Below are 284,763 nucleotides of genomic sequence, written 5' to 3'. Positions count from 1 at the left end.
GTGCTGCACATCACTCGGCATCAGGGAAATACAAATCAAACGGCAGTGAGATCCCACCCCCCACCAGTCAGAATGGCTAAAATTAACCAGTCAGGAAATGACAGATGCTGGCGAGGATGTGGAGAAAGGGGAACCCTCCTGCACTGTTGGTGGGAATGCAAGCTGGTGCGGCCACTCTGGAAAACAGCATGGAGGTTCCTCAAAAAGTCAAAAACAGAGCTACCCTATGACCTAGTAATTGCACTCCTGGGTATTTGTCTCAGAGATACAGAGGTAGTGATCTGAAGGGGCCCTGGACCCCAATGCTCATAGCAGCAACGGCCACAGTAGCCAACGCGTGGAAGGAGCCGAGATGCCCTTCAACAGACGAATGGACAGAGAAGACGTGGTCCATATACACAACGGAATAGGACTCCGCCATCAGCAAGGGTGAACACCCGGCATTTGCATCGACGTGGAAGGAACTGGAGGGGATTTTGCTGAGGGAAATAAGTCAGTCAGAGAAGGACGATCATCCTACGATCTCCCTCGTGGGTGGACTACAAGAACGAGTGCAGAGACCACAGGGCCGGGGGAGGAGCGGGGATGAAATAAGATGAAACCAGAGAGGCAGGCAAACCATAAGAGGTTCTCAGCTCTAGGAAACAAACTGAGGGCGGCTGGAGGGGAGGTGGACAGGGGGATGGGGTGACCGGGCAATGGGAGTTGAGAGGCTCGTGCTATGATGGGCACTGGGTGTCACGCGCAGCAGATGAACTACTGAACGCTACATCGAAACTAATGATGTAATACATGTTGGCTAGTTGAATTTAAATTAAAACAATTAAATGATTTATACAAATTGAAAAACAAAGAAGCAGACAGGGAAGCCAGCAATGTCGGAGACACCGTATTCACAGGCCCATAGTTTCAGCCTTCCAGAACACGGGAATGTGGGGCTGTGGTTTCTGTCTGTGCCTGCCGGGCCCTGGGGGACTACTGGCTCCTTCTGGGGTGGGGATCAAGCCTGGAGGGCGCTGTCCATGAGGCGGTCAGTGTGCACACCGCCCCCTCCCCCGGAGTCCCGTAGGGCGCAGCCTGCGCAGCCAGACTCGGAGGCCTGCCCCGCCAGCCAGTGCACAGCCACGTCTCTCAGCCTGAGGCCGTCCACCTGGGAGCCCAGAGAGGACAGAGTGCGGAGCTCACCCTGCTACCGGGGGCCAAGGGGAGCCCCGTCCTCCACGCACCTGCAAACGCTAAACAGACGTCTCCTACCTTCGTGCTGATCTTGACCCCACCTGCTGGCTCCAGGCTCTCTCCTTGAAGGAGTGGCATCTGCTCTGGGCCTTGACGGACCAGCAGGCCTCAGACACGTCAGGGCCCAGAAGGGGCGCCTCGAGTGCAGGAGGCAGCAGAGGTCACAGGGTGAGGACCAGTGACGGTGGGAACTTAGGTTACAGAGGGGAGGTGGCCCAGCTAGGTGAGGCCTCGCGGGTCAGGTGAAGAACTCGGAACTTCATCCTTTTGGGAGGGGGTGGGGGGGTGCTCTGTGGCGTTCCGGAGGGAGGGGCCTGCCCTGGGAGGAGCCAGCTCAGGGCTCCATGCAGATACCGCTTGGGAACTGCAGACTGGGGAGCAGGAGCCGCAGGTCACCTGGAGTCGGCCCGGCCCGCAGGGCCTCTGGCTGTGATGGGGGAGCAACCTAACACAACCGTGGGCTGAGCACAGCATCCAGAACCATCCAGAGCCACCACACTGACTGTCAGTGTCACAGGGCTCTGAGCTCTGAAAGTGGGTGGCACGTCGGCCCAGCGCACCTAGAGAACGGCCCCGCCCAACACGGCCCCCAGAATGGCAAAGGAAGCTTGGACGGGGCCACAGGGGCAAAGCCCAGGGCTGGGGTGGGCAGAGCTGGACAGCAGGGGCTACAGGAGGGGCAGTGGTGTGGACACGGTGGTGCTCTGAACTGGAAATGCAGGAGAGGCTGGGGCCTGGGGAAGCGCAGAGAGTTAAGTGAGGCCACCGTGTCTGTGAGGACAGCCCCAGCCCAAGGGACACCAGAAATCCCTAACCTGTCTCTCCTGCCCTTGGCTCCGCTAGGGGTCTCTGCCAGGCAGCACAGCCGGCTCGTTCCACGCTCTGAACAGACAGACACACAAGGAGGGGGAGAAGGGCCTGCATGAAGGGGCAGAGGCGGGTCCAGGCGGACCTCCCGAGGGACACAGCTCTCCATTGTGCCCACAGGAGAGGTGCTGGGTCAGAGGCCACCTACACGGGGCAGGGGGAGCAGGTGTGCCCACAGCTCCAGCTTCGCCAGCTTGCAGCTAGGTCTCCGAAGGACGGACGGGGTCTTTGAGAGCAGCACTGTGTCGTGCTCACGAGCCGAAGCAAGAACTTGTGGGCCCCGACCTGAGCTAGCACCGCGCCCTGAGCCAGCGGAGGGACGGCTGGCGGGCGGCAGGAGCTCTTCCAGGCCAGGTGAACCTTGACCCTGAGGTGCCCCAGGGCAGCTTCTAGAGGAATGCAGATGCCTGAGCCCCAGAAAACTCCCCTCAGCTGCGAGGAAAGCCTGCAGAGAGCCCCAAGGGGGAGCGAAGGCCCATCACCTGCTCCTGGTCCAGGCGTCCAGAGTCACACAGCCCCTAGTGCAGCTGCTCTTCGAGGACACACGTGGGACAAGCCAGGTGATGCCGTGCCCGCCGCGGGGGCAGACACGCACCCCACACGGCTCTGAGCCGCTCACTTTAAGCCCTTGTCCTTGAGGCGACACGTGCCCTTGCTGGGAAGGAAGACGTTTCTGACACGCTGCCTGTGGCCCTTCACCCCCGACATGGAGGCTTATGCTGGGGCTGGAGGCTGGAGGCGGGAGGCTGCTGGGGCTGGAGGCTCTCTAGGGCAGGAGGCCCGCCGTGCCCCCGTGAGACGCTCTGGACGTCTGTGGCAGCTGCACACTGTCACCAGGTCAGCGCTTCTCTGCCCCTCAGAGAGGCCCCAGGCACTTCCGATTCTGCCCATTTTTCATACCATGTAAGGCCACCGGATTGACTCCTTTGGGGGCTGTGCTGTTGCTACTGTTAAGAAACCCACTCGGTACCTGCCCCCGAGGGGAGGTGCTGATCCGGGGCTCTTCCGAACGCGTCCACCTGTGTGAGCTGCTCCCCCACATTTAACTTCAAACTGACGCCCGCCCTTGGAGAAGGCGCAAGCCCTTGGCCTCCGCCTTCGGGGCCGTTCTGCTTTTTATGAAGAGTGATCGCCAGGACCTTGTCTGGTAGGGCCGTTTCCAGGCTACGGGCCAGGCCCTGAACCCTGTCGAGGATGCGGGCCTGTGTGGGGCCCGGGAAGCCGCAGAGCTGCCCCCACCGTGGGGCTGCTGAGGGCCCCGCGGCCGCTCCAGGACCGGCCTTAGCACGTTCTTCCTTCTCTCTGACGTCTGAGGCCACACCCACACCTGGGCCCCTGACGAGACGCCGGGAAGTCAGAGTGTCACCACCGCAGTCCCCTGCCTCCGGGGATTGCTGACAAGGGTGAGGTGGCGTGTGGACGGTGCCGAACCAGGGACGCAGCCGACTGCGGTGGCACCCCCAGCCCCACAGCGGATGTCTGCCGTCTCCCCAGGCCACTCTCCTGGCTCTGCAGCCGCCCCACGGAGGGCAGACCCCCCGCCGGCGCTGGCCCCCGCCTTCCCCAGCACCTTCCCACCTTTTCCCTGGGGGTGAGCCCGGGAACGACCGTCTTGCGATGGGTCTCTGGCGGATCCCTGAATGTTCAGGTAAGGCAGGAATCATACAAACGGACGAACCTTAAACCATCTCTTCTTTACTTCCTTCCCTTCGCTTAGCTCAGAAAGCCGATCTCATTTATTTTTATTTATTTTATTTACTAGGTTCCTTTCTTTTTACCTTTTGAGCCCTTCAGCCGCGTCTTACTTTCTCGCTGATTTATGTGCCTAAGCCTTTCCCGGCGGCTCCCCACGTGGCTCGCAGGCTCCAGGACCCAGGGGACTGAATCTCGCTGGCAGCTGTCGCCCCGGGACCGAGAGCACATGGCCTGCGACGGGCGCCCAGTGGAGACCGGCAGGGGGGCGGGTGAGCCAATGGTGGCTTCCAGAAGCATCTGCTCCTCAGAGCACTTCAGTCCCGTGGTGACCCGAACGCCCACCTTGCCTTCACAGAACCCCTGTTTGTCCCACACAGGGCTCATCCCCATCGGATCCGTCCACGGGCTCCACCTGCCCCTGGAGCACCTGTGCTGGAAAGCAGCTCCTGGACAGCTGAGACCACGGGCCATGGGGCCACAGGCTGGGTCCCCACTCCACCACCCCGAGGACCCCCAGTCATCCGTGGTTAGGAACTACTGACGGGGGACCCGGACCAGGCCTGCAGCAGCCAGCAGTGTGACGTGGGGCAAATCACACACCCCAATGTCATGATCCGTCCACCCTCCCCCTCCCCCCACCCCCATCCCCACCCCCAGGCAGCGGGGACAAGTCAGATCTGTGGCTGGTCTCGGGCTGTGAGGGAATGGGCGGCCAGGACGGGGGCTTGGGTGGGTCAGGAGCAGCCAGGCAGGCCCCCGCATCCCCCAGATAGATTTCCGTCTGTCACGCCGCTTCCTTGGGCAACGAGCAGCTGGCTCTCGCGTCGGCGGAAGGAAGGAGCACACAGCAAGGCTGAATCATGGCCCCGTGGGGCTTTCCACTGCGGGATCATTCGTGATCCTGTTCCTGAGCATAACCAGGACGCGTCCCTCGGTTTAGCACAGATTACCCCAAAGTCACGGATAATGAGCAAATTAAGTGCTAATCCCGAGCAAGTAAAATCTGAGTCACAGCTAAACCACAGTTAATTTGAAATTTTGCTTTTTATATAGTGCAAACTAGCAAGGGCCTTATGTCAAGGAGACACAAAGACTGAAGACTTTCTCCCTGTCATTCCAAACAGACAGAGTGCTAGGTGTGACCGTGCAGGCGTGTGGACGTGCCTGCCGTCCAGGAATCCGTCGCCTCAGCCCCGGGGCCTGCCTGAACTCAACCCCCACAGCAGCAAGACGGCCGTGGAGCTGGAGGGTGTGCGGGGAGGCCACGCAGCCAGCACTCCGGACGGAGACGCAAGACTTAGAGCATCGCGGATGGGGTCCTTACGGGCCAGCGGGACGCTCAATGGAGAGAGGGATGGCCTCAAACCCTGAACACCTGGGCACCCCACACGGCCAGGAAGGAGGCCCTCCCCCCACCGCGCCCTCAGGGGCCTTTCCTGCTCCTTTCGAAGCCTGCAGGGAGAGCCAGTGGGCTCTGGGAGCAGAGCAAAGAGGAGGCCAGCCTCTCACGTCCCCGTTTCGACGGCCTGCAGGTGCGACTCCCGCGGACCCCTGTGACCCGGCTGTGCCATTGGCCAGAGGTCCTGCAAGGAGAGACGCGGGGAACCTGCGAGCCCTTGCTGGCCGAGCTGTTTCCTTCTGTCCAGGCGACCTTTTTAAAGTGTCAGTGCTTTTTACGGTTCCTCTTAGAGCAGGTGGAAAGGAAGCACGGAGCTCAGTGTCGCGCACACACAAGCTTCAGAGGACAGTGGGACTCCAACGTCATTCTCGGCGCGGGAACGGAAAGACAGATGGCCCTTCCAGGACAGGCTGCGGGTAATTTGAGCCCAAGATTCAGGCCGTGAGGAGAGGCTATCGCCAAAGAATAAATCTGAGTCAGCGGCAAAGTAATCACTTTGGATTAAGGGCACTTTTCCGGGGCCAGAAGGAACAAAGGCTATTCCCCAAAGCCCACAGAATAAATACCAGTTGTTTTTCACAATGAACGAGGCTTGCGGAGGGACTATGTGCACGCGGACCGGGGGCGGGCCAGGCTGTGTGACCTGCCGCCCCCTGTAACCTCCCTCCGTGCACACGCCCCCACCCCCCCCTTCCGTGCTCTGGCCCCTGCATGCAGCCGGCCTGTTGGGGGAGGGGGCACTTTCCCAGGCTGGGGCCTCAGGGGAGACCCACCTTACCCAGGGCTGTCAGACCAGCGGTGGAGGAGGAAAAGCAGTAATTCCCCACCCCTACCCTACGGCGTCCTGGGACCGACGCCACCCATCCCCACGCTCAGCATCTTTCGGTTTTCCTTGAAGTACCATATGCATTTACTGCCAAGTAAGAACCAATTCAGCTCTGCACACAGGCTGCCGCTCCACTCCGCTCCCTGGAGGGCAGGACCCTCTGAGCCCACCTGTCCTGGGTCCCCGTCCAGGGACAGGACATCCTGCTGCAACTTGTCCACCCCAAACCTCCCTCTGAGCACCCCCGAACTGGAAGAAGCCTCTTCACACAGTAGCAGGGTTTGCCCCACCCCCCATGTGGGCAGCCCTGGCACTCAGCACTGGGGAAGCAGCACCCCTCCCCCCTGGCAGTCTGGGCTACCGCAGTGGTCCCCGCGGACCAGAACCTTTGCGTGGAGCCATTTCCCCGGAGACCTTTGTGCACAGGGAGCACGTCCCCTGCCTTCTGACACAGCGTCCAGAAAACGGCTTCGTCCTGTCTGGCTGCCTCCGAGGCCCCGGCCGAGCTGGCTCTGACCGTGATCCTCCCACGAGGCCCTGCTGCTCTCCCTGTAACCCGCCCTGAGAGAGGCGCTCGCCGTGAAAGCCACATGCGGTGCAGGTACCACACAAACCCAGGGCTTCCAGCCCCTCTCCGCACGCCTCCTCCCCGCGCCCCAGCAGCTCCCGCGCCCAGGGATGCGGCAGCTATGAAGGCGGCGAGCCTTCCCTCCTAAAAGCTAAACGATTTCAAGTCAATACGCTTTTGACGGCCCTCCCGGCCTCCGCCTCTCCGCCAGGCTGTCAGAAACCCTCTCTTGCCGCAGTGAACACCGCCCACACTGGGCCTGGACCTCACGTCTTCGCGCCTCCTCCGGCTCCTTCAGCAGCTGCGAGACGGCCGGGGAGAGGGTCGGGAACCGAGCCGCGACCCTGTCACGGCCTCCAGCACTCTGCTCTGTGAGCGGAGAGGAAGGGCTCGGTCTACACGGCATCCGGGCTGCAGGTGTCCGAGGGCCCCTGGGACAGGGGCAACAAGCAAGCCTGATGCCTTCCCATGGCCTCCTGGGAAGCCCCTGGCATTTCGGCCCGGTCCAGACCCGGACGGACGCTCTGCTCGCGGCGCCCTTCTGCTAACTCCCTGCACCTTCACGACATCTTCGTGCCTGACGACTGCGGACTGTGTGTCAAGCACGGGGTACTGAGCACATGACCACATTTTAAGTAAATTATAGGTAAAAAAAAAAAAAAGGACAGGGTTAGCACAGAAAGAGAAATAAAAACACCTCTTGCTTTTTGAATATCAGATCGACTCTTTTTAAATTTTGCCATGACTTATTTTTTTATTTAAAAAATGTGCACGCTCTCCGACCCAGCTGTGCTCTGCTGGCCTCCCGTCTGCCCTGCCCAACGCTGGCACAGGGCTCCGCAGGCCCGGCTCGGCCGCTGGGGCAACGTGCGTGGGAGAGCTCCCAGACCAGCCTGGCTGTGTCCCTGCAGCGTGGGGACACGTGCACACCAAGACCAGCGTCCGCCCCCTCCCCTGCAGACCCCAGTTGGAGACCCCGACACCCTGCCCGACCCCCACAGCTATCGGAGCTCCGGGCCGCAGGAGAACCATGTCTCGCTGCCTGCTCTCTGCTCCCCGCACCGGAATAGCAGGCGGACAGGACCCCGGCCGCAGCGCGGCCTCGGGGAGGAGAGCTAGGATGGAATGTGGGGCTGAGGCCTTGCCCCAGAAGAGCCCAGACGGCTGCAGACCTGAGCGGGTGACGTTTACCAGGACGGGATTGTTTGTGGCACCGTGACGACCCAGAGCTCTGAGCCCAGCCTGCAAGCTGGGTTAGAAGGAAGAGAACCTTCCGACCAGAGAACGACTTAGAGAATCAGTAGATGCCGCCCGGATGTTCACGGACGGACGAGTAGATGAGGAAGACGCCGTCCACGGGCCACAGAACCCCACCCCGCCTTCAAAGGAATGAAATCCTGCCGTCGGCAAGGACTGTGCTGTGAGACAAGAAACACAAGCACCCTGTGACCGCACTCCTGTGTGGAACGTAAGAAGCAAAACAGACGAACATAGAGGAAGGGAAGGAAAAATGTAATCAGATGTAATCAGAGAGGGGGACAAACCGTTAGAGACTCTGAATTCTAGGGAACAAACTGAGGGTTGGGGGAGGGGGGAGGGGGTCACCGGGGGATGGGCACGTGACGGAATGACCGCTGGCTGTTACACGGGACGGACGAATCACCGAATTCCACCCCGAACTCAAAAAAAAAAGAGAGAGAGAGAGTGAGAATCTGTAGAGAAATTAATACTGTTTCCTCCTTGCCACTTATTCAGCCCATTAAAAAATCAGTCACGTGCTCACGAAAACGACACACGTGCATTAAAATACAGAGAAGGAGACACACGTCCCTCCACGCAGCTGTCACGTGGTGCCCTGTGGGCTTCGTATTTAAATTTTAAACGTTTATTTAAATGATAAAAGCAAACGTTTACCACCTTAGTCCCCTCTGTGGGTCCCTAACCCGCCCTTCCTCGGAAGCGAACACCACCCAGAGTCCCGCGTGTCCCATTCCCGGCCCGGCTCTGTGCTGTCACCGCACGCACATGAGCTCCCGCCACAGGGACTCCACGTGGCCCAGGGTCCGTGGCTCCTCACTGGATGACTGAGACTTACAAATGCCCACAGAGAGAGAGACCTCAGGTTCGTTTGTTTTTGCTTATTAATCTCTCAATACATTGCAGCGCATTCATTCACAGGGATGGTCGTTTAGGTTATTTTGGTCTTTGTGGTTAGAAGCAATTTCGCAGCACACCAGTTTATGCCCGTCACCTCATGCCTGCGGGTGAAGTGTTTCGCCACAGCTGTGACCCCGGGGAGGACATGCGGCTGCCTCTACTGGACACTGCCGAGCCCTTCTCCAACCACGGGTGGCCACGGACACCTGCCGACAGTGACTGGAGACTCCCAGCACGGATCCCCAGCCCGCTGGGAATAACACCCTCATTCTCGAAGCTCCAGGCCATGTCACATTGTGTGTTCTCTTGCTCACAGAATGGGCCTTCCAACCACCGTCCTCCAGGCCGCCTGTGCTGGAATTGCCTTAATATCTTATAACCAAGTGTCTGCTGCAGACCCCTCGTATCACAGCATTTTGACAATATTGGTTTTATGTTATCAAACTTTCTGGAGAAATTATGTTATTTTCTTTTCTTAAGTGTATTAATTAAAGGTGATTTATGTAAGTATCCCTTTCCCTGGTCCGTCTGCGGATGACTCGGGCGTTGATGTAACGAGTGCCCACTCAGCATTACTGTGTGTCAGGCGCTGTCCTAGCCACTAGGACCACGGATGAAAAAGACAAGGTTCCTGCCAACACAGGGCCTGCAGCGTAGTGGGGAACTAGGTACCAAAAAGTAAGCAAATAAATAAATACTGTGATTTCGAGTGTTGATCATATAAAACAACAGAGGGTAAACAGTTAAGAGAGTCACAGAGATTTTTCGATGGAACATTCAGAGGTTCAGAGGCTGTGCAGGGGTAAGGAAGAACTTTCCAGCACGGGTCATGGCAAGAGGGGAGAGCATAGAGCCCAACAGGCTCCACTACGTCTGGTGACACAGAAGAAGGGCCACGCGGCGGGCGCGAAGGGGGCGAGAGAGCGGGCAGGCTTGCCCGCCGAGGTGCGGCTTCTCGTTCCTTCTAAGTGTGACAGAAGCCATCGTACGGTCTGAATGATAGGGCAGCCTGATCAGAAATAGGATTTAAAGGTCATCCTGCGGGGCGCCTGGGTGGCTCAGTGGGTTAAAGCCTCTGCCTTCGGCTCAGGTCATGATCTCAGGGTCCTGGGATCGAGCCCCGCATCGGGCTCTCTGCTCAGCAGGGAGCCTGCTTCCCCCTTCTCTCTGCCTGCCTCTCTGCCTACTTGTGATCTCTGTCTGTCAAATAAATAAATAAAATCTTTAAAAAAATAAATAAATAAATAAATAAATAAATAAAGGTCATCCTGCTCTGCAGAGGGCAGGCTGGGAAAGGGGCACAGGCGGAGGCCATCTGAGCCCATCCGGGGCCATGGCCAAGTGCAGACATCGTGAAGGCTGGAGGGGAGGGGTGTGTGGGGCTGCGCAGGGTGGTGAGGTGTGGAGCACACCGTGAGGGTCTCTCTGGTGGGACCCGTCAGTGGAGTCACTGGATCTTTGCCTTCCGTCTGGAGTTCCCAATTTTCTACAACTGACTTCCAGAGAACAACAGATCCCGAGAAGCTTCTGGTCTAGGCACAAGCAACGCTTGCTGGCCCTCTCCAGCATCTGCAGTAGCGTCCTGTGGACGGAGTGCTCCGGCCTCACAGGCCCCTGGAGACCTTGCCACGCGGACCTCCGTGAGGCTCATGCTGGTTTCCCAGGGCTGCCAAAGCCGGGGACCAGCCTGAGCAGAGGCGCGCCTGGAGACTGCCCTCTGCTTTAACAGCCAAGGGCGGCCGGCCTCCTGCCTCCCAGGCCCACGCCGGCCCCACACCCCGCAAGGGATTTCGGTCCAACATGTAGAACCTTTCAGCTGACGATCGATATGGAACTCTCTGGTTTCAGCCAATGATCACTATGGCCTGGAAGGATAGCCTCATTCACATGAAAGAATGACGGCTAATAAGAGCTTCTATCTGACCCTCTTCTGGGGCATTTTACACGAGAATGACATGTGGCGGCTTGGGGGGTAGAGACGTATCTTTCCAGTGACCCCCAATTCACACCCCGTAAACCCGGAGCAGGAAATCACGTCCTCATGCAACCTGCACTGCTGCCTGGAGAGATGCTCTGAGGGTCCAGCAGCCGGAACCAGAGATGGTGTGGGTGACCCACATGGCCTGCCCACAGCTCCCAGCCAGACAGCAGGACCCGGGTAAGGTGTCCTTTGCTTATGTGTGATCTGATGCCGCCGGCCCGCTGGGTGCCAAGCCTGGGAGCGCACGGTTCACCCCTCCCGTTGCTCCAGGGAAGTCGTGGGTAACCACAGGACCTCGAGCAAAGACGGGATGGGAAGTCTGGGGTTCTGGGCTTCACACATGCCTCTCGACGGTGGCGTTAGTGACCCCATGACTCTCGTTGGGGGTAGGGGTCTGCACACAGGGCAATGTCCAGCAGCACCCTTGGCCTCTACTCCCGCGTGCCGGCAGCACCTCCTGCCCTGAGGCCATGACGGTCGGGGATGTCTGCAGACAAGGGGCTCAGCTGTCCAGTCAAGAACCACGGACCTGGTGAATCACGGCGGCCTTGGCTCTTCTTGTCCCCCTTGGGTCCAACAAGTCTAGAGAGGCCGCCCAGCTGGCCCGACTCCAACAGCCCAGGACCCCAACACCGCTTCACAGCTGCTCCCTCCTGTCAGCCACCAAAGCCCCCTCTCATGGCTTCAGACATCCGTTCCCCGAGCATGGCCAGGGGGCTGCCCGCACCCACCTGGGGGGCCCGGCAGCCACATGGGGCCCCGCCAGGGACGTGCTGTGTTCATGTGGGCCTGGGCACACGGACATTTGGGTCTTCATCCTCCCAAAGCCTCCTGGCCTACGGCTCAGCCCAGCAAGCTTGTTTTCCGCAGAAATTCGGCAATCTCCACACAAACTATTGGGCCGTCCTCGGAGACACGGCAGAGCTGCAAGTGTGGGATTATTTCCTTTTCTGCTTTTTCAAATGCTTTCTAATTAAAGGATTTCATTTTGCTCTGAAAAGTCCTCATTCCTTTTAGAAAAAATGTGCACACAAAATGCACAATTGTATAAACATAATCCTGTTCATTAAAAAAACTACAGTCGTCCAACAAAAGCTCATTCCCTTTCAAGGGCTGTTTTTCTTAACCTTCATGGTGAATAAACATCATTTTCACCATAAGGAAGCTAGTTCCTGTGGTAAATTCTGCAACAAATAGAGAAAGATATCAGCATCACCTGGGTGGTCAACTAGGAGTCACGCAGCCCTCGGGCGCCGGGAGGCGTCCGCCGCCCCTAGGTACAGTTTCTTAAACCCTGTTTGAGGGTTCTCCCTCCACCTCGCCCACCCCTCGCCGTGGGGAGCCCCCACCGCACACCCCTGCAGGCTGACCACCGGCCCCAGGGCTCGGCTCCACTCCACACAGGCCCACCGACCTCCGGATGAGGTGGGCAGATGCACCAAAGGAAACCACTCCCGGGAGCTCCCAGTGCGCAGGGAGTCATATGTGCTCGGTACGCGCACCCCAGACCCCCATAACCATCTTCCTCCACGCTGCGCGCGCCTGCCTGAAACCAGAGCCCGAGGACGGTGGACTGCGGCCCAGAGCCCGGGGTGCCCACACACGTGCCTTGCCTGTCTGAGGCAGGACCTCACGAGACCTCCGAGGAAAACGCAGAGCGGCACAGTGCAGCGCAATTTAAACATCAAGGCTTCCGTTCCCACACTGGACCCCACAAAATAAAGATGTAGAGGCCACAAGACTGTCCACAGCTTTTGTGAAGCTGGGAAGCAGGTTGAGGAGGGTACCAGCTTCTCAAAGCTGAGGCGGTGGCACCCCGCAGCCGCTCCTGCCTTGGCGACCCAGGAGAGGAGTCAGGGCCGAGAGACCCGGAGAGCCAGGAGCACGTGGTCGGGGGCACGAGGAGCGGGGTCAGAAATGGAGAGCCCGCGATCAGTGGGCGGAGTAGGTGGACGACCCAGAAGGCCCTCAGACTCACAGACGACCCCTTCCCTCCCCAACTGCACCGCAGGTCCAGACGGGGGAAGGCCAGCTCTCCAGGCCGCCTGCCCGCGCACATTCCCCCGGCCGCCTGCCCCGCCGGCTGTGAGCCCCGACGGCCGCTGGCGGACTGAGCTGCGGTCTGCGGAGCAGAGCAAAGCCGCTGCTGTGGGCAAGCGCCCGCTGTTCCCCACAACCACACGGAGGTCAGCCCGGGGCACCCCGTGCCACTCGCCACCTCCAGCCCCCCAGCCCTTCGCTGGGAACCCGGGCAGACAGCCAAGCACGAGGCTGCAAGAAACAAAGGTTGAGTAGGAACCTGAAGGAAAGAGATAGTGACACAGAGAAAAAGGAGGGAAAAATCATATAGAAGAAATGCTCTCAGGCCTGGGGACCGTTTGATTCATTTTAAAAAATCCTAGAATTATAGAAAACAAGGGAAAGAGCCGTCTCTTCAGTTAAGATAATGAAACTGAAGATCCAGAGGACGAACTAGGACAGGGAAGACAGGACATGTGGCGAGACGACAGGGGCCGGGAAGATGGTAAAGATTTAGAGTCTGGGGTGCCGGTCGCCCCGTGCGCAACTCCGGGAGCGTGAGAAGGAAGCCCTGGGAAGGCCGTGGGAAGAACTCGGGATGTGTCCCCTGCGCTCCAGAGGCCCACGGAGTGCCCGCGGCCTGATGAGGCTACCGAAAGCTTCCAGAAAGGAAACATGGGTCACATGCAGTGAACGAGCACGGGACTGTGTCAGGACGTCACCAGCACTGGGTCTGGAAGACGCTGGAGCTTCTTCAACCAGCAAACCCAGCATGGGGCAAGTAAGGCATTTCCAGGCGTGCAGGAACCCAGACGCCAGAGCTCCGCTGTGAAGAGGCGGGTAAGCAAAACCCAGTGAACCACGGGAGGGACAGTGCAGGTTTAGGGTTCAGGGGACCCCGCCGCTGTGCGGGGCAGGGGAGGAATCCCAGCACCACGGCGACAGCGTATCCAGAGTGGCAGGGGCCGAGGCTGGACACGGACTTGGGGGGGTGGTGGAGAGGCCGGGGGCAGCACAAACCGGTGAGTGAGTGCAGGCTGCGGATACGGCGAAGTGCCCGCAGAGCTCCCCAGCCCCTCCCCGAGACACCCCTGGGAAAGGCAGATAGGGCCGCTGGACGGCAGCACACAGACCAGAGCTCACCTTCAAAACTAACCCAGGCACTTTAGACGGAACACTGGGTCCCCACGAAAGCTCCAATTCAGGAATGACCCCCAGTGCACCACATTGGGAGGTGGGGCTGTGGGAGGGAAGAGCCCCTGTGACCCCAGGAGCTCCCACCCCCACCGCAGGGGAGGACATAGCAGAAAAGGGCCCTCAAGCCGGGACGCGCCCATCCCCCCAGACACCAGGCCTACAAGCCCCCAATCTCGGACTTCCAGCCTCCAGAGCCCAGGGAGATAGACACCTGCCTGTGGTCGGAGCCGCCCCAACCCGACGCCGCTGGTGACCCGTTGCCTCCTTTCCCAGAGCTGCCGTAAGGAGCACCGCCAACTCAGCAGCTAATGCCACAGAGACTCATGTCTTCACAGTCGCAGAGGCCAGAAACCCCCAGTCAAGGCGTGCACAGGGCTAAGTCTTTCTGGGGGCTTGGGGGAGACTCTGCCCATGCCTTTGCCAGCATCCTGGGTGCGGCCTGGCTGGCAGCCGATCACTCCACCCTCTGTCCTTCTCTGCGTACTTCTGTCCAGTCTCCCTCTCTGCTCCTGGAACCAGGGGACGATCTCATCTCCAAGTCTCCAGCTCAATGACATCTGCAAACACCCTGTTCCAAATTAAGTCATAGACATAGGGCTCTGGCACTGAAGACCTGGACATGTTTTCTGGAAAAAGACTTCAACCCACTATTTAAGGTTGCCCCACGAATCCCAAAATACAAGTAGAGGAGGACCAACCACTGCCACCGAGGCAATGTGTGTGGCGCCGGCATCCGCGAGGGGAAGCAGGGAGGCGACACAGCGGACCGGCCTCGGCACGGCAGCTGGAACTAGGCACACTTCTGGCCACGCTGTGCACGGGGCAGGGTCTGCATAGGACCACCGGGGCCAGACAGCTAACTCCAGTCAGCTAGGACTTTCTCAGGAAAGGCCACACAGAGAAAGAGCCTCTGGAAGGTGGATCAAACTAGAGCAGGACAGGGACACTAGAGAAAAAGGGAAAGAGGGCCCAGATCACAGGGGCCCTGGCTCGGCCGGCACAGCCAGGAGTGAGCAAATAAGGCGCGACTAAGCACAAGAATGAACCAGACCATCTGTGGGGGCTCCGGACCCACGAGGATGAGGGTAATCGCACAGAGAGACACGTGCCTCCTTTGTGGCCTCCAAGAGCAGCCCTAGGGCAGCCACTGGGAAGCTGCCATGCTCGGCTGGAACCCACCTCCAGCCCAGGTGCAGGGCAGGGCGGCTGTGGGGGCCACTCCCAGTAGAGGGCTTTTGGATGTGGTGATACAGGCGTGCTGAGGTCCCTGGGAATCCTACCTGTGGGCCCCCCACCCTCGGTAAAGACCACGTTCCAAGCTGTGACTCCCCTCCCAAGCCAGCCTTGTTTCTTCACTCTTCCCAGTACTTGTGGAGTTATTTCTTCTTCCAGAAATCTGAATTTCAGGAGACCTGGTTGGTTAGGCTCTTACTCATCACTGGGAACCTGGTGAGTTCTCATGGTGAACCCACACCTGCCTTCTAGAGATAGACCCCACTTGATAACAATGTAATATACTTTTTATGCAATACTAGATTTGATGTGAGAATACTTCTGATATGGACTTTTTGTTTCTTTTCATGGGGACATAGGTCTGTACTTTTCTTAGACGATCATTAACTGGTATCAACATCAGATGGAAGCTGGTCTCCCCAAACGTGTTGGGCAATTTCCAGTTGCCTTCTACGTCCTGAAAGAGCTTGCATAAGATTGCTACAGGTTTATTTGCCACAAGAATTTCACATGAATCCCTCTAGGCCCAGTGTTTTCTCCACAGAAAGGTGTCTGATTATTATTCCAACTTTTATTCCCTGTAGGACTATTCAGTCTTTTCCTTTCCTCCTGAGTAAGTTTTGTCACATTCCATTGTAAGTGTCCTACTCGATACAGCTATAGAACACACAGTGATATTCCCTTGTTCTTTTCTGCTATTGGCATTCTGTGTCTTATTTTCTTTATTTTCCTTTCTAGAGATGTACTGATTTTATTATTATTTTCAAGGAACCAGTTTTGGCTTTCTTTATTGTCTCTATTGTCTTTCTGAGTTCTATTGTACTGTTTTCTGCACAGATATTCATTATTTTTACATTCTAATTACTTGGACTTAACTTGCTCTTCTGTTTCTGTTTCATCTTGTCATAAAATATGCATTTAAAGCCTAAGTCCCCCCTCTGGCCTTCTCTAGCTATTTCACACAAATTTTGATACATTGTTGGTTGACTGTCATTTAGCTTGTATTTTTCCCAGCTTCCAAAAGCAGCTTCTTCTTGGACCCAGGTGCTCTTTAAAAGCACCCTGATGTATTTCCAACAGCTTAGAGATTTTCTGGATAGCCTACGATTATTTACTTCAAACTTACTCTGTTGTAGTCAGAAGACTTTCTCTGTTACATATTAATTTTTTAAGAAATTACTGACACTTTCTATGGCTCAGTGTATCTTAGTAGACATTCTGTGTTCACTTGGAAAAAACATGCATTGTGTTGAGTGTGGTGCTCTGTAAATGCCAAGCAGGTCAAGTTGGCAGGAAACGTCATTCAGATAAATAATGTCAGCAAAGCCAGCAGCCCTGGGTGATAACTAGGATGTGCCCATTTCTCCCTTAGAACTGTTGCTTCTTGCTTCCTGAATTTTGAACCCCGGTGGTCAGGCCCACGCACACCTTGGATTGTGAAGTGTCCCACGTGCTCTGCCCACTCACTGATACAAAGTGGCCCTCTCACCTTCTAGAATCCTCTATGCTAGGAAATCCATTTTGTCTGGTATTGATGGAGCCATCACAGCTTTTCTGTGCTTCCTGTTTGCAGTCTAACTTCTTTTTTATTCTTTTATGTCAAACTATTTGTGTCTTCAACTTTGAAGTGCATCTTTTGTAAACAGCATGTAATTGGAGATTGCTTTTTATCCAACCTGACAATCTCTGCCTTTTAATTAGAATATTTAGTCCAATTAAATTTAATGTAATTCCTTACATGGTTGGGTTTACTGCAGCCTCTTCTACATCTCTGCCCCTTGCATGCTGATTTTCTGCCTTCTTTTGTGTTAATCAAATGTTTCTCAGGATTTCATTTTACAGCCTCTATTAGCTTCTTTGCTTTTCCTTTCTTTTTAATTATTTCTCATTGTTGCTCTAGAACGATATACATCCTTAAATGACCAAAGTCCATTTAGAGTCAATGCCGTAACATCTTGCACCTTCTGCCTCCCGTCTGATGTTTTACATCCGCACGTCAGGCCTCCCGCACCGATGCACCCACTCAGCGCCCTGCTCTTGCTCGGCTGTCTTACGGCCGTTTCGGCCCATTCTTTGTAAACGTCCCCTCACATTGTCATTATTTTCTCCTAAGCAGTCAGTTGTCTTCCAAGGAAATTATGAGGAGAGACGCCAACTTACATTTCCCTAGTTCCAGTTCTGGTGCTCTTCTTTCTGTGAATTCCTGTAAATTTGTGTTTTGCATTATCTTCCATCTGAGTTGTTTCCTTTAACATTTTCGACAGTGCAGGTCTGCTGGTGACAAATTCTCTTGGTTTTCTGTTTTTCTGTAAATGTCTTTATTTTGCTTACATTTTTGAAAGATATTGCATTGAAATAGAAAATTCTGGACATATGCCATTGTTTTTTTAACACTTTAAAGATGTTCTAATGTTTTCAGGACTCCTTTATATCTTATAAGAAGGTGGGCATCATTTTTATAACTGCTCCTCTACACGTGTCTTTTTGCTTGTTTTCTGGGGTTTAGGCTGCTTTCAAGATATTATCTCTGGTTTTTGGCAGTTTGGCAACAATACGCATAGTTGTGGGGTTTTGTATTAAACCTGCTTGCGGTTGGCTGAGCTTTCTGAATCTCTAAGTTTTCCACCAAATTTGGAAATTTTCAGCTAAATTATTTCTTCAAATGTTGTTTTTGTCCTATTCTGATGCTCTTAAGTGACTCTCTATGTGAGACCATTATTTTCCTTCAACTTTTTTCTCTTTCACCTTCAAATTGGACAAATTCTATTGATTTGTCTTCAAGTTTAGACTTGAAGTGTAGACAGACTTTTTCTCCTGGCCTCTTCTATTTGATGTGGAGCCCATACACTTTTTATTTCAGCTGTTGTACTCTTCAGTTCTAGAGAATTTCCATCTGGTTTCTCTCTAGTTTTATTTCTCTGCTGGGATTCCCTGTCTGGGAACCTGTGAGGACCCTATGTTCCCTTAACTTGACACTTAATGTGTTTTACTTTGGAATATTAAACATATTTATAATAGCTGCTTTACAACCTTTTCAGACAAATCCCACATTTGGCAACCCCGAGTCGGCTTCCTTTAACTGCCCTCTTGACTCAGGTCACATTTCCTATTCTCCTATATATATTATTGGCCATTGCTGAAGAGACATTGTATAGACTCTGTGTTCTGTCATCTTCTTCAGAGGAAGGGCCCATTTCTAATCTATTAGTTAGTTCATTCACTGGCTACTCACCTTGAATGAATATACATTTCCATTGTTTTGTTTTCATTTTCCTTTTTTTTTTTAAAGATTGTATTTATTTATTCGACAGACAGCGATCACAAGCAGGCAGAGAGGCAGGTATGGGGGTGGGGATGAAGCAGGCCCCCTGCTGAGCAGAGAGCCCGATGCGGGGCTCGATCCCAGGACCCTGAGACCGTGACCTGAGCCAAAGGCAGAGACTTAACCCACTGAGTCACCCAGGCACCCCTTCATTTTCCTTTTTACTTGTGCCCAAACTCTGTAACTTGGTAGGACTCAACCTCCAAAGGCCGTGTCTACAGGTCCTAGCAGGGCTTGGTTTCACACCTAGGGAAGATCTCGAGTAGGCCTGACTCCAGGAAGCGTTTTTCTGATCCCTTCACTCCTGTGAGATGGTGCAGGGTGTTACAGAGGTGCTAACAGTGTCTGTCTACTCTGTTTGGGCTCAAATGTCATCAGCACTGTGTGGCCTCTAGTCTCTCTGTCCCCATCAGCCCCACAGTCACTACTCACCTGGGGGCCCCATACAGTGTAGCCTGGACACACGCAGCCCAGACCCCTACCGCGTGCTCACGGAGAGCCATGTGTGGACTCCCGGGCTCCCTTCTGCGCTGCTCCTCCTTCCTCGTGCCCACCCTGCCGACTCCGGGCGCATCCACTTCCACAAATACTGAGTGTCGTCTCCCTCACTTAGTGGGGTTGCTGTGCTCCTCTGGACTTCAGTTTTCTGTGCCATGACAGGAACTTTCAACCAGGCCAGGAGCGTGGGCAGCCATGGGGCACAGCTCGCCAGTGTCCCCTTTCCTGGGCTTATAGTCGCACAGTGAGTACGGTCGCCTCATAAATGCTTCCCATCTCTGTGGTTGTTGAACATAGGGTGGCAGTGGCTCAATAAGCCTTTCCTTTCCACCGAGCTCAGCCAGAACAGGCTGCGGTTGCTGGCAGCCAGGAAGCCCCGCCAAACCTCAGACTGCAGCACCTCCGTGACTGCCTCCTGGCAGGTAGATTCCCAAGTGCCGTCTCCTGCGCTGCCCTCCAGGCCAGTGACACAGGCACAGAGTCCAGCTCCGCAGAGGGAGCTCACTGTGGGGAAGGAGGAGGGAGAAAGGCCATCCACACGCAAGGCTCCCTGACGGTCCCACTGGGTTTAGGGGGAGCTCCCAAAGCACCGAGAGCCGCAGACCCCACCTGCAGGTTTCAGAGACAGCACGCCCTTGGAGACCCTGAGCTGCAGGGGCTGGGGTGGGGCGGGCTCTGCTCATCAGTGGGAGTCCAGGGTTGGCTGTAGGCCAAATAACAGGCTGTCTGCAGATGTGCCCAGATGCTGCTGTATTTTATAAAACATGAAACCATTTTAAACTATAAGTAAGTGCACAGTAGTTTTATTTATGCTTTTTTCTCAATCAACAAGTAGGACAAGGAAACCAGCAATGTTGGTGGGGAGCAAGGGGCTCTGACAGTTTTTAAGACAAAGGAGGCTTCATTTTGAAAGTGTCAGAAAGCATTGGTCTAGGTGAATGGGCAGTGAGCACTTCTGGAACCTTCCTCCCATGCCACATCTATGAGCCTTTGGTGCACACCGGTCAGGCTACATGGCGCCCGAGGCCACCCTCCTGGAAGAAGCCAGTGCAGACTGAGTGGCTCCCTGAAACACAGCCCTCTGCCTTTATTAGCACGCAGGCTGACGGTGAGGGCCAACATCCCTCATGGAAATTACAGAACTTATTCAGAGTGTCTGGCCACAAAGAAGCTATCCCACGTCTCCCGAGAGGTTACCCAAAAGAGTAATAAGCCAAGCCCCACACTGAAACACCCAGCTGTAAATTCCAGGCGATGCGCCACGCTCCATCAAAGTCAGCACATCCCACTAGCAGCGGAGGCTGGAAATTTATGCGATGCAATAAAAGGAGAGCGAGGGCCTTTCTTGCGGAATCGCTCGGTGAGTGCATTCTGCTCAGCCATATCCGTTCGCAGCTGCACCCCCAGGGCCAGGAGCAGGGAGCCCGCGGGGCTGCTCTGCAAAGGCAGCCAGAGAAGCTGGAGGGGAAGCTGGGGGGGTGGGCCCAGCCTGGGGCTTCAGAGGCTCTGGCTCCGCTTGCCCGAGTCAGTGTCTTACTCTAAGGGAAGAAAGAAGAGAGAAGGAAAAGAACAGACCAGAAATAGGGCAGGAAGGGGAGAAAGCAGGAGAGCAGGGCCAGAGGAAGGGGACGGGACAGGAGAGCCCGCCAGTCTTCCTGGCCCAGCGGGGTGATATTCGGGGCCGCCAAGTCTGGTCCCAGATCTGCCCTCGGCCTGTCCACCCAGGAGCTCGGGCCCTGCCCTGCGTCCCTGATGTCTGGAGAAAGCCCGTCCCGTGGGTGGGCCCTAGCCGGAAGGCAGAGGTGGCGGCGGGATGGACGCCACAGTGCTGGTGGCTCCTGGCTGCCATCACAGTGGCCCCACCAGTGTCGCCCGCCCCGCAGCAGCCCCAGGCCTCGGCAGGGCGAGGGGGGCCCCCGCCATCCCCGCCCCGGGGGGGACACCCTTCTCTTTACTGTTTACGTATGTTTTATTTACGCGTGTTTGTCCTCTCCAGGTAGCCTCACAGGATACATTTTATCCCCTTTCCTACTGCTGTAAAAACGGGTTTTCATGCATTATTCATGATTTATCGATTCCCGGAAACATCCGGTGCACTTGGCGGGGAGGGGAGAGCCGGCCTCACTCTGCTCAGTTTCCGTGTGACCTTCAGCAACTGGCTCCCCCGCCAGCTTCTTTAGGTAAAAACGTGGATTCTTCTCCAAATCTCTAAAATCCTTGCATATGAAACAGTAATTGCCAGCCCTACATGACATCACTCCCACTCGCCCGAGCCCCTCTCTGGCCCCGCACCGCCCGTGTGGTTTGGCTGCCCGGGTCACCCCGCCACATGCCTGGGGTCTGCCCACACGAGTCCTTCTGTGCCTTGTCCTGCGCCCGGGTCCATCCGCCTGCAGGGGCCCTCCTTAGTGCCGCTCACACGGCCGCACCACACCCGCGGCAGGCGGCAGAGCTCGGTCCTTTCCTGCTTGTCAGGCACACGCACGTGCACACGCACGCACACACACGTGCACACACCAGCGCAAACACTCCCTCCTCTCTGTCCAGCAAATCCTGCCTGTGCCGCAGGGACGCCGCTGCCCCATCCTGGCCTCTCGTGCCGTGCCTGGGCTCAGAGGGCACCGAAGAACACGCGGGTCCCACACGCTCTCGTGTTGCCCTAGAGCCCGGAGCACCACACCTGCCGCTCCCCTGCCCTGAGCATCTACCCCTGTATCCTCTCACACACGTTTCATCAAGACGGCCCAGCCGTCGCCCTGCGGACCCAAAGACGTCCTCAGCCTCGCTGCTCCAGCTCCAGACAGGCGCACCCTCCTCTGCAAGACCCCAGCCCACTCCGGGCTCGCTCACCTCCCCTCTCTGCCTGAGACGGCCTTGCTGTCCTGAGCCTGAAGCCTGCCCAGGGGACAGCACTGAACGGCCACTGCAGGAGGCGCCAAGAGCCAAGGCGGGATGCAGGGACCTCTGTCCACCGCAGGTGAGGCTCTTCAAGCAGGAACAGCCCCCCCCCGCCCCCATCCAGTGCAGGTGAGGCTCCCTGAGCAGGTACCCCCACCCCACCCCACCCCACCCACGGCAGGAGCAGCCCCTGCACAGCACAGCCCAGAGACATGAGGCCCGGAGTCCACACCCCGCCTCGGGGAGGATCTGGAACACAGGCGGATGTCAGCACGGAGTCCTACAGGCACCATGGGCAGCGTGTCTGGAGGGAAGTAGAGCCACCATGGCCGCACTGTGACACGCCAGCGAGAAAGAAGACGACCGTCATCACAGACGCGCCAACCGATTCAAAAGCTCCTACGAATTCGTGCTGAGTGCTCTCCTCTCCACATGCCTGAGGCCAAGGCCATGCTTAGGGTACGTGGACAAGATCGTGAGAGCCATGATCGTCTCCTCATCTGGGAGCCTTCCCCAACCCGTCTCCGTTCACTCCGACCGCATCACGCCCCGCACCGGGCTGGGTCCCGGAGACCCTTCCCAGCAGCAGCGTCACGATCCGGACACGTCTCCCGAGCAGCTAAGCCGCGTGGCCCAGATGGCTGCAGATTTCTAAGAATATTCAGAGTGCAAGCCCCTCCGTGCCAAGATCCTTGCTCACTCGCTTGGAGAGAGAGCCGAGGACGCACATTTGTATGGGGCACTCTGCCCGCAGGGTCCTGCCCGCCGCAGGGACACGGAGCCCCGCACGTTCAGGCACGCGAGGCTTTCCCAAACCTCGCCCTTCCCTCGGGGAGCCAGGCCTGCCGCGGAGCCAGGCCCGGACCTGAGAAGGTGCTCTGCCCACATGAGCTCCAGAGAGCCGGGCTCATCCACGGGGGAGGGGGACACACCAGGTGCCGAGGAGGACGCGCGGGAGAAGACTGAGGCCGGAGGTCAACGAACGTCCAGTTTACAGCGTGATGGGCGGAAGGGAAGGTGGGAACTGGTCGGTGGTTATCTGTGCGCTTGACTTTGCCCCCTGGTGGGGACGGGGTAAAGCATCACTCTTTAAAAAAAAAAAAAAAGTGGTTTGGACCCTGGGCTGCTTAGGTGTGTGCAGCACGGACACTGTGTGGCCGGCGACAGGAAGACAGGGCAGGGGGACGCACGCGCGCAAAAGCCCTCATACCACCCGGGGCCTCGGACCTGGCGAGGACACGCACACACTGCCTCGTGTTGCAGACGGGGGTGCTGACTGTCAGGAGGGAAGCTGGGCCTCCAGGGGCCTGCAGAGCCCACAGCCCGTCACCGGAGAGAACATCACCCACAGCCAGCAAATCGGGCTCCCTGCTCGGCGGGGGGCCTGTTCCTCCCTCTGTCTGCCCCTCCCTCTGCTTGTGTGCTCGCTCTCTCTCTCTCTCTCTCTCTGACAAATAAGTAAGTAAACTTTTTAAAAAAATAAAATAAAGTTAGACCAGTATGCTATGAAAGAAAATCAGTGAAAAGGAAAAAAAAAATCTTGGAAATTGAAAAGTAGAACATCAAGCACTGAAAATACTGTAAGTTTGGATTACAAAGTAGAACAGAACAGAAATGTAAGAAATAGGAATGAAAATACAGGAAAATTAGAGTATCGGCCCAGGAGATCTAACATCAAAAAAGTCATAGCACCGGAAAGAGAGAAAAGAGCAAAGAGAAGAAACTATCAAAGAAACAACACAAGAAAATTTCCAATAGCGGACAGGAATGTGTGTCCAGATGGACAGCACCAACCCGCCATCCCCCCAAAGAGAAAGGACGTTGCTGTGAGAGCTTCTGGAATCAGCTAATGAGAAGGTCCCCACGCGGCTGGAATCAGCTAATGAGAAGGTCCCCACGCGGCTGGAATCAGCTAATGAGGAGGTCCCCACGCGGCAGCGAAGGGATGGGCCCAGCGGTCACTCTGCCGGGGTGGCGATGCCGGCTCCACGACCCGCCTAATGTGCAGACTGGGACCAGGCACGCCCCTCCGTGTCCCAGAGCGCTTGTCCCATCCTGTCACGACGACTGCTTCAGCTCCCTGCTTCCACTCATTCACTGAGCTCCTCGGGGTGACGACTCTCTTACCTTGTGAGTCAACAGACCCTAACCCTCGGACAGTTCTCGGCACACAGCAGGTGCTCGGCAAGGTTTTACTGGAGGGAGGGGAGGAAGGAAGGAACAGCGGATGGGAGAGCACGGCCGCGCCGAGGTCAGCCGAAGACTGGTAGGCGGAGGACAAAGGCAGCCACCAAGAAGCAGCACCCTCTTCAGCTAACAGATGGCGAGGAGTCCTTTCATTACCCGTCCAGCAGTTATCAAGTCCCCACTGTGTGGCCCGCGGTAGGGACACAGTCCTGCACGTAGAGACGCTTACGGGACAGGACAGCTTAGCGGACAGGACCTGAAATCCGGCAGCATCTCGAACAGTACGGTCGTTCCTACGATGCGCAGGCCACCCACCGTGAGTTTCACAGGGTCGAGGACCTCCAGGCAGAGCCGCAGAGCAGCACGCCCGAGGCAGGTGCCACACGCACTTCCCAAGACCCTCCGTGGTCCTGGGATCACACGCCGGGTTTCACCGAGAGCAGTGCCGAGCGAGGGCCTGGCCGTGCCCGCGCCGGCCGTGCACCTGCGGTTTCTATCTTCGAAGCCTCTAATCCAGACACTCCCCACAGGCATCAACCCGCCCGGCTCCGGAGATGTGATGAGCTCGCAGAGCTCACAGCTGGAGGAGTTCGTCTTCATCAGCCTCGACGGATAAGCCTCGGAGAGCCGCTTCCTTCTCTCCCTCATTACTGTGCGGTCCTACCACTGCCGAGCTGTTGGCATAAAGATGAGCTGTTTCTCCTTCACTTAGAACAACCTCATCCTCGCTCCCTCTTCCTGAAGCAGTTACAGTGTAACGATGTCATGTATTTAAGCTTGATAAACATAATTACTATCAACATTTAATTGATTCTTGATTACAATCAATTATATTTCTGAAACAATCAAGCATCCTACAATTAAAAATAATTGATTCATTAGCACACCCCCTTACTTGACAATTACACAAATGCATTATTTATGTAATTAGACACATTTACAGTTCATTATTCCACATTTTATGCTATTGTTACAAAGCTACCAAACTCTCCAGCTCACTTTTTAATCTTCCTTTGGCTAATCTGAGAGAGAACGCTGAGTTATTCAAATGGACCAGTTAAAAATTGGAAGTTACCTAAAGCAGTACAATTAAGTTATAAATCAAACGCCTGAAGAGCGTGTCAATTCAAAAACAATAATTAGCTAATTTACTTCCCATATTTTCAGAGGAAGATGTCCGGGCCCATGTGAGTTGGCATCCAGGAATGTACTTCACCAGTTAAGCAGAATAATTGCTTTTTGAGGCAAAATCTTCCTGGCGCAGAGTGGGGTAAGACACAGTGAAGACGCGAGAAACGAGGCGAACCCTGAACGGCGAGTTTGGTTTCGGGGCGGAGGTGGGACGCGCTGGAGCCCTCCCCGCCCCTTCCCTGCAGGGCTTTCGGGTGTCCCTCCCCGCAGGCAGTGACCTGGCCCGCGGAGGGAGTGTCCTCACGGACATCGCCGTCGGAGCTGTCCCTTCTCTCCCGGCGTCTGTCCCCGGCCGGCTCGGCCCTGGACGGCAGCGCGGCAGGTGCGTTCTTGCTCCCCAGACGCAGCGCTGCGACCGAGTCCGTGCGTCTCCACTGCGGCTGAGAAAGGGTGACAGGGCCGCAGCGGACCGCTGAGTGGCCTCCTGGACGCCGAGGCCCTGGAACTGCGGCGGCCAACGAGCTGCAGCTGGTGGAGTGCAGCGCCCACCACCCCCGGGAGCACGGCACCCGGACGCAGGGCCCCTGTTCCTAGCCCCGGCTCCCACGGGGGCTGCAGGGGCCGCCGGGGCACCTCCAGAGTCGCGGGCAGCAGCGGCAGGCCCTGGGACAAAACCAGAGTGCTAACGGGAGCCAGCGAGCTCTCCGATGACGGGGGTGTCGCGCCCCAGACAGAGAAGCCGCGGGGCTTAGCGACCCTTGAGGGGCTGAGGTGGGAGGAAGGAGTCCTGTCCGGGATCCAGCAGGATAGGCTTGCCCTCCTAGAGCCCTCTTCATAGAGGCTGGGGCCACCCCCACCGAGGGGACACCTGTCCAGGACCCAGACATCGCAACGTGGGGGAGCAGCCGGGAGAGCCACCCACACCCATCAGCCGGTTTCCACTGAGGAGGAGAAAGACACCACTAAGGGTCACCGTATATTTGGAAGAAAAGCAACAGCAAGAAAGACAAAACCCAAGCGGCACTGATTTCCCCTAGAGGAAGAAAAGGATCGTCCAGAAAACAGAAGAGACTCAGCGGGGTTCCGCGTCCACTTAATGAAGGTCACTGCGGAGAAGAATTTGCGACTGAAGCACGCGAACATGTAGAGAACACCAGAAGAGAAGAGCTCAGCAGAAGATGTGAAAACAGAGCCAGAAACACTGCGCACCAGAAGGCTGCGTTCGCTTTCTAGAAGACAGAGACAGGAACAACTGAACGCAGAGAGAGACAGGAAAGGGGACGCGAAGACGCGGAGAATCAGTCCAGACTGGTCCGCAGGAGGATGACAAAAGGAAACAGGTGGGGTGGTGTTCTCTTGTAAACAGCAGGACAGATCTTTCCAGAGCTGAAGAAAAGCACGAAACTTTAGATCGGGAGCGTCTGCAAGTGTCTGGAAGTATGTAAAAGGGAAGGTCCATGTTCATGTCCACTCTATGCTGAAATTTCAGGATCTCAAAGATGGAATTTATATCAGTAAATTATGGAGCGGCCATAAATGGAAAATGAATGAAAAATTTTAATACGTAAGGATCTCCAAGATAGGGGCCCCTGGGTGGCTCAGTCAGATAAGCATCCTGGCTCTTGGTTTCCAGCTAAGGTCATGATCTCAGGGTCGTGAGATCAAGCCCTACATCGGGCTCTGAGCTGAAGGTGGAGCCTGCTGAAGATTCTCTCTCTCCCTCTGCCCTTCCTTAAAAACAGATCTCCAAGATATATTAAAGTTAATAAGCACCATGCAAACAGCAAGCATCAGGGCTGAGGGCTATACTTACATGAGACGAAACAGACCATAAGCGGTTGCTACCAGAGACAAATCAGGACATCTCATAACAGCAGGAAAACGGGTATATGGACCAACAGAAGAGAACTGAGCGTCCAGATAAAAAAGTGATTCTACAGGGAGAGAACAGCCTTTTTCAAAAAGGAACCCCAGGACAACTGGGCGTCCACATGCGAAAGAGTGAATGTGGATCCCTACCTCACGTCATGTCCAAAACCCAACTCAGAATGTGTCATTGACTGAAGTGTAAGGTTCCCATAAAAATCCCAGGAATATATATTTATGACCTGTTATTGGGTAACAGCTTCTTAAATATGACACCAAGAGAATAAATGGTTTTTAGAAATTGGTAATTGGGATTTGATTAAAAACTTTTGTACCTCAAAGGACAATGTCACTGTAAAAAATATTAAAAATTTAACCTGGAAAATTGGGGAAGCTATTTGAAAATCAAACATCTGATAGAGGTCTAGTACACAGAGCCAAGAAAGTATGCTTACAACTCAAAAATTAAAAATAATAATGATACAACCAAATTAAAAAAAAAGGAAGGGTACACATTTATCCCAGGAAGATACACAGACCCCCAATGAGCATATAAAAGAGATGCTCAACATCAATGGAAGGAAAGGAATGCAAAAGCACCAGGAGATAGCTCTTCACATCCACTAGGATGGCTACAGTTTACAAAGACAGACGGTAACAAGTGTTGGTGAAGACGTGGGGAAACTGACCGTCATACACGGCCCTGGCGGTGGAAATGTGCCGTGGTGCCTTCCTTTTGGAAAATATTTTACCAGTTCCTCAAAATGTTAAATAGCGTTACCATAAACCCTGCAATTCCACCCATAGACATGAACCCGAGATCACTGCAAAATTCATCCACACAGTGTACACAACGTACACAACACACCGTGTAGCAGTGGCCAGCAGAGCGTGAACTGCAGGCCGTCACTGCTGGGCGGGCAACCAAGGTGGGGCCCACCCGGGAATAGAACACCCGTGAGTGAGTTATGACAGGGAAGGACAGCCTGGGTGGGAAGGAGAAGACTGGCAAGGGAAAGACGTCTGTGGCAAAGGGCCGCCCGGTGATTCCATTCATAGCACATGCTCAGAATGGGTGAGTCCGTAGAAACCAAAAGTAGACCCGTGGGTGCCGGGGGGCCGGGACGACGGGGGGAGGGGTGACCGCCAACAGGCACAGTGTCGCTTGGGAGGTAACAAAATGTTCTGAAATCTGTCGTGGTGGTCATGCGAGTCCGTGAATATACAGAAACCCCCTGGCTTGTATGCATCAAAAGGGTGAATTTTAGGATAATGAATGTGATATGAATTTAATGTGAATTACATCCATCTCGATAAAGTTATTTAAAGAAAAGAAAACGTGGACTCTAGAAATAGGAACTGAGATAAGAATTGATAAGATGCCAAATTGATAGGGGCGCCTGGGCGACTCAGTCGATTTTGTCTGCCTTCAGGTCAGGTCACGGTCTCGGGGTCCTGGGTTCGAGCCTGGCACCGGGCTCCCTGCTTGGTGGAGAGCCAGCTTCTCCCTTTGCCCTTCTGCCCTGTTTGCGCTCACTCTCTCTCTTTATTTAAATAGATAAAGTCTTTTAAAAAGGTGCCAAATCGATAGAAACTAGGAATAGCCTTAGTCAAGGAAATAATTTCCAGCAACGACTAACGCTTCAAAAAAATAAAAAATAATAAAAATGCATCCAGAAGTCCAAAAATGCATAGCATTTTTTAATTTGTGTAGATGCTAATCATTATGCAGAAAAATCAAGTGAACACTGCTAAAGGAAGGCTTGGGGGCTGGCCCGTGATGCCGCAGGACGGAACAAGGCATCCAACGCGGTGAGGAAGGGCACACTAGACCTGTGGGCTACACACAAGAGAGATCGGAACACGGGGCCGACGCCAGGCGTCTGGGAGGAAGGGGTCCTGGAAACAGAGCAACCTGGATGCTTGCAGGACACCACATGTGGCCACTAGAACTGAGGGTAAGGTTCCAACACCTGAATCAAATTGTGGAAAAAGCTTCCTTTTAAAATCCAGTAGGAAAAACGGGTTTCCTGTTACAAACACGCATCCGTCTGGGCTTCACTCTCCTTTCACACCAGGAAATCCTACAAAGCAATGAAACAGATTCCAGAGGTGAAAGGCCATTGACCCCAAATTCTATATTCAGAACACACACCCACTCGCCTCCCCTTGGGAACGCGATGCAGGTCATCAACAAAGAAATAAAGGAAAAGTCGCTCAAAAATTACAAGTCATGGCGTAACAGACTGGCAGGCAGGATTAAAACCCCATCATCACACAAACCTGAATTAGTGTTCCTGCCGCGTGTAACTCTTGAAAACGAGAACACTGAGTATACTAGTGATGGTGTAAGGGGGGCAACCCACAGAACACCGAAGGAGAGGTCAAAGAAGATCAATGTGTCAGTTTCCTCAATTTATCTAGGGAAGATCAATAAATACATTTCATTCTTGATGTTGATATTTAAGCAATATATGCTTTTCTCCAGGAAAACGAGTCCCATAATTGAATCAATAAGCAATAGACAAAAAGCTGTGTATGAAATTGAAAATGTTATTCAAGAATTATCTCTCACAGGGTACCAGGCCAGATATTTCACAGGCTAGGCTTTGAGACCATCACAGCAGAGCAGATCATTTCCATGCCGGATAAGTGATTCCAGAGAACACAAGAAGATGTCACGCATCCCAGGAATTCATTTCACAGAGCTGGCGCAGGTTGAACAGGGCAGGTTGAACAGGAAATGAAAGGCAGGGATACAGATACAAAAATTAGACACGAACTACCATGGTGGGACATGAAAGCCACGGTGGGGGTTGGGGGCGGGTGCAGGCAGTGAGCCCAGGGCAGGAGCGGTAACACTGCAAACGTCGTATCTGCTCGCCGCAGGTGTAAGTCAGTGGAGACAAGCGCTCTGCACACATGAGGAAATGCCAGAGACAAGCACAAAAACTTTTTAATAAACTAAGAATGAGGACTACTTTCCTGAACGTGATTAAAAATATCTACTCCAGCCACAAAGCTGATAGCAGAAACCCAGCGCTACATGAGAGGTGGTGTTCCCTCTGAAACCGCGGAGAAGACAAGGCAGTCGGCCTTCCCAGCATTCCCCCAGCCCCCCAGCAAAATAAAAAAGGGGGGGGCAACCCATATCTCGCCCGCTAGCTAGCCATCATCCGTCAGGAAGGCAGGGGCAAAGTTGACATAATTCAAACACGCCTATGTGAAAAAAAAAGAATCTGAAAATATACACATTTATAAAATTCCATAACATGAATAGAAAAAGCAATAGTTTTCCTATACGGCAGCATTAACAGGGCAAACATGAAAAAAGAATCCTATTCCTGACAGTAAAATTGAGTATCTAGAAGTTAACCTTACAAAGACTACGTCAGGCTCCTGTGATGAAAGCCACAGGCCAACAAGGTGCCATAAGAATGGATTTGAACCAGTGAAGGAAGATAGCGTGTTCCATATCCAAAGACTGATGTGGGGAAGATGCGCGCTCCTGCCGACCTAACACGTGAATTTAATGCAACTCATGCAGAATTCCAGTAGGGTCATTGATGTAGAATTGGTCAGAAAGGCCACCTAGAGTAATGAAAAGCAAGAAAAGGCAAGGGAAGTTTTCAACCGCGAGTAACTTGGATGCCTGTAGGACCCTTCATGATGAAATAAAGCGCAAGATATAAATGGGCGAGCCTCGAGGGCCAAAACACACACATTGATGGCGCCAATGAACGGAGACCCAGAAATGTGCCTGGACAGGTCTGGGCAGGTCGTGCGTGATAGACTTTGGCACTCAGATTTGAGGGGTGGCCCGCAAGAGATCACGAGCCCAGATGTGGGCGCCTGGGGGGCTCAGTCGGTAGGAGTCTGCCTTCAGCTCAGGTCAGGATCTCAGGGTCTCCGGATCCAGCACTACGTCGGGCTCCCTGCCTCTCCCGCTCCCTCTGCGGCTCCCAACTGCTCACGCTCTCTCTCTCTCTCTCTCTCTCACAAATAAATAAGAATCTTAAAATTTTTTTAAAAAAGAGCTCAGATCTACCTGGCTGTCTGGTCCAAATCCTGCTTCCACTGCTGTAGCCATGTGACCCTGAGCTAGAATCTTACCTACTCTTTGTTTTAATTTTTTCATCAGTAAAATGAGGATATGAGTATCTATCTAACAGTTCTCTTGTGAGGGTTAGATAAGTTATTTTTTAAAGGTTTTTTATTAATTTATTTGACAGACAGAGATCACAAGTAGGCAGAGAGACAGGCAGAGAGAGGAGGAAGCAGGCTCCCTGCTGAGCAGAGAGCCCGATGCGGGGCTCGATCCCAGGACCCTGAGATCATGACCTGAGCCGAAGGCAGAGGCTTAACCCACTGAGCCACCCAGGCGCCCCAGATAAGTTATTTTTATTTAAAACCCTTCCTGGAGAACCAGGCACATAGTAGGCTCCGGATAAGAATGTATTAAACAGGGGTGCCTGGCGGGCTTAGCTGGTGAGGCATTTGAGTCCAATCGCCGGGTTGTGAGTTAGAGCCCTGCGTTGGATGCCGAGATGACTTAAAAATAAAATCTTCCAAAAAACTTAAATAAAAGAAAAATTATGTTGGGAAAGTTAGTTAATGGCGGGGGGAGACGATGAAGGAGACCCACACACGTTCACACCAGACACCCCCTCAGGGGCAGCAGATGGGACACAAAGTTAGTCGTGCTGTCCCTGGTGCAAATTGTAGACGGATCTATGGTCCTGGAGAAGTAAAGCGCTTCTAACCGAGAGAGCGGGGAGGGAGGGGAGAGGGGGGGAGGGGAGGGGGGCAGGAAGGGGGGAGCAGACGGGGAAGGAGGCAACGGACAGAGGGACGAGTAAACACAGACCCCGGACAGCTAGGAGAAGGGCGAGTCTAGCGACAAGCCCTCATCAGCCGCGAGAGCTTGGTGCATGTTTGAGTTAAATAGGAGAGGACAGAGCATTTATACATGCTTAAAAGTGAAAATAAGCAGGTCAGGGCAAAAATAATCTCTGGCATCAGATCAGGAATTCCTACATTCTCCATCTTTATAGGAACCTTCAGAAAACAAAAATAGGAAACTGAAATGTCTCCAATCAATCACTTTTTTACATTAAAAAAATATTTTCTGGGGGACCGAGTCTCCTTGTTACAGCTACAAAACCCACACGAACACCAAAGAGCACACATCTCGTCCGAAACGTGCATCTACCTGGACCCAAGATGCTGCACGTGCTGCGCCTCGGGGGTCGCCGCCTCGCTGTGTGCAAAGCCGCCGCTGCTTCCCGGGGAGCCGGGGGTCCGCACAGTCAGATCACACCGGGGACGCCCTGCGGCCGCCGAGCCCATAGCTCCCTGCAGTTGTGGGCAGGGGATCAGGGACACCGAGAAGCCGCCCCACAGTCCCCAGGGAGAAGGCAGCAGGAAGAAGGATCGGCTTGGCCGGAACCCAGGCCCTCCGAGGGGCTGGCGGAACCCTGAGCATCGATCGAGCACCACCGGGATCCATCTAGGAGAAGCTGAGCCCAGCGGCAAGGACATCCCAGACAGTAGGGACGGTGCCAGACCAGTGACTTGGGGGGAGCCGGGCCCTCAGGCGGGACTCGAAAGATTTGTAAAAATCACCAGACGGGAGCAACTGGCCACGGTCTCTCCATCGCAAAAGTGAGATGTGGGCATGGTTTGCTTCTAGTGCCTTCTCTCCACAGCTCCCTCCGTCTTCCCGCCACGGCCTGCGCGGGTATGACAGAGGGACACGGATGATCCCATGCCGGGTGCTCCATAGGCTGTTTCATCCCAAAGACCAATCGTGCCCATGGCCCCGGCATACAGGTGAGAAAACCGAAACCACACAGGCGGCCCAGCATCCAGCCCTGGGCTTGCTGTGCTCCAGAGCCCGGGCATCAGAGGCCGGGGAGGGGCCGAGCTCTCCTTCCCGGGGGAGGGGGGAAGAAGCCCCCAGGCCTCGTGGCCCGGGTCCTGCCCACGGACACACTGCCTTCTCCCTCGGCCTCCCCCAACACCCCTGCTCTGGACGCGCCCGACCCTCTCCCTCTCCCCACATGGAGGCGCCCTGTCTGTGGGATGACGGTGACCGCCGTGGAGGCGAAAACCCGGGGCCACTCGCTGCACCCCCGGGGACAGGCCGGCCAGCCCACAGTGTGGACCCCAGGCGGTAGCAGAGGGAGGGCAGAGGGAAGACAGGTGCGTGTCCTGGAGTCCACGCGTTTGGACAAGAAGACCTAGCTTCCCTTCCTTCTCTTCCCCGGCATCCAAACGTGCAGGCCCGGCCACGTGTGCACACGTGTGGGAACTCTCCGTCTGTGGAGTCTGCCGGTGCCCACGCGCACGGCCCCGCTGACTCTTCTCTGTAAGGAGAGCGTGAGGGTCAGGGAGGGCGGGCATGAGGGTCGCAGAGAGGCCATAGGTGTGAGGGAGGTGGTGCAGGTCAGACACAGGAGGGTGTGAGGTCGGAGACACGTTGTTCAGGTGAGGGAGGGAGGCTGTGTGGATCAGAGGGGAAGGGTGTGCGGGTCAAGAGAGGCCATGCGGGTCAGCGGGAGGCCGTGTGGGTCGGGGCTGGTTCGTGAGCTCTCGGCCTGCATCACGGAGCAAGGGCACGGAGACAGGCAGAGGGGAAAGCTAGGGCCCCTCTGGGTTTTGAGAGCATCAGAAGCATACAACGCTAGCTCGTGCTAGAGACTGAGGTTCGGGGAGATTACAATATTATTTGCCTCGAGACCTGACTCTTTTAATTTCGCTGGAGAACCCAGCTCTGGACAGGAAATCAATTGTCTGTTGTTATCGGCGGTGGAGAGGAAATCAGAGCCCACATCCCTGGGCTGCTGTCCGGGGTGTGATTTATTGGAAGCCAGGTGGACTCCCAGGTGGCGATGACAAGTGAGAACCGAGCTCCATGCAGCGGCCCGGCCAGCACCAGGCCTGGGCTTGAAAGCAAGCAGCACCCGGGCAGGGCATGTCCGGCTTCCTTGACTCTCCTCCCCAGTGCAGAGACTGCGGGCTGTAAGTGGTGGAGAGAGAGTCCCGGGGGAAGGTGCGGAGACATGTGGGGGACATGGGGGACATAGGGGGACATGGGAGGGCATGGGGGACACAGGCCTCGTGAGCACCCGGCAGAGGCCGCGGCAGACAGATGCTGTCTCCGAGCTTCGTGACAGCGGCTGACTGTGGGCAGCAGAGCCGGTGCTCTCAGGCCTGACATCAGCGGCTGCGCCCGCGATCCCCCTGCAGGGGCACATGCCGGGCACAGGACACGCGGAAAACACACGGGCTCTGCAGAACCGCCGTACCTGGGTTTCTCCACGGAACGCACGTTGTTTCTCAGCTTCAGTAATTTCATCCTTTGGAAGGCGAAATCGTCCCTCTGCAGAATTGGTTTTTGATTTGCTGGTGTTTACCTGACAGGAAGCATCTCCAGGAAGAAATAGCTCTGCTCGGTGCCGCAGCGCCGTCTCGTCTCTCCTAAATTCCAGGCCATCTGCTCGCCTCGGTGCCCTGGAGACCATCCAGATAGCAGACATCACTCCATCCCCGAAACGAGTCCCTGGGCAGCTCAGACAGCCCGGGAAGGACTCGGAGTGCAGCGGCTGCCGTGGGGGCGGCGGGAGAAAGGCCAGTGAGGAGCGGGCTGGCCGAGGGCTCCCCGGAGGCGGCAGCCCCAGCAGGCCTGCAGGTGGCGATCAGGACCCACATGTAACCTCGGTGGGAGCCGCCTGCAGGTCGTGACCCCCGGAGAGGACACGAAGTGCTCAGATGGCCCCAGCACAGGCGTCCCCATGAGCCACGCCAGATGAGCACAGGTGAGTGTCCCTGGCACCACGGTCAGGGGGCCACCTGCCATCAGAGGTCAAAGGCCTGGCCTATAGGCGTGTGGGACCGGGGCTGGGTCTGTAGAGTCCGGAACCTCTCGCCCGGCCCACTGGGCGGCTCCGAGACCAGTCCCTAGATGAGGGGCTGCCTCTCCAAACAGTCATATGCAAAACCGCGATTGTATTTGTTTCGGACGGCGTAAAGAGGTTTAACAAATCATACATATTTATTCGCTAACAAATCGGATTTATTACAAAACTAAAATACAGTGAAATCAGACAAAAGCCACTCAGCGTGTGCTCACCAGGCCCCATCCACGGTGCGCCTCCCCCACACCCACACGGCCCTGGGGTGAGCGGACACAGGCCTGTCCCGATCACATTCCAGCTGGGGACCCACGGGCAAACAGACAAGTGGACAGGATCCTGTTATCTCAGAGGAGCAGGACCAGGGAGGAAACAGCGAGGTGCTGCCATCAGAGACCAACAGGCCCCCACAGGCTCCCCAGCAGAACCCAGCATGGATGCACGGCTCCTCGGGGACCTTCCCTCCCTGCGGGCAGCTGTCTCCCAGCTTCCGGGCCATTCCCAGCTCCTGGGGGCTGCTGGCTCCTTCCCGGTCCCATCCTCAAAGCCAGCAACTCAGGGTGAGCCCCTCCCATGGCTTCTCTGACTCACCCTCCTGTCCCCTTCCCGCTTCCACGAGCACAGGATCACCGGGGGCCCAGCCGGGGCCCCTGGGATGACGTCCTGGCTGGCCCTCGGCAACCGTTGTTCCCTCTGCCAAGCCCCGGGGGCCACACGTCATGGCGTCTGGGGGCGTCTGCGTGCCCTCTGCAGCGGCTACCCCACCCGGGCCCCAGGAAGGGCTCCTCCAGGATCCACTTGGACGCCGACTCAGCCACAGACACAGAGCAGATGTGTGCGAGCTGGAAAGGCAGCCCCTGAAGGGGCAGCGGGTGTCCAGCCCCCAGGATGGGAGGAGCCAGACCTGGCCTCAGGGCCGGATGGGCCAGCCAATGGGCACCCAAGCAGGGGCTGTGGGCCCGGAGTGGGGAGCCCCCCGGCTGCGTGAAAAGGGCAGTCAGAACCATTAAAGATTTTAAGCACAAGAATGACATGATCTGATTTATATTTTTTAAAGATCACTCTGTTATTTGACATTTGAAATGATATTTGAGATGTGTCTTGAGAGTACGGGTAGGATTCAGACAGATGGGGGGTGAGACGTGTGCTTCAGGTACAGAGAGCTGGGATGCAGGCCCGCAGGTGGACACAGCGGAGACGAGACACAGCGTGTACGTGAGCGAGGGGGCCAGGGCCGGGAGGACCGGAGGACCCTGAGCAGGAGGGGTCAGAGCCAGGAGGACTGGAGGACCCCAGGCAGAGAGGGGCCAGAGGCGGGAGGTCTGGGGGACCCTCAGAAGGGGTGCTGGGGGCAGCACAGGAACCCATAGTGATTCTCAGGTCCGGGGTGCGTGGACGGGCCTGTCCTCCTGCTCTTTAACAAGTGATCGATAGCACTGAAACGCGCAGCCGGCAGAGCCTTACATCATCATTAGTTGCCGTTAAAGAATCAATAATCGGAATGAGAGGGTCTCGGTAGAAGGTCAGATGTCGGGCTGCTGGGCCCGGTCAGCCCTGGAGGTGTCCACTCGGGGCCTGACCGCGATCTGCACACGGAGTCTCCGCATAACCGAGTTCTGTGGGAATCTAGCAGAAAATCAACCCTTCTTGGCTCGCCCCTTCCAGTTTTTATTTTTCTTGTTTCCAACACATAATTCCACCTCAGAGAAGCGTTCGCTTGGGGGCCAGCAGGAGCACGCAGGGCAGAGCAGGGCCCCACAGGTACCTGGCGGGGGCCTTCACTGCACCCGGGGAACCCCGCAAGAGGGAGCCCTGAGGCTCTGTGTCCCCGCCTGGCGGTGCGAGACACGGGGACGCGCTCTTGTTCTGACCTTTGCAGGTGATGCGGAATGTGTGCCCCGGGGCCGGAACAGAGGATTGTGGGGACTCGTTAACCAGTAAGACGGAAAACAGACAGAAAAACAGTCAAATGACAGTGTGACCTCTGCCTCTTGGAGCCCCGCCCTCTAGGAGCGCGCTCGGTGTGGGCATCACGCGGCCCCGTCCGACCCCCCAGAATGACTCCGGCCGGCTCAGGGGCGTCAGCGGTCAGGCTCCACGACACCCACCTCATCTGGGGGAGAAGTGAAATGGGAACTCCTCTGCTGCGATCCACAGGCTTCTCTGCTTCTTGGAGCTGTTTAAGCCTCCACTTAAATGAGCAATGGTGGGCCGTGGGGCGGCGGGAAGCCTCGGCACCTGCCCGGCCCATTAAACAGAAGGAAGGAGACATGACTGACAACGGACGCAGTCCTCAGTAGACGAAGAGGTATTTTAACCCCCCTTTCCATCCAAAGACACAGACAGCCCCTCGCCCCACAGGCCATGTGGCTCAGGGCGTCACCCGGCTGGCCAGACCGGGCAGCTCCGAAGGGCCTGCTTCCTGGGAAGCGGGGACTCATCGCACTCCCCTGGGCTGCGGCTCCTTGTCCCAGGCTGTGAAAGAGTGTCCAGAGCAGACTCCGTGCTCGTGGTTTCAGCCCCGCCAATCTGTCTTCCACACGTGGCAGCCTTTTGTCTTCTCTCGCTCCCGCAGAAGGCGGGCTGGGGGTGGGGGCGCTGGGCCCTGCCGCGGGAGGAGCGGGGAGGGCCCAGGGCCAGTAAACACACATCTGGTGCTAAGTATGCACAAAAGCGCCGATCTCTAGGATGGAAAGGGGGAAGCCAGGTCTGGGCAGGCATCTACGGGACCAGCCACGTGTAAGGGACCAAATGGTTCATCGCACGGTGACAGGATCAGAGCCGGCGAGGCACGGGATGCCGCGGACACAGCCGTGCCCTCTCACCCCCGAAGCCACCTCAGGAACCGAGGGAGCAACCGGTGGCAGGAAGCAGTGCCCCTTGCCTCTGGGAGCGCACCAGTCCTCTGAGGAGCCCTCGAGCTGCCCTGGCTGATGCCCCACAGACCCTGGATGCCGTCCGTCCAGGCAGGGCGCCTGTCCCGACTGGGTGGTGGTGGTTTTCAGTAGCGTTGACACACAGGACGGGGGGCGACTCCCTGTCGTTGGACAACCTTTTTCCGGTGTAACTGCCTGTATCTGCCGTGCTGTACTTTTTACCCCTGTGACTTCTTGATCCTATACACGGAAACGTGAACCTCCTTCATTCCGTTCTTGAAAAGAATGCCGGGCCCGGCTCCCCTGTGCACGGCTCGTGAGCACAGAGGGACGCTGCCTCCGTGGGAAAGTACAGAAGCTCCTCGAGAAAGTAAGGGCACGACCGCCCTGTGCTCGGCAGCTCCCTTCGGGATAGGCACCCCAAGCACTGAAGCCAGGGCTGGAAGAGACATTTGTGCGGCGATGTTCGCGCGAGCATTTGTAACACAGCAACAGGTAGAAGCAGCCCAAGTGTCCATGATGGGAACGAAGGAGATGTGGAAATGGGTCCACCCTGCAGCGAGCGTGACTCTGCCCTGCAAAGGAGGGAGGGCCTGACACCTGCTACAACACGGATGAAGCTTCGAGACGGGCCCTGAGGTAAACCAGACGCCACAGGACAGCACAGTATAACAGGACTCACTCGCCGGACCCAGAGTGGTCACCCTCACAGAGACGCACAGGAGAGGGCGGCTCGAGGGGCCGGGGCAGGGGTGGGAAAGTAACATTTCACGAGGACAGAGCTTCACAGGGTGCAGGACGGAGCCCCTCACCGGTGGTGAGGCCGGTGACGGCTGCCCAGCAGTGGGCATGTGCTCAGGGCCACGAGACCCCCTCAAAAAAATGGCTCAAGCTTTGAGTTTCACTGTGTATATTTTATTGTGATGAAAATATTTTCAAAAAGGAAAAAGAAAAAAAGGCCAGGTCTCCCAAGCAGTAGCCAGAGGAACAAGTTCATGTTGTTTGAACTCTTGGTGTGACGAGGTCCCTAGACACCCCACAGCGAGAGAACGGAGGTGTGGGCTCGGGTCCTGAGACCACCCCTTGTGCGCTGGCAACTCTGGACAAGCTTCAGCTCCCTCCTGTACAAAATCGGGGAGAAGCCCGGCGACCGTGCAGGCCTACAGAAATCCAAAGGACGCCACACATGAGAAGCCACCACAGTGCGTCCAGGCGGGCAGGAGGCGCTCGGCAAGCCCACCGCTGCCCCCTCCAACAACATCGGACCATGAGGCCCTGGCAGAGGCACCACCAGCCCCAGCTCCAGAGGGAGCTCTAAGTGGGACGGCGGTGCCACGCACCAGGAAGGAGCCAGCGGGATCGCGGCGGCAGCCTTCCATCGACTCATGGTCAGGAAACGTCACCGAGGCAGGTGTGCAGGACCCTCTGCTCACAGCGCTTCTAAAACAGCAATGTGACCAAGGAAGAAGTACTGGTGGCCCATAAGCACCGTCCCCAGCTGACAGAGAACCGCGCAACCGAGCTATGCCCACGAGGACCGCTGGTACCAGAACAAGGGAAATGACCAGTGTCGTCAAGGGTGTGGAGCAACGGGACAGTCACACTGCCGGACGGAGCAGAGATGGTGTGGCCACAGGGACGCAGAGAGGCCCCGGTAGTTTCTGAACACAGGAAGCATGTTGGGCCTATATGACCCTGCAGTCGCGTCCCGAAGTACATTCCCAGGGGACATGCCTTCACATGTGCACGCAACAGCCTGTGTACAAATGTGGGTGGCGGCATTAGCCATAATGTCCCCGAGAAGGGTACAACCCAGGTATCCGTCAGGCGCTGAACTGGAAACCAGACACAGTAGATTCTGTATGGCAGCACGATTTGGTAACAAACCAGTGCCAGCTGCTGGGTCACAACACAGATGAACCTCGGAAACATTCTGCCGAGTCAAGGAAGCCAGTCACAAAAGAAGACCCACAGTGTGGTTCCACTTACCTTAAATGTCAAGAATAAATAAATAAATAGTGCGCAAATATACAGAGACAAAAAGTAGATTAATAATTGCCCAGAGCCGAGTCAGAATGGGGAGTGAGTATGGACAGTGAGAAGTTGCTTTTCAGGGGGGCGCCAGTGCCCTAAAACGAGGTTGTGGGGCCCCGAGGTTGTGCGGCTGGCCGTACAGCTCCGAGAATGCACCAGCACCCACGGCCTGGTGCGCGGAGCACGTGGGGCCCCGCGTCTGCTCTCTGTGCCTCAGTAACGCCGCTTCTGAAGGCGATCCGGTCCAGGCTTCCTTAAACGGGCTGGCCGGAGCAGCCCCTCCGGCACGTGCCCAGCCATCAGACGGTTGACAGGACGGTAGCAAAGAACAGAAGCACAAACATAAAGCGAGCGTCACGAAGACCGCTGAGCGTGGACAGAAATGCGGAGCCTGGCAGAGGCCCCGGGGCCGGGCTCGTTCTTCACCGAGCACCTGGTTTCCTCCTCGGCTGTCGCGTGGCAGGCACGTTTCAGGAGAGAAAAGAAAGAAGTCACAGCCGACACGCGCCGTTGGTCGACGTGAGGGAGATGCCGGGGGCCGCTCCCCAGCCCCGCAGCCGTGCCATGCGAACGCCGGGGACGGGCGTGGGCGGGGTCTTCGGGCCCCGGTCCCCGCTGTGCGGCAGGACCGCCTTCCCCACATGAGTGGCAACACTGCAGCGAACGCTGACACCCCCGTAGGTGTAATAAGAAAGGGCTTATTTCCTGAGCGCGTGTCAGCGTCAAGTGAAGCATGAAGCTTTACGTGAATCCGTTAATCTCTCGTAAGTCTGGAAACAGCGTATGTCGTTAACCGTTATCCCGCGTTACAGACGAGGAAACCGAGGGCTACTCGTGGGCTCCGGGAGACACAGCCGCGTTCAAGGTCCGAGCCTGACTCTGAACCCTCGCATGCCTCCCGCCAGGCGGCCGGCGCGCGGGGCCTGCTCAGGGACAGCCTGGGCCACGGAGGCCCCGGCTGCTGCGGGAGTCCGTGGCCACAGGGGTGCATCCTCTGTGTGCCCCGGAAAGCAGCGGGGACCAGCACTGAAGACACACCGAGCTCCGACACAGCGATGCCGAGAGCGCGAGGACATGATAATGAACCAGCTTCCCCAAACCGGCAGAAAGCCCTGGAACTCCAGGAGACCCTAACCTAGAGCGTCTTAACCAGTGTGAGTTCTTGGTTCAACCACTTCAAGCTTCCCCTTCAGGTCCACCTCCACCAACCACGGCCCCGGCGAGCAGCCCCAAGCCCCTCTCAGCGAGGCCCTGCCTGGGCTGGGACAAGCAGCTCAGATCCTCCCCTCAACATGGATCTTTCCTCTCCGCTAGCCCGCTGCTGGCCGAGCCCTGCCCGTTCCCAGATTCACCTCGCAGACAGAACCACGCACCCTGCACCCGACACAGCCGGCCTCAAGCACTCTCTGTCTCAGAGAACCCTCTCCTGCCGCCAAGCCCGAGGGCTTCTTCCGCGTGCCTCGTTCGCACACACACTTTCTTCCCACCCAGAGCATCACCATCGTTCGTGAACAACCAGAAAAAGTCAGTTTTCTCCCTTCCTCCGTTCCACAGTGCAACCTTCAGGCCAAGAGACGCCTCCCTCTGTGAGTTACGGGGGTGCACCCTACCCTCCTCGGCACGGACCCACAGCGGAGCCACCTTCTCCTTCCGGGCTGGGCGCGGAACCAGAAAGGACTCACATTCCAGCCATCCGGAGAGAAGGTCTGAGGACAGCCCAGGGGACGGGGAAGCCGGCCACCCTCTCTCTGTGCCACGCCTCTCAGACCTGTCCACAACCGCCCAGCATCCCTCTAGACACCATTTCTACATCGTGGAGCTGTGCCTGGGCTCGGCATCAGCCCCGCTGCTTCTCCTTCCGGCTTCCGACCAAAGTGGCCCTGTTGGACCTCCAGCCGGAAGCCAGGCAGTCAGCACTGCACTGTGCGTTCCCCACACCCGACACGAGGGACTCACGAGCTGCTCTTCTCACCCGGTCTCTCCTCTGCCCCTCATTGACCACCTCCACAGGGCCCCTGGCCCTGGGCGTCACAGACCCCTCTGCTCTCCCTCTCCCTTGGTCCCCGCAGTGGCCACCAGCACGCACACAGCACATGTGCTCTGGACACCACGCTCCCGGGCCAACACGACCCCGTGGTCACTGCCTTCCCCAGCACCTGGCACACAGCTAGGGCCCAGTCAGGGCTCGCTCCAGCCCCAGAGCCGTGCATCCCCACGGGACGTAGAAAGAAGACAGGTGGTGTGTGAGCACAGTGGGGCAGCGGACAGCAGCTGTCACAGCAAAGGACCTTCGGGGTTGGGGCAGGGCTGCCTGGACTAGGGACTCTGGACAGTCCCCTGGGAGCCACAGGCACCGTCTCTGGGGAGAGTGTGTTCTCACTCCCTCGAGCCATTGGTCAAAATCACCATGCGGATGAGGGGAAGGATGTGCTCAGCATAGCGGCTTCCACGAGCCACAGGACACATGGGCCCCAGCCAGTTCTGTGGCTGCCTCGGGATGGCCGGACCAGCAGAAGGGACATCCTACAAAATGCCCCTCCCATCTGAGACGGCCACACGTGACACTCCTCGCGCCCTGGGCCTTGCGGAGGATCCGCAGAGCTCTGGCTGGAGCCGTGTGGCTGGGGTGGTCTCCGCCCCGGCTCCAGGGCCATGTGGGCCACGGTGGTAAAGCAGAGCACAGACCCTCCTCCTCACGCACATGCACCGCATACCACACACGCCCCTCTCAAAAGGCCACGTCCCAGAATGGCCAAGAAGACAGTTTCCCCAGGAGTGGACAGGAGGCCGGAGGTGACAAAGGGTGGTGTGCAAGCCCACCTCTGCCTGGTCCGGGAACCTGCTAGGTCTCCGCCTCTGCTCCCTTCCCAGACAAGCAAGGACACCGACCCCACGGAGGGCCCCAAGGAAGAATTACAGTCAGAGCTCCCAGAACGCCCTCCGCCAGCTAAGAGCCCAGACTCATTTTCAGGGGCCTCGGCAAAGGGATGCATCAACGCGGCAAGGTCACCCTAGATCTCAGCACTGGGAGAAGGAGCGGCTTCTCCGCTGCTGTGTTAGCAGGTGGAGAGAGAGAAACACTCCCCTCCTCCCGAGTCAGGACCCGGCCCCCGCAGGCCATGTGTCTCTGCTTGTCTGGCCACCGCTGAGAGACAGAACAAAAGACAAAGTGTCTAGTTGGTCCCTTCTGAGGCAGGACACCCAGATCACAGACACAGGGCGACGTTCAGGCTGATTTCTTCACTGGGCGCTCGTCTTCTCCTGTAAGCCTGAGCGTGGCCTCTCCCCACATCCCCAGGACTCACGCGCTCACAGCAGCACACGCGTGTGTACCCGCCTGCGCACGTGCATGCCCATGTACACACACCAGCACACACTACCCTGGGCACGCTGAGATTTCCTGGCTGGTGGCTCATTGCTGTGGGTGGGACTTCGTCTGCAGCCGCCCGGGAACAGAAACATCGGATCAATTCCACACCACTTAGGCAGGGTCCGTGGGTCAGGCCTACACCCCTCTTCCTGGAGGACCCCACGAACCTCCTCCATCCACACATGGACTCGTGGCCCACGACAAAGCAGCGTCACTGGACCAAGGCCAAGGGAGGGGGTAGTCCTTTCTCTGGTCCCAGTCAGCACAGGGGCCACCAGAGCTCGTCAAAAACCAGTCTTCAGCTTCCAAAACAAACAGTCTGCCTTGAGTGGAAGCTCCCTGTGAAGCCACTGAATGAGAATGGAACCACGAACCACGAACCAAGTTCGTTAGTGGGCAGGTGACCTGGATTCAGAGCTTAACCCCATCCTTGCCGACCATGCAACCTCGGCTCTCCTCGGGCTTCTGCGTCCTCCAACATGAATGTGTCAGTGGAACACCTCCCTTGTGGACTTGCTGAGACAAGTGAACGCGGTGGGTGAAACATTTACGGTCCCCAGTACAATTCTCGTCCTACTGGAGGTGCTTAGGGTACACGTCCTTCCGTGCTGTCTGCAAAAACGTGAAGCTGGCTGGAGAAAACCTTTAAGAAAAAGTGCCCTGTTCTCCAGCTTTGAGAGCCTCACAGCCCCCAGTGCCAGTGTGGGGTCCCACCTGCTCCCACATCCCCCGGGGGCGCTCCATCCCTGCCCCCCGCTGCCACCAACTTGAACCACCATGGAGGGGAACACACGAGGGAGAGGAGGAGGCAGGAGGCCAGGCTGGGCGTCCACGAGCAGCGGGTCCAGCCCCGAAGGGAACAGGCTGTATTTGGAAGAAGGTGGCAGACACAGTAGTAGAAAACAAATTGTTTAAATTTTATTTATTTATTTTTTTTAGACTTTTAAGGAGTGGCAGAGAAAGGAAAGAAGAAAAAGATAAGAGAGGAAAGTTCACATTAAGAGATAATCAGAGATGGGGGCGCCTGGGTAGTGCAGTTGGTTGAGCATCTGACTCTTGATCTCAGCTCAGGCTGTGACCTGAGGGTCTTGGGTTCAAGCTCACATTGGGCCCTGCGCTGGGGGGTGGAACCTGCTTGAGAGTGTCTCTCCCTCTGTCCCTACTCCCCAGCCTCTTTAAAAAAAGAAAAAAGAAATAGAGAATTGGATAAAATACGATTTATGGCGTGGAGAAGGCTGAGATGTTCAGGGCACAACAGACAAGCCTTGGACGTCCGAGGCGCTCCTCTGGTGGCCGGCCGTGGAGCTGAGCTGCTGTGGGAGGAGGAGATGCAGAGCCAGCGCTGGGCGGGAAGGCCTGGGTGGGCAGAGACACAGGAGAACAGAGCCCAACCCGTGAGCTCGCCCTGCTCCCAGGAGCCTGGGGCCGCCAACAGCAGGTCACACGGTTCTAAAGTGGGGGAGCCGGGGCTGGACCTGACCTCTGTCCTCCCAGGGATGTGCAGCGAGGCGGACAGCGGGACGTCTTCTGTCCATCTGTCTTCCCCAGGCTGCATGATGCCATCCCAGTAACCCAGGGCCCAGACAGCAGTGGGCACGCAGACCCACGTCTCCCAGGCCACCTTGGTCTCTGGCCAGAGGTCACAGGGCAGGGGCGGTTGCCAGCATTCCTGTGCTAACACGAACTCTCCAGCCCGCTTCCCGTGAGAGCCAGTAACTCTTTTTTTTCCCCGTGGGGAGCCCACTCCTCTGGAGCATCCGTCCCTCTTCCCAGGGTCCTGGATCCCACACCGGTGTCCCACAGTTCTCCGCGCTCGTCTCTGCCTCGGCCCCAGACTCGCTCTGCCTCCGGCGCTCACAGACCCCATGCTGTGTGCCGCTCCGGTAGCCACTAGTGCTCATGGGCTGGGGGGCCGAGCCGTCCCGTACAAACCACCCCAGGACACCGCAGCCTAAGAGAAGCACAGTGCTCGCCACCCTGAGGGGCGGGAATTCTGGTGCGCTCGGGGCGCAGGGCTCGGCTTTGTCGCACGTGGAGCTCAAAGGGCGGCGTGCTTTCCTCCCCTCTGTGAGCACAGCCGTCCTCCTCCGGGGGCGTCTCCTCCTCTCCGTGTGCTGTCATTCCCGAGGGTCCACCTCCAGAAGGACACAACGGACGTGCTAGATGGCAGCCAGGATCCAAGAGCAAAGGCAAGGCTGCCAGGCCTCGATGACCGGACCCAGACCAGCACAGCATCCTGTCCGTCCCTTCCTGCGGATCTGAGCGTCCCACGGCCGGCCTCACGGCTCCACCCTGAGAAGGGGTGGCAGGGCCATGGGGAATGGTCCCATTCCCTGTGAGCATTCCCACGAGGATCAATTCTGCCAACGGCACGAGCTGCAAGCAAACTGTCCTTGGAGAGCCCGGAGCCCTGAGCCGCTGATGGTCGGCCCCCGACAGGGCAGCCGGGCAGCCAAGTCCATGGCAGGCCCTCAGGAAACAGAGGCTGGTGTTAGCAACGGGGTCCCGGGAATGCCCTGGGCTCATTCATTCATTCACCTGGACGCTCGGACGCTTCCCCGGGAGTCACTTAGCTGGACAGGGTAGCCTGGGGTGAGTGCGTCCTTCATGCCGTGGAGAGCTCACCGGGGGAAGGCAGAGCACAGACAGTGGAGTCGGGCTGCGTGGAGATGGAACACCACCACCACCCCAGCGCGAGGCCGTCGGCAGCTTCACAAACGCCTCGGAGCCTCCACCGCGGGAACAACAGGACCCGCTCGGGACAGTGCAAAGGATAAATGAGATCGAGATCAGGGCCGGGAGGGGCTCTCAGCACAGTGGGCCCGCCATCCTCATGGACGTGGGACAGTAGACACGGGCCCTTCCTCCAGGGTCACTCCCATGACCACAAACCTGACCTCTGTCCGCAGGCAGGGCAGACCCGTCAGCAGCTTCTGCGCCACTTACAACCTGCTGTGCGGGTGGCCCGTCCTCGTCCTGATGAGATCCGTGCTCGGTTTCCATCTGGAGAAATGTCATCCGTTCTGGTGATTTACCTCCCTCTGGTCTGTCAAGTTGGCCCATAACCTTGTTCTAGGGGACTTCAATCTCTCAGAGCCTGACTTGGATTTATTGAGAGAAATGTCCCTGGAATAGGAATTGCCTTATCGCCCTTTAGCAGGAAGGTCGGTGCCCTGGGAGCCCTCGGCCCGTTCAGGAGCACCACCAGCGCCTCTGTGGTGGGGGGTCCCGAGCTGGGGCGTCCTCTAAACCCCAGCACAGAGGGACTGCAGAGTCCGGGCGAGACCAGCCCCCCGCATTGCTGTGGAGACATCTCGGCTCCCTCTCTGGGCCCCAGCAGCAGCGGCAGCAGGTGGGGGGTGAGCAGCAGTGACTGCAGGTGAGCCCCGCGGAGCCCCACCGTCCCGTCTCACCCACCGTGCCATCCACGGGCAAACCCCACCTCTCAGGGCCCGGGCCCCCTGCCCCCGGGGTCCTCCTGCCTCCCCAAAACACAGAACTCCCCGGAGTCAAGGATCCTGCGGCCCTGGCACCACTCACCCAGACGGATGGCAGGTACGTGAAGGTGAACGGAAAAGGGTGCAGACGTCTCCTCCGCTCCCTTTAAGAAGGAATCGCACACGACGCGCTAATCCCCACAACAGACCCCACTCCTGCCTCCCGCCTCCCTCGGGGGAACGCGGCTGCCACGCTCCTTGGCCAAACCGGGAATCTGCGGCCTCGTCGCAGAGCAGGACTCGGACCCGCAGTGATTCTAATGCTGGGACACCCCGAACGTGCCCCTGGCGCCCCCCAGCACCAGACCCATCTGTCATGAAGCCGGCACCGGCTGTGTGGGAGGGAGGGTGACGTCCGACCCGCAAGACCAGTGTTGGTTTTGTGATACCAGCTTTGGGGCCACAGAGTGTGTCCTGAGAGAGGCCATGGAGGCCACAGGGCCCTAAAGATGATCACAAGGAAGGCCCCAGGGAGGCCAGCTGCTAGTCCCACTCTGGGCACCCCAATGTCAGCGCGGCACCCTGAAGACCTGCGCGCACGCACACGCACACACACACACACACACGCACGCACACATGCTGGCGCCCCATGCCGGCGCCGACATCCTGGTTCCTCGATCTGAGGGGACAGGCCTCTGCCAGGGTTGGTTTCTGCCTCCCCAGTTTTTACAGACTCCGTGCCTGGGCTCTTCTCCAGTAAAACGGTGGCCAGACCACCTCCCAGCAAGCCATCTGTGCACGGCCCGCGCCCCGGGGAGACCCGCAGAACACGAGGCAGGGCTTCACCCCACGCACCCTGTCCGCAGCGCCCACGGCTGCACCGGGCTCAGACGTGTCCTCTGCACGCAGCTGCACTCGCCCCACTAGGAACAGCTTCCTGACGACCCCTTCCTCTTCCTCATGCCTGGTTTGACCCCCGGCTGGAGGCTGCCCAGGGCGTCTGACGCAGGCCCCACCTCCCCGCCACCCCCTCTCTGCACGAACCCCCACTTGTTCCCCTGGTGACGACAACCTTTCCTTGGGTGACAAGCTCAGATGTCACCTCCTCTTGCAGACGTCTTAGCTCAGGCCGCAGAGCCCCAAGGCCTCTTCCTGGGCCAGCTGGCCCCAGGGGTGGGCGGCTGCCTCCCCCCGTGGCACCGCCCCCCCCCCCCGCCTCCTCCCGCCATGCCGCTCTGTCTAAGCGACCTGCAAACCTCGTTCTTCTGACTCGGCTCTCCTGTCAGCCCTGCTCGGCGCTTCCGGCCCCGCCACACACCCCACAGCAGCGGCCAGTGTATGTTCACGCAACAGAACTGGCCCGTGGGCTTCGCAGAATCTGTGATCGCTGGGGCACGGGGCGGGGGGTGGGGGGCACCGCCGTGAGAAGGTGAAAAGCCTGAACCGGGGCTCCTCTCCAAGACCGCAGCGGCGGCACGTCCAAGGGGGGGAAGGTGGCCCTTGATGACCCCATTTAAGAACGTCTGAAGGCCCCGCACGTGGTGGGGGGCTTGACAAGTCCCTGAGAACGGCGCGCAAGGCGCTATCGATTATTAATAACCGAAGGCCCCGCGAGTGCTCGAAACAAAACCTCTCGTTCTCTTGAGTCACCTAATTTCTAATGTTGACTTACTTAGTGAACCTCTACGTATTTTCCATCTCAGTAAGTCAGAAGCGCACGCGGGGAACATACAGGCGAGGACGGAAGGCGGATGAGGGAGGGGGGAGGGGTGGGGAGAGGGGAAATGAGGGGGCGGGGGAGGGGTTGGGCAGGGGGAGACAGAGGAAGGGAGAGGAAGAAAGGGAGAGGGCAGGGGTGCAGGGAGGGGGCAGCAAGAGCCCTGCCCACCCTCCCCACCCCTACACTGCTCCTCTGCTCTGATTCCAGCTCCTCCGTGGCCCCTCCCTGCCCCCGGGATGGGGGAAGGGCTACTTCCCCCACGTAGTGGAGGGGGTGTTGGCTCCCCTACGGCACACGCCCCCCGGGGCAGGAGCACCCGCACTCAGCCCCGAGCTCCGAGGCGTCTGACCGTGGCAGTAACCAAGGCCCTGCGGCATCCCCCTCCCCCGCGGGGCCCCCTGCTCCCGTAGGCTCAGGGAGGGGTGGGCGCCTCCGTGCCCGGTCTGCCCCCTCCCCCTGCCTCTGACGCTGACAGCGACACTGCACCTTGTTAAGGTTGATAACATGACGTTCTATTTTTACTCATAATTGAGTCTCCTGTGCTTTGTCTACAGACTCTGCAAAGTTGAAAACCAATTAACCTGAATGAGTTAGCATCGCTAATCACTGTAACCGATAAACCCCACGTACGGTGGGGAATCACCTTCTCTGTGTCCTGGGTCCATGCAGGGGGAGGTAGACACGGCCACGAACAGTCCCTGGGGACCGGGCTCAGGACACTGCCGTCCTCACCCTGTGACCAGCACAGCATTTCAGCCAGTGGGCGGGGCAGAGCCCAGAGGGGTCCCCACAGGTCCGTCTACACACTTGGCCCACCATCCCCGGTGCACAGAAGGTGGGCAGTCACCTGCCGCTAGACGGCCCTTACCCTGCTCCCGCGGACAGCACGAGCCAGCAATGGCCTTGGGATCGGACTTCCTTCACTCACAGGACAACGTTCCTAGGGGCCGTACTCAAGTGACTTTTCTTTCTTACACTTTACCAAACATTCAAAAGCAAGCCATTTTTGCTGACCTGTATTTGAGGGAGTGCGTTAGGTCATTCCTGCTCCCTGCCCCCCATCTCTTCCAGTCCTGCTTTGAGGGGGTCAGCTGGGGGTTTTCCTTCATTCTCTGCCCTTAGTGGCCTCATGTTTCTCCCCACCCCCCACTGAGGCTGACTGCTCCTGGGGAAGGTGCCCATTCCCCCCGCCAGGGGCATCTCTCCTAGACACCCCGAGTGGCAGGCTCCTGTGGGGGCTGGGGCCACCAGCAGCCGCCACTCGGACACCCCAGCTCTGCAGCACCAGCCCCCAGTACCTGAGACCCTGTCGCTTCCTCATTCTTTGTGTGCCCCCCATTTCACACCCCCTTAGTTAGCACCGTTCAGCAGTTGGCACAGTAAATGACAGTGGTGGCCGGTGGCATGGCCGTCACCGAGGGGCCCGCCAGGGAGGCTGGTGGGTCGGCGCTTCTGTCTCTCTGCAGACTTGCGTCCGTGCTTACCCAGTCCCTGCATTTCTCCGCACGACGGTTTACCCCAGTGGTAAAGCTCACTAAAGAAGGGGCTTTGGGACCCTGACAAGTCGCCGTGCATCTGAGCCGCACTAACCGACAAAGGCCGGGGCGTGGGGCTCCATGCTGGGTGGGCCCGTCCTTCCCAGAAGCACTCGTGCTGCCCTCCAGGACGTTGGTGCGCTCCGCTTTTTAAGACCGAATGCCAGCCTGATTTTAACGTCTTCCTAACTGAGTCGTCTCTTTTTGTTAAGTACTCCTTCAGTGTCTAAGCCTGGTGGTGTGACGTTCCCAGCAGCCCGTCCGGGTATGTTTCAAGGCTGTCGCTGTCGTGGAGTCCGCCTGCCCCGCCGGCCCCTCCCAACCCGCCGCCGTGCCCCTCTCGCTTCTTCAGACGTCCTCACTGCTCCATGGCCCTGGGGCCCCTTTCTGAGATTCCTGGTCACAGGGTATTGATTTTTTGTGTTGATCTGTAAGTCCCTTTCTCTTTTCTTTTAGAGTTTCTCTCTTTTGCTCTACTTCCTAGAAACTTTCTCCAACTTTATCCTTTTTTATTGACACAGTCCAGCCACCGCTTAAATGGGTCAGACCCAGGAAGAGCCGCACCAGTGGCACCCACAGGCCGTCCATGAGGAGCCGCACCAGTGCTGTCCGCGGGCCATCCAGGAGGAGCCGCACCAGTGCTGTCCGCAGGCCGTCCAGGAGGAGCCGCACCAGTGCTGTCCACGGGCCGTCCATGAGGAGCCACACAGTGGCGTCTACAGGCCATCCAGGCAGAGGGACTGGGAAAGTTCACGGTAGAGACTGCGGGGCAGGGAATTGGCGCACTGAGAGAGTTCGACACTGTGAGGCCACAGTCTGTGTCTATACAACTGCCCATCACAGCTCCTTCGCACACGGGTCTCCAAGGGCCGTGTTGCCACCACGACCCCGCCACATTGCTGCATGCAGCTCTGAGGCAAGAGCCATGTGAGGACTACACGCCGACCACACCACTACCACGCACCTACCACGTGACGACCGGCCACGTAATCCCCACGCTACCACCACACGACTACCACATGCCTATCGTATGGTGTCCACGTGCTACCACACAACCCCCACGCCACTTCCGTGCAATGACCACATGGCCACGTAACCGCCACGCAACCACCACACGGCAGCCACACGGCTCCTGCCGCCAGCCCCACAGCGGCAGTGAAGGGGGCCTGCGCAGAGGAGAGCAACACTGAGACCAGGAGGACGTCGAGGTCCTCGCACCACCTGCTGCTCCAGATCGCAGCCTCCCAGCCCAGCGGGAAGCTGGTCAGGCCACCTTCCCCCCATACACATCGCTGCGTCTCTATAACATCTCACTGGTGCCACGAGGCCACGGGTGCCAACGCCTCCAGCTTCTGTGTCACTAATAGCAGGCCGGTCCCAGCACGGGAGTGGACACCAGAAGATGCTTCGGGTCCTGGCAAGGGAACCCTGTGTCGGCAGCCCCACCCCGGTGTGCTCCCTGCAGACAGACACCCCCCCACAGGGAGACCCACTGCTGCACGGTCAGCACACTCCGCCTGGAGCCCATGGCCTGCCTGGGTCCCCAGCGCCTCACGCACCCGGACAACTGCTTCCTCATCACGTCTCTGATTCGGTCCTCTTCAGGGGGAGCCAAATAGTTCTCCGGCAAAGATTTATGGAGTCCTTGCCACGGCCTTGCCACACTCCGAGTGCCGGAGACGCAGGGCGGCCACCACTGCAGACCCAGACGGCAGGTGGGGCGCCTGTGGCCAGGCCGTGAGAGCCCCGCACACAGCCCCACACAGAAACCCGCGGACCCCCGGGCGAGGCCAGGGCTTGCATCGGGGTCAACAGCCTGGCTGCAAGGTCGGCCTCAGCCCTTGCTGAGGAGACTGATGACGGAGAGGGCACCATCCCGCCCCCACCGCCACCCCCCGCCGCGGGCCTTGTCACAGCTGCGGTCAGGCTACCATGACCCCCGCATAATACAGGGAAGGGGGTGCAGACGCCTCTGCTTCACCCCCTGAGCCTGGCTCTGTAGGCCTGGAGGGGCCAGACATGGGTGCAGGGGAGCCCCCACCCCTCTGGCACGGAAGGTCAGAAGCACCCGCGTCCCAGGGACGGCCTCCACAAGGCCTCATGCGTCTCAGCCGCTCCTGATTCAACCACTCAGGTAGACGACCCCCCTCATTCTTACCACCTGGTCTCTTAAAGGAGCTTCCAAACATTGTAACCACCTCGCAAATCAGATCGTGGGCAGAGCAGCCTTCCCCACGGTGACCCTCTTTGCTTAATTAAACCACATCTAACGAGTGACAGAGACAGGCCGAGCGGGCTGCTTCCCCGAACTCCGTGCCAGGAAGCCCTGCCGTCCCGTCCGCACGCTCCTCCCGAGCACAGGGGCTGCGGGGGCTGCTCGGGGGTCCTGGCGGCTGTGGCGGGCACCATGCCTAGTGAAGGACGCCGTGCTAATCAGGAGGGCAGCGGGAACCGGGAGGCTGAAGCACCGTTCTTTCTAATTATCTGCCACCCTCAACGGCAGAAATGACACTTGTGTCCCGTCAGAGTTAAGGGATGATGATAATCTCTCTGTGCACTCGGCAGAGCGGCGCTCCGGATTCTGATGACAACAGCGCCTCGTCTTCACCCACCTCTTCCCTGCAAAGGGCTCAAAATCTTCCCCAGGTCGCCTCACTCTCTCTTTCAACATTGCTGTGAGAAGAAACAAGCCACACCCACGGGTTCAATTAGCACACGAATGGGTAGGGTGCTAAGCCAGGATCAGAGACAGAAGATCATTCCTCAAAAGTCTAACATTCTTCTTGGTGGTCAAGCCAGGGAGAGACTAACTGCCCGCCTCAGACCGTACGTGGAAATCCTACTTGCTGCTCACGTCCCGGCCTGGAGTGCACAGGACAGCCACCGCGGGCACCTCCCCCACACGGTGACTCGGGGACCCAGGGCTTCTCCAACCTGTGGCTCAGCCAGAAAGCCATGGAGGCCTGGCCGACCCTGTGCGTCTAGCGGCAGTGAGCACCGACAGCCAGCCAGCCCGAGGACCACACAGGAGGGTGTCTGACAAGGTCTGGCCTTGACACAGCTCGCAGCTGCAAGCACTCCGGGCCAGACCTCCATGCCGTGGTCACAGCTAACTGGCAGAGGGGCTCACCACTGCAGACGACCGCAGACAACACGCCATCACCGCGAGGGCCGCACCTACAACAGGAGCCCCCCCTTCTCCCTGCCGCTGTGCTGCCGGCGTCTCCCACCCTCTTCAGAGGGACATCGGAGGTGAAGAAAATACGCCTCATGCCAACCAACAGCCCTTCAGAGGTTTAAGAACAATCACCCTGTGCGCTGATTTCGAAAGCAAACGCACTTTCCACCCAGACCCGCGGTTCCTTCCCCTCCTCCTTCTCGGAAGAGAAGCCTCCCCTGGTGCCGGGCAGCGTGGAGAGGGCGCCGCACGGGCCTCCCGCGGTGATCGCAGCCGGAGCTCTGGGCAGAATAGGGAAGGCCGGCATCCAAGGACGCGGACAAGGGTGCAGCCGTGGGGACCGCGAGGGGACCGCAAGCTGGACGGACGGCCAGTGCGGTGCTGGGCTGGCCGGCTTTCCTCTCAGGCTGGCTTCAGGCAGGCTGGGTCTCAGACCCACACAGTGAGCAGGCCAGAAAGAATGCCCAGAGAACCCTCCTTCTGGCCGGAGGACTTGAAAAGGGGCCTCTGAGAGGGACAGCGTGCTGCGGGGAGGTCTGAGGGACCCTCTTCCTTCATTTCTCCCCCTGGTTTGCTCCAAACCATCTCCCGGTCATGAAGCTGCAGCCATGGCCGGACTATCGGCTGCTCAACACCCAGAGCAACACCAGTTCTCCGGAGAACCAGGAAAAGCGGCCCCTGAGCTCCAAAACCTTAGGGGAATCCCGCTTATTTTTCTTTCTTTTTTTCTCTTGCCACCTTGCCCCCAAACCACCCCAGTTGTGCAAAAGCACAATACAGTGCACGGGGAGAGGACGAATCAGACTCAACGAAACCAGGACCATCCCGCCGGAGGCCTGGGAAAGGACCCCTGTGGTCCAGGGCGGGCGGGGCACATCCCGAGGGGAGAGAGCGCAGAAAGAAGGTCCAGCGAGGGTGCACGGGACGGGCTGAGCCCCAGGCTCCTTCCCAGCTGTGTGTGCAGGGAGCAGAGCCGAGGAAGCACCACAAAGCCTTTGCGGCCTGAGCGGACACCGAAATCCCTTCCCGCGGCTTGGGCGACAGGACTGGCGGTCCGAACCTAATGTTCTCCACAAGATTTAAACAAGGCCTTCTCCAAGATGGGGTCAGGAAGGAGAGAAACCACGAGAGACTCGGTCTCAGGAAACAAACTCAGGGTTGCTGGAGGGGTGGGGTTGGGCGGGATGGGGTGGCTGGGGGACAGGACCCTGGGGAGGGGGTGTGCGCGGTGAGCGCTGTGAACTGCGTAAGCCTGACGAGTCACAGACCTGTACCCCTGAAACAAATAACACGTTGTATGTTAATTGAAAAATTAAAAACCCAAGGGTTTCTTAACCTATGTGCTGTTGCTATCTTGGACTGAATAATTATTTAGGGTTGAGGGTGGCTCTGTCCTGTGCACTTGGGGGGTGGGCAGCGTCCCAGGGTCCTCTGTGGGGCAAAACCCCACCCAGCTCAGAACTACTAATTTAAGCAGAACTCGGGGCTCGTAGGCGGCTCAGCCGATTCTTCATCTCGGCTCGGGTGTCCATCTCAGCGTCCTGAGCTGAAGCCCTCTGCTGGGCTCCACGCTGCGTAGGGAACCCACATACAATACAACACAACACAACACAGAGAATTCAGCACCTCACAACACAATATTCAACACACCCAGATACAATTCAGAATTATTCAATGTACTAAAACCAGGAAAATACAACCAATTTTCAAGAGCAAAGACAACCAGCACACGCCAGCATTGAGAGGACCCTGCTCTCTGAATTACGAGACAGACCTGAGAGCAGCAGTTGCGACCATGCTTTTCTGAGAGTGAGGCAAACACTTTGGAGACAAAGGGAAAAACACATGTCTCCGCAGAGAAGGAGAAACTATACAAAAAAAGGGAAGTTTTAGAACTGAAAAATCAGATATCCAAAGTGAAATGACAGATCGCCAGGGAGATTCAGCAGAAGCACGCAGCAGCAAAGGGAGTCAGGGGTCTGCAGACCCGCGTGAACTCTGTCCCCTGCAGAGCGGAGGGCACGGCAGACACGGGAAGAACGGACGCGGCCCCCAAAACCTACGGGGCAGGAGCCCCTCCCAGCAAAGAAAACTCCAGAAGGCTCTACTGGCAAATGCAATGAAACGTTCTACTAAATTGGTTCCCCGCCACCGCTTCCCAGGAGAGAAGGAGCAGGAACCCCTGTCCACGCATTCCAAGAGGCCGGCCCTACTGTGCGCCAACCCCGGACTGTGACGTCACGGGAAAAGAACAGACCAGTAGCCCTCATGAGCACAGACGCCAGCATCCTCTGCAGCACCGTAGCAGATAAGGCCTAGTCCTATTTCTTACAGACAACAAGTCATGGCCACGCAGCGTATCCCAGAACGTAAGATCGGGCAGCAACTGAAAAGTCCACCAGCAGGACTCAGCACAGTGACAGACGCAGACACAGAGCCGCAGAATCATCTCTGTAGAAACGAAACTTTTAGAAAAAATGCTCGACAAAATTCAACGTCCTGTATGATAACGGCCCTCAGATAAACAGGGAGAGAGAGGGACTTCCTCGGCTTGACATACGGTATCTCCGCTTGGCGGCCAAAGACCAAAGGACTCAACCCCGGGCCGAGGCGCGAAGCCGGCGCAGCTCCTCCCAGCCCTTCTATTCAACGCTGAAGTGGGGTTTGTGGCCTCCGGTGCGATGGGGTAAGACAGAGAAGCAAAAGGCATACAGAATGGAAAAGAAGAAATAAAACTGTCTCCGTCTTGCATAGACTCTGACTTCCACCTGGAAAACCCCAAGAACACTGTAAAACAAAGAAAGCTCCGAGAACTAGTGAGTTAGGCACACGGGGTAAACACACAGATCAGCCCACCAGAATAGAGAACCCAGCCCCCCCCACACACAAATATGCTCAAATGGTTTTTCAAAATATTGCAAAGGCAATCCAAAGGCCCACCTTGCTTACTGAGATGCGTGTGTAACAAAAGAAACCTCCTACTTCCCACCGCGCACGAAAATTAACTCAAGGGAGCCACAGGCATGACCGCAAGAGGGAGACCGATGAAGGTGTTCGATGAAAAACAGGAGACAACCTCCTCAACTTTGGGTTAGGCTAGTAGGTTTTAGATATGACATCAAAAGTGTGAGCCATAAAAGAATTAATAAAGCCAACATTAGCAAAATTAAAACTTATTTGCTCTGCGGAAGACACCATGAAGAGAATTTTTTTCAAAAAAAGAGGACGAAGAAGCAGCACAGCCTGGAAAGAAATATTTGCAAATCAAACATCTGACTAAGGACTTATAGCCAGAATACATACAGAACTCTCACAACTCAAAAATAAGAAAACATACGACCTGGCTGTTTTAGTGGACAAAAACGGGAACAGATGCTTCAGCAAAGAAGATTTATGGATGGAAAATGCAGACATGAAAAGCCGGCCAACATCATTAGTCATCAGGGAAATGCAACGTAAAACCGCATTTGGACAGCCTGTCCACCGACCACAGCGGCTGCATTTCGATGACAGATCACACGCGCGCTGCCAAGGATGGAGGTCACCGGGGACTCGGGAACCCTGTTGCGGGACGCACCACGGGGGCCAGCTGGGGAGCTGTTCGGTGACTTCTTGTAAAGTTAAACATACGTTTACCACAAGGCCCAGGATCCTCCTTCAAGGCAAGTGAGTAACGCAGGCTGTGATCACACAGAACCCGTGTAAGACGCTCGTGGCGGGTTTATTCATACTGAAATAAGGAGGAGCCCAAAGGCCCGTCCGCGGCGCTGTCCACGCACACAGTGGACCCAGCTCAGCAGCTCCCATGTGCCACGCTCCGGGGAAGGCGCCGGACCGAGCGGCTACAGACCGATGCCAGTAACGGGACATTCCGAAGAGCACAGGGACGGAGACCAGATGTACGGCTGTCAGAACTGGGTGGGGGCGGGCTGACTCCAGGGGGACGCACAAGGCATCGGGGGGACGATGGCTTCTTTGAGGGGACTATGACGGCGGCCACACAGCTGTGCATCGGTCAGAAATAGGCGACTGAACGCTGATGAAGCACACGAATGTAAAAACTCGCTCTTCGGAAAGGAAACAGATCTTACAGATGTCTGCATGTGAGCAACAACAACCGGCTAACAAAACCCAAAGGGGAACCCTGTGCCCATGACCACAGAGGGGCTCGTGCCCGGGGTGGGGGCACTCTAGCAGCCAGATGAATGGGGTAAGTGGGGAGCAGAGACACGTGCAAGCAGGCGGGCCGGTAGCAGCGAGCCTAGGCTGTGGGCGGGCCGTGGGGAGCCACAGTGCTGGGCAGGAAGTGGCCCCGTGGACGCAGGGCGGGGATGGGGCTGGCTTTAGGCCAGGCCGAGGAGGGCCTTCAGTGGGGGCCTCTGGAGCCTGACATCTTTCCGCGTGACCTCTGAGTCTATCCAAATTCTCTTGCTCTTTCGCATCCAAACTTGGGCTGAAGCTGGCGATGTGCTCCCCTCCTAAACGGGGTCACGTGGTCTGTCTTCTCACGGCTGCCTGGCATTTCCAGACAGTTTCAGTGGTGGCTGCACCGTAACAACAGGAGAACGACCCTTTACGGATACGTCACCCACAACACACTGAACGGACGTGGCTTGCCTTCAGGGAAGCAGAACTTTGGGAACCCAAACAAGGCCTTGCTCCCGGGTCCCCAGGCCCCCTTCCATCAGGCTGCGCCAAGTCTCCACAAAGGACTAGTACGAGAACCACCTATCCTCACCGAATCGCTTTCTCAAGAATCGAGGCGGACTAGGTCGTCTGCCCTGCTATTCAAAGACCACTTCAGAGGAATTTAATTCCAAGAACTGGAATTTAGTTCCAAGAATAAGTTTATTTTTGTACATGGATCCGTTTGGTTCTGTGTTTCATTTTTTCCTCTATACTGTAGTCTACTGAAAGATGAAATTTCTCGTCTGAAGGTAAAAATAAGCATATGTCATCATCCCTCTGAACAAGAGGGCCCTTAAACAGGGAACATGCCGAGAAAGCTGAAAGCCAGGCCCGGCCAAGCTCAGACCCAGAAGGGAGGCCCCAGCCCTGGTTCCTGTAGCCGGCGGACCCCTGGGGGCAAGCAGTGAGCAAGCACAGGCTCTCGGCCCTCCAGGTGGCTGGCCAGGAGGGATGGGCACCCTAGCCAGCTCCAGGGAGTGGAAGGGCCGTAGCCTGGACCAAGCATCTGCCTGTGCCCTCAGAGAGCTTCTGAGCTGGCTGGTCGCCGTCAGGTCCCAGGCACTGGTCCAGGCACACCAGGTGGCCCCCCAGTCCTTTGGATCCAAAGGGCCACGTGCAGAGGGATGGCCCCTGTGACCAAAGCTAATCTCTGTGATGCAAGCACGTGGAGCCCCTGCTGCTGAGCCACTTAAACGTTCTCAAACATCCCGAGGCCTAAAGGGAGAGCCGGTTACCGCTGGCACCAGGCAGGGGCTGGGGAGTCATCCCAGCACCTCCACCCCCTCCCTTCGAGGAGACGCGGAGGACAGCCACACCCATCGCAGGGACTCTGGGACCTCCCGCTCCTCCTGGCTTCTCCTTTCCCCGCAGCCCCGTTCCCCCGCCATACGCCGTCACTCGCTTCACGAACCGCCACAAATGAAGGCAGACGGGGGCGGGGGGGGGGGGGGGAGTCGGGGGCTCCCGCCTCAGCCCAGGACGGATCCCGCGCTGGGGCAAAGACCGGCGTTCTCTGCCAGAGGCATCCGTCAAGGTGCGGCATGTCAGCGGCTTCGTGAGGCTTACTGACCCCGGGGTCGCCCCGCAGCCGGGTTTCAAGGCTACGCATCGTGTCGTGGGGCTGGAAAGCCCGCGCCTGGCCCGTGCACACAGGGGACCAGACGAGACGGCCTCCAGGTACAAAACGAATGCCACGGCCCTCACGAGCGCGTCCTGCGAGTCAGCCCAGCTCTTGCTACAGTGGGTCTCACTTGAGGAAACCTCATGTCATTTCTTCCAGGGCAATCCCTTTGTTGTCCTGCCCTCATCCCCCGTCACACGCCCAGAGGAAGAGGAACCAGGGGCACCTTGGGGCACCTTCCTGGTGACCAGCATCCCGCAGGGGAGGCTCAAATGTGACAGGGAAATGCAGACGGCACGTCCCCTCGCCGAGGACGGACAGCAGGAGTGACGGACTAAGTGCTTTTCGTGGAAGAGACCCCCGGCCCTGCCCAGTGCCGTTCCAAAATGCGCTTTAAGCACAACAGCTGGGTTTCCGGCTGCCGGCAGTGAAGGCGGATCGCCGCTTACTTCGGCCAAACCCGCTCTGCCATCTCCAGCCCCGTGCTTGGCTTCCGTTCTCTGGCTGGTTCCAGGGCAGCAGATCAGGATTCCCTTTCTTTCACAACAAGACAAAAATTAGTCTATACACAGCAGGAAAGGGAGACAAATGAGAACGTGCTGTCTTCTTCATCGAAGGAGAGAGGGAGCGAGTTCAGACGTGCCCCTGAGAAAACCGTGTGCACGGGGCAGGGCCGCGCGCGTCCTTCTGAGGCGGCTTTGCACACTGCTCGGTGGCCGGGGCAGGGGCTCCGCCGCCCGGACACTCGGAAGAGCTAATGCGGCTCCCTTGCCTGAGTTCCTGCTTTCAGGACATTCAAGAGCAGATGAACAGACAGAAAGCTGAGGTTTTATTGAACCTAACTTATTCACTTCTCCCGAATCTGGGCCACGATCACCAACATCAGTTATGACCGGAGTGATACGACAGGAGGGGAGATCGCACGAAACCCCTGGATGAAGACAGGATTCTGGTGCATTTTGTAACCTGAGAAAGCCGCTGGGGAGCGTGAGCCCAGAGACGGGAGGGCTGGCTAAACGGGTCTGTTCCGCTGCGCCTTCCTTCCCGAGGCTTCTTCTCCCCTTTACTTCCACAAGTCAGGCCGTGACTACACCAGTCATCTGTGACAATGGCAACAGCCCCCAGTGAGTCCTGTTTTTCCCAGGCAATCCTAAGCAGCTACAGAGCAGTGTGCCTCCCACTCCCTGGCCGCCAGCACCCCCGTGCTCTGGCTGCAGCTCCTGGGGCCCGCCGCACCCCCTGCCCACACCCCATGGCCTCCCCAGGCCTCTCCAAATATTGCCACCTGCCAGCCAATCAGCATCTTTCACCTTTTTTGATACCCTTGGGATTTTACCTCTCCTGTCATCCTACACAGGATTAAATACCTGTCCAGCGCTCTGAAGAAAAACCAGAGCTGGACTGTAAACCATCCAGAGAAAAGCAGATTTCATTCAGGAGTAAAAGAGAAGAAAACCGACATCAGTATAAACCCAGGCTCATCTCCAAACGCAGCAGGGTGAGCAGGGACTCACGGCCAAGGAGCACGGCAGGGTCGCTGGACTGGAGCCCACTCGGAGAAAGCACTGGGGCCGAAGGGGGCTTGGGGATGCGGCCTGGCCAGATTCCGCAGGTCAGATGCAGGGTTTGGGGAGATTCCAGCCAAAGCCGCCTCGCCAGATCCTTGCTAAAAGCGGACGATGCAGAGATGAACACAGAAGCCAGAAAGTCAAGGCCTAGGTGAGAAGTCCAGGGAATCGGGCCCAAAGTCTGGTCCAGAGAATCTCTGTCACCAGACTGAGTGCCCAGGGACAGGGACCACACCATGGTCCTTGTCCCCGTCCAGTGTCTGTGAAGGCCTGGAGTACCAGATACAGGACCCGTGAGCAGAACTGAGACCACACGGGGATGCGTTCTGAGCCTTGTCCCCGGCTTCTCACAGCCCTACTCCCAGGCACCCAGCAGCGTGAGGCCAAGGCACCTGCTCTCTGGGGCCCAAGGCCCAGCTCCCCCCGGAGCTGGGCGGCCATGCTGCTGGAGACCGGGCACCAGAGGACTGTCGTGGCCATGAGTGGACCCACACTAGTGTGCCACCACCTTGACTGGGGGCGGGGGACGCTGAGAGCAGGATCGGGTGGAGGTGGCAGAGGTCTTGCCAGCTGGCCGCCGGGGCCAGGAAGTTGGTCAGGACAAGCCTGCCTCCCAGCCAGCAGGTACGTGTACATCTGTCTGCTCGGCCCAGTGACTGCAGAACACAAGTCAAAGCCATGCTGGCAGGAGTAGGGGGAGAGCCTGGTCGTTGAGATCTGGGGGGAACTCGCCTTGCCAAGCGGGCCACGGTGCACACAATGTCATGGGAGCCCAGCCCAGCACAGAGAAGCTCCGGGTGGCGCTCTGTCGGGGGTCCAGAACTGCCACAGCCAGTGTCCCCCTTCATCTCCACCGTATGGCCTGGATGGACAGTGGGGCGGCGGTCATCGGGGTCCCCAGGGTCCGTCGTGGTAAGAGCTGGTTCAGCAGCTACCATTCCTTGGGGTCGACGTCGGGCCGGGCACCCCCTTCTCGGCTATATGACATAAGGCTGAGGACATACTGACAGACAGAGCTATCTTCATTTCACACAGGAAGACTGAGGCTCAGGACGTGAGTCATTTGCCACAGCGATGCCGGGGGTGAGAGCAGAGTGGACCCCAAGCTCCGCACAGCCCCCCTGAACACGTGGCCTGGGGGGGACCCCTGGAAACCCCATGGCAGGCAGAGTGGCCGTCCCACCGGTGCCATGAAGGGACACCTCCAGAATCCCGCAAGGAAGTGGAAAATCCAACTAAACAGAAGAACCCTAAAAAATAAGGGCCATCCCCAAGTCCAGTCCCCTTTCCCCTCCGCAACGGTCCTTGTGCTGGGACAGGTTCTGGATTCTTCTCGAGCCCAGTGCCCTCCTGTGCCACTGTGTGTCTGCTGTGCAATGGGGAACATGCTCCAGGCGAAGGGCCTCGCGAATTAGCCAACGAGGTCGAGCAGAACAGCTCCCCTGAAAGGCTGGTCTGCAGGGCACTTGGGCCACCGGCTGCAGACACAGCGCGAAGGGAGAGAGGTTTGGGAAGGTGCCCTGCGGCCTTCCCCCGCTCAGGAGCGCGCAGGGGGCGTCCCTGTCTTCGGGAGGTAATTTAATTGTCCAGGCTCCCGTCCAAGTCTCGACAGGATGACTGCTTTATGGTGCCCTATAATGGATTCCACCCCGCGCGGCAATACATCACTGCGTGAGCCACACGGGCCCTTCGCCCTCGCGGGTTTCTCGGCCCGTCCAGTGCCTTCACTTCCTGAGACGACCCCAGCAAGCCGGAGTTTAAGCAAGGCAGTAAGTCACGTTCATGTTTCTTCAGTTTCATCACACCCGCCATCGTGCTGTTTCAAAAGGAGTGCGCAGCACGGCTTGTCAACAAGGATGCCTGAAGGTCACGCAGACATAGCCCCACGGGACGCAGGAGGAAGGAAGCCTGACTCCCCGGAAGGCACCTGCCCCAGGAGCTCCAGCCCCTCCCCATCTCCTCCGCTCCTCTGAGGTGAGGTCCACACTGACTTCGAGGGCACACGTGTCTGTGGACCCTCCATTCCAGTCAGCACTTTGTAGAGCAGTGACTGTGACTCACCGGGCATGGGACCTCTGAGCCTCAGCTCTGGGACCTTCCTGATTCTGCAGGGACCTGCCTGGGCTGCAGGGAGGCCCGAGACCACTAAAGCAGCAGAGCCTCGGGTTCTGCTCCCAATTCCTGCTCCCCCCACCACCGCTGCAGGGATGCAGGACCCCAAACCCCAGATTCGGCCCCCTGGATGTGTACGTCCTTCACGGACATCCCTCCTCCGTAGTTCTGTACAAGCAGACAGCCCCGTGAGCCTTCCCAGGCAGGACGATGTTTTCTTAGTTTATACGCCCAGTACTTGGTATACCACAGCAATCAGGCAAGAAAAAGAAATAAAAGGCATCCAGACTGGAAAAGAAGAGGTTGAAATGGTCTCTGTTTGCAGATGATACAATATTATACGTAGAAAACCCTGAAGACTCGGGCAAACACCTGCTCGAACTGATCAATCTAGTGACGTCGTAAAATCAGATCAGCGGGCAAAAATCAGCTGCATTTCTCTCTCTACAATGAAAACAAACTCTCCGAAAAAGAAATTAGGAAAACAATCCCATTCACAACAGTATCAAAAAGAATAATAAACTTAGGAATACATTTAACCAAGGAGCTAAAAGCTCAAGACACAGGAAACTATGACACTGATGAAATCAAAGACGACGCCAACATGTGGAAAGACACGCGGTTTGTGAATTGGAAGCCTTCGCATTCTAGAAAGGTCTATGCTACCCAAACGACCTACAGAGTTGAGGGACTCCCTCTAGAAAGCAGTGCAGTGGCGCTTTTCTCGAAAATAAAAAAGACAATCCCAAGATTCAGTGGGGCTTGCAAGTCCGAGAATGGCCAAAGCCCTGCCGAGCCAGAGCAGAGCCGGAGACAGCACAGGTCCCAGCTCAGAACCACGCCACAAAGTCACAGTGACCAAAACGGTGTGACGCTGAGGCTCACAAAGAAAGTCACTCCTGCTCCTCAGGAAGCCTGCTTGAGATCCCCCCACCCCTGCCCCGCCCCTCACTCACGCTTTCCTGCTTGCGTGGACGCACATGCATGGGGTCACTTGCTCTCTCTCAAATAAATTAATAGATCTTTATTCTTTTTTTTTAAGATTCTATTTATTTATTTGACAGAGAGAGAGAGATGACAAGTAGGCAGAGAGGCAGGCAGAGAGAGAGGAAGGGAAGCAGGCTCCCCACTGAGCAGAGAGCTGATGTGGGGCTCGGTCCCAGGACCCTGAGATCATGACCTGAGCCAAAGGCAAGGGCTTAACCCACTGAGCCACCCAGGCCCCTAAATAAATAAATCTTAAAAAAAAAAAAGGACTCATAAAACACTGGGACAGAAATAAACCCAAATGCATATGGTCAACTAATCTTTGGCCGAGTCTCCAAAGACACACGATCAGTAAAGTTGTCTCTTCAATTGTCGGTGTTGGGAAAACTGGGTATTTACATGCAAAAATACGAAATTAGACTCTTACCTTGCACTGCTCACAGAAATTAATTTGAAGCACATTAAAGACCTGAAATTGTAAAAACCTACATGAAAACATAGGGAAGAAGTTCCTTGATGCTGATTTTGGCAATGATTTTTTTTTAAGATTTTTATTTATTTATTTGAGAAGCAAAGATCACAAGTACGCAGAGTGGCAGGCAGAGAGGAAGGGAAGCAGGCTCCCCGCCAAGCAGAGAGCCTGATGCGGGGCTCGATCCCAGGTCCCTGAGATCTTGACCTGAGTCAAAGGCAGAGGCTTCCACCCACTGAGCCAACCAGGTGCCCCGGCAATGATTTTTTAATATGACTCCAAATGCACAAGCAACAAAAGCAAAAATAAGCAAATGGCGCTACCTCACACTTTACATAAAGCTTCCACAGCACGAGGGGAAGCATCAGTAAAGCGAAAAGGCAGCCCAGAGTGGGACTGCATGTGGACAAACCGTGTCCCTGAGAAGGGACCGACATTAAGGATCTATAAGCAACTCACACAACTCAGCAGCAGACAGACAGACAAGCCGGACGAAACAAAGAACAGACGACCTGACGTAAAGATTAGTCAGATAACCTGATGTAAAAGTACCTGAGTACAGATTTCCCAAAGGAGGACACAGACAGGTCCAGCAGGCATGCGAGAAGGTCCTCCCCGTCGCTCATCATCAGGGAAATGCCTCTGAAAGCCACAGTGAGATGTCACTTCACAACTCAGGGTGGACATTATCAAAAAGACCGAAAAGACAACAGGTGTTGGCAAGAAGGTGCAGGAGGAAAATCCTCGTGGGAATGCAACTGCTGTGGGGAAGGATATGGTGGCGACTCACTCAGAAACAGCCTCTGATCCGCAATCACCCCTCTGGGAATCCATCCAAGGAAGGGAGCCTGGGGTCTTGAAGAGGTTTCTGCCCTCCCAGGTGCAGAGCAGCCATATTCACAACCGGATGGATGGATGGATGGATGGATGGATGGATGGATGGAGAAACTGTGCTACACACTTGTGGGGGGACATTATTCAGCCCTAAAAGAGAAGATAATCCCACCATTGTGACAGCACGGAGGGCCCTGGAGGACATGGCGCCCGCCGAAATACGCTAGACCCTGAAAGACAAGTACGTAAGCAGCTCACTCAGCGGCGGAATCTCGAACAGTCCAGCCGCGGTACGGAGAGAAGAGGATGCGGAGGACTCGGGGACAGGGACGAGGAAGCGCCGGTCCAGGGGGACAGACGGCAGGTCTGCAGGGGGAGAGCGTTCTAGAGACCCACTGTGCAGCTCCGAGCCCACTCAGACGGTGGGGGGGTGAGCAGCAGTGTGGGGGGGTGAGAAATGCGTTTATGGCCCTGATGGGAGGTGCCGGTCTCAGGGGCGTGCACTCATCCCCAACCGCACCCCGCTGCGTCCCTTACAAACACGCAGCTTTCCCCGGCCGCGCTTCAATCAAGAGCGTCAACAAAACAAGGGAACATAAGTCAGACGGCCGTCCTTCCTTCCATACTTTGGTCTCAACCCTCTGAATATCAGCCAAGAGACGAGATAACCATTCTCTATATTAAAATGGGGATGAAGTCCAAGTCCAGACTGAAGTCAGACACCTGCTTGGTCCTGAGCGATGTGGGCCACGTGGACACACACAGAGACATCCACAGCCCTTTCTCCCAACACAGGCCTGACCCTGCTGCTGGTCAGCTGTGTGCCCTGTGCCACGCTGTCACCTCCCGGTCCAGCCTGTGCATCCTGGTTCCCAGCGGTCCTTTCCAGGGGAGACGGGCTAGGGGTGGTGGGCAATGCTGAAGGCTCAGGGCGGCAAGACACGGAGAGGGCGCACCGGTAAAACCGGGGCGCCGGGCCACTTCTGTCCACCACGCTGGCTCGTGTATCCCTGCCAGCCAGCTCTGACCCGGGGCTGCTTCCCAGGGGAAGGGCGTGTGGCCAGGCTGCCACACTCGACTCCTGTCTTTGCCTTGACCTCACCAACTGGGGGCCCCTGGCAAACCCACCGGCCTCTCAAGGCCTGGACCCACCTGCTTAACTGTGAAGCCAGACACGTAGTCCGTGCCCCTGGGACGCCTGCAGCGTTACGTGGGATGGTGCGTGCCTTGACGCCTGGGGTCACATCCCCGTCCCCCCCTGGCTTCGATCTGCAGGTCTCCTGCTCGTTTGCAGTCACCGTGCCGTGTCTCAGCTCTTCCCAGAAAGCAAAAGGCCCCTTTCATGAGCCCTCACGGATGAAAACCATCAGGACAGACACATTCTGTCCTCCAGGATGTTGAACAAGACGCCCTTCCCGCGTGGAGCAAAGAGTCCCAGACTCAGCTTGGAGCTCCTCCGCGGGCATCGGGGGAGGCAGATGCTCCCCTGTCCCGCAGGCTCGCCGGCCCGGCGTGGGGAGGCGGGCCGCCTCTCCGCTGTGTCTGCAGACTGGAGCAGCCTGGCCTCCTGCCCCATGCTGCCCGGGCCCCCCAGGGCTGTGAGTCTTCCCCGCCGCGACCTGGGAGGCTCCCCTGCTCTGGAGAGAACGTGGAGACCGCGTGCTCACTGGGGCACGAGACCCACCCGGACCCTTTCCGGAAAAGGGGTTTCTGCGGGCAATGGCAGTGGCCCCTGGGTGCGGGCCGCTCCCCAGGGCAGGGGCCGAGCCCGCTTCCCCAGTTCACAACCTCGCCGGGGCTTCTCCTTGGCCAGCAGCTCCTTCAATATCCTGACCCCAAGTTCCGTGTATTCCATATCAGACCTTCCACATCGTCACCCCACCGCATCAGCCCCGTAGGAAACCGGGTACAGTGCGTCGAGGCAGCCTCCTCAGGAAACATGGAGGTGACGGACAGACCTCACAGGCCAGAGATCACCTGGAGCTTCCCCCGTGGGCCTCAGTCCACAGGGAAGTACACCTTCGGTTGCTGACTGGCCTCGGTGGCCAACAAGCTGCGTAAATTTATTTACACCCACTTCCCAGGAGACAAGGCTGAGGCAGACAAGCTTAGTGACTCTGTCTTGGTCCTGGGGCCTAGCAGGTGGCAGAACCAGGTCTAAGCCATGTCACAGAGCTCCATCCTTCTGCTCTGTGTCTCCCGCAAGCCGGCCAGGAGGGCTGGGTTGGGGGCTGGGGGTGACCAGGATGCCCCACCATCTCCCTAGCTTGAGCTTGTCCCTCCACAGCATCTGAGCCCCGTATGACCTAAGGCACCACATCGTCCACATGGGTTTCTCATATATCCACAGAGAGTGGACAGCTGAGCTCATAACGCCGCCCAGTACTGACCCTCACCCTGCCCCAGCCAGGGCCACTCCATCATCCCGCACCCTGGACAGGTCGGAGGGGCTAAAATCCTGGCTTCCCAGGGACAGCAGGGTGCGGCCAGAGAGATGCTGAGCCCGGCCCACCTCCACGGAGACCAGTGCCCAGGAGACTGAGGTATGCTCTGGAGGGCCCTCCATCTGCCTGGCCGGTGGGTCTGGTCCGCATTCTGTGTTCACAAGCGCCCGGAGCGGTCTGACACGGGTCGGCCTGGAGAGCGGCGACCACGCGAGTCCTTCAGAAACAGAGAGGGACCAAACAGCTTACGGAGTGCGGCCGCCGCTGAGCCTTCCGGGTGTCGGGCAGCATAGCCCGCACCTTCCGGAGGGACACATATGTGTCCCCAGGAAGCTACCACCTGGCATGGGGACATTGCCCGAACTCTCCACGTTCTAGTCGAGGGGCCCAACCGTGGCCCACCTCCAGCTGCAGAACCACACCGACTCCAGGCCCCAAATGATGCTAATCGGGGGAGGGATGACGGACAACGGTCACCACGACTGAGGCACTGGCCAGGCACGTGTGAGCTGCTCCCGGGCTGGGGAAGCAGGTGCATGCTGCACTGTAAGGTCATCCAAGGTCATTCTGGAGTCTGGGCCTACTTGGGTGAGCCAGGGGAGAGCAGGCCCCCGCCAGCCGGGGTTCTGTCGGGCAGCAAGCGAGGGACCCACGCAGGGGGCTGGCCTGAGCACTGGCGCGTGCCCGCTGCTGCTCTGTGGTTTTCTTCATCTCATTAAAAATTAAACAACATGGATCCTTCCCCATGGCCACCTGAAGTCTCTCCCGACACTCATGCACACACGCCGCCGGTTAAACACAAACAGACCCAATGGCTGTCCGCGGCGTCTCAGGGGGATGGGGAGGCCGCCAGGCTCTGGAACCGGCCTCCGGGATGCCTGTGCCTCAGTGTGGGAAATGCGTGGAGGCACCCAGACCCGGTCAGGGCCCCGGGGCGGGGGCGGAGGGGCTGCTGGCTCTGGGCTCTCTGGGGCAGGCCTCGGGGCACCTGGCCAAGAGCCCCCGGGACAGGCTCGGAAGCCTCAGTAGGAGTCAGTGGAGCTTCCCGAGGTGCACATGCAGGCCAAGGGGACAAGGGGCTTGATCTGTGCCGCCCAGCCAGGAAGCAGCGAAGAGACAGAGCGCCAGGAGGCAGGAGCCACCAGAGAGAGACCCTCGCCACCCTGGGTGACCACCCAAGGCACCGCTGCTCGGACTGCTTGTGAGCCCGTGTCCCCTGAGCCGCCTCTTCTCCTGGTACACGGAGAACTACTGAGCCCCCATGTCAGCCAGCTGGCAGGCTGCCCTGTCCACATATCTGCGAGCAGAGACCCGGCAGTACCGGCCCCATGCCATGCCTCACATGGCTCAGGAGCCGCCTCGTGTGTTACTGCCTTAGAACAGAGAGTCTGACAGTAACACAGCCCACGTGGCATTGTGACATGTCCCTCCTGCTTGCGACACACCCCTTCCCACGGTGACAGACGAGTCCCTGAGCCCAGGAGCGTGCTGGTCAGTGGCCTCTGTCCTTAAGGAGCTCACTTGGTGCTAGAGGACGGGACACATCCTAGTAAAAGACGGAAGGACTGCCAGGAATGAGGGCCACGGGGCCGCCGGGGAGAGGGACCACTTCCCGGGCAGGGCCAGCAGGAAGCGCTTGCTCAAGCTGTGATCTGATCTGAGCAGCCACACCTCGCAGGCCTGTCCCAAGACCCCTCTGCACACAGCCGGGACGCCAGGAGACACATTCTGGACACCGGGCAAATGGGACATCAATCAGGCCAATGCAAGGACCGCTGTCACTAGATATGTCAGCTTGGACTGTGTCTGACAAACGCTCATTGCAGGCTGAGATCTGGGGCAGACATGCCGGAGGCCACACTTGAACCCAGAACTCTGTCCTCTGGTGACCTCGGGAGCTGAGCACGTGTGGCCGACCCAGCCCACCCGCCCGAGACGGCGCCCCCACCCACGGCCGTGCTCTCCCAGCTCCTCCCGAGCCACGGCGAAGGCAGCGTGAGCCCCACCAGGTAACAGGAGAAAGGCAGTTCTGACACCACCGTCCCCCACACGCTCATTAGGCAGGAAGACACAACGGGGCGTGAATTATTAGGTAATAACTCATGCCGAGAAGCAATTTTAGACACAAAAGTGGAAGGATTCATCATTATCATATATTCACTTCTATTTTTCTTTTTCACGCTGTAAAAAAATCACGTCTAAATCTCCTAGAACCGTCACGGCCGCATCAAGGAGCGGAGCGGGCCGTCCACCTCGACAGCTCGAAGGAAACCAGCTGCAGAGCAGGGGCGGCTCCAAGAGCTCCTTACCCCGGGCTGCTTCTGCTGCTGGGGGGTGACGATAGACACCGGTTCCTTATTGCTACTGAACGACAAAACCGCCGTGGGAGAAAGCTACCCAGCCAACAGGCCCCTAAGGGCCAGGTGCGCCTGCAGCCAAGCCCCACCCCTAGGCCGGGATGCCCTGTGCTGGACGGCGGGCCCAGGGGCCCGGGGGTCACTGTGTTGGGACAACACTGGCTGGCGCTCAGGAAGCCTCCCCTCTGCCACAGACCGTGGCCCTGGGAAGCAGTTTGCGTGCCTGGTCCCCGAGAACCAGCCCTGAGGCCACAGCGGGGCTGGGGGGCCGCACCAGGCTCCCTCCGGCAGGGAGGATTTGCCCACGCTCCCACTGCATGCCACAGATGCCGCTAAGCCTGGGGATCCAGCCGTCTCCAGAGTGCCCTAATCTCCCACCGTGGCACTGACCTTCCCAAGGGGATGTTGGCCAGCACAGGTGTGTCAACGCCCTTGGAAGGCAGGTAAGCCCGGGCCGGCGTGCTGGGCTCCCACCCAGCCCTCCAGCTGCCCAGGAGGTGGGGCTGGAGGGCTTCCGTTGCAGAGTCCCCGAACCCGGGGTCCTCGGCTATGGGACCAGGACTCACCCCTGCATCTCGCCGGCTCCCTCTGCACCAGGCAGCTGTGAGGCAGGCACACGAACGTCACGGGCCGTGGCTCCTGCAGACGGAGCAGCTCACGGCGCTGCTCCCGTGACTCTGCGTGGGGCCCGCGCACTCCGTGCATCTGCCTCCACTCAGCCCTGACGTCGGCGTGCACTGCCGCTGAGAAGAAGGTGCCCGTATCATCTCACCAATCGTGGAGAACCTAACCTCGACAACAGGGACGCTACTGACGGGGAAACGCCGGACGGCCAGGGGCGCACGGAAACTGTACCTTCTGCTCCATTTGTCTATGAACCCAAAACGGTTTTAAAAGTTAAAAAATTTTAATTAAATATCTATTAATTTTTTAAAACCACACACACACAAACTTGCAAAAGAAAAAAAAAAGAAAGAAAGAAAATGGACTGGCCTTGGGTCCTGCCCCCAGGACGTCAGGCTCTTGAAGGCACTGCCCCAGCTCAGGGCTCACCAAGCCCCGCATGGCAGAGGGTCACAAGCCCACGGGCTCTGGGATCTGAAAGGCCCCCTCCCTGCTGAGGTGTGCGGGCCACAGGGAGGAGGGAAGGAGCCACTGCGGGCGGGTGGTCAGGCTCCCCCTCAAGCTCCCCCGTGTAGGTGCAGCCCACCGCACTGCCCCAGAACAGCAGGGGCACTTCTCCTGGTGCCACGTCTGCTTCCAAAGCAGGGTGCATAGAAGCCACGGCCCTGTTTTCAGGCCCCCACAATGAGGATGAGTCCAAGCTGCCCCCCCCCACCGGAGACTCGCCAGGAAGTTCCGTACAGCCCCTGCGGGAGCAAGGCTGCCCTGGGCTGGCCCGACACAAACCCTGTTCCAGGTTCCGGGTTCTGGGTTCCGAGTTCCAGGTTCCAGGTGGGTTTAGACACCAGTTCCCAAACGCCTGTTTGGCCCCGAACAGCGGGCCAGCCCCCGGAGTGGGAATGAGGCAGGATCTGGGTTTGTACAGGCCCATCCCCACACTGCGTTCTTTGTATGGAAAAACCCTGCCCACACGCGTGCTGCGGCTCAGGAGGACGACTCTAACAGAGACCGTGCGGCTGCGACGGAGCAGTTGGCGGCAGACGCCTGCACTGAGGCACCCCAAGCACGCAGGGAGACGCGGGGCTTGGGCTCCAGGGGCACCATCATAGCCCACGATGGGTGTCGGCACCGAGCCTGGTAGCCCCAAGCCCACAGCACACCTGACTCTGCGCGGGCCTGTTACGATCTCAGCCCACAGACTAGGGCCTCAGGGTCACCGCAGCTCAGGGGTGGGACTACGCCCCCCCCCCCCAGAGCCCCAACAGACCAGGAAAGAGGCCACCACGCCACGAGGCAGCCCAGCACCCAGGTGCGGCCTGTGGGTGCCCTGGAGCCCACTGCATCAAGCCCAGCCTTAGACGAGGCCACCCCCCCCCCACCAAAGCCCCATCCCAGAGCAGCCACGAGCGGACGCGGCTGGTGGGCATGTTGCCCCAGAAGGTGTGGGCATGGTTTGTCCCCAGCGCTCGGACAGCCATTGCCTTGGCACTATCACAACCCCCCGTGAAGGACCATAGCCGTGAGCGCCGGGGGGCAGCTGGAGCTCCACGGGCCCAGGGGACTTCTCCGAGACGCCACAGCTCACAGCAGTCCAGTCTCAATTCAAACCTGCGTTTTCCAGACAGCACGGGCCCATGTCCCTTCCCTGGGGGCCCGCCGAGGCTCCTCCACCCGCCTCTTCGGGACGCGCCTCCCTGGGGCAGAGCGGCCGTGACTCAGCGGCAAGCCTCCACCACCGCGGGCGCCCCACGCTCTTCTGCTGTCCGCGTGAACTGCCTTGAGTGCTTTTCACAACAGCCGATCGCTACAGGCCCCAAAAGTGTCCTGCTCTCTGAGCGAAGCATAAAGCCACCCCAGAGACTCCCCCATCCCTGTCCTCAGTGGACTCCACACCCACGGCTGATGCTTATGAAACGACGTGTGTGGTGTGGTGTCCGGGGGTCCGAACCCGGAGGGCCCAGAACACGCTGCTCTAACAGCCAGGGGAGTCGACGTCCACCCTGACCTTGAGGAACACCACCGACCAGGAGTTGGAAGTTTCGGATTCTCAACACGGGTATGTCCCTCATCAGTCTCTGCGAGGAGCTGCCAGGCCTGCACAGAAAGAACCAGGAATTATTGGCCCCACTTGGTCCTCAATCACTGCAGGGCTGGCAGCCCTGCCAGAACGCACCGGAGGGCCGGATGCGCGGTCCGGGGGTGGGGGCCGGGATGCGTGGTTCGGGGGGTGGGCGCCAGGATGTGCGGTCCAGGGGTGGGGGCCAGGATGCACAGCAGGGGCCAGGATGTGCGGGGCGGGGGTGCCAGGATGCACAGAAAGACTGGGATGCACGATGGGGGGCAGGATGCTCGGCGGGGGTGGAGGGAGTAATGCACAGTACCCCCGCCCCGGGATGCAGCGCACAGGGAGCCCCAGCATCAGCTCACAGACTGCTGACCCCACGCGAGCACAGGCGCTCACCTCACCCCACAGCCCTGCCTCTCCCTCCTGTCTCCAGGCCCCCGCGACCCCCGGGCTGCTGCTGGGGTCCTCAGGCACTGCCCCTCGGGAGGCCTGCAGACGCACGCCCGGCCCGCCCGCAGGTGGACGCGAGCCGCTCCCTCCCAGGAAGAAGGAGGGAACCAGGAGGGGCCCTTCGGTGCGGTCGCATGAGCCCCCAGCAGCCCTCCAGCCACCGCACCAGATCACCGGGGCCCCGCAGCTGTCAGGAAATCCTGCTGGGGGGCTGCTGATTCTCAGGCGTCCCTTCTCTGTCCTCTCCTGCTTCCAGGGCATTTGGGTGGAACTGTGTCCCCCACCTGAATTCCCGTGTTGAAGCCCTAGCCCTCCATGTGACGGCTTAGGAAGTGATGCAGTCGTGAGCGTGGACCCAGGTCAGGGGACAGGTGGCCTGTGACAGAGGCCCCACCCAGTGCTTCCCCCTCTGCCGTGAGGATGCAGCAAGCCAGGAACCTGGTCATCACCAGACCTCAGTCACGCTGGCACCAGATCTCAGACTCCAGGCCCCCAGAACCTTGTGAAATAGACACCTACTGTTTACGCTGCCCATGGTGAGCTGCTGTGCTCCGGCAGCCACAGGCAGAGACGCTGGGAAGGTGTCTGGCCTGCCCCGCACCCAGAGGACCCGTCACAGTTCAGGGCGCCCGCTGTCTACAGTCCCCCACCCCAGGCCCGGAGGCCATGCCAAGATGACTGCGCCTGACACTGGACCACGATCCCCACCACAGGCAACAGGCAGCCACAGATGAAAACCCGTCCTCTTCCTGGGGCGCCGGGGTGGCTCAGTGGGTTAAGCCTCTGCCTTCGGCTCAGGTTGTGATCCCAGGGTCCTGCCCCTCGCTGCTCGCACCCAATCTGGCTCCGGCATCATCCCTTCCAGGCGCCCTCACCCAGCCCTCGCCCGCCACCTCACTGCTCCTCAGGGAAGAGCTTGTGCACCACATGCAGCCACGCACGTCTGCAAGGCCCAAGGACAGCAGCCGGGGAGCCCGCGGGCCCCGCACACACCCACGCCTGCCCCCTCCCGCCGCACCCACCCGGCGCGCACCCTAGCCATTGGCTCAGCCCGGCTCCACCTTCTGCCTGGACGGTTCCCCATGGGCGGTGATGCTGGTGGGGGGAGGTCTTCAGGAGACGGGATCATCACCCCAACTCAGGGCCCATCTCTGTCACTGACAGCAGAGTGAAGAGGTCCGTGAACGCGTCTGCGACGCCCGATAAAGGGTCTACACGGAGCACAGAAGCCGACTTGCCGGGACTCTGTGGATTTTCTCCTGGAAGCGCAGGAGCCCGGAAAGTTCTAAGTGGCATCTGCAGCTTGTGTGCGCGCGGCCACGGCCCGGGCTCAGCTGTCCCTCTGTCCTCCCTCCTGCTGACCCAGGGGACACACCTTGCGACGTGCCCTTCTCGGGGCAGAGTGGCCTGGCCGGGCCTCCTGCGCCCTGCATCTGTGAGCCCCACCCCGTCCAGGTTAGCTCCTGAAAGCGCCCAGCGCCTCCCTCGGCAGCCGCTGGCTCAAAGGCACCCTGTGCTCTTCCTCGAGCGGTTCTCATCGCAGGACTCGGGACGTGGTGGGGGACCAGAGACTCTTCCCACTTCTCGCCCACCCGGCTGGGGATGCTCCTGCCCTGAGCCCCTGCCACACCCAGCCCGAGCTCCACGCAGCCCCGTCGTGTGCGCGGTCACACAGCTGTCGAGTGCGATTCTGTCTGTCCCGTCTGGGGAGCGAGCACCTGCGTGAGGACAGACACGTCCACGTCCGTGGCTGCAGCACACGTGTGACTGTGGTGTGCAGACCCCGCACGGCCGTGGAGGCCCCGCCTATGGCTGAGCCCAGGCCCGGCGGCCCGGAGGAAGGAGGACCAGGACCCCCATCCTGGGGGCTCACAGCCCCCAGGCAAACACACAGGCACCCCACACGCTGGGGCTAGAACTCAGACCTGTGCCGAGGGAGAACCCTAGGACTGAGCTCATCCTATCAGGGCCATGTGACAGGCGCCCCAAACAATTGTGGGGGCCAGTCTGGGTCACGATAGGGATGCAAGCTCGGCGGGGACAGTAACTGCCACAAGGCCTGGGAGGGGGACCCTCGCCCTCCCTTGTAGGATGTGCGTGCCTCTGCCTGCAGAGTGGACAGCAGGGGCCACGATGGGGACATGGATGAAAACAGCTTCTAATCCGCCAAGGGGACTGCTGCACCTCCTGCCGGGGAGCGTTCAAAAAGAAACGTGACCAGGGCAGCAAGCGTCAGGGTCCACGGGAGTCGCTACCCCACCGCCGGCCCACCTCCAGCCTGCCAGGAGGGGGGCCCTGCCCACTGCCCTCCCCACCCCCACCTCTGCTGCAGAGCGGCCCCCTCAGGACCACCAGCACCAGCTTCTTTGGCTACAACCGTTGTCCTTTCTTCGTTTGCTTGCTGACCTCCCCAGGGCCGAGGCCCCACGACCCTCTCCTGACAGGAGCGTCCGTGCTCCCCACGCCGGAGTCCCATACTATGTGGGAGCTGCGGCGGCCTGGCCCGGCCCTTGCGTGTGGTTGCTGCTGGAGGGAGGGGCCCCAGGCCCTGTCGGGTCCTTCATCTCCGCCTCCCGCACCGGGGCACACAGCAGCAACTCGGTGTGTGCTGGCTGGGTCGTCTCAACAAGGCCACACCCCCAGCCACGGTGCCACGACTCTTTGAACACAGGCCGGGCAGAGGCACCTGAGAAGGGGTGTGGGGAGCCCCGCACCAAGCCAGTTTCCCTGCACGGCGGGCAGCACAAGAGTCGGTACTGCTGGAAGGCTCAGGGGCTCCCCAGGGCTGGGCGCCCAGCCAAGAAATGCCGGCTCGGCCTGCACGTCGGTGAGCGGGGGAAGCGAGAGCTGCCCCACAGCCACGCACGAGCAGGGGAGCCCGACACCGGCAGCAGCAGGGCCGTTGGCTCCCCCCTGAGAAGATGCCAGGAGCCTTGTGGGCCCGACTTGGTGGTGGGTCGGGGAAGTGTCTGAAGGAGGGGACCCTGGAGCCGGTTTTCCGAGAATGAGCAGAGAGTTGTGCCAGGCGGAGAAGGAAAAGCGTGCCGGAAGACGAGGCCATGCGGCCTGGCCAGCGGTCTGTGCAGCCTGGGGGACCAGCAGCGTTCACGCAGCGCGCCCCTTGCCACAGGGACGTAAGACGTGGGTGGGTAGGCGGGGGGGCTCAGGGCACAGACACCGATGGTCAGTGGTGGACTGACGGATGAACAGCCGGTGGTGTGACCGCACACGGGCCAGCACCTCCGATCAGCCCGTCGGCTGTGTCCCTGGGAAGCCCCCAGGCTCTGCGGACTCGAACCCGTCACCGTCCTCATCGCCTTCTCCGGGGACCGCAGAGCGCAGGACGGTCGCGCTACACGGGGGTCAGGGACGAGCTGCCCCCCCCCCCCTCATTCTGGTGTGCCTCGAAGGCCCTCTGCCGTTAAAGAGGACCGCGCAGAAGCTAAAGGAGGCCCGTGTCGGCCCAGGACCGGAGGGAGTGACGTCTGTCTTGACTCACAGGCTCTGCTTCCCGTCTGCACGTGGGGCCCTGGGCCGGGCCTGAGAAGCCGCTCCCTCTGCAACGGGCCTCGCTGCGGCTTCCGGTGCTTGAGAGCGATTAAGAGCAAACATTTTTTCACGAGTTTCACAAAGACGGGGGCTGTGTCCACAGCGGCATTTCAGTCCCAGCGAGTACTTCATCTCGAGGCAGACCATCAGCTTTGGGGCACTGACCGCTCTTCTCCACAGAGACGACGTACGGCGGAGCCCAGGGGACTAGGAGCCCCTTCCCAACGCGGCAGCTCGTGCCGGCAACCTCCACGCTGCCGGGCCGATGCGCTCTGCCCCCGAGGGCCCCAGGTGACACCGGATGGCCGACGGGTCCTCTCCTGAACGCTTGCTTCCCTTGGCTTCCAGAACGCCCCATGTGGCGGGTCACTCGTGCCTCCCCCTGCGCCCCTCCTCTCTCCCTGGCAGGCCCCTGCCTCCTCGGCTTCCTGCCAGGGCTTGGCCCCGATCTTCCCAGCACCAACTCCACGGTAGGCAGGCCAGGGTGGCCCGCACCACCTTGGCGATGGCAGTAGACGCCTCTCCCCACACACCCAGCCTAGACCCCTCCCTGGAGCTCAGCTCAAACATCCACACGCTGCTTGAGGTGGCTGCTGGGCTCACGGGCGTGTCAACCACGCAGCCCAAACCCAGCTGCTCGGCTCCCTCACCCCCCACCCTGCAACCGCCCTAGTCGCTCTGACCAAACCTGGCCTTCGCCGGAGCCTTCCCTTGCCGCATACCTACTTCTAATCTGTCTACACATCCCACGGCCCCACCTGACCCAGCCTGAAACCAAGCACCTCCGGCCTCTCGGCCGCCTGCCGACCCCTCAATGGCACCTCGACTGGTGCCTCCCGCGTCCCTGTGCTGCACCTGCAGCAAGCCGCCCAGATGGCCTCGCAATCACGAGTCCCAGGAGCCACGGCACCTGGGACGGCCGAGGTGGCTCCGCCAGGCCTCTCAGGGGCCGGCTCCCTACGGGGGGCAGGGAGAGGCCAGCACAGACAACCGATGTGGCCACGAGCCTTCTTTTCTTCTTCACTCCTCCCCCAGCACCCCTGCTGGACGTATGTGGGCCTTCCGGTTCTGGCTGAAGAACTTACATGGAGTGGAGACTTTCCTGCCTTTTAGGGAAACAAAGGCTTGTTTCCTCGCACCCCAGCCCCCCCACCCCCAGCGATTTTGTGTGAGCAGCAAGGACAGCGGCAGCCACAGGGGCTCACAGCCGCCAACACTCGGGAAGTGGCCCTTCACCTCTGACCGCCCAGAGGGAGGGTCCCCCGCAGGAGCACTCGCTGCAGCCGTGGCCTCGCTCCACGGGCCCAGAGCAGTGCCGCCGTGCAGGGGCAGCAGAGCCCGTCTGTGGCCGGGTGCTGATGCGGGGAGCGCAGTGGCCGGGCAGCCCCGGGAAGGAGTCAGGTAAGAGCATCCATCAGCGGCTCTGGACGCCCCCGTGACAGATACCGAGACTGGTGCCACCGGATAGTCCAGAAATTGCCCCGCACGCACGGGGCTGGCAGACGTCGGACACAGAAGCGAAGCAAGTCAGTGCGGGAAGGTTCCTAACACGGGGCCGGAAGACTCGGAGGGCGCCGTGCGACAAAGTCTCGTGAGCAGAACCTCACACCTTATTGAAAAGAATCAGATCCAAACATAAAATCTAAAACTAGGAAGCCTTCAGAAGAAAATGAAGGGTGAGCTGGACCTCAACAAAGCCTGAAGCCCGGGCTCTCGGGAGACGCGCGAAGGAAGCGGAGACATGAAAGCCGGCGGGAGGCGTCTGCCCACCGTGTGCCCAACACAGGGCTCGCACTCGGAGCACGGGAGAGCGCACAGTCGCTAGTCCTTAAATACACAATAATTAATGGTCAATTTCACTTAAAAAAAAAAAAAAAGTGGGCTAGGGGCACATCCAACTCTCGATATTGGCCCAGGTCGTGACCTCGGGGTTGTAAGAGCCAGTCCCGTGTCGGGCTGTGCTGGGCGTGGAGCCTGCTTCGCTTTCTTTCTCCCTCCCCCTCTAATATGAACAAACAAAATCTTAAAAAAAAAAAAATTCTCTCTTCCTCCTTCTGCTCATGCACACTCTCTCTCCCTCTCTGAAAAAGAAAGAAAAGAAAAGAGCTTCAGCAAAGGACCCGCAGACGGACAGTAAGTACGCACACAATCGCTCCTCAGCATCCGCTGTGGCGGGAGCGCGAATGAGCCCTGCGGCGGCCACGGGCCTGGAGGCCCAGGGTAGAGGGGCGGGGGGGGGGGGGGGGGCGGAGAGAAGGAGCAGCTCAGGGGAGTGCGCGCACTGCCCAGCCCAGCCCAGCAGCACACCACCAAGTGGTCGCAAAGGCAGGTGTCCGCACGCTTTCTTTGTGAAAGGTCAGAGGGTAGCCATGCTCGACACTGGGGGCCGCACAGTCCCTGCTGCAGCTGCTGAGCTCTGCGGCAGCGCAAGGCCCCCCGGGACCACACACAGAGGAACAGGGGGCCATGTGCCAATAAAACTTTATTGACAAAAGCAGGTGGTGGCAGGGATCTGGCCTGCAGGTATAGTATGCAAAGGCCTGCCAGGGAAAATGAAAACTGATGTTTACACAAACACCCACATGCCGAGAGTCCCAGCAGCCCCAGTCGTGACCACCTGGAACTGGAAACAACATGCGAGGCCCCTGGAAGCATCGACAGGTACTGTGCTGAGAGTGCCACCTCAGTCATTCGCACAGGACACCTCTGAGACACTGAGCGACAGCAGGGGATCGGCACTGTAGGGGCTGGGCTGTGGGAGGGGAGGCGAGCAGCAGGGGTTTGGGGGTAAGAAACTGTTCCAGACGCAGACTGGGAATCTCTGCATGTGTTAAACTCTGTCACCAAAGCAACAAACAGTAGCAAAAGCAGACGCAAAGCTTCCACCGTGGTTCCAGGCCACCAGTCCATGCCTCCGCTCTGGGGTTTCTGACCTCAGGTCCTGGGCCTCCTGCCATCTTCTCCTGCCATTGTCTTAGCAGTCTCCTTATGCTCCTGGTCAGGCCAGGCCCCTGCACCCCGGGGCTCTGCATACACTCTCCCTTTGCCACAGCTCTCCCACACAGTCAGCTACTGTGAGAGGCCCTTCACTCAGAATCAGATGCCCCCAACCCCCGTCCTGCTCCTGCTTCCGCAGCACTTCCTCAGCCCTGCTCTGTACTGCCCCGGCATCTGTCCCCGTGTCTGCCTCCAGCAGAACAGATACACAACCAGCTGGCTGACAGGGGTTTCCCAGCGCAGTCTACACTGCCAGGTGGGCCCTGACCTATGCCTTACTCTGCCATACCCGTGGCACCTAGCACAGTGCCTGGCCCATGGGAGGCATGCAGAAGTTCTCAATAAACATCTTCCCCCTCCCCCAGGCCCCACCTGTCCTCCCTCCCCCTGGGCCCACGGAGGAGGACCAGGCAGAAGTCCACGTGCTCTGTGTTTGGGACTACCAAGGAGCCGGTGTCAGCGCCACGACAGGATCTCACAAGGAAGAGTGATCTTGTGGACCAAGGGCAGGTGTGCCACTTCGGGGACGAGGAGTCGCACCTCCAGTACCACAGGCATGATGCGAGCAGGACCCAGTATGGACCAGCAGGCAGGACCACGTGCCCGAGGCTGACATGACACCTGTTCATGGTCACGGTCAGAGCCCCCCAGGCCAGTGGCCCAGACGCCATGGTCCACAGACAGACAGGTCAGGCCCAGGAGGCAGGAGTGCAGCAGCCCCTCTATGCATGGGCCTCCTTTCTGAGCAGGAACAGAGACAAGGTGGTATGGGGCAGAGTTCTTGAAAGAATGAGTCAGGAGCCCGTGTAGCATGGCCTTGTTTATTTTATTTTATTCTTAATCTCAAGAGAAAGAGGAATTAAAACTATGGAAACAGATTTTTTTTTTTTTTTAGTGAAACTCCCAACATCCTGAAAGAGCCTGGAGAGAGGAAACAGTGACTGTGGCAGGACGGCTCTCGCCCAGTGAGGACGGGTCCCATCAGCGAGGGGAGACGTCGGGTGGGATCGGCCGCTGTCGGCAGAAGCTCCCTCGTTCCTTATAAAAGCTCGCGGGAAGAGACCAGCAACGCTGGTTCTCCCAGACGCAGAGCGACCTGGGAAATTGTCCCCAAGGACCACTGCGCCCTCGCGGACTGCCGACGGAGGGTCGGGGCAGCGCTAGAGCAGTATATGATACTTCAGCGCCCGGGGCACCCTGTTGATGACGAGCCTCCCGTCGTAACTCAGGGAGGCAAAGAGCCAGGGGTCAGCAGAGGACCAGTCCACGGCGTACACACTGTCCTCGTGCTCCTCGTAGGTCGCGATGACGCTGTCCTGTGGAGGCTCCTGGCTCCTACAAGGCACCAGAGACACGTGTGAGCCAGGCGGCAGGGCGTCCTGCCCAGGCCCGGGGCCTGGCTCCCCTCATCCGTGGGACAGGAAGACGGATGGCAGCTGGCGCTGGGCCACAGACACCCTCACACGGCCGTGAGGAACCGGGAAGCCACCTGCTGACACTGTGTTCTCTCCGGCTGCAGAAGAGCAGGGGCCTGCGAGTCTGCCGGGGCCCCGCAGTTCCGGGGGACGGTGACCGCAAACACCCACGAGGGCTGAGTAAAGGGTGAAGAGAAGCCGAAAGGACCCTGGGGACAGCCAGCGCAGCCCCGCCCTGCTCAGGGATACGGAGCTGACCCAGGGCACGCAGTCCCCCCCGGCTGGGCAGGAAGGGGTCCCTGGTCCTGGTCTCAGCTTCGGGGCGCGATCCGCCAGGGCTCCCACAACACCTCCCTGTAAATCAGGGCGACTGCTCTCCTTCTGCAGGGACCCTGACCCGACGGTGCCGAGTGACACCGCGTGAGCCTGGAGCACGCACACGTCCCTGCCGACTCAGACAGGACGTCACGTCGTCCATTCTAAGTGGCCACACCCAGAACACGCCCCAAGGCCACGGCTCCCCTGTCCTCTTCTTCCCGTTTCTACTCGGCGCTCCTGGCCTTTCCCCAGCGACGCAGCCGCCCTCTGGGTCTCTCCCCGGCCTCTAGTGCTGTGTCCTCTATCCCGTCCCACAGACGGGCCTGCCGTGCCCACCGGGGCTTGGTTACAAACGCCGCCTGAGTTCTCTTGGGGACTCTATTCTCCTGAGTTTAGTAAGTCACGTGGACGGACCAAAGGAGCAGGACTGTGGGGACACCCACACTGATGTCGCTGCCTCCACCAGCCTTCCCCCCCTGGGAGCCACACAGGTGCCTGCTGTTCCCCCGCAAGGCTGCGCACAGAGAAGCTGGTGAAGGTCAGGAAATCATGGCCCCAACACCATGGCGACCGTGTTTCTAACTATGTGTCTGCGTGCTTGGACAGAAAACAGCTGTGAAAAGGCCCCAATACCAAGATCTCTTCTCAGACACGAAGCTGGGCCAAGCTCTGGTAGATGAAGGGAGAATTTGGACCACAGGACAGTAAAGAACCTCGAGCAGAAGGACAAGCCCTGTGGCATGGTCGAGCTCGGCTGATAAACGCAACTGGGGCTTATCCCAGACCTTCCTGCCCTGGATGCAGGAGCCGTGAGCCTCTGCGTGCAGCTCCCCTCACAAGAAAGGATCTACTCGAAATACAAGGGCTGTCCTGATTTAGAGTCCACACCACCGACCAAAGACACGGGCTCTCGGCTTCTTCCTCCACGCACAGAAGCCGCAGTCGCACTCTGCTCATAGCCCGAGGCTCTGATACGAGCCCTGGACCGGGGTGCCCCTGCTCTGCGCCAACAGAAGTGGGACCCACAGGAGTCTCGGGTCCCCAGGAGCCCCACTCTTCCCGGGGGTGTGAGCCCTGGTTTGCAGAGTTAGCCCCTAAACAGATGCAATTAGGGATGGAGAGCTCGCCACCAAGAGGCACGACAGCTGACAGGCTTCCCACGTTCCCTCCGGAGCCTCAGGGTGAGGAGTGCCGGGGAACCCCCGCATTTGGGGCTGAGGGCGCTGGCCTGGAGTCCGCACCCCGCCACAGTGAGGGCCGCCGACCGGACACACAGCTCCCATCCCAGCCGGAGACGAGGACACTGGGGACTGCCTGTGGCTCACAGGGGCTCACAGGCTCTCATTGCTGCCTGAGCCCGCGCTGGAAGACAAGTGATGGTCTTTAAGATCCCCTGGACAGCGCTCGAGAAGGAAATGGACAGACATTGACCAGGTTTGTGTTTCAGAACCCACACAAGATGGCATGAGCTAACCCACCCCGACCCCCACGCCCCTGTGGCCGGGACCAACATCCTCCAGAACTGGGAGTCCCAAGCCGGCAGTGGAGGAGGCCGCCCTGACCACACGCACAGACGGCCCGACGGGAGCCGCCTCCGCCGCGAGGGGCCTGGGAGAAGCGAGCCGCGCAGCACGGAGAGCAAGCGCCCTTACTTCCCCTCTGGGCGGCGCTCCTCCTGGTCACTCAGGTCGTCGTCATCCACCAGGTGGCCGAAGGGCTCAGATGAGATGGACACCATGTTGGACAGGATGACCCTGCTGTCGCTGCTGCCCGTGAGGACAAGCTGGTCGTGTGAGTGGTTGTAGCGGACGTTCCACACCCTGGAGGCAAGCAGGCAGTTCGGCTCCACTCGGCCCCTCCTGGACGGGGCAGCGCCGGGACCGCGGGCAGTGGACCCCAGACCGCACGGGCGGACGCGGGAAGCTCCCAGCAGAGGGCCGGACTTCCTGCATGTTTGTCTACAACCTTCTCTTCGGTCCCGGCAAAGAGAGATGAGACCAGATGGAAGCGCGAACCTCAGAGCGAGAGGAGGGCTCGCGGCCACCCTCCTCTGCCGCCCGCCTTCCCAAATCCTAACGGCCACAACTGCCCCAGGAGCAAAGGACAGAGTACAGATGACCTGGCAACGGGGCCAAACCCCAGGGCAACACCCACGAGCGGCAGCCATGGGGCCCGGGGGCACAGCCCCGCAGCGAGCTCAGTGAGCCGAGCAGAGTGCCGGCAGCCAGCGCGCGGGGTCGCGGAGGATGGCGTCTCTCCTCGGACTGTGCCCACCACAGCAACTTACAGAACCTGGCAAAACTGTACTCTATGCAGCATGCCAGGTTTCTGAATGTCCTGACCACAACCTCTACCTCTGAAACCAATAATATGTCATATGTTAATTCACTGAACTTAAATTTCTCAAAAAAGGAAAAAAAAAATTAATGTCCTGAGTGCAGAAACATGGATTCTGGTAAGTAATTCAAAGAATTTAGGGACACAGACCAGAAAAAGTCAACTTTCCTGGGATGTGCCCACCCTGGCCTGAGCAAAATCTCCTGACAGCAGTTTTGTTCTTACTCTTCTAGATGTTTCTTCCATATACACACACACAAGCCCCACACACCCTCACGAGCTCACGTGCACATGGGCAATCACACACACAAGCGCACACTTACACAAATAACACGCACACAAGACCGCACACACCCTCATGAGCTCACTTACACACAGACAATCACACACAGAAGCATGCACTTACACAAACACACGCGTGCCTCACTGGGATGAAAGCTAGCTTACACCAGGCACACCGGCCCGGACTGGACTCTCACCTGCGTTAGCGCAAGTACCCAGCATGCGGTAAACAGCACGTGACGTGTCAGGAGTGACAACTGCTCTTGGGCAGCGTCTGCCCCCCACACTGAGCTCGTGTCCTCCCCACCCACAGCACCATCCCCACAGACCGAGCGAGCCCGCGCCCTGCCGATGGGCATGAGAGCGGTTTCCCACTCCGCAGCGTGGCCAACGATGCTGCACGAACCTCTGTGCTCACTGTTTGCACACACGTACTGGCACAACTGCAGGAGAACATAGGGGCGATGTTTTTCTTCTTTCCTATGTTTATAAATCACAAACATTCGGGTCTGGAATCGGTATTTCTTTAGGAAAAATCAAACCGGGTGCGCTGAATGATTCACAGCAGCACAAACTAAGCCGGTCTGTGCCTTTCCAAACAGGACAGGTGTTCGCAAAATAGGCTGCAAGCCACCCCACGCCCGCAGTGTGCAGGAGGCCCTACCAGTGGGAGTGCTGCTCCAGGGGCCCTACCAGTGGGAGTGCTGCTCCAGGGTCTTCACGGGCTCAGCGACGTTCCGGGTGTCCCAGAACTTCACCTTGCAGTCGTCCCCGCAGCTGGCGAGGTAGTACTGCTTGTTGGGGTTGAAGTCCAGGTCGCGCACCAGCTGCCCGTGGGCGTTCTCAATGCAGTATATCTGGCTGTGAGACAGCAAGGGAGGCACACGGGATAGGAAGTGCGTCATGGGGACCTCATGGTGCAGAATGGCCCAGCCTCCGGCTCCCCATCGACTGCCAGCCTCGGGGGACCGCTCGGCCCACCATGGCCAAGCAGGCTGGGGTTCCCCCAAGCGACGGGGCCGGTTTGGGTTCCAGGAGGCCTGGTGACCTCCCCCTCAGTGCCTCTTCCAGGGGTACCCAGCCGAGGCCTCTCCGAGAGCACATCTGTGACTCCCAGAAGCTGTGGGGTGATGCCGGCTCCTGGCTGTCCCAGTGTGACCTGGCCCCTGGAGAAGACATCAAGTTAGCAGGACGGTGACAGCCGCAGGAGTGCTGACCAGGTCCCAGGAGGACATGGACAAGGAAAGCAAACGGCCGGCAGCAGGCTGGCGGGACAGTGCGGGTGTGTTGGGAGACACAGACGGACAGAAGGACGAAAACACTGGAAAAGCAATAAAAAGCAATGAAGGGAAGGTGTGGGTCAGGGCTGGGCCGTCTGTCCACTCAGCACGTCACGGAGCACCTCCACCATGGCCCGTGCCCCAGGAGACCCAGGTACGACGGTCACATGGCTGTTTACAGTGTATGCACGCCCATATGCACATGGCACAGACACATGCACATGAGGCATATGCACAGGCATGTATGTGTCCAGTCCTGTACACACCTGACCTCCACGCTCCAAGCCGCTCCTCCACGGGTGTGGAATGAGAACATTCCATCAGTCTGACACCCTTCTGATGTCAGAAACCCAAACGGGGTCGGGGAGTGGGGGGGACACGCAGGTCATCAGAGAGGCTGGACGAGGGTTGGAACCAAAGTCCCGTACCCGGTTGCGAGGGGGGGAGGCACTGCTGACCATGTTGCTCTGTGCATTTTCTCCCCCAGGTGTGACTTAGTTTCCCCAGCAAACCCTCCCACTTCCCAGGCCTCCAGCAGGCAGCCTGGCTTCCTGTGATCACCTTGCACATCCCACAGCCATGCCAAGTGCGCACCCCTCCACCCTCGAGGCGGGTAAACTCACTCCCTTCCATCTTCTCCCACGCCACAATTCCTGACCCTAAATCACTTTTTTATCTTGAAATGATTTTTACATCCTGCACTTTTCCAATATCCTCAGATCTTTTCCTAAAAGAAGATACCCAAAACCCAGAAGACCTTCCAAGGGAAACTGGCAACTGTACAACACAAAATCCTGGCAGGTTGGTGGGTGCTAGGCGGACAGTCCCCCACACACAGAGCACCGGCCCAGGGTCTTTGCGTGGCCTGGGGGTCAGTGATGTCAACACCAAAGCACAATGTGTTCCAGAAGAAACATCCAAAGCATCTTGGCTAAATAAAACCAAAGCCACTCACAAAAGGAGAAGCAATAATCAGTGAGAACCCTGCCTGGGGGCAGGGCCAAGGGGACAGAGCTCCGCGGCCCAGAGCATGTCTGCTCTCGTTGTGGGGGGCGTGTAACGTCCTGCATTGGGTATAGAACCTCCTCGTGTCCTTTAAAGAACAAGGTGTGCACAGGGACTGATGGCCCGGGGACCCGCAGAAACGGCTCTCCCGCAGCACGTTCCTTGGGCCGACGCCCTTGGCTCTCCGCTTCCGCAGTGAACCCCCTCGAGCAGATCCACGCACCCTGAGGAAGTGGCAACTGATTATTTATTGGCCTCTGAGTTTTCGGAGAGGCCATGGACCTAAATTTAAAGCTGTGCCCACCCCCCCCGAGGGCAGCACCCGTGACTCGGAGACAGGCGTCTCCGCAGCCTGGTGATAAATTACTACGTGCTCAGGGGTAAACTGTATCTTAACAGCGGCTGCTCGGCTCCCGTTGCCACGGCAACAGATGTGCACACCATCACTCCTTTGCCTATCAAACCACACCTGGAACAGAAAAATCGCTCTTATTTGTTCCATTAGAACCGCTGGCTGCAGCGCATAATGACTTTACATGACAAACCGTGCTTCCCCGAGAGGTGCCGCCCTTAAAGGCACAGCGACAGTCACAGGCCTCACCTGGGGCCGCGCCTGCCCACCTGTGCTCGCCAATCACAGGGACTGACAAGCCGGCGGTCCCCCTCTCCTTGCTGAGATGTGATGTTTCAAATCCCAATCCTGATTCTCACTACAACAGCCACCATTCACTCCAGGGACAGCCACACGAGACAGTAAATGGTCAGGGGAGGAACACTGGGCCCCACGGGGCTGCTGGCTCAAGCTCAAGCTGGGGCAGAGACACCAAACAAGATGTGCGCCTTCCTGCACAAAACCAGACGAAGACTGACAAGCCGGGTGTCCCCAGGCACGTGTGACCTGGAACCTCCCCTCGCGGACAGAGAGGGGGCGTCGGCGGGGTCACGCCATCACTGACCTCATGCTCCGCGTGTCCCACCCTCGGATGGTCGTGTCGTTGGCGGTGGCCACCTGGGTGCCGGTGTGGTGAGGGCTCCACCGTCCGGAGGTGAACTTCAGCTGTCCCTTCCCTTCCAGGGACGCCGAGCTGGCCAGCTGGGAGTGGGCAGTGTTTCAGAAAAGGGAAGGAGAAAATACAGGAATGTAAACTTTTTTTCTGAGAATTTAAGAGGACATCCTATATTCACAGGCTATTATTGAAAATAATTTTTGGAAATAATTACTGAAAATAATTAAGAAGCTCTGTCTTTGTTTCTTTGCCTTTATTTGCACCTTATTGGGGAAAAAAAACCATCAAACTGAGCACAGCAAAAAACAGAAAACGTATGAATAGGCCCTGGATGGACTAGGACTTGCTAGGCTGTGCCCGGATCATGGGCTCCAACCAGAAGGCGGCACCACCGGGCACCTCGCACACCCAGCCTCACCAAAGCCGCACTCAGACCGGGTGGTGCGGCTGTCCCAGACACGCGTGCCGGTCAGACGCCAGTCTCAGGGCACACGCCTCCCACCCGTGGTGCCCAGATGGACGCCGGTCTCAGGACACGCGTCTTCCATACGCAGGCCTCCAGGCTCTTTCTCCAAAGGTTTGACCAAGGCCTTGTGAGACCCGCTGGGGCTGTCTCTGGGCCAGCACCACCGTGTCCTGAGAGACAAGGGGCTCCTGGTCATGAGCGGGAATAAGAGCTTCCCACCACGCGTGTCCCTGCCCACAGGCCCACATGGCCCTTGATGGAAGAGGTTTTCCACTGGCCACACCATTCTTCCAATCTGGGGGTTGACCCTCTGCCCACACAGTGACTTCGGCAGGGAGAGGCGTCCCCGGAGCTCTCAGACACCCGTCCCCTGGGCGCAGCACCCCATTCCCATTACCTTGAACACCAGCCTCATTCTTTGGAGGAGCCCTGGGCGGGAACTGAGGGAGGTTTGACCGAGTCACGGGGGACAGGGAGCGTCCCTGTGACTGTCCTGGCCCTGCAGCCCATCTCAGTGCTCATCAGGGCCCCTGCAACACAGGGTCAGGGCGAGCCCCCAGACTCGACGTGGACAGGCCTGGGGCAGCCCCACAGAGTCTGCGGGCAGTGCGAGGGGATTCAATTAGAGCTGTAGGGGAGCGCGCCGCCTCCTCTCTGGGGAGACTGGCCCATGTAAGAAATGTGATGGAGGACACATCTGTCGAGATGGACTTCTCCAAGGGACCCCTCATTCCAGCAAGCCCTGCAGCAATGGCCGCCCACCCAGGACACACTCCCCTGCCCCACCCCCTCTTCGGCAAGCTTTCCTGGCTCATCTTGTCCCAGAAAACCCTTCTCCAAAAACACACCTTTTTCCTGCCTTCCTGACGTGGTGTATCATGCAGGGAGCAGCCGTCCCTGAGGAGGCCGGGGCTGTGCTGAGCGTGCATCAAGTCAGAAATGAAGGGACAGCAGCTGGGGTCAGAGGCAGAGGTCAGACACACAACCCAAGCAGAGAACACAGAGCCTGGCCAGGCCGGGGACAGCTGCATCAAGCGCCAGAGCCACTGGTGCCCATGAGTACCAGGCCGACATGGGCGCCCGGAGGTCCTGGAGACCACAGAGAGCCACCAAGGGCGGCAGCATGGGGTAGACCTGGAGCACAGGGCCTGAGGCCAGTCCTGTGGTGGTGGTAAGAGCTGAGGACGGGGAGCGGTCATGGGGCAATGTCTGGGGGAAGAGGAAAGGGGGCCGCCGGGGAGCCAGGACCCCACAGGCTCTCAGGGCGATGTCAGGAACCACCAGGCCCCCCACATCTCCCTCCTGTACCTGCCACACCCACTCGGGGCTTCTCTGGCGCCCCCCAGACCAGCGTCCTCACGGCACCAGGCCATGACACCCCACATGGACACCCCAAGCAAACCCCAAGACTCATCACAAAACTCCCAGGGAGGGCTGGCCTGGCTCAGCCTGTCAGGTGCCACGAGGGCCAGTCAACAGCAGCCAGCGGCAGGGGGTGACGCGAAGGGACAAACTGCCCAGTAACCACGCCCGGAGCAACAGACGAAGGACGCAGCTCGACCCGCTCTTCCCCTCCAACTCTCCCAATGACCTGGCACCGGGGCCCCTGGGGAGCGCGAGGCATGAGGGTCCGTGGCGGGCAGTCTCACACAGGGCCCGCAGGGGACCCACCACACCAGAGCCGCCACCGCCAAGCCACAGAAGAAAGACAACTGCCGACAGGAAACTCATGACAGGGACCCAGCCCCTGGGCCACGTGAGGAAGATGAGCAGGAACGATCCGGCAGGAGGCGGAGAGAAACTGTCCCGGAGGAGCGACGGGCATGCTTTCCAGAGAAGCAACATGACCTCGGATGCTAAAAATGGCTCCAAAATGTATGTTAGAGACACACAGTGAGCTCATGCTTGGCTTGGCTATTCTCGCTCGTTTAACCTCCACGTGCACGGTAACAGCTAAGAAATCGTTTCATAGTTTCCCATTATGGAAAAAAAATTAAGTCAAAATTCCTACAGGTGCGATTTCAGTTTTCTGAAGATGGAATTGAGTAAGATCCTTTCACAGACTGTGAAAGGGCTGAGTATATTTTCTAACTAATCAGCACTCAGTGCTCTAATTAATCTTCTATTAAACATACTGATTCATCATCAAACTCTTCAGAAACGTAAAAACATGAGGCTGCACCTTCAGAAGACACGTCACGTACCTTCGTTGGAGCGACTTTTCTGTGAGGCCACCATGGAGAAGGGTCATGGCGTGGCCCCCAACAGGGAAGACCCGTGAGCCTCGTCCCCCGGCTGTCAGCACTCGCATCACTGCTGACCCACCGGGACTCCCCGAAGACAAGGTGTCTCCAGAGCCCACGCCACAAGAACAGTCCCCCAGACGCCGGCTGGCGGAAGCGAGTTAGGGACGAATGAACCCAATGACCAACCAGCAAGCAGCCGTGCACCCGTCAGCAAGTGCATCGAGGGGCCCCACCACACTGAGCATAGCAGAGGGACGGATTTGGGGGGGTGATTGGTGGCCTGGCCCACATCTCACCCAGCGCAAGGGGCAGCATTCAACTCCACTGGTGACGCCAGTGGGTCATCAGCTACTGCTGTCCCGTCCCGGCGGAATCACTGCGGGCACAGGACATACACCCTAACACACCCATTTCACAGAGGAGAGCGGCAAGGCACAGAGATTTCATAACTGCACATCAACAACAGCCAACTCACAGCGGGCCATGGTGTGAGTTATAAGGGGGTCCAGACACTCCAGAGAAAACAGACCAGGTGGGCTGGAGCAGCCAGACAAAGGGATCATGAAGTTTCGGGACCCAGGACAGCCTCTGGGGCTGCAGAGAACTTGAATCAGCAGAAGACAGCATGGAGGGATTCTTGCCTGAACAAAGCAGAGCCGGAAAACAACCCCGCTGGGCTAGGGGTGGTGCTGGGTGTCAGACCAACAGGACGGCGAGGCGATGCAGGCCGAGACAGGCGGAGGCAGCAGAGCCCGGGGAAGGGTAGCCCGTCGGCACGAGGGCGGGAGGTAGGACAGCCCACGGGAGGCAGGCAGCACCCAGCACCTCAGGGCCTGCGTGGCCCCTCACTGGTGTCAGCCGTCAAACAGCAGAGTCCTCCGTGCTGAGGGATGTCCCACGATGACATTAGCTCACATTCTCCCTGTCTCCCTGGCTTCGGTGAAGCTGGCTGCCACGCTCAGAGGCCCACGTGCAGGAAGTGAGGAGCCCAGGCCCTCGGGCCAACCACATCCTGCCATAACCTCATTCAGAGCTTGGGGCCACCCCCGTCCGCGGTCGAGTCCTCAAACGAGACCCAGCTGCCAACACCTGCACCAGAGCCACATGAGGGACCTGAGGGCCGCCCGGCTTCTAGGTCCCTGACATCCTCACGGACATTGCCCTGACACATGGGGGCCATAGGAAGCAGCCACCTTTGCAGACACCTGTTAGAGCTAGAGAAGAGACACAGGTGCCGACCAGAGGAGAGGGGAGACCGAGAGTGAATCCCAGCAGCTGCAGGACAGGTCGGTCGAGCCCCCTGACTTCGCAGCTGGGAAACCTGAGACCCCGAGTGGGTGGGCGCCTCACCCTGGGTCACACAGCCGGTGGGGCAGGGGCAAGACCGGCCTCCTGCTTCGACTCCTGGGCTCACTCTAGCGCGTGATCTAACTGGGCAATAGAAACTCCGTGCCCCGGGTCCATTTTAGAGACACTCTGAAAGAGAGCTCGCCATCGACGTCTGGAGGCCTGCTCAGGGCAGCCGGCACAGCCTATGCGCTACGGCTAAGCAGCCACGTGTTCTGGCTTCCCAGTGACCGGAGACAGCTCAGCCACAACCCCAGAGAGTGCACGGCACACAGTCACCTGGTTTTTGATATTGAGCCCAACTATTCAGGGCCTCCCACCCCAGAAGGAATGACTAAAGCGACCCCACGAGCTGCTCTTCAGAGCTGTAACCGCCGCCAGGCCACGGACAAAGGAACACGACTCTGACGAAGGAAACGCCGCACCTTGTGCTGTCGAGAGCAGTGCACGTGGCCAGAGGCTCCCGAAGACAGAAGCGGCACTGCTTGCCACCGTGGCCCGGGGTGGTGAGGGTGCTGGGGACCAAAGACACATGCTGCCCACCTCCGAAGATCGTGGAGGAGCTGCTCTGCACCTCCCTGGCGGGAAGGCAGCAGGCGCAGCCATGGCAGGCCCTGGCTCTCAGAGCATGAGGGGTAGGAGCATCCCACACGGCCAAGTCCCACCCACATGCCCGGGCTCCCCAGCAGACGGGGGAGCGGCCACTCCCATGCGAGCCGTGACCACTGCCAGAGCCCCTTTGCTCCTGGTCGGGCTCTGCCACGAGCCCCTGCCCACCCCTGGGAATGTCGTGGGAGTGTCCTCTACCACCTCTCTCAGCCGGGAAATTCCAGCCCCAGCCTTGAACGTGAACCCCCTGAGCTGGAGCCCCACCTGGTCCCAAGTGACTGGAGAAGTGACCCAGTCCCTTTGAGTCCGGCTTTGCTCCTGTCACTCCCCGGCACCCTCACCACCCCGGGCCACGGAAATGGAGGTGTTCAAGAGCCCACCCCGCAGGGCCGCAAACATCAAATGACCCCCTGAAGAGCGCGGCCGACAGGCAGAGCTCCGGTCTATCTTCGGGGGTGGGCAGAAGGCAGGGGCCGCTCCTATCTTCCGGGGTACAGGGTGAGTCACGGGACACGACGGAGCCGGTGGGAGCAGACTCAGCAGGAGAGCCCAGCCCGTCACTGCCCTCGGGACGTGCCAGGGAAGGGGAGGAAGGGCAAGGCGGCGGGGAACAGGGACAGCAGGGGCAGGACCCCCCGCTGCCAAGGCGAGTGGAGAGGGGCCGCAGGGAGGCCGGGGTGGTCCTGCCGTCCCCCCGGCCGCATCCCAGGCTTCCCCAGGTCCCAGGGTGGGCGTCCCCGCCCCTGGGTGTGGCTGCATGGGCTCCCCTGCTTGGCGGGCCCGGCGGCTCCCAAGCCCCACCAGGGACTCTGTCCCCCGCCTCCCGGAAGCCAGCGCCCTCCGATCTTCAGGAAATGCACACAGGGCGTTAGAGACAGCACTGGAGAGGGGATCTGAGGTCGTTTTACATTTATTTTTAGCGTATTTCAACCAGGACTCTATTTGCAGAAAGAACAGAACTAAAAGGGCTGCACCGAAACCTAAGGTCTCTTTGAAGGGGAAAGGGTGTGTCCCGTCCCCACAGCTGCCGGCTTGACCTTGGCTCCCCGCTCGAAACAGTAAAGGTCATGCGTGCGGATTTAACTTTCCTCTCCGAGGTGGATGAGAATGCGGAAAATGGTCGCATCACGCCGACTGGACTCCGGTGACCCGGCGGAGAGGGCGGTCTGTTCCAGCTGATGAGCGGGGGCGCCTCTGAGGAACAACAACGAAGGCTGGAAAGGCCGGAAGCGCTGCCATGACGACGCGTCTCCTGCCTGAGCGCGGCCCTCACCTGCAGACTGGGGTACGACTGAAGCAGGAGGGGGCGCACACTGCTCTTCTGTGCCTCAGTTTCTCTCCTCTCGACCTCCGGCCCTGGCACCGCGATCCCGCCGACCTGACCCTCACTCCTAACCCAGTTTTCAACTGTGCCCTCGCGCCTCTCTGCGCACCCCATCCCTCCCGTCCTCCTCCGGCCATCCTTCCGCTCCTGCCGGGCTCCCTCCGCCCACCCAGCCGGCCAGCTGTCCGGCGGGCACGTGTGGGTGGCTGGCCACGCCCCAGGCCCTGTGGGGCAGGCTACCACCATGTGACACCCACTGTGATATCGCCCGACTGGATCCATGTGGAAACCGGTCCCAGCTCTCCAGCGATGACACGGAGTCTTAGGCCACGCCACCTGCCCAGGTCACAGGGGAGTGAGTGGCTGAAACGGGACCTGATGTGGCTCAGAAGGCTGCCGGGCTCCCGGCACGGAGCCACAGCCCTCATCCCCCTCCCGAGACTCGTGCCCACCGCTGCCCCGGCCGGGTGGCCGGCCCACGCCCGTCCCAGCCCATGACCGCAACGCCGCAAACTGGATTTCCATCCCTCTACCCTGCGGACCCTCACACTGGGAGGTGAACCACAGGAAGGCCGAGGCTGTGTCTCCGTATTCTGAGTCCACTGAGGGGCACGGGTCCCACTCGCCGCTGCATTCCCTTCAGCACGCTCGGTTTGCCAAACGTACGATTCACTCTATCATCTGCTCTTACTAGAAAAAAATCTTTTGAGAGCTTGAGAAGCAAATGCTTGCCTGACACCAACACCCAGCCTGATCTGTATTTGATGATTCCAAGACCTAACGGAAGACCAAAGAACCCTAGTTGTCCCTGGTATTTATAAAATCAAAGCTGTTCGTAGCTATTACGCTACAAGAAGATACACAACTTAGGAAACTACTCCATGTTTTCTTGACGATTACGGTTTTTTAAACGACCATCCCAAAGCACACCGCAGCGGCTGCTGTCGGCAGTGTAGTCAACGGAAGGTCCACGATGCGGACGGCACTCAGCTACTTTGAATGCCTTTTTCCGAGATTCAGCAGAAAACCAGCTCCCAGAGTGTTAACCCGTTTTCTGTGGACCAGTCTGACGAAGCCCGGTCAGCACCTTATTTACTGGGTTTGCCGCAAACAAGTGTTCACTGTTCTAACACTCACACCCACCCTCGACGTGACTGCGGCCACTGAAGACCGGCGAGAACCAAGGCTCCGGCTCTGGACATGCAGCGCACGCATGCCGGGGCCGCGACAAGCCCACCGTGGGGCGGGGCGGGGTCAGGAGAGCAGCCGCAAATCTGTCCCTCAAACTGCACCTTCTCCAGAACCTCCCCGGCTCCTAAGGCTCCGTCTTCTCGAGTGTCCAGTGAGGGAGCTGACCTCTGTGACCCCGAGGTCTGTGTCTTTACGTGGCCTCCCTTAAAATCAGTGTCTTTCTTACGTGGACCGCTTCAAAATCATGGGGGACCAACATTTGTCAACGCACCGTGTGAGCCCTCTTGCAACTGAGAAGGCCCACGGTGGGGGCCTGGGGACCTCGCGGACCCTCCTGCCATGCCCTTGCCACTGGCCGCCGCGCGCTGAGGGAGACCGTGCCCGTGGGACAGGCTGCACACGTGCCCGGCGGCTTGCTCTGCCGTCGGACGGGGAAAGAGCTGCTAGGTCGGTGGAGACCTGAGCCGTCAGACCAGAGAAAGGAGGACAGCCCCCGGCCGGGGGCCCGGCGAGGGCAGCAAACGTCGCCTCTGCTGGGGATGCGGACGGCGGGGAGGCTGTGCGCATGTGAGCCTGGGAGAAGCTTCTGTGCCTTTCCCTCACTTTTGTCGTGAACCACATAAAACCACTCTAAAGAATGAAGTCTGTTCAAAAAAAGGCCCTTCCTCTGCAAGAGGCCCCGCGGAGAAGACGGGACAGAGAGCAGGGGCCACGGCGTGGGAAGGGCCCATCCTCCCACACCCACCTGGTGGACCTGCCGCGCTGTCCCGGGGGCCTGGACACGCGGCCCCATGTGGGCCCCGTCACCCCAGGGCAGACTCGGGAGGGCCCCTGCAACATTCACGCCGGTGCTGGAATGGGCACCCCTGACCCCAGACAGGAAAAGAGCTTCTGTTCCGCTCGGGGCCGCACGTGGCGAACAGCGGGCCGGGCGTGAAGCGTGGTCACGGTGTGGCAGGCAACACACAGGCTCCCGGGAGGAAGGGGCACCTGGGGGCCCGGCCCGCTCGTCCCGAGGGCACCTCCTGCTCCTGCCCAGCACTCTCCGCCCCACGAACAAACGCATGTTTGATATTTCCAGGCACAGCGGAAGTGGCCCGACCTGCTCTGAATAATTTTCCTGCCACCGCCTGCCGCCCCCACACTGATGCGCAGTCGCTTCTGCCGTAGGCTTTAGACCTCACGTGACAGCGTTTCTGCAAGAGCGCTGTGTCCTTGAAACCCATTCTCCTGAGAGGCGTTCTGGAACGTCAGTGCCTGCAGGCCCCGTGTCCCTGAGCAGGGGACACCCTGGGTTCACCCTGGAGAAACCCCCGTGTTGACGCATGGCCAGAGGAAGAGGGCAGCCGACTCTCAAGGCACCCGTCTTCTCTGCGCTCTGCTGCTTGCGGCACCTGGAAAGCTATTTATTTCCACAGCGACTGAGAGCCGCGAGGCCCCGGAGACGGATGAGCACACTCCGAAACAGGGAGGCATCCCCTCTGCCTTCATCGGGGCCGGGACCCCGTGCAACCTCCCCCTACAGACCTCCCCTGGGCTCTGCTAATGATTATAAATGGCAGAGAACCTCCAATTTAATTGCAAAAGGTAATGATGCAGCGAGCATAAGATTAGATTCACCACAGAAGGCAATATCCTCCAACGATAAAAAAAAACGGAGGAGCTGGGTGTGAAGACGGCCGGAATCGATAGGAAGGTTTCGGTATTAAATACCACGGCCGAGGGCCGCCAAGTGGTATTGACAGAAGTGCTGAGGGCAGATAAAAACGAAGGAGAGAAAACTAAATTGGTCTCTGCAGAAAATAAGTTACAGATTAATCACCCTACCATAAAATCATTCCGAGGCGGCCGAGGGTCTGGAGAGAAGCCCCTGCCGGCTTCCAGGACGGGCTGTGGGCTCCGCGCACGCCCAGGGCTCACCTCCTCCCTGGCCTCTCCCGCCCGGCAAGGCTCCCCAGCCCACGGCTCCCCCCAGCATCTCGGTGACCTGCACTCCATCAGGACAGCACTGTGCCCTTCCCGCCTCGGGTCTCTGGCTACACAGGGGCACCCTCGAGAGGGGAGTCGGTGGGGGATGGGAGGGTGCTTGCAGCCAACGGAGACTCGGACCCTGAGGCTGGCTCCCAGGAGGATCCCGCACTGCCTCCCCCCGGAGCTGCGGCCCCAGGCACTGTGTGACCCTCCAGTTTCCTGCTCCGCTCTAAAATCTGGGTGACAATTACATTCTACTCTATGATATACAAATACATCCTTTCCTCAATAAAAATACTGATTCTTTCCTTTAAATATTACTTACACGCTACAAGGACAGACCAACTCTTCAGTGTACGTGGAAGGCTAGGAAATCCCCTTCTGACCACGTGGAGTTTTAAGACACTAACGTTCTGAAGGGTCTGCCTTTGAAGCCATGATGGCGACCATCATTCTTCACACCATCTCCACCGCCTGCCCAAGAGGATTTAGTACCGAGACAAACTGCGAGGGAGAAGAGCTAGCGCCGCATCACAGGAACAAAGCCACATGCAAGGAGCCACCGCTACAGAAATCCATCCCACACACGCTGCCCCTGCTACGCGTGGCCGTGGGGCGCCCTCAGTACCAGTGCCACCACAAGCTCTGTCAAGGCTCTAGATTTTTCTCTCTGAAGGCGTTACTTGGATGTAAACCAACGCAACGAGATCACAAACGGAATATAAAAGTCATAATTTAAAGTGGAAATTCTAAGGAATCAAACATGAACTATACCGATCAGCAACACATCTACTCCGGAGGACAAGGTACTGGAGGCGACGACGACCAGAAAGCAAAACCGGTTCCCAAGAAAGCCAGCGCTGACTCCTAAATGGTGTGACACGCGCGGCCTGTGGGGAGCTGTGAGGACCCAGGCACTCCCGTCCTCGGAAACGGAGCCCTGAGGGCGAGGTGTGGGTCCCGCGGCTCCGGCAGGGAGGTGCTCCCTGGCGGACCCACGGCCATACCCGCACTGTGTGGCGACTGTGGCCGCGGGAAGGCACACGCGTGCCAGGGAGGGAGGATCCGCTGATGGACCACAGGGGGCTGGGGGGGTCATGGGCCACAAGGGGGTCAAGGCCCCAGGGCGGTCACGGGGGATCACAGGCCACCAGGGTCAGAGGCTGTGGGGCAGCGGGGCCGCGGAGCACTGTCATTTTTACAACTCACACGGGAAGAAGTTCATAGCACCATGAAATTGTATTTTATGACCACTCCAACCAAAAGGGACTGTAACCAGACTTCAAAAACCTGGTCACTGAGAAGACGGTACACTTGGAACAAGAGAGTATATGTCCGAATATCCCACGGACTCTTCTGGACAAATCATGTCCGAGGGTGGGCTTTTGTCAACCTTCAGGTCTGTGTCCTGTCTGCAGGGCCCGGAGGCAGCCTCCCCCGCAGAGCCCGTCGTGCAGTTCTCCGACTGGTAACTCTGTCCGCTCATCAAGTGTTTCATACTCAATGTCAAAGCTGTAAGCTTGTCACTCACCACGGCCTGGCTGGAGCTTTCCTGCAGGTCCCACAGCAGGATGTGGCTGTCCGCAAGCGAGATGACCTTCTTCCCGTCCCCCGTGGGCTCCCACGTGACACTGCAAGGAAGGGGAGGACCCTCGTGAGTAGGGACGTGGCAAGCCCCAGATGTCTTTGTGGCCGAGAGCCACTGCGCGTCCCTCCCGGGCAGCGAGGCCTTCCCGAGTGCACGGTCACGGCCGACACCCACCATGGCAGGACTCCAGATGGCACATGTGTGCGCGGCACTGTGTCCCCTCCTGCTGAACGTTTATGTCCTCCCGACTCAGCTGAGGTCGGGCGGTTAGGAGGTTAGGAGGACGGGCTTGGGGGTGCTCAGGGTCACAGGAGGTGGGGAGGGCGGGCCTGTCCCTCGCTGCCTGTCTGCGGGGGTCTCCTTCTCTCCCGCCTGCCACTTGAGCACACAGCGGGAGAGCAGCTGTCTGTAAGCCAGGAAGAGGGCTCTCACCAGATCGCGACCATGGGGACCCCCCGACTCGGACTTCTAGCCCCCAGAACCATGGCAAGCAAGGTCTGCTGTTTCAGGCCCCAGCCCAAGGTGCCTTGTGGTGTCCCCCCGAGCTGACGCATCTTCCCGGGGACTGAGGAACGGAGAGCTAACCAACAGGGCCAAGGATGGGAGGCAGCCCACTGCGGGCCCAGGTCTCAAGGAGGCCCTGCATGGACACTGCCATTTGGGGCAGAATGCCCACATCTTCTGTAGCCCAAGGAGTCGCGGCGATGGGAGGGTTCCGTGTCTGCCCTGCCTGGGACGTCATGTCCCTTCCTCAGGGGTCAGCCAGTGGGAGCCCTGGCTTCCTTGTAGCTGCAGCCAAAGCCACCCCACCTGATAGAGTTCCCGTCCGAAAGATTAGCAGGGCACACAGATCTCGTCTCCTGTGCGGGACAGCCCCGGAGCTCGTCACGGGGTGGGTTTCTGCGTCGGCTGAGGACGTCCCAGCTGTGAGGGGTGTCTCACAGGAGGGGCTGCAGCCCGAGGGAAGACCCCGCTGCAGCCGCTGCTGCCGAGCCCAACCCTGACCCAGACCCCTGACCCAGGGCGCCCCTCCCTCGCCCCGCCCGCCCACGCTGTGGGTGCAGCTGGGGATGCTTGTAACCCAACACAAGTACCACCCAAAACCACAGTTTCTTTCTTCTGTTTAGTTTAAGAAACACAGAGTTCGCGGCACTCTCACCACAGGCGTCCCGCTCCTCTACCGCGCGAGCTTAGCGCATCTTCTGAAAAATGCACGACACCTGGTGCATAAAACAGACCCGATAACTGGTAGAGATACCAAGAAATCCGGCGCTGAAATCCGCTGCTCCTGTTTTGTTACGATAACGGCGAATCCTCATTTGAAAACACCTTTTCACAGCAAGACGGTCACACTTCCCCTGGTAGCCCGTTTCCATGGGTGACTTTGCAGGGTTCACGCAACGGACGGTGAAAGCCAAGGAGAAACGCAGGCAGGAAAGGAGAAGTGCAGCTCACAGGCCTGTCCGGGCGCAGAACGACACACGGACCTGCGCTCGACCCTTCCCGGCTTAGCTCAGTGGCTGCGACACATCCCCCCAGACCGGGCTGCCCAGACAGCACACATTTACCCCACACGTTCCACACACCGCGGGAGGCTGGCCACCCGAGATCAGGGCTCCAGCGTGGCAGCGTTCTGCTGAGGGGTCTTCTCCCAGCTCGCGGAAGGCCACCTTCTCCCCGAGTGCTTAGCGTGGTGGAAAGGGAGCCCACGTGCCTCTTCCAAGAGCACTGATCCCATGGGGAGGGTCCCACCTCCAGGCCCTCATTAGCTCCCAGAGGCCCCGCCTTCTCACATCAACACCCCGGACATCGGCATTTCAACATACAAATTTGTGGGCCCCAAAATGCCGTCCACAGAGCCATACACTGGGAGCAGAACGTTTAGGACACCGTGCCAGGGGTCCCAGAGCAGCTCTCATTCGTAACCTGAACGCCCCGGCACACACGCACACACGCACCAGAGGTCAGGATGAAGAGAGCCGCACGGCCATAGGGAGACCCCAGGGACAGTGACTGCCCCGTCCAGCGCTAGCCAGACCGCAGTCTGAAAGGGGGTGACACACATATGTAGACTGCCGAACGGAAAGCCAGAGATTCCCAGTAACTCGCAACCCACAGGGTAACAATGAGCCAATCTGATGCCAAAGACTGATGACCTTATGGTTTGACTGTGGTTTCCCCGGCTGGGCCCAAGGCTTCTGGAGAGCAGGTTCCCCTCCCCACAGGGAGCAGCGGTGTCTGAGCCACGTGGCCCGTGATGGGCGCTTGCTCGCGGGTTCCGAGGGACAGTGAGGGAGGCCGGTAAGAGCGGAGGCGCCGCATACGCAGACGAGGCCCTTTCCAAGTACATTCAGTGAACCGCCGGGGCCTGAGGCCGGGAACACCGCCAACAGCCCCAAACGAGGAAGAGCTATACAGGCGTCCCGGCAATCCAAACCCTCCACTGAACCTCACGGCCTTATTTTATGTTTTAGACTGTACTGTCTCCCGAGCCCTTGCTCAGACCCCCTTCCCCTTCCCTCTGCCCACGGTTCTGACGTCGTCCGTCGGGGGGCCCAAGGCCACAGAACGAACCCGTGGGCCCTAGAGCGGGGGGTTTGAAGCAGGGCGAGCTGTAAAAACTAACTCCTGCCGCAGAGGGGAGCGGGGAGGGAGGGGGAGGGAGGGGGAGGACCGACGGAGAGCAGGCCGTGAAGACTCACACACGTTTGCCTGAGGATCGATTCCAGAACTGTGGGGAACGTCGTGTGGAAGCGAAGTCTCGGGCTCGCTCCGGACCCCAGACCCAGTAGATGTCGCGAGGACACAGCGGGCTCAGAGCAGGTCCTCCTCCGAACACGGCAGCGGCACTTACCCCTCTTCCCCGCCGCCTAAAGAGAGCGGCCATCTGGGTCTGGCTCTCCCAGGGGTGGAAGGAAAGGCGTGGAGAGGAAGGAGCGTGTCCTGTGGGAAACCACGGCTCCGCGTCCCTCTCGCAGTGTCCACACCCCCGGTTTCCGTCCGCCATTGCGCGGGCCAAGAGGTACCTCGCTCCGGGAACCGGCTTACGTGTGTCCGTAATGTCACCAGAGCAAACAACCGAATGAATTTCAAGCAGCCACAGAAGTAACTTTTTCTATCTAAAAAGAAAAAATATGTGATAGTTTAAAAACATGTTTAAGGGGCGCCTGAGTGGCTCAGAGGGTTAAGCCTCTGCCTCCAGCTCAGGTCATGATCTCAGGGTCCTGGGATCGAGCCCCGCATCGGGCTCTCTGCTCAGCGGTGAGCCTGCTTCCCCCTCTCTCTCTGCCTGCCTCTCTGCCTGCTTCTGATCTCTCTCTGTGTGTCAAATAAATAAATAAAATACTTTAAAAAATAAAAACATGTTTAAAAAGGCTTAAAAGGTATAGGAGGGAATAATGGCTTGTGATAGGAGACAGCCTGCTCTCCGGTTCTTACCATGGGGGGGGCGCGTTTAAGAAAACCACAGTGAGTATAACCAAGGACAGCAGCCGCATACACGGGCCACGGGGAAAACGAGATTCGCAGCAGGTGCCCCAGCTGAGCCGGTGGGTGGGCCCTATGTCCTCTCACGGACGGAAATCCTGGGCCTGGGTTGGGGCCACACGGGGGAGAGCCTTATTCCTGCCAGAGCCCTGTGAGACCCACTGCCCAGGAAAGGCCAGCTGAGCTTCTAGAAACACAGCTGCAGGTGGTTCTGTATCTTCAGAGGCAAGTCCCTACCCCATCGTGGCTTCGCCAAGCCCCCATCTCCCAGCAGGGGTGAACTCGCAAGGGTCTGAGCAGAGACCCAAGGCTGTGGGAGGCTGCTTGCTCCCCTGCTGGAACCAGGACCGAGGCCGGAAAGAGCAAGTCACTTCAAGAAAACAAACTTTTGCAGATTAGGATGAAGAGAGGCCGGCCACAGGAGGCAGGAGGGGCTCGGCTGAAACACCACTTCCTCCGGGAAGACCGCTCGGACTGCCCTCTGTCCTGGAACAGCAGCCCCCGTCACTCACGTCGGCTTCCCCGCGAGAAGACAGACAAGCCCAGGCTCACCGGCGGAGCACCGAGCCCAGACTCTGACCCTCGCAGCAGAGACACTTCATAAAGAAGTGCTGGAAGGAAGAGGGACAAAGCATTAGTAAGGCTTCCTCCCAGCCGGGGCCCAGTGCCCCTTACAATGTGTGCAAAGTAAAACCGGAAAGGGTTCCAGTTACCAAGCACACGCAGCGAGGACCGGTCCGTGCTGGAGCCCCTTTGAGAGGGTTCGCTGCTCAGTCGCACACGGACCTCGTCAAGAAGAGGTGCTCCTTGTTCACGACTGTGTTGAGCTCTAGGCACAATCAGCCCCCGCGGTCTGCCTCCCAGCCCCACCCCTCTATGCCCCCTCCGGGCAGTGGACTATGGGGCTTTGCTCCTAGCTGACCAAACCGCAAATGGGATGCCCAGTGTGCCCCCACAGCCCCGTGCGAACCCCTGGGCATCTCTGCCCAGGCGCCACACCACCCTACATTTCAAACGTACCAAACAGTGTTCGCTTCTCTACTGCACTTCTCTATCCCCGGGGCTACAACTCTCCCACGGACAAAATTTTGGGAGTAAGTTTTTTACAAGTACCCTTCCCAGGTTCCACATAAAAAAGCAATAAAGCATATTAAATTTTATTCGTAATGTCTGACTTCTTGCTTTTATACAAATCAGACCCAATCTGCCCTTGGTTTCATGAAAATCTTAGAGCTGCTGCTGGGAAATGCCGTCTCTCTGGCTCCTACTTTCCCCACAAACTCTGCAAAATCACCTGAGAACACGGCCCAAGAGCCCATGTTTAACCCATCTCTGGGCCTGTATCTGGCTTCCCAGCATCAAACTACAAAAACGGGACAAGGTCTCGTTCTTACAGAAATACCATCCTGGGGTGCCTGGGCGACCCAGTCGGTTCAGTGACTGCCTCCGGCTCAGGTCATGAACCTGGAGTCCTGGGATCGAGCCCCATGTCGGGCTCCTGCTCTGCCCTCTCCCCTGCTTGTGTGCTCCGTCTCGCTCACTCTCTCAAATAAATAAATCTAAGAAAGAGAGAAAGGGCATCCAGACAGTTTTAGCTCAAGTACCACCACACCTAGGAGACTGGCCTCAGCAAAGCTGTAGCAGCGATGTTTCGAGCACCAGTTACGTGCCACGTGTACACAGAATACTGTCAGACTTGGGTTCTGAGCTCCTATCTGTCCAAGCAACCCCTGTTTCTAACCACAGTGGTGGAAGGATCCAGGCCCTGCAGGCACAGTCACGTGGCCCATCAAGACAGTCTGCGACGTACAGGACAGTCACAGTCAGTCAACGCAACACGAGATCCATCTGTGGCTCCCACCACGGCCACTCTGCCCAAAAAGATGGCTCCAGAATGCCTCCCACCACACACAGCCCCCCAGCTGGGCAAGCGTGGCACCCCCCTAACGCAACACCCGCCCCCGGAAGTCAGTGCAACAGATGTGCTCAGCCATGAAACCCCCCCCCCCTTAGACGCCCCCCGTCCTTGCAGGATCCCGCACAGGGAGCCTCTGGGCCCATCGGAACCCCCACCTGCCTGCTCAGGGGTGGCTGTAGGGATTCCAGGACCCCCTCGTGAACTCCGGCAAACGGGGTCCCCCCATCAGGGCTGCCATCCTGCAAAGGCAGGAGGCTTGCAACAGGGTGAAACAGAGTGTGCGCCCGAGCACATTTTCAGGTTAACGGGCATTTTGTGAAACTTTCATTATGGTGCACACATACATATGCATTGGGGACAGTCGTCATATAAAATGACCACTTCCTGATTTTGAAATTTGGAGAATGCTGCTTCAGATCACTGACGCTGGTCTTTTCTAGCAATTTCAAGTACCTGGGTAGAACTTCCTCTGCAGCACACAGTCCTCTTTTTACCTTTCCGGGCGTGCCCCAAACACTTAGCCTGGCTGAGATGACCCATTCCGTGCCCATCTGGCACTGTGGCGTGTTCCCGTGTCTCTGGGGACAGAGCTGCTGCCCCATATGAAATGGCCCTACATCACTGATCTTCTTTACTGGGGTTTGCTTTTAGGACAATTGAGTGTGCAACCCCAGCTACTTGCACGTGTCCTGTCAGCACATGCTTCATGCTCCCTTTGACCCGGGCTTGAGCGGCAGGTGCACTCACAACTAACACGGTTACTGTTGAACAGCCCTCTGTGGGTGCGGAAAGCTCTCTCCCCTGAGGGAAACACATGAAGCCACAGCCCCTGCCTTCCTGAAATCCTGACTTGAGGTGCACTATTTTACACTCTAATTTAAAGTCAGATATGCTCGTTAAAAAAGCCTAAACTCCGCAGAAGTCACAGGCTCATGTATCGCTGCCCGCGGAAAGAACGCCTATCAACAGGGCATGTGGGGCATCCCGTCTTCGCTCTACACACGGACCTCGGCTGTCTCTTACAGGAACGCAAACCACTGACGACGTTACTCTGTAATGTGCTGCTTGACTTCCACGTCCGGGGTAACTTTCCATGCCAAATAAATGTAACTCTGGGCAAAGGCCACGCAGAATTCTGTTGTGTGGACACCTGCGATTCTTCCTCTCTTTGAGCTCTGATCTCCTCACCCGTCCGCTGGGGTGACAGTGGTGTGCCAACACCACAGGTCCGGGAAGACCGGCACGCCAGTCCTCGGGACAGCCAGTACGAAGCAGGCGCTCAATGAGCCTCGACGCGCTCGGACACAGCTAGGTCTGTGCTGCTTTGACGGTGCACGGTGCTATTCTCCAGAGGCTTCTGGGGAAAGTCTTTTCCCGAAGACTGGGAGGGCAGTAGGACGGGGGATGAGGAACGGGCGTCCCGTGACCCAGAACCCGCAAACAGCCTTCCCACCCCCAATGCCAACAGCCTCCCTTGAAAAAAACTCTAAAACCCTAATTTGAAATTTGGCGGGAATATTAAAATTACCACCTTTAAATGCACCAAAAAAATTCCATCAAGATTTATTCTAAGAAAAAAATCTTCAGAAGAGGTTAGAGACTGAAATCCTTGCCCACTCTGAAAGGCAGCAGAGCTCAAGCGTGTCTCGCTGTCCTGTCCTGTCCATTCACACCCAGTGGCCTGGGCCCTGAGTCGCCGGCGTGACTTTCTGTGGCACCTGGGTTTCCCTCTGGTGATCCGTCCAAACATCAGCACCGGGCCCTTCCCCTCCGAGTCGGTGAGCAGTCTGGAACTCCCCGTTACTGTCACACGCACCAGAAACTGGACTCAAGAGCTCCGTGAGCAGACCCTGTGCACGCGGCTTCTGGCCCTGTGGTGTTTTTATGGTGACGACAGGAAGGGGAAGGCTTCCCCACATCCTCATTCCCACGCTCCCTCTCGGCACCCCAGTCCCTGCTGAGTTTCCTCGGGCAGACCGCGCAGGCTCCCACGACGCCCAGGGAAGAGCCGACCTGGGGTCTGGCTGCCGCAGCCCCCCCAAGGCAGCCTGTGAGCTGGGCGCCTGGCCCTGCCCCCAAGGAGCACGTCGCCGACCGCAGACGACCCTGAGGCAGGACAGGAATCCAAAGTACACGGGCCAGGAATCCATGGGGAGTGAGAGAGACGCCGACCTATGGCAAAGCTTGTTCTGCAAGTTCCAGATCTCTCTCTCTCTCGCTCTCTCTCTCACACACACACACACACACACACCATACATACACACGTACACCCACAAATGTACACACACACACACGCACACCCTGGGGGAGCTGGAGCCGAGCCCTTTCCCTGGAGTATAACACAAGCCACAGCTGTGAGCAGAGCCTTCCTGCTCGGCCGCCTCGGTGTCAGGAGGACGATACAGCCACATTGAAGAATTCTGTCCTTCACAGAGGACATGCCTCGTGGAGCGTTGACTCTGCATGTCTACAGGACGTGCACTGAGGTGAGCCTTTGACGTCTGCCGTTTATTTCTGAGAGAATTTAAATCTGTAATCTCTGAATGACATGACCTGAAAAAGAAAGGGCACGAATCCGCCTTCTCGGGGCTGCGACAGTCAATCCCAGCACATTCGTCTGATGGGGCAGAGGTTCCCCCTGCAGAACAGGGAAGGGAAGAACAGGTGCCTCAGACACCGTCAACTACGTTACCGGCAGCTTGTTAGCGCACTAGACAAGGCCTGCACGGGTCTGAGGGTGTGGGCGCCGGCCAAGAGTGTGCAGGGGCTTTGAGAGGAAAGAGCAGTGTCCCGCTGGCCACCAGCACCACTTCCCAGCCAGGGACACCCTCTCACTTCCCTGCGCCACCACATGGCCTCACTTCCCACTGCAGAGTGGGACACTGGCCTGAAAGCAGCAGCAGAGGCCGGTGGCCCTTCTGATCCCGCCCTCACAGGTGCGTGGGGGCAGGCTCACTAGGAAAAACCATGAGAAAAACAGCCATCAGACTGGAAACAGGACTAGCAGACCTGCAAGTAAAAGCAGGAAACCTAAGTTCACTCTCTGGGTCATGAAGTGCGCCTCCAAGCTTCCTCCGCCCACTGCCCTCTTGCACTGGCCTCTTGTCCTGCTGCATCCACCCACGGGGCAGCGGAACTCCCAAGCAAGCAGCCAGAGCTCTCGGGCCCTTCCCAGGGAGTAGGACCCGTGAGGCACTTCCGCAGAGTGGCAGCACGCCGCTGCTCCCACCGCACGCGGTCTTGCCGCTGGGTCCCACTCCTGCCCCTCATATTTCGTCATCTATCCTGAGTCACACGTCAAAAAATACCTGTTGTTGATTTATGGGGAGCAACCCCCCAGATCATCAATGTTTGCGCCTAACGACACACAGCCTGGGATAACCCAAGCACGCGGGGTGGGACAGAAAGACAGATCCCATTTTATCACAGACCATCACCATGAAACTGGGGCCATAAACACAAGAAAATAACCTCGAATTTCTGCCATACTTGCTCCTCCAAACTAAGTTTATTTCTCCGTTCATAAAATCATCCATTTTTCTGCTTGATCACACTCTGCCAGTGAATTTGAGGGGACATGAAATCCCATTAAGAAGTCGAGAACAAAGTAGCATGTACCTGCTAGGAGTGGGCAATACCTCTTCATAATCGCAGAGGGGAAGGCACAAGCAAAGGGCTGCTTCTGTAAATAAACCCAAATAAAAAGTCTAAACTTCTGTGAGGCAGTTAACAAGGGCCCTAATGGCAGGAATGATGGTTCTAATCCGGCAGGTTTCACGCTGATCAAACGAAATACATGCCTCTCTCCTCCAGGTCAGTGGCTCCAAATGAATGATTCACACTCTGGATGCCGGAACCTGTGGTGAGGACAGCTCAAAGGACACCAGAAATTCTTAAAACAACCTCGATATAAATTTAATAATTTAAATCCACAGCATTTCCCTGCCTTCCCTATTCTCTGAGCTGCTGGGGCTGGGAAGCGGGGGAGCCACGGAAGGCCGGCCCCCAGGGCGCGATCTGCACGAGGCAGCAGCCGCACGCGGCTGGAGGACAGGCTTCAACCCACAAGAAGCAGCTGTGCGAGGACTCCAAGCTCCCCTGCATTCGACAACCCATCACGTTCATACTTTACCAAAAGAGCAAAAACCTTAAGAAGGAAACACGTCTATTAAGTCATTGGTCACAATTAAAATTTTGAAAAACTCTAAAGCAATACAATACGTGAGTTCCCCAGCTTAGGCGTCTCTTTCCAAACGGAGATTTGGCAACCCGGCTGATTCCTTCTTGTTGGAAAAGGCACAACAGAACACACGACCGCTCTTCCCAGTGAAAGGAGAGTTTAGGAGTCCACCACCACGTCGAGAAGCTCACTGCCCAGCTCCGCGCCGTGCGGGTTCTCGACGGCGATGCGCGTGGGGACTTCTGGGGGTAGAGTCGCGTCTGTGCACGGCCTGGCACCCGGCAGGCGAGCTCGTGCCTCTGGTTATGAAAAGGCTGTACACATGCGGACGTCCCTCACCGGGACAGACTGGTAGTTCAGGAGACCCAGAGCACAGGGCAAGAACAGGCCAGGCACGACGGAGGGCACATTCTCTCCGACGCTCCCGTCTCTTGCGGAGGCTGACGCCAGCCGGCGGCAGCCGCATCGGTGCTCCGAGCTGCACATGTGCGGCTCCACAGAAAGGAGCAGTCTGATGAGAACGGCCCAGAGCAGGGAGGGGCCGTTTCCGGAGTTGGAGAGAGAAGACCCGAGCCCTGCTCGCCGAGCCCCGTGCTGCTGAGAAGCCTCCCCCGACAGGAAATGCTCACGGTCCGCGGGCTCCTCCCTGGGGTGCATGTGGGTGATGTACACACTGCCTGGCCCTCCCTGGGCATGGCTCTGACCAGATCACCACGGTCCCCTCCTTCTGCCCCAGGGGGAGCCGCAGGGTACAGCCAGGGCTCTCAGCATGCTCTGCCTGATGGATTCTCGCCGGCCCTGAGGGCCCACCTAAGTCACCCCAGAGTTCACAGGTCTGTACCTCCAAGGCCACCCCAAAACTGGCCAGCGGTGGCTGGTGCTCCCACCACCACCTCCTCCAAGGACGTAGGAGGAGCACAAGCAGGCCAGCATGAGGACGCTGCCCCCACCTGGTGCTCCCCCACCAGCAAGCCCAAACCCCTAGGCCTTCCCAGGAAGTTCAAAGTTAATCTTTAAATGAAAACGCATCTTGGGGGTCATTAAGCCTCTGCCTTCTACTGAGTTCTGAGTCCACTGGGCTCCCTGCTCAGCGCGAGTCTGCTTCTCCCTCTGCCTCTCCCTGCCTTGTGCCCTCTTTCTCTCTCCTGCTCTATCCCAAATAAAGTCTTTGAATAAATAAATAAAAGTACATTTTGGAATAAAACTGTCTACCCAAATCCCAAGTAGCGGTTTGGGCATTTCCTCTTCTCTTGGGTCCGCATTTCTTTCTTCTTCCGTCACCCCATCTTCCAAACGGGAGAAAATGTTTAAAAGTCCCATGCATGGGGTTAGCGCACCTTCAGGCTTGAACTTTTTAAATTATTTAAACCTCACGTTTAAACAATCACCAACAGAACTAAATGCTACCTTCCTCCCAAACGCGTCCCTTGCACACACCACTGCCCACGGGGAGAGCTCACACGTTCTGGGAGACACCAGCTGGTCGGTAAGCAGGTCGCCTGAAACACTCTCTGAGCCGCATTTGCAAGGGAACGTGGGCTGAAACCGTAGGAGGGATGCGCGTTTCTCTCCGGGTGGGTGTGGTTACACTCCGCGACCACACTTCAGACTCCGCGTGTGGCTTCTAGTGCGGGACACACCTGCACGTCGTGCTCCGCTAGTTTTTCACCACTTCCCTAACACGGAATCATAACAGCATCGGAGGGTACGAGAGTCCGGGACACGGGACAACCGTGCTCGGTGTACGGTGGAGACGTGAGCAAAGCTGAGAGAGGAAGGCTCTTCACGCTGTCCTGGAGCACCGTAAGACGGTCCTTTCCCTGCACAGAAGGAGGGGTGTGGGCCTCCTACGGGGCCTCTGTAACAGCCACCGGACGTTAGTAGTGAGCCAGGAACCAGGGAAGAACTTACACCTCAGTACACCCAGGCTGGTAAGGCCAAAAAGCCGGGACACAAACCTTACGAGATCTGATAAATCTACAATCATAAATCGTCACAATCACTGAGAATTCTCCAGCACGGTTGGCCGTAAAACCATGCCAACGATCTCTGAATTTCAAATTTCTTCCTTATCCTCAAAGACAGCTTCTGTAAGGTGTCAAGGATACTCTTGAATTTATTTTGTTCACTGTTCCATCAGACTGGACTAAAAAATAAACGGGAAAATTGAGATGGGCCGACTCCTTTCTTTTCTGGCCAAACTCCCTCAGCATCAGTGGCTTCACACACGGCTCTTCCTCTGCTCCCCTCCTGTCTCAACAGCACGGCTCACACCCCCCTCCTCCTCCTGATGGGAGTGCGCACGCCCACCGGGCTCAGCCTGCCTGGCCTTTCCGCGGGATGCTTACCTCCACCTGCACTTGGCAGAGAGCCGGCTCGGGGAGTGGAGGTCAGCCGGTCACCCTGTGGCTATCAAGCGCACTCGGCAGTGCAGGGACGCTCCCTCCCGTCCGCCTGTCAGAACTCGAGGGGTGCAGGAATGTCATTCCTTTCCCTCCCAGCCCTGGAAAGTGGCTGGTTACTAAGTTTAGTGCCGTCTCCTTTAAAGGAGATTTTCGTGGTCCGTGAAAGCAGGTGACGGCATGACTACTCCGGACATACCCCCGGGAGCCGGAGCACACCAGAGCCAGGGCAACACCAAAGCTTCCACTGCTTTATGGGGCTTCCACTCACAGGCAGGCAGTGTCGATCGTAGCTAGGATGCTTAACTCCTCAGCAGCGGGGGCGTGAGGGGCTCACCATGACCGAGAGCAGGTGGAGAAGCCCGGGAGGACCCGCGTGGCTCACCAGCCCCCGAGCCAACAGCAATGACGCTGCAGGGCAGACGACCGCTCACAGGGGCCCAGTGGGCCCACACGCGGGAACTCCCTGCTCCTCCCCACTGCCAGGGCTCCCGAGGATGCCGGTGAGAACAGGACAGGAGGCCCAGGAGGACGTGCTAGGGCTGCCGTCACTCCACTACCGACGTCCATGCTGCGTTTGCGGACGAAGGCCCTGCACTGCAGGTCTAGTCGCTGACTCAGGGAAGAATGACCACACACCCGCACACACGCGCGCGCGCAAACACACATACACGCACACACACACATAAACGCGCACACACATGCACACACCCAGGGGCAGCTGTGAAGAGTCCCCCCCCCCCCCGATTACCCACCCCGGGAAGGGAAGAAGGGCCAACAGCACGCACGGCAGGAGACTCACTCTTTCACCTCGTTTCTTACCACAGTAAGGTGGGATTTTATTCATTTTACTAAGTTATGTAGGTCTCATCCCACGCCAGAAAAACACAAGGCAGCTGACACACACAGCCTGAAGTATAATGGGGCGAGATACAGGGAAGATGCGGAAGACTTCACAATTTGGTCAAAGCATCCCCAAGGGCCTTCCCTTGGCTGTGGGCTGCACTGACCGCAGCGCGGGGGCACTCCGGAGTTCCAGGCGAGGTGGGATGCGGTGCCACTCCCTCCCAGCAACAGGCAGAGAGGAAGAAGGCTATGAGCTATTGACTGGCCCACTGAGGAACAGGTGTGTGCCACTCAGTGTGGGACACGGCGGCCCCGGCGAGTGTGGAGCTGGAGTGCTCACCGGAAGGAAGGAGGCACGTGCCCACGGGGACAGCGTCAAGTTCTCCCACACTCACCGCACACTGGCGGCAGGAACAAACCACAGGGAAGGGAGAAAGTGCGCGAGAAATGAAGGGGGCTTTATTCCTTGCAAAATGAGGAATTCCCTGGAAAGCACAACTTACCGACACTTGTCCATGAAGGACTAGCTGGAAGACGTGTGGACGTTCTCAGAACTTATTCTGGTGAAGCAACAGAAACAACTTCCAAATCGCAGTGTGACGACCCCAAGTGGCTCCTTTCGCTCATTCACTCAGCAGGGAGGCGATTCTGGGCGACGTGTGGTGTCCCGGGGTCGGCCTGCCTGGCTCTGAATCCCAATGACTCCACTGCGTAGAAAAGGCTGGATGCGTGCTCCTGCCTTCCAGAGGGCGGTTACCGGCTCCGCCATAGTCCCTGCCTTAGAGGACCCCGTGGGGAGGAGGCAGTGTCTACAAACCTCAGGAGGGCTCCTGGTCACGGCCCCCTCACGAGGCAGAGGCCTGCGGCTGGCGCTGTCCTTGGTGCTGAGGGCGCCCAGCATGTCACGACGTCACAGGAGAAGAGCTGGGCGCGGGGACAAGAATATGTGGGTGGGCGTGGAACAGCGACTATTTTAGAAAGGTCCTCTCCAAAGAGGGAACACCGCACCACAAAGCCGGTGGCTTGTCAATCCACACCAGAAGCTACGGGGCAACCCCTCTAGGCACAGCTTGGGACTTGCCCCCCGACACTGTGGATCCGAGAAAGGAAGAGAATAGACGGTTGGCTCGTCTGTATAATGTGCCCTAATGAGTAGGGAGGGGCCACACTGCACAGAGACCCTGTACGGAGCCACGGTAGCTCACGATCACAACTATGAAGTGTTTCCTCCTTTTCGGGAATCTTCACCTACCGCTGAGAAAAGGGGGACTTCCCCGTCAGTAACCCGATGCAGCCCCAGGGCAGGTGAGCACAAGAGACGGGGCGTGCGGCCCCCCAGCCAGCACTCTGCCTGCCTCCATGGGTGGGAGCTGAAACCCAACACAGTCAGGAGACCTTCGAGAATCTTCAGTGGCGGGTGGGCTGCGGGCAGTGCGGCCTGCCGCGTGTTGGAGGGCTGGGACGGCGGTGTGGGCCCACCTGTGCTGGGGCCCAGCTGCTGCAGGGCAAACAGAAGGCGAGTGGCCCTGAGGACACGAGCCCGCATGGTGCCCTCTGGGGCACAGGGTCAAGCCCGCAGACTGGGCTGCGTGCTGTTCTTAGCAGCAGCGGGGCCAATGCCCGGCATGTGTCTGGGAGCCCTCTCTTGGCGCCGCTTCAGTCCCGAGTCCAAATAGGAAAGGAAAGCAGACTCAACTACCCAGTCGCCTCAAGTTCGACCACAAACAGCACCTTCTCCTTCATGTGCTCACCACAGCTCAATTGCCGAAAGCCAAACTCCCTACCTGGTAATAAGACGTCGCTGAAGACACTTGAAAAGAACCACACAGGACAGTCCCAAAGGCCAATGAGGGTGCAGAGGCTGGGTCCTCATATGTTGCTGGCGGGGACATCAAACACAGTCACTCCAAAGGAGGCTCCGGCAGTTTGTCCAAAACACACCTACAGGCGCCCCACGAACTGCACACACGGTCACTCGGCCGGGAGAGATGAAAGCCGTGTTCATGTGAGCCCCTGTCCATTCCTGTCAGAGCAGCCCGATCAGGATGTCCAAAGCCCGGGGGAAGCCCAGCTGTCCTTCACTAGGCAAATGGTCACACAAACCGTGGTCCCACGGACTACTACTCGGAATAAAGGGATGAGCAACTGCCGGACACAGGGGACAACAGGTAGGAACGCCAGGAATCACAGTGCGTGCACGAAGCCACAGTCAAAGCCTCCAGAGTGCACAATTCCATTCACAGAAGCTTTTCAAAAGGACAAATCTGCAGGAAGGAGCACAGACCCAGGCTTGTCGGGGATCCAGGACAGAGCAACGGGAGGACTGGGCTGCGACCGTAAACAGGCAGCAGGAGGGCTCCCGGGTCTGTGTGTTGAGTACGGTGCTGGCTGCAGCAACAGACACACAGGGTGACACGGCAGAGAACTCACTATGCACCGGCGGCAGGTCCTGTCAACACCCCATCCCCAGCAGTGACAGAGCGGAGGGTTATACCGTGTCACCACTGGGGGAGACGGGTGACAGCACACAGGGTCTGTCTGGGTTGTTCCTGCAGCTACGGTGGATCACAGCTCCCTCTCCCCCTTACACCAGCAAACACGTACAGTGACGTAAGGGGTAACACAAGGATGCAAGAAACGCTTCGAACAGTAGCAGCGAGTTCAGAAGAGGGCGCCCTTCCAGTGTGAAAGTCAGGAAGACCGTTTCCCCGGATGCGCTTACGTATCAATGGGTCCTTCCTAACAAGTTCCCCTTTCACAGGGGCGCAGTCGTAGGGGGTGTGAGCCGCGGTGTGATACGGCGGTGTCGTTGCAGGGGTGCAGTCACGGCAGTGTGATCACGGGGTGTCATCGCAGGGATGCAACCACAGGGGGTGTGATCACCAGGGGTTGACCACTGGCATGTGATCACCAAAAGTGTGTCACCGGGTGTGAGGATGGGACTATGGTCACGAGGGTGCGACCACGGGTGTGACCACCGAGTGTGTGGTCACTGAGGTGTGAGGATGGGCCCGGGATCAGGGGAGTGCAAGCGAGACTGAACATCTCAGTGACATTCATTTCCTGACAAGAACCCAGAGACGGGGCACCCCTCCTCTGATGGACACGGCACGGGCTATCTGAACACAGGTGCGAGTTGGGGCAGCCGACCAGCACCCCTGCTCCCCTGAGCTCCACGCCTCGGTTTACTCACCAGCGGCACTGAGGCCATCTGCACACACTGACCTCCCCACGGGCGCTGCTGCCTGCTCGGTGTCTACCCTGCTCCCGCACCACTCACATACACGCTGCACTCAAACGCACACGCGTGTGTGTCTGCACACGTTCCAGACTTGCTCTGCACTCTCGCAGCCCCTCGTGAGGGGGCAGGGCTCCTGTGCGTCTCCTTTTCCTGCAGATGATGCCTCTGGGAGGGGAAGGAACCGTGATCCGGCACACCGCCCACCACCGAGGACACAAAGGACGTCCGCAGACGGCGCCGACCCCAGCCCTGCTCCCTCTGCCACCCAAAACCCACTGCCGCTGAGACACCGCATCGGTCCCAGCTCTGCAGGGTGGCTCCTGAGCAAGGCCCTCTTCTATTTCACTAGTAAAAATTAATGACTCTTTCCTCGGGGGACCCACAGCCCAGAGCTCCTGACGATCGCAGGGCACGCCACAGCCTGCCCTGTGCTGCTTCGACGTTCACGCTGCGGGTCTCCCCTGGGGGATCGCGCATGGCTCCTGCAGGCCGGGTCCCCGACCCATGACCTTGGTGTCCCCAGAGCCTGGGAGGTGTGTGCAGCAGGTGCTTAATAAATAGGTGTTGGATTAAACTTACTTAATTATAGATTTGGTCCAAACAGAAGCTGACACACAGAGCTCTTTCTCACACATGCACACCTGAGTGTGCACGCAGAAGTGTTACTACACTGAGTAAAATAGTAAGTACTGTTGTAAACACCTGTACCGATGCTATGCACCCACAGTCCCTTCTAGAAAGCTCGGCCTTTGGAATCTGCAGTGGCTCCAGGGCTGAGGAGGCCCCCCAGGCATGGAGCCAAGCCAGGTAAGCACCGCTGCGCCTTGGCCACAGCATGCGGGCAGCGACAGGCCGGGGGCCTGCTGGGCGCTGGCGGCACCTCCATCCCAGCGCTGCTCGTGGCATGCGGAGGAGACAGACGCAGGATAAAGATGCGGAGGGCTCGGGGGCACCGCGCCCTCATTCACGCTACAGAAGAAGAAATTATGAACCTTCAGCCCAAAGTACACATCCACTAATTACACTGAGGGCTGCTGAACAGAAGTGCATCCACGAAGCTATAAAGCAACAGAACATTTAAGTGCTCTCCAGCGCCCGACCTCACCCTCATCCTGGCAGGTGCCCGGCAGCAGGGATTTATACAGAAGGGACACCAGCACACACGCGCCTTCACGGCATCGGCAACAGGCTTCCCGTTACGCATCGAATCTGGAGGACAGCTGGGACTGAGAAGGAAGGAAGGAAGGGAGAGAGAGAGAGAGAGAGAGAGAGAGCCGACCATCCACAGCATGTCTTCACAAGAAAGCAGGGCCCCGAGCAGGAGCCGTGGCCCCAGGACCGGGTGTGTGCACGCGGCCCAAGCTCCAGGCTTGCCGTGGGCAAGTGAAACGCGCAGAGCCCTACCAGGCCATGCTGCCGTGAGCCGTGTTGTCGAGGTGACAGAGCAGCTCCAGCGTGTGCGCAGGGCTTGTGGAATCGTCGGGGGACTCGTGGCCGCCGGGCTCCAGCTCCTTCGGCATCCTCCACACGGCCGCACACGTCAGGACTTTGCTGTCTGAAGCTGAAGCAACAGAGGGTCATGTCAGCAGAGCGCGGTGCACGGCCACAGTCTCCGCGGCGCCGCACACCCACCCCGCCGCAGACACAGGGCAGGTCCGCTCCGTAAAATATTCACACCCACAGGCCGCAGAGAGCCAGCGGAGCGAGGGGCTCAGACCCTGCTCGCCAGTGGAACAGCCACTGCTCCCCGCCCGCAGCCACCTCACCCCTGCTGCCTCGTGGCAAAACCATCATTCTGTTGAGAAGAAAATTTAATTTTCTTCAAAATCGATTGCCTTCGGTCCTTCCTCCATGGATTTTCAACACAGGGAGCAAAAGGTGGGGGTGGGTGTGCGGCGGACACAAACACCGAGTGCAGCTTGGGGCCACGGTGGGCACAGCTGCAGGACAGCCCCAGCTGCGGGAACCCAACACCCACAGGGGTGCCACCGGAGCCCAGGGTGCTAAGGCGAGAGCGCGTGGGAGCCCCACATGGACACGCACACAGTGTTGTCCTGCCGCGGCCTGGTTCTCCAGGAGGAGCACAGCCCAGCACCCGAAGGCACCCATGGACACAGGGTCTCCCCCAGCCAATGGTGGCTGCTCACTGCCCACCTCCTGGAGTCCTGACGCTTGGTTTTCAAGGTGCCCCAGGGATCTGAATTTGCAGAACACTTTGAAATGTCACCATGTGGATGAGGAAACTAAGCTTAGGTAAGAAAGACCAGGTATACCTGGCTTTAGGGAACATGCCAGGAGCCAGGTCTCTGCCCCTGTACACGACATTTCAGTAAGACAAAAAAGAGAGAACAAAAAAAAAAGATGTAACATTATGTGATAAACGTGTAATCATAAATTCCTGAATACAAATCCTGTCCAATGTGCTTTCCATTTAGGTCCAAACTGCACATGTGCTGCACACCTTCCCTTCTGAAGGCCTTTAGTACGTGATGGCGGAACGAGGAAGACGTCCCTGCTCTACGTCAGAGCGACGTCGGGTGAGCGCCGTGAGGGGACGCGGAACAGAGAGGACACTGCGCGTGTTTCCCACGTGAAATGAGAACATGGCAGGGCCGCCCCCACACCGGGAGTGTCCCATGTCTCAGCTCTGTGGTCCTTCCACCCAAACACCAGCCAGGCAGACACCTGGCTTCACGGGTCGGCTAATGACCACCGTCACCCACAGTCAGAGGACGGGGGGTGGGCAGGCTTTCTGCCAGGGCTCTCAGACCCCAATCTCGGCGCTCATCTCACATGCCGCTTGCTGAGCCATATGTATACACACCATGTCAGCCTTGCTGAGCCATATGTATACACACCATGTCAGCCTTCCCATTTTACCCAGGGAAATGCGGCATGCCCTGGCTTTTCTACAAGAGAGACGGATTTTCCTGCGGAAACTTCCAGGCACCCAGTGTTTCTGCAGAGCCTGTGAGGCCGTAGCATCACTCTTAAAATATGAGGATTTCCACCTTCAGAGAGGGCTGGCAGCGCTGGGGCAGAAAGAAATGAAGTCTGCAACATCCACCCGGTATGGCACAGATGATACGAGTCACCCTCAATGCCGGGGAAAAGAACTGTGTAAGCTGCACAGGGACGGAGCCACCAGGTGAGAACTGGGCACAGCTTCCATGCGGGAGATGCGCACAGCCTGTCTGCAGCAGAGTCCTCACAGACCAAAGTCCTCCTCTGGGCAACTCTGCTCAGGTGTCAGCAAGGGCAGCCTGTCCCTAGAACTGCTTGCTCACCCAGCACACAGAGCAGTTGGGGATGAGACATTAAATGCTTTTCCCTCGAGAAGAGTAATTAGATAAGAATGCTTTGTACAGTGGCTGCTAGCTAACACCATACTAGACGCCCTGACTACTTCATATGGCGAGGAAAAGCAAAGGTTTAAGACCAGGAGAAGAAGAGATCAAAACACCACTACTTGTTAATAACAATGTAGGTAGAAAACTTAAGACAATCTGCACTCTACTGTTAGAAACAAAACAGGGAATTTAGCAAAATTGCTGAACACCAAGGTGATATATAAAAATTAACTGGATATCTATAGATTAGCAACAAAAATTTAGAAATTTTTAAAAAATATTAAGTCACATGAAAAAACCAAATATCCTATAAATCTCAAACTACAGAGGTGCAAGATGTGTATGTGGCAGAACGAAAACCATGGCTAAGAGGAAGTCAAGGCCTGCACATGGAGGGTATACCATGTCCATAGACACCTTCACTGCTGTAAAGCATCCAGGAATCTTCAAGTTCCAAAATCTTTTGGATAGAAGCCAACAACCCGCTCCTGAGGTTCTACATTTACACAGAGATGTGAACTGCCCGCACAGTCGACGGAGCCATCATGGAGAAGATCGGAATCGGCTGGCTCACCAGTCTGCGACTACTCTGGTGTCGGCACATGGGTGAGGGGACCAGAGAAAGAACATGCAACCTAGAAACAGACCTTCCAAGGACAGCCAGCTGACTTATAACAAAAATGCTGCTGTGCTGGAGTGCAGGTCTGTTCAGGAAAAGATGCTACGTTAGTTGTATATTCATACCTCATAACATACACAAAGACCAACCCCAAACAGACTAAAGACCAAAATGTAAGAGACAAACTAATCCACAGTAGAATATCCTCACAACCTTAGGATAAGCAAAGATTTCTTAAACTGGGCAGAAAAAAATACTAATCATAACAGAAAAGACTGGTAACAAAGACCAGATTAAAATTAAGAGCTTCTATCTACCAAAAGACACTGAACTTCACAAAATTAAATACTTGGAAAGAATGATGGGGAACAAATGAAACAACGGCTACCTCGGTGGCTCAGTTAGTTAAGCATCTGCCTTCAGCTCAGGTCATGATCCCAGGGTCCTGGGATGGAGTCCCAGGTCGGGCTCCCTGCTCAGTAGGGACTCTGCTTCTCCCTCTCCCTCTGCTGCTCTCCCCACCTCATTCTCTCTCTTTCTCTTTCTCTCTCTCTCTCTCTCAAATAAATAAATTAATTAAATAATTTTTAAAGAAAAAATAAAGCAAAACTGGAAGAAAATATTCATAATACATATACCTGAGAGAGGGCTTATATCCAGAATATACAAATAACTCTTACAATTTAATAACACAAATAACCCAATTTTTTAAAAAATGGCAGAAGACTGAATCTGACACTTCACAGAAGAAAACATGAATGGTCAGCAAGCACCAGAAAGGATGTTCAACATCAATTGTAACTGTAGAAGGCAAAATAAAACCAAAATGAGATACACTACACACCTACCGGAATGGCTAAAATTTAATTCTCAAAAGATCAACAATACCAAGTATTGGCAAAGACATAGAACAACGGGTCTGTCACAGATCACTGGACACAGTGTAACACAGCACACTACGGACAACACTTGGCAGTGGACAATTCAGTTACCAGGTAACCCAATGATTCCACTCTTAGTGCTGAGACTGTCACAAAGTGTGACTTGTTGATAACGAGCATTGTGGCCACTCCTGATTTCGGCAGCGAAACCTGGCCCCACAGCAATAGTGGCCTGGAGATGGTATGTGACTGCCAGAAGTCAGGGGTAGCAATTATCATAATGACCAACAAGGCAGCACGCCAGCCAAGGGAGGCCAACTGGCCGAGTTGTGGTGACAGATATCAAGAGACAGCATTCCTAGGAGCAAAACAGATGGTCTCTCACCAGAGCACAGCCTGCCTAATGCGTGCATACACACATACACACCCATTCCGAGGACACAGCAATGGAGGAGCAGGAGGCTAAGGGAAGTCACTGCCTTAAACGTCATGACTCCTCACCCAGACCAGACCAGACTTCAGACCTAAAACCCACTGACAGAAAATGTGGCCAAATCCCCAGGAATGAGGAACCCATAGTGCCAGGGCAAGTGCCTTCCTGATGATTAGCCCAGGGTGCACCCAAGGCCTGCTGCCCCTTGGTGGTGGCCACACAGCGGGCAAAGGGTAGTACCCAAGTTCGAGGCCTACTGAACACAAGGTCTGAGACCCAAAGTGTCCTGTCCCCTGTTAGGGTGGGGACCTAGGGGGCCGGGAAATAAACAAAGTCCCGGACACAGCCTGGTCACAACAGGTCTCCTGGGTCTGCGGACCCGGCCAGGGCTCACGTCCACAGTCCACGAGGGTGTAAAACAGGGCGGACGCTGATGCCCCACCCCATCACAGGCCGTGGAGACGCATCTACGTCAAGGATCGAGAGCACGGAAGGGCCTTGTTGAACTGGCCAGCTGGCCTCAGCACCAAGTCAGTGGGTCCCGCGGAGGGTCTGCGGGCCACTCCCTGCTCAAAGGAGCACCTGCTCCCAGCTGCGGCGCCGAACTGAGGAGCTCACCAGCCTTGGGTACGTGCCGCGCGGACACTGGCCTCCAAACCCCTTCCTTCCCACCCCATGAAGACAAGCGACTGAAGCTATCCACGCTTCTGGGAGAGAAGCTCTTCACGTGGTTTTGCTGCAGAACCGTGAGCACCCCTACTTGCTGTCACAGCCTGCTCCAAAGACATCTGGACACCCTGCAAAATTGAGCCCGAGCCCTGACAGTGATGGCCTCACACTGCGTGCAGCAGACCCCGGCCAGCGGGTGGGAGATAGCCCGCAGAGCTGCAGGACCTGACAACCAGGCGAGGTTTGAGGTCCGCTGCACCCGACATCCAAAAGGAAGCGGCACACTTCCTGAGGGCCTCCTTACCCTGGAGCCGACACGCTCTGCATCTGGGACACCCCAGGCCAGTCCAGGTGCTTGGCAACACGGCGAGCTGCTGGCCGCACGGGAGTAAGGGCTAGAGGGCTCACACAATCTGGAGGACATGCTGGGGTGGCAGTTGTCAGTGACAGAAAGGGGACAGCAGGGGCTTCCTGGGAAGAATGTCAGGGTTCCAGACAATGACATGCTTTTTAAAACACTGCTCTAGCCATGCTTCTGGGCCCTCCCAGGTGGACCAGGGGGCACCAAGGGACCAAGCGTCACTCATTACAGAGCGCCATCATACCCGCCAGGACACAGTTAAGCAGGACCACAAGGCATGGGACAACTCCACAGACTCCTGCTATGTGGTTCTGCGTCCCCAACACAAGAACACACGGGCCCGGGGAATGGGTACTTCTACATGACACTGTGTCCCAACACAAGAAGCTGCGGGCCTGGGACCTGGGTTTTTCTGCATGGTGGCATGTCCCTAATACGAGAACCCACAGCCCTGGGAACCAGGAGCGAGAGCAGGGCTGAGCCCACCTGCTCTTCCCCTAGGACCCAAAAGTCCCTTGTGCTTCCTGTGCTCCTAACTTGGGCCACACAGGATCAAAGGTCCTAATTCCCCTGGGGGTTGGGAGGAGCTCTTCTCAGGGACAGAGCAGGAATACCTTCAAGCCACAAGTGACAACGGCCAACATGCCACTGAGATTTTGTGGGTGTTTGCTAGGTGGCAATAAGTGACTTCTAAAACCATCTGGCCTCTAGCTATAATTCTCTGTGCCTGTACTTGCCCCCCTTTGGAGATGAGAAGACAGAGTTGGGTGAGCATCAGACACTGCCCACAAGGACGCCAATCGTACTGGAAGGCTGAAGTAACACGAGCACAAGGTGGGCAGGTGCCTTGAGAGAGGTCGGGTCAGGTGCTGCAGGGAGGAGTGCGCCTCCCATAAGGAGCGGGTGAGTTGGCCACAGCCCCAGGGGGACTTGGGGCACGTGGAAGTGGACATAGGCAGTCCGCAGGTGGGGTTAAGAGCCCAGTGGCTTTGGAGGGTCGAGAAAGGCCAAGAGTTCAATTTGGGACGCGGTACAATGAATGAAAGCCGTAAGAAGTGAGGTCTGACGCCCTGCAGGACGGACCAGGAAGGGCATGGAGACGAGCGGAGGGCTGGAGAGGGTCTGCTCTGGACAGCAGCGTGGGGACTGTCGGGTCTGAGTGAGGGCACAGGGCCTGGCAGGGAGAGGACATGCTCCATCAAGGCCAAGAAAACCAGGCCCAGCTCCACACTTAAGAGCAGACGATCCGGCGTCAGTGTCAAAGACGCGCTGACCAGGAAAGAGGCCGGCAGCCTGGACATGAGTCAGGAGCCTCACTCAGGCAAGACACGGGCACAGCCACAAAACCACCAGGCAGACAGTGCGAGAAGAGAGCACACCGTTTCCATTCTAGAAGCCCCAGATGCACACTCCTACAGCGCGGCTGCCACGCTGGCCAGAAGGAGCGCAGCCTCCAGAACCACCGTGGCCCACTATGGCGTCCACACAGCACAGGGACACTATGGGTACAGCACATTTGGACCTTCTTCCGCAGGCACCGTGCACAGGGCCTGAGTGCAGCGTGAGTGAAGGCTCTCCAGGGCGGGACAACAAGGGAGCTGCCCAACCCAACTGGGGACACTCCACGGGGTGGGGAGGCCGTGGGGGGCCCCTGAGGCAGGCTGCACCTGCACAAACCAACAATGACAGAACGACGACTCGAGGCAGCGCCCAAGTCCATGTCAGACAGAAAGAAAACCGCACTAGCTATGCTTGCAAAATGTAGAAAACCATACATTTTTCTGAAAATCGATAAATAAAAGGAAAGAAGTTTGAGGAAATTTCTAGCATATGGAAAATTTATCTGGATTTTCTGAAAGATTATAAAATTTTGTTACAGAATTTACTCTGAAAATATGATGGGCCGCGGGTGAGTCCAGAATTCCTTGAGGAGACGGAGCCCCTAGAGATCACCCCGAGAAAGACCAGAAAGTGACATCGTGTGCTCTCCAGGCACCCGCCAACACCACCCACCCTAGAAGTGCGCAAATGTACAAAATCTGAATAAGCAGTGCGCTTTGGGTCCAAGGAACATGGTAGGCATCATCAGAAACTCTCCGAATCCTCAGAAGCAGCTGAAATTGAAGGTAAACAGAACTAAGTAAGAAACGCCAGAGTTTGCCCATCGAGACATGCAAACTGGTTCTGAAACTCAGAGGATTTTCATGTCTGCACGCATCTCGACAGAGCATTCAACGCAAATCCAGCAGCTGTCAAAGAAACTAAGGTGCTTTTAAGAAGGAAACCCCGATTTTTAGGAGGAAATGCTGTAACAACCAGCAAGGCCTTCTGCTTTTCTCCCTCCTGTCTACGCGTGTCCTGCATTGAGGCCCTGTAGTGCCCAGGTCGCTATCGGAACGACCACAAGCCCCACAAGGGCAGGCCCACCATCCACAAGAAAGCAAGCCCACGGCACAAACCACAGAGAACGCAGCCACGTAAGAAGGGAAGGCCCACGCCACACGCAACGAACCGCACCCCCCCGTTCTGTGACCCGGGAGACTGAGGTCCATGAAGTCAACGGCCGCCCCCGGGTGGCAGAGTCAGACAGGAAACGCCGTGGCCTGCCTCATCTACAGTCCACGGCTTCGGAGGAAAAAATACCAAGTTGTGTCCTGAAGGCCAGTCGGACGCCACTGACTGTTCCTCACGTGGAACGCACGAGCTGGAGGCACTTAATGAGATAAAGAGATAATCGGGGCCAATGAATGGAAGAGCCTGCCTGGGGCTGCCAACAGCGCCCGCAGACTGCGTGCTTGCTGTAAGGGATTACCCGGTCCAGGCTTAGAGGAATTCAAAGGAGATTAGGGCCTTTGTAAGCCTGAATAGCCGCTCCAGCCAGCTCAGCTAAAGGGCTAACGGTGCCCAGGCCCGGGACATAATCTGATCCCCAGCCGGAGGGGAGGGGCTTCCACCAGGCTCCGGGCAGGTGCACTCAGAATCCGGAAGCCGGGGCTATTTTTAGAATTCGACCTTCTCTGCGTCCTGCATAGGCACAGAAGGATGAACGAAGAGCTACCCAGCCCCACTAAGCATTCCCCTGGGGCAGGAGAGCTTGGGGCTGGGCCTGCAATTGCCTTCTACCCTGGCTTGCACACGCTTTAGGGCACGCCGTGTAGAGATCACAGACCCTGGTGTGCAGGAGGGCAGAACGACAGCAGGGAGCAGGATCTGGCCTGTCCCCTCACCGCACGGGTGTGGGGCTCCTGCACCCCGAGAAGCTGAACCTGGTGCAGGGGCAGCAAGGAGCTCCCTGACCACAAGGACAAGGAGGGGTGGGGGAGGGGCACCAGCCAGGACCTCAGAGACAGGTGGGTGCAAGAACCAAGACCGCTCAGGGCATGTTAACCCAGATGGCTCTCTGGCAGTGGGTAAAGGGAGAAGAGACCCAGCCAGGCACCCAGTATCCCCGATCTGTCCCCCCGATCTGTGTAACCAGCGCAACCTGGCCCTGGGCAGAAACCTGCCTGGAGCCACCAGGAAGAGCCCCGCCCCTGGACAGGTCCAGTCCGCAGACCACAGCCCCTGTTCTCAGGGGGACCCCGGCCTCGTTGAGGAGGGACCCTCTAACACTGCTGCATACAGACAAGGTTGTCCTCCAAGCCTTCCCCAGGTCTAGGACGGCGGCCCCACGGAAAAGGGATGGAAGGCTCCAGACTTGCCAGAGCCCATGATGAGCCCAGTGGGTACCACTGGCCGACAGCCAGACCTGAGGACTCGTGGTCCCAGTCCAACTCACAGACGGCCGGTGGCCCGACCTACAGCCGTCACCAGACTACTGAGCACACCCAGGGAAGGGGCAGGCAGGCACGGGCAGGACCCCACCTACAGCAGAGCCGGGAATGACAGGAAGCATGACGGACGTCCCCCTCCCTCTCCAAACAGTCACCAAAGGCAGCACTGCGACGTCAGTGGGAATGGAGAGCTCGGGTCACCACTGAAGTCTTGGAAGATGCGGCCCGCTGACTTCTGTCAGAGCCACGGAGTCCCCGCTGGGCCTGTGCAGCAGGCGGAGTTCTTGGAGAACGACAGTGGCTTGTGACAAACTTCCTCGGGGACACCAGCTGCTGCCGTCTGTCGCACAACCCTGCAGCCCCAGCTTCTGAGACTCAGATCCGGGCGGGGGCCGGGGGGGCTTTCTCCTGGAACCATCTGGAGGGGTCGCCAGCAGCCGGCTCCACCGGCAGCAGGGACAACAGTCCCGGCCCTGGCAAACCTACACCGGGCTCACGGCTCCCCACCAGAACCTTGCCCAGAGGGGGCACACCTTGCTCCAAATCCTGCCCCTGCCTGTGTCTGTAGGGCCAGGAGCTGAGGAAGATGTGTGCCTCAAAAGTGATAAGGAAGGACAGGGCCGTCTATGAGCGGGACCACATAGCCACAAAGCCTGCAGTCCTGGCACCCCAGCCCTTCCTGGCTGGGCGCCCGCTCGCAGATGCCCTTTGGGCCCTGCTCTGTGATAAACCACGGGGCTCTGCTGCAATGGGGTCCCATGAGCGGCACACTCTGAGGGTGTCCAGGAAGCTCAGCCCCTGAATGGGCCCAGGTCCTTGTCTCCCCATGACCCGCCGCCCTGGCCTGGCAACAACCTTCCCAAGGCGCGCAGACACAGAACGGGTGCTGAGGCTCCCCGCCCCACACAGCTCGGTGTGAGACCTCACGTCCAGGCTGGCGCTCTGGTTCCCAGGCCCCTGCACGGCCCCTCTGCACCCCACCCATAGTCTCACTCCCCACATTCCTGGGCACACCACACCCTGCTAGGACTGCTGGGACCACCTGATGCCAAGGGCGGCCAGTCAAATTCAGCACCCCACTTCCACGGCCACAGCTGCAGGCTGAGCCACGCCTTCCCCTGCACCCCTCCTCCTGACATCCAGCAACATGCGCCCCGACATCCAGAGGCATGTGGCCCCCCAATATCCAGCGGTGTGTGCCCCCTCCCCTAATATCCCATAGCCTGAGCCACGCCTTCTCCAGTACAGTCTGCACCCCTCCACTTTCCCTCCTCAGGTCTCCGACTGAGTCCTAGGGTCCAAGAGTCTTCTGCCCTTATTAGTAATTCCTTATACCAAAAATCCCTCTCTGCCGTGCTAGCTGGGGTCCACCTGCTGACCCAGACAGCACCTGGGGACCTCATCCAAATGCTGCATCACAGGGAGAGCACAAGGCAGGGGCATGGGGTGGAGAAGGCTGTGGAACCCCAAGTGGCACTCCTGAGGGTCCGGCCATCTGGACCATGTTGGGGTGACTTCACCACTAGGAAGCCCAACTTTGGTGGCCTTTTTGAATCTGGGAGGTAGTAGGTGACCTGCTGAGCATGGGTTCCCAGCCCAGCAACCTGTCAGACTCAACCCTCAGTGGAGTTTAAACTAGGAGACGTTCTGCTGTCGGCCCAAGCACGGGGCCCCACTGGTGCTCGCAGTGTCCAGGACAAACATGACCACAAAGAGCCTCGGGCAAGCCCCCCGGCGGAGCCCCGGCCAGACCCGGAAGCCCGCGGCTGAGCAGTGCCGCTTACACATGCCATCACCGGCTTCCAGGGAACAGCTCCAGGCCAGCTCCTGGACCCCCGGACCCTGGAGGGCAGGAGTGGACCCTGATCGCTGGAGGCAGACACTGAGCGCCAAGTCAGGCCCGTCACAGAACGCGTGTCATCTGATCCACCGCGCCGCCAGGAGAACAGACACCGCCAACATCAAGTGGGAATTCTGCGCATTCCAAACAAAACCGGGCCCAGGCAGGTCCTGAAACTAGCGGGTTCCCAATCCGGCGGCGGCACTGCCTCTGCTCTGGGGACAGTCCCCCGATCCCAGAGGAGCAGCACCTGCCCTGGGCTTACAGACGGCTCCGCCCAGACATGGGGTGCCAGGGGTGCCCTACGCAGCCGTGTCTGAAAGGAGAGCACATGCCCGACGGTACCCACTGCCCGGGCGGGCGGGTGGGCAGAGACACGGCCGCGTGAGCGTCTGCACAGAGGCCTCCGCGGTGGCCTCGCAATCAGGCTTGTCAAGAAGAGAAAAGCAAAGCCAGGAAGCAAAGCCGCACAGGTGGGCGGCTGAGAAGCGGCGGAGCATGAGTCTCCCCGCCCCACACAAAGGCTCTCGGTGGCGTCTCGGCCACAACGGAGGCTCGCAGGAAGTCCACCACCCAGACATCGGCCATCCCCGCCATGCCCCAGGTTCCGGTTCCCAGAACATCACCACGTGCGGGGAGCGAGGCGCTTCCGGGAGGAGAAGACCGTGTCCCACCGGCAGCCCCTTCTGGCCTGAACGCCCCGACTGCTGTATGAAATGCTCCTTCGGAAACACCTGGCGTGGCTTCTTGATCCAACAGACAACCTCACCCAGTCTCTGCGAGGCGGTGCTGGTACCCGCTGACCAGGAATGGAGACGACACAGTCCGCGTTGTGCTGCGGCAGTGATGCCCAGGACAGAGCTCGTGACGGCCACAAGGCAGCGCGAGGTCCCCATGCGAAGCCCAGGAAGGAAGTGAGGGTTTAAGATTATTTCTCTCATGGGCTCCTGGGGGGCCTGTTGGTTAAGCATCTAACTCCTGCTTTCAGCTCAAGTCGTGACCTCAGGGTCGTGAGGCTGAGCCCTTGTCCAGCTCCGGACTCAGCACCGAGCCTGCTGGAGATCCTCCCCTCCACTGCTCCCCCTGCTTGTGCACGCGCTCGCTCTCAAATAAATAAATACATTTCTTCTTAAAAAGATTATTTTTCTCTTTCAATAGGTTTTCAGCGTTTTCTTTCGGTTATCCACTTTCTAGATTCTGCGGCTTCTGACTCCAACAGTACAGCTGACTGAGCCTCTTGAAGAGAATGATGCTTCTATAAGACACTCATCTATATTTTTAAATGCACAGTTATACTTTCAGGAAAGTGAATCGCTATGATCAGGAGCAAACACTAAAGCTGTTGTTGAAGCCAGTGACGTAAGCTACAGCTGCCCGTTCCGTGTCTGCCTCCCCTGGGAGTCCACAGGCCACACAGTGTGCAGGAGACACGCACGCGGCCCTCCAAAGGGAGCGTATTGGGGCTGGGATCTTTGCAAAAGTCTGGACTCCCGAAGGGCTACTTTCTCATTAGGAGAATGAACTGGCAAAGAGTCCAGAGCTCATGGTTATCTCAGCCATGGCCCTGAGCACACAGCAGTCTACTTGAGACTCTATCCTGCTCTGGTTCTCACAGAAATCTGCATTTGAATTTAGCACCACTGGTATCCCGGGTGGGGAAATCCTCGGCAAGAATTAAACAAGAAGCCCCAGTCGTTGGCAGCCCCGGCACGCTCCGGGTGACGCTAACCCCCTGGAAGAACGCGCCCCGGGCCGGTCCCTCAGGATCCCTGTAGGTTCCGAGCAGCCCAGTAAGGCGCTTGCAATGGCACGAGATAAAACTCACACTGACAACCATGTGTCTGAGCATGAGTGGCCAGAAAAGGGAACCCCCGAGCGCGAACGCCAATGACTTCAGACACTAGAATCTTTAAAATACTGAGAAAAAATGATCAAGAGAAAAAGACCACCAAAATTCACCAGGAAGTTTTTTAACAGAACCAAATAGAATGCCTAGAAATAAAACACGACTGTTGAAGTAAACATCTCCATTGGCAATTTTACAGCAGATTGGGAACAACTGGAAGAATCAGGCCCTCGGGGGCGCCTGGGTGGCTCAGTGGGTTAAGCCGCTGCCTTCGGCTCAGGTCATGATCTCAGGGTCCTGGGATCGAGTCCCGCGTCGGGCTCTCTGCTTGGCAGGGAGCCTGCTTCCCTCTCTCTCTCTCTGCCTGCCTCTCCGTCTACTTGTGATTCCTCTCTGTCAAATAAATAAAATCTTTAAAAAAAAAAAAAAAAAAAAAGAATCAGGCCCTCGGAATGGAGGTATGAAGAAGTGGCCGGAGGGTGGCCAGGATGTACAGATGGAGACGTGAGGGGGCGCCCAGCGCTGCCACGCAGCCCCGGAGGTGCAGGGGGAAGCAGAGGCTATGGGAGAGGTCGGGGAGGGAGTGGTCAGTCCACACAATCTAGAAGGACTCTGGAGTCAGACAGCTTAACGGTGTCTGAGAGCTTTCTTCGATGTACTGAAACTAAAACTGGATATCGCAGGCAACATTATATGGGAATAATTTATGTGAGAATAGTGAGGCAGAAGCAGGAGACTCCGCTCAGTGACACTGCCTGGACCCGGCGTCAGGGACGGACAGCATCCCAACGGGACACAGCGAGGGGCAGTGAGCACCCGTGGCAGACACAGCACGCTCACTATGTGCCCGTCTCCAAGGTCCTTCCCGAGCATGGGCTGATGCCTCCGCCTCACAGCCCGACAACGCAGGGACATCTCCCTCACCCAGGCGTCTTTATGATCTCTCTTCTTTTTCTGTTTGAACAATTTCATTTATTTATTTGCGAGAGAGAGCAAGCGAGCGTGAACAGGGGAGGAGCAGAGGCAGAGGGAGAGACGGTATCTCCAGCGACTCCACGCTCAGTGCAGAGCCTGACGCAGGGCTCAACCCCATGACCCTTGGATCGTGACCTGAGCTGGAAGGAGGCGGACATTTAACCGACTGAGCCAGTCAGGTGCCCCTGGTCTCCCTTCTTTTCACTCAAGTGACCAAAGCCCAGGGGACGGGTAAGGTCCACAGTGATACATGCAGGGTCACCTGGGTCGGCTCTGCAACCAGGCAGGCCCCAACCCATGACCACACCCGCCTTCCAGGGGCCAGACAAGCTCAGAGAAGTGACCCACGTTCCCAGCCCGCCGGCGTGTCCGTAACCTCAGGGACTAGGGCAAGGATGCCGGGCAGCTGAAGGAAAGCACATTTAAAAGGTCGGTTCGGACACAGGCAGGGGCACCTCCTCTCCCTCGTTCTGGGTCTAAAAGGAAGTGTCTAATGCTCCTTGTAGGACAGGCCCACCCGCCAGGGGTGGAGACACGTCAGCTTAGGCAGGTCCAGTCTCCCCAGAGCGCTGCCCAGCCCCCTGCCCCCCCAGGAGCTCTTGGCGTTGTCCTCACTCACACTTCCCGACCATCCCCGGAACATGTGCACGTGTAGCAGGACGTCCCCAGCCCCGCCGCCGTGTCCCCAGGCCCTGCAGACGCACGTCCATGGCCCCGTTGTGCCCGGGCACTGGAGTTCCTGCTGCAGATGTCCTCCAGGGGACCGCTTTTCCGCAGCGGCCCTGCAGACGCACGTCCATGGCCCCGTTGTGCCCGGGCACTGGAGTTCCTGCTGCAGATGTCCTCCAGGGGACCGCTTTTCCGCAGCTGTGGTCAGGAATGCGCCTCCACTCCCGAGCCGGCTCCCAGAAGGGACACCCACAGCGCTGTCCCCTCTGTCCACAGCCCTGCCTAGCGGGACACACAGCACCAGCACTCCAGCAGGATGTGGCCAGGCCTAGCCCACCCTCTCCATCATGACTGCCAAGCCCATGGCTGGGCCAGGGCTGCTTCTCTAGGAGGCAATGGGCTCTGACCAGACCTGGGTTGTCGTCTGACTACCAGCGAGGTCTGCTCATCTCGAGAACCCAACTACAGAGAACCTGCTCTTTCTAGGGATTAAGCATCGGAAGCTGGGGATCCACTCCTGTGCCAGCATCCACGGCACGCTGCCCAGTCTCACTCCCCCTGACGGCCTCCTCGCCAGCCACATGGGCACCCTGGGACCTCCGGCAGACCTCATCACTAACAGTGCGTTCAATCCACGTGCAGTCACTCACTTCTCGGGACCACAAAAAGGCAACAGGGACACTTGATTGGTGTCCCAGTGTTTGGTCTCTGGACAGGGACCAGCCACATCTCCATAAAAACAGGGAAGACGGTGATTCATCCGCATCAGGTCGAGTAAATGGCGCGTGCTACCTTCCGCAATGGGATTCTGAGATCGCCATCAACTACTCTGGCACCCACTTGTGTCGGAAAGTCGTTAATACCCCCAAAACACCTTCATACCTTCTCTCAGATAATGCAGTGATTTGCTGACTGATGTGTTTAGGTTTCTACTATGCGCTCCAAGCTAAAACATCGAAAGCTCGCTCCTAAAAATACCAGTCCACACGGCTTCTCCATAGAAACACTTAGCGTGTTCGGTAATCGCTGGGGACAGAGTTTGCACACGGGGGGGCACAGGGAGGCGGCGCCGAGCCCCAGCCTCAGCTCAGCATGGGTGTAGCTGGGCACCAGGGTCTGCTCTGCAGCTCCAGGAGGACCAAGGAGGTGGAAGATGGAGCACATTCACGACACACCCATAAAATATGGGGTGTCGCATGGTCCAGGGAGAGCAGGGAGGACGCAGCAGCTGCGTGACCCGCGGACGGCAGGCACACACAGCCGGCGCCACCACAACGGCATCGCCCTGCACACACGGCACAGGGATTTCAGAGCGGTCTCCTGTCACTGCGTTCCGTGACCCGGGAGCAAAGCAGTGGCAAGGACCCAGCTCAGCAGATGTCAGAGAGCCGACCATCTTCAAGGAGCTGGCCGTGAGGAGGGGCAGAGCGGGGACAATGCACAGTCTGTCCAGGCTCACCCTGTTCTAGGAATTACCCTGAGACAAGAAAGTCAAGTGCTGTGCTTCTCTCTTTTCTTTCTGGCTTTTTAACTTCGGGGCGCAGGGGGAAGGTAAGAAGGAGACTTTGGCCGTAACTCTGGGCTCTCTCTTTGCACCATGTCTGCCCCGTGTGGCAGACTCCCCTACAAACACTGCACGACCACGGCATCTGCACGGGGCCCATCTCCCACCCCAGGTGCGCCTTGTGCCTTTATCACCACGTCTGTGGAAGCAAATGTGTCCGTCCCTGCCGCACACAGGGTGGATGGCCTCCCTGCACCGGCCTCCCCTCCCCACACTGCCCAGTCTGTACCACTCAGAGTCACCTGCTGTGTGACTGGGACAAGGAGCCGCCCGGCCCCCAGTAGACAGACGCCACCTCCACACCTGTCTGTCCTTATTCACCTGGCTCTGCTCCCCCCTGGACTCTGAGCTCCAGGATGGCGGGGCTGCGCCTGCCTGGTGGGTAGGAAAGGTCAGTGGATGTTAGCTGGGGAAGTCTGCTTGCCTTTCCAGGTCAGGGCAAATGCCCCATCTGACTTGCCTCTCAGAAAGCAAGCTGTCTGGGGAGGCTGCCTGGCACGGCTGCCTGAATGCAACACAGGCTCAGCAGGTTGACGGACCTGCTTCCTCTAGCCCCCAAGGCCCACCCAGCTCAGCTGTGTGTGCAGGGCCAGGGTGCTAAGATCGCAGACTCCTTGCTGTCTGCAAGGGGCCCTTATGGCTTCCAGGTCACTGCAGTCCCACTGTGTGCCCCCAAGTCATGCCTAGAAGGCGCCCACACAGTGGCCGCTGCCCCCTTTCCTTGGCCCCTCTTCCTGGTTCATGCATATTCTGTCACTTTTCTCCTGCTCCAGGGGCTACGCACAGCTGTGGGGCAGCTTCCTGCACAGGGAGCCCAGCAGAGGGGATGGGTCAGGGCAGTGTCCGTGCACACAAACACCCCCGCCCCAGCCCATGCACCAATCCCGTGCTGGCTCCGAGGGCGGGGCTCCTCTCCTCTGCGTGTGTATCTGCATCAGTGCTTGGCTTACACTCATCGAAAATCTACCCAACGTGAAGCCTAGAGGACGTACATTTGTCCACTGCCCCCCACAGGCCCTCCAGTTGCCAGTGGGCCTGCCCAGCTCCTGATGTCCTATCAGCCAGGAGGCCAGGGGGTGTGTGCGGACATCACCAGCCCCAGTGGCCGGCCTTGAGGGGGAAGGAGAGGGCAGGGAGCAACTCTGAGGAAAGAAATCATTATGAAGCACGAAACAGACTGGCGACTGGTCCCCAGGGAATTATCCTCTTTATGAAAAGGAAAAATAAAACTAAGCTAAATGACAAGGAAATGCAAATGGAAGGCAGCAGTCTGAGTGACAAGAAGAAAACAATGAGGAGGTTCAGAAATCAAGTCCTCAGCCCCAAACGGTCGCGTGATCCCGTCGTGAGCACCCAGCCCCGGGGAGCGCGACCTCATGCACCTCAAGGACGTTCTCGTTAGGCGGCCGATTCCAGAACAGAACCTGATTTCATTAAGTCATGACGCTCAGTGTGAAAGGACTCCTGTACGCACCTGTCTGACTGCCCAAATTAAAACCCAATTTCAAAACAAATTAACTTCATTTCCCGTATCTTTTCAAAAGTAATTGTGATTACTTCAAATTCCTACAGATGGGTCAGAAAAAGAGAAAAAAATAGAAACAACGAATGCTCTTTACAGAAATGAAGTACTAAAACCAAAGCTCGCATGAAACGCGCAGGGCCCGAACTGAACACAGAGGACCCTGCGCTAATTAAATTGAGTCGGCGTCAGATGGCAAGGCCCACTTCGAACACCAGACGCTTCATCAGGCGGAGCGCCTGAAAACGGGGATTCTGTGTTCATTACGGCGAGGGGTGACCAGTGAGGACAGTGGGTCCAGCATCTTTTAGAGCAGGAAATCCCAGCCAAGTCAACTAAGTCAGCTCATGGAAACTCAAGGGCACACCCCATAAATACCATGGACAGGTGAGCCCGCGCGGGCCTGGTGTAAGCACTCGAGGCCCTGCGCCCACGCCAGGAGACCCCTCCCCACAGAGCCCTCCCGCAGCCCCAGGCCTGCCCTGCAGCAGCTCGCACAGCCCAGCCCAGGACGCGGTAAGGGCTGCTCCTGGCCACACATCCTGTCACCCTGGGCTCAGCAAGGGAACCCATTCTCTGCGCCTTTTGTCGGGAGCAAACACGAAACCCCTGGCGCGCAGCAGACGGCTGAGCGTTCCCTCCCTCTCGCTCCCCTGCACACACCTACCCACACCCCAACTGCAGGCCCTGACTGTTTAGTCCCCTGGTTCATTCCCTCGTGTTTAACCTTGAAACCCGGCTGCAAATGCTCTGACATCAGAGCCTACAGACAGTGGCAGGCACAGCGCCAGCTCCTGGCGGGTGTGTGCTTTGATGGGCTTGGGGGCAGAGCCAGCTGGCTGCGAGACGCCGTTGCCCGGGGAACGGCCACTGAAGTGTGTGCTCGAGTGGGCACGGAGGCTCTCGGCAGCCGCCACGGCCGCCGCTGTGCACGGGGAAGCCCAGCTGGTGCCCATTAATGCTCTCGGTGTGGCGAGGACGAGGAGCCAGTTCCAGAAGCCTGACTCTTCCCACTGACAAATAGGCTTATCTCACTGCCTCCCTAATGAACGTCCCCACCGCACCCACCCGAACAGAACGGGGAGCTGCAGAGAGAAGCAGCTCAAGGCTGTGCCCTAATTAAACAATGCCGGTCGGCTGAACACGAGGGCGCAGCCCTGCAGCCCGCGCAACGTTCCACCCCTTCACCTACTGGAAACTCCTCTTTTCTCTCTTCATTTCACTTAAAGTGGCTTAAAATGCAGGAAGAGAGCGGGGGTGAATTCTGGCTGCACAGAGGGAAAAGATGCATTTTAAACATCTACGTGAGCACCAACCTTTCTAAAATGCACAGGGCAACTGTTTGTGAAATTCTGGGTCTCCCCATGAGATGCAAAATTCCCAAATTCCTTGGGGGGCTCAATGACATTTTCCATACATCCACACTTCTGCTTTGACAATCTCCACGTGCTCAGGTGTCTACAAACACCAGCGGGGCTCAGGGTGTCCAAAGTGGGCAGTCCTCACACGATGGCCTGCTGCGGGCTCAGGACGGGGCGCCCGGCCCACAGCCCACAGTGTGGCGCGGTGCATCCAGAAGGAACACTGCCTGCCGCACACCTGATCGCCACCGGCCAGCCGATACACAGCCACGGCACGGTTCTGGAACCAAGGGATTGTGTGACGGGGAAAGCAGACTCCGGAGCAGGGAGACCTGCGTTGGAAGCGAGGGCTGACTGAGTTGCTCCGTGACCCCAAAGAAGTGCTTTCCCATCGCTGGCATGGGAATGACCTCTCCTCCCTGGGTGAGCCGCAGGAGGTGAAGCCCTAGAGGTCCGCACGGAGCGGGTGCGTGCCTGCTCCTGGCTCCTGCCCAGCTGCCACCGTCTGGGGGGTGGACGCCGAGCCATCGCGCGCGGGGGCATCTGCGGGCACCCCCTTTCTCGCCCTGTCCGCTGGTCTGCCGTCGCACGCTGTCTCCCTCCTATCCTCCGTCTTGGGGAAGCCTGAGCTCCACGGAGCCACGCCTCTGCCTGCTCCCTTTCTGCAACCTGCCCTGAGCCCGTGGCTTTCTGGTTTCTTTGTCTTCCCCTCCTGGGCGAGTGGCCATTTTTAGAATGGCTCACGGGGATCTGGTTTTCCTGCCTTCGAGCAGCCTCCGTGGCTGGGGAGGCACAGGACTCACAGCCTAGGGTGCTATGACAGTGATGCCCGTCACCTCTGATGGGAGCCTTCCTGAGCTCCGTCTCCCTGCAGGCGACACCCTCAGTGCGGGCTTCCCTCGGCCGAGGCGCAGGCTGTGGAGACAGAAGCAGGACCCAGTCAGCCTGCAGGTACGTGCAACCTGAGCACAGCGGGCTGCAGGGGAGGGAGACAGAGGGGGACAGGGAGGGCAGGAGCCCCTGCAGCTGAGCCACAGGGAGACCAAGGGTCCGGAGAGGCCGTCCGGGGATTACCTACAGACCCAGTGGGCCTTCCTGGGGAAGCTTCTCCGGAAGAAGAACTCAGACAAGAACAAAAGACGTGTATGTGTAGATTTCCAAGACAGCTTTGTTGATAAGAGCCAAGTATCCAATTTAAACGTCCATCAGAGAGGAATGGTCAAGCGCACAGGGACTCCATGCCACCATGGAAGCAACCCCAGGAAAGACAACTGCCAGCTCCCACCCAGTTCGCCAGCCGGCAGTCCTCCTAGGTTGGCCTGTCCGTGGCCCCAGGCTGCCGGCCTCCATCCGCCCGCTCACGTGGTACCAAACCCCAGCCCAGAAGGCCAGAAGAAGGGGGTGTGGGAGCAGGCTCCAACCACGCCCTGGGGCAAGCCTTGGAGTGTGGAGTTCGGACGGACAGGGGCCAGACCCCGGATGGCCCCGGCGGCAGGCAGGGAAGCGGCGTGCCCTCTACCCGCTGACCGCGCTAGCAGACCCCGCCCTCCGCCTCGGCCTCAGTCAGGACTCGGGGTCCCCTCGTGCCCGAACTCAGAGACCCAGTGCTTCAACCTCGCCACTCAGAACTGCTCCACATGAGCTGCAAGGCAGTGTCCCGAGTTCCGAAGGACAAAGGCCGCTGCCAACCACGTGGGACAGGCCCGCAGCAGGGGAGGGAGGCCCAGCTTTGCTATTACGCAGGAGCCACCGCCAGGGCTCCGAGGCCGGCACTCTTGCTTCTCTCGCTTGGGGACCTAGTGGCGTGGCGTGAGAAAGCCAACAGCCGTGGCGAGAGACCACACATGCGTGTTCTAGCTGCCGCCGCTCAAGCCTTCCCCACCCACAGCCTGTTTCAACCATGACGCACGGGAGCCACAAGCCTTCTGGGGACAACAGCTCCATCTTACCAGACCCGCCGGCCAGGCCCAGGCATCAGGGAGCAGAGAAGAACCAATCCTGCCGTGCCTGTCTCATTCCTGACCAGAGAAGCCACGTACCGCATAAAGGATTGCTTCCACTCAGCCAAGGCAACCCACTTACAAGGCAAAGGGCATCTTACAATGGCCACCATTCGGACGTCCACACGCGCCATCGATACCAGAAGTGCTTCACTATGATCTGGTCACCGCTGGCCTCCAGTTGGTAGAGGCCACATTTCAGAAAGCCCAGGAGGTCCACAGAAGGAGGTGCGCCATCCAGGAGGCCGTCCCGCCTGCTGTGTCCCAGTGACACAGGGAGACCTGGGGTGAGGGACACTCAGGGGCTCAGATCTGGAGATATAGTGGGCGGTCAAGCTCCCAGCACGCACGCGTCCTCCAAGATGTGTTCAGTCTTCGCCTCAGTGACCTGGGAAGCCGATCCGTAAGCCCAGAGAAAAGGCAGCATGGCCTTGGGGCCAGGGTGCCCTAGACCTCCTTGTGCCTCACAGGGCCCCTTGCAGAGCACAGGCACCAAAACCCCACTGGCCATGCACCAGCAGAACACCAGCTATTTTTGCGTCTGTCGGCCCGGCAGCCCCGCAGCTAGGTCCCTGACCTCCGTGAAGACGGAGGACTCGAAGCTCAGAGAGTAGCCGCCTGCCCGCAGGCCCCCCAGCAGTGAGGGGCAGGTCCAGACCCCGTGATTCAGGGCTCCACGGCCTCTGCAGGCCTCCTCAAGAGCAGGGTCAGGGTGTAGAGGCCACCGAGTGAAGACACACTGACCCGCTCCCAGTGAATGTGAGCTCCCTGTGGGCAGGGTTCTAGGTCACACACATCCTGGTCTCTGGCATCAAGGCATCTGCCTGGCATACAGCAGGTGCCAACGGCCTCTACGGGGTGGAGGGACAGACGGATGCCGAGGGACACGTGCTCTGGCCGCCCATCCAGCATGGGATCCACCCACCCACTCTCTGACTGCCCACCTTCTATCAGACCCTCCACCTCCCTAAGGGGCAGACGATGCTGAGGGGGCCCCCACATAGACCCAAGCAGGGAAGGGTCCCATGTCCCTGCCCTCCAGTCACGACCCTGCCCCCCAGCTCTGTCTTAACCCGCACCTCCCCGGAGGCTCTGCCGCACTCCCTGCATGCTCACATCACCCCCGAGCCCCTTCTTTTTCTCTCCACCGAGAGCCGTTCCTGCGAGGTGACCCAGACGTGCTGTGTGCGTGGTCACGGACAGGTGTGCGTGAACTCCTAGCACACGGCTCGGCTGCCATTCCAAGCCGCGGCTTTGTGGTGAGAGTATGAGAATCCTCTCGAAGCCCCAGGCTGGTGTGATGTGTTTGAGTGGGGTGAGAATCCGGGCAGAGGAACGCGGACGCGGAGGAGCCAGTGCCCCGGGTGGGGGAGGGCCGGGCCGCACGTGACCCTGAGACACCGCTTTTATTTCTGTCTGCTGGAGAGCGGATGTGATTGCTCTGCTTCTGTTGACTGTGGACAGAAGTCCTCTAAAACACAGATCACGGTCTCATCGAGAAACAAAAAGTGATCCAAACACTGGATTTTAAGCATATTTTGGGATCCATTTACTAGTTTCGGAGATTTCATTTAAATTACCTAACTCCTTGGAAAGTAACCACAGGAAAGACAAGCCGATGACTGTCAGGTGCCACATGTCGCAGTGGAGGAAGGGTCTACGGTCATTCGGTCTGCCTGGCCTGCAGAAAGCTCTTTGCTCTCTGCCCGTTAGTACCAAGCAGACAGTGGCCCCTGTAATGGAGGAACACTACCGGTAGGAAACATAAAGCACTCGCCAGCACAAAGCCAGGCCACCACGCGGTCCTGGGAAGAACAGATGCAGGAGGGAATCTGTTGCTAAGCAACAGGGCCTGCTCCCCCTCCCTCTGCGGGCCCTCAGGTGTCTGCGGGCGGACCTGTCAGCCAGGGATGGCCGCCACTTGACTCGAGTGCAAACGTGCAGATCCCAGGGGACAAAACCGACCTTGCAACCGTCTGCGAGCTAAGCGGCCGCCCCGAGAGCAGGACCAGACAGCAGCATCACGAGGGCACATGCTCACCTCTGCGCCCGACCTCTGCAAACAGACGCATTGTATGCAGAACCCGGAACCAGAACGGGTTTTCCTGACAGTTTGTAGGGAGGGGCTTTCTCAGGAGACTCCGGGAGGGGCCGGGGAGGAAGGGCTCCCAGCTGGTGTACCCAGAAGGCAGCACCAGGGGAACACGTCCTAGACCGCACCCGGAGATGGGACGCCACCCTCCCGCCAGCCAGGGTGTGGGCACTTCCCATCACCTCCTCTGATTACACAGGGGTGCTCCTGTGCAGCGCCCGGCTTGCGGGGGTCTAATCTAACCCACTGCTGTCCTCATCGGCAACGCAACTGCTCTATCCACGGCCTCGCCGGCTCTAGCCCATGGGGGCGAAGGACATCCACACTCCCTGGCAGATCTCCCACACTCTTCCTCACCTGTGGGCCCCCCTTCCTCTGCGACCCCTCTGTCACCATGTTCTTCTACCTGGGTTTTCTCCCAAATGACAGCTCTGCAACAAGCAACGCCAGCCTTACAGAGCTCTCTCTGTGCACACGGGGGTGCGCGACAGGACCCGAGACCCCAAGCTGCCTCCCAGACAACAGCAGGCACTGACAGTGGGGTTGAGCGACAGCAGGGTGACCAGTCCCAAGGGACCCAGGCTCTCCCCTCCACTGCCTGGGGCACCCCTCCAGCTCCCCGCACCGCACTGGCTCCCTCCAGGCCAACCCGGGCCCCCTTCTCTGTCCTGTCCCGGGCGAGTCCCTCAGCTCTGCAGCCCCCATGCTGCATCCTGTCCCCAGCCAGGTTCCAGTCATCCTGCCGGCCTAGAGGCAGAACGTGCAGTTCACACGCATGTGCCCCCTCCACATCCCATCTCTGGAGACAGCACCATGCCCGTGACGCTCCTAGTCTGAGTGGACACTGACACGGGGCCTGTCTTCCCGTGTGGGCGCCCCACCACTCTGTCCACCACTCAGTCCTCCGCGGCCCTGCACCACTCGACTCTGCCCCCCGCCTGCCTCTCCTCTCCCCGGCCCCACGCAGGCCTCGCTGGCTTCATCTGGAGGCCGGCCCCACCCTGCAGCACGACAAGCCCTTGTTCCGTGTGCTCCCACCGGCCCCCCGTGGCAACACCCAGGGAGAAGCAAGCTCCACGAGCTGTCCACTGGACGCACACGGGAATCCCGCTCCCGCACCCACCACCGCACTCGCTACCTCCCTGACCGGCACCCACAGGCCAACCTCCTGCCCCACGCGCCAGCCTGGCTCCTTGGTGCTCACGGGCTGTGGGCAGACCGGCCTCCTTGCTCTCTGCCGCCCAAACTCGAACTCGCCTCACGCAGCCCAGGCCAGCGCCCGTGCCAGCTCCTCCTCCTGGGAGGCAAGTCCCCGGGATCGTGGCACACACCCCCCCCAACAGCGCACACACACACCTCGCTCAGGCACACACACGATATAGGCACACACCTTCTCACACTCGGTGCATACGCACACACAGCAGATACACACCCCCACACACAGCACATGCACACGCAGCCTCATACACAAGCAACTCGTGCACACTCTCACACATACTTGGTACATTTACACACGCTCGTTACATGTACAAGTCACACACTCACATCCAGCACATGTACACACTCAGCTCTTGCACATACACTTTCTCAATCACACTCAGGCCCAGCACATGCACAACTCTCACATGGCACACACACCCTCACACACATGAGGACACACACTCATACATACAGGCCAGGTGTGTGCACACCCACATGGCACACGCACACACTCACATGGCAGGTGTTCACACATACACACAGCACGTACACCCTCACCATATGCGCAGACTCCCACTGTGTGCACACTCACATGTGGTGCGTGCATACACCCTCACAGCACGTACAAACTCCCACTGTGTGCACACACACAACACGTGCTCATGCCCTCACAGCATGCGCAGACTCACGCAGTGTGTACACGCACTCACACAGCACATGCTCACAAACACAGCACACACACAGCATATGCAGACTCACACAGTGTGCACACACACACACAACACGTGCTCATGCCCTCACGGCATGTGCAGACTCACGCAGTGTGTACACGCACTCACACAGCAATGCTCACAAACACAGCACACACACAGCATACGCAGACTCACGCAGTGTGCACACACACACACAACACGTGCTCATGCCCTCACGGCATGTGCAGACTCACGCAGTGTACACACGCTCTCACACAGCACAAGCACACAAACACAGCACACACACGCACAGCATGTGCAGACTCACGCAGTGTGCACACACACTTACAGCACACGCACACAAACACAGCACGTACATACCCTCACAGCATGTGCAGACTCACAGTGCACACACGCCCACACTCACACGTGTGGCACGTGCACACACGCGCTCTCACTCACCTTCCTGTTCTCCCTCCAGGCACTCCAGTTTCACTCCATCCAACCAGTCGGCCCGAGCCAATCCGCGCCCGCCCTTGCTCTGCCCGTAGCCTGCTTCGGTTTGTCCTTACAACATGTTTTCCACCAGAAGCAGATTTACACTTATGCACTGTTCACCTTCAAGCACAGCCCCGTGAGGGCACCCGTCTGGTTCACCGTGGTACCCCCGGACCCACCACGGTACCTGGCGAGCTGTGAACGCTCAGTGACAGATGCCGAATGAGGAATCACAGCAGGTCGTGTAAGAACACAAAAGACTGTAAGAGATGCAAGACACTTTTTTTAATGCAAAAGGATACAAAATCATGATCCCTTTTTAAACGTGTTATTTTGCCCCTAAAATGTGAAGGGAAGTTGGGTACAGAGGGTTATAATTTGGGGAATCGAATTCCCAGGAACCACAGTCAAGAGAACACCTTTTCTGCAAAGACTCGGCCACAGCAATCAACCGTAGCTTACACTTATTTAGGAAAGTTCCCTAAAGGTTATCAATCCCAGTTCTGTCTTTGTGCTGAATTTAAGGTGTCCCTGGGCTCCTGAGCGTGAAAGTGATGGAAAGAAGAGTACAGAAAGTTCTCAAAAGGCCCGGGTAGGCATGTGTGGGCCGCAGAGCCGAAGTCCCTCCGGTGGGAACGAGGAGATCTGGACAGGAGAGGCACAGTGAATGGGGATCCTCAGTCACTTGGGGTCCTCCTCTGATTGGCCAGACTAATGGCCATCGAGTGACGCAGGTCAGCAGGTACAGACGAGCTTCTGTATCTGCCTGAACAGAGCAGGAAGGACAGAGGAAAGCGATCTATCTCCAGTGCTACACGCAGGCCAGAGAGAGCCAGTGAACTTCTCTACGCTCAGGAGCCAACCCTCTGTGGGCTCATCAGGAAGTGGAACAGGTTCAAACCTCAGCTCCTGCCTAAGTTCCGGAGAGATTCCACAGTTCTGACAGGGATGAGGGCACCTGGCGGACCCGAAACCAGGTCTCCACACTGCAGAACACACCTCCAGCCGTGCCGGAAGGTGAGCCCTGCCCAAGGGCCGGCTCTCATCGGGACATGAGCCCCCGCCAACCTGCACGCCAGCCCCCACCTGGATGCAAGCACCCCCACCTGTGCGCCAGCCCCCACCGGAGCGCCCGCGCCTACAGCAGTGGGGGATGACGAGAAGTGGGGAGACCGCTCAGAGCAGAATCAGTCACACCCACTATTACACAGTCACTTGGAGGTCAAGAATTCAATTTTTTTGTAATTAGGATTCACATCGATGCAAAATGGGATGCCATCTTACGTGAATAGTACACAGTTCATTACATACCTGAATGCCTTCTCTGTATCAGATTCTGCTACGCATTGAATATTTATAATTTATAACCTATCTGCTTTCAAAAAGGATCTAGGAAAGATGGCTGCTTGCTAAATGCAGTATGATGTAGATCGAAATTATATTATAAAAAATAAGCTATGTCGCATTTTTAAAACTAGTTTCATCTAAATACCTGCTAAGACAATAGTTAAAAAAGTAATCAGCTCGCACGCATGTCTAGTAGGTAACGTATTTAAAGCGCGTGCGGGTGGACCCGGTGCGGCAATGAACGGAAGAGGCCGTACCCGGCACCCTCCGAACCTTCCCTCACTCCACGCACAGGAGCGCTGAGCCGCAGATGAGGCTTCCGTGTCACGTGGCATCACCAGTCAACAGCAAACTCGACGCTCCTGAGCGTCAGCCATGCTCCGGGCCTTCCGGAGAGCGTACGGCTGCTGTCACGCAGAGGCCCACAATGTCCCACAGCCAGGGGGTTCCAGGCACGGCTCGGGTGGAAACTGCCGGACTCCAAAGCCTGTCTGCACCCTGGTCTCGGGGCCATCGCAGGGCACCCAGGTCCCCACCACCGGACGACACAGTGGCCTAGGGCCCATGTGTCTTGCTCTCTGAAGAGGGACTTTAAGTTAACAGTGTCAATCCTGACCCCTGCTGAAGTCGCTCCGGGAGGGTCTAAAACTCCTAATGCCAGGGCCTCACTGGAAAACACCGAACTCAAGATGAGGCCAGGGACAGGGACCTCCACAAGGAGCTCAGGTAACCCTAGCGTGCCACCACCATGAAGACCTGTCACGTACTGCACACCACTGCTTGGCCGTCCTGGGACGGGCTCTGTAAACCATTCGCCCAGTGACGGTCAAGTGCCTCACGTGTCCTCCAGGCCTGGGTCTGCCGCAATGGTGATGTGACCGCCACGGCTCCGGTTCGCGGCTGGCCTGTGACGTGCTTCTCACGAAGGAACCTCTGATCCCCCAACCATCTTCCCAGGCAGGTATTATGACCCCCTTTTACAAATGGTGATCCTAGGCCTCAGAGAATGTAAGGAAGTGCCTCGAGGTCACAGAGGCGCATGGAGAGCTGGGACACACGGCCAGGTGCATCTGATTCCAGGTCTCCACCTTGCACTTCCTCCCACGCCACCCGGGCTCCTCGCACGGACAGACAAGGACCCCCAACACGGCTCTGACCCGGGCGACCCCAGCCAGTGCAAGAGGACAGCACCGGAGAGCGGGAGTCTACAAGAGCCCCTCCCTCTCCACTGTGCGTCGTGGTCCCAGTGTGCCTGAGGGTCAGTGCCCGTGACTCACGTAAGAGACCCCAAACCCCAGGGAATAGTGCCCTGACTCACATGGGACCCCAACCCCCAAGGGACGGTGCCCGGACTCAAATGGGACCCTAACACCCAGAGGACAGTGCCCCTGACCTACGTGGGAACCTAACCCCCAGGGGACAGTGCCCCCAACTCACGTGGGAGACCCCAAACCCCAGGGAACAGTGCCCCGACTCATGTGGGAGACCCCAAGCCTCAGGGGACAGTGCCCCTGACCTACATGGGACCCACACCCCCAGGGGACAGTGCCCCTGACTCAGGTGGGAGTCCCCAAGCCCGAGGGGGCAGTGCGAGGTGGTGGGGCTTCGGGAGGAGTGGGTCGTGCTCTAACAATGGGATTGGAGCCCCAGTAGAAAGCCACTGAGGTGCTCCCGGCCCCTTCACCATCCAAGCACAGCCACTTGTGAACCAGGATGCGGCCCCTGCCAGACACTCAGTGGGCCTGACTCGGACCCCAGCCTCCAGAACTGTGAGAGACACATGTCTACTGTATGAAGGGCACCTGGTCCCCGGCATTTGTTACACAGCCCGAACGGGTTAGGACTGTGAGTCGACTCTTATCAAAATAATAAAATATGAGGCAGAGATGGGTAGGACAATGTTTTGTTAAAAACACTAAGACTATATATAAGCCTTTGGAGCTAGGTCTAAAAAAATAACTGCCATTAGTTCGAAAAAAGTGGGAATCACTTGCTCACATTAAACAAGTCATTCTACAGCAAGCGTATAAAACCCTTGAGTTCACACACAGGCCTCCAGGCTAATAAAAACTGTGCTCTGGACTGCGCGTGTGTTCCAATGTCTCCGGGGCTCCTCCTGTCCCCTCATTCCCTCGCAGACCATCTTGGAGACGCTCAGTCACGATCCATAGGCTGCCAGTGGGATCCGCGCAAGGACCCTCGCTCAGGGCGCTCTGGGAACCATAGGAGCCTCACCACTAGCCTCCGCCCCAAGACCATTTAGCAGAGGCGACAAAGGGTGCGGTGAAGGGCATAGTGGCCTGGGTGGGCAGGTCCCCTGGGAGGACCTGTGCCAGGCCTGCTGCAGGGGCCCTGGCTTCTTGGCTCACAGCAAGGCTGCACGTTCCAGGGGCTGCCAACGCCTGCCGCGGGGTTAGAGCTGGAGACGCGTGTGAGCTCGGAGAAAGGAAGCAGACCAGCAGCCTGCTGGAAAGCCCGGTGGGCCAGGGACCGTGTGCACCTCAACTGCGTTCCACACTGGGCGCTTCCCATGCCCGGCACTAGTGGCGCCGTCCTGCCAGGGACAGACACTAGTGTGCTCCAGGCAAACCCAGCCACGGCGTGAGAAGGCAGTCGTCATTTACAGCAGTTATCAAGCCCTCCTCAACCTCAGGACCGGCCACCTGGATTCTGCCCAGACGCCATCACTCTGACGTCCCGAGACCGGCTTCAGTGCAGTGTGACACTGCCAGAACCACACAGACCGCTCGGCAAGATGCATCATCCCCGAACGGGATCCAGCGAGTCAGCAGCTGTGTGACGTCACAGACTCCACCACTGGAACGAGTATCAGCCATAATGACTCTCTGATGAGCTCCAGAGTGCACCTGACGTTTTCACTCCTCCGCTTCGAGCATTTAATAAACACGGGTGCGGGGGCGCTTAGTCATTGGAGCATCCGACTCTTGATTTCGGCTCAGGTCATGATCTCAGGGTTCTGCACACCAGCCCACGTCGGGCATCCCACTCAGCAAGGAGTCTGCTTCTCTGTCGCCCTCTGATCCTGCCCATAACCCTGCCCATACCCTTTTCTCTCTCTTCAATAATTAAAATTTTTTATTTTCTTTTAAGACTATATGTATTTATCTGAGAGGAGAGAGACTATGAGCATGGGCAAGGGAGGGACAGAGGGAGAGGGAGAAGCAGATGCCCTGCTGAGCAGGGAGCCTCATGAGGGGCTCAAACCCAGGACCCTGAGATCATGACCTGAGCTGAAGGCAGACACTTAACCCACTGAGCCACCCAGGTGCCCCCAATTTTCAGTTATTTATTTAAAATATTAAATAATTTGGGCGTCTGGGTGGCTCAGTGGGTTAAGCCTCTGCCTTCGGCTCAGGTCATGATCTCAGGGTCCTGGGATCAAGCCCCACATCGGGCTCTCTGCTCAGCAGGGAGCCTGCTTCCCCCTCTCTCTGCCTGCCTCTGCCTATTTGTGATCTCTGTCTGTCAAATAAATAAATAAAATCTTTTTTAAAAAAATTAATAATCATATATATTAAACAGTAAACAAATTACTTTTAAAAGTAAAACTAAATATTACTGTATAATAATGATTTTTTTCCATGGGTCTAGAACCAGCCACAAGAGGTTACTGTAACCATGTGATTGCTTTCAACCAGCTCAGGTGACCTTGACATAGGTTTGTCCAAGACCTTGATTTGATCCTGCCCTCCTCCCCCTGCACACTCACACCCTCCCCCTGCCCATTTGGCCATTCTTCTTTTGCACGGGCCCCAGTGCCTTGACCTTTCTCTCATCGCAGCTGTCTATGTCCGAGCCCCTCATAGTCCCATCCTAGGGGGCTTCCAGTCTGGGAGCCAACTTTGTCTCCTACCTGTGATGAAGGCTTCGGCCTCGCCCAGCACCAGCTGGCGGACAGGCGGTGGCGGTGGGAACAGTTCTCTCTCATGGTGTCCCCGTGCGGCAGTGCAACACCTCTATTTGCCCGTGATCCTGGACAGGAGGCACAAGGCGGACTCCTGCTCGTTCCTCATGGCTCCAGTGCCTGGGCCAGTGTGGCACAGGCGGGGAGCTCCTCATGCACTGTGACCACGGAGGAAGAGGAGAATCCGTGCAAAGAAACACCCCGCACTGGACGTGTGCACGCAGCGGGGTGAGCGAGTAAAGGCGGCACAGTGACAGGACAGGAGGATGCGGACAGGGAAGGGAGTGCGCGGAGCCGCCAGCCCAACAGCCAGGTGCACCGAGCACCCCCAGCCACGGAAGGACACCGACCTGCTCCCCCTCCGCACGTGCGGGGAGCCCCATCTGTACCACACGCTCACGCAGACGGAAGCGCAGCACGCGGCCTGGTAAGCAGGAAGCGTCTGATAAACAGTAAAGAAGGAGCCCAGACTAGCCGGCCACTGGAGTCCCTCCTCGGGCAGCCCCTGTTGTGTGGTGGCCTGAGTGCTGAGCTACTGCTCAATGTCCCAGTCCAGTGTAGTGCACGTGAGGAAGCACCAGACTTTCCCCCGCACCCCGGCCGGACAGCAAGCTTCTCCCATGAAGGGCCAGACGGTAACTATTTTTGGCTTTGTGGGCCATGTGATCCCTGCCACAATGACTCAAATCTGCCATTTCACCGGGAAATAGCCACGACACTATGTGAGCGTGGCAGTGTGGCCATAAAACTTAGTGGGTCGGCGGGCCCCCGCTAGCCCTTAGCCGTGCAGTTGGCTGTGGTCCTGGGCTACGGATTGGTTTGGGCTTCTTTGTAAGTAGACCCAGAGCATACCCTCCACATGCTCGCTCTCTCACCAAGCTCAACAAACACTTCCTCAGCGCTCGCTCTGTGCCAGGCCCTTCCGAAGGGTTGGGCAGAGTAGTGGGCGACACGGACTCCTCGGCCTTTTCAGACAGCCGTGACTCAGGGTAACTTTCTAGTGTCTCACTCTGTTAGTTGCCCGTTCCCTCATCCCGTAACAGATGCCGTCGGCAGAGACTGGCAGCAGCTCTGAGCTTAGCCATTTTATAGGGCGCGGTTCCTTGCGATGCGAAGACAAGGGATCCATGGCTTTAAGCTGACAAAAGGTTTGGGAATCACTGTTCTGGACGAGGCGCCACGGGTTTACAGATGGCTGGGGGTGCGGCCTGGAGTCAGCTCTTGTGGCATCAGATCACAGCCACTGCTTCCCCTGCATAGATCGGTCAGGCCTACGGCCGCGCCACAGGAGGGAACATGAGTCTGAAGGGACTCAGGGCTCCCAGAGTCACCCTGCTACTACCCTTGAAACCAGTCTCCAGGGTGTTTCCAAACAGGTTCTGGAAGGATGATCCTCCCTGACCGATGGCCGAGGGCCACGACAAGCACGTTGCTGCGTCCTCCACGTAACTCTGCGGGCTCCAGGCACTGCTCCGTCGGGACCCCACTCCGATGTCCCAGCTGCTTGACACTGCGTGGTGACCGCGTGGGCCACCTGCCAGCATGCTCTCTCCCCGACAAGCACATTTTGTCCTCCCACGGTGACACGGACGGCCCCTGACCGCCCCCACCACGGGCGTCCAGAGGCACCATGAACGTGTCACGTGTGGAGCGGCACACGGCTCTGGGGCAGCTTCACTGAGAGCCAGGCCTGTACCCACAGAGCACGTCATCGAAACCAGTGCCCCTCGCTCCCTGCTCTCCAGGCCCCCAGGCCTGCCCCCTGAAGTGAGGGGGAGAAAAGCCAACCTGCCTGGGAACAGCCTGTCCCAGAAGCAACCCCACCCCGGCATTCCCAGCAGTGGTGAGCTCCAGACACACAGATGTCTCCAGGATGGGTTCCTGCTATTCTAGAAGAATGGGACGGGGCCGGCGGGCTGAGCGTGTGGCACTGCCGAGCCAGGAGTCTGGGTGCCCGGGAAAGCCCAGGTGGCCACGCGGCCACCTCGCTGGCATCTTCCCCAGGTCACGGTCATACAGTCTTGCTGGGTTTGAAAGGCCCCTGGACCCTCCCTCCACAAGCCCCATGAACCTGCCGCCTCCCGCCATGGTGCATGGCCCCCAGCGGGCTCTGGATGGACCGCGCTCCTCCGACCGATCTGGGAACCGCAAGCCACAGGAGGACGAGATCAGACCAAGTGTTTCCTCCGGCACGTGCAGCTCCTCTGCTCAGAGCGGGCCCGACGGCCGTGTCAGCCTTCTTAGCGGGCACATCCTGCACAGTGCACCGCACTGCACGCTGAAACCCCCGCTGGTGTGTGTGTTCGCGGGTTTGAAATGAAAACGCTGCCCTCCCCACCCCCACACTCCCACCCGCCCGCAAGGGCTGCGGCCACGTGTGTGGCACGGCTCCTCCCTGACAGCATCCACGATACCCTCATATCGCTAAGATGCCTGGCCAGCGGTGCCCCTCACGGGGACGAGCGTCCAACTCTGCTCGGCACCAGCTTCCTGAACGGGGACCCAGAGAACCTGGGCATCCGCCTCGGCCCCAGCACTGCTGGTAGGGAGCCCCACCACCCTCCAGCACGGGAGGCAAGATCAGAGGCCATGGCCCCCCCAGCACCTTCCCCCGGCCACCCCTGAACTCAACAGCACCAGAAAGGGGCACAGGTGTCTGTGCCCACGAGCGGGGCCGGGTCCCTACGGGAATGGCTGGAACCTCAAACCGCCATTCTTTAAGGCCCAGACCGTTAAATTTCCTACAGTTCCCCCGACGACCAGGAAACCTCACACTAGACTCCTCACCCCTCCTTCACTCTGCAAAACAAACGTCCTGCCTGGTGCTGAGGTGCTTTACAGATGTCGAAACTCCTGAATTCTATCCGGCCTGCTCAAGGGACCACCATCCCCGCACGGCACACATTCTCTCTCTGCACACGGACAGGGGGTGACATGAGGGACCACCTGCCTGAAGGCCATTCTGCCAGAGCCGCCTCTCTTCCTGGCTCCCGCCCTGCACCCCTCACGCACGCGTACCGTGTTTCTGCATCAGCTCCTGAAAACACCGCCCAGACGTCAGCGATGGTCTAAGACAGGCCCCTCAGCCTCTGCGGCGGGTGCGCTTTAGTCACCTCCCACAGAAGAGGTGACACGCTCTCGGTGCATCAGCCTAAATCCTACGGTGGCCCTGCTTGCAGCACCAGTTCCCATGACAGATGACTCAACGAGACACAAACACAAGTAGCCACATATCATCCATTTGCCAGGACGAGGGCAGAAAGTCCCGACCACATCACCCTCTGACCGTCAAGAGAGCGTCCGGAGCACACCTTCTGCAAGGACATGCATGCGCCGGTCTACAAAGTCCCAGAGTGAAAGAAGCCCATACACCGCCGAGGGCAAGAGCAGCTCCCACGGACATGAGCCCGGGCGCACGCTGGCATGGCCTTCACTGTAAGCGTACGCTCTTCAGGGCACACCTGAGTTCTCAACAGTCAAACTTCTTGGAGTCCAGGGGCACCTGGGGGCTCAGTGGGTGAAGCTTCTGCCTTTGGCTCAGGTCATGATCAGGGTCAGGGTCTTAGAATGGAGCCCCACCTTGGGCTCTCTGCTCCACAGGGAGCCTGCTTCCCTTCCTCTCTCTGCCTGCTTCTCTCTCTGTCAAAAAAATAAATAAAATCTTTTAAAAACAAACAAACAAACCTCTTGGAGTCCAGCCTGATGAAGGAGACAGGTACCCACACAGGGCACAGTCGTCAGGAGCCGGAAACCACTGTATCAAGTCAGGAGAGAGATTTTCTTAGCAAGAATCTGACTCCCAGGGACGCCTGGGTGGCTCAGTTGGTTGGACGACTGCCTTCGGCTCAGGTCATGATCCTGGAGTCCCGGGATCGAGTCCCGCATTGGACTCCCAGCTCCATGGGGAGTCTGCTTCTCTCTCTGACCTTCTCCTCGTTCATGCTCTCTCTCACTGTTTCTCTCTCAAGTAAATAAATAAAATCTTTAAAAAAAAAAAAAAAAAAAGAATCTGACTCCCAGACACATCCCCAAACAGGGTTCCGAAATCACCTGAGCCTGGCAGGGTCCCAGGACAAGCAGAGGCCAGCACTCGCCGGCAGGTGCAGGACGTACTCTCTGTGTTCCAGATGACATAACTGTCCTCGCTTCCGAAGTGCCCCCGGGGGTTTAGCGAGCTCCCGGCGAGGTCAGAGGATGGTGACAGAGACCCACCTTCTTCCTCGACACACACCGAGGCGGGCATGCTGCCCTGAGGACACCTGACAAGGGGACGCTTGGATGGCGAGTGTCGGGCTCTCCCCGGGCAAGGTGCTGAGCCAGAGGCTCCTCCCAGCAGAGCCAGGCCAGGCACCGAAGCCTCTGTCACAACGCGGGGATCACCGTGGCTGGCGCTAACCCTTCGGTCAGCATGCCTCAACTGCGTTAGCTGCAAAATAAAGCAACTTTGGGGCAAGTGTTCTGGGTCTCATAACATTGCAATGATGAGTCAAACTCTTACTTTCAATTCAAAGACACCCACTGTGAGCTCAGAGCGACAGAATGAGGCGCCTGGATAGAAACAAACTCACAAGCGGCAAGATAGGGTTAACCACCTTTGAAGTCTCCGGATACTCCAATTCACCGCTGAAAATATCTCGGGCGTTGCCTATACAGGTGCTTCTGTCGGGAACACAAAGGAGGAAACAGGAGCCGAAGCTCCCCTCCGACTCCCGCGCTCTCACCCCGGGGGACGAGCTGGGAGGGAGCAGCACACCCCCGGGGATTTGACAGGACCAGCTCCGAGGCTCGGAGGGAGGAGACACGGCCACCCGCGCCAAAGCAGAACCCTAGAGGACTTGGTAACAGGCCTCCTGAGTCGACACAGGCTTCAGCAAACTCTCCCGGGCAGCAAGGACCTCAAATAAATCCACTTCTAGAATGCACCCCCAGCGACTGGAGCGGGGGGTCTCACTTCAGCCCCCGGAAAACTTCCTGGACACGGTAAAGCGAGCGTCGCTGACCTCAACCAGCTCTGAGTCTGACCAGGCCTCGGGAGGGCACACGCGTCTGGCGACAGCCCGACACCAAAGTCCTGGCGGAAAGCTCTGGCTGGGTCTGAGATGTCGCCAGAAGCAAAGGGAAAGCTCGTTTTTTTCTAAGGCAGAGGAAACAGTTAACATTAAAATTGGGGTATTGTTTCCTTGGTTATTTCTAGAAAGATCTCTTTCTAAAGAACCTGCAGACACACCTCGCTCGAGTGTGCTCCGCCTCATTGCAGACAGTGTTCCGCAGACACCGGAGGCCGCAGCCACCCCGCGGCCACCGCGCGGCCAGCACGTCTCTAGGCACCAGTGTTCCCACATCTGCTAGCTTCGTGTCGGAGTCACATCTGGGCGACTCTCGGCGTCTTCCACACTCTTTCGTGATTCTGTTAGGTGACCTCTGACCCATGATGACAACTCACCGAGAGCTCACATGGTGGTCAGCTGCTAGCAGTAAACGGTTTCTAAACTCGGGGTGCACTTTTTAGCCGTGATGCTACTGCACACCGAACAGACCGCGGCACAGTGTAGACATAACTCGTACGCGCGCTGGGAAACCAAGCGCACCGCCCAGCCCGCTCTGCGGAGATACTCTGCCGGAGCGGTCCAGACTTTCCCCGTGGGAATTCTCGCCGCGCTGACTCACTGCAGCAGGCTGACCCCGGATGAGCTGCCGAGTGATGACGGAAGGATGCTCTAGGAAGGGTGGTGACAACAATGAGACTCCTCTGTAAGCGGGACATTCCCGCCGTGTCCAAGTGGTCACTGTCAGAACTCAGTGGGCTCCCCGGCCCCTTGAGGGCTCATTACACCTGACTTCCTGCTCCTCAGAACACCTGCCTCCAGACAAAGTCACGTTGGGCGGAGATCAGTTCAGTGTCCGTCCTTCCCACCCAACTGTGAACTTCAGGAAGGTCAGGGTTGACCTCTGGACACAGGCAGGAGTCTGGCACACGGTGGACAAGCACTCAGTAGTGTGGGAGGAGTGGCGGGGAGCACTCGGTGCCGCAGGAGGAGCAGGGAGAAGAGCCGGAGAAGAGCAGGCCTGCCCGGCACTGAGGGCCAAAGAAAGGGAGCACCCGGGTGACGGCCGACAAGGACCAAGGTTGGGAGCTGGCAGAACCTCGCTGCACCGCCGGCAGAAGCAGGGCTGTAACTGGCCCTGCCCGCCACGTGAGCACTCAGTCCGTGTCACTGCACCACTACCACAGCCACATTATGAAAAGGCCCCCAGGGACGCCTGGGTGGCTCAGTTGGTTGAACGACTGCCTTCTGCTCAGGTCATGATCCTGGAGTCCCAGGATCGAGTCCCGCATCGGGCTCTCAGCTCCACAGGGAGTCTGCTTCTCTCTCTGACCTTCTCCTCGCTCATGCTCTGTCTCACTTTCTCTCTAAATAAATAAATAAATATTTTAAAAAAGAAAAGAAAAGAAAAGGCCCCCAGTTCGGAGTCTCCGACAGCCCCGTCTAAAGCGTACCCATCAGATGCCAGGTACAACCCACAGAGCTGCCTCTGCACGAGAAGAGATCATTTGAGGCCTCAGGGACAGGAGGGCGATATCAGTCGTGCTGACGAACCAGGCAAGGGTGGCACACAGGGGAGGGGCACTGGAAATCCCACCAGGGCACTGGCCTGACGGGAAACCTCTGTGGGCCCCACCCAACACCCAGAAGGCCAGACCCACAGCTGCCACCGGTCCCTGAGGCCACTGGTGTGCTCCTGGTGTGCCGGGAGTTTGCAACAACCTGGAAGTCACCTGCAATGCTGTCACCATGAGGCCCGACACCCCAAAGCCATCAGCAGCTACTCATACCAGCAATGGTGGGAGCCCCTGCTGGTCCCGTGTGGCCAGCTGGGTCCAGCAGCACCTCAGTCGTATGCGGCGGGGTCCCTGTCACAGGGCAACTGCGCATTTGACATCTTATTCCATAATGGGAAAGGCGGTAATAACCTGGGAATTTCTCCCAAATATAGGAAACCTATTCAAAAGATGATGAGCAGCCACAAAGAAGTCAGACGTCCAGGATGTGACTTCTGAGGGCTTCCCCGCAGGCACAATGAGAACAAGGTGAACCGTGTCTTCAGAACCCAGAGAAGCTCCGCCCTCTGCTGGCTGAGTGCGCCACCGGGCCTGACAACAGCTTCTACCGTATTTCAAAACAGTACCTCTCTAGCCAAAACAGAAACCGCCTGTAATAAATAAGAACAAGTATAAGACCCAAATAAATAGCTTTTGTTTATTTTTAAATGGAAGATTTTTAAAATCTTATGTAATTATATAGGATTAAGTGGCAATTAATTATCAAAAATCCCTATCAATCAAATCTGTGATTCATAACAAAGCAAAAATAAACTACTGGGATCACACCAAAATAAAAGCTTTTACAGAGGAAAGAAAACCACCAACGAAACAAAAAGGCAACGGGCTGACTGGGAGAAGGAAGCTGGAGACAATATATCCAGTCAAGGGTTAGTACCCCCAATACAGAAAGAACTTCTGCAACCCAACACCAAAAAACAAATAATCCAATTAAAAATAGGCAGAGGACCTGAACAGACATTTTTCTGAAGAAGACATCCAGATGGCCAACAGACACATGACAAGTTGCTCCACAGCACTCATTATCAGGGAGATGCAGATCAAAACCACAATGAGGTATCACCTCACACCTGTCAGAATGGCTAGAATCAAAAAGACTAGAAACAACAGGTGTCGGTGAGGATATAGAGAAAAAGGAACCCTCGTGCCCTGTTGGTGGGAATGCAAGCTGGTGCCGCCACTGTGGAAAACAGCACCGAGATTCCTCAGAAAATTAGACACAGAAACACCAGAGGACCCATTCATTCTACCACTAGGTATTTACCCAAAGAAAATGGAAACAATAACATGAAAAGATACATGCAGCCCCAAATGTTTGGAGCAGCGTTACCTACAATAGCCAAGACACGCAAGCAGCCCAAGAGTCCGTCGACTGATGAACAGATGAAGAAGGTGTGGTGTAGACACACAGTGGTGTAGACACAGTGGAATAGTACTCAGCCATCAGAAACAAAAGAGCTACAAAAGCTTTTGCACAGCAAAGGAAATGTCAACAAAACCAAAAGACAACTGACAGAATGGAAGAAGATATTCGCAAATGACATATCAGATAAAGCGCTGGCATCTAAAATCTATAAAGAAGTTATCAAACTCAACACCCAAAGAACAAACAATTCAGTCAAGAAATGGACAGAGGACATGAACAGACATTTCTGCAAAGAAGACATCCAGATGGCCAACAGACACATGAAAAAGTGCTCCATATCACTCGGCATCAGGGAAATACAAATCAAAACCACAATGAGGTACCACCTCACACCGGTCAGAAGGGCTAAAATTAACAAGTCAGGAAATGACAGATGCTGGCGAGGATGCAGAGAAAGGGGAACCTCCTACACTGTTGGTGGGAATGCAAGCTGGTGCAGCCACTCTGGAAAACAGCATGGAGGCTCCTCAAAAAGTTGAAAACAGAGCTACCTATGACCCAGCAATTGCACTACTGGGTATTTACTTTAAAGATACAAACATAGTGATCTGAAGGGGCACGCGCACCCGAATGTTTATAGCAGCAATGTCCACAATAGCCAAACTATGGAAAGAACCTAGATGTCCGTCCACAGATGAATGGATCAAGAAGATGTGGTGTATATACACAATGGAATACTATGCAGCCATCAAAAGAAACAAACTCTTGCCATTTGCAATGATGTGAATGGAACTAGAGGGTATGATGCTGAGCAAAATAAGTCAAAGAAAGAAAGACAAATGCCATATGATTCCACTCATATGTGGAATCTAAAAACAAAACAAATGAATAAACAAACAAAAAAGCGCAAACAGACCCATAAAGACAGAACAAGCTGACAGTTGCCAGAGGGGAGGCGGAGGGGAGTGGACAAAATGGGTGACCTCCAGCTATGGAGTGAAGGCACAGGGAGAAAGACGTCACAGGGACACACAGGGAGTACAGCCAATTCTGCTCCAACAGTGTCGTGTGGGGACAGGCGGGGCTACGGGTGTGATGATCCCAGGTAACACAGAGCTGACAAATCATCATGAGCACCTGAAACTACGGCAACACTGTGTGTCAACTATACTCAAATTTTAAAAAATGGTTTAAAAAAGCGTGATTTACAAAAACACGAAACTGTCTAAAAATGAAGAGTTCTGAAATGCCATCCTTTCCCTGTTGTGTAATTCTTGTAACCCTGACATAAGGGAACGTATCCGGGTACCACACACAAAGGTAAGGACATAACCCACCTGGGTGAAGGAACCCCACGGCCTGACACGGCAGGCACAGTAAGGCTCGCAGAAAAGAGCTCGCTGTGCGGCCGGACGTGATCAGGACAGACCCCAGAGCTCCTCAGGATCACCTGCCCCACCAGCCAAGCTAAGTGACTCTGTCTGTGATTCAACTGTCCATGCCCATCCTGCTCCCCATCCACTTAGTAACTGGGCCCCATTCCCAGGCCTAGCGGCATCCAGAAGTGAAATGGACAAGGGGAAGGACAAGACACCAGAGGGACAGTTAACGTGACTACCTGTCCTCTGCCTTCTGTCATCACCGACAACACCAACCCTGTCTTTTCCACGGCCAGGCTGAACGCAGCCCGAGAGTTGTAAGCCATGCTTCTCCCGTACTTCAGGATCCAGACAGTCCTCTAAGGGTCCGCCACACCCCCGCCCTGCAGACCCCATCCCCTCCCCCAGAGGCACCAAGAACGAAGCACACCAGAGCACGCCGCGAGGGCCCCGGAAACTATGAGTGGAGCCACAGCACGGAGAGTAAGACGAGAGCTGCTCCATACACCTGGGCAGTATGAGCGCCCCAAGAACAAGACCCAGAAGTCCCCAGGTGCCGGGAAAGTCAGCATCTGAGTGAGAAAAGGCAATCAGGAGGCGCCAGCACCAAGATGAGTCGTCGTCGGCATTATCTGACAGGTTTGTTTTGTTTTAAGATTTTATTTATTTATTTGACAGACAGAGATCACAAGTAGGCAGAGAGGCAGGCAGAGAGGAAGGGAAGCAGGCTCCCCCTGAGCAGAGAGCCCGACGCGGGGCTCGATCCCAGGACCCTGGGACCATGACCTGAGCCTAAGGCAGAGGCTTCACCCACTGAGCCTCCCAGGTGCCCCCTATTTGACAGGTTTTAAAGCGCCCATTATAAAAATGCCACGAAGGGCAACCAATACCCAAAACCAATATGAAACAACAACAAAAAAGAAAACCTCAAATAACCAAATGGAAATCATATAACTGAAAAATATGAAAACTCAGTGGATGGGTTCAATAGCGAATGAATGTGACACAGAAAGGAATCCATGAATTTGGAGACAGAATAGCATACACCCAACTCAAATACTAGGGAGAAAACAGAGTAAAACACACACAGACTCTCAGAAACCTGCAGGACAACAGCAGATGAGCAACATTCACTCCCGGGACGTCTCAGGGCACATCGGGGAGGGCAGGGCTGGAAAATACCTGAGGAAACACTAGCTGGAAACTTCCCAAACTTGGTGAAACACACAGCATCCAGATTCAAGAAGCTGAGAAAGTCCCAAACAGGGTAACCCCAAAGAGAGCCATCCTAAGACACAACAGAGACATGTGGAAACAGAAGACAAGGAAAGAGCGGGCACGTCTGAGACGACGCGCCCCTGCAGGGCCGCCAGCCCCAGTGACGGCAGAGCTCCCACGGGGGCCATGGCGGCCACACGCAGTGGCACGAGGCTGTCCAAACGCCAGAAGAAATAAACTGTCAGCGGTGAATTCTGTGTTCAGTGGAAATACCCTGCAGGAAGGAGGGAAAATGAAGACTTTCTCCGAAGGAAAAACAAGGGAGTTTGAGGGGATCAGACCTGGTGTAAGAGAAGCTTCCGCCTCGGAAGAGAGATGAGAACAACACGATGGGTAAACATCAGTGCCGCAGACTGTCGTTCTCCTCATGACTCTGAAACCACGGAAAACCGTAGCCCGGGGTGCCTGGGTGGCTCAGTGGGTTAAAGCCTCTGCCTTCGGCTCAGGTCATGACCTCAGGGTCCTGGGATCGAGCCCCGCATCGGGCTCTCTGCTCGGTGGGGGGGTGGGGGTGGGCCTGCTTCCTCCTCTCTCTCTCTGCCTGCCCCTCTGCCTACTTGTGATCTGTCAGATAAATAAATAAAATCTTTTAAAAAAAATAATCAAACCATAGCCCAGCATGAGGACACAGGGGAAGACGGTCCCCTGTCCACAGGTCAGGGAGAGAGGCTTCCAAGGACACCAACCCTGGGCCACCCCGGCCTGCAGCTTCTAAGCTCCAGAACTGTGGGAAATTAATACCCATTGTTTAAGCGAGAGAAAACACACACACACACACACACACACACACACATACAAAAACATCCATACACACAGGCACACACAGGCACATGCTTATGTATATGAAACACGTGATCAGTGATGATCAACGGATATAGAGAAAACACCGCAGGTAACGGTATTCTAAAACTGGAAAGAGCAAAGGCACGTAATTACTAAAATGTCCTCTACATCTTTCAAAGCAGGCTTGATAAGTTATACACATCGATTATCATATCTAGCGCAAACACTAAGAAAACTTGCAAAGCAGTATATTCAAAAACACTGTACGTAAATCAAAGTGAAATTTTACGAAATGTTCACGCAACCCAGAGAAGGCCAGAAAAGAGAAACAGAGCAATGATCAATGAGAACAGACAGATAACAAGATGCCGGCCGTCATACCTGACACCCCAGTCATTTAAGTGTAAGTGATCTAAGTAGGTCAATTAACAGACAAAGATGGGCAGAGTGAACAAAACAAAAGTCGCACACATACGACCCGAGTATATACTGTTTACAAAACGACTCAACCTCCAAAGCGTGGTCCGGAGTACTGGGCCTGAAAGAGGCAGAAAGGGGCTCACACATGGCCGCTGCCTGCCCAGGACCAGGGACAGGGCCCCACAGGACAGACACCTGCCGCTGGGGTGAGGCTTGAACTCCCGGGCTCGCCCCTCCCTGCTCTTCTGGGAACACCGGTCCTACTTATTAACAAGAAGGGAGTCGCGATAGAGATGGCTACCCAAACCGGAGGACCAGGAAAGACACAGCCACGTGGGTAAAAGCTTCACTGCACACACATCTTTGGAGAAGTCTGGCCCCTTGAACTGGACTTAATATGTGTGGCTCAGGTCCTCATGATAGCACCTTGCACAGAGGTCACGGTGACACGTTAAACTGGAACATCCCGTCTTCAGCAGAGCTCCCCTGCAGACAGAAGGAGCCAGCTACCACTCCGTAGCCACTGCGGGCAGGTGTCAAGCAGGACATCACCACATTCTGTCAGAGAGCAGAGACGATGAGTGACTTAGATATGAGGAGTACGTGGTCACTACAGCACTATGGTCAGGAAACAGTGTTTCAGGAGTCACCGAAGCCCGACCTCAGCAAATAGGTGTTGCTGTGTCTTCTTCCCTAGAACCTAAACAACATAAATGGTTTCCAAAGAATAGGATATTTAAGATATTGTAAAAATCTTCCCTTTCAATGCTTTTGTTAGAAAAGAAGTATCGGGGCAACTAGGTGACTCAGTCAGTGAAGCATCTGCCTTTGGCTCAGGTCATAATCCCAGAGTCCTGAGATCGAGCCCTGCCTCTGCTTGGTAGGGAGCCTGCTTCTCCCTCTCCCTCTGCCTGCCACTCCCCTGCTTATGCGCGCACTCTCTCTCTCTCTTTCTCTGTCAAATAAACAAATAAATAAAATAGTTTTAAAATGCTAATAATAAAAAATAAAATTAAAGTCCTGATAATTTAAAAACAGAAAGTTAATCTGAAGTTGCCCATAGGTGTGTATTATAGTAACTACAACATGTAAGATCTTTAGGACATGGTTGTACTTGGGTATGACATCTCTCAGAACTCACACATGTTTAAATGTTATTTTGATCTACTAAACTTTGGTACACTACCAAATTTTATATGATTCTTCCCCTCAAAATATCATATTTTTTTAAAATAAACAAATCAGTCCTAAGTATTCTATACATTAGGAAAAATAATCGCTAGAGGAAAAATGGTAAATTTCTCCTGGAAATTTGATTCCGGTATGTTATCTATGAGATCCTGAGCCAATGAATTCCTCTGAACCTCTATCTCCTTATCTGTAAAATGGGGCACATAAAGATGTCTACACTCAGATTACCAGAAATATCACATTGAAATAGCCTGACAAGTGTTCTGAAAGTTGCAAAGCAGCATGCAGATCTAGCCGGGCCGCCATCTGTGCGCACACAGAAGCATCTCCAGCTCTAGAAAAGTCCAGACCTTACACGCTGCAATAGCTGAGACCAGGAACAAAACAGGATTTTATTCTCCTTGGCCTTATGTTTTACACTTGCAAATTAACCTGATTTTCAAAAAATACATATAGAATTTTCAAAAACACTAATTATTGGGGTACCTAGTAATTCAGTCAGTTAGGCATCCCACTCTTGATCTCAGCTCAGGTCTCCATCTCAGGGTCATGAGTTCAAGCCCTGCACTGAGCTCCATGCTGGGCATGGAGCCTACTTAAAAAAAAAAAAAAAAAAAAAGCCACTAATTATGAATTTCTTATCTTTTAGCAGTTCTTCCCTATACACAGTGTGCTAATTCTTTAGATGCATTATCTGGGTTTGGTAACGTGTATAGATTTTTACAAAGAGCTTATACGGGTTTAGAAATCTATATAGATCTTATCCTGATGTCATTCCATCCAAGACCAGCTCCCGTAAACAGCCAAGGCGTCTGCTATAAATAAGATACTGAAGCAAGATTCTTCACAGATCCTTCCTTCAGAATCTAATGGAAAATTCATGCGGAGACCCCAATTCTTGAATTCATCAACTTCACATGAAAGCGACTTGACAATCCTGATGTAGGTCAGTACCCAAAGGCATGAGTTACTAAATGTGGCAAACTCCATATCTTCAACAATTTGGGGGAAATGGAAAGCATTTATTTTCACATTTTAAAAAAACATTTAAAAAAATTAATGATAAACAATGTTTTTTTTTTCCTTTTGTGGCTGGGGGGCGGGGTGGCTAAGGACAAGCAAATCCACAAGGGCGAGGACTTGGTCCTGTCCACACTCAGAACACAGCAGGCAGTCAAGTAGCTCAGACCCAGAAGCAAACTGACATTCTCTAAGAAGAGTCTGCGTCTCTTTCTCCACGCGTTTAATTCCACAGATACAGAGACTTGCGGGGAGCAGGGAGGCAAGCCTCCCACAACCTGTTTAACCATCTCCACTTCACAAGAACATAGGCAGGCACGCGAGGGGATCTACAGAAACGCAGGACTGGATGTGGACTGAAGGACCCAAGGCCCCGTCAACTGACAGTCACAGGAACCTGAGCCATCGTTGTCTGCTGCACACCTGCAAGGACAGACTGAATCGGGGCGTCCCTGTGTCTCTGGCCGACAGACGGCAGATGGCTGTAACTCCTTGCCCTGCTGCTCTCACTGGCTAGCCCACAAACAGCACTCGTCCCTCCTTCCGGCAGCTGAATATGAGCTCTCTCAAGTCAGCCCCTGGCCCTCCATGAAATGAACTGAGGCCACCTCTCTCTCTGCGCGGAGACAATGGCATCCCAGGTGTGCCCTGACCTCTCACCCCACCACCCCAGCAGCGAAGTTGCTAAGTTTGCACTGATGTCTGTGTGGCCACAGTGTAAGATGGGCTTACTGGAGAAAAACATCCCTGTTCTGGCCAAGTCTTTGCTAAGGAAAAGTAAAGCATGCCTATTTCAAAAAGTGTGTGCATCATTTTTTGGACCCAATGACAGGACTTCACAATGGTCTTCTTAAAATTGCTCTATGCTTCATCTCCTCCAATCCCGTCCATGTTGCTACAAAAGCTGGGTATTCGTCCTTTCTGATGGAGGCATCATACTCCACAGTGTATATGGACCACATCTTCCTTATCCATTCGTCCGTTGAAGGGCATCTTGGCTCTTTCCACAGTTTGGCGACTGTGCCCATTACTGTCTTGTTGATTTTGGCCATTCTAACCGGTGTAAGGTGGTATTTCAATGTGATTTTGATTTGAATCTCCCTGATGGCTAATGATGATGAACACTTTTTCATGTATCTGATAGCCATTTGTATGTCTTGTTTAGAGAAATGTCTGTTCATATCTTCTGCCCATTTTTTGACATGATTATCTGTTTTGTGTGTGTTGAGTTTGAGGCGTTCATTATAGATCCTGGATATCAGCCTTTGTCTGTACTGTCATTTGCAAATATCTTCTCCCATTCCGTGGGTTGCCTCTTTGTTTTCTTGACTGTTTCCTTTGCTGTGCAGAAGCTTTTGATCTTGATGAAGTCCGAAAAGTTCATTTTCACTTTTGTTTCCTTTGCCTTTGGAGACGTATGTTGAAAGAAGTTGCTGTGGCTGATATCGAAGAGATTACTGCCTATGTTCTCCTCTAGGATTCTGATGGACTCCTGTCTCATATTGAGGTCTTTTATCCATTTCAAGTTTATTTTTGTGTATGGTGTAAGAGAATGGTCAAGTTTCATTCTTCTACACGTAGCTGTCCAATTTTCCCAGCACCATTTATTGAAGATGCTGTCTATTTTCCACTGAATATTTTTTCCTACTTTGTCAAAGATTAGTTGACCATAGAGTTGCAGGTCTTGTGGAGCATAAGGAATAACACAGAGGATATTCAGAGGAGAGCGGAAGTGCGCTGGGGGAAATCGGAGGGGGAGACGACCCATGAGGGACAGGGACTGCGGACTCTGAGAAACAAACAGAGGGTTTTAGAGGGGAGAGGAGTGGGGGGTTGGGTGAGCCTGGTGGTGGGTATTAAGTAGGGCACGGACTGCATGGAGCACTGGGTGTGGTGCATAAACAATGAATCTTAGAACACTGAAAAAATAAAATTAAATTAAAAAATAAATAAATAAAACATCAACAAATAAATAAATACTCTACGCTATTCCAAGTGCAGTTTTCTAAGATCCTTCTGAAAGCTGCCTTCTGCCATTTGGTGCTTCTCTGTCCTTCTAGTGCACAAACATTCCAGCTTTGTCCGCAGCATACAGGGCAAGCCCCGGGAAAGGGTGAGAGTCCCTTAGGATCACTGGGTGCCAGGGCCATCACAGGCCGGCCTAGACACCAGGCAAACGTCAGCATCAGATCAAGCACAGCCATACCGCAAGGCCGCCTCCCGTCCAGGGGCAGCCAGCACCAGTCAGGGAATCCGGTTCCACCGTTCCTGAGACCTGTGGTGCGGCAGACACTGCTCCCGGCCCCTCTGCAGTCACCTTCGGTGACCTTCACACGCCGGAGAGGTGAATGCCAAGCATGTGTTCTCCAGATGAGGCCTGCAGTGGGGTTGAGGAAGCTGGCCCCCATTACACAGAACATCGTTTCCATAAGCTTGACTCCGAAATGCACCCCACGCACTGCTCAGCCCCCACGAGGTGCCCACAGGCCCTTCCAATGGCACGACGGAATGCTGTGCTCTGGGGAAAGGCACCCCCTCCCCCTCTAACTCCTGTCGGGCCCTGGGCCATCACTCTCTTCCTGCTCTGCTGATCACGGGGGTGTTCCCTCTGGGGTACTGACTACGGTTCCCCTGAAGGCCAGACCCATACGTCGTTCACCTGCAGGTCCTCAATGGCCAGAGTCATGCCCTCGACAGGAGGCCCTCGAAAGCCGCCGGCAGAAGGAACAGGAAAACAAGGAGGGCCTGGGCGGGCTGAGGGGATGTCCTGTCTCCGCCTCCTCTCTGCAGTCCCCTGCCCGAGGAACTGTGCTGACCTGGCCAGGGTACCAAGGGAGGAGCTCCGGTGGGCTGGACAAGCGACCGTCTCCTGCTGAGCCTTCCAGAGGAACGCCTTGCAAGGACTTCACCTAATCACTCCCAGGAGCGGCTCCTAATGGTGACCTGGACAGATGGTGGAAGAGGCCCGAGGGGCGGCGGGGTGTCCGGCTCACCTCAATTCTCATGACCTCGTTCCTCAGCGGCCATGGCCCTGGTCTCACCAGAGCTGAGGAGGTGTCACAAAGGTGCAGAGCCTTGTGAGTCTTGCTTCTGACGACTCACTCTGACCCAACGATGTGCGTTCTACCAATGTCCAGGTGGAGTGAGGGATGGATCATTCTGGAACAAAGGGTGACTCAGAAACCTGCACCTTCATTTTCAGGTTTCCAAACAACTTCCTTGTTCTTACACGTGGCTCTATCTTTCCCCCAGCACTGCCACACAAGATGGCACTGCTTCCTTTTGGATTAAACCCAACCTTTAACTCTGGTTTACCAGATCTCTGGGGGTAACCATGGCTGCTGCAAAACTGTTTCTGGCAGGGAAACTGGGGCCTTGGTGGCTAGGGGTGAACGGGAGATTTCAGTTTTGCTGCACAACCTTCTTTGCTATTAGAATTCTTAAGCAGGTACATGATCACATTTATAAAAATCTGTTTTTATAAAAGCAAAATTAAGATAAAATCTAGACACTGGGCCTCTCAAGAGCCCTTCCCGTGTGAAAGCCTGGGCAGCCCCTGCATGGCTACAGCTGGGCCAAATCAGCTCCAGCCTTGAGGGCCCGTGCCCACGCGGCCAGCAGCGTCTATGGTTGTGCGCACACACCGGCGAGGTCTGACGCCTCCTATGGGGCTGTCCCAGGAGCACAGCGGACAGGCACTCCGACCTCCCAATTCCAAGTCAGAGCAACAGGGGATAAGACGTGTAGAGGAAATGGTGCCCGTGAGAAGCAGCAGTCCAGCCTAGAGCCGCAGCTCCCCAGATGGCCGCCAGCCCACTGGGACAGCAGAAGGGCCTAGGATACCCACTATGCCCTGTGCTCCGCAAATAGCAGTGCTGGTAGGGAGAACCTCCCCTGGTGATTTCAGCTAAATCTCTGGTGTCCCAGACTTGAGAAAGTTCTCGATGGTCAGTGCTGCTTCGCCTTCCCCCCTCTGTCTTGCTGATAGCCACACCCTCTTGACTGCCCAACGTCACTCCCAGTGGATGGCACCTAAGCCTTCCGTCTGGGGCGTGCCCTCCAACAAGGGTTGGGATCCTGAAAAGTAAAAATAGCTTGCATGGGACATAAGTACACTAAAAAGTATTCCTTATGTCTCTGAAATTCAAGTTTGCTAGAGTGTCCTGTGTTTTCTGTCAGCCCTACATCTGCTCAACACTCCCATCTCAGCCTCAACACAAATCTGTAAGAGAGACACACGTCTCCTGTCTGCTCAGTGGACCCAGCATTTGCAGGAAGAAGGTTTAAGGCAGACAGATGAGCAGGAAAAGCAGCACAAGAACCACAGAGGCAGGTGGGAACCTGAGTGTGGATGAAGCCCTAGGATGGGGACGCCACGCGGGAGCCGGGCACAGAAAGACAGCCTAGGGACACCGTACAGGGAACACAGCGTGTAGGGCCGGCACTTCCCACAGGAGTCACATCATCCCAGCCCCGTGTTCCCTGTTTCACGGAGGCAGGCTGAGCCTTGGGGAGGGTCTGTTCGTGCTCAAGGCCACAGAGCCGATCACTGTCGGGGCCAGCACGGGAGTCCGGCCCCTACACGGGGAAGCCCTGCGGGTTGCCAAGAAGCACCACCGCGGACCCAGATCTGCACTGGAGGGAATCTAGTTGTAGGGGTGGAGCCATAACCGTTGAGATGAGAAAGGAGGGCCCGGCTGGTCCTGGGAAGCAGGGAAGGAGGGAAGCGGGCTCCGGTGGAAGTGGGGCAGGAGGAAGGGGCGGGTGAGGTCGGGCACCGCTGGGCACATGCATGCATCTGATCTTCGCCTCACCCAGGAGTCCTCCTCCGTGGCGGCCACAGGGTCGGCCCCTCCCACTCCCACGAGGTCCCAGCGACAGCTCCAGCTGTCCCCAGACTGAGCCGCCAGGGTCCCCGGAAGGCTCCCCTGGCCAGAGAGGGCGCCGCTCGTCCTCACTGCAGAGCAGGGCCGGGCAGGGCCACCTGTGAGCGGCAGGATTCGGGAGCACAGGGCGCACATGCCAGCCGTGTTTCACGTGGCCCTGCTGCTCTGTCAGCTCCTCCTTGTTCTAATTTCCCAAGGACCCGCTACAGCCTTCCTGTCACCTCACCTTCCTCCGCTGAACAGCGCACCCAGCCCTGACGTGGGGCGCTCTCCCCGGAGGCGGGGCGCAGCGCGGACTCCTGCTGCCAGGGAACCAGCTGCCGCTCCCCCGCCCTTCTGTGGGGTCACGGGAGGAGCTCAGCGGGTCACCACTTCCCTAGAAGACTTCTAACCCCCGTGAGTCACCAACCCTGTGCCACATCTTTTTGCCTTTATTCTCCATCAGGGGTTTGCACTTGTAATTTTTATTTTTAAAGACCGTCTTCTGGTCTTTCCGTCTTCCTGAAGTTTTACCCAACATTCTGAGAAGGTTTCTCTTCTCGAAAGTACTTGCGATTTTTGTTAGACCATTTTCACATAATTTTGTCTGGTGAGTCAGAGGACCGCTGAATGACATGATGACACGGACGGGCAAAGGAGGAGCAGCAGCAGGGCTCTCCCTGGGCCCTGGGCATCGCTCCCGCTCCTCAGTGATCTTTGGAGAGTACAGGTCTGATCTCAAACCCCCCCGGCCCTGGGCACGGATGCCTCGCTCCGACCTGCCCAGGGAGAGGCTGCTTGGAGAAAGGAGACTATCACCAGCCTGGGCCTGTGGCGCCCCTGCCTGGGGAGTCCTGCTCTCCAGAGGCCCAGGGCACACGTGTGATCACCACCCCACGCAGCTCTTCAGAGGCGGCTTGTGGGGCGTGCGCTGCACTAGCCACCTGCCCCCACCCCCGCTGCCGCCACCCTGCACCTGCCCCAGGACCTCCAACAAGACAGGCTATGCAGGACAGAGCAGCTCGACCCTCCCTCCTCCCCACCATGCCTATGGCCACACCCTCTGCCCCTCCGACCCCCCATACTGAGCCTGCCCCCTGCCAAACCCTCCCCAGGCCAAGTCTCCCCTACAGCACCCTCCTGACCATGTGTGCCCAATCACACCCCCAGTCCCAACAGTGACTCAAAATGCCTCAGTGAAGTAGAAGGCAGGCCTCCAAGATCTCACCTTTAGTCAAAAACACAAAAGCAAAGTGTGAGCCACCTCACAGGTGATCTGCACCATGAGCCTCCAGGAACGTGTTAAGTGAGGACACCCCGGTCACCTGACGTTTGGTCTGAGATCTAATCAAGATGGAAACCCCCTCCCCAAACCTCTTGCCTAAGTAAATGCATCAATCAATCCGAAAATCCATTGCTGTTACGGGCTAAGTTGTATCCCACAAAATTCACATGGCAAAGCCCTAAGCCCCAGAACCTCGGAAGCTGCTGTATTTGGACGCACAGACTTGAAGTAAAGTGCAGCCGTCTGAGCGGGCTCTACTCCAGTGGCTGATGTCCTCGCAGGAAGGGGAGAGGAAGACACAGAGGGACAAGCACGTGAGGACAGCGGGAGGAGGTAGCCGGCTGCTAGGCATCGGGACAGCCCTCAGAGAAGCCAAGCCCACTCACCGCCCCCCGAGACTGCCAGCCTCCAGAGCTGGGAGAGAATCTGTCTCTGTCGTCTGAGGCCCCCAGTCGGTGGCACTTGTCACGATGACCCACAGAGACTCTTTTGTGCAAGGTACACAGCAGCCCAGACAAGAAGCAACCTGTGCCTGGGTCCTGGCCTCACCAGGCCACAACTGCTGCTGGCCGCTCCGTCTGCACGGCCTGAACCTGGCGGCCGCCCCAGGGAGAGGGGGAGGCGGGGGCTGGCACGCGTCGCTAGGCTGGGGAAGAACAAAGCCAATAGCATATCTGGGGTGGCGGGAGGAATTTGGTTTTTACGGTGTTACTGGAAAAATGAATTCAGACGGAGCTTTGTCTAAGCCCCCCTCGTGGCTGGAAACCCGGAGGAAGGACATTAAAGGAGGCGCGCTGACAAATGACGGGACATTAAGCTGTGAGGAGGTGTCCGGTGGGGTGCTCTGGGGATGAAGCCTTATTTAACATCTTCATTAGCGATCTGGAAGGAGCAGTAAACAGCACATTAATTAAATTTCCAGATGATACTAACTTCGGAGGTGCTACAGAAAGTCAGTGAGGACAGAGATACGATACAGATGGGACCCAAAGAGGTTAGCAGGAGCGCAGACACAATACGGCATAAAATCACACACACACACAAAGAAGAAGCAGCCGCAGCAGCGAATTAAAAACATGCCCTGTATTCCTGTATTCTGGAATCCTAACTACTGTCAGACGACTGTGTAAGAACAATGCAGGCGTCCTTTGTCACCTGAGCTCACCCCACTCAAGTCCTCGCTGTCCGAAACCAGCAGTCTGAGGGACTCGGCCATGCTCAGAGGACCCCTGACGACGAGAATTCTCCTGATCTGCTTGTTGAAAACTCAGAAGCCAAAGCAGATTCCGGTAACATGGCACACGTCAATCCCCAAGCGTGCACCCACGCCCGGCCTCACAGACAGACCCTACGAAGACATCCGCGGCTCCTGCGCCCCCACGCGGAAGGCTGGGCAGTCTGGCGCAGCGCATGGGCAAACACGGTCATGGGACCCTGTGCCTCCAGGAACCACACCAAGGAAGGGAAGGCACTGGGACTAACCCAGCTGCAGAATATCTGAGTCCGTAAAATATAATTATGTCTCTAAAGAGACAAAGGGGCCTGTCCTTAAGATCTTTGATCTCGCTGGCCTCTAAACTCCAACATCACAAACACCACCCCAAAGCGGTGACCATGGTAGCTCTATCCTTCGTGACAAACATTTTTACAATGGGTATGTTTACAAAATCCTTCCCCCAGAAACAACTACCTTAAAGCCTATTAACCTGCAGGCCAGGTGCTCGGAACTGAGGCGCACAGATGCAAATCCTGACCCCACTACTAACTAGTGCTACTAGCCTGGCAAATACCTTTCCCAAATTCCTCACTGGGAATATGCGAACAATGACAGAAGACGAGGCTAGAGAGGCACGGCACCGCCACGTTCACAGCAGCCTCACCTCCACCAGCCAAGACACGGAAACAACCTAAGCGGCCACTGGAGAATGAATGGATAAAGAAATTATATCCAAAGAAAAATACATAGATACAGACACACACGGTGCACAGTGAAATAGGATCCCACCATAGGAGCAGGCGATCTTGCCGTCTGTCACAACATGGACAGACCTGCAGGGCACCGTAGCGAGGGAAATGAGTCAGAAACGAAGAAAAACAAATCCTGTATGATCTCATTCATACGTGGAATCTTAAAAAAAAAAAAAAAGAGCTCACAGACACACAACAGATTGGCAGCTGCCAGCGGCAGGCAAGGGGGTTGGGCACAGAACTGGGCACAGAACTGGGCGGACATGGTCCAAGGTCCAAGCTTCCGTTACAACGTAAGCCGGCCCCGGGCACAGAACACACAGCACGGAGACTCCAGCCAGCAGTGCTCTGGCGCATTCGTGCGAGCTGCTGGGAGTAGATCTCGATGTTCTCATCACAAGAATGAAAACCACAAAGTGCGTGTGTAACCCAGTGGTGTTGTGACAGGTGTTAATCAGGCTTCCGATGGTGATCCTTTCCCAACACATACTCCCAAATGCTGAATCCTTCTCTTGTGTGCTTTAATACAACGTTACAGGTCAATGCTATCTCAAAAAAACTGCAAAAAATATTGTAAACAAACTTAAAAACTGGATAATCCATGAAAATGCACTTAGCCGGTGACCTGGTACCTAAGCACTAACTGATAAGGGTCGTGTTCACGCTCGTCCTCATGTCCCTCCTGCACGCGCAGCGATGGTGACGAAGGCCTAAGTACTCCCGGGGCCACGCGCACACCCCACCCGCAAAGGAGGCACGCCTGACCCCGGTCTCAGCACATCTCCCGCTCGCCGTCAGTCTCACACTCAAACACACCCCACACGCACAGCACACACTCCTCACACCCCAACACACATTCAACACATACACAAACCACACACCCTCAACATACGTCCGCGCACAACACCTCACGCGGCACACTGCGCAGGCAGAGCGCACACCGAGCAGAGCCGCTGCACACACACAGCACACACAAAGCCGCACATCCGCGCACACACACACACAGCACACGCGCTCTACTGCAGGTGCAGCCGGACCTCCGCCGCCAGAAGGAGCGAAAATCTCTGGGCAAATATCAGGACCAGGAGTCACCCGGGTCCTGTCACGGAGGGTCCTCATACGAACCCAAAGGACAGCAGCTCACCCTGAAACCTAAGTCTTCGCACGCGCAGTTACCGGAGCGCCTGTGTGCGGACGAGCAGGAGCCCGGACACGGGGCGCAGCGCTGTCCGTGCCGGGCGAGGCCGGGCTGGGATTCCCCACACCCCCGACCCGCGCACCCACCCACCCACCCCACACCGCTCTGCACCGCCTCAGCCTCAGGCCCGGCGCGCGTGGGAAGGCTCCGGACTCGGCGCCGAAGCTGCGCGAGCGAACCCGCCTCCGTCCGCACGGCCTCTGCGTCTGCCCCGCGGGACGCAGCTCTCCTGTCTGCGCCCCAGGCTCTCGTCTTTCTGTCCTCGAAGCGCAGCGCTGGGTCTGAAGCAGCCAGAAACCCCAGCCGCCATCACCCCGTCCGGGCACTGGTGAAGTGCGGAGCGCGAACGGACGTCTCCAGCTGGAGACTCACGCTGCACTGACTTGGGACCTCGGCACGAACTGGCTGGATCGAAGCAGCCCCACTGGGCACCGAACTCCAGCTCGGAACAGCTGGAACAGTCAACCCAGAGGCCCAGAGAAGCGACGGCCCAGAAGGGACCCACATCCCTGCCGCGGTCACCCACACGGCTGCTGCGGACAGGGGGAGGGTCCAGCCACAGTGACTTTCACCGGTTTAAACATGAGTCCAAGCTGTTGCCACACCTAATCTCTTCATTACAAGTGGTAAACACTAACACACAGGGACAATCAATCCCACATAACCTCTGGCTCTTTCTGGGAATTCAGAAACCAGCAGGTAAGCTAAATGCTTACGTTCCTTTCTATGTTTAAAAAAAAAGAAAAAAAAACCCGGCCTCTGAAGACCACCGATGACCTCCCGGAACCACACAGCCCTTCCCAGCAAGGACTGCACGCAGGCCTGTCAGGAAGCCTGGAACAGAAGGTGCTAGGCTAAGAAACACGCCCAGGCCAGCAGGGTGGGGCACGGGGTCAAGTCTCCAAGCACCCTCTTGGGGGTGGGGCGGGCACCAGAGATGACGCAGGAAGCACACCAGCCTCGGGGACCCGAAAGGCCCCAGCTTCTCGGGAAGCCCACCGCAGAGCCGACGGCCGCAGGGCGCCCGGGCCTTCCCTCTCTGCTTCACCGCAAGCACCTTGCTCAGCGCCGTCCTCCGGCTGCGGGCTCTCCTTCGAGCCTCGGCGCACGGGTCTCTGAACATGACCGTCAGCGAGGCTCACTGCACGTGGGCCTTCATGAAACAGAACCAGCTGCAAGAACCACCACCTGCGGGGAGCCCCGAAGAAGGGCCCATCGGGGGTCACCGAGCCAGAATCCTCTACCAGACACAGCGGCCTATTATTTTTTACTAGCAGCGGTCGGAGCGACATTGCCTGGTGACACATTTGAATACTGCCCTGAACTGGATCCCACACAGACAGAGCTGGAAACACAACCAAAGGTCAACCTCTCCCACAGACTGGCCATGTTCCCTGCTACATGCAAGGGCCTCGAGAGCCTTGAGGGTCTCTGGCAGCCTGGGGGTCGGAGGTCAGGGAACTGAGCTCAGTACTTGCCAGGGTAGGAAAACCCATCCATCAGGGACACCTTAGTTAGATGTCACTGATGAGCCCAATTCTGCCATGTGCTTTGCAAACAAGCTCTTCATGCCCTTGAAAGCATTTAGAAAAATCTCTGAGAAATGCAAGAAAGCTTTTAAAACAGCATCAGCCTAGGACGCAGCCGCCTGGGACGCAGCCGTGGAAGGTGGTGGGAAGAGCCAGAGTGAGGAGGACGCTGGTGCCCCCTGCTGCCCAGAAGGGGCCAAGAGGGAGCAGTCCGGGACCACACACACACACACACACACACACACACACACACACACGCAGCACAGACCTGTGCAAGCAGACACACGCACAGGTACACATGACAGCATAGACATAACAGACGTAAGTCACACGTGACAGACATGACACACAGGACATAGAGACGCAAGAAGACACATGGCAAAGACACAAAGACCCACACGACAGACATGCGACAGAAATGACACACACGCAGGCACACGGTCTGATACACAGGCATACGCAGACACATGGGCACACGACAGATAGGACACACGTAGGCATACTCGAGCACATGGCAGACACACCAAGCTTGACAAATATGACACAGACATGGCAGACACACGACAAACACGCATGACATGTGACACGCGCAGGCATACAGCAGACACACAGACACAGACATGCCTGACCGATATGACACACACGCAGGCACACAGATGCATACAACAGACACGCATGACAGATATGACACACATGCAGGCACACAGACACACACTGAGAAGAAAAGGAAATCAAAGCGGCAAAGTCACGACGTTTGAAAACAGCCTATCTACTGAGTTTATCTGAAGCATCTACTTTCTTCTCAAGGAACCTGCGCGAGCAAAGGAGCCAGAACTCAGGAGTCAGGCTGCACACGAGGGCCGAGGCCCTACCGGAAGCACCTGGTGAACGGGAGCCCAGCGCCGGGGTCGGGGGCCAGTGTGAACACCTGCAGCGGCGCAGGCAAGAAGTGCTGTGAGGCACACGTGCCCCGACGTCCCTGGGTGACCCCCACGCCGCTTGGGGGCAGTGGCACAGCCTCCTGGGGCAGGACAGAGCAAGGACAAAGGCTTTCCTTGTGTGCGGGACACACAGGCCTGTCTCCCAAGGGGACCTATGGTGGACCACACCCAGCCGGCCATGTGCTCAGCCACGGTGCAGATTCCCAGCCAGGCCCTGGGGCACAGCTGAAACCGCTTCCGTCCTCCCACGGGCCCTCACTTGGCTTCTGGGAAGATGCATTTGCCTTGTAAAATTATCCGAAAAAAAAGCTCGAGTTTGGTTTTTCTAACCTTCATCCATGCAGAAGAAGTTCCCAGAAGAGTTCACTGTCCATACAACTCTGTCCCCACCGCCCAGACTGGGAGGTTCTCATAATCATGCTGGGTGACGGTGACCCATCTCCCCAACTGCCACAGACCCATCCACAGTCTGGGACCGCCTGCGTCTGTCACCTGCGCCTTGCACGCCAGAGAGGGAAGGGCGCCGGCTCACGTGCGCGCAGAGACCTAAGGGAGCTAGCGCAGGTACACGACAGACGTAAGGGAGCAAGTGCGCGTGTGTGCCAGAAGTAAGGGAGTGAGCACATGTGCGTGACAGGTAAGAGAGCGAGCACACGTGCACAAGAGACATAAGGGAGCGAGCACATGTGCACACAGAGGTTAGGGAGTGAGCGCATGTGCATGCGGAGACATAAGGGAGCGAGCGCACGCACAGGACGTGTTCAGGAAGCTAGCACAGGTGCGTGACAGAGACATAAGGGAGCGAGCGCACGCGCAGGACAGAGATGTAAGGGAGCGAGCGCACCTGCTCGCAGTCTGGTCAGAAGGGGAGTTTGCCCGTTTAGGTCATCCTGACCTGCTGCCAGTTCCTGAGAAGCTACTGCCCGCACGTGGTCACTGCTTTGGTCCTGGGGGTACCTGAACACGGCCACTCACCAGCCCTCCCGAGCAGAACAGAAGCTACGGAGGGAGGCCTTCTCACATGCAGTTTCAAAGATGACTTGAGTTGGATTCTTGGGTGGCTGAGCACGGGACTCTCGGTTTTGGCTTAGGTCATGACGCCGGGGTCCTGGGACAGCGCCCGCACCGGGCTCTGTGCTCAGCAGAGTCTGTTTTCCCCCCTCTTTGCCCCTCCACAGCCCCGCACCAGGGGCCCGTGACGGCCACCGCTATGTGACACCTTTTTGCGATCCGCTCCTGTGAGTGTGCGGGCAAGACCCCAGGCCTGCTTCTAGCGGACAGGGTGCGGCGAAGGCGCTGCGATGTCCCTCCCGCGAGTCCGCGGTGTTCTGCGGCAACGCTCAAGGTACGTGGGAGCTAAAATGAAGGTCAGCTGCTGTTAAGTTACTCAAAAGGGAAATTGGTCAAAAAAAGTTTAAAAGTCACTTTTCCAGAAGGGGACTGCCTCTACTTTCAAGGTCCCATGCCCCAGGGCAGAGGCAGAAGTCGCAGCAACAGCACAGTGGTGGGGAGACCGTGTCCCACAGGCGGGTGCAGGGACAGCCTTACACAGAACGGCGTCAGGCTTCCAAAGGGAGGAGCCACAAAACCACAAAGAGCAAGAGAGCCGGGGCGTGGGGGCCGGGGTCTCAGTGTCAAGTCTGTCACATCCCAAATGGCCAGGGAAGATTCCGGGTGACGGCGCCGCCCCATCACAGTTGGCTGGACGTAGGGACCTCGATCTGAGGCAGGGCACAAGGAAGAAAGATACAGCACCCTCTGCCAGAGAAGCCCCCGACACACTGCGACGGGGGAGAAGGGAAAGCCCAAGAGGGCCTCTGGGGAGGTTGTTCTCAGCAGTGGAAGAGCGCCAGTCGAAGCCACAAATAGATAAAGAACATAGGGGGCTCAGGGGCAAAAGAACCTTCAGAAAACAACTTTATTGCCCCAAAGACAATAAGTGTTAAAAACACAAAGGTAGGGGCGCCTGGGTGGCTCAGTGGGTTAAGCGTCTGCGCCGGCTCAGGTCATGATCTTGGGGTCCTGGCATCGAGTCCCACGCCGGGCTCCCTGCTCAGCGAGGTGTCTCCTTCTCCCACGCCCCTCCCCCCTGCTCATTTGCACTATTTCTCTCTAATAAGTAAATAAAATCTAAAATAAAAAAACCAAACCCACAAAGGTCTATGTGAACTTAAATAGAAAGACCCCTGTGAAGAACCCCCAGGGAGCAGAGAGTCCCAGTGCAGGTTCCTAGACACGGCGCGCCCGGGGCCCCAGGCAGCAGCAGCAGCAGCAGCAGACAGCCGCACATGCCAGCATCCTGAGGCCGGGTCAGGAAGGGGAGGACACGCAATGTGGGGCCCGTGTGCAGAGGCTGCCAAATGCCCATTAGCCAGCCGGGCCTGCTGACACTGGCGGAAACACCGTAGAGACTACAGAGCACAAGACAGACCATACTCCGCTGACAGAGAGATGGACCGTGGGGTTCTCCGCAAAGCCAGAACAGGAACACCAGCTACGGACAACAGCAGAGACAGGAGAATGGAAGAAGATGCGTGGCCGGCTGGGTGCCAGACATCTAGGTTGGCACAAACGTCAAAGGCCCCAAAGACTAAAGAGCCAAAGAGCACATAGGGAAGACGCTTACTAGGGCCAAGGATCCCCCCACGCACACACGCGTGCACACATGCTAGCACACACACAACCGGCTGCCCTCCCAAAGGGCACAGTGAACTAACGCAGGACCCCTGTGTCTCTCATCAGAGACCCTTCAGCACATCAGTCCCCTGCCCCAAGGGGTCCCCGTGACTGGAGCAGGCGCGACGCCAGCCCCCGGTCTCAGACCGCAGGCCACTGACCTCGGCTGGCTTCCCTGCGCTATCGCAGCTTCTCCGTGGGTGCAGCGCCTCTGTCCACCCTCAACCCCTCTAGGTCACGCACTGATCCATCAGCAACGGAAGACCCGTGCTGCGGGTGCGTGGCAACACCTGCGAGTACTCACGTTTGTTGTAGCACGTGGCCAGCACACCCTTGTCGGCAGGACTGGTGCTAATGTGCCAGATCTCACCCACTTGATGGAGGAGAACGTTTTTACTTATAATGTTGTTCTCGTCATCGAAGTCTACGATGTGGATCTACAAGCACAGTAACAGCACATCAGGACTTGACTTCCCACGTACCTTTATTAAATACAGTGATCACAAAGAATAATCAAAAGCATCTTTAACATTTTTACTTAACTTACTGTTACCACACCAAGAGCATAGACTTTTATGAGCTCACCTCCCTGGGTTCTTCCCAAAAGACAGGTCTGAAATCCCCATGGAGTTTTTTGTTTGTTTGTTTTTTGTTTTTTTTAAGTACGAAAATGCTTAATAGTCAAATGCAATTCAATGTGTCCAACACTTTCTCATAATCACAGAAGTTAATATTCATAAACATAAGGCAGAGGCATTTATTTGGCACCTAACTTAGCCCACCTAAAATAGTCCTTTAGCCTGCCATTTTAATCTGATCCAAGATACTATTTTATTTTCAGTTTTCCAAGAAACTGAAAACATATCCACTAATACTACTTGCCATTCTATTTTTTATTATTTTTTAATTTTTTATAAACATATTTTTATCCCCAGGGGTACAGGTCTGTGAATCACCAGGTTTACACACTTCACAGCACTCACCAAAGCACATACCCTCCCCAATGTCCATAATCCCACCCCCTTCTCCCAAACCCCCTACCCCCAGTAACCCTCAGTTTGTTTTGTAAGATTAAGAGTCACTTATGGTTTGTCTCCCTCCCGATCCCATCTTGTTTCATTGATTCTTCTCCTACCCACTTAAGCCCCCATGTTGCATCACCACTTCCTCATATCAGGGAGATCATATGATAGTTGTCTTTCTCTGCTTGACTTATTTCGCTAAGCATGATACGCTCTAGTTCCATCCATGTTGTCGCAAATGGCAAGATTTCATTTCTTTTGATGGCTGCATAGTATTCCATTGTGTATATATACCACATCTTCTTGATCCATTCATCTGTTGATGGACATCTAGGTTCCTTCCATAGTTTGGCTATTGCGGACATTGCTGCTATAAACATTCGGGTGCACGTGCCCTTTCGGATCACTCCCCATGGAGTATTTTTAAGTGTGCAACCCACGTAGCCCAGCCCCCCACACCCCCGGTGCTAAAGAAACAAGGCAGCGAAAGCTCCGTCCCCAGGTGGCTTGGTCAGGCCAGGGCTGTCACTAGGGCTGGGGGTGTCAAGGGTTGTGCAAATGAGCCTAGAGCCTCAGGGCTGCCCGTGGCCGTGGGGCACATGTAGCCGCCACCCAGCCAGAATCAGGGCACCCACACGGTGCTCACGCCAAACAAGGCCTAACTCAGTTCAGGCACCAGCAGTGAAGGAGTTGGGAAGAGGCGAGAAAGCGTCACACACGCACACATCTTAAACATTTTTCCATAAAGGAGTCCGACGGCTGCCAATGCTCACAATCGCACCATATGTAAACATGAGAGTATCATATTTCAGCCACGGAAGGTTATGTATGCTCCCTGAGTGATATTCTGGACAATTTTTACAGGAATAAAATGATTGTCACATTCATACTTTTATCAGTATCTAAGTCAATGAGGAAAATAAAACATTTGTTTTAAAAATGAATTTATACTAAGAAATTATTCATGGATCTTCATGAAGATCTATGTCCGGAAATGTTCACGGCGGCATTGATTATGGCGATGAGAAATCAGAAGTCAGCTGAATGTCTGGCAATGGGGAACTGCTCAAATAAATTGTGGTATTTGACTATAACGTAATACTACAAGCCATTCCATATGCTATAAAGGACCGTTTAGTGCCAGGGAAGAGGGTCCGTAACTTATATTTAAGGGGAGAAGAATGAGCAGAGCCGTGTGAGGGCTGCAGGCGGTGTCTGCGTGCATGATCCAGGGGACAGCCAGGAGGTACACGGTCGGTCACGGTCGGTCACCCCCAGACAGCGGGACCACGGCAGGTTCTTCCTTCACTTCTTTGGGGGCTTGTCTGTAGTTTCCACATTTCGTGTGTGATTAATATGCACCACTTTGCGATCGGAACATTAAATGCTGTTTTAAAAAATGTTTCCATGGCATCCAAAAGCCTCACACTCCACCCTCGGTTCAAAGAGCCTGGTTCTAGTCTTCACGACTTCCTCCTCCACCCGGTTTGGATGGCAAAATAACCTCCGGCCCCGACAAAGGGTAGCTCTGGACCCAGAACGCAAACCCCACGCTGACGCTGCGAGCCCGTGTGGCCCCGCGCCTCCGATTCCCACATGCGCACTGAAGATGAAGGATCACCAGAAACCGAGTGCAGGCGTGCCCGGCTCACCACGGCGCACACTCGGGCCTTCCCCCCTCCTCTAGGGGAAGAGATGAAGAATCGTTGCTGCTACTTTTACTTTTAAAAAACTGCTTTCAGAGCACCTGGCTGGCCCAGGGGATGAAGCGTCTGCCTGCGGCTCAGGTCGTGATAACAGGGCTCTGGGATCGAGCCTGAAGTCAGGCTCTGCGTGGGGCCCCCTCTGCAGGGAGCCTGCTTCTCCCCCTCCCCGCCTCCACCACGTGCACGCGCTCTCTCTCCCGATCCCTCCCTCTCTCTCCAATAAACAAATAAAATCTTTTATAAATAAATAAATAATAAAAATTACTTTCAGCAAGCTCTTCCTGCCACGTAGCCCAGTGCAGTTTCCACACTGGGTTCAAAGGTACAAATCACGTTATCTTAGAACTGTTTCCTCCCCACACATGAGGGAATTTAACCCGTAAACACCTTCTCCCTCTGGGGACATGTTACACATTAAAAAGCTATTAACAATTACTAAGTAATGAAGTGATTCCTGAGAGAAGTATCTGGTGGACTGAAGTTAAACACACACGTGTCCTGAGACCCAGGAGCCCACTGCTGGGCCTGTACCCAAGTGACACCAAGGCAAAAGACGGGCACGGCACGGCTCACAGCAGCTTCGCCGGTGATCGCCAACAACGGGACACAGCCCAGCCCGTAACACGGGCTGAGGAGCTATAGGTGACAGTGGGGGCAGTACCATGGCCATAGCATGGGGCTGGGGGTGTGCACAAGTGTGTAAGATACACTGGCTGTTCACTTCAGACACACAGGATGTGTGTACACCCTGCCTCACATGCAAGTCCACCAGACTGAGCATAAGAACAAAACTAAAGAGAAAAAATTTTAAAAAGTCATTCTTTATTGTATCTAATGACTTAAACATTTAAAAATAAGAAATCTGGGGGCACCTAGGTGGCTCAGTGGTTTAAAGCCTCTGCCTTCGGCGTGGGTCATGGTCTCAGGGTCCTGGGATCGAACCCCACATCGGGCTCTCTGCTCAGCAGGGAGCCTGCTCCCCCCCCCCCCGCCTGCCTCTCTGCCTACTTGTGATCTCTGTCGGTCAAATAAATAGGTAAAATCTTTGAAAAAAAAGAATAAATAAAAATTCTGTGATGCTGATGAAATAGTGACAACCCACACGGGGAAGGCTACAGTAAAATCAGTAAATGCTGAACATCTGAATCGTTCTTTCAAAAGATTTATTACAATACATAAATAGAAACTATATAAATGTTGAAACTGAAATAACTGGATTTCCTAAAACCTGTCCCAGAAAAAAAATGAACAACACAAAAATGATGGAGTATTAAATAGTTCTAAAAATCATGCAAAGCATGGGGCGCCCAGGTGGCTCAATGGGTTAAGGGCCTGACTCTTGGTTTCAGCTCAGGTCTGGAGCTCAGGTCCGGGAATCCGGCCCCACAGTTGACTCCGCGTGCCGCAGGGAATCTGCTCCTCCTCTTCCCTCTGCAGCCTACCCTGCACATACCCACACACACGCTCTCTCTCTCAAATAAATAAAATATTTTTTAAAAATCATGATAAAGGGAGCACCTGGGTGGCTCAGTGGGTTAAGCCTTTGCCTTCAGCTCGGGTCATGATCCCAGGGTCCTAGGATCGAGCCCCGCATCGGGCTCTCTGCTCAGTGGGGAGCCTGCTTCCTCCTCTCTCTCTGCCTGCCTCTCTGCCTACTTGTGATCTCTGTCTGTCAAATACATAAATAAAATCGTTTCAAAAATCATAATAAAGAACAATTATAAACACAGAAGTTTTATGAAAGCATAAATTTCACGAGCAGAATATAAAGTGGCTTGCAATTATATAAAAGTCATGTGTGAACATAGACTACAGGGCAATATACAAAATTGGGAATAATTTTTGTGTTGCTACAGTAAAGAGGAAATATTTTTCTTTCTTCTTTATTATTTGACACATTTCCTGCTTATCTGGAAATCCATGAAGACCGAAGAAAATGAATGAAGGCACTTCTATGTACTATTTTCCTGTTCCCTCATCTATCCCTCTGCAAGGCACCCAAATGCCAGGAGGCCCACAGGCGGACACTCCAGAGCCCCGTCGGCAGAATTCCTGTTTGCTGGCTCGGTCGGCCCACCGTGAAGAAAGCCCAACGTCGCGGCACCGATTCACAGCACCCCACCCGCGGACCTCTCCCCCAGTCCGGGGTCTGTGGCTGCCGGCCTCTCCTGCCCAACACCCCCCAGGTCACTCTCACCTGGGGAAGCCTTCCTTCTCACCACCTCGCCAGGATGCCCTCTTCTCCGTGTGAGGACACAAAGCCCATGCCGTCCACATGCCGTCCACATGCCGTCCACATGCTGTCCAGGCCTTGGAGCCTGATCCCAAGTTCCTCTAGGCTCCTTTCTGCACTTCTGGGCACAGGGACACAGCAGGAAGGAGGGACGGGTCGAAGACCTCCCCCTCCCACCAAGTCCGTCTCTCCTGACCTGACGCACTCGGGTACTGCTCCGGCCCGTCACAACTGACGGTCCTCAGATTCTCCCACACATCCTCATTCACAGTTTCCAGACAGCCCACAGGATGCATCTTCGTGAAATGTTTTAATCTAGGCATGTTCGGGAAGAACGGTAAGACTCACCATAAACAGAGATCAGAGTAATACTGGCTAGCCTGTAAGACGGGCCAGGCGCGATGCTATCTGACACACATTATCTCCATTAATCCTGAAAAGAGCCATGAATAATCATCAGCCACAATCTACAGGGGAGGAACACAGGCTTGGAGAGCTGACATACGGTGTCTCCTGCGGTTAGAAGCAGGAGTCCAGAGCATGTGCTCTGAACCCCCAAGCCATCCAGGGCACACCGAGGCCCCTGCCCTCCGCACGGCAGCAGGAGAGCAAAAATCAGCCGCTGCCGCCAGAGAGGGAGGCCATATCTCCAGCTGCCTGTTCTCAGGGCACCACCGGCTCCCCGGCTTACACTGGGCGGGCCAGGAAATATTCTGTGCAAGACATCTCTGCAGTTACAGAGCAGTTCTGAGAACAATGCAAGGAAAACACCACGGTGTGTGCACACGATTGCAGGGGTGCAAAGGAAGGAGCAACTAATATTGGTTAAGAGTCGGACGGACGCGCCGCCGTCACCCTAAACTCTCCACACCACAGCTGAGTCCCTAAGATGCTTTCACAGCTTATAATGAAGATCAAACTTGTATATTGTGAATTACTATTACCTTTAAATAGTCTTTTTTTTTTTTTTTTAAAGATTTTATTTATTTATTTGTCAGAGAGCGAGCGAGCGAGAGCGAGCACAGGCAGACAGAGTGGAAGGCAGAGTCAGAGGGAGAAGCGGGCTCCCTGCGGAGCAAGGAGCCCGATGTGGGACTCGATCCCAGGACGCTGGGATCATGACTTGAGCCGAAGGCAGCGGCCCAACCAACCGAGCCACCCAGGCGTCCCCCTAAATAGTCTTTTAAAGTTGGATTTACTAGTGCTGGGCTAGGGGCACAGATGACTATGGAAAGTTAGGAGTAAGAGTCATACAGTTCATTAGGAAGCCGGTCAAGATGTCGACGCTCCTCATCTTCCTGGGGAACGGGGGCTTCAAGAAAGGTGTCCCTTGCCACAGACCCAGACTCCGCCGTGGCCCGGGGCCAGGTCTGAGCCGGACTCCAGGTCACTGCACTGTCTCTCCATCTCATCTCTCCCACTGAACTGAAGGTAAACAAACTCTTACAAATTAGAAAGAAAAAAATTTTAAATATGGATAAAATTAGAAATCAAAAATGAAAAGCTCCCTTCCTAGGGAACGTTAAGGTTCCGGTGGCTGGGCCACGGGCACGTCTCCCTGCTGGGGCCCCTGAGCCAGCAGGATGAAAGGTCTGGCCCGTCCACCACCGCAGACCTCACACCACACTGTCCACCACGAGACACGAACAGGCCCTCCCGGCAGTTCCTTCCGAAGAACATGGTGCAGCAGGCACTAGACCTGGAGAGGGCGTCCTCTGGCGGGTCTCACACCTCCAGAGCTCTCTCCTCCTGGCTCGAGGCAGGACCACAAAGCTCCATTTCAGCATCAGTCCACTCTGCTTCGGGGGGATACACGGGGTCTACTGTGATCTGGGACCAGGGGACCTGCGCCCAGTTTTGATTTTGCCGCTTCCCGGCCGGTGGACCCTGTGCCGGTCACTCACTCTCTGGGCTCTCGCTTCAGCGTAAGTATACTTAGGAAAATGGATTCCTAGGATTTCTTCATTAGACTTGAAACACAGTGATCCTTCAGCTAAGACTTAAACCGATCGGTTCCTGTCAAACACGCTACGTGTTTCCCGGTGCTCACTGCGCCCGTCGGCTATCACTTACCTGTCTGTATTAATACTCCTTCCCAACGCAAATAAGCTCCAGTGTATGGACAGCCTTTGTCCATGAAGCCAAACTACACTTGGGAGCCACAAAAAAGAAAGAAAAGAAAAAGACCCACATTCCACACCGTCCTTGCGCCCAGTGGGGGCACTTCTTGGACAAGCAGCGTCCTCGTGCGCGTGGGCTACTGTAACGAACAGCACAGGCGGTGCCTACACACAGGGGCATGCAGTGCTCACACCCCTGGAGGCGGGAAAGCCGAGCTCGGGATGCCACAGCATGCTTGGGTTTGGGGGAAGCCATCCTCCGGGGTCCGATGACCACCCTCTCCCCGTGTCCTCACGTGGCAGAGGAGTAAAGACACTATGGGTGCACCCCATTCACGACGGCTCCACTGCCATGACCTAAGCAACTTCCAGGGGCCCTACTCGCTCCTACCATCACCGGGGGCTGGGTTCCAACCTCTGCACCGGAGGGAGACCAACATGCAGAGCCAGCAAGTGGGCAGGACGGAGGTCCTTCGCTGCGGCTGGCCCAGGGCTGGAGAAAAAGCTGGGAGCTAACAGGTCACTGGAAAACCCCCAGCACTCTCTATCATCCCATTTCTAGACAGAAGCCCAACAACTGAAAAGCTATAGAGTAGAACTCTGTTTTAAAAAGAAATTCTGGGGCGCCTGGGTGGCTCAGTGCGTTAAAGCCTCTGCCTTCGGCTCAGGTCATGGTCCCAGGGTCCTGGGATCGAGGCCCACATCAGGCTCTCTGCTCAGTGAGGAGCCTGTTCCCCACCCCACCCCCTGCCTGCCTCTCTGCCTACTTGCGATCCCTCTCTCTCTGTGTCAAATAAATAAATAAAATCTTTAAAAAAATAATTAAAATTGAAATTCTGAGATGTGATCAATACTGAGAAAAGGGGTGGGGAGGGGGCAGCAGAAGAAGGGGTGAGGGAGGAGAGGGGGTTCCGTTCCAGGTCAGGGCAGGGGCGCTGAGTCTCGATGTCTGACAAAGGCCCAGGTGTTTCTCGGGGTAGCCGGGGCCACCGAGGACGAGCTCGCAGACAGATGCGGCTGAGGAACGAAGCTGACCGTAATCAAAACACAAACACAGGAAAATGGAGTTTACAAATTAAAAACAAAAGTTAGAAAGGAAAAGATCAATCCAGGGGAAGAAGCCACTGTGTGTCACCCCCTTCAGGGATCCACCTTCTCCCTGAGCGTGCGGGGAGAGGATGAGTCTGCGTCCTCCGTCACGCTGGCTCTTCCCCCAGCGGCGGCAGACGCGGGAAGTTAGCGACAGGCAAAAGGAATCTTGGGGAAAAGCCCATGCAGAAGCGAACCCCTTGTTTGGAGTCTCTGCCTAAAGCCCCCACCGGACAGCCAGCGAGCACACGGCCTCCGCGGAAAGCAGCCCACCGTCCCGCCCGCCCCGTAAGGACCAGCAAACGAAGGACCCACACAGCCATCCGCTCCTGGCGCGGAGCCGCGTGCAAACTAAGGGCAGAAACTAGAGCAGTTCCTCTGACGGAGAAAACAGGCCAGCGACGGTGACAGCTTCAAAAATTTCCAGAAAATAGCCCAGCTGAATTAATTAGGACTGGTTCGGGGACTGGCACTTTCTAGGGAATTAATGACTGCGCAGGAGCTACTGGCCCGAGGCGCAGCCGGGGGCTGTTAACCCTCACCAGCCAGCGGGGCCAGCCGTGGGAGGCGGGGGGAGCAGGGCCGCAGGGCCAGGGCCCCCGATCTGGGCGGCACTGCCTGATCTGGGGGCAGCTCCCAGCACTAGCGCCGTGGGTGTGGGTGTCTGCACGGAAGCCTGCAGGACGCCTTCAGGCCACGAACCCCGCCGCCCCCCTCCCCCCCGGTGCTGCAGGTGGAAGCAGGAGGGGGAGGCGGGGGGAAGGAGAGCAGCTGCGCTCCTGCCATATTCCAGCTCGCCCGCCTGCGAAAAACCCCAGAACTGCTCAGGACCAATCCCCTGCCTGCTGGGAAATGAGGTCAATGACCCCCACCCACCGAGGTCGCAGGCGTGGGAATGGCCCCCACCCGGCCCTGAGCAGCGCCCCACTTCCCCGTCCGGCAGATGTGTGTCTCTCTGAACCGCAGTCAGTGGGCAGCCTCTGGGGCACAGGACCCCCCCCCTTCCCAGCCTGTGCCAGCACCCAGGAGGTGGTGCTGGGGAGGGCACAGCCGAGCGGGCGCCACAGGGACCGTTGCTAGCACCCTACGAAGTCCTGTTGCTCCATGTGGAGGCACAAAGCCGGGAATCCCCATCCTCACCGACCCCCGGAGCCCGGGTCACCCTCACTGTCAGCAAACAAGCAGGGAGGGCCTCCAGGAAGGAGGGCTGGGAGGTCAGGGGGAGCCAGTTTTCTCCCCTTACAAATGCGCTCCAGAACCCTGCTCTGATGAGAACAGCGGTGGGCGGGGCACCTGGGTGGGGAGGTGGCTGAAGCGTCTGACTTTTGGTTTGGGCTCAGGTCATGATCTCGGGGTCGGGGGATCAAGCCCCACAACGGGCTCCATATTTGGAATCTGCTGGAGATTCTCTCTCTCCCTTGGCCCCTCGCCCCTGATGCAGGCTCTCTCTCTCTCAAATAAATAAATCTTTAAAACTAATAGTAATGACATCAGAGGGAAACAGAGGAACAAGCGTACTGCTCCTGGAGGACAGCAGAAGGGCAAATGCTGTGCCCTCACCGCCCCGGGGGTGTCCTCTTGGGGCCGCTGGCTGGGAGGCAGCCTCGGGAGACATACACCCCACGTGGGAGGACACGCGCCACGTGAGCAGGGAGTCAGGCCTATCGCACAGGAGTAAAACACACGTTGCAGGGACATGTGAGCTTGGCCTGTGTGAGGGGAACACACGGATTGGGCGTGTAGGGGCACAAGCTCAGGATCCAGCCCTCCCTGCTCTGGCGGCTCCCCAGCCACCCCCCAGGAATGAGACCCCCGGGCCGCGGGCCAGCACCATAGCCCACCCTCGCCAGGTCCCTCCTCCCCGCGAGAGCCCACCGGAAACCATCTTCCTAAGAAAGTCATTCTTCCTGACATTCTGCCAGAAGGAACGTGACACACACATTCAGAAAAGTGAAAATCAGGAAAATGATCTACCTCACAAATGCTCACCTCACCCATAGGTTACTGTGGCTCAAACTTTGAGGCTGTTTGACCCGTTTCCTCCGAGTTCTTCACCGTGTGTAAGACTCGCGTTTGAACTTGATTCACCACTGTTCTGAGGTATAACTGACGTAATATTCTATGGGCCCCATGGAGACACCTAACGAGTCAACATTTGTAGCCACTAAGAAATGGTCTTTTTTGACACTACTGAGATCACACAATAGATAAAATCCTAACATTTCACTGAATCACCGAACGATTCTGAAATTATGCCATTAATGAGTTTATAACTTAATGAGTGCAATCTATGATGACGACTCCGCCACGAGGAACCAGGTTCAACGGGGTCCCATCCTGTGAATCTGCCACCATAGAAAGCAGCTCCCGTCAACCTGATTCCCGCACATTTTGATGGCTGCTAAGTGTTTCACAATTATTTGTAACATTATAAAAATATTCCTTGTATATAAAGGTTTTCCTACTGTAAGGGCCTACTTAGCCAGAGGGAGCCATTGTGTTGTTTATGCAGCAAACTGAGACTGACCCTGCCCCTCCCCGAGGAACTGACTTAAAAACAAGTCCGGAAACCAGTCCCAGTCAGGTAGCAAAGCCCAGATACAAGGGTGGGTCAGGCCAGGTGGAGACATCCAATCAGTGGGGTGCACATACTGTCTCCCTAGCTACCAAGGAGAGTGGGCTCTGCCTTTTGGGTGCCAATTCTGACCAAGGTGATAGGCTAGTGCAAATATCTACTAGGGTAAATTGAAATTCCGTTGGCCACCCGTGTGTGACCTAGCATGATTGTACAGTTGTCTCTGTGTGTTGCAATCTCATTGGCCACCTGTGTGTGCCCAGGCTCAACCACATGGCCTTTGCTCTATAAAAGTTAGTCTGTGAGGCTGGGAGGGGTCGCCTCTTTGTAAGAGACGGCCCCGACCGGTCGGTTTGATTCTCGATGCTTGGTGCAAAATAAAGCTTTGCCTGACCTTCGCTTTGTATCAGTCTTGCTCCTTTGATCACGGACCCATTATTGGGGGACCTATCACTGGGGGCTCGTCTGGGATCAAATGATGAGAACTGAGCCAGCATCAGAATTTCTGGGAAAAGCCTCCAGAGGTAAGATTTCAGGATCCTGTCTGTCTGGTTGCAGAGCTCCAGGGTATAGCCCACCAGGGAGAAGCTAGATGCAGCCATGCTCCCCAGAGCTGGAGTGGACGCAGGGACGCCCCATCCCACCACTGGTAGATCGTCAGGGGGTTCGAGTCCCCCTGTGCGGTCACAGGATTCAAGTCCCCCTGGGCAGTCAGGAGATCAAGAAAGTCCCCATCGGTGGCAGGTTCTGGGTAAGGACCCCTGGGCCTGTGGTTGTCTTTGTCCTTTTGTTGTCTGTTGTTTATTGTGTTTGCAGGGGATGGAGAAAGTCCCCACCAGCAGCAGGCTCTGGATGAGGATCACTGGGCCTGTGGTTGTCTTTGTCTTATCTTTTTGTTGTCTGTTGTGTTGTTTATTGTGTTTGGAGAAATGGGGCAAGCGGGGAGTAAGGGAACTGTGATACCCCTAAGTCTTGTTCTTTAGCAATATCAAGGATTTTCAAGGTAAAGCCACCCAGTCGGGTAACAAGGTTTAGCCGGTTAAACTAAAAACACTGCCAATTAGAGTGGCCCATTTTCTCCACAGGGTGGCCGCTGGAAGGAATGTTTGCCTTGGCTCAGATCTACTCTACCCAGAGTAAGGTCTTCGATCTCCATCGAGACCAAATACCATACACCATGGCCTGGCGATACCTGATAGAAAAGCCACCGTCATGGCTCAAGTCTCACCTTCCCCTACTAATGAAACCACCTCTCTCCCTCTAAGGCAGGGCGGATCACCAAAACCAGAACAGAGAGATGAGGGGACCACGGAAGAGGACCGTCCTACCCCATCGGACGTGGAGGATGTGGATGCCCCCATCTGCCCCCTAAACCTGATAGACCTGACTCTCGGTCCTGAGATGCCCTTACCAGTCCCCCTCATATGCAGTTGGGGTCCACCTATGGGACCACCAAGCAGAAAGACCGCCCTGATCCTTCCCCTTTCCTCTATCCCCCTCTGCCTTCCTCTACCTCACCAGTTCGATCAGCGCCAATGCTGCCTCTCCATGAGGTTGCTCTATCAGACGGGAGAGGGCGCCCCCACCTAACCTCTATCCCTTTCTCCTCTTCTGACCTCTGTAACTGGAGGGCCCAACACAAATCCTTCTTGGTCCACCCTCAGGATTTAATTAGTCTCCTGGAGACTGTCTTTCTTACCCATCAGCCCACCTGGGTGGATATTCAACAGCTCCTGATGGCTCTCTTTAATGCAGAAGACAGGGATCGCATCTCGTGAGAAACCCATAAGGTGATAAGCGAGAGACCTGGCAGGGACCTCGATCCCTGGCGAAGGGAGGACTCCTGCCCGAGGGAATCCCCCAACTGGGAGTCAAACTCCAATGAAGGTAAGGAGAGCCTACGCTTCTACCGCCAGGCTCTACTGGGAGGCCTCCATGCAGCTGTAAGGAGACCCATAAAAAGATCTAAAATTAGTGCGGTGACTGAAGGTAAGAATGAGTCTCCGGGAGCTTTCCTAGAAAGGCTTATTGGAGCCTATAAAATGTATAGCCCGATCGACCCTGAGGCACCCAAAAATCAGAGGGCAGTGAATCTTGCTTTTGCCAGTCAGTCAGCCCCAGATATAAAGAGGAAATTTAAGAGGAAATATAAGAGGAAATAACTTCAGAAAATCGAAGGATTTGAAAGGAAGAATCTGACTGAGTTGGTGGGAATAGCAGAAAAGCTGTTTAACAACAAGACTGCACAAGAGGATGGAAAACAGACAAAAAAACTGGTTACGGTTTTGGCGGTGCGTGAAGCGGGGAGGAGACGGGGAAAGAGCGCAACGGAAGGGGAAAGGCAGGTAGGGGTGGTCCGTGCGAGGAAAAGCCCGAGCACAGAGAAGACAGGCGGGAAGACGCAGATTCAGACCAGTGCGCTCACTGTGAGGGAAACGGACGCTGGGCCAGGGAGCGCCCCGAACGGCAGACGGCAATGCTGGCCCCCAGAGACCGAAGGGGCCGTGGTTCGGAGCCCTCCCCGGACCTCGGGTAAAAACTGAAGCAGAGGGGAAATCAAGTGATTTTTTGGTGGACACGGGAGCCCAATTTTCCTCATTACTTAACCCTATGGGAAAACTATCTGGACAGAAAGTCTGGGTACAAGGGGTGAATGGCACAGAAAGACATGAACGGACAACAGAAAGGACTTTAAATTTGGCCTCAGGAGTAGTCAAGCATCGATTCTTGGTCCTCCCTAACGCCCCGTATTACCTGATGGGAAGAGATCTCCTCCCCAAACTACGAGCTGGCATTCAGTTCTCGGAAGGAGACATGACTGTAACCTTGAGACAACCCACTGTGCAGATGCTTGTGGCAGCAGTAGATGGATACCTTCTTTACCAGCCAGTCTCAGAACCAGAGCAGACAAGAGAAGGGAGCCTTCTCCAAACCCTACAGGTCGAGTTTCCTGAAGTCTGGACAGAAGGGAAGCCCCCTGGCTCGGCCAAGGGACAGCCTCCAGTGGTGATACAATGAAAAGCAAGGGCCACGGCTGTTCGCGTCCGGCAGCACCCCCTCCCCTGGGAAGCAAAGGAAGGGATCAGAAAACACATGAACCGCCTCCGCGGAGACGGGATCCTAGTGCCTTGCAAGTCTCCATGGAACACACCTTTGCTGCCCATTAAAAAGGCCGAGACTGGGGAGTACCAACCCGTCCAGACTTGCGGGAAGTTAATAAACAGGTTGAAGACATCCACCCGACAGTGCCTAACCCCTATACCCTACTCTCCCTCCTGGGCCCCAGAAGAACTGTGTATACCGTCTTAGATCTCAAGGATGCATTCTTTCTGCATATCTTTAGCAAAGGAATTCTCAGCACCTTTTTGTTTTTGAGTGGTCTGACCCACAAGAAGGATTCCAAGGCCAGCTCACCTGGACAAGACTTCCCCAAGGATTCAAGAATTCGCCCACTATCTTTGACGAGGCGCTACATGAGGATTTGCGTGAGTACAACCCAGGAGTCACTCTGTTACAGTACGTTGATGACTTGCTAGCAGCCACTGAGGACTATGAGTCATGTTTGCGGGGGACGAGAGCGCTCTTACAGACTCTGCAGGAAAAAGGGTATGGGGTGTCAGTGAAGAAAGCACAGCTCTGTCAGAGCCATGCCACTTATCCAGGCTTTGATCTCCACGAGGGCATGCGTTCACTGTCTGAGTCCAGGGAACAGGTGATCACCCAATACCCCCACTCCACCACGTCCCGACAAGTGAGGGAGTTTCTTGGGACGGCGGGCTACTGTAGGCTGTGGATACCGCGATTTGCGGAGGTTGCCCGACCTCTCTATGAACTGGCAAAACAGGGCTCACTATGATAGAGTGGACAGCTGAGGCAGAAGGAGCATCTCGGGAGTTACAAACAGCCTTACTGCGTGCCCCAGCATTGGCCACCCCAGCTGTTACCAAGCCCTTCCACTTGTATGTGGATGAAAAAGCAGTGGTGGGCAAAGGAGTTTTAACTCAGACTCTGGGACCCTGGCGAAGGCCAGTAGCCTATCTTAGCAAGAAATCAGATCCAATGGTGGCTGGGTTCCTCCCTTGCCTCCACATAATTGCTGCCATGGCCCTCCTGGTCAAGATGCAAGTAAATTGACTTTGGGTCAAAATCTCATCTTGCCACCACTCACGCTATCAAGGGCCTTCTCCAGACTCCACCAGACCGATGGATGACGAATGCCCGAGTGATGGGGTATCAGGCCCTCCTCCTCAATAAACCAAGAGTGACCATCCGGCCCCTGGCGGTGCTAAATCCAACCACACTGCTGCTAGAAGAGCTGGCTGACCACCCACACGACTGCAGGGAGGTTCTAACCCAAGTCACAGGAATAAGGCTGGACCTCAGAGACATTCCCCTCCTGGATGCAGAGATGACTCTGTTCACAGGTGGGAGTAGCTACATGGTCGATGGAAAGAGGTATGCGGGGACTGCAGTGGTTTCCCCTGAGCAGAAACTCTGGACAGCAGCCCCGCCACACAGAACCTCGGTGCAAAAAGCGGAGCTGATTGCACTTACCAAGGTACTACAGATGGCCAAAGGTAAAATCACCACCATTTATAAGGACAGCAGTACGCCTTTGCTACTCTCCATATACATGGGGCTTTTTACAAAAAGGGGCCTATTAACAGCAGAAGGAAAAGGAATTAAAAACAGAGGAGAAACACTGGCTCTCCTCCAGGCTGTTTGGGACCCAAAAGAGGTGGCCATTTTGCATTGCCTGGGACACCGAAAGGGGACTGATCTGATTTCAAAAGGAAACCAATTAGCAGATCAAGCCACAAAGCAAGCAGCCAGAGAAACAGTGCAAGAGCTGGTGACACTCCTGGCTCCAGCCCTACCAGAAAAGCTGGACTATTCAGAGGAAGATTTAAAGTATTTACAAAAATGGGCTAAATTGGACTATGAAGGGGACTGGGCTAAGACTAAAACAGGAAAGTTAATTCTTCCTTGAAGTCTAAGTAAGAAGTTAGTAGACCAGATACATCAGAGTACTCATTTGGGGACACGCAAACTCAAGGAGCTTATAGGCAAGCAGTTCCAGGTTTCTAAATTAGGGCGTATGGTTCAGGATATAGTTGACAGATGTGCTCAATGCCAGGCAGTTAATTCAGGAGGAACTAGAATGAGAAGAGGGAAAAGAGAAAGAGGTAAGGAACCAGGAATTTATTGGGAAATAGATTTTACAGAGATGAGACCCAGAAAACATGGGCACAAGTACATGTTAGTTTTTGTAGATACCCTTTCAGGCTGGGTAGAGGCTTTTTCCGCCAAATGTGGGACGGCAGGAGTGGTAGCCAAAAAGCGGTAAAAAAGTGGTAGCCAAGAAGAAATAATTCCTAGGTTTGGGCTGCCTCTCACAATCGGGTCAGACAACGGCCCTGCATTTGTGAGTTTGGTGTCATAGGCATTGGCCAAGGCCGTGGGCACTAATTGGAAACTACCTTGTGCCTACTGGCCCCAGAGTTCCAGGCAAGTAGAGAGAATGAACCGGACTCCTAAAGAGACCTTGACAGAGCTAATTCTGGAGACTGGCGGTGGATGGGTCGGTTTGATTCTCGATGCTTGGTGCAAAATAAAGCTTTGCTTGACCTGCGCTTTGTATCAGTCTTGCTCCTTTGATCACGGACCCATTATTGGAGGACCTAACACCTATGCTTTGGGTATAGGAAATAAAGGTTAAAGAACATAAACATTTATTTATAAATCTCCACATATAGGTCACGAGACCAGACGCCAAAATGACTATGTGAATTTAAAAACACAAGCGTGGAGATTTCACTATACCACACCCGGCACCAAACACTTTCAAGGCCATCTTAGAGTCACTCCCCCTGCGGGACAGTGGTAACTGGGCAGAGGCCCTGCTCCAAGACACACGGCTTTTGTCCATTTCCCCAGGATCCAAGCAGTTCACTTCTTCACAACATCCTCAGCACCCGCGAGGTACAGAGAACACATGGCCTTATCTCCAGCTTGGTGATGAGGAAAATGAACTCCAGCAAGATTAATCCATTCGGTCAAGGTCAAATGTCTGCGAAGAGCCATGAGCTGAAGGCTGATCCGTCAGCCGCCAACCGTTCTCACTACAGCAGTGAGAACAGCCCCTCCTGTTGTGTGCGGCAGTGAAAGCGTGGCCCTTGACAGATGATGGCCTCATCTAGACTCAGCTGGCAAGAACACTGTGTGTCCCCCGGCAGCCTAGGGACAGGCAGTAGCGCCGACCATGTGCCTGGAGAGCTCCTCAGTCACTTATGCGGCAAACCCTACATGACCTCAGACGGAAACCACAACAGCCATGCTGCACAGAGCACGCTTACATCGCTGAGCTCGATTATTATGTAAGCTCGGATATTTAAATCCCAATGAAAGTTTTATTTTGTTTGTGTGGCATTAATTTTCCCAAGTGTTGCTTGAAAAAAATCAAGAGCAAAATTATTATAAAAGTAAGAACAGGCTTAGTAATTAACATGTATACATTTGTCAAACATAGTTACCTGATTATCATATTTGAGAGACTGCGTCCCGACCAAAAACCGAATGGCATCTGTTTCTGCAGTCTGAGGTGTGAGGGCACGTGCCTGCGGGAGGGAAGGAAAGCGCACACACATTTAAGCAGTTCGACTTGACAGAGTTTAGAAGGCAGTTACCTTCTCTGCGGCTGCTGGGGTGGCAGTAGTTCAAAGTGCCCACTAGGCAACTCAGAAATGTGGATGCAAGGCCTTCAACTTTCGTATACATTGTGACTAACAATTCCATTCAAATGCATACATAGAAACAATTATAAACGGGCACAGAAAATAAGCAATAAAGATGTAAATGGTATTTTTAATGAAACCACAATTTTCAACGGCAACAGACTGGTGGAACAAATCATCCTTCAACAGTGCAGCAGAAAACCGCCCCCAGCAATGGCAGAAGAGGTGGTTTAAACCAAGCACTGGCAGAGGGCAACCGTTAAAATGAAACAAAATACTATGAATTTGTTCCAAGGCCTCCTTTAAGGAGTTCCCACAGCGAAGAATAAACGCCACGATCTTGGGAAGGAGCAAAGCATCGAGGAGCAAGCCTGACCTCGAGCCCGCTCTCAGCGGCCAGTCCAGAAGGGTGGCTCGCAGCTGACACCAAGGAACGCTTCTGACGGGCCCCTGGACTGAGGGGACAAACACGGAGTGCAGGGCCCACCCCGGAGAAGGAGCCAGCGGAGAGCTAACAGTCAGGATTGGGGTCCCGGAGGGCAGAGGCCAGGAGTGAAGGTGTCAACCCGCACAGACTGCTGCTCCAGGTCATCGTGGTCCGCAACTGGATTCTAAGTAACTGAGCAGACGGGTGCTCCTGGGCCGGCGAGACCCGCCCATCCTCCGGAGGAAGACAAAGACCTCCAAAGGTTCTACAGTTTTTCTCACAATGTCAAACGCTCAATCAAAAATAACTAGTCCGACACCCACCCAAAACCAAATGATTAAAAACCAAACTGCAAACAACAGAAAGGCCTGCTGAGCGTTCAGATGGTCAGGCTCTGGGCAACCAGCTGTAGAACATCAGGCTTTGTGCACAGGTTTGCCGGGAACACTCTTAGGAAGGACACCATGGGGGGAGCAGGAGCGAAACATGAAGGAAGCAGGAGTGGCCAGAGGACGCAGGACTGGCCAGAGGACAGGGAGGCCAGAGCCGGGATGGCTCCTCAGAGTGGAGCCATCATGGCCAGGCCCATCTGCGACCCTGCCCCCAACCCCACCAATCAGTCGTTGGCAGCAGGCTCTCCTGGAGGGGGTGTGACTTAGGGCAACGTGGCTCTGCTCAGCTGAGGGCAAACTCTAACAGCACCCACCGAGAGCTCCCAGCCACCCATAATCCCAGAACCCGCTGCATTTCCTGAAAGAGGAATCGGGGTGGTGCACCACAGCAGGAATTACAACACCTGTGCTTAATATTGTCAATAATTAAAAGACCAAATAAAAAATTTCAGGTGAAGAGTCTGAAGCCTCAAAGGAAAAGACTGTTCATAAATGGTTAATGCTCGTGGGACAAACACAACCAAACCCACATCTCTTTCAGTACGACCAGGAAGTGTGCCAGGACCAATCCCTCCATCCCCACAGCTCGTGCTCTGATGCCCGTGGGAGGAAAGGTGGCAGCATGAGAGGGACGCAGGAAGCCCGTGGGAGGCACAGGTGGCGGGGAGGTGGGGGCAGTGGCTGCGGGCGTTGAAGATGGAAGGAGTCCGTGGACCAAGGAGTACAACAGGCCCCTCAAGAAGCTAGAAAAGGCAAGAGAACAGATTGCCCCCGAGCCTCCTGGGAAGAATGCGGCCCTACCAACGCCCTGATTTAAGCCCCATGAGGCCCACATGAGGCTTCAGAACTACAGAATTGTAAGGTACAAGGCGCTGTTCTTTAAAATCATTAAATAGGGGCACCTGAGTGGCTCAGTGGGTTAAAGCCTCTGCCTTCAGCTCAGGTCATGATCCCAAGTCCTGGGATCGAGCCCCGAATCAGGCTCTCTGCTCAGAGGGGAGCCTGCTTCCCTTCCTCTCTCTCTGCCTGCCCCTCTGTCTACTTGTGATCTCTGTCTGTCAAATTAAGTAAATAAAATCTTTATAAATAAATAAATAAGTAAAACCATCAAATTGGTGCTGCCTTGTTCTAGCAACGACAAGAAACTGATAGCACCACACACAGTTCACCACGCAGGCCACTGTCCACATGCTCTCTTCCCACAGGCAGCTAGACACAGCCAAGACGTCCCACGTCCTCCTCCACCACATCTTATTCCTACATGTGTTTCTCAATTTCTTACTCATTCTTCCTAAAATAGGGTGAGCAGGACCCCTGGCGGACTCAATTAGTTAAGTGTCTACCTTCTACTCAGGTCATGATCGCACGGCCCTAGACTTGAACCCTGCATCGGGCTCCCTGCTCAGAGGAAGTCTGCTTCTCCCTCTGAACCCCTCCCCACTCATGTGCACGTGTTCTCTCTTTCAGATAAGTAAATAAATAAATCTTAAAAATAAATAAATAAAACGGGAGTAGATTAACAGTATAGCAGCCATCCTGACCAGTCAGTCTGTCTCATTTTTGAGACAGGGTGAACAAGACCTTTTCAGTGTCCACTGCCAAAAGGTTTGGAGACAACAATTTCATGTCATGCTCTCAGAAAATTCAACCATAGCCCTATGTCCCTACCCCTCCTCACAAAGGGTTGCTGGCATAAAAACGCTAACTACAAGAACACGTCAGTTAACAGCAAGAACATACATGTCCAGAGCAGTACCCACATTATGAGACGTCAGGACGAAGAAATCCAGTCTCGCCAACCAGCCTACAACCTGCTCAACAGAACTGGACTGCAGTCGCAGACCTCTTGGCAAAACTGATGAATTCTTTGTGAGTCTATACACCTTCTGCCAAAAATACACCAAGTAGAACTCTGCACGTGATACCAGCAAATTCACAGATGCCCTGAATCCTGCTAATTCGAGCGCCGCTCGCTTAGAGTAAAAGCACTGGTGAGGAAGCACCACACCATTGCACAGACAAAGCCCAGCTGCTTGGAAGGAAGAGCCCAGGTCAATGGAGGGGATGCGGGGCAGGCTCCCCCTTCAAACAAGAACACAAAGACTCAAATGGAGGTACATGCCATCACCCCAGACAGAAGAAGCCTGAAAGCCCCTAAAACAGGGCCCAGAAGAGGACTCATCTGAGAGAAATGATTATTTTCCACGAAAAGACTCATTCATGCTTCGAGTCAGCAAGTGCGAGCGGACTATGTGACCCCTGCACCGCGGCTACGCATGGAAGGTGCCACGGAGGACAGGACACTGGCCCTGCCCTCAGGAAACAGATTCGCAGGAGACAGTGGACAAGACCTAAACACCGCAGGTGGGAAATGACTATATCTCAGAGCCCCTGGCCCAGACCACTCAGCAGCAAATCAACATTGATCAAAACACACCCATGAGCTTGACTTCCAGCAGAAGACAGCACTAAGTGCCATCACCGGAAAGCAGGGAGAAATACGCTGTCAGTTGCCATGAGATGGAATGAAAGGCCAGCTCAGACCTGCAGGGGCTGCTGAGGCCATCATGAGCCAGCAGCCAACCTGCTTCATCCCGAAGCAATTTACAGAGCCTGGAGCCAGAGCCCGGAGCCGCAGCCCTGGGTAAGCATGCAAGGAAATGAAGTCAAAGAGCTCGTGTGTTTCAGAGACAAAAGCTGCCACAGTTTAGAAAAGCACCATGAGTTTGAGACTCTGCATGCTGTCACACACAGCAAGCCCCTTCTTTTTTAAAGCACTGAAGAGGAGGGGCACCAGGGTGGCGCGGTCAGTTAAGCGTCCACCTCTTGGTTTCAGCTCAGGTCGAGGTCTTGGGATCGTAAGATCAAGCCCCACGATGGGCTCCATGCTTGGCTCGGAATCTGCTTGAGATTCCCTCTCCCCTCCCCTGCTTACATGCATGTACGCTCTCCAAAATGAGTAAATAAAAATAAAAAACGGAAGAGAATTACTCTTACCAAAAAAAATAATAAAAACCTGAATCTTTAAAAATTACAGTGAAATCTCAAAAACATTGAATCTAAGATCATTTTAGTACTTTATTAGGTTAAAATAATAATAACTCTGGCCATTTGGGTGACAGATATGTGTCCATAATGCTGGTCTTACGATGAAGGGAATGATCAAATGACCTTCTTAAATCTAGTCATGGTAATAGTTCTGAGGTGCTCCAATGACCTCGTTATTACAAGATCAAATTTTAGGTATAATAGGCCATAAAGTATCTGCATGTATTTTACCTTGGTTCATCTTCATAACACAATGAAGGAAACCCAAAGTCAGGATGGACAATATTATTGCTCCTTAGAAGATAAAGACGCTGAGGACCAGAGAGGCTCGGTGACTTGGCCATGGTCACAAAGCCCCTAGAAGAAGAAGCACCCGGACTCCCAGCCGGTTCTCTTTCTGCTGTGGTGATGTGGGGACCTGGCATAGGTAAGATACCTGTACACGGGACTGAAGGCAGAGCACGGTCACGTTGTTATCATTCTATACCCTGTTCTCAAATAAAGGCCGTGGCATGTGCCTGACACCGCTGTCTTCCCCGCACCTCGCCATTTAGTGAGCTGACCCAGGACGCGGCAAGTGCAGATGCCGGGGAGCCAGGCTCTCGGTGGGGAAGGTCCCCTTCACGACAGGACGGCAACCCCAGGCCTCCCCGGACTTGCTGTGCACTGAGCTGTCCCTTGGGCGACTCAAAATTGTCTTCACGGGCTTATTAGTCCGAGCAAGTAAATGCTCCCTCTGCTGACCATCCGGCCCCGCTGCCCATCAGAACTTCACCCCCGCAAGCCGCACCCCAGGCAAGCACAAGGCGCAGCCAAGGTGAGCAGGTGGAACAGAGCCGGTGCTTTCCGTGGTAGAGACCGGGCGGCTGGACCTTCTATCGGAAGCGGTCTCCCCGCAGAAACAGCCTCTTTTTTTTTTTTTTTTAAATTTTATTTATTTGACACAGAGAGAGAGAGCACAAGTAGACAGAGAGGCAGGCAGAGAGAGAGGGAGAAGCAGGCTCGCCGTTGAGCAGAGAGCCCGACGCGGGGCTTGATCCCAGGACCCCGGGATCATGACCCGAGCCGTAGGCAGAGGCTTTAACCTACTGAGCCACCCAGGCGCCCCAGAAACGGCGTCTTTACCGCAAGCTGCCCCCCCTCGCTGTCCCCCACCCCCCACCCCCCCGCTAGGAAGACCGAGCAGGAAGCCGGCGACCACCCTGCGACCTTCCTCACACAGCAGCACCTCCTCAGCGCGCGGCAGATCACTTCCACTTCGCAAACAGAAAGAAAGAGCGAAAAGGAGGCAGAGCCCCACTTCTTCACTCTGTACTAAGTAAACACCTACTTCTCCGCCCCATCTCGCACCCCCAGACCGCAGAGGTCCAGAGTGCGGCAGAGAAGCACCAAAGCTCTTGAGCTGCTCACGGAAAACTGGGGCAACAGCACTGCTCCTGGGGACGAAGGGGCCACACCACACATGATCACTGGTACATTCACTGACACCCTCACTCGTGTGCGTGCCAAGGCTGACCTTTCAGCCCCACCAAGGGGCTGCCACCTGTCCCTCGCCCACTCTGCTCTGCCCTGCCTGCCCCTCTGGAGCCCCTAGTGCAACCCAGCCCCGTCGTACAGCGGAAAACTGGCCTCACACTGGAGCAGCGACACAGAAGGCATCAGCTGGCCTCCTGCAGAGGTGGCCACCTGCCCTCCTGCCCAGGGAAGGGGAGCCCCGCTGCCCGTGGGCAGCAACACTGGGCAGCCCTCTCCTCTGTCCCTGTTTTCTACTCTGATGTCTTCCCCTAAGTGGGAAAATCAAGTCACACACACACCCTCGTCCTTTGAGAATGTCTTACCTTGACTCAAGCTGCTGCCGACCTCCTTCTTCCATTCACTGCCATGCTTAATGGCGGCGTAGACCGGGGGAGCCTTCCCCGACCCTGAGCAGTTCCTCCCCTTCTGCTGACCCGGCCTCCCTGCAGCCGCCCCGCAGCGCTGCTTTCCCTGCAGCCCCGGCCCCACAGCCTCAGGCACCCCTGACGAGGGACCCCTCTGTCCTCTGGCCCCTGAGGACCCCGTCCATCACCAGGGGTTCCCCTTGCTCACACTGTGGCTTTGTGTCCGGGCTCCATCCTGACTCTCCCTGGGCCGCACTTCCCTCCAAGCAAATCCCCCTCCCACAGGCATCATCACCGTAACCAGGCCAGTGGCCACGCCCACTAGTCAGTAATCAGGTCCGCGGCCAGCCGGGAGGCTCACTCCCTAGGCCTCACTGCACTGGCCTGAGGCCCCTCCCCAGGCCTGCCTGCCCTTCTGGCTACCAGCCCGACCCCTCCCACCCCTGCCTACCAGGCGGACCACATAGGATCCCCCAACCCCGCATCGCGCCCTCCCCAGCTCCTCTCCAGCGCCACCACCCCTCCCTGCTACGTTGCTTGGACGGCATTTCCACAACCACGCACCCAACCTGCCTGACGTGAGGATTTTCACTCCAGCTCGCCCTCCACCTTCCGACCTCATCAAGTCAAATCGGGACCTCACGTTTCTGAGCAGTAGGCTGAAGTCTAAATTTTGCTCTTCTAAACTCTAGGGAACAGAACAGCTAGTGACCACAGATCGAAAAACACGAACATGACACAAAAGCAAGAGGGAAAGTGAAAGCGGAGACAGAGACCGTCTTCAATGAAGCCAGAAACATCTATAATCCAAACACACACCGTGAAGGAAAGACTCGAAGGCAGAGGTCAGAGCCAGGGGAGGCTGAGGACGGCCCCGGCAGCATCCCCCTCCTGCCCCGCAGAGATGGCAGCCCCGTGGGCATGGGACGGCCGCACAGGGGCACAGCTGGTAGCAAGAGTCAGAGCAGGCCGGGCAGGCCAGGCATCCCGTCTGGAAGCACTCTGGTCACCCAGAGTGGAGGGGGTGCTGCACCGTGGGCAGCCGGACTGGGCCATCATCTCTGCCGGGGGACGAATGAGGGCCGCCGACTCCCTCACAAACCAGACCCAGGCTGCGGCAGTTCCCGCCAGCCGGGGCCAGGTCCGAACCCGCGCACAAAGCCCACAGCAGCTGGACAGAAAGGCTCGCCCACAAGAGACCAGGATCAGAGGAGCCCAGGAGCCCTGCAAGGGCACCACCAGGAAGGACGGCGAGGCAGAGTGGCCGGAAAAGCCCTCAGAAGACACACACACGCCGACCACATGCTGCCACAGGAGAGCCAAAGCTCTCTGTACACACTAACACATGTACACACTGTGTGTACATGCTGTACACGCAGCCAGGCCTGTACGGCCCAACAGAGCAGTCCTTCTCCAACAGTGACAGAGGAAAAACGGAAGAGAAAAGTACACGGGGGAAACCAAGGCACAGCTTGGAGAAGACAAGGCACGACGACCTCAGCTGAGGTCTGGGCTCACGGAGCTCACCGAGGGAAGCATAGAGCCACCGCAGGAAGGATACTCGAACGGACCCCCACTCACAGCAGACGATGCGGGCGGGGCTGAGAAAGACCCCAGAAAGTTTCAGGTGACAAAGGACATCAAGTGCAGAACCGTACAATACCCAGAAAACAGCAAAATTGAGAAGTCAGTGCTCAGAAGGAGATTCACGGTCTCGATGCTCACGTTACGAAAAGAGAATGACATCAAATAAAGTAGTCCGGCGACTGAGGAGTCTTGAAGAACACCGAAGGCTGCTCGCCTGGCTTCCGCTCTGCACTGGGGCCTCCAGGAGGGAGGGCTGCTGGGCTGTTTGCTTCCCTCCCGCCACGTCCCAGGGCACACAGTAACGTCTGGCACACCGCAGACCAGAAGTACTGGTCGACAAAATAAATGAATGCATTTCCTAGGAAAGCACGAATGACCAAACCTAACCTCAAAACAAAGGAAGCAATCAGAAGAGCTGGTGACCACAGATCCAAAAGCCAGTGTGGGGAGAGCACCCGAGGCTCAGGAATGGGCAAGGCAGACACGGTCAAGCCACTTCAGTGGGATGCGATGGTCACTCGGCAAGTCTGCTGGAGGACTGGTGGCCCTTGCAACCACAGAAGGTCTTCTTTTCCTTTTTTGAAAGATTTATTTATTTATTTGAGACAGAGAAAGGGGCAGAGAGAGAGAATCTCAAGCAGACTCAGTTTAGCGCAAAGTCCGACGCGGGGCCCTATCCCATGACCCTGAGATCATGACCTGAGCTGAAACCAAGAGCCAGACACACAACCGAGCCACCCACGCACCCCAAGAAGGTCTTCTTAATGCACAAAGTTTCAAAGAAATAAGTGTGCAAGAGAGAAATAATCTTGTTTGTAGAGACTTTTGAATAGTCATAAAGAACTACGGTTCTGTTAACTAAGAATTACACATTAAACTCAGCCTGGGAAGGCTGATTTCTCCTGCTCAGGACACTGAGAGTGTGTGCAAGGTATCAGAAGTCTCATTCACACTATTTCAAATTCAGACCATGCTGGAGAAACACCCATAACAAAAATCACGACCATAATTAGCATAACGCACACAATAGTCAAATACACAAATCCATAAAATGTAACTGTAAGATGGCTTTGTGCTAAAATGTGTCACTGTTAAACTGTGTGGTCTCTGTGCCTAGTCTGGGAGCAGTCAGTTCGGTGACCATCTGACCATGGTTACTGGACATCCTGTAAAATGACTCTCCTCCCTTTCAGGAAAAAGCCGTAAACTCTGGCGTGGACACGGTGGTATATTCCTTGTCTTGTTATTGTAAATAGACTCTGGTCATCATCTCGCAAAGCAAGTACGACAGGGACAGCATGTCAGGCCAGGATCGTCTAGACTAGTAAGAGAAACACAGGACAAAAGGACGCAAGACAGGTAAGTGGTACACCCAGCAGAGAACATGCAAGGGTACCAGCACATGGCCAGCAAGCGCACCATTAACTAGGAAAGTCGGGGCATGCATATACAAAAATAAGGCATCAAACTTAAAATTCTGGGTGCCTAGGTGGCTCAGTCATTTAAGTATCCACCTTCAGCTCAGGTCATGATCCCCGTGTCCTGGGACTGAGTCCCACACTGGGCTCCCTGCTCAGTGGGAAGCCTGCTTCTCCCCCTGGCTGCTGCCCCCCCTGCTTGTGCTCTCCCTCTTTGTGACAAATATATTTAAAAAAAAAAAAAATCTTTATGAATGAATGGTAAAGAGAAGAAACAATTCTAAGTTGAATGCAGTTGTCAGGGAATCGGGTAAGATGGAAAACGTTAATGACAGGCAATCAAATAAGATGCAGGTAAGATCCTGCAGATCTTAATCAGATTTTCAGCAATCTGACTCCTTAAAAGACAGTAAGAATTACTTGGATTTTCTTTTTAATTTTCAATGCACAAAAATGAAAAGAACTAGGGGCACTTGGGTGGCTCGCTTGGCTAAGTAACTGCCTTCGGCTCAGGTCATGATCCCGGAGTACCAGGATTGAGTCCCGTATCAGGCTCCCACCTCCATGAGGAGCCTGATTCTCTCTCTGACCTTCTCCTCTCTCATGCTCTCTCTCTCACTGTCTCTCAAATAAATAAATAAAATAAAAAATAAAATAAAATAAAATCATAAACGCACATCAAAAGTTGCTTTCTACGAGCTAAAAGATGTCAATCACATATCATAATGTTCCATACACAAACGTGCCCTGCATTTTTATTTTAATGACCCCTGTATGGTGCTCTTCTGACTTTATTGACATAGAAGGAACTTATTTTATCCTTGAGCCCCATTACCTCAATCATTGGTCAACAATCAGATCCTCATCATCTTTTATTGTTTTTAAAGATTTTAAGACAGAGAAAGCATGGGCACACACACAAGCAGGGGGAGCAGCAGGCAGAAGAAGGGGGAGAAGCAGCTCCCTGCTGCACAGGGAGCCCGTGTGGGTCTGGATCCCTGGACCCTGAGACAATGACCTGAGCCAAAAACAGGTGCTTCCCCGACTGAGCCACCCAGGAACCTCCAGAGCCCTACCTTTTAAAGTAAAGTGCTCTCCACAGTGATTTGAATGTCACTGACAACCAAAAACCTCCACTGTGACTTCCAGTTCTTTTTATGTTTACTCTAGTATGGATTCTGCAGATTCGAGAATTTCATGGCCCACATACTGTCCAAAGTAAAGAAGAATAAAAATCTGCTACTTCTTTTAAGATAAAGGAGAAATTCAGATAAAACATTTGATGCCCAAGGCAAGGATCCACTCCTTGATACTAATCCCAGGAAATAACATTTGTTATCTCAAAGATCCAACACTGAAGATCAAAACCTCTGTTATTCAGGCCATTTCTTAAGGAGCTAAAGAAGTGATTAGGGACACTGGAATCAGATGCACACTTTAGGAAGTACGAGGTCAGGGACCCTCAATCTCCCCACAGGCTCCCTCCGCATGTGGCCACACGTGCACCTTTTCCAGGGGAAAGCAGTGCAACTTTGTAGTTAAGCGGCTTTGAAGTTGGCTTAGGTTTAAAGCCTCTCTAGGTTAGAATCCCAAGTTTATCGCTTGCTGGCTAGGTGGGCGTGGCCCACAGAAGAGCATCTCTAAGTAGGACTGCGAGAGACGTGAAGTCCAGGCAGTCTTCAGCAGCACACAGGATTGCTCTCAGAAGCTGCTAGTTAAGGGGCGCCTGGGCGGCTCAGTGGGGTAAAGCCTCCGTCTTTGGCTCAGGTCATGATCTCAGGGTCCTGGGATCGAGCCCCACATCCGGCTCTCTGCTCAGCGGGGAGCCTGCTTCCTCCTCTCTCTCTCTCTGCCTGCCTCTCTGCCTACTTGTGATCTGTCTGTTAAATGAATAAAATCTTAAAAAAAAAGAAGAAGAAGAAGCTGCTAGTTAAGGCAGTCTTGGGTGACTGAGCCTGCGGCCAAAAGCTAAACACAGCTCCTTCCTCATAGGACACTTTGATACTGCCTTGTATGGATTTATCTGTAAGAATTTTTTCTTATGATAATAATTAGAACATTTCCTGAGTGTGTATTATGTGCCAGGCAATGTTCTAAGTGCTTGAATTAAACGTATTAACTCATTTAATCTTCCTAACAGCCACAGGGGATCCAAGCTCATTTTCCCATTTTACTGGCAAGGAAACGAACCCAGGGTTACGAGGTAAGTGTTGGAGACGGGATTTAAAGATTTTATTTATTTATTTATGAGACAGAGCTCACAAGCGAGCAGGGCAAGGGAAGAGGGAAAGGGAGATTGAGAGAGAGAGAGAGTCTGCAGCAGGCTCCCCGCTGAGTGGGAGCCCCAGGCAGGGCTGGATCCCAGGACCCCGAGACCATGACCTGAGTGGAAATCAAGAGTGGGACACTCCACCAAGCGAGCCCTGCAGACGCCCCTGGAGCCGGATTTAAACTTGAGGGGCTATGGTGGTGCCCAGGCTTTTAGAAACTAACACCACTGCTGCTCTCACTGTACGCTTCTTGACACCCACGAGCATTTATATTTCTTAGTTTTGTCTTTTTTTTTTAAAGACGCTTATTTACTCATTTGAGGAGAGAGCGAGCATGAGCGGTGCAAAGGGGCGGAGGGAGAAACGGAGTCCCCGCCGAGCAGGGAGCCCCAGGCTGGGCTGCACCGCAGGACCCCGAGACGGGGCCTGAGCGGAAGGCGGGCGCTTCACGGACGGCAGCGCCGGGCCCACTACTTACACTGTTAACGCGCATGTGGGGCGCACGACCACGTTATCGCGTACCGCACACGGCAGTGAACTGGCTTTTGGCTCCGCATCTGTCCCTGAGTGCCTTAAGGTTCCCGAAGCCATCAGCCGAGGTGACGCCGACGCAGGGCTCCGTCGGGCCGGCGCGGGGCGCCCTCGCTGCCCTCCCGGCTCCGCCGGCCCGGCCGCGCCCTTGTCCGCGCTCCCCGCACACGTCCCTGCTGTCCCGCTCCACCGCCCGCGCACCGCCTCGCCGCTCCCGGGGGACCCTGCGCGACGCGGAGCGGCCGCGCCGAGCCCGGGACCCGGGGGGACAGCCCGGGCTCACGGTGGGGCCCGCGCAGGGCAGTCAAGCGCCCCCGCCGACCTCGGCCCCGCGCCCCCAACCAGAACTGCGCGCCGCAGGGAACCGCACGCGGCGGCCGTGGGCCCCGGCGCTGCGCCCTCGCTGCGGCCCGCAGGACCCTGGGCCTTCCCGGACAACCGAGTCCGTTGAAGCCGCTCCCCGCAGCCCCCGGCCCGCAGCCGCACAAGGGGCCGGGCCGCGCCCGCCGCGCTCCGCAAACAGCGCGGCCCGGGGGCTCCCCTGGACGCACCTGGAACTCCAGCCCATAGATGACCGGAGCGTCGTCCTCCATGCTGGGCCGCTCACCGCGTCAGGCCTGTGCTCAGAACCCGCGCGCCTCGGCCTCAGCGCCCATTCATTCCCTCCCTCCCCGGAGGCCCCAACTGCAGGCCTTCTGGGCCCACCGCGGCTCCCGTAGGCCTTACTTCCTGTATTTTCCTGCTGCGTCATCAATACGCTCCTCTCCGGCTGCCAATGGAAACGGCTCGAGGCTCTGGCGCATACTCACTTGACTCCAAACGGGTTCTCAAACCCTCTGGCCGCAGGAGGCGGACCCGGCGGGGAGGAGCCTGGGCCGGAGGCGGATCTCCGGGGGCGGAGGACGGGTCGGTCGGTAGGACACGGACTGGCTGGGTCGGTGGGCGGGCGTCCCGCAGACGTCCCCCGCTCGGAGCCCTCCCTGCTCGGTCCCCCCGGACGGAATCGCTCACCTGGCCCTGCCGGGGGTTGTTATCATTCGTGCCCAGCAGGGCGCAGGGACAGACGCTTCACAGGCCCTGCCTTGAAGTTCTTGCCTCTAACCCTGCGCCTAAGGTAGCATTCTTCCGTCTTAGCGGTGAGCGGCTGCAGAACTGACAGTGGACGGCACCGACGTAGTAAGTGCGGAGCTGGACGTGTGCCTAGTCTGTGGACTCACCAGGGCACCGCCTAGGATCCCTGTCGGTGGCCGCGCTCACTCAGGCCGCAGGCAGCCCCCCTCCCGGGGGGATAAGCAGTGCCAGCCCTGCGCCAGGGAGTGACCTGCACCGCTGGCAACATCTGACCAGCATTTGACTCTGAATAGGAACCTGCTGAGAAGACCCTGGGTTCCCTGGGGATGTCCAGAGATGGTCCTGGAGGACACTGCTTAGACAGCATTCCTTGACTACGCCTGCCTTGACCATGTCCTCAACAGACAGAAGGGAAACTGCACGGAATCCCAAAATGCCGTAGGAGAACCCCCTTCACTAAGCTGGGTTCCTCTGCTTCCCGGGACCGCACACCTCTCCCACTATTTAACTTCCATCTTCAAGGCAAATGGCAAGGTTTGGAACAGGTGTATGAAAAGGTGCCCAACATCTCTGATCAACAGGGAAATACAAGCCAAAACCACAATGAGCTGTCACCTCACATCTGTAAGGATCACTGTTCCAGCATTCCCAGTTCCGGGAGTCAAAGGAGATAAAATCACCACGTCAAAGAGACATCTGTGCTCTGATGTTCACTGCATCCTTAGTCGCAGCAACCAAGACAAGGAAACAATAATTGTCCATAGACAGATGAATGGATGAAATGTGGCACACACGGGCGCCCCCCGCAACGCACACACGCACAGTGGAATGTTATTTAGCCTTAAAAATGAAATCCTATTGATGAGGGAGCAGAAGGCTGGCTGAAAACAAAGCAAAGCTGGCACCTTGCACCCCCTCTCCACCCGCTCCCCTCGATAATATGTGTCACATTCCTCAAGCACCCCTGGCTGCCCTAGAAGGAAAACAAATAGTTAACTTGCAGAGATCACAATCCTACAAGGCAGGAGTCTTCCTTGGCTTACAAATGTCCTTGAGTTGTACAACAAAGAAGTTATCCTATCAATACCCCAATTTCCAAAGGCACATAACTCAGTTCCTCAAGCCCTAATGTTGCCCTCCCCTCCATAAAAACTGAAGGAGGCTGAGGTAGAAGGAAAAGTAAATAAATTTCTTCTAAACCCAAATCTCACTAACAAGGACGCTTGATAGCAGGAATGTAACATTCCACCAGGAGACTCCCAATTTTCTTTATGTTAGTGCCTCATTAGAGGGAAAGTGGCCTTGGTTTGATAGTAACCAGTCCTTCAATATCCTGACAGTCTTCTTTACCCCAATAGCCCTTCTGAACACCCCTTTGTCCTCACCTACCCAACTCCTGTGTATATAACCAGCCACTCCTCACATGCCCAGTGAAGCATCTCCGTCTGCCCATGGGTCCTGTCCCCATGCTCTAATAAACCACCTTTTTTGCACCAAAGATGTCTTAAGAATTCTTTCTTAGCCGTCAGCTCTGAACCTCACCTCGGTTCTAGAACTTCATCACTATCATTTGCTAAACATGGATGAATCTGGAGGACATTCTGGTAAATGAAATAAGCCAAACACAGAAAGACAAATACTGCATGAGTACACACCTACATTTGAAATATGGAGGGGGAAAAAAGCAGCCTTTGAACTCATTGTAGGAGTAGAATGGTGTTTACCAGAGGCTTAGTGGTAAAGGGAAAGCAGCAAGTGATCAAAGGATACAACTTTCCAATTATAAGGCAAATAAGTTCTGGAGACCTGATGTACAGAATGATGATTACAGTTAATAATAAGATACTCTATACTTGAGGCTTTTGAGAGTAGATCTCAAGTGTTTTCATCACACATCCACAAAAAAAGTAACATTGGGGTGATGGATGTGTTAATTTGATTGGCTTGGTTCTCATTTCACAATGCACACGTGTCAAGACATTGCATTGTATGCATTGAATAGGTACTATATTGTCAAAAATAAAAAATGTAATCACGTATGAAAAGAAAATAGAAACGGTTTTTCTCCGCTGTATGTTAGTGCCTAGTGCTCCACCAGGCACAGTTAATACTCAACAGATATCCCTCAAACAAATAAGGAGCCCTCAGTGATTGCAGTAAAAAAATCTAGGAAGCAGCGGCCCAGATCGCTGTGCCTGATCGCCTGAGACTCAGCTGTGGAGCTAAGAGAAAGCTCTCTCGCACGGCCGGATTAAATGTACCCACGTACGACTGATACCATCACTGCCATCTTTATCATTAATGCTGTTACACGGGTAGTCCGGATACACAGCAGGAAAAGTAGAAAATACTGATAAGCATAAAGAAAAAATTCTACAAATAAGTGTTTCCTGGGTGCTCTGGCCAGGAAAAAAAAGAATAAAATGAAAAGGCCTAGCCTTCTCTCTGCCACCTGCCCTTCCCACCACATCCCAGTAGTCTGAGCGTCAAACTAATTTCCCTCCCCACCCCCAGGGATGACGCAACTGGCCCCGCCCATTCCCCGCCCCCCGCAAGGCCCGGTACAAGTCCTGCCCACCGCAGTAGGAAACGGAAATCTGCTGGGCGGCCGTCCCTGCACTGCGCATGCTCGTGCGCATGCCGCGGAAGCGGCTCGGAGAGCGCGCGCAGGCGCAGAGGCCGCAGGAGGGACACGGTCCAGTCCCTACTTCCGGTCTGCGTCCGCCGTCTGCGCAGTGTCCGGTCGCCGCGGCAGCTGAGCGCCTCCGCAGTCCCCGGGGCAGGTGGCAGGTGAGACTAGGGCCGGGAATGTGGGGAGGGGTCGGGTCGTCCCTAAGCTCAGCCCCGCCGGCCCAGAGCCGGGCCGCTCGGGAAAGCCCCCGTCGGCGGCCCGTGCGCTCGTCGCCGCTGCTGCGGGGCCGCGGGTCTCCTCTCCCGGCGCCCACTCTGGGGGCTCCTCCGCGGGGCGCGGCTCGGTGACGCCTCGTCCTGGGGGGTCCCGCAGGCCCCGGCTGCGGCCCTCGGGGAGCGCGTGGCCGGGGAAGCGCCGGAGTCCGCCGTCGGCTCTCGGTGGACGCGCGGACCTGCCGACCGAACGCGGTGCGGGGGACGTGCGGCGGCGCCGCTGTCGCTGCGCGTCGGTCTTCGCGGAGCCGCGGGCGGGCGGGCCGGAGCGGCCGAGTGCGTGCGCCGCGGCACGGAGAGCGCGTGCTTCCCGGGACGCCCGGGCGCGGCCTCCCGTTCCCGCCGCCTCGGGTCTTCCCGGACGGCGGCGCGAGCTGGGCGCGGAGCGGCCGGACGGACCGTGAGCCCGGCCCGCTGCGGGGGGGGGGGGGGGGCGGCCGCAGGGCGGTTCGGCCGCTCGGGGCCGCGTGCAGGGGCCCCGCGCCCGGGTCCTGCTTCCGCCGGTGAGCGCGGTGTGCGGACTGCGGCGCGGTCACTCTGCAGGGTCGCCGAGCCGTGAGGCTGCGGCTTAGCAGTTCCTCGGACCTGGTGCCCGGGGCTCTGGCCTGCGCTGCTGCGCGGGCGGGGGTCCGACCCGCAGCCTGCCGGGGGCACGGGCAGAAACCGGAGTCCGGCGCCCCGGCGTCCGGCAGGGACAGTCGCCTGTGCCAGGCCGTCTGGTTTTCTCGGTGAGTGGCCCTGCGCGTGGGAAGACGGTGCGCGGGGAATGCCGGACCGGGCGGGTCCTCCGCGGGGCTGCGGGACTGTGCGGGAGTCGGACCCGTGCTCCGCGGCATCGGTGTTCGCGGAAAGAGGGTTTACGTTTTCGCGGCCTGGAGGGACTTGCGAGTCCAGCGTCCCGTCCGAAAGGGAACCTGAGCTACTGCGATTTTCCTTGTTGTTCCTGGGTTGTTCCTAATGAAACTTCATCTCAAATAATCGCTGAAAAGTCAGTACTTTAAAAATACCGTAAGGTGGGGCGCCTGGGTGGCTCAGGTAAGCCTCTGCCTTCGGCTCAGGTCATGATCGTGCTCTTGGGATCGAGCTCTGTCCGGCTCGCTGCCCAGCAGGGGGTCTGCTCGTCCCTCTCCCTCAGCCCCTCCCCCCACCTCTGCCCCGTCTCTCTCTTCTCAGGAAAATAAAAATCGTAAAAAATATATAAATGATATAAATGATCTTTGGCGTCAAGAAGCTTACAGTGAGGGGCACCTGGGTGTCCCAATGGGCTAAGCCTCTGCCTTCGGCTCAGGTCATGATTCCAGGGTCTTGGGATGGAGTCCTGCATCGGGCTCTCTGTCCCACGGGGAGCCTGCTTTCTCCTCGCTCTCTGCCTGCCTCTCTGCCTCCTTGTGATCTGTCTGACAAATAAGTAAATAAAATCTTTAAAAAAAAAATTTTAGATAAATTGATACACACAGTCTCTGTGTCAGAGTTTTATCTTTGGCCTACCCGACCTGCAGAAAACTTACATTTCTACTCTCAATAAATAAGTTTTCCCACAACTCTCTAGGAGCTGTCATTTCTAAAAATCTGCCTGTTTCATAGACTTTTTTTTTCCTAGAAACTCGTTGTTTTCAATGTCTGATTCTTTACTGCTGAAGCAGCTGTTTCTTGCTGTAAGTATCCCGTCCACAGAATGAGTGGGTCTTGCACAGTGATTAGCTTTCTCTCGCTCCAGTGAATTGTGGGAAGTAGCTCCGTGTGACCTGCACAGTCCTTCTCTGGTGCCCCCATTTGGGTCTGTCTCTGTGTCTAAACACGTACACATTCACCGGACTCGTACTTATTTCTGCTAATTTTGAAGTAGAACTTTCTTCAGCCTTCCCTGTACCTAAGGACAATGTGATTTTTCCAGTTCTGATATTCGTTAACTTTTCCTGTAATTGTATCAGACCTTTTCTTATAGCCTGTGTTACTCAGCCGCGAGCTGTTGCTGTAGTATCGGGTTTCCGGACGTACAGCGTGAACCGTTTTCATTCTGAGAGAGGCTCCGAACCAGCAGTTAACCCAGCTGTAGTCTCTGGCATCTCCCAGGCAGCAGGCGCTGTGTGGGGGGCTGCGATGTGTCCGTCCCCGTGAGGATTAATCGGGAAGGACCAAACTCCGTTCCTGCCGGTATCATTTACTGCCAGTGATTTGGGGTTTTTTTTAAGATTTTATTTCTTTGACAGTGACAGAAAATATGAGCAGGGGAAGGGGCAGAGGGAGAGGGAGAAGCGGACTCCTCAGGAAGCAGGGAGCCTGTTGCAGGTTCAATCCCAGGACCCTGGGATCGTGACCTAAGCCAAAGGCAGATACTTAACCCACTGAGCCATCCAAGCGCTCCTACGAGTGATTATACTATTTTATTTTAAAGATTTTATTTTAAGTAGTGTCTGTCTATACCCAGTGTGGGGTTCAAACTCACAATCCCAAGATCAAGAGTCATATACTCCATTGACTGAGCCGGCCAGGCACCCCACTACCAGTGATGTTAGGCGAGTCCTGTCACTGCTCTGATTCTCGGGGTCCCCTTCTGTGTACTAGGGCACCGATGACATTGCATTCAGCTACTGCCCAGGTGAAAGGAAGTTGTGTTTACTGTTCCCTTGATCTTCCTGCCCAGCCTGTGCCGTGCAGAGAGGACCCCGGGGATGGCCCCACGTGTGCCAGCCCACCCATTTGCTCATGTTCTCCAGGCAGCCTCCAGTCTGCCTTGCCGTGAAATAGTACCAGAAAAAGGCTTTTGTTCCTTTTTCCTTTCATTTTTTACTCCTTTGTAGCTAATCAGGTGCACATGTAACAAATGGGGAATTAGTCACTGTGCTGGATAAGAAACTTCTCCAAAGTGTTTAACTTTGATTCTCTACTTTAAAGTAATCTTGTTTTTAGATCCCAGGGTGACCAGGCTGTAAAAAGGAAGGACAGCTAATTTGGAAAACTGTGGAAGTGTTGACAAAGAACCACCCTTATCTAGAGATCAGCTAAGTATAGTTTCTAAAGGTCAAGCAAGCATTTTTTTTTTTTTTTTTTTTGCTAGAGAAATCCTCATCTTTTTTTTGTTTTTAAAGATTTTATTTATTTATATGATAGAGATCACAAGTAGGCAGAGAGGCAGGCAGAGAGAGAGGGGAAGCAGGCTCCCTGCTGAGCAGAGAGCCCGATGTGGGGCTCGATCCCAGGACCCTGAGATCATGACCTGAGATGACCTGAGTTGAAGGCAGAGGCTTAACCCACTGAGCCACGTAGGCGCCCCGAGAAAACCTCATCTTAATTGGACTTTGTTCACTGGAAGAATATAACTATCTATAATAGCTTTTTTTTTTTTAAGATTTTATTAATTTATTTGACAGGGAGAGAGGGAACACACGCAGGAGGAGTGGCAGGCAGAGGGAGAAGCAGACTTCCTCCTGAGCCAGGAGCCCCCTGCAGGGCTCCATCCCAGGACCCTGGGATCCTGACCTGAGCTGAAGGCAGACGCTTAACGACTGAGCCACCCAGGCGCCCCATACAGTAGCTTTTGCTAAGAAAGTTCTTCAAGAAAAGAAGCACATTTTCTTTAGAATTCAAACTCCTTTTTTCAGTCTGTGGCCTCTGCCACCCTGTGTCAACCCAGCGTTTCAACTTGAACCAGCCCCAGTTTCTCCGCTTCCTAGCGGCACAGCTTTGAGCGGGCGTGACCTCCCTGAACACCACTTCCTCATCCGCAAGGTGAAGGACATGGTGGCGCTTGGACCACAGGGTGGCTGTGAGGACCGAGTGAGACACGTAAAACCCTCCGAACAGGGCCGAGCCAGAGTACACCCAGCAGCTCGTCTGGCTCAGTAGCCCTGGCGGTCAGCCTGCCTCGGGGAGGGGACTCTGTCGCGGTCCGGCTTCTCTTTCTTGGGCTCAGTTCAGGCAGACGACATCCCAGGGAGGACATCAGAGTGTCTCGGCTTCATGGGAGAGGGGTCTGCAGCTGGGCCGGGAAGAGCAGGCACGGCGTGTCGTTACTTCATTGTGCTTTCACACTCACGCTGTAACCTGCGACTTTCCACACCCGGCCCCAAAGCTGCTACAGCTCTTCTTTTTTTAAAATTTCTTTTCAGTGTTCAGAATTCATTGTTTATGCAGCACACCCAGGGCTCCATGCAGTTGGTGCCCTCCACAGTACCCACCACCAGGCTCACCCAACCCCCTACCCCCTTCCCTCCAAAATCCTCCGTTTGTTTCTCAGAGTCCACAGTCTCTCATGGTCCGTCTCCCCCTCCGACTTCCCCAATTCAGTTCACCTCTCCTCCCTCCATGCTATTTGTTATGCTCCACAAATAAGTGAAACCATATGATGATTGACTCTCTCTGCTTGACTTATTTCACTCAGCATCATCTCTTCCAGTCCCGCCCATGTTGCTACAAAAGTTGGGTATTCGTCCTTTCTGATGGGGGCATAATACTCCATAGTGTATGGACCACATCTTCCTTATCCATTCGTCCGTTGAAGGGCATCTTGGTTCTTTCCACAGTTTGGCGACCGTGGCCATTGCTGCTATGAACGTTGGGGCACAGATGGCCCTTCTTTTCACGACATCTGTATCTTTGGGGTAAATACCCAGGAGTGCAATGGCAGGGTCATAGGGAAGCTCTATTTTTTAATTTCTTGAGGAGTCTCCACACTGTTCTCCAAAGAGGCTGCACCAACTTGCATTCCCACAACAGTGGAAGAGGGTTCCCCTTTCTCCACATCCTCTCCAACACATGTTGTTTCCTGTCTTGTTAATTTTGGCCATTCTGACTGGTGTACGGTGGTCTCTCAGTGTGGTTTTGATTTGAGTCTCCCTAATGGTCAGTGATGATGAACATTTTTTCATGTGTCCCACTATAGCACTTCTCCTGGGAGAATGTCACAGGCACGATCCGTTCAGGTTTCTCCACCTTTTATAACCCAAACCGGACATGTGGACCCATAGATCACTACACACGCACAGTACAATAATACAGCTTTCTCCAGACATGCAACCCAAGCAGACTCAGCCGTTGTCCCTACTGATGTAAATCCACAAGAACTGCACCGAGGCTGGTAGCTAGGCTGGAAGGCAGGCAACAGGGCCTTTGTGTTTCATTGGCTTCTCGCCTACTCTGCCAGCTAAGAATAAATAAAATAATAATAAATAAAAGGCCAGCGACCCCATCCCTGTTAGGAAAGCTAGTATGAGAACAGGAAGTAACAAGTGTCATCAAGAATGTGGAGAAATTGAAATCCTCGTATTCTCTTTCAGGGAATGTAAAATGGTGCAACTACTATGGAAAACAGTTTGTTGGTTGGTTGCTCAAATAATTAAAAATAGAACTGCCTTATGATTCGGCAGTCCTGCTTCTGGGTACATACCCAAAGGAATTAAAAGCAAGGACTCAGAGAGATACTTGTACACACGTGTTCATAGCAGCAGTCACAGTAGCCGAAGCGTGGGAGCAAGCCAGGTGTTGGTCAGTGGACGGGCGGGGAAACGGAAGTAGCGTGGCTTGTGACTCAGCCTGAGAAAATGAGGAAACTGACCTACTACAGCACGGGTGAACCTTGAGGGCATTATGCTAAGTAGAATAAGCCAGTCACAAAAGGGCAAGTAGTATGTTGTCCCACTACAGCATGTGTGGGACAGCGTACTATGTGGTACCTAGAGTGGTCAGAGTCATGGAGTCGTAAAGCAGAAGGCCATTATCAGGGGCTGGCAGTGGGGGCCGGGGAGCGCTGGGCAGTCATTGCTTAATGGCCACAGTGTTTCAGTTTTGCAAAATGAGAGGAGTTCTGGGGGCGCCTGGGTGGCTCAGTGGGTTAAGCCTCTGCCTTCGGCTCAGGTCATGATCTCAGGGTCCTGGGATCGAGCCCCACATCAGGCTCTTTGCTCAGCGGGGAGCCTGCTTCCCCCTCTCTTTCTGCCTGCCTCTGCCTCCTTGTGATCGCTGTCAAATAGATGAAATCTTAAAAAATAAAATAAAATAAAATAAAGTTCTGGAGATCGGTGTGATGGTTGCACAGTGACAGGAATGTATGAATACCACTTTGTTGTGAACTCAGAAATGGATAAGGTGGTAAATGATTAAGGTGGTTATGTTACATACCTTTTACCACGATCAGTCGATCACTAGATGGTTGGAGAAATGGAATCTTGAGTTGGGAACCATTTGAATATATACCTGATAAACATGTATTCATAGACTGTTTTTTGGAGCAGCTATAGTAGGCTTGCTGTGAAATTTTGAGCAGAAGGTCGGAGATTTCCCATGTTCCCGTCACCTCCCCCACCAAGCAGCGTGTCTGTTACGGTCAGGGACCTTGTGCTGACACAGCACAATCACACAAAGTCCACAGTCTGCTTTAGGGCTCACACTTGGTGTTACGTGTCCCGGGAGTTTGGGCAAAGGTATAATGACACGTATCCACCATTTGTTTTTAAGTTTAGAAAAGAGTTTGAACAAGAAGGTGAGACCAGCTCGATAACTGAGCGGAAAGCTGACGAGGCCGGTTCCTGTCTGTCTTTGCTTCAGGGCACCATGGAGAACGCTCACAGCGCCGAGCAGAGCGGGACTGGGGACTCGCGTCCGGCCGAGGGACAAGCCGGGAGCAGCGCTCCGCAGGGAGAGCAGGGGCACCTGCTTTATCACGAGGAAACCATCGACCTCGGCGGGGACGAGTTCGGGTCTGAAGAGAATGAGACTACGTCGGAAGATTCTAATAACTTTGTAGATAAGCTTAACGAGCACATGATGGAAAGCGTCCTTATTTCTGACTCTCCTAATAATAGCGAAGATGACGCAGGTGACCTCAGCTGTTTGCGGGATGTTGGGGACCCTGCAGGAGGCAGCGCAGGTCCCAGACTGGAGAGTCTCGAGGACGAAGGAGCCGTGGACACCCTGAGCAAGGACAGTGGAAGTGACGGAGAGGGTGCATCCGAAGACATCTCTGGCACGACCCCCGACCCAGAGCACAGTCAAGTCACAAGTGTGCCGGCCTTGGGGGAGGAGGGAGCAGAGGACCCTGGCCCAGGGGACAGGAGCCCTGGCCCGGAGGGGCCGGGGGGCGCTGCACCCTTGAGGCAGTCCCCTCCCCACGAGGAGCCCATCCCCGTGTGCACCATCTTCAGCCAGCCGCTCCCCGCCCACTCCCAGCCGCCGCCGCTGCTGCTGCGGGACGGCTTCGAGTCCCAGATGGTGAAGTCTCCGAGCTTCAGCGGTGCCAGCGAGACGGTGGCCAAGACCCCTCCCCAGGCGGTGCAGCCAAGCCCCAGCCTGAGTAAATTTTTTGGCGATCCCGCCAGCACTAACTCCTTGGCCTCAGACTTCTTCGACTCGTTCACGACGTCCACTTTCATCTCCGTCAGTAACCCCAACGCAGGCTCTTCTGCTCCAGAAAATCTGTCTTTGCTCTCCACTGCAGGGGGAGAGAGGTCCCCAGGTGCCGCCGAGCCTTCTCACTCCCCAGGGATGGAAAAGTCAGAAGCAGGGGTTTCCACAGCTTCTCTAGAAATCTCTCAGTCTCCAAAACCGTTTTCCCAGATCCAGGCTGTGTTTGCGGGGAGCGAGGACCCCTTTGCCACAGCACTGAGCATGAGCGAGACGGACCGCAGAAGTGACGCCTGGCTCCCCGGGGAGGCGACCAGGAACATCCTGATTTCAGTAGCCACCCAGCAGTACAGCACAGTGTTTGTCGACAAGGAGAGCCTCACCATGCCGGGCCTCAAGTTTGACAACATCCAGGTAGGTGGGAGACATCCTTAGAGGGGGTGTTGGTGGCGGGACTCGGCGGCCACTTCAGTTCCTCTCGTCTTTTTGCTTTCTCTCCCTCTCCTAACCCCTGCTATGGGGGGGGGCGGGTATGCCCACATGCGCACACGCGCGCGTGCCTCTCAAGGACTGAAAAGTCCTCATTTCTCAGGGATTCCTAAAATCCTCATTTGGAGAGTCTGTGTTACGTCACTAGTTAATTTGGAACTCCGTTGATTTCCCTGATGTCATATATTTAAGGCAGTGGTCAAAGTCTTAGAAGTACACGCCAGCAAGGTAGAGAGTTACCTCATAATTCTTTGATGTAATGGGGAACTTCGTGTGGTCTGGTTATTTGTGACATGTAAGCTTCAGCAATCATAAGTCCCCCATTCCTTTCATTTTAAATCTGGGGAGTTTCGCATTTTACATGCTTGATACACAGTTTTATAGACTCATTAAAAAAAGTGGATGGCCCAACAAAGTAACAAATCACATAAATGATTTCAACATTTTATATAATAGTGACATAGAGAACTTCAATCTACCAATTAAAGACAATAAGATTATCTCCATTTTCTGTTATCTAACTAGGCATTTGATTTATGATTACTCCATGTTTGCTAAAGTGTGAGAAAATGGCCTGTCTCAGGCAGCCCTAATGGGACCATAAGTTGGTACAAACTTTTTTAAATAAAGTTTTTAAATCAGCATCCAAATGTGCATATTATTTGGTCCAGAAAGCCAGTCTGAGGAATTTTTTTATAAGAGAATAATGTCACCGGTATGCAGATACCCAGCTTTTGGGATGCCTGTCAGAGTGTGGTTTATTATGGCCAAGCATCTGAAGGGACCCAAAAGTCGTTACCAGGAGGCTGCTTGAATACATCTGACTCGTTGGTCCGATGGAATATTAACGGAGGCGGGGCTCCAGGGGGCTCAGTCAGTGAAGCATCTGCCTTCCCTGAGGTTGTGACCTCAGGGTCCTGGGATCGATCCCCACTTCAGGCTCCTGGGCTCCCTGTTCAGCAGGCAGTCCTGCTTCTCCCTCTACCTCTGCCCCTCCCCACCCCCTGCTTGTACACACTTTCTCGTGCTCTCCTTCGAATAAATAAATCTTTTTTAAAAAATAAAAAAATGCTTAAAAATAATGATACAGCAGAATTTTTTTTAAAGATTTTATTTATTTATTTGACAGATGGAGATCACAAGTAGACAGAGAGGCAGGCAGAGAGAGAGGAGAAAGCAGGCTCCCTGCAGAGCAGAGAGCCCAATGCAGGGCTCGATCCCAGGACCCTGGGATCATGACCTGAGCCGAAGGCAGAGGCTTTAACCCACTGAGCCACCCATGCACCCCATACAGCAGAATTTTTAACGAGGTTTATATTTTGTTGTTAAATTTGAAAACCTGGGTACCAGATGGCATGTGGCATGCGTGGTACAGGAAGAACGTTCACAAGTACGTGTCGTGTGCTTGTTAACGCAAGCGTGTGGGAAGGAGTCCCGCTGCAGGTGATGGCAGGGTTGTGGCCCAGCCCAGTGCATGGGGGGCACCGCTCCGGCCTGGGGGCAGACCTTGTGCACGTGCATCTCCGCCCGCTTGGGGAAGCAGGTGCCATGTCCTGCACACGCACGGCTGGTTGGAAAGCCCGGAATGTGGGATGCGTGATGTTGTGGTGTTGGTGGACTGCTGTGCCCCATGAAAGGGCCATACTGGGAACATGGAGCTGGTAGCTCTTTGCTAGGGACCTAGTGGTGCAAGCCCATAGGTTCTGGACACTTCGCGTGGCAGTCTTGACTGTGCGTTCAGGTACCAAACGCTTACTGTGCACACCCTGTGCACCAGGCACCCTGGATGCTTCCATCTCCGATTTCAAGCAAAATATACAGAACATAAACTCCCTTTTGTGGGATCTTTGTAACGAATTCTGGTTATGGACTCTGAGTTCAAGGGACGCTTGGATGTGCAGGATTTGATTGGCGCATTCACACACCCCCTCCCCACCCTTCCCTGGCCCTGTCTGCCTCCACTCTCCCTGCGGGGTGGGGAGGGGGTGCTTCAGTATTCTTCTTCCTGTTCCTTCCGTCCCTGCCGTGGGGAGCCTGTGCTCGGTGCCTCTGTTCCCGCAGCCTCCGTGGGACTGGCCTTTTAGCACTTCCGTCCCGATCTGTTGTTTGCGGTTTGCGGCCCCCGTTGTAGTTCAGAGGAAAATTGGACCGTTGCCCTGGAAATGACTTTGCCCAGGGGTTCTAGGGCACGTTTGGAGGTGTGTGGAGGGGTTGCACTCTGGGTGCCATGAAGTCTGGGGTGAGCACACGACATTGCATGGTTGGGCCTAGAATGCCAGAGAGCCTGCGCACTGGTTAGTGTCGGACCCGAAGTACCGAGCTGCCCCACGTGTCAGTCCTTCTTGAGTCAGGAAACATAAGCGCCGAAGTTCGGGCTGCTTTCCCCTGGATCGGGTACTCAGGCCCTGTCCCGGGTCCTCCCTAGCTCTGAAGCTCCCGGGACCTACCTCCCCGGTCGCACGCAGCTGCCCGAGAGAAAGTCAGGACACCGCGCGGGTCAGCAAGGGTTCGGGAGCTCCCGCTGCCCGGGCAGAGTGCGGGAGCCGACCAGGCGCGGCCTGCCTGCCTTTCAAAACCTCCTTCAGGTCCTCCGGTGGTGCCTCCAGTACCGCGTCCAGTTCCCAGAGCACCTCCGCCGCTCCCACGTGGCAGGTGTGCCGGACGCGCGCTCGCCGTCTCTTCATCTGGATGTTCCCAGTCCCCAGGCGGCAAGGGAACCGTGTGTTTACCCTTGAGCCGACGTGCTGTGTTTATTTGGCAGAAGACTGAAGATTGGGTTCTGTGTTCACTTTCCAGCACTCCAGCTTTTGAAACCATTGATTGGGTTTACTTATTAATTAGCCCCCCGCCCCGTCACTGTTATTACCACAGAGATGTTCACTCTCAGTCAGCGTTCTAAAACACGGGTTTTCTCCAGGTTGCTCACCTCATTAAAAATTACCTTCCTGGGGGATAAACCTTGAAAAGATTTTAATTTGTTTCTCTGTGTAGTGACATCTGCGGTGGTCTTAGCTAAGTTAGGAGCTGGAAGGGGAGCGTGTGACACCGCCTTCCTCTTCAGTGACATTAGAGGGAGGACACAGGCATTTTCAGCTCATTATGGTTGCCCGTGGCCTCTGTCTTCCAAAGAGTCAACAGAAAGTTTGTGGGGAAGTGGTAGTTCGTAACTTTTTGGAACCAGTAAGGAAGGGACGTGGAGAATCACTGGATGGTGCTTGTTCATAGACAGAAACGGGAAAAGGGAATAAACGGAAGCAGCAGAACTTCGGTGCTGAGGGTGACGGGGTGTGGGAGGTGGTGGGACCAGGCCCTTCTCGTGGGCGTCAGGATTCTCCAGCCCATGCCGGCAGAGCGAGAAACCTGGCACACACTTGGAGACTAGCTCCTTCCACCACCCCTTTCTCACTCTGTTCCCCCATTCGCACCTTCCCCCTCACCCTTCCTGCCCCTCGGAATTCACTGGAATCCCGTCAGAGAGGCCCTCACGGTCCGTGTGGAAACCCCTTGTCAGGAGTCTCCAGAAGCACAGGAACCACCTGTTCTGCAGCTCCACCAGCCCGGTGTTCTCAGTTTTAATTAGTCTGTAGAAACCACTTCCGTCATCTCCATTTTTAAAGGTTATTTTTTTCTGGACATGCAGTATGTTTGCAGTTGGCAGGTGTTCTTTTCCCCCATTTAGCATTTTAATGATGCTCTTCCATCATATTCTGGATGTGAAGTTTGTGATAATTTTAAGATCTTATTTATTTGAGAGGGAGAGAGCACAAGCAGGTAAGAGGGGGACGCAGAGAGGGAGAGGCAGACTCCCGGCTGAGCACGGAACCTGAACACGGGGCTCGATCCCAGGACCGTGGGCTCCTGACCTCGGCCACAGGCAAGCACTTAAGGACTGAGCCACCCAGGCACCCTTTTATATCTGCACTCTTTTGTTCCTAATGTATGTGTTTTCCTCTGGTTACTTTTAAGATTTTATCACTGGTTTTCAGTTCTTTGACCCTGATGCGCTGTCACGTGGTTTTCTTTTCCGTTTCTGTTGCTTGGATTTGTGGATTCCATTGGGATGTGTTTTCGCACTTGGGAGTATTCTGGTCCTTACTTCCTCCAAGAGTTCTCAGTTCCTCCCTCCCTTGTCTCTGCTCCTGGGACTCCAGTTCCACACGTTACTCAGATTTGCCAGAGGTCATGGAGGATCTGTGTTTGCTTTGGAGTTTTCTTTCTTTTTGCTTCCCTTAGAAATTCTTGCAGTCGTGTCCCGAAGTCCGTATGTCTTTCCTTCTTTACTTTTTAGTTTGCAGCTGGTGCTTTTTGATGAATTTTTCATATTTTTTATCTCTGAAATTTCCGTTCGCTTCTTTTGCGTATCCTTTTCTTTATCCAGTGTGTTGAAGTTCTACCTCAGACCCTCACGAACATTTGTAGTAGCAGCCTGAAGGTTCTCCTCCAGACGGTCTGCCGTCTCCGCAATCTCTGGGTCTGTTTGTACTTATCTCTTCTCTTGGTTGTGGGCCACGTGTGCTGGCTTTGTCGTGTCTCGTCATTTTTGATTAGAGGTTGGACATCATGGGTTTCCTGGTTTTGGTCGGCGTTCTGGTCGGCATGTATGATATATGCAGATTGACATGATCTTTTTCAGCTTTGTTTTTAAGCTTCTTAGGGTGAGGTTAGAGGAGCTTTTACTCATGGGTGGCCTTTCTCACATCTCTTGAGAGCCTCCGTGTTCATAGAGAGTGTTCCACAACAGTTGGCGTAAACTTGACGTCTCTCAACGTGTGTGAGCACTGAAAAGTGCTCAGCCCCCCTGTTGTTTCATCTTCTAGAGCATCCCCCTGCGCGTGGACCACATGGTGTCCAGCAGTGGAGTCAGGCTTCTGCGCAGCGTTCCCTCCTTTCCAGCTCCCCAGCCACCCCGGCCTCTCGGGTTCCCAGCTTGGTCTCCTCACCTCAGCAAGTTCACCACACCCTACCTGCGACTCGTCTTCACACTGATGTGCCTTTGAATTCAAGAGTTCAAGTCATCTGTCCCAGTCTTGGGATCCCAGCCCTCCACCGGGTCAGAAAACAATGGCTTTCTCCCTTCCTCACACTAGGACAGTCCCCTGCCGGTGCTGCTTTTGCTCACCACCCACACAGGCGGCTCCTGAGCTGAATCTGCTGAACTGAGCTGAAGCATGAGAGCTTGGGAAGATGTGCGGGCCAGTTCAGGCCATTCTGTGGCAGCCCCCCACGGCTCTCCTTGTGAAGCATTCTCAAATTCCAATGTGTTTGGGGGCCTCACAAGAAAAAAAATATTCAGAGTTTGTTTATTTTTTGTTTTTAGGGTTTTTTTTTAAGATTTTGTTTTTTTGACAGAGAGATCACAAGCAGGCAGAGAGGCAGGCAGAGAGAGAGGAGGAAGCAGGCTCCCCGTGAAGCAGAGAGCCCGATGTGGGGCTCAATCCCAGGACCCTGAGACCATGACTGTGGAGCCGAAGGCAGAGGCTTTAACCCACAGAGCCGCCCAGGCGCCCCTTTGGTTTTGTTTTTACAGCTTTATGGAAAACACTTCATGTGCCATACAGGCCACACATTCAACATACAATTCACTGGTTTTTGGTATTTTGACAGAATTGTGCGGCCATCACCACAGTCAGTTTTTATCTCCTCCAAAAGAGGCCCTTCAGATTGACCTCACATCTCCCGTGCCCCTCCCCCAGCTCCAGCCAAGCACTGATCTCTCTGTCTCTGGATTCTCCCGTTCTGGACGTTTCACGCAAGTGCAGTCATACAGCGTGTGGTCTCACGTGACTGGCGTCTGTTACAGACAATGATGTTTTCAGGAGCGCCCCATTTTGTAGCCTGCGTCACTCCTGCATCATCACTTTTTATTGTCAGGTGACGTTCCAGCTTTGCGTGTTCCACGTTTTACCCGTTCTTCCTTCAACGGGCATTAGGTTTGTTCCCACTTTGGGCGGTTGTGAATAACGCTGCTTGTGAACATCATGAACAGGTTTTGTGGGGTCACGTTTCCATCTCTCTTGGGTGCGTCCCTCGGAGTGAAACTGCTGGGTTCCATGGCACGGCACGGCATGGCACCTCTCGGGTCTGTTTTTTTCAAGATTTATTTGAGAGAGAGAGAGAGCACGTGAGTGCACACGCGAGAGACAGAGAGACAGACTCTCAGGCAGACGCCCCGATGAGTGTGGAGACTGACGCAGGGCTGGCTCCCGGACGCTGAGATCATGACCTGAGCTGAAACCAAGAGTCAGAGACTCAACCAACTGAGCCACCCAGGCACCCCTGGGGTTCACATTTTGAGCAATGTCTTCCGGATGACTGCACCATTTTACATTTCACCAGTTTGGGGTTTTGCCTCGTTTTTGTTTCTTTGATGTTGTTTGTTCAGGAGATTTGGCTTACGCTGGGAGAGTGCACGGAGCAAGGAGATCACGTGCTCCCGGAGCTTCCCCACTGGGGTCGGGGCAGAGAGCTCCGTGTGCGCAGGGTCAGGTGCGTGGCCCACTGTCTCTTCAGACCACTGCCCCACGACCACTGTGGCTTCCTGTTTCCCGGACAGTAAAGCCCGCATGCTGTGAATCAGCTGCTCTGGCTTCCATGTTGTCTTTGTCCCTTAAAATCAAGAAGGGACTGGTGAACAGTCCCCAGACTGCAGGAGGGGCAGCGGCCCGCAGCCGTCTGTGAGCTGAGACCAGCCCCTTGCTCTTGCATAAACACATCTGATTGGGGGCCGGAGGGGATGGTTGGAGGGGGACAGACATCTTCCCCGTTGCCTGCCTGAGTCCTGGCTCATTCCCAGCTGTCTCTCCACGTTTCCTGCTCTGGCCATGGATGCACTAGGCCCTCACTGAAGAGTTGCCAAGGCTTCCAAGTGGAGCCCCCCCCCCCCCCGGGAGCAGCAGCATAGCTCTAAGAAAATTCCAGAGTGGGAGAAATTTGCTTCCCTCTCCAGCAACCATAGGAGGATGTGCAGTCAGGTGTCTTGACTCCTGGGCCATAGTCCCCTCCGGCTCAGTGACACAGCAGCAGTAGGTTTGCGGGAAGACATGTCCCATCCCTGGGCCCTCATAGGTAAGACGTTTGTTAGTCCTGCATGTGCTCCTGTCTCAGGAACTTCTGTGCTAACAAAAATGTTAACCAGCGGAGAATTTTAAAGGCAAAAATTTTTTTCAGTGTGGTCTGATTAACAGAGAATGTTGCAAGGATGGAGGAAGTTAAATTGATCCTCCCTCTGCCGCAGCAAGATGGGATTCTTCCCTTTCCCGGGTCGCAGCTCCTCCCACTTGGATAAAGCCCTTTGTCTGATAGGAGTTGCGTTCCTGGAAGCTTTGTGGAGCCATATGGCTCAGCTCTTTTTATTCTGCCCTTTAATTGTCCCTCCTGGACCAGTTAGCCCCTTCTAGCGTTTGAAGCATTTCATCTCATGCTCTGAAAGCAAAAAATCATCAAAGTGCTGCTTCTGGATTTTTGCTGCCATATAAGTGAGAGGTGAGGCTTGGCCTCTTGGACCACCGGGCTCAGCGCCCTGGGCCAGACCAGACTGGTGACCTGCACTGCCCCTGCCAAGGCCCCCGCTCCCCCCTTTACCTGTGGATGGGCATCCGCAGACCCCTGCAGCACCTCTTCTGTCCTCCTGCACGCATTGTCCACAGGCTGGTGCGTTTTACCTGTCAGCATTCTGGGCGACCGCGGGAGATTCACCTTGCATGCCTATGCCAAGGGTAGCACAACAACAGGAAGGGGCAGAGACGGTTGTGGAGTCTGTGGGGGACACCTCCACGCTGCCTTCCTCTCTGGCCTGCATCAGTGTGCCCCCGGTGGCCGTGCACTGCTGGCCCTCAGCGGTCTGCGGCTGGAAGCAGGTGTTGTGCTCGCCGAGATGGAGAGAGTTCTTGGCCCCCAACACCCGTCTCCCCAGGTTGCATTGCTCCCTGGCCATTCCAGCGACTGAGAATCCGTCCTCCCCTGGCTGGGCCAAAGCGCCCCGTCCACTGCATCCGCCCCTCACCTTTCCATTTTCCCCTATGTTTGGTTCCACTTTTTTTTTTTTTTTTAAATCTTGGTGTAATTGATACACATTGTATTCATTTCAGGTGTATAACACTCAATATTTGCAGATATTTCAAAATGGTCTCCACGATCGGTCTAGTTAACATCTCTCACCTTCAATATTCTGGAATTGTTTTTCTCCTGATAAAAACTTGTAAGAGAGACTCTCTTAGCAGCTTCCCGGTCTACACCACAGTGTTGCCAACTGTAGTGGCTGTTCGTCCCCAGGACTTTCTGTACCTGAAAGTTTGCGCAGACCTTTCCCGTCTGGCCCGTCTCTGCTCCCCACCCCTGTCTCTGGCAGCCACCACTGTGTTCTCTGTTCCCTGTGAATTTGTTTGGTTTTTGTGTTTTTGTGTTTTTAAGATTCCACGTAGAAGTGAGGTCATGCAGGATTTGGCTTTCTCTGACTTCTTCCATGTAGCAGAATGCCGGCAGGGTCCGCGCTGAAGCAGGGACAGGATTCCGTTCCTTCCTGTGGCTGAACACTGTTGGCTGCGCGCATGCTGCCTCTTTATCTGCGCATCGGTCCACAGACCTGCGGCTGTTTCCACATCCCGTCTGGGAACAGGGCGGTGCAGACCTCTTTTCAAGTTAGTGTTTGTATGTCCTTCAGATAAGCAGCCGGGATCAGCACCGCAGGGTCCTATGGTGGTCCGGTTTCTGACTTTCCAAGGAACGTCCCTCCTGTGGCACGGCGGCCACACCATCTAGTGTCCCATTGGCTGTGTGCCGTGGTCCCGCGCATCCCCGTCCGCCCCAGCCACCCTCCTCGTGAGCTGTGGATTCCACGTCTCGGCCCTCGCACCCTGTCCGCGGTGGGGGCGAGCCTAAGGAGTCAAGCCGTGCAGCCCGAGTCCCCCCGCAGAGGTCCGTGAGGGCACTTCCCGGCCCACAGCAGGACTCCCGTGTGCAGCAGGCCTGGCCGAGCTGGTGGCAGAGGACCCGCAGGGGAGGGCAGTCTTCTCTTCTCTCTGGGCTTGGGGGTGAAAGCAGCCCCCGAAGGAAATCCGCAGCCAGCTCTCAGAGGCTTTCCCAGAGACCCAGGCAAACTGCTGGATTCAGGAGGCCAGCCCATTCCAGCCCCCACCCAGCCCTGGGGCCTGAATCCCCTGCCTGGCGCATCCCTTGTGTAAGCCTGGTCTTGGGGCTGGTGATTTCCCCCTCTTCTAAAAGAAAGCGCAGTTCTAAAATACCCATTTTATTAAAGGCGGTGATGCTTGAGCATCTGGGTGATTGAAGTTTTACTGTACTATAACCACGCTTTAACCTCCATACACCAATGGAGAAAAAAGAAATCTCGTTTAGTTATGGGTTCTGGTTAGCTGAGTTTAATTAACATTTTATTGTCTTGACATATTTTCCTTCCATTCCTTCCAGGGGGACGCAGTTAAAGACCTGATGCTTCGCTTCCTGGGCGAGAGAGCCGCGGCGAAGAGACAGGTCTTACACGCGGAGTCCGTGGAGCAGACTTTCGTGGGGTTGAAACAGCTGATCGTAAGTAATGATGGGTTTGATTTCAGTACTGTTGTTTCTAGAAGGCCGGCCTTTCTCTGTCATATTTTCCCTGGATTTAATTACTTCGAATGTGTTATCTAAAGCCTTGCGTGTCCGTAAAATTTTGTTGAATTAGATACCAGTCCTGTGCAGCAAAAAGTGTCATATTAACATACTTTTAATTTTAAGGCCAATTAGTTAAAAAGCCTTTATTTTAAATGATTAAACTACTTGAAGCAGAATATACTTCGATTAAGTATATGCTTCATCAGATATGATAACTAACGATAACTAATTTTCATTTTTATGTTTTTTTTTTTTTAAATACTTTGTTTTCGCCACTTGGCATGAAGGGTTTATTATTTCACCAGAAATGCACACGAGAATCCTTGTTCATGACAGGAGTAAGTGTGAATCATAGGCAGAGATGCAGCCCCAGATACTAATAGAGAGCTGTCTGAACTACAGGCACGTTAACATGACCGGGTGGGTGTTTCTGGCGGTCTTGAACCCCGGGAACCTGTACGCCCCCCACAGCTACCTTTTTCCTCTTTACCTTTCATCATATTTGAGGGAGTGTCTGTCCTCAAAAAGGTGAATATGGATCATTTGTTTAGGTGGCCAGCAGATATTTTATATACAAAGCAGATAAAGCTTAGGGACACCCAGGTGCCTCAGTCAGCTGAGTAATCAGCTCTTGATTTTGGCCCTGGTTGTGATGTCAGGGTTGTGGGATCAAGCCCCACGTCGGGCTCTGCGCTTGCTGTGGAGTCTGCATATCCCACGCCCTCTGCTCCATGCTCTGTAAAATAAACAAGATCTTTTTTAAAAAAATGATTAAAGTTTCATTTTTAGTAAATATAAATCAAGTGCTTCATTGGGTTTTTTGTTTGTTTGTTTTTTTGTTTGTTTGTTTGTTTTTACTGAAGTGATTCTGGAGTTATTGCAATGACTCAGAAGCTTTGGGAAGAGAAGATGCAGAGATAGGCTGGCTTTTCGCTTATTTAAGATTTTTCTTTTTTAAGTTATCTGCACACCCAGTGGAGGGCTCAAACTCACACCCAGAGAGCAAGAGTTGTGTGCTCTCCCGACTGAGCCAGCCAGGGTGCCCCGGCGATAGTCTGGCTTTTAAAGGGGTGGGAAACACCTATTTTTTAAACATCCATATGCTTTATCATTTGTTAATGAAGCGATAGGTCTTTACGGGCCAGCATTTCCGAGGTCGTGGGGCGCTTGTCGCACCCACACTCCTGCGTTTCCGGGACAGTTCTTGTCATTGCCTTGGTTTGAACTTGCAGCAGCTGCTGTGACTGTCATCACGAGGGCCGGCGGCCCTGGACAGCCACATTGTAGTGACCAGTTGTTCTTTATCTTTTTAAGTAAACTCGACCCCACATGCGGGACTCGAACTCGGGACTCCAGGATCAAGGGTCCCTTTCTCCCAGCTGAGCCACCCAGGCACCCCTGTAATGATCCGTTTGAAAAGCACACACACAGCCACACACAGTCCTTGTAACTAATTTGTTCTACGGGCAGTCTTTTTACCTTCCTTGACTATTTGTGCTGCTAATAAATACATAGAGTGGCTTGGGGGTTTTTCATACCTTGAAAATACATAACACCAGGAGAAATTTTATTAGAGTCCTAACAAGGAGATCTATTTAAGGTGGAAAATATATTTATAAAAAAATTACCTTGCCGTGGTATTTTAATTATGTCCTAAAATAATTCCTAGCCTCTTTAAGATTAGGAAAGAGTTTTGAAATGTATTTCCCTAAGTAATGTCGGCGCATTCTAAGGTTGTAATTTACAGGGAAGTGAATGTCACAGCCTGTGGAGAAGGACATTTTAATCACGTTAATGGTGTCATAGATAGAGTTAATGATTCCTTGTGAGTCGTAGATGGGGAAGGTTATGTACATACCATTAGTTACTTGAGTGACTTTTATTGGACTATTTTTCTCATCTTTTGGAAGTCATCAAGTGCCTGTATTCAGTTTTTGATAGTTCTATCTTATTTCCTAGTATTAAAAAAAAAATTAACATTTATTTAAGTTGAGATTTTTTTTCTCATACCACACTAACTTTATTTTCAGAGTTCTACATGTCATTTCCAGTAATTGTGAGATTTTCATAAGATTTTTCTCTACAGAGCTTCAAGTTTGGGAGGGTATGCTTTAAACTGTAATTATAAAAATAATTTTTTCACCAATTACTTCTGACATCTGTCGAAATGGAGGAGGAGCACCAGGAAGGGGGCTAGAAAGTGGACAAGAATGAGGTAAAAATAGCAAAAAGCACTCTGAGAAAATACATAATTAAAATTTCAAATAGGCAGCGTGTAATCCAAAGCTGTGGTTCACAAGGCTGCTGAGGTGAGGTCCTGCTGGTTTGAAGGGAGGGAGTACCAGCCATTAGAATGCGGCACGTTGGGTCGTTCTGGCCTGTCTTTAAAGAGTCTCGTCCTGTTCCTCAGACCTGGCACATTGGGCACAGGCCAACCCTGATCTCCCCTGACCTGTTTCTGTTAACAGAGGGGCCCCGGCCCTGCTAGGTCCTTGTCATCACTCGGGCAAGTCCGAAGAGCAGAAAAGACATCAGAAAGCTGAAGGCCATGCCCTTTGGAGTCTGGAGAGGTAAACTGTGGGCACATACACCCACACGTGTGCGCATGCTTGGCGTGCGTGAACAGGGAGATGTCCCCAGGCCTTCTGCATGAAGCTCGTGCAAGGACAGACCCTGGAGAAGAGGGACTGCAGTGGGAACCACGTCTCTCCCATGATAGCTGGGCGGGGGCCAGACTGGGTCAGGGAAATGCCAAGGGCGCAGGGTGCGAGTGACAGGATGGAGCCCAAAACTCGCTCGTGTGGAGAGAGCAGGTTGCTAGGGAAAGGAGAAGCTGAGCCGTGACGGTACCGAATTACTGGGATATCCAAGTGGGAAAAGTTAAAAAGATCTATCTCTTAGCACACACAAAAGTAAACTCCAAATAAATTGAAACGAGTTTTGAATTCCAGAAAATAGAGTAAATTTTTAATGACTCAGGGTAGAAAAGCATTCTTTAAATCTTTCAGGGAGAAATGAATAAATTTAACTACTTTAAAACTTGAAACTTATATATAACCAAAACACCGTAAACAGCATTAAAAAGAGACTACAGGGGCGCCTGGGTGGCCTAGTCAGTTGAGCATCTGCCTTCAGCTCAGGTCATGACCTCAGGGTCCTGGGTTCGAGCCCAGGGTCCAGCTCCCTGCCCAGTGGAAAGTCTGCTGCCCCTTCTGTGGGCCCACCCCCCGCTTGTGTTCACTTTTACTCTGTCTGTCTCTTTCTCTGAATGAATAATAAAATCTTTTTTCTTAAAGTGAACATTAATACGCATTAATACCTTCCAACTATGCATAAGAAACAAAAACAGCCCAGTAGAAAAAAAGGCAGATGATATGGAGAGGCCACTCACAGAAACCAGATAGCCTGCAGACATGGGAGCAGCGCTTATCCTTGCTGGGTGTCCCCGAAATGTGGTACGTTTCAGCCGCCTGAGCACAGCAGCCGCAGGCGTCCGTGGCGGGAGAGAATCCATGGCAGGAGAGAGTCCGTGGCGGGGAGAGTCCGTGGCAGGGGAGAGTCCGTGGCGGGGAGAGTCCGTGGCGGGGAGAACGAGCTGGCCCGCCTGCTCTGGACCACCCGCCCCGGTCCTTTCTCCCTCCATCCTGTACTGCAGGAAAACGCTCGTACCCGTGCGTGGAAGGACGTGCTCAGGAATGTTTGTTCCCGTGTCGGTATTTGCCCCAATTTCATTGGAAAACCTTAGCACTGAGTGGGGAAAAGAAAGCTGTGCTGCACAGTCAGTTAAATCCCTTGGAGCAGTTGAAACACGTGCGGGAGAGCCGCATTCATCAGTCTCAGTAGATTTCCCTAACAGCGCTCAGCCCACAGGGCAACGTGCAGAAAGGCTGCCGTCGCCCGCCCGCATGTGTCAGCGCTTGAAAACCAGCCGATCATCCCTGAGCCACAGCTCTGCGTCCAGGGCAGCCCTGAACACCTGGACATGTTTGGTAGCACATCTGTTCTGACCGGGCTTATTTGCTGCCTGCCTTCTGTCTCTCCCCTGCTCCCCTGCTCTGCCGGGCGGAGTGAGCCCGGAGAGCCCCCTCTAGCTGGTGCAGCCTCCTGTGGCCTCGGCTCTCCTGCAGGCCGTCACCTCCTTCCTGCCTGGGCGTCCCTCTGGTCCTTGGCCCTAGGTGCGGCTCTATCCCTCCACGGTCGTCCTGGCCCATCTGCACCTGTACAGGTAGCCCCTCGCTAGGGCCCCCCATTACTGCCGGGCTCCTGGTGGATAAGATAGTTACGGACTTTGCTGATCCCACTTGGTGTGAACAAAAATATTCTTGTCTCAAAACATTTTTGGTTTTGTTTTTTTAAGGTTATTTGTTTGGGTGGGGAGCCAAGAGGGGGTGGGGAGGGGCAGAGAGAGGGGGAGGAGCGGATACCCAGCTGAACGGGGAGCCCGACACGGGCTTGATCCCAGGACCTGTGAGATCATGACCCGAGCGGAAGGCAGACACAATCAGCCGAGCCGTCCAGGGCCCCTGGAAATCCTTTTGAAATATCAAAGTAAAGTTGAATTATACATGAAGAAATACTTTGTATTCTCTTATCAGGAGAAAAAATGACTTGGGTAAATGTAAATGCTAAATGCTAAATTTATCTGACAACTTCTCGGTGTTCTTTCCTTTCTTTTTTTCTTTTTAAATTGTGGTATGAGGAAAATCTACTGGCATGTGTGGCTCCTAAACCAGAAGGTAATCCACATCCAGCTTAGTCTTTAAAGGAGCCGTGCTCAGTCCGCGCCGGCCCTGACCGCAGTGAGCCTGTGCGGCAGGAGGAGATCTGTGTCCCTCTGGCTCTTGCCTCTCTCCCAGGCTCCTTGTTCCCAAACAGGCAGCCAAGGAGGGCAGGGAGGCACCCACAGCCCTGCCCCGTGCTGCTCATTGTCTTGAGGAATGAGGTCATTCTGACTCTGGGAAAACTGGCCGTCAGGTTAGTGTAAGTTTGCTGAGATGTTGCTGTAGACCAGCAGTGTTGGTCAGACGGGGGCTAGCCCAGCGCGGAGCGCTTAGGAGCCACACCTGTCCTCCTGCGCCTCCTGCACTCACCCACCTGTGGGAAATGGTGGGGAGAAGCCGTAACAGGAGCACAGACCTTCTGCTTTCTCTTCCCAGTTAGGAAAGAAGCCGCTTTTTTCCATTTACTGGAAAATGAATCATTAAGATGATGGGTTTGGGCTTCACTTTTAATAGTTGTGATCCAGTTGGGGATGTAGAAGACATCACAGTGTGTGAAATCATAGCAAGAGCAGAGGCTTTTTATATGATACATTTTATTATTTTTAATCATTTATGGACCAGTTCATATTCACAGAGTACCTGCAAATAATTTTATCACACATTTAAACGTTTTATTGGTGGTGGGTATCTGTACATAATAGACATGAAATAAGATAGGAGTCTTTACTGTGTTGTAAATGTTTGTTTCAGAACATATAAATATCCACGATCAGATTTCCTCATCTATATAGTTTTTGCACACGCACAGATTCCACGTGCCTTTGAGGGCTGTCAGATCGCGTCGGAGCTCGCCAGGGTGGCGCTGTGTCAGCTCCTTCTGCAGCTCAGTCCTGCCCCCCAAGACAGAACCTCTCCGCGTGCTGTAGCAGCCATAGCCACCATGTATACCTGCACACGGGGTTTTTTAAGAGTCTTATCTCAACAAGCATTAATTTGGTTCCTGCGTAAAGCACTGTCGCCGGTCATCAGTGCGTGCGTGCGTCCCTTCCGTGTAGGGCGGAGGTGGATGGACGTACCATCCATATCCAGGTGGCCACGACACGATGTGCTCGTCGGCTAGTGCTCGTCGCCCCCGGTGCAGCCTGTCCTCTCCTTCAAAGCCCTCTGCCCTCCTTTTACGAACAGCATCTTAATCCAGAAAAATGGTTCGCATGGCCACCGTCTGTTAACATGTAGTGTCTCTGTGTGTGTGTGGCATGTCTACATGTGACTGCGGAAACTTGTATGTACATATGTGTACGTGTACTAGACTGAACTTCATCTCAAAGCTGTTTATGATTTTGTGTCTTTTTAACACATCTTAAGCATTGCCTGATATTAAAGTGTCCGAATTAAACAAATGTTATTTACTACATAATCTGATAAAGTTGTAAGTAACTTTAGGGTGGGCCACTTTGTTGTGAAATCTCTTCTCCATATGTGATTACTTCTTCAGGAGGAACGTGGGGGAGCAGTTAGGTCAGAGCCTGGCGGCTGGGAGGCTGTGAGTGCGCGCCGGGTTCAGGAAGGTTCCGCCCGTGAACATGTACCAGCAGCTGCCGGCGCGCTTGCTCTAGTGTCCGCGGGTCAGCCCGGACGTGTATCTTCTCTGAAGCCGCTCTTTATCATTTCTTAGGCTCGCAATGGCATTTGTTGCCTTTTTTTTTTCCCGCTAATAAAGATCAGTCACTAAGAAGTCATCCTTTATTTCTCTTTCTTTATTAGTGTACAGTTTTCCAACAACTTTTTTGTAGTTCTGTGAACTTACTATTTCATCATTTTTTGAGCACATGTACATGTAGGTATAATGCTGAGGAAGTACTTTTAGAAGTTAAAAAGCACAGACTCGACAAGGCCACGGGCCCCGGAGCTCACCTAGAGGGAGACAAGACACAGTTAATGTTAACACAGAACGGCAGGCTGTCCTTGCTTCGCACGCAGAATGGATGAGAGGACGCTACTTCACAGCACAGTCTTAACCCTTTCCTCGTCAGTCCCCTGAGCAGCATGTTTCCACTTTGTTTCCTAATTGCTCACCTCCCCCCTCAGCCCCAAATGAAGGAGAACACTAAGGAATACAGTGTGGTTGGGTAGGGCCAGTAATTATTATCCAAGAACCAATTCCATCCCCTTGGGGGCTGTAGCCCCACTGGAATGTGTGTGCGGAGGAATCAGCAGGAGGGCTCACCTGGGGCAAGAGAGGGGTCGCGAAGCTCAAGTCTGAGCCCGGCCGTAGGGTGGCCGTGTGCCGCCGGTAGCTGGACGGCGGGATGAGCAGGTGGGGCAGGCATGAGAGGGGTTCCAGCTTCCCCACAAGCTGTGCCCCCCTTTCCACCTCCAGGGCGGCCAGCTGACGTCACAAGGGCGGGACAAGGCCCGGTTGAGCCGCCGGATCGCAAGTCACCGAGGTCACATGGGTAGTAGAGGGGGTCGGCCTGCTTGTCTTCTCTCCCACCCCTTACCTTCACCTGGTGATGCTGGGTCCGCGCGGATGGCCTGGCCGGGCCACCGAGCCTGCTGAGAAGTCCCACATCCAAGCTCCGCACTCACGTGACGCTCAATAGGACTGCCCATTTCCCAGGGACCTTCAGCGTCGCAGATGTACCCAGCCTTCTAGATTTCGCTGGTTCCACGCACCTTTTCAGGTTGTCTCTGCTTCTTTCAAACCCCCACTGCGGCCCCCACTCCTGGCTGGGGTTGGAGTGGTCCCCCGCCCCAGCTTAGAGCAGACCTGGAGGCCATTGGACAGTCGCCCCCCTCCCAGTGCCAGAGTCCTCCCCTGACTCCTGGGACCTCGTGCTCTTGATTATGCTTTCTGCCTCACGTGCAGACTTTGTCCAGCAGCGCGCGGCCTTCTCTTGCTGTCCCACACGGGAGCGTCTGGTTACAAGGAGGCACAGAGGAAGCTCCTGTTCAGTCCCGCACCTGTTAGCTTGGGACTCACACTTCACAGGGTCCCCGGGCTCAGCGCTGACCTCGTTTTCCACGAGTTTCATCCCGTCCGACTCCCCGTCCCGTCTCTCCGTCCGACCAGCTCTCAGCTCCCGGGCAGTCCTGGTGTCCCTGTGTCGGCCTCCTCAGCAGCCCCGAGCACTGTGGCCTCCCTGCTCCGGCCTCCCGCTCCCCAGCTACGCTGTGTCGCACAGGGTCCTCAGGGCCTGACGCCCTTCCCGCCCGTGCCCTCTTCACGCGGACCCCTGCGCGCTGCCCCAGGCACGCCTCTCTGCCGGACGTCCGACCCGCACAGGGCAGCTGCTGCCTTTTCTTTTCCGCTTGAACGTCTCAGAGGCCCCTCACATTCCACATTGTTGGAATCAAATTTCAGAGTCCGAGCTCTGATCCTTTCCAGCCTTCCCTGCCTCCGAGACTGGCCCTGCCGCCACCGCCGTCTGGCTGCATGTCGCACTCGCAGGTCCATCCTGCGGCCTCGCTCCCCATGCTGCCCGCATCGGACTGTCACCTGGCCTTGTCCCTCTGCCAGGTCTGCACCCCCCACCACCACCACGGTCACGGGTGACCCGCCACCACGTTTCCCAGGCTCGGCCCGGAGAGGACAGGTGTTCTCCTTTGTTTCTTCAATCTGTAGCAGACGGGACCTGCTGTAAGGTTTCGTCTAGATTAAAACTGTGAAAAACATGTACGAGCACAAGCCCATCTTCTGTTACTGCTGCATTTGACATCAAATCAGATTCATGCTTCCTCCTCACAGGGACGGGGGCTGAGGATTCCGGAATGTGGGTAGGACATGTTGCCCTTGGAATCCCGCAGAGGCCGGCCTGGCCTTGCCTGCCCCTCGGCCCACGACGCTGGGCCTTTGCCCCCCGGAGCTCCCCCCCGCCCCCCTCGCTGCGTCTCTTGCGCATGCTCAGCTGGAGTCATCTCCTAGGAAGACAGCCCCGAGCACTCTGTTCAGACCTACTGCCCCCAGCAGGAAAGGCCAGCGTGTGTGGCATGGGCAGTTGGGAAACGAGCAGTAATTAATTGCCCGCGGATGCAGGATCTGCTTAGATACAGACATAGAAGTGGTTCAAATGTGGCAGAATAACGTTCCCTCTCACTTTTCCACATATGCAGTTAGAACACACACAGCCGCGCCTACGATGATTCTGCAGAAGTCCGAGCACCGACCTTGGCCTGTGCCTCAGGGAATTCCCCTCGTGGGGCCCGCTGGCTGCTGTCCGGAGAGGCCGGGAGTCGGTCCCCACTCAAAACAGGCCCCTCCGTGGCAGGACCCATGCTCGCCGGGTACGCGCCAGGGTTAGTACCTGAGAGGTGGGCGGCGCGCTCCAGTGTGTTACACAGGACCGTGTCGTTCCCGGCCCAAAGCCCTTCCGCGGCTCCCCAGCCCCTCAGGAGGAGTCTGGATCTCTCGTGGCCTTGCTGACATCCCCATGCTTGTCCTCACGCCTGCGCTGTCACTGCCGTGTGCCGGCCACCTGACTAATCGCTGTCCCTCTCGCCCGTGCCGTCGTCACTCAGGCAGCTCCCCCTCGGCCGGGAGGGTCCTACCCCTTGACCCCGCTGTTCTCCGTCATGTCTGGACTCCAGCAGCTTTCCATCCCTGACGTTAAGTCTGGCCCCCAGGTAACGTTCCCGTGGCTTGTGCAGCAGGCACTGTGAGTTCACCCAAAGTTATCTCTCTCGTCTTTGAAAAAAAACAGTGTCATATCTGCCTTCCTTGCTAGATCCTGAGACGAATGCATGCAAGGGTGCACGTGGCCCCAGGGCCTGCTGGGGCCTGCCAGGTGTTGGCCACACAGGTGAACGGCGGCGTCTGCGGCGTACAGAGGCGTTAGTGCCCGGTGTGCTAAGGAGATGGGCAGCCAGCATCCACTTCTCGCTTCTTGGAAGACTGCAGCGTTCTCCCTGAGGACATCTTGCTGTGCGTTTGCCCGGTGGCCCTCCTGTCTGTCGCATCAGGGCTGAGGATAAACAGAGCAAGCCCCGCTTGATCAGCCAGCGTCCTGGTCGTTGTCATGTTGGTAAAACGGGATGACGTCAAGCTTGCAAAACCACTTATCTTATTGTCCCACGCAGCTCCTACAGACACAAAGAAACACATCTGGCACATACCATAAAGTTAAATTATTGATTTTATTTTATGAAAATTGCGAAATAAAGTTATGTGGCTGCAGAGGAAAGCAGTCATGGGGTGGGGGAGCTTTCCCACAGGAGCTGATGGACTGAGCGCGGTGTTCTACGCAACTGACGAGTCACTGACCTCTACCTCTGAAACTAACGGTATATGACATGTCAATTAATTGAATTCAGATAAAATAAAATTTTAAGAAACAATTCTCCGCCCTGTGTTCTGTCCGTTGTTAAGCTTGAATGTTCTTGGGATTTGCTTGTCTCACGCTGCACCTCAGGCTCGGCGCCCTTCCTGCCTGACGACCCGCACAGTGTTGGCAAGTGGCGTCCTCGGTGCTAGCCACGGTGTGGCCTCGCCGTCACCGCCAGGGGTGGCTGGCGCTGGGCCTGGTGCCGCAGGCACCACGTGTGGGGGTGGCTGTGCTTTTGGTGACGCTTCCTGCTGTGTCTTACAGAGCTGCAAAAACTGGAGGGCAGCGGTTGACCTGTGCGGGCGCCTTCTCACCGCCCACGGCCAAGGCTACGGCAAGAGCGGCCTGCCCACCAGCCACACGGCAGACTCCTTGCAGGTACGGCCCCTTGGGTTGGTCATAAAGTGGGGACACGGAGGGGATGGAACCTTTCGTGGCACGAAGAACAACATGAAAACAAAAAACAGATTTTTCTTAGCTCAAATTTAATATCAATGTGAGTTCCTGATCCCCACGCTGCCCCCGGACCGGAGCCCCTCTGAGCCCTCAGAGCTGACTGCTCACCCGCATCGCTCTGTCCTCTCCGCGCCTCCCCTCTGCCTCCTGCTGTGGCGACTCCCTGCCCTGCAGCGCCTGCCCGAGGCTGCTCTGTCCGCCCCCAGCCCTCCCCGCCCTGCCCGCCCTCCTGCCCGGCTCCTCTTCCAGCCCTCCCTCGCCCTCACACCCGCGCCCTCTGGATTCCATTCTCAGCAACAGTTGGCAGGTGAGGCCAAATCAGACAAAATCATGTACATCATTTTTCTTAAGCTCAAGAGTAAGTTTTATAAACGTGTAACTAGGCACATGTGCTAAGAAGCGGAGCGCAGGCTATGTTATACTGGGAATCAAGCTCTGCGGCCAGATTAGTACAGAGTAGGAATTTCTGAACCCGACGTTCATAGGTAACCCGTTGTTTCACTTGTATTCTGTGTTTTAGCTGTGGTTTGTGAGGCTGGCACTGCTGGTGAAGCTGGGCCTTTTCCAGAATGCCGAGATGGAGTTTGAGGCCTTTGGAAATCTAGACCAGCCTGATCTCTATTACGAGTACTACCCTCACGTATACCCAGGGCGAAGGGGTAAGGCAGTGCTGCTCATACTTATGCCTTTGCATGTGTTTTGCTTTGCTTTGCTTTGCTTTGCTTCACACAGTGTAAGCATCCTCCGTTGCCCTAACGTATCCAGTCTGGAAAAACCAAGTGAGTAGCCTAGCAGTGAGCCCTGACTTACGATACAACCTCACTCAGTTTTCTAGACATGCTTCTTGGACATCCCACCACGCAGCCCTTCCTTGTCCAACAGCCCTACTCGGGCACCTGCTGAGGGACAGCGGCAAGGCTCGGTGTTAGACCTGAGCGGTGGTTTTTGTTCGGACTTTCTGACTGTGCCGCCATGTACGCAGTAATCTACATCTTGACTACTGCAGACACACAAACAAAACAACGTTCTTGCAACAGTACTTCATGCCATTGTCTGCTGGTCTCCAGCCTGATTTTAAAGTGGATAATGTGCTCAAAAACCTGGTTGCAGCCCCCCAGCGGGCCCCAGCCATCATTTGGAAGACTCTGGGCGGCGGCACAGGGTGGTTGTCAGAGAGCAAGAAACTCAGACTGGGGAAGGGAGAGCACAGAGGACAGAGAGCCTTTCAGGGCACGAGCAGCTTTGAGGTAGAACAAGTGGTTCTTGATGGAGAACCTTGCAGATCTGTCGAAACCCATCCCATGTTGCTGTCAAGCGGAAGCCAGCTTCGGGAGGACTTGTGCCATAGTGGCTGAAGGCCAGGGCTCCTCTGTCTAGCTTCCTAGTAAGTCCTGCTCTCTGCTTAGTCGCATGGGACCCTGGGCAAGTGATCGGCGTCTCTGTATCTGGCGTCCTTACCAGGACAGCAGGGCCGATGCTTCCTAGGGCGTTTGTGGCAGTTGGGCAAGGTCTTACACGCAAGGTGTGGTGATGACAGTGTCGGCTTTTGTCGTGTTCTGTTCTTAGTTCGTCGGAAACACGCTGTAGATGGCCGCCGTCCTCTGTGAGATCTGCTGGCCAGCATCTGTGGGGTATAACTGTGGAGGGACAAAGCAAAGTTCTGGTTGTCAGGAGACAGAATCTGAGCCAGAGAGAAAATAGAGTACAGCGCAGAGAGTACAGAGGCCTGATGAAGAGCGAAGATCGTGATGGCCATAGCGTTGTCGGGATCTTACATCAGCGTCTCACCTGGTTAACATGAGTAGTAGGTGAACGCATGAGACAGAAGTACAACACGTTTCTCAGCTTCCTCTTGTGCTGTTTTCTCTTAAAACTTGGATCCCGGTTCTGTAGTGGGGGACACAGGGAAGGAGCAAGCTTTCTCCTTTATCGGGTTTACCCTCCGTGAGGGGAGTACAGGAGCCAGGCAGGTGACCGAGTCTGCCCAGGCTTGAAGGGGGTTTCTAGCATGGTGCTCTCCTGCCTTTTAGCCTCACTAGTGTTGTTAGTCCTGTGTCTTCCTTCTGACGAAGGGAAGCTACCCCTTGTAGAAGAGAAGTGAATGGGAAAGCTGGGTTTTTGTAGCTAAAGCTGGGTAGAAATCAGACCGGTTGGCTTGACGAGCTTGACAGGGTGGACATGAAGCAGTGTGGCACGTGGGCGCAGAGGGGAGGAGACAGCAGGCCCCTCACAAACTTGTAAAAGTCTTCCCAGCCTGTGGCCTGTCAGGTCGGGGCGGGGACCCGACGGAAGCTGGGAGCCACTGGGAGCAGTGTTCCTGAGGACAGCCCAGCCTTCTGGTGTCGCCCCAGGTGGAAGAAGTGGGTCAGGGGCTGCCCAGGCCCACCGCCCATCCGCGCCGCCACCGCTGCAGGAACTGTGACTGCTGTGGGCCCGGCTGGGTCTCTGAGCATGTCTCCTCCTATGCTGCAGCCCCAGGAGGCCGAGGGCTGGTGGGCTCTGTCTGTGGGGGCCCGGCTGTGGGGAGCCCCATATCCTGTGCGATAGAGCTTGAGACCACGGTGTTCGGAGGCTGCGGCCTTCTCCTAGTTGCTCGCGGGATCCTTCTCTAGCTCGCAGGTGAACGATTTCCGGCCATTTGAGCCCCCTCCTGTGTCTGGAAGGCGACGAGCAAACTTCCATCCCAGGAGGAGATCAGTCTCTAGCCACTTCTGACGGCTCTGAAGGAAAGGTGCCCAGGGAGGAGTTAAGGGCAGTGGCCAAGGGGGTGTTTGGGTATATTTCTGCTTGATAAATGATGCCTGGTGACTTTGGTAATCAAGACAGGACACGATAGGGGATGCTACATTGCGTGTCTACCTTTGGTTCAGGTCATGATCTCAGGGTCCTGTGATCGAGTCCCACATCAGGATCTCTGCTCAGAGGGGAGCCTGCTTCTCCCTCTACCTCCATTCCCCCTGCTTGTACTCTGGCTCGCTCTCTCTCCCACGTTGTCTCTCTCTGGCAAATAAATACAATTTTAAAAAAAAAAAAAAAAGGACAAGATATTCTCATAGTTACGAGGAACAGCTATGTTTTCCTTCAGCATAAAAAATGTTTCTTCCCACCCCGCCTGACTGCAGGCAGAGCGCGGCCTCCAGGCCCGCCCCACGGCGTGATCGTGCTGGGGAGGAGGCTGCCCCCATGCAGATGTGGGGACTGGCAGTGGCGTTGATGGGTGTCTCGTCTGCAGCTGGCAAGACTCAGCTTTGACTACACAGGCCCATCTCTTGGGAGATTCAACTCCTAGACTCCCTAAAGCACACAGCTTCCCAAGTGCTCCGGTTTCCGCCCCTGTTGAGGTCTGTGAGAACAGTAGGTTCAGTACAACTGCGTGCCCACCAGCTACTTCTGCGTTCCCTGCGGGGGTTTAAGATCCAGTAAGAGCCCAGACGTCGGGTGAGTCCTGTGCTGGCCGGGGCTGCTCCCGAGCCTTTCCTCTGCGAGCACCGCAGTAGCTGGCGTGCCCCATGGTAATGCTTGCTCCGTCCTGCAGTCCGGAGCCCCTGCCCTTCTCCACCCGGCTTTCAGGAGCGCGCCTTGGTGCCGCTGGTGCCGAGCTTCCTGTAAACTGAGGTGTGAGGCTTCAGGGTCAGGTGCGGCGCTCCCTGTCACCCCAAGCCTCAGTTTGGAGGACATACATTCCCCAGGAAAACACGCTTCTGATTTTGCCGGAAATTAAATTGCACTGGGATGTGGATAAAGAGAAGATGGTAGCCATGCGTCACTAAGCAGCTAATTTAAATTATGAAATAGACATAAATCCTCCGTACGTCATCGCTAAAGTGTGTGAACATTCGTCCACAGCAATATGCTGACGGTTTCCTAATTTTTTTCTCATTTTGTGATGTGACAAGCTTAAATGCAGGATTTTGATTCATTCATTTCATTTTAACTTGCAGTATATAAGCAAAACAAGTCATTAGGATATGCTTTAAAGAGGAGGCGATACCACTATAAACAAATAAATAAGTTTCATGAACGAGCTTTAATATATTTTATTTAAATATCAGGCATGATTTTTACACATTCACAGTATTCATAGCAAATTTGTCCTGAGTAAAAATCATGAAGTGCTTTGTTTTGTTCTTTAGATTTTCATCCCAGAAAGGAAGAGTATCGCGGTCTGGTACATGTCCAGCTGCTCCGTAGCTGAGTTCTGCCTGTCTCCAGGGTGGAGCGTGTGTTTCCAGAAGCTCCACACTGTCCCTTACTGGGTTTGAACGCTCCCTCCTGCTTGAAAGAACAGCGGAGAGCATTGAGCCACTCCAGGCTCCACCCTGTCCCCAGGCCCCTGTCCTTACTGCTTCCTCCTGTCAGACGCCACCGCTGGCCCCTGTTGCTCAGGGCCCCAGAGGTCAGAGGAGGAGCTGCTGCGTCGGGCCCTCGCTCGCACTTTCGACAGCCGGGGAGAGTGTTGCTTGAGCCCAGACCCGGTGATGAGCAGCGAAGCAGTGGGGCCTGAGCAGGGTTGACACTTCAGGGGCACACTAGGCCACCAAGCTCTCCCTGTCCTTGTCACCAGGTGCAGGAAACTCCAAAGATCAGCGCTGGTGGTGAGGTAGAAGCTGTCAAACGAAGGGACAAGCTCCACGGGACACATGGCCTCTGCGTCCAGGGGCAGAGAGAAAGAAAGATAGTGTATTGTAAGGTTCGTTCTTTCCGTAGCGCTCTGATTTTGAGGCAGAAGTCCCCTTCCCGTGAGCTCTAACTCCGGCCTGTAGGGCCCTCTCTGACCTGGAGACGCCGGTGCACGGGTTGGTTTGCACGGTTGGCCGCGTTGGGTCTTTCCGTGTCACTCGCTTCCTGTTTGCCCCATTCTTACCACTTCTGTCCCTGGGAAACCCAGTCTGGGGTGCCGCTGGTTTGAGGCCTTTCTCATCTTCATTCGGCCAAAACTGAGTATTTGGCAATTAAGTACTTCTTAATTGAGAAATTAAATACTTAATTAGTAAATTGAGTAAAAATACTCAATTAAGTACTTAATTGGCAAGTTTCTTTGTTCAATTAATTGAACAACTTTTAAATACAAAAAGGAATTTTATTAAACACTCAAATAATTAATAAATATTAACATTTTTTCCACATTTACCTCAGCTATTTGTGTAATAAGCTCGGGGATGCGTTACCGACGTGGCCTTTCATGTGCCTCAGTCCCGTTCCCCTCCCAGAGGAGTCACTCCCGTGCGTGTGTCACGTATGCTCATGAGTCTTGTTTTCATGCCACGGCACGCACACGTGTGCACACAGACGTGTGAAAGTGTCTGTAGACGTTGTAAATGCACACTGCAAGCACACGTGTGCACACCGACGCGTGAATGTGTCTGTAGACGTTGTAAACGCACACGGCACGCACACGTGTGCACACAGACGCGTGAAAGTGTCTGGAGACGTTGTAAACGCACACGGCACGCACACCTTTCTTCGCTTGCATTCTCCCACAGAACGTTGTCCGTTTCCGTCCACATCCTACAGAGGGACTCGTCGGAGGTTCCACTTCCGGGAGTGACATGCGTGACAGTCCTGAACAACCGTCCTTGGTCGCATCCCTGTGCACACATTCTTGCGCGTCTCTAAGGCACACGTTAAAAGTGCCACTACCTGGCTGCATGGCGTTTGTATTTTCAAATTTTTTTTTAAGAATTCATTTATTGCTTAGAGCGTGCGCACAAATAGGCGCGTGGCAGGAGGACAGGGAGAAGCAGGCTCTCCGCCGAACAGGGAGCCCGACGTGGGGCTCGATCCCAGGACCCCGGGGCCATGACCTGAGCCGGAGGCAGCCGCTTAACCGCCTGGGCCCCCCAAGCGCCCTGTATTTTCAGTGTTACGAGAAGTAGCCAGATTGCTTTCCGAAGCAGCTGTGGTGATTCACACTCCCAACGCCACAGCCTTAAGAGGTCTTGTTCCCGCACCTGTGAATCCGTCGTTACTGGCCAGGCTTCCGTCTGGTGGCTCTGAAGGTCTGACCTCACTCTTCAGCGTCATGCTCCTGCGTGAAATGCCTTTTGTACGTGGAAGCGGCCGCTGGGGCTTCCTCTGCAGGGCTCACTCCCAGGGCGGGTCTGTGTTCCCGTCGGTTGTCTTCTGCTGCCGGCCTGTCGCAGTTCCTCACATATTGCGAGTATTTAATCTTTTGCCTTTTGTGACTCTTGCGAACATCCTCTCCTGCTCCGGGAGTACTGTTTCCAGCGCTAGAAGATACTGTAATTTCGACGTACAAACGTCCGCAGCCTGTCACGTTTCGGAGTGTCTTCACCTTGCTTGGTGAAAAGTGTCCGAAGTAGTGGGGAACCGGACCAGGCAGGCTGGAACAAGCGAAGCGCCCACCACACAGCTTTCTGGAACATTCTCCTCTCTGAGCCCCTGTGCATGGTTGCTGTGAGCACCCTGGGGGTGTGGAAGTAGCTTTACGAGGCGGGTTAGTGGAAGAGAGAGTGTGTAGCAGCTCACGCGCCCAGGGCCCGGAGCCTCGGAGGGCCGAGGCGACGCAGAGCTCCCCAGGCTGTGCGTCAGGCGCTGTCACAGACCGTTCCTCGCGTGTTCCCCGAACGTTCCCTGACCCCCGGCTCCCTGCCGCCTCAGCTTTCTGTAATGGGAACAGACGGGGTGCGCATTCGGCTTCGTGAGCATTCCCACATGGGTCCGGCCTCCTTGACCCTGTAGACAGCCGCCCCACGACTCCCTCCACACGCCGGGAGCAGTCAGCCTCCTCTGGAAGCCCACTGCCACCCCATCTTTTGCGGCAGGGGTCGCAAGAGGAAATGGCAAGGGGGTTGTGGGCCCCAGCCTCTTGCCAAGATTAAGAATGTTTTTGTTTTTTGTCTTTAATGTTGACCACTGAGGAATGACTGGGAGTGATAGGGTTTAGCACACCTGTCCAGACCCTGCACACGGTTTCCCTTTGGAGAGTCGTTCTTTGTATGCTTGTAATCACCTTCTCTCTTTAATTTGCTTTTAATTAAATCATATTTAGTCTGTAATTGTTAATCCTGGAGCACACTGCTCTGCCTTCTGAAGGGCTTGTCTTCATGAGACTTGTAGGCGGGGGTTGTACCTACGGATGACGCAACGAGATCATTCATTGTGTCTCTTCAATAACGTCTTGTTCTGGTGTGGCGTGTCTGTGACAGTGGATGAACCAGGGTCAGCACGTGGTTGACAGCTGTTGATGGTTACGTTGGGGCTCGTGCTGTGTATCACTCGTGTTGTGTGTGCATCTGCACAAACACTGAAGTGTGCATCCCCGACGCGGGTGGGGTCTCCATCGTTTAGATCCGCGACTTGTCGGACAGTGAAATTGCCCAGCGTCCCAGCACCATCTTTTTAATCCGCTGTGTGGAATTCTCTCTCTTGTTCAAAAGAAAGAGCCGTGATGAAAGTGGGCGGGCAAAGCTTACACGGCGCTTTGGGTTTTCAAAGTGCTTCTCGACATTAAAGAGTTCACTCAACTTTCTCTGCGTCTGGAGGAAAACTTTGAAGCCAAAGGTGGGAAATAAAGTGTATTTTGATGCTGCTTAGTGTGGTGCTTAAGAAACGCAGAGGCAGGGTGTCTGGGTGGCTCAGTGGGTTAAAGCCTCTGCCTTCACTCGGGTCATGATCCCAGGGTCCTGGGATCCAACCCCGCATTGGGCTCTCTGCTCAGCCGGGAGCCTGCTTCCCCCACCCCTGCCTGCCTCTCTGCCTGCTTGTGATCTCTGTCTGTCAAATAAGTAAATAACATCTTTAAAATAAATAAGCGCAGCAGCTCCTCTCAGCTCCACACAGACCCACACAGTCTAGGTCTGTGTGCTGAGTGGGAATTCTTAGAGCTGCGTACGATGGTGTCCTATGAAATCGTATTTCGGGACTGAGTCCTGACAGGTGCCAAGTCAGACCGAAACTGCTGAGGCAGACACTTGACTTGGGCGCTGCCCTCTTACCCTTCCTCACCTCCGCCCTCCTCCGGAAGTAAAGGTGGATCGTCACTGGTCTCTCGTCCTCTGCTTCTCTCCGGAGTCACGTGGTTCACATTTCTGGTTCCCAGTCCACATCTGAAAGCTCTTCTCCAGCGCGTCACCATACGTGATGGCTCAGAACTGATTGCTCAGCGTGCTTCAAACGTCTCGTTTTGTTTTCTGTGACAAAATTAGTTCACCTCTTGGAGTTCACCTCTTTTGCTCAGGTCACATTTCCAGTTTTTGCCAGAGCTCTTGGGCATTTATCATTCGATGCCTATTTTCCTCACTCTGAGCAAGCTGGTTATTAATTTTACTTCTTTTCACAGGCTCTTCATTTTAATAAACTTTGGCATTTCCAGTCTTTTCCTAGAAGAAATCCTTATAGACATGGAAGTGTTCCATTTGGGGTTCCATTGCTATCATTAGAACACCCCTGACCCGGGGCACCTGGGTGGCTCAGTGGGTAGAGCTTCTGCTTTCAGCTCAGGTCATGATCTCAGGGTCCTGGGATCGAGCCCCACATCGGGCTCTCTGCTCAGCAGGGAGCCTGCTTTCCCTCTCTCTCTGCCTGCATCTCTGCCTACTTGTGATCTCTCTGTCAAATAAATAAATAAAATTTTTAAAAAAGAATGTTTAAAAAAAGATCACCCCTGAGCCTGTCTCACTCAAGAACGGCTGCAGTGACAGACCGGGTCACACACAGCCCTCCCAGACTCCCGTGGAGGCGGCATGTCGGTGGCTTGTGCACCAGAACGGCCCTGGATTTCCCGTTTACCTAATAAATCACCGGGAAACTTCAGGAGATGCTCCGTTTGCTTGTGGGACTTTGTAATTTAAAACGCAGAGCCAGGGGCACCTGAGTAGCTCAGTCAGTGAAGCGTCTGCCTTCGGCTTGGGTCATGATCTCAAGGTCCTGAGATCAAGTCCCCTGTCAGGGTCCCTGCTCGGTGAGGGGGGTGCGTCTCCTTATGCCCCTCCCCCTGCTGATGTGCCTCTGAGCTGGCTCTCTTTCAAGTAAATAAATAATCTTTTAACACAATGCAGCATTGAAGGTGCGGGCAGTTTTGTTGAGGACTGTTCTTACAGTGAAGGCGGGGACACCACGTTCTTTGTCAGCCAGAGCCATCCAGCGCCCCGTGTCCCAATAACTGGGCAGTGAAAGAAGAGACGCCAGCGGTGCGGCTCCTCCTCAGGCTGTCGGAGAATCGAGAACAAGGCAAGACCAGCAGAGCCGAGGGAGATGTCCGGGGAAACACGTGCAGCGCCGTAATGCCCGAGCAGAGTCCTCTGATTGTGTGCTGTTAGTGCAGGCCAGAGGGCCCGTGCGTCCCCTGTAGGTGCTCTGCTGGGCGTCTGCACAGCTGGGCCTCACGGCAGGGTGGCCCCGTCCCAGAAGCCCTGCCCTGTCCCGAGGACGCCCATCTGCCCAGCACACGGCAGAGTTGTGCTACTGAAGGAAGGGGCACCCCCTGCACAGAGAAGCTAAGTGTCTCCACTTGTCTGAGTCTGTTCTCTGCCCAGCATGAGGCCTGCTTCATTTCTGAGTCCTCTCTGCCTCTGTGCTTCGCAGTGTGGGCTCGCTGCATGGCAAAGGACCCTCGGAAATGAATTTTATAGGAGTATTTTCATTTAATGTTTCCTAAATGATTAATGAGAATGCTTCCAGCAGCCTGGAGTTAGGGCGTGACTATACTTGGGAATCTTCTAGAAAAACAGATCCACTGGGAATGATTTGTCCTCATAGATACTGACTAGCCCTGTATTTCAAGGCACGCTGTCCCTGCAGGAGAGAGGCCTCGGGCTCGTGGGAAAAGCGTGCACATTTCAGCACTCAGCACCCCTCAGCCTTGAGGGTTTCACGGAGTCCCAGCGTCAGACACCGGAGGTGGGGTCTGGCCGGACTAAGGCAACCAGGTAAAGGTGCTTTGATGTGCTTTTCCTTAAAAGTCCAAACACCCAGATTCGTGTCACCGGGAGCCACGTTGAGTGCGACCTGCGGCCACCCCGCCCGGGGCTCTCTGCCGACAGTGTGGTGCCCATGCTGCGAGGGGCACGGGACTGGCAGGTGCACACGAGCAGGGACAGAGAGGTCCGCAGGCCGCGCCCAGAGGGCGCAGTACTGCCAGCCCGAGTGGACAGCAGTGCCCTCTCTGCCCCAGAACCCCAGGCACATCCTGTCTGCACGGGAGAAGCGGGGGACAGAGGCCTCATGGCGGCAGGGGATCCGGGACTCCGCCGAGTTGTTCCCTCTCACTGTTACATCAGGGCAAGGGAGCACGTGTTAGTAGTTCTAAAATAACATGCTGTGTTTTTTCTTAACATAAAAGAATTTTTGCTTCACTAGTATTAGTTTTGTGATTTTATGTGTGTCCCCACATTCAAGGAAGACGTGGGTGAATTTTGTCTTACCCCCCCGCCATGAGAAAGCCGCTGTGAGAGCTGCTGTACAGATGCAGGACCGAAGGGAACCGAGAAACCCTATATCAGGGGCAGGAGTGTGGGTCGCCTCTTCCCCGGGCCGGCTCTGCGCACAGGGGCCGACGCGCAGACGTGCCCAGCAGGGCTCACATGCACTCACGGTTCTGCACTCTCCCATCTCCTCGCCCCGGTCCACCTCTGAACACCTTGTATTTGTCCTAGAAAGAGCAGCCAATAGCGGGGAAACATCATGTAGCTAAGGAGGGAGACTTGCACCATGCGATGTGTGATGGATATTGTGATGCTGACGGCCAGTCGGGGCTGGGCGTGTGCAGGCACGTCCAGGCAGGTGCAGATGGCAGCTGGGTGGCCCTGGGGCTGGGACGCTTTAAACTCACGTCAGGGAGGTCGTGGGTTGGAGCAGGGCTTTTTCAGTGTTCCTGCACGCTCAGGGCCCCCGGAGCCTAGGCAGAGACAGGGTCTCACAAGGTAGGTCCCCACAGAGCCCCAGTCAGCAGTTGGGGGAAGGACCATGCTGAGAAGTGGGGTTCCGTGCATTTCCCCATATTCCATAGGGGTTCCCTTAGCTTTGAGTTCCCTCGGGTGTCTGATTGCTTTCCGAAATCTGTTGATATCTTCCTCTACCTGCCTGCGTATCTTTATGCAACTAATTAAAATAATTTTAATTTACTTTTCGTCTCCTTCAGCTAAAAGTAAATATTTCATTTGAAGCCGTGAACTTTGCAGCTTCTCATATACCATAAAGAAAATTTTTTTATACAAAAACATTTTTATAACATTCATCAAACTGCAGACCACTTTTCTTTGGTTTAACTATGAGCAGACTGCTTGCTTCACCAGTGGCACTCCACAAGTTCATGTACAAAGTAGCCAGTACTTAGAAAGTATTTTCCGTAAAATTCAATCTATACCTAGTTAGGCACTTAGGTCAGCTCACAAAGGTCTCTTTAACCATTAAATGTATCTTGAATAGAGAACTAATATCACTCCTTCAATTATAACTGGCTACCATATTTAGTATTTCTTTTTTTTTTAAGATTTTATTTATTTTTGTATTTGATAGAGAGAGGTCACAAGTAGGCAGGGGGCTTTGGCTGTGATTGCTTTGGTTCTGCAGATGAAGCTGTGAGATGGACACCTCGGCACTGCGGAGTCTTCCTGTCTGTTCCGGGAGCACTTTCCCGTCATTCACTTCTTCTCGGCCTTCTCTCGCCAGAGCCTTCTGATTTGCCTCATAAACACTTTGTGCATGTATTGCCAGATTTATATCTTCCTATTTTATTTATGTTGGGGTTAACATAAATAGTACTGTTTGGGGATTTTGTTTTGTTTTGTTTTGTTTTTGTTTTGAAGTATTTCTTTCTCTTTTTTTTTTTTTAAAGATTTTATTTATTTATTTGAGAGAGAGTGCGCCAGCCGGGAGGAGAAGCAGAGGAAGAGGGAAAAGCAGGCTCCCCGCTGGGTAGGGAGCCTGACGCGTGGCTGGATCCCAGGACCCCGAGACCATGACCTTCAGTGGCTGAGCCACCCAGGCACCCCAATGCTCTTGTGCTTTTTATTTCAAATTTCAGTTATTCATTGCTGGTGTAAGTCAGACCAGTTGACTTACAGATTAACCTTGTATCTGTTCCTTTACTTGCTTATTTCTTGAGGAAGGTTGTTTTTGTTTTCGTTTTTGTTTTTTATCAGTTCTTTGGGATTTTCCCTGTAGATGATGTTATAATCTGCAAAAACAGTTTTATTTCTTCTTTCTAACCTATACACCTTTTTCCCTTTTTTTTTTTTTTTTTGGTCTTATTGTATTAATTGGGACTTCTAGTATCATGTGCAGTAGGAGTGGTAAAAAGAGGACATCCTTTCCGTGTTCAGGATCTTAGGGGGAAAACATTTAGTTTCTCATCGCTGAGGCTGCTGTTAGCTATAGGTTTCTGTAGATGTCCCTTATCAAGTGGAGGAAGTTCTCCCTTCCTTTGCTGAGAGTTTTTATCACGACGCATTTGGTCAGATGTGGTTTTCGCATCTGGTGGTACACCATGGGCCTTTTCTTGTTTAGCCTCTTTGATGTGGTGGGGTACAATGATTTTTGAGTGTTGGACCGGGCTTTCGTAGCTGGAATAAATCCCACTTGGTCATGGTATATAATTCTTTTTATGCACCTTTGGGTTTAATTTGCTAATTTTTTGTTGGATTCTGTTTAATTGGATTTGATCTGCTGATTGTTGATGATATCTGTATCTGCATTCCTGAGCCGTACTGGTCTGTAGTTTTCTTTTCCTGTGATGTCATTGTCTAGTTTGGGTATTAACGTTCTGCTAGCCTCATAGAATAGATGAGGCAGTGTCCCCTCTGCATCTATTTCCTGGAACAGAGTGGAGAGAATTGGTATCATTTCTTCCCTAAATGGTTGGTGAAGTTCACCAGTGAAACCATCTGGGCCTGGTGCTTTCTGTTTTGAAAGGTTATTATTTCTTGGTTTAATTTTTAAGTAGATAATTGGCCTATTCAGATTATCTCTTCCTTTTTGTGTGATTATTATTAAATTGTATCTTTGAGGGAATTAGTCCATTTCATCTAGGTTACAAAATTTGTGGTCATGGAGTTCCTCATGGTATTCCTTTATTATCTTTTTAATGTCCATGTAATCAGTAGTGATGACCTCTCTTATATTTCTGATATTAGTAATTCATGTTCTCTCTTTCATTTCTTTGTTAGCCTGGCTAGAGGCTAATCAGTTTTAGTAATTTTATCAAAAAAACAACTTTGAGTTTTATTGGTTTTCTCTGTTGATTTCGTGTTTTCAATGCCATTGAAATGTGCTCTAATTTTTATTTTCTTTTTCTTCTATATTGCATGCCTCTCTCTAGTATTCTAAGGTGGAACATGCGGATTTTGAGATTTTCTTTCTTTTCAAATATATTCATCTAATGCTGTAAAATGCCCTCCTAGCACTGCTTTTGCAGCATCTCACAAATTTTGATAAGTTGTACTTTAACTCTCATTTAGCTCCAAATGACTTTGCATGTCCTTTTAACCGCAGACACGTCCTCGGGTGCGAGGGCACTCGTGGTGTGCACAGCTCGTGCTTCTGCCACCTCGTCTTGTATTCAGCTCATTTACAAACTGGTTTGGGAACGTGCAGTCGAAGGTTGTGTCTGTGCTTATCCTACAGAACTTACAGAGTTCTAGAGGTATTCTCTGTCTGCAGGTGAATTCTGACCCACGCGGGAATGATTATCACCTGCTCTTGACTTCATACGAAGGGTTGGAAATGACACCACGAATGCGTGGCCCGCCAGGGTAGCGCAGTCCTGTAGTGAGTGATGCTCACGGTCAAGATGCTTCTTTCCAGGAACCGGAGACAGCTCATTTCAGAATGGAAATTCAGTCATTCATCCTCTTCAGACATAGGAATTATGTAGTGCTCTAGTGTTTTAAAAAAATTTTTTTAAATTCAGTAACTGTCATCTTTCTTTTGTCCGGACTTACAATCGCCACAGAAGCTGCAGTTTGCGGAGTTCCTTGTTTCTGACTTCCCTGTAGGTCTTCCTTCCGTCTTCGTTAAACGCCACCGAGTGTCCCGGCATGTCCAGGAAGGGGCAGCTCGTGGTGTGGCTCGCGGTGCACTCGCCCTGGCGATTAGCGGTCCGGCGGGCGTGCAGAGGACGGCGAGGCTGAGTCGCCGGCATGTGTCCTGTAGCTTGTTTGCTGACCGTCTCCAGACTGTACTTCGCACGCAGACATTTCCCTCTAGTCTGCTGGAAGAGCCTCCTCTGACTCTGCAGGGTCGCCCCGTGTTGCCCCCTGCACGTCCATTATCTCCTGTGTGAGCAGCGCAGGCTGTTGGTTATTTAATGGTTTTATGTACTTCGTGTACAGACCGTATGTCAGATTCCAGTCCTGGGAGAAGAGATATGGCATCAATAAAGACATCCCCTCATCCTGGGAGACGTAGCCACAACCAGACACCGTCTCAGGTCACTTCGGGGGCAGCCCTTCTTCGGAGAGCTGCCCTGTCCCCCCGCAGCTCGCTCGCCGACGGTCCCCGGGGGCCGGGCCTGGGGGCGGAGTTTTCATGTGCAGCTCCCTTGCCTGCTGTCGGGCACCTGTGACAGAGCCTTTGCCCAGAGCCACACACACACGCGGGCACGCACACACGTGTACACGCACTCACACGTCACCGAGTCAGGCTAAGCTCCAGCCTCGACCTGGGCCCGAGACTCCCCTTCACTCGCATTCCTTGCCTCATCCTCACGTGCTCGCAGAGCATCCTTTCGGGGTCTCCTTCTAGGGACGCCAGCCTAAGTCAGCAGCCTCCCGCTTGAGCCTGTCATACCAAAAACGCATTTCAGAAATCCTTGAGTGTTTTGCGGCTTCTTTTACTGGAGGAGGAGGCAGCCCCTAGTTAAAGCACAGCTTCGGCAACAGTAGGGACCTCCGCCTTTCTCCTCTGGCCGTTGTCTAGAACGTACGTCTACACGGCTTTACTGAGAAAACCGGCAGGTATTTTATCACTGGCATCGTTAGATATTTTACCAAGAAATGCAGGGATTGTGTCGGCCCGTCTGCGGGGACATTGGCTGTTCCCTCCTTGAAGTGTGTGAGGTATGGAAGCGTGCAGAAGGACCACGGACTGACTCAACTCTGATTCTGATTCCAGGCTCCATGGTCCCCTTCTCCATGCGGATCCTGCACGCGGAGCTTCAGCAGTACCTGGGGAATCCGCAGGAGACCCTGGACAGGCTCCACAGAGTGAAGGCAGTCTGCAGCAAGGTAGCGATGGCTCCGTGGTCACCTGCTTTGTCCCCCTCCCCCCCCCCCCCCGACGGAGAGTGCGCACCGCGTCCCTTCCTGCCCAGCCCCTCCCGATGACTGCCGTCGCCGCTGCCCCAGAAAGGGGGCCCCAGTGCACCCTGACCCGTACGCTTTGTTCTCGCTGAAATCGCTTTAGGGGACAGTGAGTGTTTTTTGGCAGCACTTTGGGCCCGAGATCCTTGTTCCTTAGTTGTTGCTGTTGTGGAGGGACGATGACCACACAGTATTGCGTCTGTCTCGGGGGTACCGCGCAGGGACTCAGCGGCTGTGGACATTAGGGAATCCTCGCCGTGGAACGCTGTGACGGTGACGCTGGCTGTTGTCTGTGCTGTCCGTTAGCTTCCTGTGTCTTAGTTACTGTCCACCTGAGGGTTTACCCCTCTTGGTCCGCGTCACCTGTTCTAGTCTTCCCCTCCCCCTGGCAACTGTCAGTTTGTTCTCTGCGTCTGAGTCTGCTTCTGTTTTGTTCGTTTTGTTTTTTAGATTTCACATGTGGGTGAACGCATAGTGTTTCTTTGACTTATTTCACTCGGATGCCCATCCGTAGAGCCACCCATGCCGCAGACGGCAAGCTTTCACTCCCCGACGGCTGAGTAGTACTCTGTCGTGTGTCCGCGCCGCACCGTTTTTACCTGCTCGTCCGCTGACCGACATGCAGGTGGCTGCCACGCGTGGACTGTTAGCATACACGGTCTTGTAGTGAACATAGAGGGGCACACGTCTTTTTGAATTCACGGTTTCATTTTCCTCAGATAAGTGCCCAAAAGCAAGCTTGCTGGATCGTACACTAACTCTGTTTTTAATTTTTTGAAGAACCTCCATGTTGTTTTCCAGAGCGGCTGCACCCGCTTGCGCTCCTCCGGCGACGCACACGGTGCCGCTTTCTTCACGCCCTCCCGACCCTTGTTTTTTCTCGCCTTTGATACCGGCCGTTCTGAGAGGTGTGAGGTAACACCGCGTTGTGGTGTTGGCGTGCATTTCCACGACGGTGAGGGACGCGGCGGCTCTTTCCATGTGCCCGTTGGCCGTCCCCACGTCTTCTTTAGAAAACTGGTCTGTTCGGGCCCTCTACCTGGTTGAGTTTTTTTACGTTGACTTTTCTGAGCTCTTTATATATTTTGGATATCAGAGGCATCATTTGCAAATACCTTCTCCTGTTCAGTAGGTTACCTATTCAGGTTTTGCTGATTTCCTTCGCTTTGCAAAAGCATTTTAGTTTGATATAGTCCCATTTGTTTATTTTGGGGTGTTTTTTTTTGTTCTTGCCTAAGGAGACAGATCCCCAAAAATATCACTAGTACTAGTGTCAGAGAGCTTCCTGCCTATGTTTTATTCTAGAAGTTTTATGGTTTCAGGTTTTACATGGAAGTCTCTATCCATTTTGAATTCATTTCTCTGTCTGGTCTAAGAAGGTAGTCTGGTTTCATTCTTCCGCATGTGGCTGTCCGGTTTTCCTGACCGTGATCGGAAAGACTGTCTCTTCCCCGTTGCATATGCTTGTGGCCTTTGTCGCAGATAAAGTAACCGTAGAAGGACGGCTTGCGTCCTCAGCTCTGTCCGACTGCATTGCTCTGTGTGTCTCTTCTTGTGCCGGGACCAGACCGTTGGGGCTATTAAGCTTCTCGTGTAAGAAACCAGGGACTGTGATTCCTCCAGCTTTGTTCTCTTTCTCAAGACTGCTTTGGCTGGGGGTCTTCTCTGTTTCCGTATGAATTATAAGTCGCTTATTCTAGCTCTGTGAGAAGTGCCATCGGTGTTTCGGTAGGAATTGTGTTGATCCGTTGGGGATTTCGACAGGACTCTTCTGGGCCTCAGCATAGAGTCTCTCCGATTCTCGCACCATCGCCGGTTCCTCTCGTCGCTGTCTCCCAGCTCCCTGAGTACAGGGCTTTCACCTTCGCAGCTAAAATTATTCGTGGGTATTTTATTCTCTTTTATGTAGTTGTGAATGGGGTTATTTTTTTAATTTCTCTTTCTGATAATTTGTTCTTCTTGCATACAAATGCAGCACATTTCCACATACTGATTTTGTATCCTCTAAGTTTAATGACTTCATTTATTGGGTCTAATAGTTTCCAGGTGATGCTTTAGGGTTTCCTGTGTGCGGGATCGTGTCATCTGTGAATAGTGACAGCTTTAGTTCTTTCCGATTTGGAGGCCTGTCATTTCTTGTCTGATTGCTGCAGCAGGGACTTCCAATAATAGGTTGAGTGAAAATGGCTAGAGCGGGCAGCCTTGGCTTCCTTCTCGTCTCAGAGGGAACGCTCTCAGTACGTGACCACCGAGCACGTTAGCTCTGGACTTGTCGCACGTGGCCGTCCTCCTGTTGAGGTCACTCCTTCTGTACCCACTTCGTTGAGAGTCTTTATCGTAAACGGACGTTGTGTCACATGCTGCTTCTGCATCTGTGGGGACATCGCGGGTCCTCCTTCGTGCGCATGGCGTGTCGCATTGACGGACTCGGGGTATTGCACCCCCGGACTGCGTCCCACTTGCTCACAGCGTGTGACCCTCTCACTGTATAGTTGAATTCCGTTTGCTCGTACTTTGTTGGGGACTTTGGTATCTGTGTTCATCAGAGATGTTGGCCTGAGACTTTCTTTTTTGTTTTTCTCCTTCCCTGGTGTCTTTGTCTGATTTGGGTATCAGGGTAATTCTGGCCTCGTAGAATGAGCTTAGAAGTGTTCCTTCCTCTTCAGTTTTATGGAATCGTTGGAGAAAGATATGTGCTCTTTTTAAAACGTTTGGTGGGATACACCTGTGAAGCCGTCTGATCCTAGACTTGCGTGTGTTGGGAGTTGCTTGATTACCGATTCAGTTTCATTACTGGTAATTGGTCTGTTCGGATCTGCTGTTTCTTGCCGATGCAGTCTTGGAGGAGTGTATGTTTCTAGGAATTTATCCATTTCACCTAGCTTGTCCAGTCTGCTGGCATGTGATTCTTCTTTAGTGTTACCGGTCGATCAGAAGCTGGGATGTACTCTCCTGTGTAAGCATCACGTGCCCTTGAGTGTGGCGGACCATCCACGAGTCCTGCAGATGCTGCGGGGCCCTGCCTTGTGCCTCACAGGGACACTGGCACAGTCTTTAACAAGATAATGGTTTAAAACGTTCCGGAATCAAAGCAAATTATATTGTATAACGACAGTTGTCATTCATAATACTGGCTCCAAAGGCTGATGAGATTCAGAAGTGCTTTCTGAATTGTTCTTGGTTGGGAAGTAACAATTATGTAGAAAGCACCAAGCGACATCAACAGAAGATCAGATCATTCCCTCTAGTGTGATTAGGAGGAGATGCCGGATTTTGAGTCTCTCCATCGCCAGATAATCCCCCTGGGTGAGCTTCCTCTCCTGCTGGGCGGCCCCGTGGCTCCCCTACAGGTGCCCCTTCCCTTCGCCCGCTGGCCCCATACACAGGGAGGCTGGTTCCGACTGGATATGCCCCCCAGGCACTCTGGAGCCCGAAGAGGTTTGTCTTTTTCCTTTCTCTTTTTTTGGAAGACTATACTTTGTTTTTTAAGTTTGTTTATGTAACGTGTATTGTATTACCATTTGCAGAGAGGTAGGAGAGTTCAGTGATTCATCAGCCGCATACAACACTGTTGCGTGTGTGACGTATGATGTCACTCACACGTGGGGTTTAAGAGAGGTTTGTGTCTGACCCAGCTGTGCGTCAGGACGGTTCTGACTGGGCTCGTTCACCTGGCAGGTCTGTCTGGGCACCTGCTGTGCATGGCAGGGGGAGTGGGGTGGAGACCGTACACCTGTGTCCTCTGCAAGCGTCCTGGGCAAGTGCTTGTCTTACCCCACCGTGTTCTGTTCAGGCCTCTCGTCAGTACATCCTGGTCATGCAGAATTACCTGGCAGGAGGTCTGTGTTCAAGCCAGAGTTCATTTACTCAAGACGGACAAAATCTGAAAATAGGAGAAGCCAGCACAGCACTCTTGGGACAGCGTGGCCTTGGTGGGTTCAGGTCAGTTCTGTGGCTGGATCGCTTGTGCGCAGGTCTGCTCTTGGCGCGGCCCGTGGTCCTCGGCCTTCCCCTCGCAGACGAGAGGTCAGAGATTAGGCCCCCGGACTCGGAGGTCCCATCCAACACTAGCAGGCTGGTTTTCTGAGTCCATCACAGCCAGTGGGAAACCCAAGGAAAGATTTAAACCAGAGGCTGTTGGCCAGCACGGTTCCCGGCATGCTCTGTGCTCCTTCCTGGGTCTCTCAGCCTCCCCCTGCCCCCGGCTGTGCCAGAGGTCAAACACCCGTGGTGACCATGCTGGTCATGGGGTCGCCATCAACAGGCGAGCTGCGGTCACACCGGAACAGGTGCTGTGCCTTGTGTCACACCCTCGTCACCTCCATTACTGCTCCCAGTGGCTCTTGAGGTCATGGCGTCCCCGTTGTGCAGCTGTGGAGACGGAGCCTCACGGACTGAGTCACCAGGCTGGGAAGGTGAACTGGCAGAGGAGCCTGGGCTCAAACAGGTCGCCTGGTTCCAGAAACCGGGTCCCTGCTCGTCCGTGGAGTCAAACTGCAGCCGCCTGCTCCCCGCACGTGCGCCGTGTTCCTGCCGCCTTGGGGTGGGGCCACTCCCGCTGCCCGCGCTCTGCCAGAGGTTGGTCCCCGTGGGTCTAGGGAACGGAGGGATGTTCGCTCTTCGCCGGGGAGGAGGCCAAACCACGACGTAGCGTCTCCTCGGGTGACAGTCTCCACCGGCCCCTCCCTCGGTTTTCCTTCCCCCGCCTGCAGCCCTGTCCCAGCCTCCTGCCTGCCCCGGGCCGGCGGCGCTGAGGTCTGGGGCACGGGCTCAGCACAGCCCTGGCACACACGGCTTGGCCCGGCAGTGTCCGGCGGTGGGCGTGGAGCCGGGCCACCCGCTCGGGTCTTCAGCACAGATGGGGACAGGCGGGAGGTCAGTGCCGGGACTGCGTGTGGCAGCCTCGGACCGATCAGGAGCCTTGACGCTGGTCTGAGATGCTTTCCTCAAGGACGGTCTGCAAACCCGAGTCCTCGTTTCTGCGCAGAAAGCGGAGTTACTCGGTTCACATTCCCTGAAGAGCTCTCTGTCTTATGTTTCCGGTGTTCGAGTGGTGTCTGTTGCTGGTCTTCAGGGTCATTGTTGCGGGCCGGGGCTCTCAAGTGAGATGCTTGGGGCAGGGTGAACGTGGACACCCAGGTGGTGCAGGGCTGCCACCCCTCGGGAAGGAGGCAGCTGGGGCACCTCAGGCTGCTGGAGCACGCTGCTGTCTGTGCCGGCAGTCGCTCTGAGCCGTGCCGTCCGGTCGTTGCCCGGAGCGCAGGCCCCTTCGTGGAGCCCCAAACGGGAAGAGACCGCCTCCTTCTGCAGCAGCTGCAGGGAGCAGCTGGGGCGGATGAGGAACCGCCACCACCCGTGGCTGCAGCCCAGGGGGCCGGCGTTCTCTGTGCAGGTCGGGGCTCCATCACCCACCTTGGGAGACAGCCCAGTTGGGGGTCTCCCCTTGATTCCACTCTGTGCCACCTTTACCACAGAAGGAGGGCACCGGACATGGGGTGTCCCAGAGACATGGGACCTGGGGCGTCCCGGAGACAGCGGACGTGGGGTGTCCCAGGACCGGCCAGGCCTGGGGTATCAAGGCTTGATGTGGTTTCCAGGTTATCTCGGCCATTACAGCTGTGACGTGGGAAATGATTCGTGACCCAAGACTAGCTGTGGAAGCCAGCCGCAGGGCGGTGGGCCGCAGGGCGGTGGGCCGCAGGGCGGTGGGCCGGTCTCGGACCTGAGTCCCAACCACTGCAGGGAAGCGCAGCTGCTTGTTAGCTGTGCGGGTACCAGGAACACGGGCCGTTTTGTTTTCTTTTCCCAGTCACACGTTGTGTTAGCATGTATTCGTTTTACAATTAGTTGTTCTTTGTTGCCAAAAGCTACACGGGCCTGCAGGGCAACCGGAGGCGAAGGCAGGCCGGTGGTACGGCCGGTGGCAGGAGGCGGCCCAGGGGTGGGTCTGGCTCCCAGTAAGCAGGGCAGCGTGTGGCTCTCTGTGGCGACCAGCCATGGGACAGAGGAGGCCAGGCTTTCCCCAATGTGGAAGACTCCCCAGAGGCTGGTCATAGATTCCACATATCCTACTGGGGAGCCCAAGGTTAGGTCGTGGCGTGGGTCCTGCCGCAGCCCGGCTTCAGCAGCACGTCACTCGTCTCTGCCGTGAGGTCGGAAGTGTTTGGCTAAGTGTGACTACACCAGTGACTGCACCAGACTCGATTTAAACGAGTCTGCCGTGCTCCCAGGGCGTGAAAAGTGGGGACCGCGGTCGGAGCAGCCGGTGCCTCCTTCCTGCGGGCCGGCCTCTGGCTGCCCTGCAGGCTACTCTGCCGTCAGCCCCAAGACACCTTCCCAGGCCGGTTGGGAAACAGCCAGAAGAACACGTGTCTGGCCCTGCTGGCCTGAGTAGATCCAGCCCGTAAATAATGATGCCAGAGTAGCTTGAGGTGTGGGCTGTCGCTGATACAGACCCAAGGCTGTGATTTTGAGCTCAGCTTTGTCCCTCCCACACCCCAGGTGAGCCTGGCAGCGGGCACTGTGTCAGAGAAGTGCTGGTTTAGAGACCCCCCAGCGGAAGGAGTTGGTGGGGGAGACAGGTGTCTGCGTGCTCTGGAAAACTCTAGAAAAAACGCACTCGGCAGTGTCGATGCGGGTTATCTCTACTGATGGGTGCTAGTAAGGCAGAGAAGAGAGCTGTTTCTGGGAAGGGTTAATATCTTCTAAGAGTGGACCCGAGTGGACCCGAGAACGGCCATTGTCAGCCCCACTGGCCAGCGCTTCTCGGGAGCGCTCGAGGAGGCTGGCCATGAGCATGCCAGCGACGTCTGGCCACTGCCAGGCCTCACCTGACCCGGACGGTTCCGCGGCCCCCTTTGCTGCTGCTCCAGCAGAGAGCAAATTGATTGCGGCTCAATCAGATAAGGTGGGAGTGATGGGCGGGTGGGGAGACGTATTTGAGAGATTGGAGACCGCTCCTGCGTGAGAGATTGGAGACCGCTCCTGCTTCCTGGCTCGAGGCGCGTCTCTGCCCTTTGCCGTAGATCCGCAGGCTCCCACTGTGCGTCCCCGGAGAGCACTCGCAGGAGGTGACAGGAGCGTCCTCGTTGTTGGGGATCAGGCTGGGAGAGGCTCAGGCTCCTGGCCCCGTGCATGTTCAGAGTGTAGCTCGCGGGAGCCCCCAGGTGTCCCTGTCATTGGGGTTTTGCAAGATTTGTCTTAACTCGTGGTGGAAATTTACACCCTTAGACGCGTCAGGTTGCATCCTTGCAAGTCTTAGGATGTGGGCTTGGGAATGTGGGCCGCGCCCTCGGCAGCTGCGACCTAGCATGAAATCTGATGCCCCAGAAGTGAACCAGGAGGCACGGAAGTTAGGGACCGGTACAGCCCGACTGGGGCGGCTAGCCCAGCAGGGAGCGGGCCTCGGTGGAATGAGGAGGTCTGGAATTCTGCGTTCCACACTTGGGTATCTTGGCGTTGTGTAGTCTCTCCTTCTGTGACCTGCATGGAAAGCAGAGAACGTTCTTTCAGGGTTTGAACTCCCGGAGGACAGTGTCTGTCCACAGCAGTGGTTGGGAGGGGCTAGAGTCAGGCAGGCGGGGAAGCTTTCCTGGCGGAGTTGATACGTGAGAGCCCCGAGCTCCTCATCTGTAGATGTGGGGGGTCACCAGCTGCCTCGGGGCTGTGTGCAGTTTAGATCGGGGTGTAGACCAGCGACTTGGCGTGGTGCCTGGTCCATGAAGTGTTTAATATTTCTTGAGTGGCTTGAAGCAGCTCCAAGAAACCTCTTTTCACTTTGGAAAGCCTCTTCCAGAAGTTCCCCTAGGAGACTGTGGTGAGGATAGGTAGGTTTCGAGACTTTCTAGAGAAATCCAAGCCCCTGTACGGAAGACTTGCTCTCATTTTGGTCTTGACTCAAGTAGGTTGTTAATCTTTGAGTCCTTGAATTAGGACCAGCCACCAGCTGTCTGTACACTGGATGCTTCGTGCATGAAACCTGTTACCCAAAACTCCCCACTGTCCCCTGCAGCCCGTGACAGTCCACCAAAGGGAGAGGTACGAGGCTCCTTCCCCAGAGCTTTCCCTCAAACTGGCCCCCAGACCATCGGTCCCCAGAATGTTATCCGAAGCTCATTAAAAGTCCAGGGTTTGGGGTCATACCAAAGGCATACAAATCAGAACCTGAAGTTTAGAATACCAGATGCCAAGGTCACATGTGTGCTCCAGGGTCCGTGAACTTAGAGGATTTCTGGAGGAGTGTGAATGGCGTGCTGCTGTGGACCGGGCGGGTGCATCCTGCCTTGCTCGCTGTGGGGAGAGACCCAGGAGTACTTGTCAGTGTCTCACCTGGCCATGGGCCTCCATCATTTCGTCAAGGACAGGAAGTGGGACCTTACCACGGCTGTAGACTAGACAGCTGGGGCTTTGGGCTGGCGGTGTTTGTGTCCCTCCTCTTCGCAGGACTGACGTTCTGGAGGTGAGCACGTGAGGCCTGTGTGAAGTCTGCATGTTGGCATCAGGGGGCGGGGCTCCCGCTTCCTTCCCTGGGACATTTCTGTTGCTGCCCTGCAGCTGCCCACCCTTCGCCTGCCAGCTCTGCCCACACCTCCCTCCGCAGTCACTGCTCCAGCCCCCGGACTCCTGGTGCCCTGTGACTCAGCTCAGGCTGCAGATACGGTAGTCCTGGGGGTGGGTCCTCGGCCACCTGCGGAGAGGCCATGGCGCGAGGCCACCCCGTGACCTTGCTGTCACGGTGTCTGCGGCGTGCCTCTGGGTAGACAGCTGCTCCTCCCCCGCGCCCCACCCCGTGACCGGAGGACACTGCGCCGCCTGTTTCTTCAGCCGTTCTGCGCCTTCGTCCGGTCCGGCCTCCGTTCCAGCCGAGACGCAAGGACTTCCTTTCCTGGTCAGATTGGCTGAAATATGTCATCTCGCCCTGTTTAGACCCTACTAGCTACCCTCTGTGGTTCCAGCTTTGAGCCCAGCGTGTCCAGAGTGAGCGAGGGGCTCCTGCAGGTGCCGACAGGCCCTGCTCACCCTCCCTGCCGTGTCCACGGGGCCCGGGCGTGAGAACGCCCAGAGCCTGTGGCTCACTGAGGGAGACGTTAACTGGCAAGGGATCCCATGCACGAAAGGATTTTTCCCGAAAGCCCGTGCCCTGAGGCAGGAAGGACCGCTCTGACCCAGCGTCTCTTCAGTCGGCACTTTCTTCCTCTCCCCCGAGAAGCCTTCGCTCTCCATGCTCTGCTTCCCTCGTCCTGCGCTCAAAAACACGTTCTCTACCCAGATTCCAGGGGCAACAGCCATTTTTTCTTTCCAAGAAAGGCCTAAACACAAAAGAAGAAACCCAAAGTTAGGACCCAAACCGTGGACACCGTGGAAAGTGACAGTTGCTCTGAGAGTATTTGATACGTTTAAAAAGGCCACACCCGCCGCGGGTCCCTGGAGGAACAAGCCGGGTATTTTCACAGAAGTTAATAATCATCCTCATGTGTAACACGCTTGACGCCTTTCTTACAAAGAGAAAACATCTGCCCGGTGTCTGATGTCTCCGAGAGCTTTATGAGCGCCATAAACCCAGTCTCCAGCACCCGCCAGAGAGGCTTCCCCTCCGCTAGGCCTCCCTGGGGGGCGAATGGAGGTATTTAAAATGTGTCTGTGTGAAACAGCCCTTGACAAATTGGTTTTCATACAGGGAAGTCTGCTCCTCCTAGAATATATTATGACAAAGTCTAGAAGCAAATTCATTTTTTATGATTTTGTTGTTCTTACTTGGAATTACTGCAGATCCTTACAAATTTGGAGCAAGGCTTAGCTGAAGACGGGACCATGAGCAGCATCACACCGGAGAACAGACAAGGTCAGTAGCCAGACTTCTCATTAAATAATTATCGAGAGTTGTCAGAAGATTCAGCCCCGAAGGTTTTCTTGTGTCTCGTCCTTTTTCATGCATTACTCAGTAATGCACTGGTCCTTGCATGAGTTCATTGCGCGTTCCCGAGTTGGGAAGCCAGGCACCGGGCCTGGCACTGTTGGTACATGAAGAGCAGACACAGGCGTGAGGGCTGCCCACAGGCAGCCTCACTGAGTACAGAAGACCCGCCTATACCCAGTAATCCAGAAACCAGTGTGGCTTCCATGCTGGGTAAGTGCTGGGAAGGAGGGGAGCTCAGGCCTTCCTGGAAGGGGTGCTCCTGGGAGGGTCTGCCTGCCAGAGCCACAGCCTTGGCAGGGGGAGTGTGAGGCCCTTTGGGCCTGCCGAGGAGAGGAAGAGATTTGCACACAGCCGAGGCCAGGCCGACAAACTCAGTCTTGTCACTGAGCACTGCCCTGCTGGGAGCCAGCTGCATGTTGAGATCCTGCCGTGTCTTGAGAACAGTAAGGATGAACTAATTGTGCTTCAAAACCCAACTCAAATGGTGCCTCCCACGAAGCCCTTCCCCTGCCCCTCCTTCCTCAGGGCCCGTCCTCCCTGTCCCCCCCAGCATCGGTGCCACTCTGTCGCACCTCCGGGGGCCCGACTCGGAGCGGGCTGTGCTGACCGCTGGCCGGCGTGCCTTATTCCGGCATGCCGTGGGCTTCCTCGGAAGCAGCTCCGGGAGGACCGGGGGGCCAGGAGCAGGCGAGATGGCCCGGGGAGGGGATCGGTCGGGGTGGAGGGCCGAGCTGGTGCCCCCGGGACTGTGCTGACCCTGGCTGTGCCCGGGAGCACGGGAGGAGGAGGAACAGCGTGGGCCCGTGTTTGCCTTCGAGCCCGGCCGCCCCGGGCTACATTTCGGCTTTAAACACAGCGTCCTCTGAGAGATCGCAGGCGGCCAGGCGCTTAGGGCGGCGCGTGTGTGCACGTACACGGTGCACGTACACGCCCTTCCCAGCAGGGTAGCTGCAGGTGAGTGAGCGAGGAGGGAGGTCGCTACCCTCCGACGGCCCGCTCTCGGGCATGTCTGCACGTGGCCACTTCTCCCCACGGAGGGCCTGTTGCAGGGGTCAGCAGGGAGGTGCTAGATCCCAGAAAGCACTTCCAGGATAACAAAGGGTCATCATAAGCAGACTGCAGGGTGAATAGGGGAGAATTGGCGCTTGAAAGAAGCCTGGAGATAAGCCACGGTGCACTGAGACAGCCGTGTTTTGTGTTCATTAACAAAAGATACTGTTCAGAATGAAGGGAGTTAAGTGTGTAATTCTGGCAGTTAGCTTTATGTGTTCTTAAGCAGTCCAAGAGGAAGCATAACTTCTAGAAGGTTGTCACCCCGCAGTGGGCCACCGGTCCCGGCAGCAGCGGGACGATCAGATTCAGAGTAAGGCAGGCCAAAGTAGAGTCGTGCAAGTATGCCCCCCGCCCTCGGCTGAACCGGCCGGCCAGTGTGCCCCTGCCACCTGCCTCCCCACCCCCTCCCTGCTCCCAGTGCTGCCCAGCCCGCTCCCACCATGCTTCCCGTGTCCCCCCATCCCCCTCCTCCTGAGCCGGCTGTGCCCTCCTGTTCCCTTCCCACCTTCCTCCTGGGCCCTGTGTGTGACCACAGGCCACCACTGGGCAGACACCCGTGAGGAGCCGGCTTCGGTTCTGCGTCCTCGCCGCCCGCCGCCCTCCTCCCTCCCCTGCGAGAGTGCTCCTGACCTTTAAGCGGTACGTCTGTGCCCTTCCCACACCGATGCTCAGAGTCTGACGGCCGGACGAGAGTAGAGTTTTCCTCGGAAAGGTTCTGCAGTGGGGCCTGGAGAAGGCAGAGCTCGGGGTGCAGATGCTGGTGGGCCATCCTCTGCCAGCCCCACAGCCCGGGCTCTTGCCGCCAGGCGGCGTCCCCTGGAGGTCACCCGGAGAGGTGTCCAGCGTCTGGGCAGTGACTGCAGCCGCCGGCAGGCCCATGTGTGTTCACTGTCCGTGAGCATGGCTTGGGTTGGGCTGCGTGGTCTCCTCTGCCCTGCGGCTAACCCACTCCCCTCCCGTTCTCCTTGCTGTGGCATTTCTGCACCTGTTCTCCTTCCTGAGCCAAGGGCACTGGCCCGACGCCCCAGGCTCAGCAGGGGACGTGCCTCCAACCTGTGCGCGCTCACCCCTCGCCTCTCTTGCAGCCTCCATCCAGCTGTGGGGGTCCCGCCTGGGCCGGGTGATGTGCTCCATGGCCAACTGCTTGCTGCTGATGAAGGTGCGTCGGGTCTGGGAGAGGGTGTCTCAGAAGCTGTGCGGGGCGCCGGGACCCTGTGAGGAAGGGCCCCACGGGGAGCGGGAGGCGCTGCCGGAGCAGAGCGCTCAGTGGCACTCTGACTCTGACATTGGCTCACAGTGAAGGAGATCTCAGCGGACGCTGAGTTGACAGTGTCAAGTCGGATTGTTCAAACGTGGGTCTCGATGATTTAATGAAAATCATCATTCATCCTCCCGCCACCCCCCGGCCTCTGTGGTTTTCTCTGGATTCCATCCCAGAAAGGTCCCGGGGAAGAGCGGTGATTTCCCTTTTCCTGACCAGGCGGGCCTGTGGACGCCCATGGCCTCTGGAGCCGGGCTTGCCCACGACCCCTGTGTCTCAGGGACATCCCCCCCCACCCCAAGGAGGCAGCCCACACGTCCAGGAGGCTGACGTCAGGAGCTGCTCCTTTGTTTCCTCCAGCCTGGTCTCCGGTGGGCCCCTGGCAGCTGAGAGCGGTGTCCTCAGCTCCTTCCTCCTCTTGGGACCTGGCTCAGCTGGGGCCCCACGTAGGGGGACAGGGAAGGCTGCCGCGGGAGTCGCTGAGTCCCAGACCCCTTATGAGCTATTATGAGACCGAGAGCCTGAGTCCCCCACAGGTCAGCCCAAGGTCATTCCTGAGCTTGATTTTCAGCAAAGCAGAGCAGGCGGCTCCTTGCGGGGGAGTCCCATGGTTGGCCCTGCTCTGACAGCCGCGTTACACATCTGTCCCTCACGGCCCTGTGTGTGAGGTCGTGCCCTGGGTGCGGCGTAGAGGGCTTGGCTGCGGGTGTGCGTTCCCAGCACAGCCCTGCGCCTGCTCGGTCAGGGAGAAGACGGGTGGTCTGGGCACGCCCCCAAGCAGCCTGCACTGGGCAGGTCGGGACTCCCATCCAGGTGGCCCTGTAGGGGTGGGACACAAGGGCACACAGCGACTCTGCCACACCCTTCGTGTCCAGGAGCCCTGGGCCCTGGCTCTGACCTTGACGCCACGCCCCTCAGTGCAGGAGCGCAGAGCCCCCTCCCTGCTTGTGGGGGGGGGGGGTTCGGACAAGGTGGCGGCCCTTGTGGTGACATCCGTCATGGTCTTGCCCCAGACGTGTGTGTGGGCAGGAGGGAGCATCTTCTCTCCCACCTGCAGCCTTGGCAATGAGCAGGTCCCTCCCTAGAGCCTGGCCCTGTCCCCTCTGCCCCGGCACACGGGCCATTCTCCCCGGCTCTGGAACCCCATGCCCCAGCCTCCCTCCTTGGGGCCGCAGCAGCCGCACGGGAGCCCTAGCAGCTTGTGCAGAGGAAGAGCCGCCCGCACAGTCACGGGGCTGACGTTTCCTTCGTCGCTGACATTTCCTTCGTCAGGGGCTGACACTGCCCAGGAGGGACGCTAGGTGTTCCACCGGCAGACTTGTATTCGCATCACGAAGACACAGTAGTAGACGATGACGGGATAAAGTGCCTGTGCCACCCGCCCAGCGACGGTGAGACGCGAGCGGGCCCCATGTGACTTTGCTGCCTGCTTTGCCGGGACCCGAGACAGCCTGCTCTGGTTTCAGAAATACTTCATGAGGAATGCCATTGAATTGGAATTTCACACACATCTGATGAGTTAAAAAGAGGGAACTCCGTGCCGTGGAGGCCTGAGCCAGCACGCGTGCCCCTTCTCTGGCCACGTGGGGAGCACGTGTGCGGCTCAGGGCGACTCATGTGGCTCATGCTTGGCCGACAGCATGTTATGTCATCAGCCACTCAATTATGGTCAGTAACGTTTCTTTACAGCGAAACAAATGCTATTTGATGATGGGAAATCAGCTCATACATTACAGCCCCGAATACCCGTGGGACGTGCCGTCGGGCTCTGGGACCGGACTGCTGTGGCCGGGGAGACTGGCCCAGTCCCACGCTATAAATCACACTCCCTCTCCTTGGACCCGTGGTGGGCCTTGGGTGCCACGCGGCAGGAGCCACACTGGCCAAGCACACGGGCAGAGCGCCTGCTGCCTCGGGGGGCCGCCGAGACCCCCTACTGGCCCCACGTAGGCTCCAGCCAAGGGGCCACGCGGCCACGTCAGCTGGCTTCAGCCCCCTTCGGATGTCCACGCAAACCCTCTCGGGCCTCCAAAGCAGCAGCTGCCGAAGCAAGAGGCTGAGTGCTGAGCTGATGAAGCAGGCCCGTCCTGTCAGCAGGTCCCTTGTGGCCTTTCCAGCCTGGGTGCGCCGTCCGCCACAGGCTGGACGCTCCTGGAAGAGCTCACTTGAGCCATTTTCCATTTAAGAGGCTGTGTTCCCTCCTCTTCCAGTAAATAAACCGTCTCAGGCAATGATAATCCCTTAGGGAAGCTCCATGACCAGCTCCCGCTGGGCTTTATTTGGTAATGGGCTCCGTAAAACATGGCCAAGCCCGTCCGGAGGCCACAGCCACTCCTAGCCCGTGTCCCCCATGGTCTGCTGGCACCCTTAGCGCCGCCGCCGCCACCTGGGGTCTGACGGGCCAGCCTCCCCAGCCTTCCCACGCGCGTCTCATGCCTGTGCACCTAGGGTGGTGTTTTCACAGGTCCGCAGCACAACAACCCCATCAGGGATCGGCGCCTGGTTCACTAACCGTCCTCTCGGACCAGTCGTCTCCTGAAGCACTGGCTCCTGGCCGGAAGCGCCAAGGCAGAGCTGTGAGGCCGTGGTGCTGGCTTCCGTGGACTTGCACTTCCGTGGAAGTGGGCGGGCCACCGCGTCCACAGGCCGGCATGTGTCAGTGACACTCTAGCGCTACCAGGAACGTCAGACCTGCCTTCGGTTCTCGCTGAAGCGGCAGCAAGGGGCCTCTGTTGAATTACAGGACGCGACTGCCCCTGGAGCCCGCGGGGGCGTCCCGTGCACTCTGCTGGGGCCCTACACCAGCCGCCAAGCGGGGCCTCAGCACACACTTGCACACCCACTCCCACACTTACACTCACAGCTGTGCACACATCTCACTCATGCTCGTGCACACATTCACGTATCCACTTGGTTTCTCATCCTCAGGCTTGCACGCACACACTTGGTCGTGCTTGTACATACGCCCGTGTGCGTGCTTGCTCTCTTACACTTGTGCTTGCACTCACGGTTGTGCATAAGCCACACATCTCACTCACTGGCACAGTCATGCACGTGTGCACGATACACAACCCTCAAACTGCACAGCCCCGCTGTGGGCGGCTGTGACAGTTAGCAGAACGCCAGGGGGAAGGACAGGCGGGTGCTCTCAGGGTCCTTGTGAATCATTTGAATAAGACTTGTCTTAATGAGCGTCACTGGAAGGTTCCAGAATGGAGAGAGTTTTTTCATTCTTCTCCGAAACTGGGATTTTACTGGTCACCTGTCTGTTTGTAGACCACTCCAGTGAGCACATGGGTAGCTTGGCTCTGCCTGCAAATGTGGAGGAATAAAGCACTTGTGGGGGTGACCGCGCATCTGCTGCCGCATGGCTCGTGGCCACGTGCTGGGACTCCAAAGAACACAGCAGCCGTGCTGGGCCTGCTCTATGTAAATGTTCATGATCGCTGCTATTCCGAAGAGCCGGGGTTTGGGGGAGCCCGAGACGAGCCAAGGGCCACGAGGAGACCTTGACGCCCGAGAGAGATGACGGGTTCCACCTCTTTCTTGTGGATAAACAGGCTTTTCCTGACTCAGCATCTACCGGGACCCCCCGCAGGCCAGCACTTGGGGGGCACCCGGGGAAGCACAGAGACGGCCGGGCCGGCCCGCTCCCCCATGGCGGTGTGGAAGCACTCCGACGACCGAGAGAGGCTGGCGAAGGCCGCTGGTAGCACGCACGACCCGGCTCGGTGGCCAGCGGGGTCATGCACCCAGCTCTGGCATGGCCGGACTCGTGGTCACCACCTCCCAGCGCGGCAGGGGGCGCCCCACAGAGGACTTGAGGCCGGCTCCTGGCTGTGGTGTTTGGTGCAGGGTGTCGTGTGTGTGTGAGGACTTTCCCTCCATTTCTCGCGTAGGAAACCTTAAGAGATGCTGTTCATAAATTCGCTCTAGGGACTTGGCAGAGAGAAATAGGATGAAAGTCACCCGTTCATTGGTGGTTTTGTCAGGAAAGAGAGACTGTGCGGCGAATTCCTGTTGCCGTTGAGGTGGCAACATTGAGGAACCATCAGGCCCCTCGAGGGCCCAGCTCCGGCCCTGCGGCTCCCGCACTCCCGGGCCCGCTCTCCTCGTGTACATGTGCGGCCACTGAGCCACTAGCGTTCTAAACCCGAGCGTGACCTTTCTAACCCACAGTGTCCCTGGCGTTCTGCCCGCAGGATTACGTGCTGGCCGTGGACGCGTACCACGCCGCTATCCAGCACTGCCCGGAGCAGGAGCCGCAGCTGCTCAGCGGCATCGGACGGATCTTCCTCCAGGTACGACCACACCGGCCGCGAGCTCGGGCGGCCCGTCCCCTCTGGGGCCATCTGGGGCGGCCCGGGACACATAGGAAACAGCACAGACACATCCGGGAGGGGGGCTCGGGCGGGTGGGCGTCTGCCTTCGGCTCCAGTCAGGATCCCGGGGTCCTGGGATCGAGCCCCACGTCAGGCCCCCTGCTCCTCCCTCTGGCCCGGCCAGCGCTCTCTCTCGGAAACAGATACAATTTTAAAGAGAAAAGAAGTAGCTCCATAAATATGTCACCTGTGATGTTAGGGGTTTCGGTCTTCACAGTAGTTCTGGTTGGACTGTGTCAAGTCCCGCGGGCTGTAGCGGCATCAGGAAGCCGAACTGCCTGACGGGCATCTCCCTCGACTGCGATTGGTGAAGCCCAAAACCGGACTCAGAAGTCCCCTGTCGCACCCAGAAGAGTGGTGGTAAAACCACACAGAGCCTTCCCTGAACGCGGCTGGTCCTAGAGTCACTGGCTGCTGTTTGGCTAGAAAGAGCAGAGTCCAGCGTGCAGCAGCCCCAGCAGGGCCGAGGACCAGGCAAGAGCAGCGCCGGCGCCGGGACGCGTCTTCCTGACCGTCCGGCGCTGGGGTGATGCGCGCCCCCCCACGCCCGCCGCCCCCCGGCCGCCCGCCCCACCTTTGCAGGCTGAGGCCACACAGCCTCTGCCCGCGGCACCCCCTCCGCCTGTAGGGCTTCCACCATCACGTCCCCGAGCCGGGGCTGCGGGAGGAGTGTGGGCTGGGAACGGTTGTGGGTAGTCGGAGAACGGCCAGGCGTCTCTGGGGCACCGCTCACGGGAGCACACGCCGTGCGGAGCCACTCCCCCTTGGGCGTTCCGGCCCTTTCACACGGAGGCAGACGGGGCTCCCCGGCGGCGGAGATAGGAGTGTGCCAGGAAGGACTCGACCGAGGGCTCTCTCAGCCCCCGGCTCAGGTTCTCCTCACCAAAGGGGTCCACACACCGTCCTCCATACCACACACACACACGCACACGCATACATTTGCACACACTCCTCCTACACCCTGTCATACACACACACACACTCCTCCACACTGTGCACACATGCACACGTACATCTGTACGCACTCCTCCTACACCCCCAGTCCATGCACACACGCGCGCGCACACACTCGCATCTCCTACTCCTGCCCCACCCCCAGCCCAGACTGTTTGTTCGTGGGAAGCAGATGAGACCCGCACTGGGTCCAAGGACAGCCTGACACGGGAGGCCAGCTGTGACAGTCTTGGAGTCCCTGGGACAATAGATTTCTAGGCACTGATTTTTATATCCTGTGACTTTACGGAATTTGTCAGTTCTAGTAGCTTTTTGGTAGAGTCTTTAGGGTTTTCTATGTGTGGTATCATGTCATCTGCAGATAGTGAAAGTCTGGCTTCCTCCTTACCAATTCGGATGCCTGTTGTTTCTTTTTCTCTCCTGATCGCTGAGGCTGAGGCTTCCAGTACTGTGTTGAATGAAAGTGGTGAGTGGACGTCCCTGTCTTGTTCCGGACCTTAGGGGAAGGGCTCTCGGTCTTTCCCCACTGAGGATGATGTCACCTGTGGTTTGTCCTTCATTACGTTGAGGGATGTTCCCTCGAACCCTACACTGCAAAGGGTTTTTATCATGAATGGATGGTACTTTGTCAGACGCCCTTCCTGCATCTACCGAAATGGTCACATGGCTTTCATCCTTTCTCTTACTGATGTGAGTATCACATTGATTGATTTGCAAAGAGTGAACCACCCTTGCATCCCAGGGATAAATCCCATTTGATTGTGGCAAATGGTTTTTTTTAATGTTCTGTTGGATTGCGTTTGCTAATATCTCATTGAGGAATTTTACATCTTTGTTCATCAGGGATATTGGCCTGCGGTTCTCTTTTTCGGTTGGGTCTTTGTCTGGTTTTGGTGTCCTCGTCACGCTTGTCCCACAGAGTGAGTTCGGGGGTTTCCTTCCTCTTCTGTTCTCTGGGACGGTTTGGGACACACAGGTATTAGCTCTTCTGTATAGGTTTCCTGGAGTTCCCCGTGAAGCCATCTGGTCCTGGACTTTTGTTTGTTGGGAGATTGTTTATTACTGATTAAATTTCATAGCTGGAAATTGATCTGTTCAGATTTTCTGTGTCTTCCTGCTTCAGTTTGAATGGTTTATGTTTCTAGGAATTTACCCATTTTTTTTCTCAGTTGTCCGATTTGTTGGCATATACTTTTTTGTGATGTTTTCTTACAACTGTTTGTGTTTCTTTGCTATGGGCCATTTCTCTTCTCTGACTTGTGATTTTGTTTATTTGGGCCTTTTTTTTATGAGTCTGGCTAGAGGTTCATCAATTTTGTTGATCTTGTCAAAGAACCAGCTCCTGGGTTCATTGATCTGTTTTACTGGGGGGGAAGGGTTTATTTTAACTTTATTTCTTTACTTACTTGAGAGACAGCGTGAGCAGGAGGGAGCAGCTGTGGGAGAGGGAGAAGCAGATGCCCACTGAGCGGGGAGCTTGATCTGGGGCTCAACTCCAGGACTCTAAGATCATGACCTGAGCCGAAGGCAGATGCTCAACTGAGCCACCCAGGCACCCCTGGGGTTTTTGTTTCGTTTTGTTTTGTTTTTCTTTTGTTGTTGTTGTTGTTGTTTTAGTTTCTACATCATTGATCTCTGCCCTAATCTTTATAATTTCCTTCTTTCTGCTCATTTTAGGTTTTGTTTACTCTTCTTCTCCCTCTTTTACGTGTAAGGTTAGGTTGTTTGAGACTTTTCCTGCTACTCGAGGTAGGCTTGTGGAGCTACAGACTTTCCTCCTAGAACCGCTTTTGTTGTGTCTCGGACGTTTTGGACCCTTGTACCCTCATTGTCACTTGTTTCCATGCAATCTCCGGTTCATTCGATTTCTTGGTTGACTCGTTTATCAGTTAGCAGCTTCTTAGCCTGCCTCTGTGTGTTCGCGGTCCGTACAGGTTGTCCTCCTGTTCTGTGTCCTCTCTGATACATTGTGATCAGAAAAGGTACATGGAGTGGCTTCAGTCCTCTTGAATTTGTTGAGACTTGTTTTGTGGCCAGGTATGTGATCTGGTCTGGAGAATGTTTTGTGCGCACTTGAAAAGAAAGCATTCTGCTGCTTTAGGATGCGGTGTCCTGACTATATCTGTTTGAGTCCTCTGGTGCCGTGTGTCATCCGAAGCCGTCGTCTGCTTGTTAACGGTCCACTCAGATGCTGCGTCCGCTGACGCGAGCGGGTGCTGGAGTCTCCGCTGTTGTGACTGTCAGCGAGCCTCCTCACGTTTGTCGTGAACTTGCGTGTATTTGGTTGCTCCCATGCTGGATGCGTGAATATTTACCACTGTTACACCTTCTTGGATGGTTCCCTTTATTAGTATACAGTGTCCTTTCTCTGTCTCTCTCTTAAAGTCTATTTTGTCTTACGGAAGCATTGCTAGCCTGCTTCTTTCCACGTCTGCTTGCGGGATAAATGTATGTCCTTCCTTTCACTTTCACTCATCAGGCATCTTTATGTCCAAAATGAATCTCTTGGCAGCATACGGAGGGTATTTTGTTGTAATGCACTCTGTCACCCATTGTTTTTTGTCTAGAGCATTAAGTCCATTTGCATTCAGAGTAATTATTGATAGATTTGTACTTAGTGCCATTTTCATTACTGCTTTTTGCCATTTTCGTTACTCCGTGTGTAGCATGGACCAGCGTGGGTGGATTTTGATGGGAATTCTCCCAGAGAAGTCAAGGGACGCGTAGGTTTGTGCCGGTCCTCTGGGCGAGGGGACGCGTGGCGGGCCCAGCTGGAGGGACTGCACACAGTGCAGGCAGGTTAGGAATGAATCTGGATGGCCGTGTGGCTGTGCTGGGGGCAGGGGAGGGCACGCTGCCTGCCAGCAAATCCCTCAGGAACTCCCCCTCCTCAGACCCAGGGCAGTTTTCAAACTGCTGCTTCTGATCTAGATCTCATGGGCTGTTGGCTCTGCTGTCCCTGTGAGGGCAGGGCCCCAGCTTCCCAGTACCTCCGGGCTCTCCCAGAGCCAAGCCGGCTGGTGTTTGAAGTTCCAGCTGCCCAAGGTTTGACTCCCAACCGCATCCCCGTCCTTCCTACTCTCTGGGATGTGCCGGCTTCTCGGCCTTCCGTTGTGGGGTTTGTGCCGCCCTGAGCTCATCTTCAGGGTTGTTTGCGTTGACGTTCTCTGGCGGTAAGTAAGGCCGTAATTCACCGCGTTCCGAGCTGTGGCGCCGGCCGTCCCCCGTGGCCTGACCGGCACGGTAACGGGTAATGACCGGCGACATTACCGACTGGCGCTCTAACGTGTAATGACCGGCGACATTACCGACCGGCGCTGTAACGGGTAATGACCGGCGACATTACCGATCGGCGCGGTAACGGGTAATGACCAGCGACATTACCGACCGGCGCGGTAACGGGTAATGACCAGCGACATTACCGACCGGCGCGGTAACGGGTAATGACCAGCGACATTACCGACCGGCGCTGTATCAGGTAATGACCAGCGACATTACCGTTCCCCCACCCGCTGCAAGCGCACCTTCTGAGGCTAACGTGTCGGGCGGCTTGCGCGTGGATGTGCGCCTCCTGATCCTGTCTCCTGAACTGACTTTGTCAGAGCAGATTGGAGACATAAAAACAGCCGAGAAGTATTTTCAAGACGTGGAGAAAGTTACCCAGAAACTGGATGGACTGCAAGGCAAGACAATGGTCTTAATGAACAGGTAAACCTCTGAAGACTATTTTCTCAAATTTCCCAAGAGCTCAGACGCTGTGAGTAAAGCCCCTTGGGGAAGGCGTGCCACCCGGTGCCCTAGACCTGACCCCCAAGCCCTTCACCACCCAACACGCCCACTGATGTCTCCTTGAACTTAGGTACCTTTCAGTCTCAGCAGATTTTAAAATGTTTATATTGTCCCTGTTTTCAACATAAATTTGCATAAATGTTTATCCTCTCTAGCCTCCCCCAGCTGCTTCGATGCCTCATTTACATGTCCGCAGGGTTCGCACACACAGTGTCGGGGTGGGGGTGGGGTGTCCTTAAGATGGAGCCTGTGCCCAGTGCAGAGCTCACGCCACCGCAGAAAGTGTCCGTTTATTCAGCAGGAAGGTACTGAAGTCCTAGGTCACCTAGCAAGAGTGCGATCTGCCCGCCAGGGCGCGATGTGCTTCATCCAACCGCGGTGTCCCCCCAGCCCCCGGCTGCTCAGAGTTACGCCGAGGAGATGGGGCACGCTCCTGCCCGTGCCCTCCACCCCTCTGCCTGCCTGCTCCCCTGTCCTTTGTGTTCCAGAGCATTCCTGCACCTTGGCCAGAATAACTTTGCCGAAGCCCACAGATTCTTCACAGAAATCCTCAGGATCGACCCAACAAATGCCGTGGTAAGGTCCCACGAGAGCCGGGGACTCACATCCGGAGCCCGTGCGGCGTCCACGGGCGCCTGTCCCAGCGGGGTTGGGAGGTTCCCGGCAGGGCCAGCCTCGGCGGCTCCCCCCACCACTCACCCAGGACAGGGCCCCCGCGCAGACCGCCAGTGGCCGGGTCCGACCCTGTGCGCGCCTCCCCCCCTCCAGGCCAACAACAATGCCGCCGTGTGCCTGCTCTACCGGGGCAAACTCAAGGAGTCCCTCCGGCAGCTGGAGGCCATGGTCCGGCAGGACCCCAAGCACTACCTGCACGAGAGCGTGCTCTTCAACCTGACCACCATGTACGAGCTGGAGTCCTCCCGCAGCATGCAGAAGAAGCAGGCGCTGCTCGAGGCGGTCGCCGGCAAGGAGGGCGACAGCTTCAACACGCAGTGCCTCAAGCTGGCCTAGGGCCCTCGCCCTCCGGAGCCCCAGGGCCTCCGTGAGCGGCATGCGTGGGAGCTCCTACAGGAAACCACCGGCGGACTCAGTAAAACCTTTCGTGGGTGCGGGGAGCCGTCTTCGTGCAGAGCCGCGCGGAGGCCGGACTGCCGGACTGCCGGACAGCTCGTCCGACTGCAGCGAGCTCCGTGCCTGCAGCTCTGCCGGCGGATAGGAGTCCGGGGGTGACAGGCTCTGGGGATGGCGGACAGGCGCCGCGGTGGCTCCGAGGAGGCACTGGGTCCCTTTTTTTTATTCTCGGAAGCTGAGCTGCTTCATCTCGTAATTCTGAATATGCTCGGAGAAAAGCTGAAAACTATCATAAACCGTCCTCCCTCTGTAAATCCCGTATGTCTGGGCATAATGGCAGAGAAGCACCAAGCCGACCGCCCTGCCCCTGCTCTCCGTCCCCGTCACACCCCAGAACTACGCGCGTCACTTTGATTCACCCGGTTCCTTTCCAGCTGACGCCACACTCTGTGGCCAGGCCCGGCGACAGGGCAAGATTCCACCGTATTTCTTCTGTGGTTCGTCCGTCACAGGGAGGAGAGAGGGGCCCGAGCACAGCACGCCCCGAGGGAGAACACGGAGAGTGCACAAGCGGGTGCGCTCGGGGGTCTCTCTGAACCAAGCACGCCTCGATTTCGGTGTTTCTTCATCGTGCGTGTCGGGGCAGTCGCTTCAGTATTTAGAGTAGCGGGAGGCGTTTTCCGCTCTACCCGCTAGGTCCTCTGGTTGGTCTGATGAGCCAGGTGACAGATAAATGGGAGAAAGGTTTCATTACGTACAAGGGACCCATAAGGACAGGAGCCCCAAGGACTAGCCAGGCGACTGAGGCTTCTGTGCCATCCTGAGCTAAGGCAGGGCCTGGGGAGAGCGGGGGATTCACAGAACTTTGCCCCCCTGGACAGGTCAGAGTTTATAGCCGGGAACAGCTCCTCCTCTGAGCGAGACCCCCACCCCAACCCTTCTATGTCGTTCGGGGAGAGGTCAGTGTTTTCCGTACCCCTGCTGCATCCTGACTGTCTTCAGCTCGAAATAATCCATTTGCCGAAGTAGCCTACGGTGGGGGACACATCCTCCGCCTGCCAGAGCCCTCCCTTCGCCGTCTCCAGGACTTTCTGCCGCCGGGGCCGGAGCCGCTCACTGACCCCGTCGCCCAGTCCTCACAGGAGCTTCGTTCCACTAAGCAGTTGGGCCTCATTTCGGGAGGCAGCTGTGCAAGAGGCTGCCGAGTCGGGCCGGGGGCGAGTAACCCGGTGTTTGCTAAGAGACCCTTCTGTGGGGACAGCAGGAAACCAGCCGAGTCAGTGGCACAGGCCGCCGCCCACTTTCCAAGCCCTGGCACTCGGAGCAGCTTCAGATGTGTGGAAGCCATCGGACGGTTGGCCCTGGCCTGCAGTGTGACCGTCACTAGTGAGCTTTCCGCGTGGCGCACACAGCAGTGGGCACAGAGACTGTCCACACGGGAGCAGGGGTGGTTTCCCCGAGTTGGGGGGTGCAGCTCAGCCGCAGCTGCCATGGCTGCAGGAAACGGCCAGTTCTGGTTCCCGACAGCCCCAAGTGAGCAGGGCAGGGGGAAGTGGAAACTTCAGTTTGGAGAGTTGCAGCCAAATGCAAGAGGAAAGTAGAAGTTGGGACCTGGCCCATTTTACAGGTAGAAGACAGAACCTCGGAGCCCAAGAGCAGCATAGACTCTGCGATCCGCGGAGGCATGTTAGGGAAGCACAGAGTCCGCGTAGACTCTGCGATCTGCGGAGGCGTGTTAGGGAAGCACAGAGTCCGCATAGCCCCCCGACTTCCATCAGAGCACCCAGAGCAAGACTAAATCTGGTTCCCAGTGAAGTCGTTTCAGTGACCCGGCCTGGTTATTTACAGAAGTGCAGAAAACAGGGCTTACTGTATAGGCTCTATTAAATCTGCTTTGCTGGAACTTTCCATAAAAGGTCCTAGATGAATCTCAGAAGCCTCTCCAGGCTAAGAACCCACACCAAGGACCTGCCGTCAGACTTTGCCTGCAGTACATACAGATTTAGGTGAATTCCTCTCTTCTCAAGGTCCCCAAAATATCCTGAGGTTTCTGGGCCTGCCAGGATGTGCCCTTCCATGCAGACAGGCCAGGCCACCAGGCATCCCGTAAGCAAGAGGCCAGGATGATGTGCCCCCAGGGTCTCACTGGCTCCATAAAGTCAGCCTCAGTTCCCAAAAGCTGATCATCTCCGAGTCATGACGTCGCTTTCAGATAGAATGTTCTAGTCAGGCCTAGTAATGTAATGAGCCTTCTCAATCATGTCCTGTCACCGGAGTGGAATCTGAGCACAGTCATCACAGATAAGGCCACTAAGATGAGAATCCCAAGTTGGCAGATCCTGGAGGGATCGGGTAGCAAGAGACACTGTTTCCTCTTTGTTCACAAAGGTGTATCTTAAATCGTTGAAACCTTACGAGAAGGTGGTTTCCTTAAATCTGGAAAAACAAAAGAACGGGCAGTGTTTCAAAGCAGAAGTCCCGGAATGATTGTTCTCCTGAATTCATGCAGCCCCGTGTGGTACTTGTCCCGCTTGAATCCGTGATCCGTTAGTTCCAGAAAGCCTTACCCAGCTCACTTTTTGGTTGGGAGATTCTCAGAAGCCCATCCTTGTCGAGTCCATTCCTTGACTCTCCCTGAAGGTGAGGTGCCATTGCGGGAATGCTGTGGCCCCAGCATCACAGTGAAGCAGCGGGTCTGTAACCAGACAGGACCTTCACTGCCCGCTGTTCACGACCCCAGGCGAGTTCGTTATAATGGAATTGACCGAGCAAGGTGCTTATTTCCGTACATTTTAAGACAACTGGAATTCCAACCAACAGTCTCCAGGACATACTAGGTTTCTAGGATTTTCATGTAGTTCATAGGACATACTCATACTCCCCCTTACGGCACAACCTAAGAAAGTTCATCATCATGTATGTGACGTGCTTTCCATAGAATTCCACACCAGATAAGCTTCCTTAACCCAACGTCATTCTTAGTAGAAGTGGGAACAAATCTTGTGAGATGGTCCAGGGACCCTCTGGAAATTCTCAAAACGTAGTTCAGAGTCAATGAAGGCCTTGTTTAGAATTCGATTCTGGGAATTTTGTCCAGAATATCAGCACGTTTGGACACTTGACTGAAGAGGGTCACAGACCATCGTCAAAAAGAGTACTTGATTAGGTCGTTTTCTTCAGAGTGCCAGAAACTGAAGACCTGGTGCACAATCTTGGCTCCTTGGCACATTATTTAAAAGGTAAAGAAACTTTCACAGTCTGTTAACAGCAAAACTGAAGTCCAAGAAAATTTCATTTTAAGAGTAAAAACCAATTCTGTTCCACTTGCTCTGATATTAAAACTAAATTTTAACCTTAGCCAGCTTGACTGCACATTAAAATTTCTCTTCAAAGATGTCCTTTTCTGGGGACTCAGTCCGTTAAGCATCGGACTCAAGTCATGATCCAGGGTCCTGGGATGGAGCCACCTCAGGGGCTCCCTGCTCAGCGTGCATGTGGCCCTCTGGCCCTCCCCCTGCTTGCGCGTGCATGTGCTGACAAAGAAAACCTTTTTTTTTTTTTTAAAAGATTCTTCTTCCACAAACCTGCAGCTTTCTTCAGCCTCACCAAAAGCGTATCTGTTCCTCAGAACTCCTTTTACCAAAATCACACTTTCCTTGCGTACAGGAATGTTTTCCTTATTATTTCTAGTAGCTTCGATCACATTAGAATTTTTGAAGCCTGAGAATGCCAACAGCAGTTGTGAACTCTCACATTAGTATTCTCTAGATTGTAAAGCATATACCAATTTGCCTGTTTCTAGAGACCTAGGCTTCCTGTTGGTACAGTTTGGTTCCGTGTGGCACAAAAACGTGTCTGCTGATAGACACAGATATCCTTCAGTTCCTCTCTAACGGGAGCCAACGAGGCAAACCCGTCCCTCTTCCCCTCTGCTGAGAAACCGCTCCCTCAAGTCTGCATTTCCAAGCACTGCTCTGAGTCCTGGGGAAGCCACGGGTAGCAAGTCTACACCGCAAAGGCACAGAGAGGCTCGAGTCTCTGGCTGGACGTCAGGGGCTTAAGCACCTGCTCCCACACCGTGGCCGCCCACTGCCGAAGGTTCCCTTCCCTGTTCTGAGGAGCACAACGGTGCTGTCCCAGAGTCGTCCTCTTCACCGGATCCGCGGCCGCCGCGGACACAGGAGCAGGGGCGGTTTCGGGGCTGGTCAAGACGGACGGGACAGGAGCTGCTTCTGGGGCCGCACTCGTGGCGTGGAAGAGCTCTGCAGGACCTTGTTGCCGGATCCAGAGAGCGGGAGCAGCCCCCGTGTCAACGGGCGGGCCCTGCTCCCCCCGCCCCAAGCTCAGGGACCTCAGGCTGCCGCTTTCCCTCCGGGGACAGTTTTATTCTAGCTTGGGAGAAAGGCCTACAATGAATTAAGTTAAAAAACTGATCCTGTCAGACTCCGGACATCAGCTGTGATCACAGGTCGGGCCACACCCGGGGTCCCCCTCGTCTTCGTTATCACTGATCTCCGGAGGTCGTCCACACGAGGCCTCCGTCTCTAGGACGTTCTCTGTGGCCTTGGACCTGGGAAGGGCATCCCCGCAGCCTCTGGGGTCGGGCGGCGCGGCCAGAGGGGAGCAGCCGGGCTCCGCCGGCCCGTCTGGCGCCTCGGGGACCGCTTGTAAAAAGCTGCTGAGAAATTACAGCTACAGCCGTTCTTTCAACAACGATTCTGGAATTTTTAAGTCTTGTGGAGGTTTCTGCATCTAATTAAAGCAGGCGTCGCGTTCTGTCTGATTTGGAGACCCTTGATGTTCACTGTGCTGCTTCGTGCTCGTGGCTCTCCCGACGGCCTGTCACCTTCGTCCCCGCGGCCGGCGTGCCCCGAGCGCTGGCCGCGGGGTGCGGGGACCCTGGCTGCATGGGGCGCCGGTCCACGCGTCTGCCTCCCACGTGGCCGCAGACGGGGTGCACCCACACGTGGGTCAGGCCGGATCTTGGAGCCGCCGACCTGACCAAGCCCAGTTCTTAGGACACGGAACAAGCTTAGAGTCTGCCATTCCCGCAGCTTCCCGTAGCTTCCGGGCTCACATTCTAGAACAGATGTTAAGCCGCGGTGCTGGGACGCGGGGTGTGTAATTCTTTGGATTTTAGGAGGGAGTTTGTACTGGACGTCCACTTTAGTTCTGCCGGGACTCCTTCGCTGGGTTAAGGGGGTCCCTGGCCGGGCCGCTACGCTCCGTTTCCACCCGGTCCTTCCCGCAGACACCAGTGAGGCCGCGGTCTGTGCCGGGCGCCCCCTAAAGCCGTTTTCCTGCGAAGAGCCAGTTCAGAGGCTCCGGCGGTGGAGGCTGCCGTCACGGGAGGGCAGAGGCTGCCGTCAGAGGTAGAAAGGTTTACGGGGTGAGGAGCGCAGACCGCGCCCGCAGAATGAGGAAGGGGCAGCCGTCTCGGCCCCGGGAGCTCACGCTCGGAGTCAGCCGCCAAGCCGAGACCTGCTGGGCGCGAGCGGGCAGACCGGGCTAACCCGCACGTCCGGCTTCCCGAGAGAACCGAGGTGCCTCCGGTGACCCGCTGATCTCGGACCCCGGGCAGGCGCTCCCGGAACGGGGCCGTCCCAGCACCCGCGAGACGACACTGGGACCGAGGACGACAGCCCTTGACAAATCGGGAGCTCGTGCGGCGGACAGAGCCGCGGTGGCTTCGGGCCGGGTCCCGTCAGGTCAGCCGCGGAAGTGCCCCACCCGGCGCACCGCCCAGGGCGAACGTGCTGGCGCACCTCAAGGCCGGGCCGTGGGGCCGAGCCGCCCGCAGGCGAAAGTGCATGAGACAAACACAGGGTTAACCGCCGCAGCCGAGCTTGGGCCTCTCGGAGCCAGACTGACGCCTTAGAGGAACGTGCCCCTGGGCGGGGGGCTGTGGTAGTTCGGGGCGCACCTCGCTGTGTGGAAATGCCCTTCAGGTTGGTGCGTGACCCCCTGCTGATCGAACCGTCGCGTGACCGGCTCACGCCCACGTGGGGTCCCCAAGCTCGGCGGTGAGCACTCCGCAGCCCTTGAATGCGTCTCCCGCGCCGGCTTCCGAGCTGCAGCCTCTAGAAGTCCCTGGGCAAGGTGTCTGCCTCCCGGGCCCACCATGCCCAGCAGCGCGGGTCCAGCCGCCGGTCTGCAGGGCGGGCTCCCCGGGCCGGGGCCTGTGTTCTGCCCCATGGCAGCTGCGCTGTGGGACAGAAGACACAGAACCCGACCAGCTCCGAGAGTAAAAGACCAATAGAAACCAGGCGTGCTTGTGACAACCGTCCGCCAGCTGTCACAGCCGAGGAGCAGTGCTGCTCTCGGAGCATACGAAGGGCCAGACGGTCTGTTCTCCCTTCCCCGAGAACCACAGGCGGAGACCGCGGCTCCGGCCCATACAAGCCCTCGCCTTCTGCGGGCCGCGCTGGTCGGAGGCCCCGGAGCTCGGGCAGCAGCCGCGGCGGGAGGCGGGTCCGGCCGGTACAGACACTGCTGGCTGCGCCGGCTGCAGGGGACAAGACGTTTCTGCTGCGCCCGCCGGGTTCCTCAGCACAATGATCTCACTGACACATAAGGGAGGTGAACGGCAGAGTTTGATTGTGTAGGGACGGGGACCCGTAAGAACATGAGCCCCAAGAACAACCAGACGGTTGGGGCTTGTGCCATCCTGCGCTACGGAAGGGGACGAGAGCATTCGTGGGTCGCACGGGAAAGCTCATGGCCGGTGCCCAGTCTCTGCGCAAGACCCTGTCCAGACTCTCCGAGGGAGTTGAGAGGGAACAGTTTCTCTTGCTTCTGCTGGGTCTTGATTGCCTTCAGCTCTGACACTCTGCACTTGCAAGTGGCATTTGGGTCCCATGTCCTGCTCCTCAGCCATGATTTCCTGCTTTTAAAGAAAATCTAGAGTACCTGAGAATTCCCTCACCAGGGAACTGCTGGCAAGAGTCCTTTAAAGATGTAGCTCTTGGGGCGCCTGGGGGGCTCGGTCGTTAAGCTTCTGCCTTCAGCTCAGATCATGATCCTGGGGTCCTGGGATCGAGCCCTGTATCGGGCTCCGCGCTCGGCGGGAAGCCTGCTTCTCTCTCTCCCCCCCTGCTTGTGTTCCTCTCTCAGGGTGTCTCTGTCAAATAAATAAAATCTAAAAAAAAAAAAAAAAGGAAGTAGCTCTTGGGGCACCTGCATGTCTCAGTCCACAGAGCATGTGATTCAGTGTCCAGGTCAGGAGTTCGAGCGCCAGGTTGAGCACAGAGATTACTTAACAATCTAGCTCTTCTAACACATTTTAAAATATCCATTTTTAAGACTGTGATATAGGGGCCTCTGGGTGGCTCAACCGCTAAGCCTCTGCCTTCAGCTCAGGTCAAGATCCCGGGTCCTCGGATCAAGCCCCGCATGGGGCTGCCCGTTCAGCGGGGAGCCTGCTCGTCCCTCTGCCTGTCCCCTCCCTCCCACTTGCGCACTCTGTCAAATAAAATCTTAAAAAAAAAAAAAAAAAAAGACTGATACAAACATTTATTGCATAAAGCAAAACTGTGTTTCTATCCATATTTGTAATAAAAACAAATATAGTACTTACCTGGCAAACCGCCTCATCACAGCTCTTCAAATACAGATTATATGTTAAGAGAAAGAGCCAAAAAGACTGAGATATTGAGGTTTTCAAAGCTTTCTCTCTGAGAAGAAAAATAAAACCTGGTGACGTCACTGGAACCCTTTCAGCTTGAGGGTTTTCCTCCAAATCCAGCGGCTCTGGGGAGGTGCGCGGGCCCGTCCCTCCAGCCTGGGCCAACAGCACGAGGGGTCCCGTGGGGCCTGTCTGTGGACCACGAGCTCGCCAGCCCCAGGTCACTTGTGCGTGGGGCAGCGGGCACGGCACAGACTCCTGCAGGACGGACCCACGGTTCCCCGGCAAACTGGTATCTGTGCCCCGGATTCACCCCCTTCCCCAACCTCGTTTGCGTGACCAGCACTGCCAGGCAGGAGGGCGCCAGGGCGGCTTGGGAGCTGCACTTGACCCCGCGGGCTGGGGCCCGGGCCTCTGCAGGGCACCCAAGTGGCCACCTCGCCCCTTCAAGGCGGGAGAGGGAGCCGCTGGCCGCCCGGGAGAGCCCGTGCGATCCATCCAGTTCACACACTTTCCCTTTGTGTTAAGATTTAAGTAAACCCATCCCTAGACCGTATCCCACAGCCAAGCAGAGTGACCCACTAACCCTGAGTGCGCCCTGCTCTGCTGGACCCTGGACCCTGCTCTGCTGGACACTGGAGGTGACATAGACCCGGACCAATGCCCACCGCACTCCACCAAGGCTACTCCGTCAGGCACAGTGGAGACAGCCCCGTTGTCCTGGCAGCTGGCTGCCCTGCGGCCCACGTGTGCAAGCGTCCAGCGGCATTGGTGGGGGATGGAGGGTAGGGAGAGTAGGGGGTCGGCGCCCCGCGGCACGTGGGTGGTGGCGCCTGCCAGTCCCCAGGAGAGGAGGGGGCTGCACACAGCTCCACACCACCAGCACCGGGTCCCCCGCCTTTCCTCCTCCCAGGGTTCCAGGCCCCAGCAGCAGAGGCTGGCCTGCCGCCCCGGGATCTAGGGAAGGCTCCTGCCGAGCACTGCTCCCTCTCCCTTTCCGTGGTGGCTCACGCGGCCTCCACCGGCCCCAGGCCACAGGGTTGCTGCCCTGTTCGCAGGCCCGACAGGACCAGACCACGTGCCAGCGCATCCCAGCCGCAGAGCACGGCCCCGCGCGCTTGGAAAACACTGAGCCGGGGAGGGAGGCCGGAGCAGAAGCGGCTCAAGGTGGGCTGCGCTGGACTCCAGGGCGGTGGGGGCTTCCGGCAGCCCCGAGCCTCTGGCCCCGGCCTGCACTCCCCCAGGGGCCGGCTCGGCTGCGGCTCTTCCTCCAGAGCCTCGGGCGTCTGCAGCTCCGGCCAGACCCGGCTCCACAGCGGGCTCCGCTCTCCCCGCACCGGCTCGGCCTCGGGGTCATCGCGGGGCCGGTGCGAGGCTCCTGTCGCCCGCCGGGCCTGAAGCGAAACCACGCTCAGGGACAGCTGAGCGGCCATCGCTCCCGGGACGCGCCGCAGCGGCAGAGCTGTTTGCACGGACTCGAGCTTTCTGACCAACGAGCGCAATCCCGGACGGAAAATCTGCACCTGCCCCTCGGGGCCGGCGGGCTTCGTCCTCCTCCTCCTCGGCTGTTAAGGGAAAAGCAACCGGACCCTGGTTTCCCGTGGCCCTGGCGTCTGAGCGACTCCGGCGTGTCCTGTGTGCTGCACACGAGGACTCTTCCAGTGGGAAGGTCGCCGGGGTCACGACGGTCAGCAACACTGCTCCGTTCCCAATCACGAGCACGAGTCGTTTCTCCAGCAGCCAGCTGGGGGCGCTCTTGTTCAGGGAGGAATGTGGAGGCCTGGTGGGCAGCCTGGAGGCGGAGGCGGAGGCAGAGGCTGGTGTTCTCACCCACAGAAAGAGCTTAAATTCCAGATTCCCAAAGGGAAGCTTTTCAGCTTTCTTTTTCTTCTTAAAGATTTTATTCATTTGACAGAGACAGCGAGAGAGGGAACACAAGCAGGGGGAGTGGGAGAGGGAGAAGCAGGCTTCCCGCCAAGCAGGGAGCCCGATGTGGGGCTCGATCCCAGGACCCCGGGATCCAGACCCAAACTGAAGGCAGACGCTTAACAACAGGGCCACCTGGGTGCCCCAGTTTTTCAGCTTCTACCACCCATGTACACCCCCCAAACTCATGGTGAAGGCTTAGACCCCGGGGTTGGCGTGAGGAGGCAGGGCCGCTGGGGGGGACGGGTTAGGAGAGGCCGTGAGGGCAGGGCCTGCGCTGGGATTCCCATCTGAGAAAGGCTGTTCCAGAGCCACCGCCCCCTCTGCCACGTGAGGACGAGCAGGCAGTCCCCTGCGAGACCCCTGTCACCCAGCGCCCAGACCTGCAGGAAACTGAGGGGGCGGGCAAGCCCCAGCGCGGCGTTTTGCCCGGGCGGCTCGCTGCCTGCCGCCGAGGCTTGCGGGCAGGTCGGGGCCACTCCTGAGGGGCACAGAACGCAGAGGGTACTGGGGGCCGTGGGTTCTGCTCCAGAGCTGCGGCCTCCAAAGTCCGTGTGTGATCCTTTTTTTTTTCTTTTTAAGATTTTATTGTCAGAGAGCGAAAGAGAGCACAAGCCCGGGAGCAGCAGGCAGAATCAGGGGAGAAGCAGGCTCCCCGCAGATCAGGGAACCCGAAGTGGGGCTCGATCCCAGGACCCTGGATCATGACCTGAGCCGGTGGCAGACGCCGGTGACAGAGCCCCCCCCAGCCCGCATGTAATCCTGATGTGGCTCTTTCTGGAAACTTTAGGACCGCCGTGGGGCTACAGGCTCAGCAGGCACAGGGCCCAGTGGCCAGGGCAACACTGTGCCGATGGGTCTCTTATCTCCCTAGACGAACCCAAAGCCATTGTGCCGACTGCGTGAGATGTTTTAAAACCCAGGCAGACCCGCTCCTCTGGCAAAGCAGGAAATGCTGGGTGGTTTCTTTTCCCAGGCGTGGAGTGCAGGACGTCCGTGCCCAGTCAATCCAGAACTTGTGCTGTGGCTGCACACGCCACGCTGGTCCGACTTCACACGCACAGGATCTGCGGGACGCGGAGGGCACTGTCTGGGCTGTTGGCCCGGGCACCCCCCGCCCCATGTAGCCCCTCGCAGCACAACTGCTCGGTGGGCCCGTCCTCACCCCGGCTGCCACCCCAGCTGCGGCCGCCCAGGACCGTCGCAGGGAAGCGCCGGGACTAGAGCTGGGCAGGAAGCGGGACAGCGCGTTGCTGCTGTGCGGAGACGTCCCACCTGCCAAGGATGGGAAGACCGACTGGTGGGCCGGAGGCAAGGACCAGAGGCAGTGGGGGACACTCCCGTCCCTTCACCCAGATGCAGTCCCGGGTGTCCCACCAGCCTCACGCTCCTGCTGGAAGCTCCCTCCTGCTGGCTTTGTGTCACTTGCAGCGAGGAGCTCGCATCACACACGTGGCGTGACGCACGTTCCGTGGACGAGACCAGGCGGGGAGCCAACCCCGAGGGCTGAGCCTCGGGTGCGGACATCCAGCCGACCCCCAGGGGGCGCATCTCCTTCCAGCACCTTCTCACCACCTGGGGTGCAACACCCCCAGCCCTCGGCCCCTGGCTCCCCGGGCCCCCGGCCCTGTTCCTGTCCTGCTCACCCACAGGCCTGATTCCACTGATTTCCGCTCCCCCGAAGCTCTGGGCGGCCAACAGCACCCCGCGGGCAGAGGGCAGCGCCACCGACAAGGACTTCCACTTACTGTAGCCACGATCGATTCTGTGCAACACGATTCCTCAGCAAACGAGTGACCTCAACCCAAGTTTGACGGCAATAACAAGGGATACACTTACCCTCATTCACAAGGCCACCCGCGAACGGCCCAGGGGCTCCCTTCCCCGCTGGCACGCCCGGGGCCCTCGCTGCCTGGCACTTCCGTTAGCTTCCTCCTCCGTGACCGTCCAGTCCGCACCCCCCTCGGCACAGCCACCGCTAAGGAAGTTCAAGCCGCCTGCGGTTTATCTGCCCTTAAGAAAAGACAAATGCGGGCGCCTGGGTGGCTCAGTGGGTTAAGCCGCTGCCTTCGGCTCAGGTCATGATCTCAGGGTCCTGGGATGGAGCCCCGCATTGGGCTCTCTGCTCAGCGGGGAGCCTGCTTCCTCCTCTCTCTCTCTGCCTGCCGCTCTGCCTACTTGTGATCTCTCTCTGTCAAATAAATAAATAAAATCTTAAAAAAAAAAAAAAAAAAAAAAAAGACAAATGCTTCGAGGGCACCCAGGCAGCTCAGTCGCTTGAGCACCTGCCTTCATCTCCGGTCACGATGCCCGAGACAGAGCCCCATCCAGCTCACGCTCCGTGGGGAACCTGCCCGGAGAGAGCCTCTCCCAACCGCCCCCACGCTGTCTCTCAAATAAATAAATCTTCAAAAAATAAATAAAAATTTTAAAAGGGTGCGTTTGCAAAGTAACGTCCACGGAGATCTCCTCGTGCAGCGAGCGGGCGTCTCTCTCAAGCAACAACCGCACGAACAAAGGCGGCGAGCAGGGCTCTTCTACTGGGGAGGCCGACCTCTGTGCTCCCTGGGAGGACCCT

The 284,763-nt window shown here is 56.0% G+C and overlaps 2 protein-coding genes across 10 annotated transcripts; one reads left to right on the top strand and one right to left on the bottom strand.

Annotated features, from left to right (window-relative positions):
* Positions 1 to 80,221: 80,221 nt before the first annotated feature.
* On the bottom strand, positions 80,222 to 203,761 carry EIPR1 (EARP complex and GARP complex interacting protein 1). 7 transcript variants are annotated; one of them, XM_059132771.1, is made up of 9 exons: positions 203,595 to 203,756; positions 191,290 to 191,373; positions 174,316 to 174,448; positions 115,278 to 115,434; positions 97,744 to 97,843; positions 87,008 to 87,144; positions 84,460 to 84,627; positions 82,800 to 82,967; positions 80,222 to 80,749 (listed from the first exon to the last, which is right to left on the bottom strand). In XM_059132771.1, exons 1-9 carry the CDS (start codon positions 203,634 to 203,636, stop codon positions 80,575 to 80,577), a joined length of 1,164 nt encoding a protein of 387 aa, XP_058988754.1. In that variant the 5' UTR covers positions 203,637 to 203,756; the 3' UTR covers positions 80,222 to 80,574. The 7 variants fall into 7 exon arrangements, with proteins under 7 accessions (XP_058988754.1, XP_058988758.1, XP_058988756.1 ...); XM_059132775.1 differs by lacking the exon at positions 82,800 to 82,967 and having other exon boundaries at positions 203,595 to 203,758; XM_059132773.1 differs by lacking the exon at positions 191,290 to 191,373.
* A 3,006-nt stretch (positions 203,762 to 206,767) lies between these two features.
* On the top strand, positions 206,768 to 275,992 carry TRAPPC12 (trafficking protein particle complex subunit 12). 3 transcript variants are annotated; one of them, XM_059132769.1, is made up of 12 exons: positions 206,768 to 206,904; positions 213,562 to 214,770; positions 224,269 to 224,385; positions 234,758 to 234,871; positions 235,470 to 235,608; positions 250,022 to 250,134; positions 259,978 to 260,050; positions 262,264 to 262,337; positions 266,642 to 266,740; positions 271,383 to 271,483; positions 272,053 to 272,140; positions 272,333 to 275,992. In XM_059132769.1, exons 2-12 carry the CDS (start codon positions 213,568 to 213,570, stop codon positions 272,573 to 272,575), a joined length of 2,364 nt encoding a protein of 787 aa, XP_058988752.1. In that variant the 5' UTR covers positions 206,768 to 206,904; positions 213,562 to 213,567; the 3' UTR covers positions 272,576 to 275,992. The 3 variants fall into 3 exon arrangements, with proteins under 3 accessions (XP_058988752.1, XP_058988753.1, XP_058988751.1); XM_059132770.1 differs by having other exon boundaries at positions 213,477 to 214,770; XM_059132768.1 differs by having other exon boundaries at positions 213,472 to 214,770.
* The last annotated feature ends 8,771 nt before the right edge of the window (positions 275,993 to 284,763 follow it).

This window comes from Mustela lutreola, chromosome 9 (genome assembly GCF_030435805.1).
Source record: "Mustela lutreola isolate mMusLut2 chromosome 9, mMusLut2.pri, whole genome shotgun sequence".
In the NCBI taxonomy this organism is placed as follows: Eukaryota; Metazoa; Chordata; class Mammalia; order Carnivora; family Mustelidae; genus Mustela; species Mustela lutreola.
This window is presented reverse-complemented; position numbering and strand designations above follow the sequence as displayed.

Bases quoted from the DNA above. Each gene is read 5' to 3' on its own strand.
- EIPR1 (XM_059132771.1), bottom strand. From the start codon at position 203,636: ATGGAGGACGACGCTCCGGTCATCTATGGGCTGGAGTTCCAG. The intron at 82,968-84,459 runs GTAGGGCCCCTG...GCTTGCCTCCAG, and splicing joins CTGGAGCAGCACTCCCACTG to GGTGTGGAACGTCCGCTACA. The intron at 80,750-82,799 runs GTAAGGGCGCTT...GGTGCCTTGTAG, and splicing joins GAGCGCCGCCCAGAGGGGAA to GAGCCAGGAGCCTCCACAGG.
- TRAPPC12 (XM_059132769.1), top strand. From the start codon at position 213,568: ATGGAGAACGCTCACAGCGCCGAGCAGAGCGGGACTGGGGACTCGCGT. The intron at 234,872-235,469 runs GTACGGCCCCTT...TCTGTGTTTTAG, and splicing joins ACACGGCAGACTCCTTGCAG to CTGTGGTTTGTGAGGCTGGC. The intron at 262,338-266,641 runs GTGCGTCGGGTC...TTCTGCCCGCAG, and splicing joins ACTGCTTGCTGCTGATGAAG to GATTACGTGCTGGCCGTGGA.